This window comes from Tyto alba, unplaced genomic scaffold (genome assembly GCF_018691265.1).
Source record: "Tyto alba isolate M040663 unplaced genomic scaffold, T.alba_DEE_v4.0 Super-Scaffold_44, whole genome shotgun sequence".
Classification (NCBI taxonomy): Eukaryota; Metazoa; Chordata; class Aves; order Strigiformes; family Tytonidae; genus Tyto; species Tyto alba.
Window position 1 is genome coordinate 15,276,600 of NW_024881320.1, and position 277,087 is coordinate 15,553,686.

Below are 277,087 nucleotides of genomic sequence, written 5' to 3' on the forward strand. Positions count from 1 at the left end.
GCACCCGGGACCTGCCGAGGACGCTGAGCCCCGCGGGGCCGTGCCCATCCCCGCAGCCTCCTGCGGGAGCCGGGGACCGGCCGGCCCCCGGGGCTGCGCGGGAGCGAGGGAGGGAGCCGAGAGCCCTGCCCTGCTTTGGCATTTTCCTCCCTGCCGTGCAGGTCTCTGCAAACAGCCTTTTTCCCCCCCGGTTAGCCCACACCGGCTGCGTCCCGTCCCTGGCAGTGATACATGCCATCATTACATCTCCTGACACCACGCTATAAAATACACCCCCATAAAAACCTGTAATTTACAGGCTCCTACAAGTACCTGGGAGTTACACGCCTCCATGAATACACAACACCCTGCGAGCGACGCGACGCTCGGCCCCGATGGCCGGACATCACACAGGCTTTTGCAGGAAAACCCAATTTTAATTAAATGCTCTCGCCAGCCCCTCTCAGCCTCCCCCAGCCAGGCTGGTGCTTGATAGGGAACGCTCCCGCTCTCGGCTTTCGGGCTTTATTGGGAGTTTCTGCGTCACGAGCAGCTCGTTTCTTCGGGAGCAAGGAAAACCACGGAGGGGCTGCGGCTGCGTTTCTGTTTTACACTGCAATTTTCATTTACAGCTCAGTTTTGCGGCTCACCCAGGGAGCTGCCCGGTGCTCCAGCCCGCTTGGCCAGAGATGTGTTTCTCTACCCAAACTAAGCTGGGTCTGGGGAGCAGTTTCGGAGCCGGGAAGCTTGGGGGTGTTGGGTAAAGCAACACCTCCCGGACCAGCCGCTGTCCCAGGGATGCTCCAAGACACACCGGGATCGGAGCACACGGAGCAGGGATGGGACCTGGGGGGGCTGATGAAAGCACCTCTCCAGACACGGGCGAGGAACTGCAAAGTATTTGGATGGTTGATTGTGAAACAGTCGGCAGGTGCTTTGCCGCCGCCCCCCAACCATCCGCGGGAGAGGCGGGAGGGGTTGTTCTCCCATTTGCCTCTGCCGGCAGCGGCGGCCGTGGCTTCGTCGGGAGGGCGCCCGCGCCCACGGCCCGGCTGTCACCGCCGCCACTCACACTTGCAGCGAAGCCGTTTGTCACCCTTTGAAGTCAGCAGAGCGGCGGGGGCGATGGGCTGAGTGTGTCCCCCCCCCCCCAGCAGCCCCCCAGCTCCCCGGGGCTCTCCCCCGGCAGGCGGGGATGCGCATCAAAGCAGGTTGGAGGGAGCAGCCGAAGAGCCCAGCGGCTCACGCCCCCGCTCTGGAGCATCCCACAGCCCCTTTGGGGGGCTTTTTTTTCAACCCCATTCGGGCCTCCTGAAGCTGTGCAACCTCTGCATTCAGGGCAGGGGTCCCCTTCCTCCAGGGGATTCCTATTTAGCCCCAAATAGGTGCCACGTGGGTGCTCATTTACTCACACGTGCCCAGGGGAGGTGAGGATGGGACACGGGGCTGATGCCGCATCCTCTGAGCCCAAGCCCTGGGCTCCTGCTCTCCAAAGACCAGCCAGCCCAGGGCTCAGCAGAGGAACCACAGTCACACCGGGAAGGATAAAAACACCCTTTCGTTTGGCTTAAAGCTCAACCGGCCTCCGTCCGAAGCTCCCCGGCCGCAGCTCTGCACGCAGCCGCGCCGCGGTCACATCCAGCCCCTGCTCGTGTCGAAGCCGCGTCCCAGGATGGGGCTGAGGGTTCCCCATGAGCATCTGCCCACGCACCCCGAGGAGGGAGCTCTGCCCTGTCCCCTGCTCCAGGCGAGATTTGGCCGGAGGCAGCTGGCTCCTGCCTGCTGCTCTTCATGAATCTGGACCTACGGCCGCCGCGCGCGGCCAAGCCTGGAATGCGCTGGCAGTGGGCACAGCCGTCCTGGACAGACCGGCCGCCAGACAGACAGACCGGCTCTCGCAGGGGGCTGCTGGCCGGGATCCCCTGCACACCCCGCAGCGACGCCGAGCACCCACCCGCCTTCCCGAGGGAGCCAAGCCACGGGCCTCATCCCTCCCTCCCTCCCTCCCTCCCTCCCTCCCTCCATCCCTCCCTCCCTCCCTCCCTCCCTCCCGCTCCTGGAGAGATGACTCTGTAAAACTCTCTCACCGGGGCCGGGCTGGGCTTGGCCAAACCAAACCTGCGGCCCTAAAATCCCCCCCTGTAACGTTCTGCAGGGCAGCCCTTGCAGAGCAGCGGAGGGAAGCTGGAGGCAGGCAGGCCGGCCTCCCCGGCCACCGCGCCCGGCCCTCGGCTCCCAGCGCAGCCCCGGGGGGGCCCTCCTCGCCCCTTCCCAGCTCCAGCCCCAGCACCTGCCCCTGGCCAGCCAGCTCCCACAGCAGGGAGCGATCCACGGAGGTGTTTGCCCCGCTGGCACTCACTGTTTACTTAGTTTCCCGGAGAAGGAGAAACCTTGGGATATTTTTTCTTCCTTGCTTCTTACCTTCAGCCTAGTGGGAGTAGGAGCAGAGGGCTTATGGGAGCTCCCCAAGCTCTTCATTAGAAGCTCTGGCATCTGAGCCGAAACAGTTTTACACACTGAATGTAACAGAAGCAAACGTAAGTCATAAACACTGGAGGAAATATTAAACACCGATTTTAAAAGCCTGGCTACAGGCGGTGCAGGGCACAGCGGGGCCAGGGGACGGATCCTGCCCCGGGAAGGGGGGACTGGCCGCTCCAGACGAGAGGGGCTGGAGCTCTGCTGAGCGCAGATCCCTGCTCCAGTGGCGGGGAGACAACCACCCCACCAGCTCAACCCACGGGAGACTGCCAGGAGAGAAACACCAGAACACACGCAGGCTGTAACAGGGGGAAAGGCTTTTATTGGCGTAGAAGTGTATATAAATAATTCTGTCCCTTTCTCAGAGCAGGCGAGGAAGAAGCCCACCTCTAGCACAACCTCTGCGGGGGTCCCTGTGCCTCAGCCCCACTGCAGGGTGGGGGGGACTGGCCACCCTCCGGGTGGGGGGGCCTGCAGGGACGGGGGCAGATCCTGCACTGGTGGCCAGCCCGGTGGGTACTGGAAAGGTGCTGGTTTCTCAGGCAGAGCGCTGCGGAGGTGGGGAGATGGAAAGGGCAGAGGTGAGGAGGGGTTGTCTCAGTTTGATAGCAAGGCTCTGCTCAGCAGCCGAGCTTCCCTGTGCCCACCCCACTAGCCCCCCCGAGAGAGGAGGGGTCCAGCAGAGGAGGGTTTTGGTTATCAACAAGCAGGTATACTTACCCCCCACCCCCCAAAGCCAACAGCAGAACTGCTGTGTCACCGCCCCCCACCAGCCCCAGCCGGCGCTTGCTAACGCAGTGCCTGCCACTGAAAAATAAGTTGGGAGCACTAAGGTAAGGGGGTCTGGGGGGGGGGGGCCGGCGCAGCCCCCCAGGAGCACAGCTGGTGGCAGGAGAGGCCTCGAGCTGGGAGCACGGCTGGCCCCGTCCCTCCCACCCCCAGCTGCTCTCGACTCTTCACACAGCTGAGTTTTGAGAAGAACAAGCAAAATTAGCAGATGTTTCTTTCCGAGCAGCCTGAATCCCAAGCCAGCTGTGCACTTCCCAAAGGACAAGGACCCCTCGGAAATGGAGAAACTGCCAAAACGATGGTGTGTTTTCACAGAAGCACCCTTCAGCAGAGGGAACGGGCTTCCTCTTCCAACTCACAGCCTGGGAAACACTTTGTCTCTCTCCCCCAAGTTCACTAGTTGAGGCCACTGCAAACAACACACCTGACTGAAGAAGTGCAAAAGCAAGAAGCATCGCTCCCTTGTCTCCAGCTGAAGAAAGTGCTTGGCCGGGGCAGTTTAAATTCATGGGAAACGTACCTTTTCCATTAATTCCTGAGTGCAGGAAACTCATTTGTTCTTTAGCACAAGCCTTGACAACAGCCTTCCAGCTTCTCAGGCCTCTACCTCCGATCCTGATGAATCTTTTTAATTGTTATGCCAGAAGAAATCTAATCAAACTCCTTTACATAATATTCTGGAGGAGCAGCACCCTCCACTCCCTGCAGGGCCGATGATGTGGCCAAAAGCCAGCTACAGAAGTTGAGTGCAGTGTTTTCCAGGCAGCTAACACAGAGCAAAGTCATTTGGTCTAATGCTTATCCCCTTGATGGGGCTTCTTCAGAGCCGAGGATGAGACAAGACTGTCAGGACACACACCAAGCCCCTCTCGGGCAGGAATGTTTTGTTACATCCAGACACTGTCGCTCACACAGGCAGGGGAGCCCCCGCAGCAGCTGTGGGGTGGGGTGGGGAGCAGGACGAGGCATGCTGCAAGGTGGAACAGCACAGCTATCAACTAATGAGCTGTTCTGTGAGCAGCAGAACTAATCAATAGGGAGGATGCTGTCTGGGTACTCAATTCCCTGGTGTCTCATAAGATACAAGTGCTATCAAAGGTTTACCTACACCTGGAGCATTCTGAATGGCTGTCCCATGTGGATTCTCTGCTGTCTAGCAAGGGTCAAGAATATTTCCTTTCCAAAGGTATTAATGGGATCCCTCTCCTCTACCCACTCCCACATTCATGAAACCTGTAGTATCTCAGGATCTCTGAGGCCTCAGACCCCGTTCTGATGGAAATCGGGAAGTGGGCTCCACGGCAGCGATGGCAGCAGCACACACTCACATGCACAGACATGCTCCGTTTTCTTTGGAAATCAGCTTAAAAAATGATCACACCCTGGCAGAGCTCCACTGCTAAGAGAACTTCGCCAACTCCATCCAACCCCACCCCAGCTCTCCAGAAAGCAACGGCACAGCGTGACTTTGGAAATACGCATCAGGCGGAGGCTTCCAAATTAAGATCGTCCCCTTGAGCCCAGCCAGGCTGGGAGAGCGGCTACACGGAGGATGGGTGGAAGGCAGAGTGGCAACTCCTCATCCGCGGGGCGAATTTAGGTGACAGTCAGAAATGGTGCTCAAGTTGCTGCCTTTAAGAAAGTGCTACCCTTCAGCCAAGGCAGCACCTGGCCACGCGGCCACTTCTAGTCCAGCCCAGCGTTTTATTTGCGCTGCGGCGTACTCGGAGGCTGCGCAGGGCAGCAGCTCCAGCTGTGACAGCCTGCCAGGTATCCTGCTAGAGAGCCCCCAGCAAGGCAGGGACAGAAATTCAGCTATGCTTGCAGGCTGAGGCTTCGCACATCGGCAGCTTCCCAGCACACTCTGGGAGATCACGCTTCCAAGACCTCTTCCATCCCAGCTTGAATCCTTCCTACTCAGTGCTGTCAGAGAAAACGTATGTGAAGCTGGGTCTCTGGCATCTCCTTTTGTAGATGACTGTCCTTGCGAGCACTTTCTCTACTGTTTTGTGCACACTAATGATCTTTACTGACATTACCAGCCAGACAAGGCAGCCCCTAGGTTATTATCCAAAACCACAAATTCCCCAAAGCACTGTTAGACCCTGCCAAAGATTCTGCCACATTTCAGGGACCTCAGGGATTGCAGGAGGGAGAGCAAGCTCCTTGTCCTTAAAAGCATTTTCAGGAGGAACACAGATTCCCCAGGCACCAGGAGCACAGGCCCTCTTCCCCAGCACTGCAAAACAACTTCTCTGGCAAAGCAAAGCACAGTTGATCAGGAGAGCAGTGCTGGGGCTGGAGAGCACAAGGGGAGAAGAGAAATGATAGGGACAGGCATCGGCAAGGCCAGAGAGAGGAGAGAAGCTTTGAATAGTTGGTATTTAGTTCCTGTAGTTGATGGTTTCTGAGCCTGCAGGGACAGAGGCTGGGTAGAAAGCAACCACCCTAGAAATCCCAGGTCTTGTGCATCTTTGGAGGCAGCAGGGACTAAGCAGTTATGAAGGTCTGGAAATTCCTCTGGATATAGTGCTGGCTATCTTCTGTAAGAGATGATCTACCCCAAGACCAAGGGATTCATGGGCAGGACAAGTAAAATGGGGCAAGTGAAGTGTATGGGAGGCAGGAAGGTTACGGCTGTCAGCGAGCACAGCTAAGGGCAGCCGAGCTGATGGATGGAGCAAACAGAAAGCAACAAGCCCAGACAAGCACCAGAAGGAAGATCCTGCCCAGACCAAACACAGAGAGGACAGGAGCAAATAGAAAAAGAACAAAAGAGATTTGGCACCTGCCCAAATGTCATCCAATTAAGCCTGCGGCACAGTCAGGTGAGCAAGGAAACAGCAGGCACCGGCAGGCACCCGAATCCGAATGAATGCCGCGAGGAGGAGCTAATTCCACCCTCTCAGTGGCAGGGACTGGCAGAGACGTGCAGGCAGAGGATGGGGAAGCTGTCAACAGATGAGACCGGGCTCCTGCCACTGAACTCCGGGCATTAATAACTCAGCACTGCAGTGGCACTGTCCTTCCAGACATGTCTGTGTACTCTGCAGAGAGCACAGGAGTACCTCTCTGCTTGCCTTCCCCGGGGAAGCTGCCACAGGCAGCAGGGCCTGGCTCTTCCCCCAGGCACACGAGGAGACACATGCGCGCATCTCTGATGTGGGCACGCAAGACCACATCCACACGCGTGTCTGTGGCATGTGGCAAGACCAAGCATGCAGTGCTGGTGGGCTAAATGATAGCTCAGGAGGTCCCATCGGCCTGGACCTGATCACCTGCACCTTCTTTCCCACTCCCACCCGCTGTGTGGGATCTCCCCTCTGCATCGTGGGGGCCAGAAGCAGCAGCCAGCCCTCACACGGGTGCTCCCCAGCCACCAGTACCTGTTACTCTGGGCCGCGCTCAGTCTCTTTGCTCTTTTCTCCAGCCAGTCCTCAATGGTGCCAGGCGGGACATCTGCTCCCTCCTGCCGCAGCTCCTTCGATCTCTGCTCCCCTGGTTGAGGGAAAGAGGGCTATCAAATGCTCCTGCTGCAGTTCTTTCACTCCATTAAACCCGCTGCTCATTACCCTGCATAGTTTCTTATGGTGGAGAGTTTGCAGTTTGCCTGTGGCAGCCCCTCCTCCTCCTCCTCCTCCGCTGTCCACCTGCCATCTGACGCGTGGCCTCCTCGCCGGTGACAGCTCCAGACAGACAGAGCCAGGAACAAGAACTAAGCCTGTGAGCACAGTGGCAGTTCGGGCATTTCACCGAGGGGAGTCTGACATCTCCCCCCAGGGTAGATCGTCCTCATCCTCGCCTGAAACAGACTCTACTGGCCCTGAGCTGTTTCCAAAGACGTGCCCCTCTGACTGGCAGGAGGGACTTTGCCACCTCTGCCCAGTCGGGTGGGAGCGACAGGGATGTCTGTCCGGATCGATGCAGACTCGGCAGGCCGTGAGAGTCTGAGCGGTTCAGAGGGTGGGTACAACCAGGAGACGGGATTTCAGAGACGCTGTCAGGTCTGTTCAAGGCGCACGCTGCGTGATGCATCCCCAGCCCCTGCAGAGGCAGGGCGGGAGGCTGCCACCCAGCCCAGCACAGCCCACATGCAAAAATCAGAGCAGACCACGGCGGAGGGAGGGGAACAAGTTCCTGCATTTTCTCATGCAAGTTAGGACCGAGCAAGGCAGCGCCAGTAGGAAAACTTCTGCTGTCTACCAAGAGACAGGGTACCTTGAGGTCCTTCCAAGCTTTCGACCCCTCCATCACCCCGGGGTGATTGTGTAGGGCAGATGCCTGCAGGCACCCTGTCCTCTCTGGGCAGAAGGGCACAGAGCCAGCGGGGCAGCCCAGCACTCACCAGTCCCTCCCACTGGGCAGAAATCTGCAGCTGACAGTTAGCTGAGCTCCCCAGTCCCCCCTCGGCACCAGTGACAAAGCAGGAAGGGATGTTCGTGGAGAGCAGGGCCTAGCACGAGTCCTTGACACGAACAACACAGTCATACTCCTCACAGCACGTCAGGCAGAGCAGGCTGAGGAGATGCTCAGAGCTATTAGATCTCTAGCCTAGTGGAAAGTTCCCACCTAACAGAAAAGGGAATGTAATGTTTTGAAAAACAAACACTGATATTAATAAAAAGGAAGCCGAGGCAGCTGCGTGTCATTCCCCTTTGCCCTGCTCATCAAACTTTCCGGGGACAAGCGCTTTGGGGAAACCCTGATCCCATTTAGAGATCAACCCGGCAGCGGTCCCACCCCTGCAGCAGCCACCTGCAGCCGTGCCCACCAGGAGCCTGCTCCACACCCACCCACCATATGTCACACGTTTAAGGAAAATATTATACATTTCCAGACAGGGTGTGAAATTAATATTGCTTGGGCAGAGTGAAGGATCACTTCATCCTAGTGGTGGCAACCAATTATTCATCTGCCTGTTGAATATTAATAAGGATGGCAGAAATGTGCTACACAATGAGCAGCCGGAGATGGATAATTTGTCATCCAGCCTTTTCATCTGCTGTTGCTGGGAGGGGTGACGATGTACTCACTGCCACCACAAAGACAGCCTGCTGTGGTCCTGATGTCGAGGTGCTGCTCTGCAACCCGGTGATAAGGGCAGGGTTGGAGACAGGACTGTTCAAGTCTCCTACAGTTGTTCCCGAGGAGCAAAGCCCCAGCAGAGCTGTTTGGGGTCAGTCTGGCCAGGTCGGGGCACCAGGGAGGCGAGAAGCTCAGTCTGGTGAGCTGGGCACTACTCAGGCTCAGGAAATCTGAATTCAGGCCCCAGGTTAGGCTTACCTGGCAAAAATGACCACAGCTACCTTATTTCCCTTTGTTCCAGGTTTCTGCATCTATTGAGTGCCTTGGCATGTCCCACCTCAGCAAGGGGACAAGCAGTGGTTGTGAGAGGCTTCGATGAGACAGGGAAGAAAATCACAGAGAAAAACCTCTCCCACCTTTGCCTACCACCAAGATTTCCTTTTCATCCCACTCCAAGCCCCAACACAGGACAGACCAAAAACTGCCAAAGCCTCTCCTGTTTAGAGCAGGGAGCCCCGAGGCAGCTGCCCTAAAGTGCCACACCAGGAACTGGTGGGAGCCCACGGACTCGAGCAGCCACAACTCCCTGTCTCATCCAGAAAAGCTGCAGTGGAATGACTCCAGACTCACACTGGTCTAAATGAGGCCCCAGGTGTCCAGATTAAAAAGGCATCCAGCTGGCTCCCCATTCATGCAGCTCCACGAGTTACTGCTCCAAAGCACTCCAACCCTCAGGCCGAGAAATAAAGCAGCAGGAACTGGCAACTGCCTGGCTCTGTCCACCTTGACGCATGTCCATCAAAAAGGCAAACATTTCATCTTATCTTCCTCTCAAAAGCACAGACGTCCCATCCAGAAACCACCAAAACCACTGTGAGACTGGAAATACCCCCCAAATGTCAACAGATGTAACTCTGAAACACAATTATCAGCCCTCACTCTTCACACATGGTTGTGCAGCCAGCCAGACTGCAGCTGCAAGAAAAGGTGTGAAGGTGCTTCCCCCCCGGCTTCTCACTGGGACGTTTGCTTCAAAGTCTAATTACAGCCGATTAAAAGAGCATCTGTAGTCATGAAGTATCTCTCTAGTGATGTCAGAGTGGGAGTCCAGATTTATCTTCTCTCCCCGTGCAACTTTTAGCATGAGTTTTCTTCCTGAGCAAGGCAGCACCACATGTGAGATGCAACTACCAGTACCAAGCAGGTCGCCCAGCAAAGAGATTTACATGTAATCCTTCAGCTCCCTCCCTGGGCCGGGAGATGTGGCAGCCCAAACTCCTCCAGAGCACATGAACTGAGGCTGAGAGATGAGCTTGATGAGCTCAGAAGTTACCGCCCCGCAGCCCCGAGGTGGGAGCCGACGGCCAGAGCACTTCTGCTGCTGCTCATTGCTAAGTTAAACCAGTTGACGACAGCCACCCCCAGCAGGGTCACTCCTATTCTTTCAATCACACGGATATATTGCAAACACTCACCCAACTGTGCCCTTACTCTCCCCTTGCAGCTCTGGCTAGCTGGAGCTCACCAAAGAGGCTGGGCCGTGTCAATACTACCAGCAGAAGTGACGCAGATTAGTGGGGAGCCAATAACTTTAAGCAAGAAGATGGCAATTTGACAGTGACTTTTCCTGACATGACTGTACTTAAAATGACAGCCTGGAAGTGTCTCGCTGATGAATGATGCAGCAGATGCAGAAGGCTAATGCTTTGATGCGGTAACAGCTGGGAATATGCCTCCCTCCCTGCTGAAGGTGGAAACTGTTGCTTCTTGATGAGTATATTCTACAGGGTGCAGAAATACTGAAGCCAAACTAGGACACGCTCTAAGCTGTTACAGAACAGCGAATCATCCAGAAATTTTCCTACTTAACCCACAAGACTAACACAAACAACAGGGTGAATTCCCTGCACTAGAAAGGCCAAATGTTAAGAATAATGTAATGTTTCCTTTGGCTGTAGTAAAAATGCATCATTAGCAAGGAGAGCTCACTGACACAGAACTACCAACACCAAACACTTAACAGGGATTCAGGGACAGGTTCAATATTTACATGACAAAGAAAGTGCCATCACAGTTTAGCAGTGTTAAAAAAAGTCAGAAAAGGCTTTGCTGTAGTTTAGGATGCAAGCCCACCCCTGAACACGAGTTACACCACTTCACCACAGGATTTCTTTGCACCTTTTGCTGAAGCGTCTGACCCTGGACAAGGGGAGAGACAGGTTCAACGCTGTCTGACAGCTCCTCTGCTTCAACACCCACACACCAGAGCTGAGGAACGCGGAGTTAAGCAGCACTGTGGACCCACCAAGAGACCATCCACTTTTACCCTACCAGAGGAAGAGTGTGGTCACCTCCACCACGGTCACTCAAGGCTCTGTATAAAATGGTGAGAGGGCTCTGGAGCTTCCAGCCTTTCAGCTCCTCTCAAATCTCCGACCACTCCAGGCTGCAAGCCTGCCAAAAACCTCCCAGACACTGCGGGTTCAGACTGGAAATCTCTTGAGGACTCTGACAATTCAGGGAGAGGCAGCCTGATCCAGACCACGGCTCTAACCAGTACTGCATCATCTCCCTGGCTGCGGCCTGTGACGCTCTGTAGTACAGAAACACCAGGACTAGGTGCTCATGCACAGAGGGACGTTACTGACGGGGGCGCCTGACGGACACACCACGAGGAACAGATCTCCTGCGTGACTCATGCAACCTGCAGCCCAACCTGCCATCACACAAGCTTGCCTTAAACCCTGCCCTAAGCCTCACCACCTGAGATACTGGTGCTTCAGTAGCCTAAGGAGTGGTGAAATGCCCCTGCGACCCACCGAACGGCGGCTCGGCTTTTGCAGCTGTTCCTTCCATCCAGTCTACCGTGTTATGAGCCGCATCGCTTCTCCACCAGGTCCTGCTGAGCTCTCCCCTCCACCAAATCCCTCCGAGCTCTCTGTGAGCTCAGCTGATCAGATTTAGAGGTCTGCGTGATGCTCAGCCCGCTCACTTGGCTCACACCGGATTTCCATGGAGCAACACCACAGAAGAGGTGAGCAGGATTTAACTCTACAACCAGACATTCATGTTAGAGCAGCACAGCCAGGGATGAGGCACCCTGCTGTCCCCTGGCCATCGCTCCTTGAAGTCTAATTGTTTAATTAAATGTTTGACTTGGTAATACAAATGCAAGCCTTCCAAGTAATCCCCCAGGAATCTTCTCTCTCACTATCCAATTCTCCACTTACACCTGACTCATTTGACAGAAGTCAATATTCAATAACAAGTGTAATTGGCAAAGAAACCTGCCCAAGCGCAGAGGAGCTTGCCAGCCTTCCCCTGCAGCTCCACTCTGCTCCAAAGAGCTTTCACTTCCCCTGCAATAAACAGCCTTCAGTGACTGGAAACGCTACAGGTTCCTGCAAATAGGCTTACGTCCCATGCCACCCCTCAGGAGCCCAGCACTTAAACCCCACAGCAGAGGAGGGTCGGGGGGAGGTTCTGGGCTAGCGGCAGGGAAGAGGAGTGCGACTGCCAGCCTGGCATTCCTGCTCCAAGAAGGGCTGGCTGGAGTGCTCTGTCTCCCGCGCAGCCCGACGAGATGGGTTTTATTGACTGCCAGAGCTGTTCAGTGATTGATTCACAGAGTCGCCTTGGGACTCACAGACTGACTCAGCAACGGCAAGGACTGGAATAGCTCTGTAGTGCCTGCTTTCCTCCTGCTCAACCAGGTTCACCAGAGCCCTGCCTCCCCACATCTGATCCCTCAGAAAGCCAGAAGAGAGTGTCTCTATCCCACAAACACCCCAAATCTCATATGTATGCATGCATGTACACACACACACACTTTAGCAGGGTTTTGACAGACTATTGGCAAAACAACGGTTGGCTTCAGCTGGCAGTGTGGGCATAAGATGTGCTCAGAAGTTGGGCTGCATTAGGTAGAGCGTCGTCAGCAGGTTGAGGAAGTGATGCTTCCTCTGCTCTGCACTGGTGAGGCCATGCCTGGGTGCTGTGTCCAGTATTGGGCTCCCCACTACCACTGAGACAGGGGCATACTGGAGGGAGTCCAACAGAGGCAAGAGATAATGGGCACAAGCCAAAATACAGGGATTTCCATTTAAATATTTTTTTTAAATTACATTTTTATTGCAAACGTGGTCAAACACTGAAACAGGTTGCCCACAGAGGTTGTAGAGCCTCCAGTCTTGGAGATATTCAAAGCACAACTGGACGTGGTCCTGAGTAGCCTGCCCTAATTCACTCTGCTTTCAGCAAGGTAGGGTTGGGACTAGACAATCTCCAGTGGAGACCTCAACCATACCAGAAGTTCTCACCAACACGCCACTCACATCTTCTCTAACCACCAAAGTAATGAATCTTACAGAGAAAACAGAGCTGGTACCCCTTTTAGGGCAAGGGGGTGGTATTCCCAGAATGAAAAAGTTCAAAAGTGCTTTGGAGACTCACAGCAGGGGTGCAGCTGCCATTTGTCCTCTGCCCAAACTTCAGTTCCACCCAAAGCCATTTCTGGATCCAAGACCCCACGTCCTCTCCTCAGGACAACGCAACAGAGCAGGCTAGCTCTTCCCAAGAGTGGAAGAAGCAGCAGCTCCCTGGCAATAGTGAGAAAGGTGGGGGGAAATCAAATCTGTAAATTTAAGGGGAAGTGATGTACCAGTGCCCTCTGCTGCTGACAGTTTTTATTCCCTGACTGAACAAAACCCCAAGGGCTCAGAAAGCCCACTCTCTGCTTCAGATGCTTGCTGCTAAGTAGTAACAGCATTGCTCAACTCTAGGTTTGTGTCTGTGCCAGCAGATCAAGAGCAGAAAGCATATGAAGAACTGCAGCACTTACAGCCACGCCACAGGCTCACACAGCACTGAGAGATCCACGCTTGGCTTGCTACGTACACGCAGCATGGGACCGCAGGCTCTCGCTGCACAACCCCTCACGCGCCCCTTTGCAGCCCACACTCCCTGCAGCAACTCCCCCTCCTTAGAGACCCCTGGACATTTTCTCGTTCGAGGACTCACCTTGAACCTGGGCGCTCAGCTTCTCCAGGTCCTGCTCTGTCATGTGGGAAAATCTGCAGTTGGATCCAAAATCACACTGTCCTGGGGAAAAAGTCACGGAGCTCCATGAGAGCTGCACACACAAGGTCCCCCCTTGTAAATGTGCGTGCAAACCCAAGATTCATTACACCTGCATGCCGGGCACACAGGCTCAAGACCTTCACTCCCCTCCAAGACAAACGCACACACCAGGGCTCTCCGGAACAGCACAAAGAAGCTGCTGGAGCTCAGGCACTTATTTCTACCTCAGAACAACTCACCTGTTTGCAGAAACTTCCGACAAGGTTTCTTGGTTTGCTCCTCTTGCAGGATAGCTGCAGCATCTAGGGAAGACAAAGGACAAAACGGGGTAAAGATCTCTTGCACAGCAATACTCCATCGTATCGTGGTCTCAAAGAGGTCAGCTGCCTAGTGAGAAGCCATTTTACATGACAACCAGGAACTTAAGCCACAGACAAATTGACAGATAACAGTCTCTGTCTGCAACCCCCACTTCAGCTTTTCACTGGCTTGCAAATATCACCTTCTTTGCTTTCTGCTTCATGCTTTCTCCCTGTGCCAGTAGGGGAAAAGAAGCATGACACAAAAGCAAGGACTGCAGCACTTCCGTGCAGCTGAGAAAGACCAGGCAGACTCACATAGCTCTCAGAAAAGCTCTGTGCAAAGTCTCACAGAACCCTGTGCCGAGTCTCCACTGGACACCTCCCGGAGACGTCCTGGGGAAAACGAACCCCAAAGATAGAGCAGCTCCCACAGACTGTGCAAGAACTTGCACTGGTTGATGCCAGGCCAGAAAGTCTGAAGACAAACACCCTAATTTGGGATGGGATGAGGAATTTTGTCAATCAGAGGAAAATCAAGGGTTGCAGCCTGGTAAGAAGACAAATACTAGGTGATCTGTCTTGCCATCACTGACCCAGCTAGAACTGTGCTGGGCTGGGGCTGTTGGTCCTCCACATTTGGCCATTACAGAGAACCTTTCCAACTTCTGCACACGGGTAAGCAGGCAGCAGAGCCACACAGAGCTCTGCAGGGTATTCCTCACCTAGCCAGCCGGGAGACAAACACAGCCTGCAACTCCAGATCCTGAGGAACCAGAAGGAAGTGGAAGAATATACAGGGAATGGTTGCACAATCAGTTTAGCCCAAACGAAATCTTTGCTACTGCCAAAATACCCAGTCCTGCTCTCTCTCTCAGACCCTGGACACACATATTCCCACCATATTCCTCAGGCTGGCAACAAGACACATGTAACTGTGTGGTGATCCAGGTCAGAGTGCCGAGCTGCGTGGGAAGAGTCCTGTTAAACAGGCAGAGGACACAGGGCTTTCCTCCAGCACATCCTGACGCAGCCTCCAGCCCCAAAATTCCTCCTCTGCCAAAACCTCCATGCACCTAGCCCTCCTCCTGCTCTGCTCACCCCCTTGGCTAAGATAGGTTTGAGCATACGAGTACTTTGAGCTGCTTCCCCAGCCCTTTCATCCTTCTGGGATCTTCAGTCAAGCAGCTGCATCCTCAGCACTGACATCTCCACCCAGTGCCGAGCACTGCTGCCAGCTTCCCGCCTGTTCACACTGCTTGTGTGTACAGCCTGCCTTCCAGCCTGCTTTCTCCACATACACACCCATCCTCCTTGCTCCTCGCCTGTCAGAGACCAACTCTGGTTTGCAGAAGGCGCCTAATTCACCTTCACAAACTATAACTCGCTTCATTCTCGTGTCTCCTGGCATCATGAGCAACGCTGAGACAAGAGAGCTCTATTCTCAACTTCTGTTCTCAGAAACAACCTCCCTATCTCTTCCACCTCATTTCAAGTCCCAGCTGACATCTGCAGTTTCCCCTTCCCACACCCAGACACATGAGGGTTTTGCCTCTAAGACCGCTCGACAGCAACAGTATGAAGCCTGTAATTCACTGGCGCAGACAATCTGAATATAAATAATCAGTGCTGATTTTTTTTTTTTAAACTATTCCCCCCACACACACCTCATCCATCATCTCCTCAGTCCCAGAAAGGGAGGGACAAACAGTTGGTAGCACCCACCTCGGAATAAGTCATACCAGACTCTCTTAGCCCTGAGATGCTGCACTCCATTGAGGTGTTTCTTCCTGTTGTGAAGGTTGTCCTGAAAGGACCTGTCACAGTAGTCACAGAAGTATCTTTTCCCCATCTCTCTTCTGGCAGAGCAGCATCAGCACAGCCTGGGAACCATCAGGCAGGTCCTCGGCACCCAGCCATGCCTGCTCTGGGGATGAAGGATCCAAGAATTACAGCACCTGCTTCCAAAGGAGAAGAACTCATTTAGGGTTGGCAGACAGAGAATGAGGGGAGACCCAATAGTATATATTCTTATCCATCAGAGTCTGGGAAGGCAGCATCTGCTGCATGTACATGGGAGAAGAGGCTCAGATCTGCATTTCTTACCTCTGTTACCCAAAGCAATGTCTCTGCTGAAAGAATCTTCCTTCTCTGAGTGTGCTGGAGTTTGGATCACACAAAGCAGAGACCCCAGAGAGCCAATGGCTCCCAGCCACCACCTGCACCAAGGAAGGTGCAGCAAAAACCACACAATGTGCAAACAGGAGGAGCTAGAGGTCCATGCTACAGCCTCCACCTGGGGCCCCAGGACTTTAACCAGACAGCCTCCACAAGCTGCCATGCAAGAGGAAGGAAATTCCCCTCTATTCATCTCTACAACGTAAGGAAGAAACTCAGCAACTCCTCAAAGATGAAAAAAAAATAAGTTATCTCACCTGTACTGCAAGTGGAAAGCTGCATTATGAACACTAAAGGACGTAACATTTTGTTCAGTTCACCTAGCCACACATTTACTCCTGTACAACATGGACTGCTCTCCTCATCCTCCCCAGCCTGAGGCAGCCAGATGTGTCTGCTTCACCGAGTAGAGCACTTGCAATAACTAAGATCACAATAGCCTTACAGCCAGAAGGAAAGAGCCCCCAACTCCACGGCCACTGAAAGCAACCTGGAGAAGCCTGGCCCGTCTCCTCCCACAGGGGAGAGGAGCTTATCACACATGTATTTGTAGTCCAGAGACTGCTGTGGAGTATCGAGAAATAGCGGGACATAATTCGGGTTCTCTCATCTCTGCTGGGCCCGGAGCAGCCCAGATCCTGGTACGGCAGATGGTTTGTGATTAAGTGCAGCCCTGTCCCCATCAGCTGCCCTTGCTGGAGGTGCAACAGATACCCTGAAGGAGCTGTAAGCTCTCTCCTGAGGGATACAAAGCTACCTGATAAATACCAAAGATGGATGGAGTGGGAGATAAACTCCAAAAGCAATTCTCCAGTTTTTGACACCTTGACAGCCAAATGCATTTAAAAAATGGCATGGAGACCAGCGCAAGAAATAAAGATTTTATAAATAAAACAGGGTCAGAATCAATCATAGCCTCCCTAACGATTCCTCAGAATCAGCAGGAAGAGCAGCAGCAACAGGCAATCCCTTAGAGCTGAGCAGGCTGAGCTAAGGCAGTTCTGCCAAGCCCTCCTGCCAGCCATGGCATCTCACGAGCAACTGCACCAAACTCCCTTCCTTCCCCCACTCCTGAGAGCTGTTGCTTCAAAATCAAGTCAAAATCAAGGAAATCTCTCAGGCCTCACACCACAAGTTAAAACGTAGTCTCCTCCATCTGCATCCAATTGCGTTCAATGGAAAGACCTGATTTTTTTTTTAATCACCTTGCAAACCTTCACACTGAAGGCAAAATGTTCAGAGACTCCAAATGAACTTGAAATCTCTTTCTTGTAAGGTTCCCTGTTCCCCAGGTGAAATACCTCCTTGGGAGGTGATGCTGATCAGCCAGCCATCTCTCCTCGATGCGACTGCAAACTGCTTCATCTGCAAACACAATCAGACCTGGCTCCTGCTCAGAAGGTGGAACTCAGCTCTGTAAGGCTTGGGGTCCTACTCCAGCCCAAGAAACTAAAACCAAGAGCTGCTTAATGAACATTAAGCCATAATCTTCCTCCACCCTTTAGCAGATCATCTCAGAGTTTTCCAGCCAGCCTGGCAGTCAGCTTTGCTGCACTGTGGTGGGGCTGCTGGAATCCAAAGGGAACGCTCTTACCCTCAGCATCTGGCCCACTGGCAGGCTCTGCTGTGGCTTTTAAGTATTGAAAAATCCCCCTTCTGCATCTTACGCCATCATCTCCCAAAGTTTCTGGTAACATAAAAGCTTCCTGCTTCAGCTGCTGGCTCCTGCACTCCATCTCTGCAGAAGTGGCTGCTGTGAACGGGGAAAACAAATGAGATTCTGCAGCGGTCCCACACAAGTTTCCACAGATCTCAATGGCAATTTTGCCTGCAGAAGCCCAGCAGCAGCCAGGCTTTGAAACCGTATTTCAAACTTTTCCTTTCATCACCCCGACAGCAATAATTGTAGAAGCTCGTTCTCCCTCCTTCCCCAACAATGAGGGCAGAAAGCTGCTACAGATTTCAGGCAGCCAGATCCCTCACCCCAGAGGTGCCTGCTCCCCAATTCCCCTAGTAACTCCCATTGCAGGGGATGAACAGAATAAAAAAAGCAATTAGAGGAGCATCAAATTCTCCAAGAGATTGCCCCCTCTGAAGATTACACTGAACACTTATTTCCATCTTTTTAAGAACTCAATTGCATGGATTATTTTAGCTGGATTCTGACAACTCTGCAGTATCAGCAATCCACAGTGCTTTGCACTGAACTAGTACGTAGGAATAAAAACTGCTCCTGAGCAACACTGGCTAACCTATTTCCATTTTCCCAAATGGCTCAAACAGTAAACAAAGGGCATTATTCAGCTGAAAACAGAGACGTTTTCTAATTAAATCCATCTTAGTCATTATGAAATAAAGTAAATGTAGCTGCTTTATAAAGAACTGCTTCAGTTTGGCCATTTCCTCTTAATATTTCTAGACCCTAATTTGCAATTGAATTCAGGCGAATAGACCCCTGGACCCACAGGCAGCCATAAACGATTTCAGACAGGCTCTGTACCAGCTTAAAAGTCTTTCTGCATAAATCCAAATACAAAAAACCCCAGGGCTTTGTCTTGTATCTCGATGCTTACAAGTATTAACAAAAAAATCAACTGCTGTAAGGAGGCTTACCGATGCTTTCTAAAAAAATAGCATGTTTTAAGACACCTAGCCAGTGTTTCACTCATCTAGCTGAGGCGCTTGGTAAAACTCCAGGCAAGACCTCATGTGCACCATTCTACATTTTCCCCTTCTCAAATTGCTGCCAAAAGACTTCACATTGCGCTCTACTAGCTACAGACTTTATTTAGGACTCTCGGGGGCTTCTTTCACTGATTTCCCCAAGATGTGGACAGAGGGAAGAAGGTGACCCAGAAAGAGGCATTCGGCAGACTTGTTTTCATCTGGGTGTAACTGCTTTTCTCCATGGTGAACCCTGAGAATTGCTGCTGGGCCTTGACCTCAATTTCCTGATTTCTTATAGCCCAGGCTTGGGGCCATTTCAGCCACTTTGGATATCCAGACAGATGTGAAGTTAATTAAATCCAAGTGTCAAGCTTATGATACTCAGCTGCCAATTTAAATGTGCTCATATCTCTGCGGGAACACGCAAAACACCAGCAGAGTCTGCCAGCACCTTCACAATGACAGAGGGACAGATTCTGATTTCCATTACACCTGGTGTAAAACTGGAGCTCGATTCAGGATTAACACCGACCTGACCATTACACAAACCCATCTTACGGATAGCAGTTTAAAGGTTATTGTGGAGATTGGTCTTAAGACAATCCCTAGCAGTTAACTGTGAAAAAATAATAATTGACCGAGCTTTTCAAAGTGCTGGCCTAAAGGATAACACTATACACAGGGTGCAGGAATATGTTAGGCGCTTCCAGCCTCTGTATGGGCTTCCAGCACAAGCGGAGGCTTTGTCCTACCCCAGAAATCCCACAGATCTCCACAGCAGCTGCATGCAGAGAAAAAAACATAAATAAATTAAGAGAAATGACTACGCAGCTAGCCCCTGCGCTTTCTGAGTGGCTGAGACAAATGAAACGACAGCGAGTGCCACTTGAGGATCTGTTCTGAAATTCAATGTAGGTGCTTGTTTAACAAGAATCTTGCTGAGGGGGAGACTTCCAAGATTCCCCCAGCCCCTCTGTCTGTCGCCCCTTTGTCTGTCCTCCCTTTCCAAACCCAAATCTGCCGCTCTTTCCCATCGCTGCTTGAGCCATCCTGGGGCCCCTTTGCCCTGGCTAAGGGGGAACCGAGAGAAAAAGGCGAGGAGGAGGTGGCAGGCAGGATGGGGAAGGTTTCCCCCTCAGTCGTGACACACGGGGCCATGTCAGGCTCCTCCCGAGGCCCCTGGAGCAGCCGCCGGAGCCTCCTCCGGCCCTCCTGGTGACACTTACTGCCCTCCGCAGCTGGCCCCAACAACCAGAAAACCCCCCAGACCACCCCCCGCCCAGCCCGAGGGGGTGAGCGGGAGGGAACATTAACGCAAACCCCTCTTTCTTCTCCACGGCACCACCCCTGGCAGGGGTTGTCCCCTCAGCAAGGCCCGCAGCCGGGCAGGGGCTCCCCAACACTGTTTATTTTGCGGGAGCCGGAATGAGGCCTTTACCCCGCCGGCCTGCGCTAATTAGAGCTGATTTCACCTCAGAAAAAAAAACACAAAAACAACCACAATCAAAACAAACAAACAAAAAACCCAACCCAAAAAGCAGGAAATAAAGACTCGCGTTGCCCGGCGGAAGCGAGGACACCGTTTTGACCCGCAACCCGGGAGAGGCCCCTCAAACCGCCTCCTCCTCCTCCTCCGGAGCGGAGCAGACCAGACCCCCCCCCCCGCCCCGCACCCGCTCACCTCCCGCCGGGCCCGGGCCCGCCATCAGCGCCTACAACTCCCAGGAGGCTCCGCGCCGCGCCCGTCGGGCTGCGGGCGGCGCATGCGCAGAGCGGGCGGGCAAGATGGCGCTGCTGGGGCGGGTGTACGGCGCGCTGTTCCGCCGCACCTCCACCTTCGCCCTCACCATCGTCTTGGGCGCCGTCCTCTTCGAGCGCGCCTTCGACCAGGGCGCCGACGCCATCTTCGAGCACCTCAACGAGGGGGTAAGCGTTGGGGTTGTCGCACCGCGGGGCCGCCCGGGCCCAGGCCGGGGCCCTGAAGGTCAGGTCGGCCCCGGCTGGGCTCAGCCGCGGGGCCCCGCAGCTCCGCCTTTCCCCGGCTCCCCGGGCCGAATCGCGATCTTGGCCTCCCCGAGGAGGCCCCGAGCAGCTCAGCGGTAGCTTCCCCTCCTCTGGAGGCTTTGCCGGTGCCGTGGCTGTTGGTGGCGGGGGACTTCAGTGTGTTCATGGGCTTCCCCGGCGGGGGAAAAGGTATCGAAGAGGGTGGTGGGATGCAAGAAGGTTAAAATGGATTGAGCTTGCTTCAGCGCCCCGTTGGTGTGTATTCCTCCCCCCTTCCCGATCTGCCCCTCGCAGAGGGAGGGGATAACTGGCTGGAGAACCTGCAGCCCTGTCGAGTCGTGGCTGAGACGCGCAGCGCTGCACAGGACAGAGAGTCTGCTGTCCCGGGCGTGAACGTTAGGTGAGATGGATCAAGTCCTTTCAGAGTAGAGGTGTGGTGGGATAATAACTGCCTGGACATCGAGTCACACGGACAGGACATAAAATAGCTTCATGCGCAGAATGAGGTGACGCAGTGCGTGCCCTAAGAAAGAGCAGGAGGTGCTGTTATTTCCATCTTACACCGAGTACAAAAAAAACTTAGTGTGTTGCCCATTTCCATCTGCAGCACAGTGGTCCTTTCCTGGCCTGCAGTGCTGATGCGCCTTGGGTCTCTCGGAGCACACAGGGCAGTTTTCCAGGACAGGCAGGTCTCCTGAATGGCTCTGATGCTGAAAAGAGCTGCCCCCACACCTTTCCCAACAGCACCATGTCTGTGCTTTGGCCTCCTGAGCCAGGTCATGAAACCAGCTGAAAACTCGTACCACACAAAGTGACAGCTTTACCACCCTGAAGTAACTCCCCAGGGGTTAGGTGAGCTGAGGAAATACAGGAAAGAGCAAGACCAAGGTCCCTCCCTCCTTTTTAGCAACAGTCACTTGTTAAAAGCTAACATAAAATCACATCTGAACTTCAGCTTTGCACTCAACTCCTTTTTTTAAATTCTAGTACTAATTTTCTGTGTGCCAATGTCTTCTCAAACAGGGTTGGAAAATGAAATTATCAAGAAAGTTAACTTTTTTTTTTTTTTAAAATCTGAAGCATTGTGTCTATAACAAACAGCCAAGCACACCATGCACCTTGCCCAGCGCTTCTCACAGTCCTGATTGTGCCAACAGATTTCAGAGCCTGGAGTAGGAGACTTTTGTATCCCTGTATCTCCGGGAACAGAAACACCCTCTCCAGTCAGTGTGGGAAGGGGAAGGCAATGTGACTGGAATGCTCTAATAAGCTCTAGCTTGCAGAATAGAACAACAGGGGAAGTGGGATGTCTGCAGCTTCCTCCCTGTGTAGTCTAAAAGCGGGGAACCCCTGTGTGCCTTCCCTGCCCCCCTGACCCAGGGCTCCATTTGCTGCCTCCTCCCCGGACAGGATGAACATGGGGAGCTGAGGCACAGCAGCATCAGTGGGTGCTGTTCTCGCTGTGCCCCGAAAGAAGGGTGGGAAGGTGGAGGGGACAGACAAAGCAGCAGGAGGACAAACTGTTTCACCACGTCTGTTCCACAGCAGAAAGCAGCTTCACATCCCCGGAGCAGGCCTGTGGCTTCATCAGCTGCTATCTGGCTGCTCCTCCTGAAATCTTTGCGTGGGACTGCTGCTGTTGTGGAGCAGGGAAGCGCAGGGTGGTGGTACCCATGCTCCTGGTGGTACCCGTGGATGTGGTTTTGTACAAACTTCACTTTCCCTTCTTGCTGTTGCCTGTTGTGGACATAGGTTTCACAATAACTTGCATTTTAAAGTGCAACTTTATCCCAAGACCACTGAAAAGCTGGCTAAGATTACTGTCTGGGGTTGTTTTTGTTTGTTTTCCATACAGAAACTGTGGAAACATATCAAGCACAAGTATGAGAGAAGTGAAGATTGAAATGCTTAGCAGCAGGCTCCAGCCTGGAGTCACAAAAGACACTGCAGAGAATGATTCAGCCTCCTGAAACTGGCTGTATCAAGATGGAAATGGATTCCTGACTGAACACCTCCGAGCCAGATTATATCAGCCACCTACTGATATGATGTAAACCAAGATGGACTCAAGGAGTTCTGCTGCTGTACTCAAACTTACTGTATTAAAATAAAAAATTCTTGGTCCATGCCTCTTGCCTATGTGTTCACCTGACTTATCCTTTGCCCTGCCTGTAACTTATCTAGGAGATGGAGAATGCTTAAGTATGACCCTCCACCTTAGTTTCAAGACACTGTAAGAATAAAAATGGTTCGAAAGACTTGAAAGCATTTATATAGCTGTGGTCTACTGACACCACCCTTGGCTTCTGCCTGAGGAGAACTTTGAGAGGAGTAAGCAGCCGTCTGCTTTCTTCTAGTCTTGCTCAAATTCAGGGGACTTGATTTGCAAAAGATCATGTAAATGATTTTATGTCTTTGATGCAGGACTGGGCCAGGTCCTGGCCTGTCACCCTTTCACAGCTGCAGCCACCACAGCCTTAACCCACGTGGACTCTGCCTCACCCCCTGCCCCGTGACCCTCTGCCATGCTGCTGGCAAGTGCTGGTTCGTGCCCATCAGCCTGCTGGGCTGAGAAAGGGGGATGGTGAGAAATTCTGGCTTGTCCCAGACCTACAGAAACGGGATGTAGATCTTCCTAGCTATTTCTGTGCCTTCTGGTTCAAGAAGCAGCTTGAGGGGAAGAACTGTCTCATCAGGACTGTGCAGGCTACTCCAAGCCTCCCTCAGCCCCCTCTGAGCAGAGAAGAGCTGCCGAGTAGGAAGGCCTGGGCTCTGCAGCAGCATTCTGCCCTCAGGCTGGGTGTGCAGCTCCAGCCGCTGACTGGCAGAGGGGAAGAAGTGATTCTTTCCTTGGCCATTTCACTGCAGAGCCCACCCCTGTTCTCCATGGCCCTTTCAAACACCCTTCTTCACAGGGAAGGACAATTCAGATACTGGTTGGGGTAATGATTCAGTTAATCACTAGGCTCTCAGGTACCTGGAGCAAGATCTGGCTGAGTGACTCCTGCTCTTCCCGCTCTACCAGCCCAGAAGTCCCATCTCTTCCCTCCTCACTATATTTTCACTAATAGGGAAGAATTTTAGCAATGCAAGAGGCAGAGCAAATTAGAGCCTATGCTAATGAAAGAAGCTTTATTGGGTTTGCAAATAGGTGTCAGGAGTAAAACATTTAAGAACACAAAGAAAACTTAAAACACCCCTTGTGCTTGTGTTTTTTGAGCAAAACACCACTACGGTTTTCACAGTCCCAGCTGTGCTTTTATAGAGATGCTTAAGAGGAATGGTTTAAGCTTTCTTGTGATCACCTCGTACAGTAGAAGACTGCCTGCTTTACTACCAGCTCTGCAGTGCTGATAGCTTCACACTATGCTGAGCAGATGATAGAGATTTGCAGCTTCTTAGAAGCAAAACTAAAGATGAATACAGTATTAGGAAGGGGGAGACAGCATCGTAGTAGACTGGCAGAGAGTAAATGAAGCTATTAGTCTTGAGAACAGCAGCGATAGAAAAGTAGAGAGTTTGTTATCCTAGCAGGTGATTTCCCTTGGCAGTGTATTTGGGGAAGTTGGTAAATATAATTCCCTTCTTCGCATGCCTTGTCATTAGGGGGTTTCGGCAGTACTGATATGCAAAGAAAAATCTTGGCCTCAGAGCACTCAGGACTTCATCTTATTTGCATAATGGTGACAGCCATTTCTACACTTTCTGAAAACAGCCCCAGCACATGGTGTTTGGCAGCAGCACTAATCATACAGCCCCACAGTCCCCGCCCTCTGCGTAAAAGGAGGCAGCAACATACATGCCTACAGAGCTTATTACCAAAGTGCTCCTTCTGCAGCGTTGGCGAGTAGCTGGAACAGTAGCTCTACCACTACATAAAACCCACTGCTAAATTTGCTCAGCGTGTGGATGACAACCACAGGCACCTTTGCAGTATAAGGAAAAAGAGGGGGGTGGTGAGGAGATGGCACTCAGAGCAGATTAAGCAAGCAAAGCCTAATTGTTTACCTGAAGTTCAGCACTCCAAAAATGTGCCAATGCTCTGTGACAACAGAGAATGGAACAGGTTTATCACCAGCTGCTGGAAGATACTCCAGGCTCACCTAGGCACAGTGTAGCACCCATTGCCACGGCATTTGAGCACCTTACAAACAGGTTACACAGTAAACCCAGTAAACCTGTGTGTCTCTCCAGCTAGAGAACAACTCCATAACAAAAGACAGCCCGCAGGAGAAGTTCTTTCAGCAACTACAAACCGCTGTTTACTATTAGCTCCCAGCCTTCCCAACAGCAAGCATGATGATCAGGGCAGTTCTGCTTCACGGAGTGTGACAAGTGGTTATTGAGGAGGCAGTCCCCCAGGGACTCTGACCCTGCTGCCTTCAACTCCCATTTCCACACTCCTGTTGTTATGCAGAGGATGCCTTGATCCTGATTTTCAAGTATCTTTAGTCTCAGTGGCTGTGGCTAGATCTCATTACACTAAACCAACACAAAAGAGCAACTGAATTTCACTGCCTGCAGATACAGCACATTAAAAGGCTTGTTGAGCTTCCTCCAAGTTAAAGATCAATCTGGTTCCTAAGAGCCTAAAACACCAGCTAAAAGATTAAAATCATTTATTTGCATGTTCTGTTTTCACACACCTCACTCAAGGGACAGAAATTTATGATAAGGTTTTATTCACCTGAACTCCTGTGTGTCTGTCGGCAACAGAAATAGCCTGAGTGTTTTCCTATCAACCTTCAAGTTGTACTTCAGGATAAGGCATTTCAGTGGAGCAGAAAGCTGTGAGGGCTGTTCCAGGGAAGCCTTGCTCTCAGAGCTGCCCGCTGTGTGGCCTGGGAGCCCGCCTGGGTTGCAGAGAGGACGCAAGGAGCCAGTACGAAAATAAAATTCTCAGAATTATAAATAGTACAAAAGGAAACGAACGGCTGGTGCAGCCTGTCTGACGCATCGCGGCGCAGCCCACCATCACACACGTGTGTCTCTGACCTGAAGAGCTGTCAGGGTCTGCCTGGAGGGCTGTTCATCCTCCCCCAGGGCGTGCAATTCCACATGAGTTGAAATGCCGGGTATTGAACCACCGCGACATCCAGTCCCCTGAGCAGAGGGAGTGCTGAGGGAACAGAGCACAACTGCCTCCTCCTAAGCAAAGGACTGGGGAGGACGCAACACCTGCACTAAGAGTCTTTCAGGAAGGAATCATGCCTTTATTCCGCTTTCTGTCAGCCATGGCTCGTCGATTATGGTTAGCTCTTGTGCTTTTGTTTGCTTCCTTCTTCCTTCGTTCCTGCACTGTCTCCCGGTTCTGCCCATGGCCCTTCACATTCCCAACAACAGCAGAGCTGTCGTGCTTGTGCCTGGAGTACACAGAAAAAGGACATCACAACAAGCACACTGCATGCTTTGGGGAGATAAAATAAACTGGTTCTGAGAAACAACAGGGTGTGAGGAGTTCAGCCATCAGGCCTTGAGCCCTTGAGCTCACCCCAGCTTCTGCAGTAGCTGAGTATCAACATTAACCACACAATGACTGCATCCTTCTACACATTGAGTCTGTCAGCTAAAATCAGCTATTAAACTGTCCTGAAATCCCCGTGGGAGCTGTTCAAGCTCTGGGAAGCCGTGCTCTCCAAGATCCTATCTTGCAGAGGGTTCTGCTATGCTTATGGTAACAGCACACACCTACTCATTTGATGGAATAGAACAACCAGCAGTGAAGTAGAAGCTGGGTGAGGCAGTTAACACCACCACGGTAGTGACCCTGATACACAAGAATGTTAAGGAACGGGTATACCCTCAACAATTCCAGGCAGCAGCAACACACCTGCTAACTGCAGAGCCATGGTTTCACCCTTAGGAGATGCTTACTCACCCCTTCCTCGCAAGGTAAGCCAGCCGCCTGGCTTCAGCTCTCTCCCGCAGCACAGCTGGGTCCTGCACAAAATGGTCCTACCATGGGAAGGAAGGGAAGAGATCAGTAAACTCATCATGCAAAAGACTAGAGCAGGAGGTGATTCTGTTGGACCATGGAACAGTCATTGTTCATCAACTCTTCTGGCTGAGCCAGCAAGGATTGGTGTCAGTGACTCTGAACACAGAACCTGGCAGAAAACCTGACAGAGTGCTTCCCACATCCTACCTCTGCCAGCAACACCATCAACGTCACTATTTTCAGAATATCCATGACAACAGAGAACTAGTGACCCTCAAAGTGTTTTGCTGGCATCATCTGTCTATGGAGTAAAGGAGATTAAACCTCTCCATGGAGTAAGTGTCATTGCTCCGGTATGGTCAGCCTAGGAAGCAGTGGATGGCTGTACTCGGGGGACATTTCACAGTCCAGCAGACCACAGAAGTAGCCACTCTGAAAAGCAGCTCAGTCTCCAAGCTACTGTTAAAAGATTCACTCTCTGAAAGAAGTCTGCTCCACATCACTCTGCAAGTGAAGCAGGTGAGACATACGGTAAATCTTAATGCAGCTCCCACCACAAACTAAATGTCACCTTTGTTCTTTCCTTTTCAGCTTCCTCTTCTTCTTCTTCATCCTCTTCCTCTTCCCCCTGTCCTTCTTCCTGTCCTTTAGGTCTCAAGACCTGGGGAACTGTGAATGGCCTGAGAATTAAGACACAAAATAGTCAGCAATGAAGACAGTACAGCCACAAACATTTCCCTGAACAACATATCCTTTTTGGTCTGCATCCTATCTTTCATAAAATAAGATTCTACAAATTTAATGGACTTTTTTTTTTTTTCCCAGAAAAAGAAGCAAGAGACCCAGTAGCTAATGACACGCTTACTATGGGCAATTAACGAACACACATGTTCTTCACTGGGGAATGTTCACTAAGAAGTTATTACTGAAAATAATAATAGTTAAAAAAAAGGAGCAGGGCAGGAAAAACCTGAAACCTCACAAGGAATTTCTCTAAGGAAACAACTACGGCCTCTGGTAGAAGAGGATCCAGGCACAGCCACAAGGCATTTGGAAGGCTTTAGGCTCACCAGTCAGGGAACATCCATTGTACGAAGACAAAGCCTCAAACCTCAAGCTCAAACTGACAGAAACAATAACACTCAGAAAAGTGCTGTGCTCTAAAACCTCTGTGACTGGTCAGTGGTTATCCATGAAGCCCCAATTTCATTGCTCTGCCCCAGTTTCATACAAGGGGAAATACTTGGAGAAATCCATCAAGCTTTATGAATCACCCTGAACATGCAGAGCAGCAAAGGGCCTGGGGGGGTTGAAGGCAGAATTTACCACATGCCTGTAGCTCTTCTAAAATATATATGTATCTCTGTGTGTGTCCGTGTGTGCTTAAATTCTACTGGAATTCAGATCCGCCATTCCACTGTCAAAGAAATAAATATAAAACCAGAAAAGCCTTTGTTACTTCAAACCTACAGATGTAGCTTTCAGCAGTAATATCCACTAATTGTTCCTACTGCCTCTCTAGGAGCACTGAGCACCTGAAAAAGGGGAAAAGATGCAAGTGCCACCCTTACAGGAAAACCACAGAAAGGATTTTAATTGAAGCCTCACCATGCTTTAGGAGGAGAAAAAAAAAAAAGGCAAAAAGGGACAAAGGAACCCCAAAGATGCATTTTGGTTTGAGGTTAGAAATGGTGACATCTTCATAATACATCAGAATTCAAAAGGCCACTTTCAGAAATGTTAAACCAGCTTTTAAACACACATGTTTTCTATCTCTAGATCTTATTTCTAAAACAAATGTTCTTCAACCCTCATCCCAAACTAACCCTTTGCTTCCTAAAAGCTAATGGTTTCCAGCTGTCAGTCATTGTGGAGAGTGCTGTGCAGTCCATCAAGGACTGAATTCCAGGTGTCAGCACTCCAGGATGTCAAAAGGGACTGGCAAGGAGAAGTAGTCCATCTGTAGTTTCACAAATTTTGAAATGTTCCTTTGCTAACCAGCCATTTTACGTTGCCCAGCTACACTCAATCATGATTATTCAAGACAGCTCATTTTTCCCTGCTGCAGGATAGCTTTCTATAAGCAGAAGGACTGCTGAGTGCAAGTTTCAACATAATGACAATTTCCCCTCAGATCTGTTGATTACGGGAGGCAATGGCTGGCCTGCAGACACAGAAAGTGGAAGCCTGAGAAGGTCCTGGGTGCATGCCATGGCAACACTGCCTACCAACAGAAGAGACGCCCAAATCTCCCTCCTTGCACATTGCAGAGAAAGCAGCAACAGCAGAAAAAGGGGTGGTTTGAAGCACACACATCCTTATTGAGAAACAGAGCCAAAGCCCAGTGTTGAACAGGTTTGTGCGAGCCAGACAACTCTGGGTGGCAATTCTCACCAACCTCCCATTCCCTGACGCCACAGCACCTACCTCCTACTGATCAGCTCATCGTCTGAGTCAGCATCATTTGCCCCCACTTGGTTTCCATCGTAAGTGTCATCATACTCGTCCTCATAGTCCTCCCCGTAGAGCTGAGCTTCTCCTGGCTGCACAGGAATCTCCTCCACAATCACGCTGTACTGGCTGTAGCGCTCCCTCTGCTCAGCAACCAGGCGTTTGTCATTCAGCAAACTCCTGGTCGTGTCCTTCTCCCTCCTGCACTCCGCAGCACAGAAACAGAGGAACAGACACAGAAAGGCAGTGAAAAGATCTTCTCTAGAAGTTACTTTTTTTCCCATTCGTACATGGAAGCAGAAGCAACAGCAGTCTCATCTCAAACTCCACAAGCACTACTTATGCCTGCCTATTTCCCCTCTGATTTATAACAGGGCTGTTTGTCTGGCTACTAAAACTGTCCACTCCTGGCTTGGAACAAAGTCATTTTTAAACAGAAGCCTAGCAAGATTACACAGCAGATAAGAACAGGAATTAGAGACAGAAAGGAAGCTTTTACGGGAGGCCAAATGCAATTATACTCGAGCTGAAATTTGGCCAGTATCCAAACAACACAAGAAGTCCCATGAATCTTGAATGGCACGCTGTTAGGGCTAGGACTCCGGTCTACAAGACAGCTCTGCAAGGCCCAGAGTGCCCCCTAACACCGTGCTGCAGTATCATCTCACTGCGGTAGCACGCAAAGCTGCAAATCATGGACCAGGGCTGCATCAGAGGAACTGCTGCACGGACATGTATGTTCCTACAGTCAAGAACCTCAGCTTACAACTGTGAGATGCAAAATACTAATGTAGATGGGAAGAGCCAAAAAACTACCAGTGCAGCAAGTAAAGATTAGAATAAGCACAACTAACAAGGAAAAGAACAAAACAGAGGTTGACTCAAACACTGGTCTACTATCTCAAAGCACTGCATGTACAATTTTTTTTATTATTTAGGAGGCAAGTAGGTTATAGTCATTTTAAAGAAGGGAAGACCAAGAAGCAGAATTTTGACAGAAGTATTAAACAGCAGTCAGCGAGATACTGTGTCTCAAGCTACACAAGCATAAACTCTTTGAAGTCCCATTTTTCAGATCAGCCAAGTACGTGCTTACAGCAAAGCAACAAGGGATTCCACTGTCAAGTATTCACAGGACAATTTGCAGTCCTCAAAGCCTAGGAGGAATATGCATCAGCGGTCTATTTGGCATCTGAATATTATCAGAGAAAGAACCTGTCCAAAGCAGACCGTCAGTGACTCAAGAATGGACAGACTTTGGTGACATACTGGTAAGCAGTGGAGAAGTGATCTAAGCAGCCTGATTTTCATTATGAGTCTCAAAACAAAGTAACACTGCAGATAGATGTGGTTCCCCTCTCTTCCATGACTCACTCTGTTACACACCTGCATTTAGCTGCAAAATGCCCTACAGAGCATGGGGTTAGTTCACACATACCTAGGCTGGGATAACATCTTTGGTTGGAATTCAGCATGAGACTGAACTAAGTATTAGATAATTGTTTCCTGTTGAGCTGGTCTGATGACTGCAGAAGAGCTGCAATGAAATGTTTCAGACACCAATTCCAGGAAAAACAGTGGAATAACTCCTCTAGTCCCGTGGTGTTCAGGGCACGCTCTGACCTCAAGAGACAGGTTCAGCTAGCAATTACAGCTAGACAGGCAGACAAGTGTGATCACTTTTCAGGATCGGCAAAGAAGCACATACATGCCAGTACGTTCACTTCCTCATGCTTCTTTCTCTTCTCATCCTGATGTGGCTTTCTCTTTCACATTGAACAGTCCCTGCCCCAGTCTGCTTGCGCTTATCTGCATAATGGGACCCAACCTGATCTGGCTCTTGAAGCACTACTGCAATGGCATGCTTAGGCAGCAACAGCACGCTAAACACAAGTGGAATTCGGTGAGGAAAAGATTTTAAGGAGAAATATAAAACAATACTGATACAATTCGAATCCAAAGCGGATCTCAAATTAGCTAGGAAAACCCTGTTACCTCGGTGCTTGGGTAAAGCATCAGGCTTCTTGCCTGTGGAACAAGGGCTACTGAGGGAGTTGCACTTTTAGTGATGAACATTAAACCCTAGAGAGCAAGGTACTATAGCTTATCCTTTGACTTAGTTAGGTATGGTCAACTTTGGACATGGGGTGTACTTTGCTGATCACAGCTAGTTACCTCCAGGTTTAAAAAAAAAAAAAAAAAACAAACAAACCAGAAAACACACTCAAAACATAAATAACCTGTCTGGAGTCCTGCAGAGTCAGTGTTCTCAGGATAAGAAGTGTTTTGAAGTGATGACATAGCCTGAGGATGGCCAAGAGACACCAGGAAAAGAAGCAGTAAGAGGATAATCCCAGGAGGCCATGTAACAGTACAGCAGAAGAGATGACAACTTTCTCAAGGAGTGGTGTTACTGTTGGAGAGAAGAGAGAGCCTGGCAGCAGCGGAGGGCAATGCCATGGGAGCAGGGTCCCACAGCCCAACTCAGGGACGATTTACAACTTGCAAAGCTCTCCAAGTGATCTGCAGAGGGAGCTCCGAGCAGGGTTATCCCATACACGGGATGCACTGTGCTGAACTGAGTGCTCTCTGGCCTTGTCCAGATGCTGCAGCAGCTACCCACACATGCAAGACTTTGGGGAGATGGGAGATAACCAAGCATGCCTGTGTACAAGGCTCCTGCTGACAGGGTGCCTGCGGGCACTCTGAGCAAGGTGACACGATGAGGAGAGAGACTGTGTCTGAATTCTTAGCTATGGACGCTTCAAAAGTCATTGCCTTGGCCAGAGAGAAAAGACATTTTTTTTCTTGCCTAGCTGAGCCAGTAGAAACACTTACAGCACTGCTGCTGAGAAGATGATGTTTGACTGGACTTCAGGACAGAAGTGGTTTTCTCTCGAGAGTTTGATGCAGCTTTGCAACCAAAACCTTAACCAGGAGCTCCCAGGGTCATGCAGATCAATCTCCATTTGTGTAAATATATACAAACATAAAGATCAGACTTGGCTGGTTAGAGAAAGTGTTTAAAAAGAATCTGAAACAAGTCAACCATATTACAGAGATACAGTTGACATCAATGGGAGCCAGCCAGGCAAGGCCATAACCAAAATTTGCATGGAGCATGGCACAGCACAACACACCAAAGTACGCAGAAAGCAAAGGGAACGCCTTTCTGCGGGAAGCTTACAGCAGCAGGAACAACAAAAGGAAGTCTAAGCCACTGAGGGCTATCAGGTTTTGAAGTAGATGGATATTGAGCCTTCACCTGGATCTAAACCAAACCACTATTTATTCTCAGTTCTGAGTCACAAACCCAGACTCATAGAGCCTGTTGCTTTTCCAGGTTTGCTGTTCAGTACAGGTTTAACATCAAGACCAAGAAGCAAGAGCCTGACATTACAAATGAGCTTGGCAGAGCAATCTCCAGCAGCATACAGAGAAAAGCCAATTAGGAAAAACACTAACAGAAACTAACCCCCTAGTAATATTTCATTTTACTCTCCCAGAGAAACAAAAGAAACAGGTGGGAAACATTTCTGATCAGCCTTAGCCCCTGCCAACAAATTCCTGCAGGAGGTTTGTATGAGAAATAAATTTGCAGGTTTGCAGATATTTATTGCTCCTGACAGACAGGGTTAATTAAGGGTGTATGATACTCACCGCTTGCCTTTTTGTATCCGAGAAACATCCACTGAATCCCTACTGAAAACATCAAACTCATCATTCTGGAAAACATTATAGCGAGAAGTGACTAGAGGAGTAGGGTCTGGCTTCAGCTGTCTGTTAAAAAAAAAATAGAGAAGGAATAAAAACAAAGGTGAACTGAGGAAGACCAAGTCCTCGCCTTCCTAAGACCTTGGTTTATTCTTTGCCAGTGTCAAAGTCATCCACAGCAGATGATCTTTGTGCTGCTGGCTGACTGGGTCACAGATGCAATTCCTTCATTTCATAGCTGCACCACAGTACATGCACAACCACTACAAGGCACTGGTCGAAGATAAAAGGCACTGTTTTCAAAGCTTATCTTTGTGAGGAAATTAAAGTAACTTATAGAAAGCAAAAAGAAAATTCTTCTGTTCATTTATGAATAAAACTGTACAGCAGCATGGAATATTCAACAGACTGTCTGGTCTCAAAACAGTGACTCAGTAAAGCCAAACACTAAGTATGATGAATTACATGCTGGAAAAAATTCCAATAATTTGCCGCTGTTGATTTCAGGATATTTATCTCCCTATGATTCCTTCTTAAGTCTTTCTCAGGGTTCCAGGTTTATGTTTGTTCAACTTACAAGTCAAAAGACCGTTATTTTTACATTCATTTTATTGGTGCTGTTATCTCAGCTGGGCATCTGAAAACGCTGCTGTGCTCACTTCTAAAAATCAGCTGTGATCAAAATTCTACATTTGCTACTGAACTTACAGTTTTGTTTCAAGATGCAAAAGGCAGGAAAAAATCCAGCCCTATCTCCTGTAACTGCTTTCTCTGCAGAAAAAACCCCAACTCTTCCAAAAGCCCACCCCGTGTGCCTTGTGCCAAAGTCAGCAGATTTGACTGTGAGAGCATGAAGATTGTTGCAAAACTGAGATATTTATTTTTTACATCATTTTTCTGATAAAGATGCATTTCTTTTTTAATGCAACAATGAGACAGTCTGCCCATTCCTCCATGAAATGTGAACAAACAGCACATTCACATCCTGACGCTCAGTCAGAAACTGCTGTTGCAGCACAAACACATGCTAGCAGCTGCAGACAAACTAAAACAACTCAATTCCACTGCCAGCTACAAAACCCTACGTCCCATGTACAACCCAGAGCAGAAAGCAAAAGCCTGGCAAGTTTGTCACAGGGTAGATAAAAACGCATCCAAATCGCCATTTCCAATCTCTCTCTGGTTTAACTCCAATCACAAAACAGTAGCCTGTCAAATACCGTGTTTGACCCTGCAGGTTGAATTTCAGCTGAATTAGTTCCTTTGAAGATGCCCTTTCCTGCAGGACAGCTGGGATTTAACACCTATGACCCTGTCCTCTGTAGCAAAATAACTTTTGAAGGCAACACATTCTATTGCCCCTTCCAGGCTAAACCAGTGTCGCCATGATGGAATTCTAATGGTTCTTATTTGAGCATTTAATGTACAAGTATTTTTCTCCCTCTGTCACAAAAGGCAACCCAGCATCTGCTCTACTGAAACACTGAGCAGTGAATGTTCCAGTCCTCTGCAGGGACATAAGGGCAGAAAGCCAGAAGCAGAGGGTAATGAGAGGCTCTCACTGCAGCTGTCTGCCCCAAGAAACTGTACTTTCAATTTCTTTGAGCTCCTCAAGTGTCTAACCTTTAGTAAGAATGACTTTGAATGATAACCCACAAAAAAAAACCAAAACAAAAAAACCCAGAAGGCATCAAAGCTGTGCCAGAAGTTGTCCCACACCTTTGCATTGTTCGGTCCAGCTTATCCAAGTACGGCACCAGCTTATCTTCCAGAATGTTGTTGATCACTTGCTCTGCATTGTAACTGTACTCCTCCAGGCAGGCCAGGATGAAGCCCTCACCGAGGTCTGGCAGCAAGTCTTTCACTTGAGAGATCAGGGAGTCCAGCTCCACCCCTGACACCTTGGCAATGGGTGCAGCAGCTGCGCCAGCACACTACAGGTACCAAACAGAATTGGTGGCATTACTGAAAAGAGAGAGCAGCTGAGGGAAGGCACATTAAAAAAAAAGGGAAAGCAGCAGTCTGGTTTATCAGAATTTAAACACACAGAAGTCAAAGACTGAAGTCAAAAGAAGAGAAATCAGCTAAGTTGTTTATATTACACAAGGTCTATGACACAGTCTCGGGCACACAACTACTTTTGTCTGTCCCTGAGTCAGCAAGGATACTCTGGAGAATCCCCTCCTCAAATAACATATGAACTGTGCATTTGAAAAATATGCACATGAACTACAGTGATAAAACATGGTACTTGAATAAGCCACAGCAACTGGAAACCCAAGCAAACGGGAGTTAGAAGCAATTTTCTCAAAGATAAAGCCAGGATTCAGGTGTAGCTTTATTTGTCATTTCACAAGGCACATGGGACTGCACTGAAATCTAGCAAAGGTAAGAAATGAAACTAAATCTCATGTAATCCCCAAAACTAAGCAAAGCAATCCTCTCTTCACAGATGAAGTAAGGCCAGAATGAGCAGAGCTCAGTCCTACCCACACAGCTCTACTCACCTCATCCTCTGATGCATATGCAGCCCCGAGCTCTTCCATGTCCTCAGCAGCACTCTCCGCTGCTGCTGAGGCTCCATTAGATGCTGCTGATGGTGTTGGATCTTTAACGACTTGTGCCTTTTTCCTGTCTACCCCTTCCCATGCACTTTCCACTGCTTGGAGGATATAGGCTGTCCTGGTCTCATCTCTAAGAGGACAGCATTAAGGACACTTCTAGACACACATATTCAGACCTTCCCTTGAAGTAATTATGCGATTGGCAGCAACACCCAAGCCTCTGCCTACAACAACATTCTCCCCCCCTGCTGCCCCACTTTTTTTTTTTTAAGAGAAAACTTTCCACCACTCATTGCCAGTCGTGCAGCTTAACCAGAGGCAGCAACAGTGGAAATGCCACAGGCATGAAGGAATCAAAGAGCAGCCAGGTCTGCAAAGTTCCAAGGTGACAGCAAAGGATACAGTGTAGAGGATGCTTGCTGAAGCAGACTGACATCATCCTCAACAGGAAACTGCTCATCATAGTCACGGAGAAATCTGAAAATGCAGAAGCAAGTTTAATCAGTCGAACTCAGTAAATTACCAGCAAACCTGTCACACACCACCACCCCTGTTATGCCACTCTGACTTCCTCACTGCTCAGGTAGGAACACATAAAACCTCTCACGCAATACTGGATTCCAGCATGTGTTGCCATGTCTGATTTTGCTCCCATTATACTGCAGCAACACTTCCCCCCAAGCCAGAGCCAGTTGCAACACTCCTCATGATGTTAAGACCTGCAACCCCGTGGCACATTACAGAGAAAATATGGTTTATGATTTGAACATGATCAGAATGACAGCGTTGTCAGGAGGACAAGATCAAATTCCCAGTTCTGCCACTTATTTTGCATTTTCAGCATTACCACTTAATATCTTCCTGGTCTGGTCACCCCAGCTGAAAAGCACAGATTAGTAATAATAGCCTAACTTGTCAAGGCAGCTAATGGCTAAATTGCTATCCTCCACTTTGAAAGCCTGGATTAAAGACAGTGAAGAATAATATTCTCCCGCGTCACGCAATATCCTCCTCACCTTCACAATAAAGTCTATACTGCAGTCTGAAATCTTCTCACAGCAGTTCTCCCAACTAGTTAGAATGACTTCTAACTCCCAAATGTGTCATAATGCCTCATAATAATGTCTCAGGCAGTTTCTGTTGTACAGAATGGAAGAGGAAGGCAAGTTGACCCTCCCCTTGGGCCTGTTTTCAGCCAGACTCACCTCCTTTCCTGAAGCACTGAAGTGAAGATCTGTAGAAATTCTTCAATAAAAGGCTGAATATTCTCACAGCTGCAGAAAACAATGGCACAACAGAGTGGAAAACTCAGTGGTAAACCTACTGCATTGCATAATCTCCACATTCTGCCTCACTAGCCAAACTAGCCACACTTATACATCAAGGGAAAATCCCATTTGAAAATAGATTTCAGACCACTTTTTGACTTTAACAGGAGCAAAAGGTCAAATGGAAACAAGTTTCTTTTATGGCTTCAGCAAACATTCCAGCCAGCTAGATCTAAAGATGTATCACAGAACTGCAAGACTTGACAGACTTTACAAATCATAGTTTGATGCCTCAGACTCACAATAAGCAGAAAGCAGAAAAGGGTGTGTAGTGCTTTTGTAATTGTTCTCTTATTATATGTCTTGCGATTATACCAGTGAACGTCCCAGAAAGTATGTGCTCACCTATGTAAGAACCTATGCCAAGCAAACTCTTATTGCAACCTTTCTGTTATAACACTTAAACGTCCCATTGCTGCCTCACAGCAAGACAGAATGAGCTCTGCACTAGATCAGTGCTAAGAAAAAGGTATTTCTCTAGAAGCAGGACACATTCTCAGAGCAGACTCAGCTCCCATCAAACTGGCAATGAGTTTCTGGAGCCGTCCTTTACTACCTCTGAAGTATATATAGTCCTTAATACTGTGGAATCTGTACCTGTTAGACTCTTTGGTTCATTTATACTTTCAGTATTCCGGTGAGTACTGAAAGGCAATACTCAGGAAAGCAAGGGTAAGGCAAGGCTGCTATTGCTTCCTTAAGGATTGGATTTACAGCACAGATTGGGTGATAAGAGTCCAGGTCACAGAGGAAGTCAAGGAAGCAAATCCAGGGGTCTCATAAGAAATTACACCAATAGATTCTCCTCATCTTCTTGGATAACTCTACTGATACCAAACCAGGGAAAATATTCAAGCAGAATGAGAGCTGCAGAGACCAGCAATCTATAAAAACTGTAACAAGTACAAAGAGAGACCAGCCCAAGGGAGCACTGGCCTTGCAATCAAGATCCAGGTTCTTGGCTCTGTCTCCTATACGCAGCATGATTTTGAGTCACTTCACTTAATTTCTCCATTTAAAAATAAGGACAGTTATACTTGCCTTCATTTTGAGATTACTCATAGATCTATCAGTTAACAATTTTCACAATAGGAAGGGGGGGGGGAAGAACTAGGTAAAGACACTCAGCATCTAGAATTAAAATGACTGTTTTCAGTGATCTGTAACACTGCATCACTTTTACTATGAAGTCTCAGTCAAGGTGTCTACACACATCATTAGAATTTGCAGCTTTGCCATAAACTGAGGTTAGAAAGCTTATCGGAGCACAGCCTTATCCCGCTCTAGTGGGGTTGAAACACAGCTCACCACACCAATTCTAGATCATATAGCTTCATCTGGAAATTTCCTGCTACGCAGGACAACAGAATTCCAATCTTAGCCAAAGTCTTTGGCTACAACCCCAAAACAAATAGCAGTATCTGTTAATTTTCTCCAGTAAATCTGAAAACGAGGAAGCAATCTCCCTCACAACAGCAATCAAATAACTGGCTAGCACCACAGAGCCCACGTGCCAATACCTGCTTTCTAAGATGGGCTGCAGACAGACTTGGTTTATTAGGATGTGAAAAGCTTCTATCATCTTCTTTCTGGAATGCGAAATTCTCCTCCACAAATCGGCAAAAACACTTCAGAGAGAGTAAAAGACTGTTGGTGTCAGCACAAGAAATCAGAATCTTTAACACACCTTTACTCCAGAATTAACCCTCTAGAGGAAGAATTTCATTAGCAGAATAATTTCTTTGCTGCAAAGACCAGATATTAGAGCCATTTCATAGTCATTAAGGAAAATCCATGCTCTAAACAAAGATGGTCTCGGCCACCAATGGTCCTGACAGCTAGACACATGATATCTCAACTGTATCAGCACATAGTCTGTGACTTAAAATGAGTCCAATCTATACATAGAGATATTCACTCATGTTTTCAGTGTTACAATTTACATGCATCTCCCCATCAGATTTCTTCTTAGACAGCAGTGAAAGAAATCATTAGTCATGCCACTGCCCAGGAAAAATTGGAATTAGAAAAGCCATCTCTTCAAAGTTCTTTGAAGCAGCATAAAAAAAAGACAGAAAGACTCCGCAGAGGTGGGTAAAGCAGCATGAAGTGAATTTTTAACTAAGCCCTGGGAGAGTCGTATTGAAAAGGCAAGCCTTTGCAGACGTTTTTCACCTGTTATCCTCACAACACCTCTTCTTAATTGAAGATTCTAGCTCAGGAATTGCCAGTTCATAAAATGAAGCCAGTCTGTAGAAAGGGGCAACAAAATAGTAACTGTCAACTGAGGTTTCAAAAATCATTTGCTAAAAGACAAATCAAATGATTAATGTCATTAAATTCTCCTCACTAGCAGTACTCAGTAGCATTACCCCATTTTGTTCCCTGAAACACAAGCGAGCAAATGTGCAACAGACAAAGAGCAGCACTTTAAGGAAATTATCAAGGTATCTTTGAAGCTGTAGGCAAAGAAATGCATTTGAAAAGCACCATGCTACTGAACAGAAGAACAATCAGTCCAACTGAGAAACATCCCAAACAAAAACTTGCAGTCTGCAAAGAGTTGATATGCTTGAGTCCACCCTGAAACAGCCCCTCCCACTTCAATATGCTGATGGCCCTATCCTGCTGTATGCTAAAAACTGGATCTGAAACAGAGTATGATTTCCAAGAAAGTCTTACTGGTCTTGCTATTCAGCTCTGCTCTAGGTGGGCATTTAGATGAAAGTATCCAGTACGCAAAAAACTTAAGAGGATTTTCAATAGGATGGGGCAGGGAGGAAACAAAGAAAGTTAATTTGGTCCAGTTTCACAATTTCTGTGCCAGGCAGCCCACACAGACCTTCTACTTCAGGGACAGAGCACCAAGAGATGCTGAGAAACACCCTCACAGAATAAAGCCAGCACTGCTTCAGCAGTAGCTAGATGATACAAATAATGGCTTACAGCACTTTGCACAAAAGCCAAGCTGAACTGATGAGCAGAGGCTCTATTAGGAACATTATGTCCATGCCTCATATTAAGAGCCAAACATGTTCAATGAGTATCCTTGAGGCAAATGTAGCAGAAGCTGGTTGATACTTTTAGTCAAGGAGAGAAATTAGCAAGAGCCAGCAGATTGATTCAGACTCAGAGGTTCCAAAAAGATGACACATAAATCAGTTTTCCCTCTCCACACTCCAAAGACCCAGTCATTTGTCCATATTGAGAAGTAATGGAAAGGTTGCTGCTGTCCCATTGCACAGAGATCAAGACTATTTTAGCACATCTCTGACATCAACAGCACAATTAAAAACAAAAGGTTTTCCTCCTCTGAGCAACCAACCATGTAAGCAGTGCTGCTTGCCAATCCAAACAGCCACCAGCACTCCACCAATCTGCTCTTCTTTCAATAACCAACTCAACAACATTCAAAGAGGACAGAAACCTACACACCCCAGAGCAGCATTACTCAACCTGTGGTCCATAAACCACTGGCAGCTGTAAGACTTCAGAGGTCTGCAACATGATCGGAAACAAAAGCAAAATACCAATGTGCGTTGGTTCACACTCACAAGCAAACAAAACAGGGGAAATAAGGACAATTTAACACTCTGCTTGGCCCTAATCAAAGGCTGTTACTACAAGACTAAAAATGACCTGGGGGCTTAAAACACCTGGAACAGGCTGGGTAAGTGCCACTGGTGGACCTGCAGCCTCTGTGGGAACACACTCTGCTGTCTGGTCCTTGAGACCATCCTGACTCATGAGCACTGGGATCCAGAGCTGTCAGCCCAGCCGTGACAGCGCTGGCTTGTCATCCTCTCCCAGGCACTCCGCCTCTGCCAAACCTCAATAATATTCTCTACCATAAAATTTAGGCATAACATCAAAAATGTTTATTTTCAGACCTTGATGGAGTATCACTCTGAAATACTTTCTACTTCCCTTGCTTTGGGTCCTAGGGCAGGAAGCTCTTTTTGTCTACAGCTCTCTCCTGCTTATCCCTCTCCACCCTTTCCAAAGCACACCGAGTACTGTTCAGCTGGGTTTTGAAGTTGTCATGGTTGCCTGACTCTAGGATCACTCATGGGTAATGATGAGGGTGAACATACAACAGACAAACACTAGACATCCCTCCATTTATTTATTATTCTGTATTCCCATCAGTGTGAACCTAGCAGTGTCTAGTTGCATTAAATCTCTCTACTCTTTTAACGATGAAGGGACTGGGACAGGACACAGCAGCACATTCAGTATTTTCACTTCACCAAGACAAGCTCTGTCTGCAGTTCAAGATGTACCTGTAACAAAACTCATGTTTTTGGAAGGTCTGGCAAGCCAATGGGAAGACATCAAGAAACGCCCAGAGTGTCGTGCAAGTGTCACATAAGTACAGCACAATATCCTTCAGCTCCTGAGAGAGAAAGAGCAATTACTAAGATAAAAGCCACACAAGTTTTCCTAGGAACATACAGGATACAGTCACTAACAGGAACACATCATGTCCACACCAAGCCTTTTTCCTGAGTGCACAAAGAGAGACTGCTATTACAAACACATTTAATGTTACTGGGTCTAGAGGCAGAGACAACGTCTCTACTAAAACTTCTATCCTTTAAAGATCTGTAATGCAATCCCAGCTGCTCGCTCTCATTAAAGATTCTGTGAAATTACAAGAATCCTCATCATACCCTGGTTTGGACAGTGGCTTTGTCCTCAATATATTCTCCACATACAGTATTCTTCCCCATCTAGCTGGAAGCACTGCAGAGTAGTAATACAGAAATTAGAGGGATGATTTCTGTGGTGTGCCTCGGTGCAAGATGCATTTCCAGGGTATCTGTATCTCCTCCCACACATAAACTGTATGACTAAGATTTTGCAGGAGATCATGTTCACTGACATGGGGCCTGTCTTTGTACAGCACCCAGTACACACACAAAAAATGCCTCTTAATTATCTAAAGTATGCTGTTGTTAAAAATTTCAGAAGGAAAAAAAAAAATCAACTCTGATCTCTGTCAGGGTTACATGGAGACTTCTGTTGGATACTCCATTACACTATTTGTAAGGTGTTTAAGCAAAAAAATTGACAGGTTTAAAAAGAACCCACGATAGAATGGATATGGTTGAAATGCACACAAGCAAAGCAACCAACTCATAGTGGAAATGCTTTATCATCAAGTCGTATGACAAACAGTGAAACAATGACAAGGAACCATATGCTAAATGAGCCACAAATATTTGGGAACAGAATAACCCTCCGGTCTTACTGCTCCATGGACTGTTTAGTCTGCAGGACTACAAACAGTAAAGTGCAAGGAACAACGATTCTACCTGGAGGGGCATGTTCCCCGGAGTCACACTGACTTTTTCTTCCAATTTCTGGGGCTCAGCAGAGGCTCCTTCACACTGCAAACCACACTTATGCAAAATATTGTTGAAGACCTAAACCAAGAGAACAGAAGAGTGTTAAAACAGATGGGAGAAAGCAGTGAGACATGCTTTATCTCATTAACAGTCACTGCTATGATCACACATGCAATATGGGACTATTTTCATACAGCACGGAGCTGTGTAAGATGAAAGCTGCAACAGGCTCTTGAAGGCTACAGCAGAAGAGGCCACACTGCACTTAAACTCCATGCAACTTGCAAGTAACTTAAGTGGAGCTGCATATGCTTGTGGTGCTGAGGCAGGGATCGCAGCTAATCCAGAGCCTTAGCTGTGTGAGAAAAATCAGCCAGTGAGGAGAACACTGGGAGGCCGCCCGGGATTCCTATTTGCAAGGGAGTAGTGAGAGAGGAAGGTAATACCACCTGTCACGAGCTAGTCCCAAAGCCTTCCTGCCCTCTCCCCTGAGGTTAGCAGGACAGATTTTGTGGCTGTTTATGAACAAAGAATCTGAGGAGAAGCTGATACAGTTAAGTTTCAGACTGCTAACAACCTTTGGTGTAGGACCAGCTTAAAAGCAATTTGTCTACATTTACACCTTGAGAGATTTGTCAAACTCCTCCCAGAGATATGTGAATGGGTGGCCAAAGGCACTGAAGTTGTATACTTGAGGTTAATATTGTTCTGCAGAGCATGTAAGCTCCTAAACCTGCACAGACATCAACTCCTTTCAGAGACAGTGTAAGCACATAAATAGTTCTATGGATCAAAAATGACACATCGTTGAGCTGTTACATCCATACACTTGAGATACACTGGTATCACCCTGCAATGCTTGCAAAAACACACAGTAAAGAAACCAGTGTTCTGCAGAGAAGCTGCTCCAATATGGTACATCACAAAAAGCAAACGGAATCTCTGCTGTCCTCCCAGTAATTAATTTGAAGGTTTGGTCTAGTGTCCTAGGGTATTTTTTAAATGTGATACCACCTCTGAGATTTAATCTCTAACAGTTTCTTAGCACACGGGAAAAAAAAGAAAAATGTGGGCTTTCAAAAAGTTAAGTGACATTGTAGGTGCCTTGGGGTAAATGGTATCTTGGGTTTGTTTATTTTTGTGCATGGGTGAGCTTTTTCAGGACATAAACATGACATTTTCAGTGTACAAAGATGTCAGAGCACCTTGATTTCCCCCTCAGGTTAAACACGAATCCTGCCTACCAAGTTTGGGAAATATAAAAGCTGCTTATAAAAATGTAAGCTTAGACATGTAGTGCTAAATACATTTTGTATGGCAACAGTGCATCCCTTCTGACAGATTTTCATTTACTCCTGAGAACCTGCAGTGTTAGCGCTAACCCATTCTACTATATCAAGTCTTAGCTACTCTCTCATGGTCTCTGTTTTGTTGTTTAAAGGTGGAGTGGACACAAAGAATTTTTTTTGAACTGCCTAACGAAAATTCCTTGAGACTAACTGCAGAGTCTAGAAGTTGAAGGAATGTAATAGGAAATTAGTTCTAGATAAAGGTTCAAATCATACCTGACACATTAGAATCAACTAGAGAAAGTAAGCAATAGCAAATACATTCTGCCTGCCTATGACCACATTTGCTCCCCTCCACCCTCTACACTATGCCACATTTCCAGATAAAATCCAAGCCCCAAGCCAGCAGGAAAGTAGTACCTGGAGGACAGTGGGCAGAGTTTCGTCTAGGTCACTGAAGTAACTTGGTTGCTGAGTGAAGATATTTTCTGAGAGGAGAGAAGGAAGATGGCCATTTGCCATTAGTTCAGACATTCATGCCAGCAAGCAAACTGGCACCAGAAAATGTACTTGTATTATTACTGGCACCCCCCACCCCCTCCATATACAGCTAATAACCATTTAGGACTGGGGCACAGGCTCGCTCCTCAACTCATGCACAGGGCCTACTCCTATGAAGTTGGCCCATCAACTCTTCAGGGCAAGTGGAGAACTGGTAATGAGAATAAGCTCATCAGAGCAGAGCAAACGAGATGTTAGATCATTCATGCCCCAGAGGCTGAATCAATGAATAATGCAAATACTAAACATTCCTGGAGTTGACTTTTAATTACTGATAACAGTTCAGCATACACTGGAAAATGTTCTGCAGAATATTTCTTAAAGGTAATGAGGCTTTAGTAATACCTGTTATTATATTACTAGGACTTCATTATCTTTACAAAATACTTCACTGAGTAATAGCCTACCATAAATCCTCACCAAGTAAGCAGAGGGGCTGCCTATTTTTCCTGTGAATTACTGTTCAGACAATGAAAATTAACAGAGTTCTCCAGCAAGATCATGGGTAAGAGTTACAAGACAGGTTTCACAGAAATTTATACCCTGAGAAGAACCTAAAGTTTATGAAGTTATGAATTACACACCAGAACTGCTCATGTCATTATTGTCACAACATAAGACAAATAATCAGGTAAGCAAATCACTGGTCACTTGTGTGCAGCACTGTTGTGTTGCACTCTAGAGCATATGTATATTTCAAATGAAGTTTCATACACTTTGGTCTTCTTTGGAATATTTTAAGAACCAGATAATCTAAGCTTCACATCTGAAAGAAAACTATCAGTCTTGTCATGCCTTCTTTCCACCTCTGAGGCTTGACAGATGAATTTAGAGTGGAAGTTACTGAAAAAAAAAAATGAAGCAATTACAAAAATGCCAAGGTTTAACTAAGCTTTTCTGGTCTGGAAATTTGGCTGCATCACATGATCTCTAATGCTTCTCATGTTAGTCAACTTGGAAATGAGACAAAAATAACTACCAAAGAAAGGAAAAAGTTTCATTACATGAGCTACAAAATGGGTTAGAATTTAGGAAGAGCTCACTTAATCCAAGGTTAGGTATTCTTCCATCTGTGCTCAAAGATCACAAGTGGTTCCCTTTGTGAAGGGAGCACAGGATAAATACAGAAGCTAAAACAATATGCCCTGTCTTGATTATGCAGATTCTAGCGTCCGAGGCCGAGATGTTATTTAATATGTGCTTGCCACTAAGACTGTCTGTACAGATACAGAGAAATCCAGGGATAAGCACAGCTTGAGCAATGCTCTGAAGTGCTTTGAAGGTACTATATAAATCAATGTCTGCATTGAAATTTCAAGTTCTCCCACGTCACAGACCAGTGATTACCTCCTCATGTTGCACGTTTCACTTGCCTCCCAACTCTGGGAACAAAAGCACTCATATGAACAGTTGGACTGTGCCCCATCTTCCTTTCTCCTTGACTAGGAATTGAGTTTTTTGCCCCTTCCCATCTCTACCAGGATTTTACAGAGCCCTCATGGTCCTCTTACGGTGACTGAGGACACATTTAATTGGCACAGGAAACAACTGCTGAGGCATAACCGAGCCCTGGTTCACACCTAATGCCACAAGCCCAGCCCAGGACAGCTAAGCATTAGGACACAGTGCTTTCCTCAACATAAATCCAGTTCATATGAAAAAAGAAATCTGATGTAAAAATTATAGATTCTAGTTGTTACCAAACAATTTATTTTCAAAGCAGTAACACTGGTATAAAACCCCACTCGTCACTTGCCATTTAACAACAAAGAAAAAGCTTAAATGCAGTAAGTTGTTCCTTGGCTTTAACTAACCTATCATCTTCTGGAGCAGGAGACCATTTCCTTTCCCAAAAAGCACACAGAGATCCAGAATCTTAGGGATGTCAAACAGGAAGTTACTGTAAATAATTTCTCCAAATACAGAGGGAGTGATAAAATGATCCTACGAAGAAAAAAAAAAAAAAAAGGTAATTTAAAGGATAATCTATACCTTACTCAGCAAGAGCTCCAGCATCATGACACCTGTAAAAACATCTCTCAGAAGTATATTAAGGATTTTGTTTCATAGAAGGCAGCAACTCTGCTTATACCAGCTTCTGCAGAGCCCTCCATCCCCACATTCCCAGCTGCTTGTGACTGCCACTACACCATCCACCCCACCAACCTCACACCATTCAGAGGGCCAGGCTGCCCCATGAAGTGAACCAATCAGCCTAAAAAATAAAACAAAAAGCTACCCACAGTTCGTTCAGTTTCCAGACCTGGCTCATGACATGGCCAAATAAACGGCTGAGCTGACACACAAATAGCTCAGCTCAAGAATAGGAATGAGTAACCAGGCACAGCTTAACTGGCACTGACACTGAAAAAATACATGTGAGAACACAGGCTGAGGTTACTGGTATCCCGGGAGAGTAGAATCAAGGCACCAAAGACAACGGCATCAGTGACAAGTAGGAAGAAAACCCAGGAACTGCAGCTCTATACCCGAACTGGTAGAACACAAAACCACGTGACTCATAATATGGGAGGAATTTCTTCTGAAACTCTAGATGACAAAAATTCCATTGTCTTTGACACTGAGAAACAAGTAAGCTAAATGTGATTTTGGATTTTCAGAAGAAAAATTTGCCTATGATAGCAAGTGTTTTCAATCACAGTGAAAGGTAGTACATACGTTTTCCCTGCTAAAGCAGAGGGACAGGGCTTTACGCTGGCTAGGTTCAATTTCTAGAACTCCTGCTGACTGCCTGCATGACAACAGACTATTCATTCTCTTCAAATTATTCAACTACAAAATGGTTTCAAATGCTTGTCTGCCTCATTGGAGTGGCAAGATTTAATCAGATCCTGGAATGAAAGACACCATAGAGGTGTCGAGTACTTCTGCTGAAGTGGTGCCAGGTGCAGGCTCCAGCATTCCCTCTACCTGTTCCCGCTCCAGTCCTCCAAACCCCATTCCAAGACTTTTCCTCAAAATGTCCTGAATGTCACCATTGTGATCATCAGGAGAATCAATACATCGCTAATTAACACATCATGAACCAATGAGGATATCAAGGGAGTAATTGCACAAACACAAGGTGCCTCAGTCATCCTGCCCAAAGGCTTTGCGAAAATTCCACAGCTCCTGATGGGAGTTTCACACAATTAGGGCTGAGTATGTCTTTCAGCCATGATGCCAAGAAAGCAGTAATTTAGAGCAATTTCATTGTGTCCAAAACTTGGGGAAAGTTCAGAGAGAGACAAGTACTAGCACAGATTACACGACACTGCGTGGCACAGAGGAAGTGGCACTGAGGGAGCAAATGCTCGGTTACTGGTAGCCTGAAGGGCCTCTGTTCCACGCAGCTGCACGAAGCCCAACTTGCTCTTTCTTCTCTTACAGCGATGTATCACACCACCACGTGTGGCTAACCTGCTATTACTTAGTTGATTACCTGGATCTTCTTCCTAAGAAATCACTGCTTAGTTCAAGTAACCACTCAGAGCTGAGGTATCATCCTCCATACAGAGGAACAGACTGATAAAAATAGCCAGGGAGAGGAATGCAGTTGGACATGCAAGTAAGAAACACCATTAATATATCTAATTGTCTTTTTTCCTGAGCTATATAGCCTGGAGCACCTGCAAGGCAAAGAATATTTACCTTGGACTCCTTGTGAGTGGACATTCTGAGGAAAGTTAGGAAGACACTCCGATGAAGACATTTCTGCATGTCATTCACCTCTGGATGGCAATCCAACAATGCATCAAACTTGCGAGGGGCATAGCACAGGTAGGAATCCAGACATTTTTGAAGTGTCTCATCAAATATTACCTTGCACAATGAAAGACAAGAAAATGGAAAGAAGGCAACGTCACACATTTATAGGTTATGCTCATGGTCGGCCCAGTTAAATTTAAAAGCAATCTAAAACATTCAAGAGTGCTGAAAGGATTCACATACACAGCAAATGCAAGCAATCACTTAAAATCTATAGGGAAATACTACATTCTTTGCAATCTAAGGTGCAGTAATTAAAATGTTTAACAAATGACATAATAAGCATACACAAGTCTTTCTGAAAACAATTTAAAGTTGGTGGCTTTTACAAGCACCGAGATTGCTCATGGTTTTTCTTCAGCATCCACAAAACAATTATTACCTGGCACCAAAATTTGTTATGAGGCAAAGCCAGAAGCCAGTTCAGGTCATCTGCAATGAATTTTGCTCTCTCCAAGAACTCTTCCACTAAAGCAGGGTCTCTGACAACAGGTGGCGGTCTGTATAGCACAAAAGACCGATCTGCTTTTATTTCTGGGTGCTGCAGAAAGCCAAAACACTGTATTAAAACTACAGACCAAGTGACAAGAACGCCCAGTTACTGTTTGTGCTGCTCGCTGAGTTTTAGGAAATCAACACAAAATTACACTTTAATGCAATTTGACATTCAGTTCCCTGGTAACTTCCCACTTTCTCATCTTTCAAGGCAGCAGATCAGTGCGTATGTATCCTTATTTATCAGCAATAATTTCAGACTTTCATAATTTGGTACATGTAGCTCCTTGCATTCTCTTAACCAAAGGCCTTGCAAAGCAATCCTCCCACACCTTCAAAACAAACAGCAACAGCTTAATGTCATGCCTTTGAAACGTGGCCTGCACTCTCTCTTTTTCCTCCAAACTGGTTCTTGCACAACACTTCATGAAGTCAAACCAACATGATCATCAAATACAGAGAAGAAACATTTCACTACCCTTCCCAAGGATTACTGAACAGGCTTTGCCCAAATACTCCCACCCTAGAATGGGAATCACATCGGGTAGCGAGCAGCAGCTTCGAGCTCTGCCTCAACCCACACATATGCCCAGGGTAAACCCCCTCAGGAGCAAGCAGCATTAAGGGCAGGTCCCACTTCTGCACCAGGCCCAGAAGACTCTCTCCATGCCTTCTTATTCCTGGGAGAAAAGGGCTACTGTGGATTTAATTTTCTGATTACTGAAGTCACGGGGCAGGAGGTCATGAGATGCAGTAAGTGGACGGACTTATCCCAGTGCTATAGCTCAGACCTAAACTTGATGCGGAGCTTGCAAAAGCTCCCAAAGCATTCTCTCTATTGCAGCAAAGTTTACATTGCTAATTGGGCTGTTACTCTGAAGAGTAAGTAGTTCTGGGAGAACACAGTTTACTAGAGATGTTGAACACTGTAAGGTTTTGGGTTTCTTTTAGTTCCGATGGTGGGTAAAGGAAATCTCAACTAGCTGAATACACTAAAACAAAGAAAATTTAGTTAACAGGCAAGCTAACCATATTTCATCATAACCTGGACCAAGGGGTAGCTTTGCCCAGCCTTCAACATAAGACAATTATTTCTTAACAGTTTTGTTGGGCTTTCAGTAAAAACACAGCTCACCAGTGCCGGTAAAGTTCTCAGCTTCCCTGTCTTGGGATCCCTTTCTGTCAGCTGGAGTTCATCCAGAGGCAACGCTGGCATCGTGATGACTTATTCCTATCTTCAGCAAACACAAAAACAAAAGCAGCACAGGATACTTTTTACAAGGTCAATCAGACAAAAACATAACAGAAGAGGCTACAGACTTTCTGGAACACACATACACAGCGGCTGGAAATATATTTGCACAAAGCAATGTATACACCACCCAAGCTCCAAGCCTCGAGAGAACACCCAGAGCCACCTGCACATGCCTCAGAAGAAACCTGTACTGTGGTGCTATACTTCCAGCCCTGTTCCATCCGGGACAACGAAAAGCATTTTAGGACGCTGTTTACTATGGAAGCTTGATATTTAAATCTGGTTCCTGAAGAGTTGGGCTGAACTCTCTGCTTTTGCAGTCTATTTTAATGCTTGGAGTCTATCTCCTGACAGTATAAACGGGAGAGGCAATCAAAACACATCCTGCCAACATACTATTAAAAGAATATTTTTGGTGCTTACACGGCAGAATCACCCAGTACTCATCCAGATAAGGTACACAGAGTAAGCCTACAAAATAACAGCCTTCCTTTCCCCTGCCAACTCCCACGTGCTCACAAAACCACGTTTTAATCTTCAGTGGCATTTTTAGGCTCAAATACTTCAGTTTCTGAAATTAACTGTAAGTCAAACATTAGAGTAATTCAAAAGAAACTATGTATATTGTTAAAAAAGTTCAGATATTAACAAGAAATTAAAGTTGCAGGTTAACAGAGCTTTTAATTCCTTTGAGAATTTATAGTTTTATGATTTCTGTGAAATGGTACTAGAAAGTTATGTTCTTGTTAAGGTCTAAGATCATAAGTTTCCTTATACACGTTTTACTGCATTCACATTTTTTGTCTGGGCAAAATAACGGTTAAAACAAGTGTCTCCACAGCTGAACAATACTGACTCAGGAGCAAGATCACAGTTTAGACAGAAAGTGAAAGAGGAACGTTTTTAGTTCCAGAGAATGTCAACTGTGCATTTAAGCAAAAATTGTGCCACCTAATGTTTCCGAGTTCAATTAAAAAAAAAAAATTACAGTAAAGCAATGCCAGTACACACAGCTTAGAAAACTTAAAGTAATTATGATTTCCAAGGGAGTTTAAAGATTAGAATACTGACAAGAATGTTTTCAGATTTTTTAAGAACAATGTAAAACAAAACAAACCACCAAAAAAACACCCAACAAAAATCTTTTCAGCAGAATAAGCCAAGCTGTTTTTTAGTTCTCATCTTGTATTTAATTTGGCCCTTAAAATTTCTACTGTCATTCTGAAAACGGCACATAGAAGTGTGTGTTTGCAATGAGGAAAAAAAGCGTGAAGTGTCTCACTTCAAGTCCGCCAAGCATCAAAACCTCCAGTCCAAGTCAAAAACATCTCAGAAGAGACAGGCTCCCTGGCCAAAAGCTTATTCATCTGGAGAACAAACCTGCGCACAGAGTATCCTCAGCACAGAGAATCTTTCCCGATCACTACCATATGCTTTAGAGCAAAGCTTTTGGGGAGAAAACCACAGGGACATGATTAACTTGTTGCCTTCTGTGATTTCAGGCACACACTGCAGGAGCCGGACAGCCCTGACGAAGAACACAACGAACCAGCCTTTTGTCAGGGAAACTGATTTCCAGCGCGCCAGGAAGGCTCCGTGCCCGCACAGCCCCCCGGGCCGCACGCCCCCCAAGCCCCCCCAGCCTTGTGCCCCTGCCCAGCCCCCGCCTTACCAGGCGCTGCCCGGGCCCTGTCACCCGGCCAGGCCGCAGCCGCCCCCCTCCAGGCCCTGTCCCCCCGCCTCCGTTCCCCGAGCCGCCGTTACCGGGCAGCCACGTACCCCCGCCGCCAGCACCGCGCTTCCGCACCCAAACACCCCTTCCGGTGCCGAGCGGAAGCGCCCGCGGCGGGCGGGGTCAGACGCGCCCCGCCCCTATATGGGCGGAGCATGACCACCAACACTATATATGGGCAGGTCTAATGCACACGCCCCTATATGGGCGGGGTCTGGCTTTCCACGCCCATATATGGGCGGAGTCTGGAGGGCCCCGCCCCCCGGCGGGCTCTGCCCGTGCCGCCGCCTGCGGCCTCTCCCACCGCCCCCCGGGGCCGAAGTTCGGGAGCAAAAGCCACGGGCTGCGTGTAAACCGGGTGGTGCTGCAGTAACCGAACTGGCGGTTTTTAGCCCCAAATCCGGTTACACCTCTGGTTGTGTACTTGCGGTAACAGCCCACAGCGGTGTCTTGGGAGGGGAGGAAAGCCTCTCCCTGGAAGGCAATTGTTTTTTCTTTGAAGGAAAACCAGCTAGTTCACAAGTCCCCTGTTTTATCAGGCAGGCCTTAGCAACTTACCGGCACCCGTGGAGTGCCGCAGGCAGGAGGGATGCCCGGGACGGGATTCCCGTGGGGACAGCAGGGCTGACACAGCCCCCCCAGTTCCCCCAGCTTTGGCTTCTCGGCGCTCGCTGGGGACCACACCCCGCACTGCAGTGGGACACTGCAGGACGAGGATAATTCTGGGCCATTAACGCAAGGGCCATGGATGTTCAGAGATGTGGTTAGTGACACTTGTGGCGCAGGGGAACCCTGGAATTGGGCGGGGGGAGGACAGAGGAGCATGGGGCTCACCCACACATCCAACTGTCACTCGTTTGGGTGCTCTGAAGGGTCTCAGCTCTCCTTCTCCTCGGGGAACTCCTCCTAAACTTAGGCCAGAATCCAGGTTTAGATGGTAAAGTAGCCTAAAGGAGAAACCACGCCATGCCTTCTGTCGTGTGGCTAATTAGGAACGGGGCTGTAACGAGGGCCCTGATCCCTCAATCCAAGCCCTTGCAGACTCCGGGCAGTTGGTGTTTTTTTGACCTCCCGCCTTCCAGCTCCATGCAGCGGCCTCGGGGCGCCTGTGAGGGCCCGGAGGGGAGCAGGGACACCCCAAGGGGTTCCCACGCGCAGCTCCGTGGCTTTCACGTTTGGCAGGGTACTACTGATTGGCACTTTAAATGTCATGGCAGGTTGTCCGGGACCTGCCATTTTCACCCTTCTTTTGCTATACCTTCTGAATTACTATTTTTTACCTGAAATATTTGTTATCTCTATTTCTCAAACATCACTACACAAGTCAGGCTCTCGGACTGGAGTCCCAGCACCAACACGCTGTGCAGAACAACCTACCAGAACAAAACTCCAGTAATGATGTCAGACCCAAGGTTTGCTCTGACTGTTTAGCAGAGGATAACATTTGGCAACTGAAACATGATTCCCTTGCAAAGGCATCTGCTTATATCCCCTCCTTTGCCAACCTTCCTCCAGAGCAGTGGTGGCAAGACTCCAAGTGACTCATTGGGCTTTGAATCTGTCATCGAGCTGTTTTGAATCACTAGGCCTCTTTTTGGCATTTTGTTTTGGGTTTTTTTTTGGTTATTTTACCAATTGTGTATTACCTACTTGATTTCCTAAAGCACTGTGAACTACTGGAGCCTCTACGCAAAACACTGGTGATATTAACTATGTATGTGCAATGGAGTTAGATTATACTATTTGCAGAGATATATTGTATGTATACACATTACTCATACAAGTCAAATTTAATCCAGCAAACCAGAAGTGTGTCCATTCACCTGTGTACAACGTGCCAGAGACCTTTAACATTTCACAACAGTAAAAGTCAAATCTGAAATCTTAATGCAAATCACACCTTTCCAATCTGAGCCACGCAAGGCAACTGTAGCCCCTCTTGCACAGATAAGGCCAAGCACTAAAAGCAGCTTGCAGGATGCTGGGCTGTGCTGAAAAATCCCTCTTGCAAAGTTTGACCCAGAACCACCTGAAGTTACTGGGCAAGCGGGCTTCAGATCAGGTCCCAAGTGGAGAACTTCTCCAGGCAAAGGCTTTTGGAAAAGGAACTTCTTCTGTATGATTTGTGGATGGGAGGAAGTTGTTCAGTGCTGAATAGAACAGCGTAGATTATCAGATGTCACAAGTCAAAGCCTGGGAAGAGTGCCCTGGTTCCGGCAGCACTGTCAGTGTTTGACAGGTACATACCAATAATCTCCTTGACTCTGCGGTAAAGACACTCCCGACTCAGCTAGTGATAAGAAACAAAAGCAGCCTTTTAATTTCAAGCAGCGCAAAAAGCACCAAGAGGAGGATTGACGTGCTGGAGCGACCCCAGGAAATGTGCTATTGGAGGTCAGTCTGCTATAAATGCTGCAGTGTGGCACCCTGCTTCAGGCACAGCACCCAGGTTTCCACAGTTCCTCTTTTCTTAAATTCCACCTCAAAGTCCCCACTGACAGCTCAGGGGCCGGCTCGAACCTGCTTCACCTCTCTGTAGTCCCAGAAGATAGCTGTTTTTCCCCTACTCACACAGCAGTCTCAGTGGTTACTGGGCCAAGCGCCCTTCCCCACAGGCAAACCAGGCCAGGCACACCTCCTGTCCCCTCTTTTTCTCCAAAAGGACATCATGGAGGGGTTAAAGACAGTGGCCTGCCTGTGCGCTGTTTACACACAGGTCTGAGGGCACAGGAAACCCTGAAGGACTGTCACTTCTAAACACGTTTAAAAAATAGAAATAAAATGAAGGGAGTTATGAAATGACCTGAGGAAAATGTCAGTGTAATCTAAAAAAAGACATAACCATAGTACTAAATTGCAAAGTTGTGGAAATTGGCCATTATATTTTCTAAGCAGCTGAAGTGCAATTACAGTAAAAATGATGAATCAGTATAGCCTTGGGCTTTGCAATTTTTCAACCCAGCTCTCCTTCTTTTTTACATTTTATCTTAATGATATATACATTAACTTATCAAGGACTAATGAAAGTTATAAGCCTTCCACAGCATATTCTTGATAGTTGTGGAGACAGAGGTGTTATCATTAGACTACTGACCTGAGGGATCCTACAGTAATTTATTAACTATTTTTTCAATTTCCCATCATTCTCCAATTAATCCCCTCTAAGTATATTCTCAGCACAAAGTCTCACTGTAGGATACTTTTTGTTTTGGTCACTAATGAAAGACACCAGGGAGGGCCCAAGATAGTAGTACTTAGTTCATTCTCTGCATGGCACTCTGCCTGTGCAGGGACAGGAACACCAGCTCCCTCTTTCTCTGAGACGTGGTGGGTGCAGTGTTCACCTGGCCCATGGAGGGAAGGAGTCGCTCAACTTCTGAGAGCTTTAATGGCACAAGTTCCCGTGGGTGGGAACTCCCTCCTCTGACACCTGCACACCACAGCCGGCACAGTCCTGAGTGGGTTACCCAGTGTATTTCTACAGTAAAGAATTATCAGTTAAGATTCTCAGTCAAAATAATATAATTTTCTAGCAATACTTAAAGCAGCTCCTCTGAGCAGACAGCTTCTTAGCCTCTCTTTGCCTGGTGTTTCTCTTTTGTATGGTAAGAAAATAACAACTGTGCAAACTGAGGAGGAATAGAATATCATAGAATGGTTTAGGTTAGAAAAGACCTTCAAGATGATCTAGTTCCACAACCCTGCCCCGGGCAGGGCCCCCTTCCCCCAGCCCAGGGGGCTCCCAGCCCCATCCAATCTGGCCTTGAACCCTTCCAGGGAGGGGGCAGCCACAGCTGCTCTGGGCACCCTGGGCCAGCGCCTCACCGCCCGCACAGGGAAGGATTTCTGCCTTAGATCTAATCTAAATCTGCCCTCTGTCAGTTTAAAACCGTCACCCCTCATCCTATCCCCACCCCCCTGATCCAGAGTCCCTCCTCCACCTTTCCTGTCCCCCCTTTAAGCCCTGGGAGGCCACTCTAATGTCTCCCCAGAGCCTTCTCTTCTCCAGGCTGAACCCCCCCAACTCCCTCAGCCTGTCAAGGAAGGATCTTAAGTGTGCTTATTAAGGTAAATATATATGCTTTATTATTAAAAGCAATTTTCAGACAGCACTGTTGTAGCAACATAGCACACGAAATAGCTTAAGGTTGCATTAGTTAACTTTTCTGAAGACTTGTGCAGCATAAAATGCTTTGAACATTTTACTTATTTGCTCACAAGGCAAACAATATGGATTATTAGTCTTTTTAAGTGTAAGAAAACAATATAAGCTGACATAAAACATGACTTCCAAGCATTCTGCCCTCACGGAACCTCTGGCATATCTTCAGTATTGATGTCTTCAGCTTTTACTTCCAGGTGCAGAAATGCCTTGCACAAACAAGGTGTCATCCATCATCCAAAGAGCAATGCTCTGTGCTTACGAACCCGAGCAGAACTAGTATGTTCAATATAAATTCTGGAATGAAGTGCTGTCTGGCCTTTTGCAGTCAGGCATAGCACATCTCTGGCTGATCTGGGGGATGGAGCTGGGGTCTCACGTGCCAACCAGCTCACGCACCCTTGCAGAGCCAGGCTCAGGTGGCTGAGTTCCTGCCTCAAAACGCTGCCCCCAAAGCTGTTTCCAGTATTTTCTCAAAAATGTTGTAGCTGTTTCACTAGATTTGAAATTCTCAGAGTCCTCCAGACCTTTGTATTCAGTTAGTCCTGTAATAATCATTTTGATGTGTAGCCATAGCCAAGACAGCTTCATTGTGCTAGCTTCCCTTCAGCAAAGTGTCACTAATAGTACATCTTATTTTAAAACAGGGTTATTACAAGACAAAAAATCCTAAAATGAGACTGTGGGGAAATGTTCTGACAAAAATGATATGTGCATAATAAAAAACTCATTATTTTCAAATTATTCATCTACTTTTCAAGGGAATGAGTCAGAGCATCTGTTTTTTGGGGACCCATCAGGATGACTGACAGAGTGGGTGCCTCTCACCTGGCACATTTTAATCAGAGGTGGCTTCACACTGTGCTGCCCCTGATATCCGCACCGCCTGCTGTTTGGACTAAATGCACAATGAAATAACTGCTTGTTTGATGGGAGCAGAAACAATGGAAGCACCTCCCAACAAGAAATACAGAATAAATACAGTGGTCAGAGATGGGTCTAAGCACAGCATTCTGTTCAAGTGTTCATAAAAAAACAGGAGAGTAAAATGAATAAAACATCAAAGTAAGGTAAAAGATGAAAAAACAAAATGGGAGAGAAAGGATGAAAAGATCTACTTTGGGGTAGAAAACTGGCCAAAGGAGCCAGTGTAGAGTCCTGAAAAAGGAAACTACCCTGCGTTTCATCGTTTCATGACTTGACTGTTCTTACAGAATCAAGACGTGGTGTGTTGTTTGGTTTTTTTAAAGACATATCAGACCTTACCATCAGTTTTTCATCATAACAGAAACAGCCCACAAAGTCTGAGTTTGGCTGTTTGGATCACACAAATGAAGCGTATTAAAGGTTACTGGACAGTAACAGGGGCAGGAAGGTACCCAACACACGCTTGTTTTTGCTGTTTCTCACTGTGCCAGGTGCAGATCGCTCAAGGATGTCATCTCACACATGGAGTGGGCACAAGAGCTGGCCTCTGTGGGAAGATGACCTGAGGGACCGGAGTGGGATGATGCAGAACAGGATGCTGGATGCTGCCAGCCTCCACCACAACCACACACAGATTTTAAATGCATCTTTACTGATTACAGACAATAACTCAAATGACATTCAGGCTGTGACTGCAGACCAAAGAGTATCTTTCCACATCAGGTACCTCTTTTTTTTTCATAAGAAGCCAACTAGTAACTCAGTGCCTGCGTCTCAAATGGTAAGAGAGGTTTGGAAAGAACTTGTTGGGTCTTTAGGGTAAGTTCTCAGCTGTTGGTAGCAACAGCATCAGGGTAAGGCAGCTCTGGGAAGAATGACCCAGAGCCTCAGGACTCGAGCTATTGGAAGGTCTGGTGTTCTCATGTTTCAGCCCAGACTTTTCATGGCCATCGGATACTTGTTTTCTCTTACACTAACATCACCCTTGCTCTTAAGGGAGATGTGTTTACTCCCTGAAGTTTCATAAAGAACAACTGTATCCCTTCTCAGCATTCATTTTTTTGGCTAAATAAATTCTTTTGAGATCCCTAAATAATTAAAAATCAGGACTGCCCCGTAATTATTCTCCAGTCACATTTTGTCTCCCTTCATTAAAAGTGACCAAAGCTGCATGTGTAATTCCAGAGGAGGTTGCAGCAGAGCTTTGGATACCATTTGTAAATGGTACTAGCATTTTCCCCTTCTCCTGGAAATCTCAGTTGATATGTGCTTTTCCTCAGAGCTGCTTCATATTGGGACTTTACAGTCATCTTGAAACCAACAAATACACCCAGATTTTTCTCTTCTTCTGTCATTTCCAACCGATGAGCTCCCAGCTTGCAGCAGAGATTCTTCTTAGTAATTCCCAAGTGCATGACCTTGTACTTTCCACTATTAAATTTCATCCCATTTCCAATGTGCCAGTGCTCAATGCTATCCAACTCTTCCACCAATACAGCTATTCCCTCTGCACTGCTGGTGCCTCCCAACTTTGTGCCATCAGCAAACGCCATCAGCTCACTCCTACCTCTTGTTCCAACATCTGTCTGCAAAATATTGTGCAAGATCAAAAGAACACAAGACATGCCTCCCTGGGTCAGCCTGTGGTTCCCGTGGTCCAGCACTCACTCTCCGGAGAGGGGCAGCCAGCGATGCTGTTCGGGGTGAGCATCGGAGCCCAGCCACCTCCTGCTCCCTCCTGCCTTTGCACTCCCTGCGCATCCACAGGTGGTGTAAGTTTGAGGTGACTTCCCTACCTTTCTCACATAGCTATTTTTTTATGGACCTGCTCTCCACTAATTTATTGAATACATTTTTGAACCTGCTGATAGTCTCCAAGTCATTTCTTCAGGAGTTCAGCTCCACCCTCACAACCTAGCTTTTCCACCCAAACTATTATCACCCCTCTGCAGTAGCTAGCTTCTTACCTACCAAAGAGCTCCCCAGATGAACCATACATTTGCCATGTGGCATTGTTTTTAATATCTTATTAAATCCAGTTAGATTAAATCTGTTATATACCCATTGTATAGAAAATAATTATCAAAGGTATAACCCTAGTTAAATGCAATCTATCTTTAGTAAAGCTATGTCACATTTTTACTTTATTTTCCACTTACTTTTTCCTTTCCATTTTTTTCTAAGCTTTTAATGCTCTTGAGGTCAGACTAACAGGTGTCTAAATGACTGGACTGCTTTTCTTCCTCCTGCTTAAAAATGGCTAGTGCTTCAGTAGTTCCTCGGTAATTAATATCCACCCTCAACCTGACAAATTAAAAACTTTGTACCAGATGAGTGAGAATGCTCTCCAAGTCTGTTGGAACCGTGGGCTTGGGAACACCTCATTCCCTGTGCTGCATGTCAGGCTCTCCCAGGCCTTGCTCCCCCTTTGGGTACTGTAATTTCCATTCCCATAAAATAATTCTCATGAGCTATAATCCTTTGCCCTGCTCATCCTAGAGGCAAAAGTCACTTAACAGGGGGCCATACCTAACATATATTAAAAACCAGACTGGAACACAAGAAATGGAAAGACTTGGAACACCAGATGTGAAAAGCCTCCATACAGTGTGCTTAACAGTATCACTAAAGATACTGCCAAAGAAGACAATTTGTGTCACTGATATAAGGAACTGGAAGCGCACAGTGATGGCGCTCCAGCTAGTTCCCCTTCTCTTTAAAAACTAAAAGGACCAACTAGCAGGTTCTGCTGTGCCAGAGCCCCCGGGTCTCCAGGATTTGGCTTCTTGAAGGAGGTCACATTTGATCTCCGTCCAGGCATATTGCAAAAGGCAACCGTTTAACGGGGACTTTTCAAAATTCATATTCTGCATCCTAATGCTGTCAACACACATCCTTTTCAGATACAGCTATACCAGCTAAACATTTTTCCATTGCTTTTGGGTATAAACAGGCCAGGAATCCTGTTTTTCCCTTCAGTTACCTGTATTTCTTCCAAAGTTTCTCTGAAGGTACATATTGACTTTCAGATCACATTTGCATTCAGATGATGGCTTGTTGTTGGAAAAATCTCTTTAGAGGGGCTGATTAACTTCCTTTCAAATGTTTACTGTCCCTGACCAAGGGAGCAAAGCTAGAAAACAACTTGCTGCATGGCTTAGATATCTGAGTTTAAAGACATGGGATCTTATATTTTGTATTGTTCTCTCTGAAGATGAATACTACTTCTAGCTTAAACATGACTTAATGACAGACTGAAGTCCATCTGTTACAATGACTAGCCTTGGACTCAGAGGGAGAGTCCTGTGGATAATTTAGGAGTGCATTTTATAGCTACTTGCAAGCAAGCATTTCATTTCAGATCAAGGCGAACACGGGGCGCAGGTGGAAATATCTCTCAAAAGTACAACTTGACCTACATACAGTATTGTAAATTAAAGATATGTATAAAAATAAAGCATTAATGATCCACCACGGTTGCAGCAAAACCCAGATATAAATCTTGCTGCTGAGAAGGAACTCCATTGCACAAGGCTCAGTTACAGCTTCATTTTGGAAACTGCAACACTTCCTGCCAACTGTACCCTGCTGCCTCTGACACTGCTGCCATTTGCCTCTCATGCGTTCCTGTGCCTTTCTGTTGCTTAACACTCATATCCCTTTTATCACTTGTCTCTCCAATTCCATGTATTTTTTGGCTCTCATGCCTGGCGTTGGCTCCCCGCTCTCCATTACCTCACGCTCTAGGAGCTGTGGGCTTCTCAGGGTGGCTTGGACGGTGCCTCTACCGATGGCGTGGGGCCACACATGTTCTTACAGCTGAGCTGAATGTCAGAGAAGCAAAGGAGGAAAGCCTCAGCCAGAAGACCTTGTGCACAAGAGCGGATTTTATAGTCAGGCAGGGTGTTTCTCCAAGAGACTTTGGAGGACTCCTGAGGAGGATTCCCAGGACTGCAGGTCTCACTGCGGGGCGTGGGCAGCCGCCGGCTCGCAGAGCAACTTCGCTCCCCTCAGCACTCGGCCCCAGCGTGCTCCCACCCCTTACCTGCCTCGCAGGGTCGGCCGGGATAACGCCGGCAGCACCGCGCCTCCTGCCTCACTCAGCAGGGCTCTGGGCGGCCGAGGCGCAGCTGCGGACGGTTAAGCACCCCCCCACGGGGTTATAAAAGGAGGAAGGGGGGGGGAAAGGCTCGGCTGTGCCTGCCGGGCGCTGGGGATGGCGGCGGGGCTGAGGAAGCGCCGCGACCTCCCCTCAGCGCCAGCCGGAGCCCCCTCAGGGAGGCGGGAACGGCGCGCGCCCCGCCCCGCGCGGGGGGGGGGGGGAGAGGAGGAAGAGGCGGTGTCGGGCGCGCGCCTGGCCCCGCCGTGCCCGCGTCCCGTGCGGCCGCCATGTTGTTGTGGCAGTGAGAGGCGGCGGAGGAGGCGACCCCGGCCCAGGCAGGAGGCCGCGCCCCGGGACGGGGGGTGTGGAGGGGGGGGGGCTCCGCGCCATGCCCTGCCCCGCGGTAAGGAGCTGGGCGGCCGCGGCCTGGCCTCGCCTGGCGGCTTGCGGTGGGGGGGTGGGCCGGCCTGCCGGGCCGGGGCCTGGAGGAGGGCGGCCGGGCTGTCAGCGGGAGGACCGCGGCCCGGCACGCCCCCTCGGCCTGCGGGGTGAGGGGCAGCGGCGGGGGCCCGGCTGCTTCCCGCTCCGCGCTGTTGGGCGGGAGGAGGCGGTGGGTTGAGGCGTTAGCCTGGCCCCGCGGCGGGGGGGGCCGGGCTGCCGAGGGCGGGGGAAGGTGGGCGCCCCGGGTTGCGGCGCTCGTGGGCCTCACCTGGTGCCGGCCGCCTCCCTGCCCGCCCCGTGGGGGTGGCTGTCTCGCTGTTGCCCGCACAGCTGAGCTGAGGGATCGCCTCACGCCGCTGGCAGCCGTGGTCCCGTGCTCGGCTTCTCCTGCTTTGGCCGTGGCGTCGGTTGCATTCAACTGTCCTTGTGCATAGGGCCGGAATTCCCATTCCTTTTCTAAGTGGGACTTGTTAGGGTTTTTTATTTACGCAGTTTTGGGCCTTTAATTGTGCCTCTTCCCCATGTTCCTCTTAACAGTCTTGTTCTTTTGATGGGATCTGAGCAGATGTTGTTCTTCTCTGGTAAGTAGTGCTTTGGCCCCCACTCTGCTCAGCATAGAGTTTAAGTTTTCGCATTAAAGTTGTTCCCTTTGCTGTTTGTTCTTTTAGGGAATGTTGCTTTATCAACAGATGAAACCTCTTTTTCCTTCACACCTCTCTGTCCAGGAAACATTTATTTCCTTTTTTTATGCACGCTTCCCTCAGGGGGGAAGGCTTGGTATGAGCTTGTAACTCTTGTAGACTTCAAGTCTGTGTGCTTCACCTGCTTTTCTTGTGTGATGAGCACATGTAACCATGTGCGTAAGGCTTTCTTTTAGAAGAAAAGAGCTTGTCTAGTGAATCATGTCAGGTAGTGCTGAGTGTAGCGGTACAGCTTGGCTTTATGGTGAATATAAAGGCGTACTTAAATGCCTAGGTGAGTCCATTGGGAAGGGATGGTAGTGTGACTGAAGGAACTATGGCAGGTTACTTGTAATACCTGTCATGCTCTAAGCTTTAGATAAAGGGCTGAGGTGCCTTCTGTCTTATTAAAGCATGTGCTGTAGCATTTGAAAACTTCTTTGGTGCAGGTGATGGAGTCTTTATGAAGGAGTGCTTGTAGATAACTTCAGGGGAGGAGACTGACATCTGATATCTGCATTGCTTCAGCCGTTACTGATCACAGTGGTTCTGGAAGATGAAAAAAGTGCTTTCTTTCATAGTACAGGAAATACTGTGAACTGTAAGTGTTGAAACTTTTTGCAGATAAGTAAAGGCGGGTCATGGGATTCTAAAACGCTTTAGTGACAAGGGTTTCTGTGTGCCTGCTTCGGAGCTTGTGAAGGGGAAAATGCACAGAAAGAGTAATGTTGAGCAGTGGTAGGTTTCAGAATGATTATACTAAAAGGTGCCCTTGTCCTGCTTCAAGTTATAGGAGTGGTAACTGTGATAGAAATTAAGAAAATATCAATGTTAGCTGGCGTAAGTAATATGCTGTGCCACCTACAGATGATACCAAGTAGGTGGAATAGGTCAGCTTGATAAACTCTCTTGTTTTATAAAAACGACCATCCACAGCTGGAGGAGATGGAAAAGGAGCATGCCCAAGCTTCTGAAGATAGAGACAACATTTTATCTCAGATCTCATTCCACCTACATGCAACTCAGGATAGTGGAGAGAAGTATGTTGTCAGCCTTTCAAGAGTAGGAGGAACTTGGCTCTGCAGTGCTTCACTGGCAATTAACCTGTAAAAAAGGAATAACGCAAGGAGAAAGGTATTGTTAGGCTGCTTGAGTAAGGGGCAGAAGTCTGATAAGTCTGCTGTAGCAAGGAAGAAGGAATTGTCTCCATGGAGTGAGTTGAAGCAACTAGGTTAGCATCCAGCACAAAGTTTGATCTTTTCACCTGCAGAGGTCAAAAGGAATGTAATGGCTGTTCCTGCTCTCGTGGCTTCCTACTGGGATGTGTAACTGGATATAATGAGCTACGGCTCTTCTACTTGATATTGGTGGTGTCTTCCAGACCATGTGACTCCAAATAGTGCATATCAAATATTGTAAACTAGAATGAAAAGTCTAGATACTTAAATATGTGCTTGTTTCATAGTTGCTTTCATTGACCGAATCAAAGTAGTATAAGTCATGTTTCCTTCAAAGTAAGTTTCTAAGTACAAAATTGTTTAAGTCTTAAGGTGCAACTGTTCTGCATTTTGTCTCTAGCTTGCGTAGCTGGAGATGTAAAGATCTGCCTGTTAGATCCCATATGGGTTTTAGCTCCTAGAGAAATGAGCTTCGAGATTTGTAATTCCGCTCCGCTTCTAGATATTGGTGACATAACTTCTTGGTGCTATAAGGAAAACTTTAGAAATATGCCTAGCACTCAATTCATGTTGTGATTCTTGTGAATTAACTGGATTGTTAAAAGGTAACTTGCTTTATCTTTGTGGTGCTTCAAAATTTCAGGGTGACTGAGTGGCTTGCATGAAAGACCCAAAAGTGAAGTTAGTGCTAATTCACAAATTTGAAATACTGACTTTTACTGAGACTTGCTATGCTCAGTAACGAACTGAAGACCTCGACTCTTAATGTGCTACTTCTACCTTGGAGGCAGTAATCCTGAATGGTGCAGGGTTGCCATATCCAGGCTGCTGTATTGACTTGCACTCGTGTCAGCTGCTTGTATCTGCTGCTTGTGGGATGGGCAGAGGTAAGAAACTGCAGCATCATTTGGTGTCAACTGTCCTTATTTCGAGTGTAGTTGATAACAGAAACAGCCAAGACTCTGTCCCTTTGCTTTGGGGTGAACAATTGCAAAGGACTGACAGAATGTACTTAATACTTTAGAAATCTAATTGTAAGCTAGAGCAGGAGTGGCCCAGACCTGTTCTTCCCCTGTCTGATTAATAGTTTCTGGTGGTGGTGTAAAGGAGGTGAACACCAACTGGCTGTAGTGATTCTGGAGGTAATGTTTTGTCCCATAAGGAAGGCCTCAGGTCAGTCCCTGCTGATCAGAACTAGAGGGAAGAACAGCCTGTAGTAGCAGGGAAGAAGTGTGGCATTGTCTTGAAACCAGTGATATCTTTCCTCTTTAGTCTGTTAAGAAGTGTCTGAATTGTGTTGCTCTGAGCTAGAGGTGCTCTGTTCCCCTTCAGTAAGTGGCAATATGTGCCTAGAGGTGAAGCTTGGAACTGCAGTGCCACAAGGTGCAAAGCAAACTAGGGAGGAAGAGCAAAGCAGGTGGCTTTTTGGAATGTTAATTGAAATGGATAAGATATTTCTGGAGTCACTGGTGTCCATCAAAAAGCACTGTTTTTAAAGGCTTAATTTAAAATACAATTGCTGATTCCTGGCTTTGGTTAATCTCCTGAAACACCCTTGACTTTTAAACTTAAGATTGTAAAGCAGTGGTTGGTTTGACATCTGAATGTGACTACGAAGTTAAGTTAACTGGAAATATGCTCTGTAGGTCTTACTGGGAGGCAACTCAGTACTTGAGGCATTGTTCCTCCTTAGGGGTGTTAATGCTGAAACTAGTTACAACAAAGTAAGCTTGGTATGATCCAGTTTGAAGTTTTTTTGAAACTCTGTATGTGTATGTGCATGAGTGAGGCAAGTAAGTAATGACACTGTAATAGCTATCATGTAGGTGGTGGAACCTGTCCAAACTCTGATGGGGGGCAGATGGATGGGGGCGCAACACCAAACCCAAACTCTGAAAAAGCCTACCTAAATAAGTGGTTCTTGCCCTTCCATGGGAGAGTTGGATTTCAGAAGACTTGAAGCTGGATGGCCTTTGTTAAGCGATACTAAAACTAAACTTGTACAAGCTGCTGTATTGAAGTATTACCACTTCTGAAAAAGCTAATAGTTTGAACAAGATTCTGGTGGAACTGAGTTTTAAAGAAATTAGTCTGTTATTTTGACTCTTGACTAGGAATAAAGTGAAAAGCTGTAAAGCAGCGTTGATAGGATGGCTTGGGAGCACGCTGTTGTACAAGCTACCAGTCATGCCAGTAATGGAATGTGTCCTCAGTAACACATACTGATAGATATTTAGTATAAAAACAATTTTTTAGATAAATGAGACCAAAAATATTGAATTGTAAATAATTAGAACTTCACAGTTCAGTGTTAGTTGAAAGACGACAGAACATCAAAGAAACCAAGCCTCAGAGAATCTGTACTGGTAGGTGAAAAGCAAAGCAAGTTGTCTTTTGCCTTGCTAAGCACATCTAGCTGTCGTTTTCAGTGTTCATTGTGATAGACTGACTAGCCATGATGAAAATGATGTTGGGTATGCTGTTGATGGCTTTCATCTGAGGTGCTGATCTAGCTGATGCTTTTACTGACTTTTGTGACATCAGTTCTTCATCAAATTGTTCTCCAGTGTGTGAATAGCATGGTAGTGGTCAACTTCAGGGCTTTTAGCTATTGTGTACCTCTTGAAGCATTAAAACTAGTGCTAGCTGTGAAGCCTGAGCTTAGCTTGGAAAATTATACTGTCATCTATCCAATTAGCTCGAAGCTAGAATGAAATCAGAAACTTGGTGTTAGTCCCTGGCTACTTAGGAGGGGCTGGACTTTTGCAGGGGGAGTCAGAACAGATCACCATCCTGACTGGAGTCTGTCTTTTATAGTGAGAGCTGGAAGAGGGGATGTTCAAATGTTTGAACTTTGGAGACTGGGTAACAAGGCAGGCTGCCATGGGCCTTTGGATTTCCAGAACATGGCCTAGAAGACAGACAATATCCATGTAGGAAAGACTTGTGTTCTGGTACTTGAAATTAGATAACTGTTGTTGTCTTATGTATGTTGATCTTAAGCTGTATTTTCTGTGCTCTCCTCCATTTGATCTTTAGGCCAATCACTCCTGCATTTTCTGTGGAGTGAGTTGTCACAGGGTTCTCCACAGAATCTCCTCTAGTGTGGTGACTGCGGTGTACTTCTGGGGAGAGTAAGTGCAAGCCTCCAGTGTGAGGAAAGCTGGAAACTCTCCATAGGCAAGCACGTGAATGTCAAGTCTCTTATAGTACTGTCTTTTCTTATCTTCTGGAAGAGTTTTAAATTAGAACCTGTGATTGCATTTTAACTTGGTTACAGGAAGAATCAATTTAAATGTGCTTTTCTGCCTGCTGGATTGGGTCCCTGGGAAGCCTTGGGCTGATCAGCATACCTGTTAGATCCTGTGAGGTAGAAGCAGGAGATAGGTACTTTGTTTCTTGAGTTGGGGCAGTTCTGCAGGTGCATGGGTCTACAGCTGCAGGCACCTAGTAAATTCAAGTCTGAACATACCTGGAGAATGTTGTATATCTGGAGATTTTTTTTGTCTTGGTTAATTTCAGAACTGAAGTTATTGTTTACTTGAACTATCTCTAGCAGCTGTGCAGGATCTACTTGCTCAGGTCCTACTTTGTTTAGCCCTTGTTGGGAAAACAATTGGAAAAGATTCTCTGCTATAATCTCACCTTCCTACTTTTTGAGGAAACAACATTGTCAATGTAACTTACTACCTGCATCTGGTTCTCCCATGCTGTGAGTACACTATCCCCATGGATAAGACGTCCACCAAAGGCTCTCTTGTGTGAGGTATTTCTGACTCTATTTTAAGAGTGTGGAAAGATTGTCATCAGGGAAAACCAGTGAAAAGCTATACATCATGCTTTAACTGGGATTTCTGAAAACGAAATAGCTTGAAATAGGCACCTCAGCTAGAGATCTCTGTCTGTATGATGAGGTCTCCTGCGTATACAACTCTAATATCTAAGTATTTTTGATTGGTGTGGTGGTCTACAAGGTTTAGTACCTAGAATACATAGTCAGTATGGGGGGAAGTTACTCTCTTCAAGGTGAAGTTGTGGAGGAAGACTGCTGCGTTGCCATAATGAAGTCTTTGTAGTTTTCTTTCTAATACCAGAGATTTATGCGCTGGTATAGACATTATTTATAGAAACACTGTTAGAACAGTTTTCTGTTGCCCTTTTGTGGGCCTCATTTGCTTCTCTAACTTTGGGACTGGAAACTAGGGCTATAATCAAAGCATTAATTTTGTAGTGTTACCTGAAAGGACAGAGCGTCAGGAAGAAATAAAAAGTTTTTCTTCTCCTGTGCCTTTAAAAGAAGGGTTTGACTCCTCTGTCAATGGGGAAAGGGCAGGCTCTTGACAGAATGAGACTGCTTTCATAGTGCTGCTTTCTCCACTTGTGGAAGTGCCTGGGGGAAACAGCTCCCAGCCACCTGTGTGAGGAGAGGACAGGAATGCCTGTCTGTGCTGACAGGCGTGGGTTGAAATCGAGTCTGTGAAGACAAGATGCACTTGGTTGGCTTTCTGACTACCCTTGGAGAGTGGAGCAAAGGCAGGACTTGCCTGCAGGGTGTGTTGCGTTTGCTATCTCCCCAGCTCACCCCTGTGAGCAGCCTTTTATGTAGGGGAGATGTGGATCACAAGCCTTTAAAGTCCTTTGAGTATGACTCCTCAATTTCTCTGTGGTTTGACTGTTCTGTGCAAGTAGGAGTCTTATTTTTGGGGGGTTTCTGTACAGCTGATGGCAGGATTTCAGAAAATAGATGGAAAATTAAATCTTTGATAGAGTCTTTGTCATGTAGAGTTTAGCACCTCATAGGTCAAGGGTAAACTCCTAGAATTTTGGTTTCAATTCTTTGCTAGAAATTGTAGTTGAAAGTATTGAAGAGTTGAGTGAAACTGAAGGTTGAATTAAAGAAAGGGTAACAAAAAGACTGAGCATCCAAAGAGATTAGGAACAATTTATTTGTACCTGCTGTAACACTGGAACTGCTTATGACTGTGGCATCTTAATACCTTTAGCATCTTACAGTACATGTTACATGGATAGGATAACTTTCAGTGCTTTTGAAGTGAAGCCTCAGTTTTGTACTGAAAATATTAGAACAATCTGGTCTACTAGTTGATCTAGAATTAAGCTCTGTCCGATCACTCCTAGGCTACCACTGTGTGCTCTCAAAATGAGTTTAAATCCTAAGCTGCTGCTGGAAGTGGTTGCAGCTATGTTAAGAATTGTTGGAAGGTGTTTCTGTGGAATGTCCTATCTGGTAGTTAGAAGGGGACCAGCAGCCTGACTCTCCTTGTTTTCCCTGCAAGTAGATCAGGAAAGGGAGTGAGCTAGTTGCTGCGGATGTCTGATTTCATCTCTCATAGCCGTAATTGACCTAAATGTGTACCTGTGAAAGCTTTACTTATTGCATTGCTATCTGTAAGCTTGTAATTGCTATCATTGAAACTTAAACCTGAGATAAAATGAGATGCTGTGAAGTTCTGTTTGTAATTATCCTGTTTGTTGCATCCTTGATAGGGTGTTTGCTTTGAGATCTTTTCAGACCTAGTTCTGGATTTGTTGCAGCTGAAAACTGTCCTCAGTTTTACTTGCCTCCAGCCTTCAGTGTCTTCTCTAACTTTCAAAACTACTGTTATCAAAGCTGAGTTATACTGTTCTGTGGGTTCTCTGTAAGCTCAGGCTTTTAAAATACTTGTCTATCTCCTGACAAAGAAACAGATGAGGCGAAATTCTCATTTCTCATTTTTTGGCTACGAGAAGAAAACTTACCTGTCATATTGCAGAGCGGCTTTGCTTGAAAATTGATGTGAGGACATTGCTCTATTCTGCAGTCACTTTACTATGGTCTGACTAGAGTAGAAACACCTTTTCTAAGTGTTGCAAGTTGATAGCTTTGATTTTATTATATTTGAGTTCCCCTTGTTTCCTTTTTTTCACTTCAGAGAACAAATATGTTAGTGTAATGTAGGCATTGTTGAACTTTTGATCCAAGAAACCTGACTAAAATGTCTAAGCAAATTGCATTTCTAGGTTATTTTGTTTGCTTATTAAATGGAAGCTGAAAGCAAGTGAAATGTACTTAATGTAGGCTGCAGGCAAAGGCAATAAACTTGTAAGACCTTTTACTTTCCATCTAAGCACTGTGCATGTTCTTTTAAGAGTAGGTAAGCTTTTCATCAAACTAATGACTAATCCTTATCAAACAAGTGTTCATCTTTACAATTAAATGTTCCTGTTCTTTAATTGTATGGTGTCTGGTGGACATACTAGTAATGAATACATTTGAGAATTCAGATTCTTAATTTTCTCTCACTGCTGGTAGCAGGAATTTGCTGTGAACAGGGCATTATATTCTGGTTGGATACCCATTATTATTAAATAATCATCTTTGTCTATGTTCAGTGAACCTTTCTTTGAGTAACTTCCAAAAGAATGCACCTTTTTGCGCTTTGGGAAAATCTGAACTTTCTGAGGAGAAGGGAAGATGGAACAAGGTAAATATTTTGAGGTTTGCTGGGCTTTCTTTGTAGGTTTGGCTAGTGGATTGTAGTCAAGGCATAGTTGTTTTCTAATGCAGAATACAATAGCTTGCTTGTTTTCTTTTACTCTGGACTGGAATCTCTTAATCCCTTTAGACTCAAGCATGAATATCACATGATTTGGAGGTGTTTGGTTAGTGTACTTCATTGCTGCAGAGCATCCCTGTACATAACAGAAGAGTAAATTGGGACTGCAGAGAGAAGCCACATGGAAATTTTCAGTTTAGCAGTTCCATGTTTAAGTGTTGAATATTTTGTTGCTGGGTTGTCTTCTGGCAAAACCAAGGGGAAGCATCTGGTCAGATTTCTAAGGAAGATCAGATCTTTGCTCTAAAACTCCTAGCTCATGATAAAAAGGACTACAACTTCAATATACCAATAGTTTACCTATATGTTCAGTATACCTACAAATGCTCAGACCACGTATTAGGCTATTTGCATGGAAGCTTCCTTTCAGGAAAACTATGGTGGTACATCTAATCATAGGTGGTTCTTTCAGAATCTCTGACCATATGGGACATCAGTGAATATATAGCAGTTTAAGTAATACTCATAAACCCTTATTAAAATAAAAATAAATATTAACAGATAATTTCAGGAAATAGTAGCTTATTGTATATCTGCATAATGGCACCAACATGCCTGATCACTCTTATGTTGCCTTTTCTTCCCTTCAGTTTTGCAGGCTTCAGTAGCTGGAACCAAAATACCTTCCACATGTCAAACTGGAATTTTAGCTTTTAAATGACAGGATGAATGCTGATACTTGATGAGGATAACTGCTGAACACTGATCTTGTGAGGGGATTAGACGAGATGAGTATGGTATTGGGGGTTTCTAAAATAGAATAGGATTCCCTAAAATGCTGAAATATGGTAATGAAGTAGGGATGGTAAAATGTCTGCAGTCATTTAGAAGATGTTGATTTTGACTCGATGCTGCTTTTGCAGAATTTTCTACCCTAAGTACCAAGCTTTTCTTGGAGTAGCTTGAGTAACTGATTCTCCCAGCAGCAGAAGCCTGCTTCTTCCCAAGCTGTTTCACTGTCATTGGAAGAAATGCAGAAATAATTGGGGAGCTCTAGCTGTAGTGGCTCTATACTTAGCCCATTACTCCAGGCAAATTCTCTTTTGCTTCTCAAGTGTTGACTGGTAGGCTAGTTTAATAGCTGTCTAGCTTTCAACTGTTAGGTCATTCTAACTCCTCTGCAGTATTTCTATTACATAGGCACTTCTTCCTGTGAACTCTTGAAAGGCTGTCAATAACCTAACAGTGGAAGGGTCTGAGAATGGGAATTCCTTAGTAATTCACTGAGGAAAAACAGCAGTGCCAGACCTGCTGTTGTAATCAGCCCAGAGTAGGAAGCAATCTTGAAACCTGCTTGATATGATGCTCAGGTGTGGAGGGTGGTTGGGTTGATTACTGACACTGCCCTGGCTGGTGCCTAAACTGTGTGGGTGTGGTGGTCATGTGGAGAACTCAGCCTGGGGAGTTGTGGACAAAGGATGAAAGGATTTTGCTTGATTTGACAAGTGTAAGATTAGTGTAACAAAGGACAATAAGAGCTATTTCTTGCTTTCATTTTTTTTTAAGACTAGTTTTTTAATAAGCTGTTTGTAGAAGGTACAAGTTTAGGTGTTCCTGTCCTTTCTGAGGGTCACACCCAGAGAGCAGTCCTATTAAAATTAATGGTGCTATTGCATCATTCCTTAGACGGCCATGTTTTCTTTCAGCACTAAGGTATGAAGACTTTTCCTCTTGCATAAGACAACTTGATTTGTTCTGGTTGGAAGCAGTTTAGCAGCTCACTAAAGAGTAAGTTGCATGCTGCTGTGCCCTGTAGCTTATTTTTCTAAATATTAGTATTTCAGGCTATTGTCCAGCTTTCTAAACTGTCTTAGCAGTATGTACAAATGCCTGAGACCGGACCACTGCTCCCACAGAGGTAGTGATTATCTGGCCAGCCCTTGCTGAATGCAGTTCCTTTCCTGCTTCTAGACCCAAATTGTTTGGCATTCAAATTAGAGACGTAGTAGGGCTAAGCCTCACATTCATGAATATATTTCAAGAGCCCCAGAATTGCAGTATGGCTTAATCAACCTCGTCTCCTCTTAATGTTTGACATATTTATAACAACTGTTACTGTTTTTTCTGGTGCTTCCAGCAAAATTCAATTTTTAGTCTCATCCTAATCACTTGCTACTGTGCATCAATCCCAGCAGACCAAGTAGTGTAGTGGTTAAGAAGTGATTTTTCTAAAATACTCTGCAGATCCAGTAACGCTTGCTATTGAGCTAAACTGACTTTATTTACCAAAGGCAAGGAGTGGTAAGTTAAAACATGCACTGTCAAGAGGAGTCTGTTTTAACTGACTTGTATAATGAAAAGGGCAAGAAGGGACTTAAGCTTTTTGTGCAAGAATTACCGTATTAAAAGTAAGCAGGTGGGCTAGTGAGTATCTAGTTAAGTTTGCAGTTTAAAGACGTAATGCCAAAAAATCTTCCCCAAAGTAATTTATGTGCTTAAACTCCACAGTTTTTTATACTGACTCTTGCCAAGACAATTAAAGAATTCCTAGAGTTAGTTTGAATTTCCAGGCTGGGTTTTGGAGTGTGATAGCTGCTTTTGCAGGTGCAGAGGACACTCGGCTCTGTTCAGGTAGGTTGGTGAGTCTTGATGGTTTTATTGCTGGAAAGAGTTTTTGGAGTTGGAAGATGTTGCTGTGAAGCACATCTGTGGTGCAGTTGCAGATGTAGCTGGCTGAGGTTTTTCTACTGCTTGTAAAAGGTCCGTGAATTGATGAATGTGAAACTTTAAACTGGTGTTGTAGAACCTATTTTCAAGAGCTTCAAGCCTCCTGTTTGACTCTGGAAAACTTAGGAGGAAGAACAGGGTCCCCATGTGGGGTTGGTGTTTTTAAGATCTGCTTAATTATTTGTAGCTAACTAAAATGTCAAAGGTGAAGGAATACCCTGGGGCCAATTCAGAGAGGCTTGTTCAGCTACATGAAGATCAGTTGTGGTAAAACAAGTCAGTGCATCCATCATGTTTGCAAAAGAAAACACAATCAGAGCCATATTTCAGTAGCAATTAGTCAGGTTTTGCCATTGTATTTTCCCCTAGGTGACTTTATGCTAAGTATTGTTGAAAGACTTGATTTAGCAGAGTTTGTACATGTTGAAACAAATGATGGCTTGAAACTTGTATGAAGAATCTGCTGATTGTTAGCTGACTTCTGAAGAGCTGCTCTACTTGTAACCCCTCAAAAATAGTGCTGATGACTTTTTTTTTAAATGACACTTTAACCAGAACTCAAAGAATTTAAACATACTTATAGTTTATTGCACATAAGAATGTGGAAGAGAAAGTTGTGAGTCCTTCTGTGAAGTGGGAACCTATAGGTTGTGCTGTGCAAGTGACAGCTCAGCCTCTGCGTGGAACTTGGAGCATCTTTGCGATAAGCTTGTTGCCTGGTGCTGATCTGTTCCTCCAACACAGAGCTTTTTGTAACCTTTAAACTCTAAGTATAGAATAGGAATTTATCTTGTTAAAACCTGCATTTGTTTAAAGAGTTAGTTCCTACTTATTCACCTATGTCCTACATCTCTAGATCTCAGTTATTTAAATACCAGGGTGTGTGTCACTCTAAACTTACTGGGTAGGTAAGTTTTTCCTTTAACAGAAGTAAATGTGACCTGTAGCAAACAAGCAGGTGTACCTATCTTGTTACACCTTTTTCATTCTTCAGTTTTATGTACAGTGTTGAACTTCTAAATTAGGATTTAGGAGTTGGTCTGTGGGTAAGTTTTTTGCCTGTGAAATCCTGGAGGTTTAATCAAATACTTCTAAGATGAAGTGTGCCTGACTTCAGCTTTATCTTGAAAGTGATGTGTTTTATGCTGTCTGTCAATTTTATAGGCTTTCCTTTTCAGTGAGGAATGGGGAAAAGGCCTTACTAATGTCTTATCTAAACATAGTAGGCTGGGTGAATAGTATAACATGTAATGGGTATATGGAATAACTTAATGAAGTGCTTGATGAAACAGGTTGAATGGAAGGGTCTGAAGGCTTCAGTTCTGAAGTGAGTAATAAGTCTTCTAGTTTATCGGGTTAGGTTTGCCCTACTTTCAAGTTTCACTGAATTTTCAAAGGGAGAAAAGTAGGAGATTTTTTTGGTGGAAAACAGTAGGCTTGAATTATATCCTTTCTGAGTATTTTGAGGTAGCTTGGTGTAAACTTTTCCCCGAAATGGTGCTCGTACTGAGCTGGTGGATTGGGAGTTCAGGTGAGTTAAGTTCATCACAACCCAAATGTGGTTCTTCCTCACAGTTTAACTCCTTGTCAGAAGTGATGCTGCATTCCTTGCAGACAGATTTAAGGTGGAAATCTGCAATTTAACCTTTAAGTGTTGTGTCAGCCCGTTGCATTTTCTGAGTTTAACTTGCAGTTTTAGTGCTGTGTTCAGCATGACAGGACAGAGAGACTCTGAAGTGGGATTTTTAATAGTGTTTCTAGACCAGCGTTGTTGCAAGTAAGGCATTTAACAAGTGCTTCTGCAGTGCTTTATTTTGCTTCTGTAGGTAAAGTTGTCCCTATCCTGAAGTTGCTGGTGTGCGACAGCCTTCACTAGGCAGGCTAGAGTCTAGGCTGACTACAGAGTAATAGGGCTGCATTGTGGATTGTGCAGCTCTGGAGCTAAAGGTACTGTCTGCGTACAGCACTGGGGGGTTGGGCTGACTGATTTCAAATTATCCCTCAAAAATGCAACTCCTGAAATTGTTCTGTATCTCAGTCAACCTGAGTCTGAAAGTGTCCCCTCAAGAACATGCTGCTCTCCTCGGGCTTACCTCTCCTGCTATCTGGCACTGGGTTGTGTGCTTGTGGTGCTAATTGAGTTGTATTCAAGATTTATGTAGGAAGTGGAAGCAGATGTATTCCTTTTTCTCAGAACTATGTTATTAACTGAAACAGTTGAATTGCTGGTTCTTGTTTAGTGTTTGTAGTAAGATTTGATGTTACTTGATACGCTCATGTGTTTTCCATAGATAAAACGTGCTTAGTCCTTGTGGGTTATTGGATTTGTGGATGTTAAGGTGGCTATGTGTTTAATTCAATAGGGAGAGCTAATGCACTGAAACTTCATACAGGAAAGTTATTCAGTAACTCTTTTTTTGCAGCTTGGTGACAAAAACATAATGCTGGTGAACTTAGCAAGGTTAAATGAAAAATGTACAAATAACAAATGGATGTTTTTCAGAGCATGTTCTAGAGGTAATAAAACCTTCATTGGTAACTGTATTCAAGCAAATATTCCTCCTGGCTCTAACAAGACTAAAAATTTTGTTGTGGTTTAATACCTATACAGTTAGGACCTCTAGCTCTTATTTCTGAGGTTTTATTTTATCTTGACTGTAAGCAAAATGATTACCTGTCAGCTTACTGTAATACTGAAAAGGCATGATTTGCTTCAAACTTCTTACAAGGAAAATAGAACATATGCATTGCTGTGTTTGCTCTGGTGTAAGTTACTTCAGAGTTTTGGCAGATCTTTCCATGAGATCATGTATCAGTCTGTGAGGTAGAAGCTAGTCTGCTAGCACATTTAATCTATTTTTGATTTGTCAAGATCTCAAAGGTAGAAACAAAAAGCACTTTGTCCTGGCTATTCTCAGGAAGACTGACACTTGAATTACTCTTTCTAGTTGTCTGTTCACATATTTTCCTAGCATGCTGCTCTTGCTGAGTGAAGGGCATTGTTTTGTAGAAGTCACTTCCACTGTCCAAGTTCAAAAGCTTTCATCTATAGGTTGAAGGTCTCATAATGGCAATTTCAGATGAGGTACTTGTTTGAACAGTTCCAAGTTCAGCCTAATCAGTGTAAGTCAGTGAAACTTCTCTGACAACTGGTAGCCCTTCTGTAAAACAATGCTGTGCCAAGGCTGCATCTTACTGCTGCCTTCCATCAAGTCTTTGATGCTTTATCTCCTTCACTCAGAGTACTACTGAGGGTACTTTTTGACTGGCAGCACAAGCTCCAGAGAATTATTATCTCTGGGGTTTTAGTGGACTCTCCAGAGAATTATTCAAGCCTTATTGCTGGGAGAATTGAAGTCTGACAGAATATCCTGGAAATACTGTATCCAGTTTCTATTTCTTTTTTATATATTATGATAAACCTTTCTTAATTGCTAGTACCAAGTAAATACAGTAAAAAGTCCAAGTCTTTACCTTACTGCACAATTTTCATGTGGCCATTTTCTGAAGCTCTAACCATCAGGGCTTTAAATTTCTCATGCATATTAGAGTTGTGTGAGAATTTCCCTGACACTCACAGGTGATCATGAAGTATTCAGTTTATCTTTAAGTAGTTGAGCTTGGTTTCCTACTGTTTATTTCATGCTTTTCAGGTTTCTGTTTGCATTTATCTTAGTGAAGCAATAATAATTAACTTGAAGCATTGAACTGACTGAGTTATAATACTGGGAGAACATACCAATAATCATAATGCAGAAAGCATTATTGCAACTTCCTGGTAATGAAAATTCCAGTAGTGGAATACTTGATTTAATTTTTAAGCTTTAAGAAAATAGAGGTGGTGATAGAATGACTTTATAACTGACTGTCACTTGGGCAGCTACTTAATGCTAGCAAAAAGCTTGGCCTGTGTGGGAAGAATTGTAGTGGCTTTACAGCTGTTGAGGATGACAGCTATTTGTTATGTTAATGCAGGGAATGCCTGGTGAGGTACTACTTGTCCTTCGAATCTGAACACCAAAGAATGATGTGTGCAGGTAGGTTTTTAATTACTGATGCTTCAATAGTCTGGATGACATTGTTTACTTCCTTCTAGTGATTCTGTCTAGATTATTTAAGCTGGAAACTATAGAGTTAAAGACACTTGGATATTGCTGTTCTGTCTTCCCACTGAACCACACAGCTGAATCAAACATGTGGGTGTCCAAAACAGACAAGAACTGTTCACCAAGTGATAGAATTGGACCTCTTTAAAGAGAAACAAGGTCAGACACAAAATCTGGCTTTAGGTGAGAAGACTCTTTCTTAAGGTCTCTAAAGCAGGTTTTGTTTACAGCTGGTGTGGACATGGCACTAAGGATGCTTCTAGTAAAGAGTAATCTCTTCTGGCTGCAGATGGCTTTGGCAGTTTTTTTGGCATGAAGTCTTGGTTAACCAACACTACTGTAGAAATAGTATAGATACAGCCTCTTAAGACCCCCACCGAAAAGCTCTGAGGAACTTTGTCTTGATGTCTTGTGTAAAAACAGCTCTGACTCAGTAGGGAATGTAATCATGTGATTAAACTCAAAGCAGTATCACTGTACAAGTCAGAATTGTTAAGGCTTCCAGCCTCACAAGCGAGGGCATCGGTTCTATCCCATTACCTTCTTAAATTGCATACCATCTCAAAAACTTGTTTCTTACCTCACTCTACTATTATGCTTACTTTTACGCACTCATTTCCAGCTCTGGAGGCTGAAACACAGCTGTATGCTCTGCTGCTCAGCTGATAGGTGAATGGGCACTGACTGCTGGGTAAGCACCTCAAGACTTTCCACTTGGCAGGAAGCGCCTGTGTGGAGATGATGACTCAAAGGCTCAGGCAGTGCCAGCACGCAGATGCTCTTCACATGCAGGGAGATGCTGTTCACTGGCAGAGCTGGGTGTTCATGCTGTTCCATACCAGTTCAGAAGCTTCTAGTATAATAAAAACTTGTCCCAAAGCCAACTTCTGATAGTTTAGCTTACTGAATTTTCTATCAGTTTTACAGGTACTGCCATGGGGTTAGTGCTGCATCTTAATATAGGTGTTTTGAGCTACTGAAGAATTTAAGGTGAATGCTTATAGGACAGTAGTGGGGTTAGAGTCTAGGATACCTTAACAGCATTATGGAAGCTAGCTATCATATTAACAGTACTGTTCTAAATATACCTCAGCATTGCATTCTTGACAGTAGTTGTGATGCCAGGATTTGAATATGAATATGTCTTATGTGTGCACACTCGTGAGAATCACAGAACAGCATATGCTAAGCTTGAAGATAGTGTTTCTTTCAATATGATTTGGAGTGTGATACAGTTGTCCTTTGCTTTTGTGATGTGTTATGCAAACTCAGTAATGCGTGGCTGTTCAGAAGTGACTGCAAGCTGTAGGTTATGGGAAAATCTGACTCCTTTGAAGGAGAATGCATCTCAGTTTCTGCAGTCCATATAGAGAAACCTGCTTGCAAAGCTTGTGTTGCGTGCTCCCACTGGGTATGACATGTCAGGAAGACAGTTCTGTTTTTTCATCTGCATGAGAAGTTGTACCTTCTAGCTTTGGTCTTGAAGGCTTTCGGTTTTTAAGTCCTACTTAGGTTTTTAGCTTGCTTCTGTACTAATTTATCCCTCATCAGTCAAGTTGTTAGAGGGGAATTACCTGGTAAGTAATACTTGCAAGGTTCTATAAAGGATTGCTGTGAAGTGTTCAAATGTCTGCTGCTTTCTTGTCTCCGAGCTTGCTCTGGACTGCATAACTTAAAGGAAGTTTGGGGGTGTTCTGGACATGAAGGAACATGTATCCGAAGAGTCAATTTATCTGAAGGGCACTGCCCAACATAGCTGTCCTGATACCAATGAGGATGGACTTTCATGGTTATGAAATCAGTAAAATATCGTCTCTAAACACTGTCTTAAACTGCCTGGCCTCCTTGGTGGAATTAGACAGTCTTTTAAACATAACTCTTCAGGCAATCTAAAGCTATTTTTTTTTATTGCAGGCAAATGTCTTGATGACCTGAAGGAGGACTTTGGTAGGCTGAGGGAGTCTTTCTTGCAGTTGTCCTCCTTGCTGCCCATACTAGCAGGAGATGAGTGTATTTTTCACAGGGGAGTGAATATCTACTTGAAGTCATAAGGCATCTGGTTCTATAGTGAAAAGCATTAGTTTAAAAGTGGAAATGAAGTAGCCTTGAATGCCAGAAGACAGGACTGTCAGTGACTGATAAAGGATCTATACCTTGCTTTGGACCTCCCTGTAAGTGTCTTGGGCTTCTGATGGAGTTCAATAGACAGGTTGACTTAAGTAGTATGAGACAGCTGATAACTTGGAGTGAGGTTGAGACTCTGTAAAAGTGGAGGGTAAGGCAAGAGAAAAATGGGAAGCTCACATGCTATTACTGCGTTGATTTCCATACCTGTGCAAGGCCTATACCTTAAATGTATGCTACTAAAAACCTCCCTCCTGTACTGCCTTCTGTGGAAGCAAAATGACAGGCTCTCCCTGCTTGCTCTTGCTGCTTTAATTCTTGCCAAGGCTGCCATCAGAGTAGCTTTGCTTCATGCTCTGGCAGTCTTGCTTGAGCTGTCAGTGCAGTCTGCAAGCCTTTCACTATGCATACTACTGGTGTAGCATTTGATTGAGCAGTGGAAGCCCAAGTAGGTATCACTGGCTTGTTCTCAAGTCTGATATCATATCCAAGAATTAGATGGCTCTCTTTCACCATGGGGATAATGAAGTAATTCCTACTGCGTTATTCATTAACTCACATTTTATTCAGTGGCTCCTAAGAGGATAATGAGCATGCTAGAGGTGAACTTGCATAACACTTCTGACATCCTTTTGATAAGATAAACAAGAGTTAAATCTATGGCAGACAAAGTTCAAGCATGGCAGTGATGCCTCACTGAGGCAGGCAGCATGTGGTGTATTACATGTAGTGACTTTAAAACTATTGTAATGGCTTTTTCTTTAATGGATTAAAGAAAATAGCCTGCTTCTAAAGTTGATGGTGAAATAACTAGTGCCCAAAGCCAGACGACGGTCTTCCTTAACATGGAGGCTGTACAGAAAGGTGATGTTCAGGCCAGCATTGCAGTGCTTCATAGCAGGCATGGGAGCCCAACAGATAAATTGGGGGACCTGCAACAATAAAAGCATATGGAAGGAAACATCTTGATGGAGGACAGCTGCTCCTGTTTTGGTACAAGAGCCTGTTGAATTGTGTTGGGTTTCCAGCTTTAGCATTAATGTAGCTTGAGCATGTGTAAAATTTGAATCTCTCCTAAATGTTAGTGTCATGCACGCTTCCCCCTCATGTACACAGTTTTGTCAGCTTAAACTGCCATATGCTATTCTGCAAGAAAACTTTGAAGGGGAGAAAGATTACCTGATTTACTAAAGGATTTTCACTGACATTATGTTCAGAATAATAAAATTGGGTAACTCTCTACCCCTAGCTTTAGGGCTGACCATTTTAAAGGAGACTATGGAAATTGGGTATTTTGACTCATTTTGATGACCTGGTCTTCCTGATAAATATGGCTGTGGCTGTTGATTGAGCTACCGTACCAGATGAGTACTCATCTATTCTGAAGGCTTGCCAGGGAGTTCATCTCCCTCCAAAAGAGGTTTATCTGTGCTGTGCAATTGAGCCAATAAACTAATATAATCAGATTAAGCAGTCTGTGGGAGGAGTGATGATTGGATATTCATATGCCCAACACACTGTCTGATCTTTCGACTGTTGCTGTGAGTGCACTGACATCAGTAGTTCATTCCCACAGGTAATAACTGAGATCATTTTAAGAGGCTGCAATAGGCTTGGACACCTGAAGAAATCCAGAACTTCCAGGTGGCCCAATAAGATCTTAAATTGCATGGTATTTGTAGAAACACTGGGTGAGGGAACAGTGACTTTATCTGGGAAGGAGTTCTAGGAGGTGGTCTGGTGAGTCAGGTGACTGCCATCCTGGGGAACTAGATTTGTCCCTGCCCTGTTGTGGATTGTGGTTCTGGCTAGGAAGTTACTGGCAACTTCTACAGGTGTGTATAGAGTTATGGTTTTGGTGTTAAGTATGCAACTTCAGGCCTGAGTGCTCATTTCTGCAGCTCAGACCCCCAGCTAGTGGAATTGTATTTCCCAAATACAGAGCAGAATACTATGAAAATTGGGAGTGTTCAAACTAGACTTTAGACATCTGTTCTGGGTAGCAAAACGAGAAGATCCTTCTGATGCCTTGAACTCTTACTATGCTTAGTTTTTCAACCTTTTAAAAATACATTACTACCACTTAACCATATGGGACAGTGTGAAAACTGGTAAGCACTCTGGATCTTGAGCAGAAGAGGTGCTATAAAATGAGCAGTGTAAAAAAGATTGACTTTATTCAGAACTCTGCACTGACTACAAGGTTTAATAAAAATGAATGTAACTAGATGATGTGGGTTCAGGCAGCGTTGTCCAGTAGTTCACTGAGTGAGGATGGGGGTTTATGGGGAGGAAAGGGTGGAGAAGATAATCGGGGATCGTACATATTCTGAGAGAAGCTGAATTGAAGCTTCCCATGTGAACAGTGCTTGCATTTCTTAATGTGCAATACTTCATGATTTTTATTTATAGACATTTTAAGATGCAATTACAAGTTGATTTTCCTGGCATGTATGAGTAGTGAAAATATCTGCTCTGTTGTCAATACATGGGTCTTGTGCTGTCAGCTTTGCCTCCCTTGTTTGCTTTATTGTGCAACTGCATGTAGCAAGCTAGTCCAAAAATCTATCACCAAAGCATGCCTGCCCTGTCAAGGATATCTTTCTTTACAGCAGCATTTACTTACCAGTGCTCTGACTTCTTGAGCTGTTGTATGCGAAGTAGTAAAATACCCAAACGGGCTATTGTTTCTTACCTGTTCTTGGAAGTTCTGTTTTTCAGCACCCATGGTAATGGTAACTGGAAAAAAGACCTTCAGTTCATGTCAAGCTTTGGATTTCTCAGCCAGAACATAGAAGTCTGGCTCAAGTGCTGGTTCATGGATGTCTCTGGTTATTCTGGAAGCCTCTACCATTAGGGAAGACTTTCAAAACAGTTCTGTCGGCTGGATCTGAAGCTGATGCAGAGATGTTACAGATGACATGGATCTGGTGCTTCTAATGGCACATATGTACCTTAGATCCTTGTACTTGGTTGACAGACTAATTTAAACTTACCAAGTAAGATTTCCTACATAAAGATGTAGTCTTTCATCCAGGAAAGGAGTTTGGCTAATTTTTGGCATTTGAATCTAGATGTGCAAAACTGTATGCAAGTTCCTTCAGAAATAAAAGGCCTGAAAAATGAGCTTGTTCCTACAATGAACTGTTATTTATCTAAATTATAAATGCTTTTTCATCTCAGCTCTAAGCTTCTAGGTTTGTCTTCACATGTAGATTAGTTACACGAATTGTATAACCTCTTGAAATAAAGGCTTACAATAAATGAGGTAGGCTTAAGTATTCTGAACACAGTTCTTATCCTTGCTTTTTTGCTCAGTGTGTGAAGGCTTCCTTTGCCTTTGAGTATAATTCTGAACTTAGATTAAGATTCCAACCCTCACATTGGAACAGGTTGTCTAGTAAGAATGTTTGGTGATATTCAAACCTTGGCTGGGAAAGACTTTGAGCAACTTAACCCAAGCCCCTCTCTGACAGTTTCAATTAGATCAACTGATGTTCAGTTGTCCCATTCAACTCACAGTTCTGATTTTTTTTTTTTTGCATGTGTATCTATCACGATTCTTTATACTTTCCTGTTTGGACTTAAAGGGGCAGAATAACTTCTGCTTTTTTGTAACTGAATGTTGAATCTTGTTCCTGTGAGTATGAACAGCACAAATATCTGGTGTTGAATTTGAGTCTTTCAGAAGGAAAACTTTGTGTGGAGTTCAGTCCTCCTGGACCTGATGGCAAGCTTTACTGCAGGCAGCTTTTATAGTTACAGGAAGGAAAGAAATTCCTGACCTTTTTTTGGTTTGGACTTTGACCAAGGTTTACACCTCATAAGATCTTTAAGGAGATCCTTGAGTACCTGAGCAAACTGAGTTTCAGTGTTGTGTTCATACGTTGTCAGCAGCTTCATCCTGCTTACGTATCGTGAAACGAGATGATGCCAGTTGAGGTCAGGGGTTTTTGCCATTTAATTTCATCAGGAGCAAAGCAGTAAATTAGGACCCAAAACTCAAGTACTAAACCTCTTACTGCTCCTTACTTGTTGTATCTACTTTTTTGACAAAACTTTATTGATTTACTTTTTGAATCAAAGCAGATCAACTTGAGTATTTTATCTTAAACTCATGAAGACTGATGTCTCTGAGTTCATGTTCAGCAAGTACATACTTGGTTTTGCTACCAGACTAGTTACTGGAGAGTACTTAGAAATGAAGGATAAATACTAGAAGACTAATTTAGTTGATCTTCATTTCTACCGTGGAATGTTACTTCTATACATTTAACTGAGGCTTGATATCTGCAAGTCACAAGTAAGAATCGAAGTGTTGCAAGTGTGTATTTTGGCTACTTTTGTATCTTTAAGCAAACTTGTGGACTAATATGCACATGTTCCTGCATGTCTTTATAAGATGCAACTCGAAGGGGACATGTGAAATTTACTGTAAGGCTGGTTATAGATCTTATTTAAAGGAAGGTTAAGTCTTGCTGGCTGATAATGATTCAAATGTAAAACAAAATTAAAGTGGATAACTGAAGTTTCCTGCATATTGAAGTATATATTTTTTAAAATATGGGATTAAACCATATTTAAAATGAAAATTACTTTACCTGACGCATCAGTAACAATTAGCTGTTGAACTGTACTCACTTCTACAATGCTTGTGGGAAAGATGTGGATGCATTGTGTTTAGCTAACTTGAAGAGCCAAACTCCTTTGTTTCTTTAAAATGATGATTTATCTATTAATTACAACTAAGTCTTTTCTTAGTAAGCTAGGTTTGTTTTGAGTCACAAGGGGAAGGAATGAATGTTCTCTAAAGGATAAAACACTTCAATGATTTATGTTCTTTTTATTATTAGTGTTCTTCCTTCTCAGAGTTTGTTATATCTACCAATATGAAGGAGTTTCTCTAGGGAAAATAAGTGAGAGAGGTTTTAAATCAGGGTTTGCCGGAGTTGAGTGGATCCACACTAAACCAAATTTCAGGGAAAAGTGTGTTCTGGATAGTCCCATTAGAGTTCACCAGGACACAGGTGTCTGTACATACAGGCAAATGCATTGCTACAACTCAACACTAGGAATACTTGATCTACAGCAAACTGCTTCTAGTGTTGAATTGTTGTAGCAATGCATTTGCCTGTTGTACAGACACTTGTTACTGTCTTGAATTACTAATTTGTCGTGCTTTTTTAAAAGGGCATTTGGTATCAAACAGGATACTAAAGTAATACTTGTTTTTGGTAAAAACTTATCAGCTGTACAGAACTTAGTGGGGGTTAACTTAAGTGAGCAGATGGGAAATCCAGACTGAAATCTTCATGTTACCTTAGAAAAATTCATGCCTGTTGGTTGATCTTGCCATTGCAACAGTGATTTCAAAGATCTCTTTACCATATAGGATTGATTCCTTTTTCCTTGTGAGGCAAATATCCGCTGATACCCTCCTAAGGAAACTTGAACAGTTGGGTCAATGGATTTTAAACTTTAAATACAGGAGAGGGGAGGGGAGAGACTGTCTGTGGTTAGTAAATATTAACTTGGGGACATGTTAAACCATGTTTCACTATGAGTTGCAGTCTATTGCAGAACTTAATTTCAATTCTAACTGCAACTTGGTGTTTTGATACACAAATGTGCCTCCATCAACCACAAAACCTTCTTTGCTGCCTCTCTGAAATGCCTAAATATATTTAACTTTGGCTTCATGCTGTTTAGTTTTTTAGTATAAGCATATTCTGTTAATCCAAGTAAATTCTTTCCTGACTCTAAATGTCTGTGCAGCTTCAGTGCAAACTGACAAGTTGTATACTTTCAGTATTATGGGAGTCGCTGTATAGAGAAAAGATTTTGAGTTGCCGTGACTGAACTCAGCCTCCCTGGGTTGTCTGGAAACATGACTTCAGAAATTGTAGCTGTTCTTGCCTTTGACATATTTGATTTGAACAAGATGGTTGCATAGCATAATACCTCAGTTTAGTAGCTGGAGGGCTACTGGACTTAAATGTGTAATGCTTTTAAGCTTATTTAATAGAGCCAACTGGTTCTAAAACACCAGTGTTGTGCCTGTGGAGGAATAAATTTTGCAGTGTGACAAAACTAACTAGTCTGTTGACCTCTGTACTTAATATTAGATACTTGTATGTGAGCTTCAAAACTAGTTACGGAAGTTGAAACACATTAAGACTAGCTTCAAATTTCCTTAGGTAATCTTAGGAGATTCAAGACTGCTTCCTGTGCCTCCTGCTGCCCACATCAAAGGGGTGCCATGTACAAATGCTGTTGAAATCCTTGGTATTTGATTAGGCTCTCAAGTGAGATGCAGTCTGGGCTGTTCAGAACTCCTAACTAGTTCGATATGCAGATGGCTGTGTTTTGCTACACGTGTTTGTAGGACTCCTTTAAAGACAATCTTTGCTTGCTTTTTAATTGTGGAGTCCCATCTCCAGGTCTTATTTAAGTGCAACTTGAAAATGGAAAGTAGTATCTTGCCAGTTATGTTTTCTGCTTCTGAATGTAACTGTTACTTTCCATGGATGGAAAAGGTGGGAATAAATAACTGTCTTAATATTTGGAAGATACTGGAGTGATTTAACTACAGGAGAAGAGGTATTTGCTCTTCCTGCTTGTTCTCCTAGCTTTACTGAATTGAACCAGCTGACCAAAGGAAGGGCATTAAGTAGCAGGTTTCTTGGAGGCAGTGTGCTGGTAGATCAGCCAAACCAGTTTGTCTCTTGTGAGCTAAATATAGGGAGCCTCCTTAACTGGGGAAGGCATCTGAGTTCCGCGTATGTCTTTAATACACATAGGGAGCCTAAGCTCTTCGCTGCTGTGCCTAGCTGAAGGGCAATGCTAGTGTGAGTCTTTTCCTCTGTAGAAAACTGGACTAGTAACAGAGCATACTGCTGAGAGTTTGGAGAAGGTGAAACTGGAAATGGTTTGATGCAATAACCTGTTTGTTCTAGTCTGGAAGGGCTTAGCTATTCCAGTGTAAGGAAGGCAGTAACCTATTCTGGTAAATCATGTGTCTGGCTTTAAACTGAAACTTCCTGTCTAAATAGGAGCTAGCAGAAAATTCATTATATTCAAGCTGCCAGTGTTTCCTTACCCAGGTCTCGCTGGTCTCCTTATGCACAAGCACACATGGTCTTTTCACAATTTGACTTTTGCCTTACAGTATTTACACATATTAAGTTGCTGGTCAAACAGTGAGTGCTGTTGATGCAGTCTTGTGGATGATACCCAAACAAGTATTCAGACTGCTCTCTGGAAAACAGATGTTTATGACAGTAGAAAAGCTAGCCTTATTCTTGGTTAATGCCTGAAATGTGAAATTTAGATGGTCAGTTTATAAAAAGGGGTCTCTTGTGACTAAGTAAAGAGGACACTCTACCTAGGTTAGCTCTTTCAATATGATTGTTTGATGCCATGTTACCAGGATTGTTTTGCATGTACTAATAAAGAAATACCTGAACTTAATGCTTGTCTTGAATTAGCTCACTATCTTCTACTGTAAATAGTGGTACTAAAGCTGTGATCAAATGTACTTATGCCCTGCCATTGTTGGTTGGAAGAGACTAGCTCTTCATCCTGGAGTTCACAGATGCTGGCAGAAATATCATTGCTGCGCGTTATACCTAAAGATAACTTGAGTTCCTGTTGGTACAGGATACAGTTGTATGCTTAATAGCTCTAATGCAGATCAGGGCTTTTTTGAGGGTAATTGGTATTTGAACTGTAGACTCTGCCATTTAAACTTAGCCTGCTTAATGCTTTGAGAAATAAATATATAAGCAGTTTGAGATGAGCAAGCTAATTGATCAGTTCTGTAAAGAAAATATTACTCTACAGGTGTTGAAGTGATTCTTAAGCTGCCTCAAATTCTATAAAATCTAAATGTCATGAAGTTGCTTTTGGGCTATGCTTTTCATCATCATCTGCTCTGTAATGAAACAACATATACAACACTAGAGTAGTGGTTCCATAATCTAACTTCTTTCTGGGTAAGTCTTGTCTTGCATCTAGGAGTTGGATTAAAAGGTCTGAAATGTCAGAGTTGGTGTAAGATAAGGGGAGCGTTTTGTTGAAGTGGAGTATGGGAGAAGTATCCTTTTTGATGGCTCACCATGTTTCAGAGAATGTGAACATGGTCTAGTTCAAAGCAAAACCATCCTAAGTGTCACATTAAAGCACCTCTGGAGCATGCTACCATTTTACCAAATGCTAGTGTTAGGATGTTGGAAACTACTAACTTCCACAATTGCATAAGGTGGTCACTGAGCCACCTCTCATGGCCTTCTATTCCTAGATGGAGATAGTGAAGGTGTATATGCATCTTACTCAAATGGCCTCCTTGACAGACCAGGGTTTTTTAATGCAATTTAAGAATTAATGGATTAAAACAGTAGTCCATAATTACATTGTGCAATAAAAGAAAGTGATGTCTCGCTATAGGCCTTGATAACAAAAAAGACTTCCTTGTGTTTTGCCTGTTCCTAGCTGTGTGGCTGATCAGTGCTATTGCCCTGAGCCTCTGCCGGGGGCTGAGTTTCCTGTTATGGACACCTTCTAATAACTTAATGCTTTGGAAACTAAATGTTCATTCATAGCAGGTACTTGGTATTTCAATAAAGTTGTCTTATGACAAAATCGAGTGGTGTTTTGCTAAAGAGATTTTAAAAGCTTTGTGACAGACAAAGTATGGTGAAAATGAGGTCAATTTACCCACTTAGGAGCTAGTAGCTGTAACTGGTGTATATTGAACTAAAACAGTTTAATGGAGGGGGAAAAAAACTCTCATGGGAGTGTATCTTGAAACTCCAAAGGAGTCTTCAAATAAAATCTGCTCCTTGGCTCTTCCTAGTTTCAAAAGTTTGTTGTTTTTTTTAAATTACTTGTAGAACTCTTTAGTGTTGTGCTGACTTTTAATAAAGTGCAACATGTAAGGAGCCTGTTTTGATGGGTGTTGTGTAATGCTGCTCTCCTGGAACAGCAGCTGCAGCCTCCCAGTATTCATCCAGGTAACAGAATGGACTGGGTTAAAGCAAAATGTTACCTGACCAGGGCAGGGGGATGAATAGGTGTTTTGGGAGGATGAGTAAAACCTTTAATAGCCTCTTTACCCTAATTGTTGCCTTTCTTCTAGAAAGGAAGAAGTAGGAGAGGGAGTATGACTCATGACAAATGGGCTGTGAGGACCTCAGTGGGAAAAGGGGAAGTATGAGGAGTAAATCACTCCCTCCTTACTCTGTTCTGCCATTTCAGATGGAAGCTCTGCTGTCTGGTCTGTCTTGCTCACTTGCTTTCTGTGCTTCATATACCTTTTGACGTAATATCCCCTCCCAAGCATACTTGGTCACCTTTCTACCTTAGAACCTATACAAGTCTACTGAGTTTCCACCAGCTCAGGCCTTGGTCCGTGTTCTACGTCCTGTCAGCTTTCATAAAGGACTACTGGATTCAGCTCCCATCTTTGCAGATCTCTTCAAAGTTCAGACAAATGTGTGTAGCTTGTCGGTCCTTCTTTGTAGATGTCGCTTGTCTGTCATGCACAGAAAATTGAAGACTATGGAATAACTGAAATAAGGTGAACATTGTAGAATGGATTATTAGTTTGAGCTTGGAACTTCCACTGGTTCGTAAGATGTGTGATGGGCAAATTGTATCCTGGCTAACGTATGCACTGTGGCATTTGGGTTTCACAGGGGCTTATCCAAATAAAAAAGGAATTGAAAGAACCAACCTGAAATCTTAAAAGCGACATTTTCTTCAGATTTTGGTTTCAAACTTGCTGTGGTCTTTTGAGATCAGTGAAGAATAGTAATATATAATAATTTATTCAGAAACACACTTTCCTAAAAAGTCTTATTTAGTGGTATAATTAATACTATAATCCCACTTAAAGTTCCACTGATTTTTATTCTTTACATCAATTATGGAAAAATAGACCTTTCCTAATACAAGATCAAATTTCTCTTTACTGCTGTTAGATAGCGGCAGTCTCAGGAGTGCTTCTGCTGCCTTGCCTACTGCATTCTTTTACCATTTCAGGCTTTGCTTATGTTTGAGATGTGTTTTGGTTTAACTTTGAACTGTTGCTTCTAGGTTTAATTTTTGAAGAGTGTAAGGAGTGATCTTTTTTTTAACTAGCATGCAAAGATAATCAGCTTCAACTGGTTTAAAAACAGTTTAATGCCATTTTTGAGTGGGAAGGTGAAGGAAACTAATATGCCTACCTCTAAAGGGTTCCACAGGAAACTAAATTACCTACCATTAATGATGAGTCACTGCGGTGACAGATATTGACAAAACTTTTTCTGATGCTTTGGACTCATAATTTTTTCACTGAGAGAAGCACAAGTAGAGCGGAAAATGGAGTAAGACGCTTTCAAAATGCTCTTACGTAGGACACTTCCCATCCATGTGAAGGGGCCGTGAGATACTCAGTATGGCTGTTGGTCTCTGCGTACTCTACTGTGCGTTTGAGTATTGATGTGTACACTGCTCCATATTCAGCTGCTTTCTACACGGGAAATTATGTAATGTAATCTGGAGTATGACAGAAGACACCCACCAGTAGAAACCAGAAAATACCTCCCTGAAGATCAGAATTCCTCCTTCTCTGTGTACCTATTTTAAAACTTTCTATTAAGTGGTAACCTTGCATTGTCCAGCCTGAAGAGTGACTACTCAGGGTGACAGTCCCAATGCTGTCATCTCCTCTGTGGTTTTTATCTCAGCCACAAGCTAACCGCATCGCCCAAGTGGTAGGTAGCTGATAGTAGCACTCTGTTCCTATTTCTTAGCACACTAAAAGTAGGGTAAAAATAGTTTTTGGGGAAAGCAAGTTGAAATCCACTAGGATGAATATAAAAAGGAAGGAGGAGCAGAGGAACAATCTATAGCCAATATGTGAGCTAAAGCTGAGCAGAAAGCAGCCAAACAAAAAGGTGATGAAATGGAATGTGGTGCAAGGGAAGGTTCAGTCACTGCAGAGCTACGTTATATGGGAACAGTAACATTGCAAAGTTAGAAATGTAAACAGAAATGGAGAACTTCTAATCAGAAGCAGCACTTGTGTAATACTAAGGTTGAGACATGGTGTGGCACAACCAATGAAGAAATGCCATGTTTTAGCAAAGGGAGGAAGGAACACATGTTCAAAATAGTCAGTTACCAGAAGAAAGCTTGATTTTGTTTATCTGCATCTTTAGGGGGATAGCTTTGTGGATAAAGAAAACTTGGATTTGTTTTTTTCTAAAGCTATTCTCTTCTGTCACTTTGCTTGTCAAATCATACTTCTCCTGTTACTGCTTAATACAGCTTTTCAGCTAAGAAACTGAGGTGACAACTTTCCAATTTCCTAATTAAAACAAACATGTTTATTAAAACCTCTCAAGAGTATTTGTTCTAGCTATTTGCCAATGTTTTATTTAAATGTCAAGGAAAACATGGTCACAGATGCATCATATAACTTAGTTTGGAAGTTATGTAGGCTCGCTCTCTGCTCAGAGTAGGGCCAACTTCATTCTTGGGTTGGTTTGCTCAAGGGCTGCTCACATTTGGAATATCTTCAGGGATGAAAGTTCTGTACCTTGGAAACCATTATTTTGCGTTTCCCCCCACAATTATTACTAGTTTCACTATTACAGTATAATTGATATCATCCCGCATCTTCCAAGAAAAATCAATGGAGGCAAGACCTGTGTGCTAGTTAGTGTTTACATAAAGCCGAGTTTCCCAAACTAGTCAACAGAGAAGGTTCCTAAGATGAGCGTTCAAATCAAAAGCTTAGTTGAAGTGCTTCTGTTCGCATCCTCATGTACTAGAGCCCTATGGCAGAATGACTTAAAAACGGGGCACTATTAGTATATTTTTCAGCATCTGTGCTTAAATAAAAAAAAAAAATCTAAACCAAACCAGCTATGAGAATGACAGCCTAATAAGAAAGATGGTGCAAAATCAATTCCTTTACTAGACATGCTTGACTTTGTAGGATTTACTGAAATCATTCTCCTTTTTTCCATCTACCCTTTGCTTTCCTAATGGTGCTGAATCTGTTCGTTGTGGATCAGAGGACAAAATGCAGAGGAAATGGTGGGAGCACACAGAGGGGGAGGCTGTCACCCATCTCGGGTAGCAAACTTAGATCTGCTTAACTGTATTAATTAAACAGGTATACACCAGTACTTGGGATTGGTCCTCCCTTGAGTAGTTAGTGTTTTTGAGATGGTAGTAGAATTCAGAGCGATGTTTCTTATTACAGTCAGCTTTTTTTATTTTGGCACAAGTTGTTGACTTAGGAAGTGATAACATTTGAGGTGCTTATCTGTGACTAGCAGCTTTGCAAGAGGAATGCTGATGAGCATGTCACGAAGTGTTTTCTGAATACTGGCAAGAATAAAGCGGAATTATTAACACATATTGGAACATTTTTCTCCTGTTTTTAAACTTCTCTGCAAAACACTTGAGATTCAGTGACTTCTTCCAAACCTCATTAAACTAAATAAAAAGCTTGTTGCAGATCTTGTGAAGTTGTTTTTTTTTTGTTTTTTTTTTTTTATTGGACATAAACCACACAAAGTAAGTCTACCTTCTGCTACCCTAAATGTATATCTTGCCTTTTTAAAATTAAGGATGTGGCCAGAAAACTGTCTCTGAAGAGTCATTCTAGAGTTGTGTAGTGTGCTTTCATACTTTTTTTTTGTTTAATAAGTTTGCTAAGTAATCCTGTCAAAGGTGACTTTGTACAACCAAGCAGCTGTAAAGTTGAACTTGATGCTTGATCAAGCTGGTACCTTAAAGTAAAACTGTGTCCTTTCTGCTTCGTGTGCCATATTTAATTATCAACCCGTGAAGCTATTAGAGTTGACATTTGGCTTGTTGGTTGTGAGAGGTTTTAAAATTAAAAAAAAGTTGACCTCCGCAGGTAACCAAATGTTGCTTTTAGAAACTCTTTTATAAAATAGTAATTATTAGCTGAGGTTTTTAATAGCTGTGATCATTCATAGGGTGCTTTCTCTTAAAGTAGAGCATCATAATGTCACTTTTTTTTTTTTTCAGTAATAGCTGAGTGTAGATAAGTGTGAGATTCCCCTAGAGTGTCTACTGTGTGAAATGTTAGTTTCTTTTGCTTGGTGCATTTTAGTTTGAACTTCTTAAAGAATTTTTCTACTATGTCAGTCCTAAAATTATATATTCTTGTGTACTGAAAGTACTTTTTATTTTTGCCCTTGTCATAAGCCATAAACTAAAGGACACAATAAATGCAAAATGGAGATTATTTTTCTGTGATGCAAAAATTATAGCTAGCTGTGGCACATCAGATTAGAAGCAAACTATTCCTAGCAGCAGGATTATATGTTTATAGAAGTTAGGCTTTCCAGGCACATACACATGCAGCATGCTATTGGGATAGCTTCCAAGTTATTGTGAAGAGCAAATCTTCTGGTATACTGGATACAAGGCAGTGGTGTTCCATCAGTTTAGCTGCTTGCATGCTTTAGGAATGGTTGGTTTTAGTCCGGAACTTTAATTTTAGGGTTTGGGTATTTTACTATAGAACTTTGTGTCCCAGCAGTCATTCAGGTACTGTAGAAGACTTCTGTGAATACCTACCAAAGTGACTGAGTAGGAATGAAACAAATTGGTTATTTTCTTCGTAGAATTTTTTTGACAAATATGTATTTGTGACACAATACTTATTTATTTTTCAGGAAACAGCTGTTTTACAGCACTTGGAAAGTCAAAAAGATAGGGCTTGGGAGGAATGGTATCTTATGAGCATTGCTGTTCACCTTGGCTTTTCTGTAGCTTTGTCTAAAAGTATAGGCAGTAAACACTGTTTGGAGGTCTTCATCTGATTTCTTTGGGGGAAAAAAAGCTAACTTTAATGTAAAAATAAAAACCACTTTTGAAGATCAGTACAAACCCAGTTGCATCTCCTATAAAAGACCTCTCCTGTAGCTTGTATTGCTAAGTATTAATTTTTTTTCATTTCTATTTACCAAAGAAGTTTTAAAAAAATTGGAATTGCTTTGTACCCACAATTTCTGAACTGTGCCTTACCAGAGAAGAGGCCCTAACCAGCACACATGTACCTGTCAGAATACAATTGTTGAATTCCCTATTTGGGCATAGTAAGATCCTAGTAGCTATGACTTACATAGTAGCTAGTACTTTCTCCTTTTTTTATTTAAGACAAGCCAACATAAGTTTTGTATAAGTCAGTAGCTATTTAAGAAGTGGTTTTTTTTTTTTCAAATGAAGGTTTGTGTTTTAAAGTACTGTCTTTTCACTTGCAGTTGCCAATGTGAAGTATCAGAAGAGTATCGTTTGAAACTTTCTGGGACAAAGAAGACTTTTATTATCTATCATTCTTTGGTGAGCTAATTGTCTTATTTTGGTAAGATGAGCTACTTGTTGGATGTGGATTCTGTGGTTATCACTGATTACTCTCTTATTAAAGCATTTTCCAAGATGTTAGGCAAAAATCATTATTTTACTGAGATGGAATTTGCAGCCATCAATTATTAAAAAAAAACAAAAAAACAAAAAAACAAAAAAAACTTCTGATTCTTAGTTGTACACAGGCTTCAAACATGATTCTTTGTCTATTCTGCTCTTGTTCCTGGGTATGTGCAAATGCCCATCTTGTTAGTTACTTCCCCAGTAAATACTTTTGAAAGCTATTCAGTTACTTCTACATATGATGCCAGGAAAGAGGGGAAGCCTTGCTGTCAGGGATTGGAATGTGGGAAACTAAGCGTTTATCCTTATCTCAGAATAATTTCCTTCCACTTGCGAAGGGGAAGTAGTGTTTTCAGTTTGTAACAGAAGTATCTTTTGCTAACACTAGATTGCTTTCTTGAGTATTTAATTCTCAGATTTTCTAATGCTTTGAAAAAGCCTTTGGGTTCCTATCTAAAATGTACAGGGCAACTGTGACACAGTGTATAAATAGCTGTTTTGAGGCGGAGGGCCAAATCAATTTGGTTTTGATAGTAAAATAAATGGAATTTAGGTTCTGGACAGGGCAGGCAGGGAAACAAAGTGAAACACTTGAGTGCTTCCTTTTTTTCCCTCCAATTTCTCCTTTTCCTTGATATAAGTCCAACTATGTTTAAATGTATCTGAATTTAAATGGTCCTTTATTTGTATAATCTTTTTTGTTCAGAATCACTGTCAAACAGATGGTTATTGCTAGTCTCAATTATATACATAATTTAGGCCAGAAGGCACATCTGAAATGAAAGGTAATTAAGATTGTTCTCATACTGCTTGAACAGAGTCTGAGGTTACAACCTTTACTAGTCATTTATCCTTTCAAGCAGAACATAAAGATGGAGAATTAACAAGACTAACCTCTTTTTTGGTGTAATTTAATATATGTGAAGCTACAGTTGAAAGGGCAGCACAGTAAATTGGTAACAACCTTTTTTGGTCTCAGTCCTGACTAAAAAAACCAAAAAAGTTTACAACAATAAAACCAAGTTTCACTACACTACGTATAAGCTACCTACAATTGATACGTGATCCTGTTTATAAGTAGGAGCCTGAATTTGAGGGTGCTTTTTATGAAGATGTTTTCTTGGTCAGTTATTATCAAAGCTGTATTTGAACATTTCCATTTCATTTCTGGGAAATGTTTTTTACTGTCCTGGAATAGCTGACTATTTGCCAGCTGCAGTTAAACAAAATGAGAATGCTGACTCCATTCTGCAAGTAATAATAAAAAAAAATGGTATGGATCAATTGGAGAATAGCTTTCTTCAGCCAGTTATGCTAATCTCACTTTGTATCAAGCTGTCCTTCAGAGTAGCAAAGCGTGTTAATTATCATGGCCAAAATTCAACAGAAATTATCATGGCTAAAATTCAGCAGAGTGACTTGAAGTTGACAAAATGAAGAAAGTTTGTGTTCTGACTTCCGAGGCAGTGCTCTTAAAGTGAGGGTCAGAAATGCCCTTACTAGGTGCCACACAATCACCACGATCCTTTTTCTAGCCACATGGCTAGCCGGGAAGGGTTTGCTGAACGTACGGATGGAAATGGATTAGAAAGTTTTGGTATAGAACAAAATTGAGATTGAAAGTGTGTTTTCAGAGCTAATTCACACAATCTCAGTATGGGCTGCTATTGAGAATAGTGTGTGGTCCCTGTCTCTGGTCCCAGTGGTGCAGTTCCTTTCCCTTGTGTTCAACCCAGTGGTGGTGAGGCCATGAAGAGAGTGGGGTCAGCTTGTTGATGAGATGGGAAATGAATTATTTCTTTTGGTGTATTCACTGTCCACCAGATCCGTGAACTTAATTCTAACAATTTAATGTTTCTTGCTATTGTTTGCCATCAATTTTTAGAAGTACTTTTGTGTTATGGCAGTTAAGTTGATGAAGCATTTCACTAATACCTAAAAGTGGTGTGAGTGTGCAAACTGTTTTAGAACCTGTCTTGTAAGTTGTTGTACCATTTATCTTGGCATCATCACACTTTATATCTGATAATCCTGATTAAAACTGAAACTGGCATATTTTTTTCACACAGCTTTCCCAAAATTCATCCTAAAAAGGAAGATTCTCATGTTCATGTAAAAACCAACAGTATTATAATAGAAGCTGTTTTGCAGCTGAGTGCAGCAATTAGAATAATAAACTTGTTCTGCAGTAATTAGGATAGTCTCTGTTGATGGCTTATGCTGGATTTTAGGAGCACAGCTGTAAGAAATTTTTGAAGACCTAATTTTCTAAGCTAATACTGTTTTATTAATGTGTAGATGGTTATATGGTAAACTTTAAAAATAAATATAATCAATCTGAAGTATAAAAGAACAGTTTTGTTACAGCACAGTGCCTAATATATTAAAACTTCAGCAGTAATAATAAGCAGGCTTTAGATTTGTAATAAAGTTCATCTTTTTATTTAGGTCCATGTTTCTCTGATAATTGTGCCTGAAGTTGAAGGAGTTTTCTGAAATAGCAAGGTATTTCTTATATTCAGAAGGCTTTACTATTTATTTTTAAAGCTTTGTTCAAGTTGTGACATAAATTGTCCAGATGAATTGATGTGGAAATGTTTGGTCATAATGACTTTAACAGTGGCTGCTATTCCGGAAGAGCAGAATTGGTGCTGGTGAAGAGGTAGTTGGTTGCAGAAGGCAGTCTTGCCAACAGCCTGCAGAAATGTAACTGAGATCCTCTCCCCAAAAGCGTTCGTCTAAATATGCCCTAACTCTTCACTGCTCTTCTGGCTGGCTGTAGACCTGAGAGCTGAATGCGTAAGCTTATTGTTATTTTAAGGATGGAGGAGATTTGTGTAAACCTTACAGTTTTTAAACCCATCTCCTCTTGAATCGTTAGTCTTCATTATATCAGGATGTACTCTAAAGTTAATCCAGTCTGTGCCTTTCTCGACGGATGAGCTGTAAGATAGAGGTTGATTGGATGAATAAGCCTGTTGCTTAGCCAGCCATCATTTTAAATTTGATTGAGCAGGAGGCTCATTTTTTAATCTTGTAGATCAAGGAGAAGGATGCATCACATGATCTTGAAAAACATTCAGTGAAAACCAAAGGTTAGAAGCTGAAACCAGATGTGTTTGGGAGAACTGCTGAACCCCTCTTTTCTCCATATCTTCAAGTCAAGAGTAGATGTGTTTTTAGAAGATAAGTGTACCCAAACACAACGTACGTAAAATACTAAGTCATGCTGGTATGAGCACAAGATCTTGTTTTGAATACAAGCGCTGGAATTTTATGGCCACTGATACATTAAAGATCAAACCTGATGAATTTACGGCCTTTTGAGCTTTAATCATTGGAATTCTTTCAATATTCTCATCAGCGACGATGTGGGTTACATATGAACCATTTTTCTTCTCTTGCTTCTTTTGAAACAAATATGTTAAATAATTCTGCCTTTTTTTAAAACCGATCTTAACAATAATACAGACTTCATCTTGCTGTTGGTAGATAGCATTTATAGGTTTCCTTTGTTTCTGATGACTTAAAAGAATGTTTCTACTCTCCACTGTTTTTGCAGGCGTGGAAATTCATGTGCTGTTTTTTTATTTTTCCCAATAAGTTTTCATAGTTAATAATATCATACTTCTATCAAGTCTTCTAGCTTTTCTCATTTGTTTAAAATGGGGATTTTTATATCTACTTTTTACATTCATTTTTAGTGAATTGGTAGCAGTTCCAGCTCAATTCTGTTCATAATTTTGTCCTTTCATATACACACACACACACATATGTCCTTCTGCAAGCTGTGCAATTTTGAATCAACTTGCAAGCATTTATATACTGTTTCTCGCCTACTCTGGGGACAAACAGGCATTTTGTTTATTGCAGTGTTCCTGTGTAACAGGTTTTGGGTACAGTGTAATGCTTTCTTCTCATTGATCATTTTTAGACAGTGGGATGTTTTAGCTTCAGAATATGTGCATCTGCTGCCCCTTTTCCCGTATATTCTGTACAACATACAGGACGTAGTTAGCGCTTCCTGCAGTGGTGGTGTGCTTGTGAGCTGATGGATTTGAACTGTTTTTTGCTGTCAACCACAACGCTGGTAATTTGAAATATATTTATAAGTAAGGTGACATATGAACTGAGAACTGACTGAACTTGACTGATGCATTTTCATTTCTATCTTTTCTGTGTTGTAGACTGCAAAACCCATAAAATACTTGAATGAATCCTTTTTTTTTTTTTGAGTGGGAAGAACCTACCTGAATTTAAAAAAATGGAGTATGAGATAAATCTCAAAATCAAACTGTAACTCCAGTATTCATTTCAATAATTAAGTTCCTATTAGAGTCGGTTGAATAAGCTTTAAGACTGTATGCTCTTTAATATTTCCAGGAAATTTGCAGATGGTAAAAGATCAGGGGATTGCTAGATAGTGGGGAGAGCAAGTTGCTAGTATATAGTGATCTGGAGCTATTAAAGGTCAGTGGAAGGAAATGGATGTAGAAAATGAGTCATATACAGATAAAATTCCTCATTTTATAGTTAAGAATTCTAATTCGTGTGCTGCAGTTGAAACAAGATTACTTCAGGGGGATGCGACAGCCTGTGTTACATAACAGATCAGACTAAATGATCACAGTGGCTGCGTGGTGCTTAGTTGCTGGCTGGGGTTAAACCATGACAGTGATCTAGAAAAATGAACATGTTTTAATTTAAATTATATAAACATTGGTCTAATTGCTGCATTCAGATGGATATTCTCCCAGGGGTACATTCAAAGATGATTTTTTCAGAATGAACAGAAGGAGCCAGACAAGTTTTGAAACAATTTTGTCTCTCAGGAGAGTCAGCTTATATGGATTTCATCTTTTCGTAATTACTGTTTGCTTGCAGTTTTCTAACAGATGAGTTCTCAGTCTTTAAAAGTTAATTTGTATGTTTTTGCCAAAAGAAAATGAATTTAACTTCATTATGCTTTTCTGGTTTTTTAGATTTTAATAGTACGTGAAGAAGAGCCTCAAAGTATTGTGAGTAAAGACGAGGATTTCTCCTCCTATCCAGGGCCTGTCATGGTAAGCAAAAGGGGTTTGTAGGGTCTGTTACAGAGCAGAGTAGGCTAAAATCTGAAAACCAATGGAGAATTAATGTTTACATGTGGGGTTGTTGAATCTTAAGTGTAGTGCTAGACTAGGCTAATGCTTTTTTTCTAATACTATCACAAGTAATTTTTTTATTTATTAATCGTGCTGCAGGAAGGAAACCTGTTTCTAATGTCATATTTAGTTGAGTGCTTGTCTTTGGAAGTTTAGTAACTTTAAGTTACTGATACATGAATTCTCGAAACACTTGGTCCTGTTTGAGCTTTTTGTTGGTCATTGATAGCTTGCTGTATGGTGAAGGCAGCAAGTGACAGTGCTGAAGTTAAGTGTAACACTTTGTTTCTTAGGATGAAGAGACTCAGCACAGCCTTGAATGCATCCAAGCTAATCAGATTTTTCCCAGGAAGCAGCTGATCCGAGAGGATGAGAACCTGCAGGTAATTACCACACTGCTCCTTGCCAGTTAAGATCTCTAGTTGACCTACGTATTCTCTGGCCTCTCCTTTAGAATTTTCATTTGCAACTGATCATGGTAATAGGAGAAATACATTTTCTTTTTAAATACTCATGTACTCTTGGTAATGACAGAGAATTTGTGCATTCTACTCCAAGAGATTCCTTCGGGTCTGAAAAATATTAACCATTACTTGTGTAGTAATTTCAAGTGCTAGGTTTTATTCTGTAGTTTAGAACTTTTTGTTTTTTAGAAGAATAACACTAAGCTAGTTAAGTACTATCGTTACTTCTTGTTACTGGGAAGCCAAAAGTCTTATGTTGCACAAAATAGATATTTTTTTGGTTTCTTAATCTTCCACAGTTCCTTTTGAAATCACTTTGGTTCAAATGGTTTATCCATGTAGACACTCCTGTATCAACTGAAGAGGTAGTCTGTTTCATTTCAATAGACAATATTTTTGATTTAAGTTAAGTTGATGTAAAACTAGATTATTTTCAAGTTGAGCACTCACACTTTTCACCCAGCTCAGCTAAACTGGGCTTAAGTCACGTTTTTAATTAAACAGTTGCAATTTTTGTGCAGTGTAATACAACTGCAGGTTTTCTAACTTTATAAAAGAGCGGCATGTCCTGCATTTTCATATTTGCAGTGAGAAATATGAAGTAAAAAGTATGATTTGTCCAGCTGACTTCAACTGTGTAGCATTTAAGTATCCAGTCTAAGCTGGTTACCGGAGTTTGTTTAGTATTGGAGACCAACAGCATTTAAGATACGTATTATTCATAGATTAGTATATATTATTCATTTATATGTTTTGCCCACCTAAGGATGATTTTAGTAACATTATGGAAATGCCATTCCCTTAAGTAAGGAGTGAGAGCATAAATCAAAGGGTTGGTGAAGACTGCTTGCCAAAATGTGAGGATATTTTGCTCAAATTTTTCATTAAAATTAATTGGTTTTCCTGACCAAGCACTTATTTTCTCTTAATTTTCCTGAGTATTAAGGAATCATGTTTTAAAAAGGCTACAATTAACCTCTGAACCAACCTTACCCAGGACTTTCCTCCTTAGCAGTAATAGCTAGGCTGAATTTTCACCAGTGTTTCATTTTGGTTTTTATAGTGTTGTGTGCTTGAGTGTATGCTTACAGAAGGTACTTATTTGGTAATTGGGTTCAGAAAAATTTTTCTTCCCGTTTTGAAGGTCCCGTTCATTGAACTTCATGGTGAGAGTACAGAGTATGTAGGACGAGCAGAGGATGCCATCATTGCCCTTTCTAATTACAGGCTTCACATCAAATTCAAGGAGTCTGTTGTGAATGTAAGTGTTACGCTACTATGGTAATACAGTATTTTGAACTCAATCTAAATAAGAGAATTTAGAATAAAAGTACAGTGATCCTGCCTTGTAAGGTAAGTGGTAATGAAAAATCTCTTTATGATGTTCAAATCACATTTTTCAGGGAGAACAGGTATGTATTTAGGCATCAAAAGATGTCTCGGCACCTCTGAAAATCAGGCTTCATAAGGGAACTTCATTCAGCTTTACATTCTTTTTACAGCTGGCTGTGTCAGCCATTTGTTCTCCCTAAGCTCTGTATATACTCAGTAGAGAAATAAAAGGTCTCCCAAAGGGCTGTTTGGACCATCTAAGTTAGATTTGTGCCTTGCTTGGACATTCAAAAGATAAAGTCGGTCCAGCTAAGGAAGTTACGTGCCTGAAGTTGGATAGTATGAGTACAGTCATCGGCTTAAGAGATCTGTGAATTGAACCTCATCTTCAGATGCCTGCCATTCCTTTAGAGCTTTACTCTAAGTATACATTCTTAAAATTTGTTACATATCCAGCTACTTGTGATCATAGGCATAAATGAAATGGGCATTTTATAGTCCTTTGCAGTGGTATAATGCTGACATATACTAGTCTTACTAATTGCAATACCGTTTGTGAACTATATAGAATGTGATAGGACATTATACAAGGCACAGAAATATTTTTGTGGATATTTTTAATAAAACCAGTAAAATAAAATCCAACGAATCGAAGCCTTTTTTATTTTTTCCCTCCACGATGAGTTTTTTACTAGTCTCCTTATTTCAAGACAAGTCCTTGACCCTGGCTAGTTCACAATTGCCATGTATCAGTCATGAAACCTGAACTATGCAGTTGTGAGTTAAGTGTAAAACACCAAGACTGCTTGTTATTCCAAAGCTGAGAAGAGCAAGGGAAAATGAATACAAGAATTGACAAGTGTCTAACACATACATGGCTGAGACACAAGTGACTAAGTGGTCTGGAACAGACCACAAAGTGGTCTGGAACACCAGTGAGATCTCATGCACCTAACCAATTTAATTTTTGATGCCATGTCGATCTTAAATTTAAATTTATTTTTTTTATTGTTTTGTGCCAGAACTGAATTATTAACTCTCTAAAAAAGTTGTTTACTAATGAAACTCAATCTTTACTGGTTTATGTTGTCTCGAATTGTATAGCTATGTTCTCTCAAGACTTTGAAATGTGCCTGTGTAATACTTATCATAATCACTTCAAGTTTATGAATTGTCAGTGTAGTAGGCTGAACAGGCATGTCTGCTAGGCTGGCGAACATCTGCATACAGCATTAAAGTGCTGAAGTTGGTGATGGTGTGGGCTTTTTCAGCAGATAAAGGTATTATTAATGAACATGGCAATTACTCAAAATTATGGCAAAAAATTGCATTGGAAATTTAAAGGCTATTACCTTCCACTGCTGACCATACAAAGGAAGCGATGTGAGCATTTGCATATGCGGAGGTAGAGTAACTTTACTTTTCACTTATTCTGTAGTCAATCCTGAAGTATAACTGGAGACTTAAGTTAGGTGCCACCATGCTTTGGAATGGTAGCCAAGGGCCAGCTGGGTGCTGAGATGCCTCAAGTGCAGCCCAGCCAGGAGCATCTCTACATGCTGCTGGCAACAGAGAGATGATGTGTTACGAGGCATGTGATTTATAGGATTGCTTTGTGATACAAACAAGAATTCTAGGGCTGGGTTCTGCCAAGGGGCCTGCTACAATAAATCTATATTGTATTACTTACTGTTATTTTTTTTAATTCAGAGTCTGAATATTGTAAGAAACTGGCAACTAGAACTGACAAAGCAAAGGACTGAGTATTTAAAAACGAGCTGAGACACGAGAAACAAGGGTAGCCCTAGAAATCAAGAGTTTGTCCTGAGGAATGCCAGGGTATAAGAGAGTTACTTTTTTAGAGAAGCCACTAATGCATGTACTTGCAGTCATATCTGTCCTTAGGATAACTGGGGGTATTAATTTTTGAGATTTTTCAATTTAATATTTTTGAGCAATACCAAGAATTGATGTTTTCTTAAGTAATGTTCTTTGTGTTCAGGAAAGAGTCCATAAAAGCTTGTCAATATTACCACGCTAATTTTGCTTCCCTGATTTTCATATTCAGTATTCTGCTCTCCTGCTCTGTCTGATGCCTCCGAGGCTGTTAGTCCTGCTTCATATGTCATCATTAACCAGAAAGATTCAATTAGATAGTGTATGAGGTAGAACAGAATATAGATTATTCTTCCATGACCATCACTAATAATATAGTCTGAACTCTACTGGAATCCAAGGCAGACAGGATTTGGAATATATTTAAGGATACAGCATACTTGCAGTAATTAGGTACCATATTTAAATGGTTAAATTTTGGAGTAATAATCACTTTGGTTATTGTTGATCAAAATTATTGATCATATGGTGATTTTCTAAATTGAATCTTCACTGAATAATTTTTGATTGAGTTCATCTTAATTCTTTCCTACTGTTTTTGTATTGCTAGAGCTATTCAGAAAACACCTGTAAGAAGACCTTTTTAAAAATGTATAAATGTTTACTAATGTCAGGAGTTGGGTTTTTCATTATTTTGAATGATTTTCTAAGAATCACTATCCTGACTGAGTCCAGCCACACTAATAACCTTGGCACCTCAGCAGAGAGAATTTCTTCTGTGTAAGAGGATTCTTAGCAAATATCTGTATTATAGTACTTGTAAAATTGTATTGATTCCCCATGTCTGAATATACAGCTGTTTTATGCAAGCATCTCCTCTTGAAGTAGGTGGGATATTCTCATGGTAAAAATGGTCCTCCAGAGAAAGCAGGATGCATGTCAACTACTTGCCCCTTAGTAAATGCAACTGCATGAAGGAAATGGAATCTAGTTTAAAATGGATTCCTGGTCTCTGGTGTTTTACTTCACTGTTCTCTTTTTGTTTAAAATCCAATAGGCTGGCTGTTAAAATGATGCTTGTGAAACCTCAGTAAGTAGCACAATGCTACTGGATCACTTGGTGCACCTGTGCTTGAAAATAATTACATATAAAAGTTGATAATGCTCACATTGCAACACTGCAGAAAATGGCTGTATGTGTAAATCTTTTCCATGGATAATTTCCTAGATCACAGTAGTAATAGGAACATGGTGTTTTAAATGCAAAAACAAAAGATCCAGTAGACCATGCATAAATTGGAGGGATTATGACATTCAAAAGTGTTGACTTATATTTATCCACGGGATAAAAATGCAGACTCAACAGTGATCTCTCAGTGCACATGGGAAGTTTGGTTCCCAGGCTGATTGCTATTGATTGGCTTTCCTTAAGAAAATTTCAGACTTTGCAGCTGGTGAGTGTTTCTGTGTAATCATTTTTACTCCCTGTAGCCTCATTGCATTTCTGGGAGAAATAACATTTTAGTGTAGTTTATGAAACCATGGACTTGTGTGTAGCCTCTTTCAAATAGTAGATTTTGGACACAGTTTAAAAAAAGGTTATGCTAGGAAGATGAGGGAGACTTTCAGTCTTGGTGACTGAGTTTTAGTATGAGCTTTCCTTTCCTTGGCCTTCAATGGCAAAATGGTTGGTTTGATACCTTCCTTACATATGCAGCACAGCTGTGGTTCATCTGTGCTGAACAGTAGCTTAGTCCTTGTTTTGTTCTTGGCTCCTGATGCTCTAATTGTTCACATTGCCTGCATGTTAATTGTGAAAGCAGAGGAGGGACTAAATGATTGCCTTCAAGACAAAACCTGAGTATAATTAGTTGTAATGAAAAGCAAAATTTGCTTCAGGTACTCCTTGTAGAGTATATGAATGAGATCACACCTGGAGGGATTTGACTCCCTCCACCTGGGAGAGTCCTTGAAGACCTTTTGAGCTGACCTTGCATCCTTAGTTCCTCCATATGTCCTACTATACCTGGCTTCAGGACGGACAGCACGTAGCCTGGGCATTGTGCTGTTTAAAGTAACCAGTAACATAACCCTGACATTATTTCAGGCTCTAAACTGGGAAAACAAGAAGTACTAATTACAGCTCGTGGCCCCTGGGTGCCACATGGTATCCTGGAGAGAGTCAGGCCAAAAGGTATATAGGGTAATGTATAGCATAGTCCGTCGTGAAGGGGCTGGCTTAGAGCAGCCTGGCCACGGTCCACGGCATACCGCTTGGTGGTGTGGTCAAGGGTTGAGCCACGGGGTGGGTTGTTTCAGCAGCATAAACATAACTTGTGCTTTTTCCAGCTACAGAAGTATATTTCTCTAAATATATCTTGCACTGCTGTTAGATGTTCCAGTAATTAAAATAATGTAAAGAAATTTCTAAAGGAGAATTTTGAGCTGTAGAATGTTGCTATTGTTAAAATGAGATAATTTTAAAGAAGAGACAGTCAATAGACATACTGCAAGAGCACGATGCTCCAGTACTCTATAATGTGATGTGATTGGTCTTGGATAAAAATGCATGTTTATTCTTATAAAAGCAAACATGATTGCTTCTCCACTGCTTTATTGCGATAGCCATTATTATATGGTGAAGTGCCTGCAAATAAATTGATGGCTCTTTCAAGAGCAAGCTAACTGCACTGGTTGTTTGACTTGCTGCATGCATCAGTCTGAAAAACGTAATGAAATTGGAAGGTTATCAGTTGGAAAGAATGGGGAATGAAGGCAGATAATTTTACAGAATTTTACTGGGAGAATAATGGACAAGGAGACTGAAATGCAAGGGGATCAGAGGACAGATTTTTATGACCAGAAAAGAAAATGAAAAAGATTGATATGACGTTTGCCCTGAAGAAAAACCAGCAGATTCTGAGGAAGTAGATGGTGAGCTGCATGTGGAGTGTCAAGAGAAAGAAGAATGGCTGTTGAGCAGAAGGCAGATTGAAAGGTCGTAGAGCAAAGCGACTTTGAAGGAAGAAAATTAAAAACAGTGCAGGAGTAGAAGAATACTTAATATGTCATTAGAGTGCAGACAGGAGGAAGAGGAGCCAGAACCAGACTGCTAGGAGGAGAGAGCAAGGTGAAGAACTGCTTAAATGAAGATGGACATGGGAAAAAAATGCCATGAGAGGGCTTGAAAAAAAAAAAAAAAAAAAAAAAAAAGAATATTAGCAGACAAAGCAGCATTTGACTAAAAAACCAACTCTTCTAGAGTTTTGACTCTTAACTGGGGAAAGTTACTTTACTTTGCATGTTGGTGCCACCTAAGTCAGTGGTAGATTTAAATAACTTATTGGGCATATTTGTGAGGCTGTCCAGTTGGGAAGAAAGAACAGAAGATTCTCCAGTCTGAGGTCTGTTCCAGTCTCTTAAATTGTTGTGATAGTTTTGTTTAAATTATCTGCCTTGTAAACTAGAATCAAGTAGGAGAAGGCATGGAAGAAATTAGCAGTTAAAAGGATTTAACTATAGCAACAGTACTTCTGATCTTGTCTGTAATGTATTTAAATAGTCTGTTACATTGGTATCTAAGTACTTATTCTCTGCAGGGGACTGCAGTCAGTTGGAGCTTTGGGATGGCGAATAGAGGGGCCTTATTTCTCAGGAGGGAATCCTCATTTCATGTACCCCTTCATGTTGCAAGTTACATAATTTATATTAAACTATCACACATCTTAAAACAGTAATAATACTGCAAACAAGGACCAAAATTCAAGTTCCAGCCTTACTTGAATATTCAAACTACTGGTCTGTTGAGTCTCCTTGTGCATGAATTTTCTGTTCTTTAATGGCTCAGTTACAACAAAAGGAACAAAGAACAACTTACCTGTACCAACCTGGCTGGTCTTGGGGGATGAGGGTTAATACTTTCTCCAGCGAAGGAGAGTCCAGCACTGCTGCTTGGCTGTGGTCTGACAGGGACAAGGATAAAGGTTAAGTGTTAAGACAATACCTGTCTGTTGTATTTTGGGGATTGTGAGCTCTGGACAATTATTTGAGCTTTTGCATTCAGAGGAGGACTCCGGATTCGAACTCTGGAGTTGGCAGGGAAACATGAGGGGCAGCTGTGAGCTGTGTGCCTGCCTTCCCGAGAGCCGTGGCAGTTCTGATGGCTCTCCTAGGCACAACATTTACCATTAGCTTTCACTAGGCATCTTCGTGCCCAGAGTAAGTTTTCTTGTGGCTTGTAGTTCTGAGACATCTCTTTCCCTTGCCTGCTGTTTTTAGTTCCCTTTCCTTTTTACATTCCACTGAAATCAGGTACTTTTTAAGCTTTGTAGTGCCTGAGTAGAAGCTGTCTTGGTTCCTCAGCCCAGATCCTTGATCCAGACCTTCAAGGACTTGCCCAGAGCCATATGGAGAGGTGCTGGCAGAGCAGGGTCTTACAGCCACATCTTGTAAGCTGCAAGCCAGAACTTAAACTGCTGGATCATACTCCTCTGATGGCAAAGAGAACAGAGCATTTGAATATTTCTCTGATAACCTTTGCATTGAATATTGAAAGATCTCAATGGCAGAGGTTTTGTTGCCTTGTGTAATGTTCAATGTAATCTAATAAACAATTCAAATGGTTTTACACTTCATGCTTATTACAGGTGTTAGCTAAATTCTCTGTTTGGAATTCAGGCAATTATGTGTGAGATAGTTGAATACTAACTTTTATTCATTTAAGACAATGGACACTTGCCTGTCTTGGGTGAAGGTCCAAAAATATTAATGAAAACTAGTATTTTTATCTTGTGGTTTCTTCTTCTCTTTAAAGATACTTGCATGTGCTTTCACGTTTTGCCTGATCAATCTCCTGATAGTTACATGTGCCATAAAACAAGTGCATATAACTACACCTTTAAAAATTAATGATTCGGCATTATTACTCTAGATATGTCTGCTTTGCTCATGAGTGTTGATCTAAACAGGCTAAATGTTTTTTTTTTTTTTTTTTCTCTGAAGAAAAAATATGGAATATTTCCATATAACAAGCATCTAGACTGCAGCAGTGTGTTAAAGGAGATCTTGCTTAGTGGTTCATTTTTGACACCAGCAGCTAAAGTTTTGTTCCAGAGATCCCTGAATTCGGACCTAGAAGAGACAAAGATGCTTCTGTGACAGAGGAACTTGTACATTTGCTGCTTTTCCTGCCTTCATATTTGTCACTAGTGCTACAGTCTTCTCAGCTGTTTTCATGTGATCCCTTAAGGTTTTTGGACTATATGGCAATGGAGCTGAAACTGCTGATATATGGTGCTGTGCTTTGGAGCTGTTGAAATAGTTATACTTAAATTTTCTTCATTTTTTTTCTTCTCTCTCTTTTTGGATTCCATGTAGTCCTATAATAAATCCTTGTGAGATATGCAAATGAATTACAGTGTTAGTGCTGTTTGAAATGAAATTATATCATCTTTTTAATTGCAGGTTCCACTGCAGCTTATAGAAAGTGTTGAGTGCCGTGATATATTTCAACTTCACTTGACTTGCAAAGACTGCAAGGTTATAAGGTATGAATAGGCTGAGTGTTGAGTGGGGGGTAACTTTGCTTTCCATATGCTGTGGACAGCTGTGATGTTTTAAGGAAATTATTTTTCTTCTTTAGTGGATTTGCTTTCCCTCAAAAGACTTTCTTTTGTCTGATTTCACATATGATAGCTGGGCAGTTTTGTAAAGAGGGTGGGAGCGAGATGGTCTGCGTTTTTGTTTGCTGTGATATAGCAGCAAACCTTGGTCTGAGCCTAAGTGTCTAATCTTAATTTTATTCATACTTTTTTCCCTGGCTTACAGTGAGTTTACAACGTATTGCTTTAGTTATACAGAACTAGATAAAACCACTGAAACACATACTATTTTGAAAAGTGTTTAATCAAGATTCGGGGTTAGGGGGGATAAGGTATGGGCTTGTGCAGTTCTACATAAAACCTTGGGTCTGGATAGCACCAGCCACCCTGCCTTTTTAAAAGCTGTGAGGGTACAGTTGCTAACCTTAAGACATAGTAGCCTATTAGAAAAGAAAGTGAGGGAATAAGGTAAAGCCACGTCTGTAACCCAGTAGAGTAGACAGCATCACGTAGAAGGGAGTACTTACTTATGTCTGTCCTTCAGCAGACTTCAGAGTCTGCCCCAGGAGTCTCTGAGCTACTCAGCCTGAGCTACAGCTATTTCCTACTTTTCTGCTGCAGAAATGAATTTTGATCTATAAACTTTAATTAACAAGAAAGGAACATTTCTTTTTGATTAAATGTTTGCTGGCAGTACCTTTTGTATAATGAAATGAGCCCCAGTCATATCTGAGCACTCAGAATGTTTAACAGACCAGCTGCTTCCTGAAATGCTGTATTTTGATGAGGACTGATTTTACTTTAGAGGTAATATTTAGTTTAATTTGAATTAAATATTTAACTTCCTCTTAACTTGTAGCTCTTGACATTTAAAAAAGTCACCCTTCCTCTCTACGTTAATTTGTTATTTGTCTTCAATTGTAGAATGAATACAAATTATTGGTATTTATGCCCTTCCTTATGAATTTCCCTTAAAAATTGCATCTCTGAGAATCAGTACTTGATGACACTGGTAGTTGGAAGATCATGAAGCATGGGGCTGAGATACCAGATTCAGAACGTGTTCGTGTTCTTTTTTCATGAACAAAGTAGCGTGTGTTTTGGATAACAGGGCTCAAGTGAAGATAGTTCTTGTTATTTGCAACACTAAAAGAATTTACAAAGGAAACGGAGTCTTCAGGGTGAGGCGTATCTTGTCTGACTATGGATATTTAATAGAGAATTACCTGGTTTAAGCTGGTAGTCTCAGCTTGCTTTTATAGTCAGTGATGGGAAATAAACACCTCCAGGCTGCAGTTCCTCGCAGCTATTTAGACATGTTTCATGAGTTGGACATGTCTTTTTCCTTCCACTGATTGATTTTTAGATATTTGCAGGTAGGGGTAATAAATCCTGCCTGCAGAGAATACAGATGCTGTCATTAACCATGAGTGTAGTAGAACACAGACTGAGCGGAATGTAAATACTTGATGAATATTTTATAACAAAAAAATCTTGAAGAAATCTGTTGGAGCAAAATAAATCACTGATCTGATTTCCATCCTTTTATTCTAAAGGGTCCAGGAATCCTCTTTGAAAGACAAGCTACTGTAATTTTAATGTACTGCTCTGAAGATTAGTTTCTCCTGTACAGGGAATGTTCTCACTAGTTGTTAGTCTGTAATGTTAGTCAAAGCTGAGTTTCAAAAACACAGTGCTTCCCACCAAGGCCAGAAAGATAATCTTAGCATATGAGGTAGGGGAATAATCTAAGACTTCAGACACTGGAGTTTGTCCTCATTATTCTCAAATTAAGTATATTAACCAAATGGATATTTCTCCTATGTCTGGAAAATGTGGTCTTGTTTATGGGCATATGATGCATAGATTATAATGTGTGTGATGGTTCTGTGAGGTTTCCATGTGAAACCCCACCGGTCAGCAAGTGGCTGTAACGCATTCCTGTCTTTAATTGTGGAAAAGTTGCAGACTGAACTCGGTGATGTTGTCCTTGGTTTTGTAGTAAACATATGCATAAATGTCTCCCTCATTTATGACCAGTAGGACATACTGTTGGTTTATTCACAATCACAGAACATTACTTTCCTGCTTACAGTTGATTTTGACTTGCTAAGTGCGTGTGTATTTACTAAGTTCAAAAGGTTTCACTTTTCCTATCGATTAGAATGTACTTGGAAGCAGAACTAAGTTATCACTAACATGATTGTTCTTACTTTTGCTTTCACAGATGATTTCATAATCAGCCTGTCAGATCTTAGTCTGGCATCTTTTACTGAAAATTAATAAATAAATGTTTGTTTCTGATACAGGTGTCAGTTTTCTACTTTTGAGCAGTGTCAAGACTGGCTTAAGCGACTGAACAATGCCATCCGCCCTCCTTCGAAGATAGAAGACCTCTTCTCATTCGCCTATCATGCTTGGTGTATGGAGGTATATGCTAGTGAAAAGGAACAGCATGGGGATTTGTGTCGGCCAGGTATGAGGAGACACTTCAGGGATCATCACAAATGCATTGACTAGTAACTGTCCGTTTGCAGAAATCCAGAACTTTCAAAAAAAGATATAAGCAAGTTCAGTCTGTGCTGTTGTAAACTGAAGCTAGAAAATTCCAGTATGGAAAATTTTTTGTATGTAAGTTCTTGCACTTTTTCACTCGCTGTTGAATACACTGTATGTGGTAATTATATAGGTATAGCATACCTTCGCTTACAGCAAAGTGTCCTTTAATGTCTTGCATGTCTGCTGCACAGTCTGAGTTGTGTTCTGTCTGAACAAAGGAGGGATTAGTTCTCACCATAGCTATTTTGGAATCAATACGCAAAGCAGTACCTGAATATCCTGAGGAAATTATTGTGGTGGATTTGATTTAGTCATGTATGATACTAATAACGCTTTATCACAGTGGCAGCAACTTTCCATCTCAAACATTTTGTCTTGATGGTGCCCACGTTTTTTGTAATTGCCTAGAACAGTGGTCTTCAGCATGGTTGTTGAGGAACAGGAGGTGAAGGAGAAGGAAGTCCCTGAGCTGCTGCTGAGGTTCATTCACAGCTACAAGACAGCGACCTATTTTAGTGAAATATCCTTGCTGGAAAGTTTTAGAAGCCCACAAGTAAATAAAAGCTAAAAATTGGGATGATGGTGGTTATAGCGTTTGTTTGAATATAAGGAAATCTGAGTTCCAGGCCCTCTCCAATCTGAGGCTCTCTTCACTCACAATTCACATATCTGAGAAAAGCGTCGCAGTCACCAGGTTGTGGAATGTTAGTGTGATTCTGTCCTTGTTACTGGAGCTGGTCTGGGGCTGAGCAAAGACTAATCTCTTTGGCACCCAGGGAAGAGCAGTCAGCAGGTAAAATTCAAGTGGGAGGAGGTGCTCCATATTTCTGGTTCCTGTTGCTGCACTTTACACACTTTGTTAGCAGTTACTGGAAAAAGGCAAAAAAATTCCTCGGAGAAACCCAGGTCTTTTCCCTCCTACTTAAATTCAGGGACTGGAAGATAGCAGGCATGTAGATGGCTTGCTAAGTGTCCTTGTAGTCCTTCTTGTCTTCCTCACTGAAACAGATCAGCTTCAGCCTAACACGAGGTTAGGATGGGAATCAACATTTATCTTTTTATTAACTTGTAGCAATCACATTTTTTTAGGTGTGTCTATCAAATAATTTTCTTTAGTAACTTTTTTTTCCCTCTAGCTTGCTTTTTTCTGGTGGTATATGTTCTCTCTCTAAGAGTTGAATTATAGTTGAAGTAAATCTGTGGGAATGTAATTGAAGTGAATCCCGAGACATTGTAATTTATTTTCTTACATCCAGGTAGCCCGGTATTTGGTAGATACAGATGAAAATACTAAATTGTTTCAAAATCTATCTAAGTATCAACTTCTGGGAAAATACCTAAATTATTATCAATGCATGTAATGGGAGATATGAACTGTGGCTCACAAGATCAGCTTTTACAGTCAGAAGGCCTAAGTCCACAAAATGTATAGCTTGCATTTTCTCTGATTTTGAGAGTTGATTGGGATGCTTCAAAAATATGCATCTTGGCTCAAAATGCCTCTTAATACCAGCCTTTGAGGAGAAATGGGCAAAATGTTAAGGCTAGGGTTTCATTTCTCAGAGGAGAATCTAGTATTTCATGACATACACAGTAGTAGGGAGAAATCAAACAGAATATTTCATTTTCATAGTTTTATGTGTTTTTCTTAAAACCCACCAGCAGTTTGCGGCATTGATGATTGGGAGTATTTCCAGTATTCTCATTTGCTATCCAGAAAAATCCGTAAGGATGTAGTGCAAGTATTAATGACTATTCCTCAAAGCAGCTGATAGTAAAGCCCATTCTCAAGTGCTGCAAGACCGTGCTGCTGTTCCAATAAAAGGATTTTAAAAAAAAAATGTCACTGTTAAGGAAGGACATGACAGAGGTTGTTGTCTGGCTGGAATGTATTGTCCCAGTTTCACCTCTGCGCTTGACAAAGGATCAAAGGGCTCCTCACAGAGCTGCCATCTCTCCGGCTTGTGTAAAACAGACTCAAGCAGCTGATCTATTTGAGTAGGTGGCTAGAACAGAATAAATTCAGGCTCATGGAGGGTTCACGTGAGAAGCGGGAAATTGTTGGCAAGCTCCAGCCTAATTGATCTGGTGAAAGGGAAGGTAGAGCAGAGCTACAGTGGCTGTGTAATACTGAGACTAGCCTTCTGCAGAAAATGCGTGACACAGGAGGCAGAACTATTTCTTTTTTATGGTACTGTTGTACCAGTGACATGATGTAAAGGGAATAAGTGATGAAGGTCAGTAGATTTTACTGCCATATGCCTTAAACAATGAATATTCTCCATTTGCACACAGTGTCATTCTCACATTTTACCTTTCAGAAAGTGTAAAAAAAATAATCTCATTATGCACATCTCCTGCACATTGTCCATGTTGTAAAGCATGTCTGGATTTGCAAAGTACCATTTTCAGTGTATGATCTGACCTGTAGGAATTAATAACATTATAGCTTTTCTTTCATAGCTATTTAAGTCCTGTAGTTAGGCTGCTATCTTTATTCTTAATTGACCTATTTCTATATATTTATCTCTCATTGTTCTGTACCATCACGTAAAAAAATTTTATATGTGTGTTTACATCTTTCAGATAAATATGTATTTACATGTATCTTGTGTATTGAAAGACTTTAAGGGTTTTCTGAAATATATAATGGAAAGATGTAATATTTAAAGCATTATTTTTTCAACAGATTTTTTTACCCCTGTTGGGTGATGCTCTGCCTCATGATTTAATGATACAGTAATTTAAAGAGACAAGCAACGGACAGATTTTCAGAATAAGTTTCTCTCGTGTTGCTCACATGTTCATTGAATTTATCACATTTCTTAGCTCTGTGAACCTGGTAGTTTTGTACATTATTCTCTTCTACATGTTGATTGAGTACCTTCTAATTCTCTAGACTTTCTGTCTATCAGAATAATTATTCTTTATTGCCATTGTATATTTTTCAGTTGTATTTTGATACTTTAAGAAAAGTGTCTAGGAAATAAACGGAGCTTGTTCCAGTTCCTTTAATATATTAATCCAGGAATTTGTGAGGATCTTGTGACTGATATTTGTGCCAAACAATCATTTATGTATTTTATCTTCATATCTCCACATGAGTCATGGAGGAATAATGTCCAATTTACAGATGGAAAACTAAGATGCACGTTAAATTACAGGGCTTGCCTACAGTCATACAGGAAACCTGTGGCTGAAATTGCATACTAAATGGAGATTGCCCAAGATCCAGACCACATTCCATGTATTACCCCTTCATGTATTGGTCAGACCAGAGCTTCAGATTCTTCTAATTATACAAAATTCTTCTGAACTTCAGAAAGGAAAAACTACTAGAGTTTTCCCACTATGAGACTGCTTGTGGATCTAAATTGCTTTTGCTGATGTGCTTGGCTCTGGTCTGCAGCGTTATTGTTTCTTACATGAATTTACAGAAGCTGGTCGTTTCAGAGAAGTCCTTGAGGGACTTTGATGTTTCTGGAGAGTTGACCAGGGAGAGCCATCAGCACAGGCTGTGGTTCTCCTGATACAGATTTTCAAAATAGGATTGTGAAATGTAAATGGTGATTTTGGACTGTTCCTTTCTCTTTTCAGTTTTTAATGAGTGCAGTGTTGTTTTCCTCTGACTGTTTTGAAAGGTAGGAATCTTACTACTTACTTTGCATTTATTTTCTCTCTCTGCTTTTGATACCCAGGAGAACATGTAACTTCAAGGTTTAAAAATGAAGTGGAGCGGATGGGTTTTGATATGAACAATGCCTGGAGGATTTCCAACATCAATGAGAAATACAAGTAAGTTATGTGGGCTGCTGATTCACAGCCAAATGGCATTTCAAAACACCAATTTTGCTATAGCAGATTACTGGAACTTTTTCCAAGTTCTACAGTTCTTTATTAATAAAGGACAATTAGAATTGTGATTTTTTTTTTTTTTTGTTGTTGCTTTATAGAAAAATGTTGCTTATAGAAAAATTTTTTGCTTTATAGAAAAAAGTTTTATTTACTATATCAGCTCCTACAATTTTTGTAGGCGTAGAAATACCAGATTTTGATGTGCTTGCTGGATGACTTCTTAAAGACTAAACATTCTAATGGGAGAAAGGAAAGCTTTAAGTGAGCAAAGAGTGGAGTTTGACTTTTAGAAACCATTTTTTAAATCATGTCTTAATTTTTAACTTCTCACAAAGACTTGTATTAAAAAAAAAAAAGTTTGTTTGGAAGAGTTAAGCTTTTAGATCCTGATAAAAGAAAACACTTTATGTGGTCCTGAAAGCACAGACAAATGTCCTCTAGCTGCTGGAGCAGAGAACAGTGTTCCTTGGGTTCAGGGTTGGTAGGACAGAGTGTACTGGCTGATCCCTAATCCAATTCAGAGCAAAACTAGCCGTAACACTTTGTGATGAAACATGTTTCATTGCTCTGTTTTTGCAGGATAACGACTTGCAGCTGGTAGTTGGTGTCAGTGCAAGAAGAATAGTTGTCTTGGTCTCTAAAAATCATGGGGAAAAAAATAGCTATCCTTTACATATTTAATACTGAAGAAAAAGGAAAAAAAACTTAAGTCATATGGAAGATGAATGACACAAACTACTCCTTTCCTTCTTGTGCCCAGCACTTGAGGAAAGAGCATTTCTTCAGGATGACTGATACATTTTTCTCAACAGAACGGTCTTAGACACGTGTTCCTGTCTGTCCTCCTTGTGCAGTAAATGCATCTCCTTAAGGGGACGGACTGGGGATGAACTGGTTTATGACTCAGCAGTATATTGCAGTCAATACTGACTGCTTGCACTGTTCTCATTGGCAGTCATGGCTTCCTTAGTTAAATAGTGGCAGTGGGAGGTGCATCTAGTAGAAGAAAGTTCCAGTTAGCAAGTGAAACGTAAGCCAGTGCACTCAGATTGCCCCCTTCAGCGAGGGTTTATTATCCAGTGTACTTTTTCCACACTTATACGAATTTTGTCTTGAATCCAGTAGCTCAGGGTGGTTCTGCTTCTGTGTTTTGTAACCCAGAAATCAAACGGCTAATTCTTCAGCATGGAGAGGTGTGGAATTTCTTTTCTGTGGTCCAGTTTATTTCAGCAGCTGGAGTTAAAAATTGCCTACATGCAAATTTCCCAAGAAAACACCAGCTTGAATCTTCTAATTCTGGAGTGCATTTATGCACTTCAGTGTTCAGTGCTTTTTGTATATGGGCAGGAGGAGTTTATTAATGTACAGTGAAAGAGGAATTAACAAAATGACAGTTTGCTGAGATGAACAGCTGTCAGGTTGCTTATACTGCTTAATTGTGTGTGTTGTCTGGGAAGCATGTAACTGCTTTATCGCTTACGTTCAACGCTTTGCACCACTTTTCTCACAGGCTGTGTGGTAGTTACCCCCAGGAAATCATAGTTCCTGCCTGGATCACAGATAAAGAGCTGGAGAGCGTGGCAAGCTTTCGGTCCTGGAAGCGTATCCCTGCTGTTGTGTACAGGTGAGGCTCTTGGTGGTGGAAGAGTTATCACCACACTGTAAATGGGCTGTTCTAGCAAATAAAAGCTGAAATAAGATGTAACTGGGCATCCTAGTTTGTAATGAAAGGTGTTGAGGGTCCTTTGGGCCCCAGATGTCCCCTCATTGAGCCTGACTTTAGCAAAAGTGTTGAAGGTATTTTAGAAGTATTTTTGCAATTTATTTAAAATAAAGAGCAGTCTGACTTGGATCTTGATGTATTTTTGCATGTATAACATGATGTGGAGGGATGCTACACGAAGGTCCGGGACCTGCTAGGGTAGAGTTAGAGAACTAGGCTGCAAAGAGGCAACAAGACCTGGTGGCCCAGTCCCTTCCGTGCTGCCTGGTGGAGCAGCATCCAAGCTGATCCACCCTGGGACTCTGTCTGGGGTGGGATCCTGCTGTTCCACTCAGGAAGGATCCCAGAAGTGGTGTATGGAACAGAACATGGGAACAAAACACAAACCACCCTAAGGGTTTAGATATCAAACAAGGATGACAGGACCCCTTGCATGAGAAAACATTCAGACCTGTATTTAACTGGCAGCAAAAGAACTTGTTAGGCCTGATAGCTTGGGGTCTTTGTCTTTACATTTGCTACTTTTGTATATATTGTTTTATACCTGTGCAAAACTCCAAGGATGTGTGAGGCAGCAGCATGTGCTCGGTCCTTGTCAAGCCATAAATGAAGTAAGGCGGATTTACTACACATTCACTCTGAGTGGGAATAATGGTTTGTATGTTTTAATTCCAAACACATACTGTAGAAGCACCCAGCATTTGCATCTCCTGCAAGTCATTCCTAGGGAGGTCACCACAATTAAGAATGATTTTATTTTTTTTAATATGAAAATGAAAAAATGGAAGACGAAGACATCAGCACAGTGGAAGAAATGATAAATGGCATCTCTGGCTAGGTATTCCTTTGATGTTTCTCTAATCATCTGGCTAATACTCAGACTGCAGTATAAACAAGGACAAATACTAAAATTATTAAAGGGAGATACAAAACTCAAATTACAAACGAATGTATATTAGCTCTATCTACATATTTTAGATAGTTTAAGGAAAAGGCTGTCTGATTAAAGCAGAGTCCAGTAATTTTTCATAACAGAATTGCTTTTCTGAGGAACTGATTTTGAAAGTTTTTTAGCAAAAAAATATATTTCAGCATCTCTTGGTTAGTTGGTTGGTTGTTTCCCCCCCCCCCCCGAGATATTTGGAAGCTGTCATTTAATACCTTGGCCACTTTCCTGGTGTAGTGATCCTCCCATAAATTTTTAAAATCTAAAAAATCAGATGAGGAGGGGATTAAAAAGATAATGAATACTTGATAATTCCATTAAGTCTGTCTAGCCACCCGTTCCTTCTATATAGACAAAAAGGAAAAGCTGTTCTCTGGGTGGCAAGCTAAATTTAGAGAGCAGTAAAGTTGACGAATTTATATGGCCTGGGTTGGAGGAGCAAGTGTGCAAGAGTTAAGAGTAGGTCACAGAACATTATTTACCTAGCTTAAGAGTTCTTGTTCTATGAAAGAAGAACAAATTAGCTTGTGCAGGAGACCGTTACCTTTAAATCCTCCTATTTTTTCTCCTTTCTCTTCTAAATAACAAAGGGGTTAGCATAGTCTTTTTATGAATGTTAAGGAATTGCTCTATCCTCTTTGAGGGGGAAAAAATGCTTTCCTGCATATGCTAATTTTTAAAGACTTAAGGTATTTTATTATTATGGTAGTACATAAAAGCATGTGCATTACATACATGTATACAAGAGAATAGTGTAACTTATGTATGGCTTTGTGTCCAACTTTTGAATATTGCATTTCAGTCCACTTTGTGGCTTTTATGCAGTTGTCACATAACTGGAGACTCCTCACCTGCAAGAACACTTAACACAGGGAAGCATCCCTCCTCATCACTGTACAGGAGAAAGAAATCTTTGCATTCTTGAGTGCAGCTTGCATTCTGGGGGATTTATGGGAGAGTAATTTAAACGTTCAAAAGATCTCATAGACTGAAACTGTTTAATCCCTGGCATTCAATTTTCTGCCGTTCTCATGAGACTACGTATGTTGAATTACCACATAGTTTTTCATTTGTAATCTTAAAATCGGTGGGAGAAACATTTTTCTCTTTTTTGATTTCTTTTCCCTTATCTTGACATTTAGTAATAGATTTTTCAAGACACCCAGTTCATCATTCTGCACTCTAATAGAACTCACATCAGCTAGTGGTTGATGATCCGTGTGATTGGAAATCCATGTATAGTTTCCTTTCTGTATATGTTGCCATAAAAATGGCTTTTATTCTTACTTTTGGAGGAGTAAGGTACAAAAGCTCATTCAGCATTTTTTATCTGTTGAAGATGATTTTGGGACTATTAGTTTCATTATTGATCACATTTTTAAAAATCAGCTCTTTTTGCTTTACCTCAGGGGAAGAAATGTAGTAATGATTTTTTTTTAAAAAATTCATCCAATAACATCTCAGATGCTGAAGACTGGGACAGAGAGAGACAAGAGACACAGACATTTGGCAACAAAAAACCTCGTTGTCTGTCCTTGTAAAGCATTCAGGAGTTATGAGAATATGTACAGGCTGAGAAGCTGAGCAGGCTGAATTCAGAGGGAAGCTTCAAAAATGCTCAACTTGAGGTTGGATTGTCAGGAGTGTTGCTTCTATTTTATGATCAGATTTCTAGAAGAATCTCACACCCAGCTTCTGCAGTTTTTCTGTGTTTACAGTTTTTTAAAATCTAGGCACATATTTATGTAGATCAATCTGGCCTGTGACGTGTTTTTTTTTGTAGCTTATCTGTTTCGGTCCCAGGCTATCAGTGTTGGGGAGAAGTCTTTTTGGATTTTGTGGCAAATTGATAGAGAGGACCGCATACATTATATAAACAGTGTCCTAAACTCATGAGAACCTACTTGGAAATTAGCTGTGTTGAAGGTGTCTCTTGCCCACTGCTGAAGGTGATTACGCATGCAGGCAGCAATTCTGCCAGTGCAGGAAGCAAAGGTAAACAGAATATTGCCCTGTACTCTACTTGCGAAATTATCTTTGAAGTGCAGCAATGATTTTTTTTTCAGTTGCAAGTACTAGTAGTTCAGTAATGCTGTGGAGGGAGCTATTCAAACCTTCATTAGTCCTCCCTGTCTTTGTAGTTACAAGGACTTGGTGGATTTATTGTTGTACTCAAAAGGTTGCTTGAATGCGAGGAAGATGAAGCATGTGCAGAGGTGTACCGTACATCATACAGTTATACAATGCTTTATAAAGGGCTTTATAGTTATCTAATGGTGATTTACTCTTCAGTTTTTGCAGGAGGCTGCATGTTGCTTTGTCTCTAGAGGGTTAGGAAATTTTCAGTGGTGGATTTGCTTCAATGTTTTTAAATCTTTTTTCAGTTATTGTGATCTGAGTGACACCATCTTATCTCCAGCTCTATCTCTAGGGACCTCAGAATTATACTTAGGCTATTTGTTATTTTTTGTTCCCATGGCCAGACCAGTTGGAATGAGTGTGATTCCTCAGACCTCCAACATTACCGTAAATAGAATTGTTTGCTGATTTCTGCTGGTACATCTGAACATCGCATATTTGTGCAGGCTTAGGAGTGTTAAGGCTTCACAGCTATCAATGAACTCAACTTTTGGCCTAATGATTCTTTATTGTTTGTGGTATAAATGGGAGGCAAGAACCGGGAGATGAAAATATAACTATTTACAAAGCTATGAAAATGATTCTGCTGGCAGGTAGTAATGAAATCTGGGAGAACATATGGAAAAATAAATGAGCTTATCCGAGTGTTCAAAATAGATTTCTTACGCGTATAATGATGTTCTATTTTCTTTTGTTATTTGTGCAAGCGTAGCGGGGAACTAGGTGGCCTTTCAGTGATTGGCATGTATTTTTTTTCTGAACTAATTTGATATCAATAGAGCTGTTTCTGGAAGGCTATTAATTTCAGCAGAAATACCTTTTCCTTTGCATGCAGTGGGCTGGCACCTGGTTTAAGTGCTGTGGCATTCAGGTTGTTTCCTTTGGTTCAGTTAATGCAGTGTGTCCGTTGCTTCCTCTCAGTGGAGGAATTTTATATGAAACAGTTACAAAAGAGCTGTGAAATACCTAAAATATCATATCACAACCTATTTTACAATTTTAAGTTTTTGCAACAGGGAGCCTTAACCCGATGTAAGTGTTGCTTTTGAATGAGGAGGACGAGGCAGCCGCTGCCGCCCGCTGCTGCGCCCCGCAGTGCCGCTGCGGAGGTGGTGCTGCTCAGCACCTGACGGGGCCTTGACAGCTCTGACAACAAATTATAAACCAGCTTGTCACACCTCCATAAACATTTATTAGAGTGGTGAGAGGTAAAAAAGCTAAAGATTTATAGGTTTGGGTGAGCTTTTTTCCTGTTCAGGGCTGTCCAAGTCGACTGTTTTCAATTTTCTTAAAGATTCAGCTACCTATTGCCATTCTGTGCTTGTTGCCTTATCAGAGAGAATTAAACAACTCTTCGTTGACATGAAGCCGAGATGGCCAGTTTGTTTGCAGGAAGACTCTGAAATCCTTTGCTGCACAGTAACGTATAGGAACTGTAATTGGCATGTGCATACTTTATAAATATGGATTCTGTTGGGACTCCTGAGCAGGAATGGCATTGCCTGGCGGCACCTTTGCTTAAGGGGCTGTATATCTGCAGGCTGTTTAAATGGAGAACAGTGTGTGGGTAAGTGGTAGGGTATTTCAGACGGGACATAAGGCAGGCAGTAAACATTTCTAGGTGTCCCATTCTTCAGTATGATAGACTTGCCATGTGGCCTGAGAGAAGTTGTGTCTGTTCTCTGCTCTGGCCACTCCACCTGCAGCTCCTCAGAGCGGCGGCTGGGCTTCCTTTCCTGTCATGGCTGGGGTCCTCTCAATTCAGGGTACTGCTAGTGAAGGTCTCAAGGAGAGCGTGTTGTTAATGCCAGATATAAACACTTCAGTGAATGAGGAATTAAATTTTCTGTTGGCAGCAGTGGGATGTGCCAGCATGGAGGCAGTAAGTGAAATTACAGTGATAATATGTTTCCATACTCTTTACTCTTTTGTATAATAGATTATAGGGGAGAGTTTTTAAATCCTTTTCAGAGTATGTTCGCAATGGTTGGATATGTTTTAATTATTTCAAATCGGTTCTTTGTGTAGTACAAAAAGCTAGGTCAAACTTAAGAAAATAACTACTAACTCTTCAGACATTTAAAAAAAAAAAAAAAACCTCTATTTATTTTTGTTTTCATTCCCCATAAGAAGATAGCTATGTTCAAGTTAAGTCATTTCTTCAGTTGTCTCCCTGACGTATATTTTTACTGATAGACTCATCTCTGTACTCCATTTGCCAGTCCTCTGAAGTTTTATCAGTATATAGAGTGCTTGCAATTTATATCCCATTTTAGAAGAAAAATATGCTGTTAATAAACAGTATTTATTTTTTCAGTGCTACTTAGGTGTCTGTAGCGAAATTCACTTGCTTGTGGACTTTGTTATTTACCAGCCTGGCACCACATTGGTGCTTGCACATCGAAGAGCTACTGTTGCTCTTCATCAGCTCCTTGGTGCTCTTCTGCTAGACGTGGTCGGTGTTTGAGGGGCAGCAGGTGAAACGCTGCCTGAAGAGAGTGTGGGAGAGAGGGATGGAGAAGCAGCTGAAAAGGGGGTGCCAGAGCCACTCACTTTCCAACAGATGCTCATACCAAACTTCAGAATGAGGACAACTGCAGATATTTGGCATCCTGAGACGCAAAAAGCTCTTCTTCTAGCTAGTGAAACAATACCTACTATACACAGGCTTCTAGATACAGCTCTGCAGTGTTCAGGGACTGCCTCCTGCAGTTCATGGGTGATGCCTAGAAACATTGATGTACAAGAGTTAGCTTTTGGGTTACCATTAGACATCATCAGGCAGAAGGTGTGCCAAATTCTGCCAGTATTTCCTACCAAAATTGTAACATTCTTCATATTTAGTTAATGGTATGTTTTGATTTTAAAAAACTCATCAAAAAGTGAATCTGGTTTTACTCCTGTCTTCTAGCTTTAAAATTAGCATGAGTTAAATTGAACTTTACTCTGGTATTACAGCTGTAGACCTGACTAGCCAGCAGGTGTTGAATACCTCTTTAATGCCTCATCTGCTTTTCAGAATGTTCCCCAGCTTTCACTGGCCAACAGGCAACAATGTTGAGCAAGGAAATGTGTTGTTTTCTTTTACTGACCTCGGCTTTGACTTTCACCTTTCAGTGACTGTGTGGTCACAGTCAGCATTTTGGAGGGAAGCACACAGAATGCATTGCCACTGAATCCCCGGCTGAGGATAGCTGCTGAAGGGTAGAGAGGGTCCCCAACAGGAATTAAGCTACTGGAGCGCACCATTTAATTTTTCATGCCCTCTGTGTTTTTCAATCTAATCCTTCAAGTAATGCACCACTGTTCTTTTTATTCTTTTCTCAGACACCAGAGTAATGGAGCAGTTATTTCCCGCTGTGGACAGCCCGAGGTCAGTTGGTGGGGCTGGAGGAATGCAGATGATGAACACCTTGTCCAGTCTGTCGCCAAAGCCTGCGCCTCAGATTCGAGGTCCAACAGTAACAAATTAATGAACGGAAATTGTTCCAGAGATTTTTCCAATGGAGGCGACCTCTCTGATGTGGAATTTGGTAAGTTTGTCACTATTCCTTTTCTGTAAAGGGCAGAGCTTTTATACAGAGCTCTTATATGTACCGTACCATTCAATCCTTTGTATTTAATCAGGCATTCTCCAGTTTCTGTAGGTGCAAGTGCATATGCATTGTGGGGCTTGAGTGAACCACTGATGTAAACAATGTCAGAAGTAACCTTTTATTTATCCGTTGCGTATCCTTTTCCTCAGATTCATCAATCTCTAATGCTTCGGGAGCGGAGAGTTTGGCAATACAGCCTCAGAAGCTTTTGATCTTAGACGCAAGATCTTACGCAGCAGCTGTGGCAAACAGAGCCAAAGGCGGAGGCTGTGAGTGCCCAGGTAAGCAGTGTTTCTTCTTAGTTTTCTATTAAGTTAATCAAAAAGATTTGCTCAGATATAATTACACTGATATCCTTCAGTACTGCGTATTTAACAGACTGCATGGATGCAAGTACTGTTCATCTATACGAAAGGTCTCGATCACGGCAGCTGTCACGCAGCCCTTCAAAAGGACAGGTTTAGCTGTCTGTTAATTAAGTCTGTTTCTCAGAGCATCAAACCAGCTGGTAACAGTGTTCGGTAAATGCTGAACTGTGTGGAATATGCTGATTAGCTTTCCCCTGCTGAGTCAAATATATAAACTAGAGCGAGACAAAGGTGTCCAGTGTGCTGGAAATGTCAGAAAAAAAACTGAACAAACTTGTAAAAATCCACCAACTGTAGAGGACAATCGTTTTCTAGAATGGTTGTGCAGAATACAACTGTTCAGCAATTTTTCTAAAGCTGAAACATTTTTCAGCATTTATATTGTAACCCAAAGCATCTGAATTTCTGATTTATCTCGTATTTGTAATACATTTGCAATTATCACTTTGTGTTCTTTGGCACTTGTAAATTGTTGGTATTGTAAACAAGATGTTATTTTATGGTTGCTATTGGATATGAATGCAGCCTGTTAAAATTCCATGGGTGGAGAGTCTAGAAAATATACCAGACAGAAAAACTGTAGATAAGATAACAAGACCATTAATTCTTGTTTTGGTCTTTGCTGCAATAGCTGCACTTTGATATGTAACCACCAGTAAGAAAAGATGAATTTCCCATTTAACACTTGAACACTACTAAACTCCTCATCAGAGAGTAAAATTTCAAACCAGAAAAGCTGAGTATACAGGAAGTTTAATTTTCTTCCTATATATTGGTTCTTGAATTCTTTGTAGAAAACTTCCAAGGAGCTTGTCACCTTCAATAAATTTGACCCGCATTAAGTGCTTTCTTTCTGCTGATAAGTTTTCTCCAGGTATTGCCAAGTTTGCTTCCTTGTCTGTGTATAAAAATCTCATTTATGTTGCACTTGATACTATATATAACATGATTCAGTAAAAAGACCGAAAAATGCTTGAATTGTCCGATACTGCCAGTCACTTCTGACTGAAGTTACATAGTCCATCACTAACAGGATGTTCTGGTTTGAACCGGAATTTGTTGGGCTGATACAATTGAGAAATCAAATTAAATAAAACATGCTCTTGAAGAGAATACTGTGTTTTTTTGTGCAAGCACTCAATATCCCCTATTCTGAATCCTGATTTTTTTTTTTTTTTTTCTCTTGGAGAAAAGGTCATTTTAGCTAGCAAGTCATTATTTTTATACAGACAGAAGCATCAGGACAGGAAAACTAAACATAGGAAGGACTATCTGTTTAGTATTTTTATGCATCTTCTTAGGTGCTCCCTCTGAGTGGCAGGCCCAGGCTGTGCAGTGGCTGCCTCCCCCCCAGAGCAGAGTTGCCTGCGTACATCCCATAGCAACACCTGAAGGCAGGCTCAGTAATTCTGACTGTCATCTGTTTTTCCTGAGCTTTGAGTATTTCTCACTCATGTGAGGCTTGTTCTTCATAATAGAAAAACTCAGAATCAAGCAGTGAATGAAACAATCTTTCAGCCTTTTTGAGTGATTAGGAAAAGGAATATGACTTGTATAAAAATATACGTTAGTTTACTGCATTAAAGAACATCCATAACGATCAGTTAAATATCATTTATGCTTCGTGTTCTCTTACGATGTTTTTCAGTCTTTTTAAAAACGTTCTATAATCTCAAGCTCAACAATATTGCTACTGCCATAAGTTTGTACTCGCCTTTTCGTAATGTGAAGTGAAACACTGAAAATAAATACACAAACACTTTGCTAACTCTTTCCTGTTTTGCCATGCTGTGTTGTAATATCTGGAATACCTACCGAACTCCAAGTACTAGTTTCTCCTTACAGAATATTCGTAAACAAATTATTTCATCTGTCCACAGCAAGTGGTTTGTTTTTATGAAAAAGCTTCTTTTAGAAATTAAACTTAGAATGGTTTTTAGTTCCTTCTCTCTTTCTTGATATTTCCCTACAGAATATTACCCAAACTGTGAAGTAGTGTTCATGGGAATGGCAAACATTCATTCTATCCGGAAGAGCTTTCAGTCACTGCGTTTGCTCTGCACACAAATGCCAGATCCAGGAAAGTAAGTGGATGTTTGGTGGGTTTTGCCTTTGTTTACATGTTTCTGCAACTGCACTCTTTTGCTGCTGATTTGTAAACTGAAAATCAGTCTCTTTTTCCCTTAGTGGCTTTCCTGTGTAATAACACGAAGCTATATATTTTGTCATTTCCATTGAATTTAAGTCAGTCATTGGTTTATTATCATTGGAGTGAACCTAGAGAATGAGATCTGAGATTATACTGTAGCCTTGAGTATTGATACTAGAATGTTACTACTTTCAGGTGGGCTTCCAGCTGCTAGCATTTAGGCTTACCTGCTAGTCCCAGTTCTTTAATCTTTGCAGCTAGGCTCTCCTTCAGAAAATTCTAGTGGTGTTCTATGTGCTTTACTCATTTACAGTGTTGTTTCAGGAGAGGTATTTCGTAGCCCTCCAAGGCTATGGGATGACTAGCCTCTAGTGGCCCATCACCTCAGGAGCTCCTGAGGCTGGGTCTTCACTAGGGCACTGTAGTTGCACCAGTCCTCTTTCCTGTAGCTCTTCCCTGTTTTGAATTTGCTGAGTCTTTCATGGTTTCAGAGCAGGTCCAGAATGATGACCGCCTTTGCAGAATTGGATATGTAGATCTTCACAGGGTAGAGATTCTTAAGATACCTACAGCACACCTCGGAAAGCCTGGGAATAGTTGAGATACGGGAGATTTCAAAAGCTCCTCAGGTTCTACCTTTTCACCAAAGCACAGAGTTATCAGGGGTGCGTGGCAGAGTCCCAAGACAGCCAGTGGTACTGGCACTGCTGGGCAGACTGAATCCTCAGCTCAGAGGAGGGGAGACAGCAGGGGCTGCTGAAAGTAACGATTTCCCAGTAGCGCTTACGTTGTCTGTTGCTGGTCGTGTGTTACGCTCTTGTCTGGAAAAATGTTATTTAAACTTCTTGGAAGTCTTATGCGGCAAAGTGCGTACCAGGGACTGGCTGTTCCTCAGGTGGACTGCTTGGCTTTGTTTCTTACAAACCTGGGAAGGTGTTAATGAGACGTAAATGAAAAAATATTCAAGAATGATACTCACAGCTTATTAAAATAGAAGCTTCGGCTTGATAAATGCAAAGATCCAAACCTGAAGGCGTTTTGAAAGAGCAAAAACTGTCTTCCTTTGTTTTCCTCTAGTTGGTTATCAGCTCTGGAAAGTACCAAATGGCTGCAGCACTTATCTGTGCTTCTGAAATCTGCGCTACTCGTAGTTCATGCTGTGGACCGAGACCAGCGACCAGTCCTGGTTCACTGCTCAGATGGCTGGGACCGAACCCCCCAGATCGTGGCGCTGGCCAAACTGCTGCTAGATCCGTATTACAGGACCACAGAGGTTTGTAAACCACCTGTTAGTGCATGAGGTAGCTACCGGGTTTGGGTCCTTTTCCTCAGAAAGAAATGTCTGTAAATTATTTCATTTTTTTCCACTAAAGAAGGCACTAAAGCTAGCAGGAGTTTACCAACAGTAGTCTGGAGATACAGTTACGTATAGGTGTAAATACAGTCTGTAATTCAGGAGCAGATTATATTTTCCCCCTTTGCTATAACTGCACTGTCGTGGTCTCTGCTCCCTCATATTTAGTTTAGGAATATGTAGTATGAAGTGCTACATACTGCAGTTTCCATTATACCACTGCAGTTTCTCAGCCAATTAGTGATACAAAGCCTTTCTCTTCTCTAGTTTTCCCAATTGCATGTTTTCCCAGTTTCATGTTTTCGTTGTCCTCTGTCACTGAGTTAATTTCTCCTGTTTTTTTCAGCCTGAGGTTCTCCCCCCACCTCCTCACACCCCCCCCATCACTTTTCAGCATTGTGTGATATGTGATGGTTGGATTCCATCTGCCAACCCACATGCAAGATGCCTTTGTTGTCCAGAACAGAAGCATATATCTGAACACTGTGCTATAAATGGCCGCTTAAAGCCTTGGACACATGAACCAGTAGTTTAAACTGTAGCAATGTATTTTGGATGAAATTGTGGAAATTTCTCAGATCCTTTTTTCACATGTGTTCTAGAAGTTGGCATCCATCAGGACAAAACATACTGCTCTGCCCTGGACACAGAACCTCCTCTTGATCCACCCTAAAAGTGCTGTCATTGCTGTTCAAAGTGCAAAGTTCTTCTGTGCATGGCCTTTTGCCCCTTTCTTGTCACCACTCCATCAGAGGAAGGCATAAACTGTAGCTGTCTGTACAAGGATCAGAAATGTTTAAGGAAAACAGTCTTCAACACTGTCACATTTCAAGCCTATCAGCTATTATTTTTGCTCTAATTACAGCCATTGACTTACTAAGCATGCTTTACAATTTTTCTTTCTGCTAAGAATCAAAACCTTCCTAACCTGTGATGGGTTTTAGGTCCTGTAAGATGAGGTGTCACATTCAGGTGCTCAGCTAGGCACTGTTTTGAAATGTTCTTTGCCCTTTTCTGTTGGCCTGAGAAACCATGCAAATCAAGCCTTAATCAACCTTGTGGCTGTGCTACATCTGGTGTACACGCAGGCAAGCAGTCGCTCTGAGCGTCAGTGTCCTGTTGTAGACGAATTGTTTCCTTTTATGACAAACAGATCTGCCCGTCATTTTCAAGGGAGAGCTTTAAAATTTCCTCTCCTGTCCAAGTGTTGGTTACCGTGGTCCAGACGGTTTCAATCAAGATGAAGTTCCTAATCCCTCCCCGCCTGGCCAATATAAGTCTCATGTCAGGATCTTCCCTGCCCATCACTGAGGACTTAACCTGCCTTACTCCGTTTCCTGTTCACGTAGGTTTGGGAATTCATATCTGCCCTAATTTCATTGTGCAGCATTTCAGAACATAGAGGCATTAGGTAAAGCAGTAAAGATAAGTAATGAGTCCAGTGCTGAAGGGACATAGGAGTGAGGACACAGTAATGAGGTGATTCCCACGAGTCTCAAACTGTCTTAGAAAACGGAACCAAATTTTTATAAAAAAATGGGAACTTTTCATCTGTACTTTCATTTCTGCAGGGTTTCCAGGTGCTAGTGGAGACGGAGTGGCTGGATTTTGGCCACAAGTTTGCAGATCGCTGTGGCCATGGTGAGAATTCGGATGACCTAAATGAGCGCTGCCCAGTGTTTTTACAGTGGCTGGACTGCGTCCATCAGCTCCAGAGGCAGTTCCCTTGCTCTTTCGAGTTTAACGAAGCATTCCTTGTGAGTTGTGGCTTGAGAGATTGCTGTTTTATAGACTGCTTCTAAACCAGTACCCAGTAGTAACATGCTAGAGAGGCCCAAGGGCTATTTTCCCATCTATCTGTGATATGCTGCAGCCTGATAAAGGTAACAGGAAAACTGCCCAGATACAGTAGACAAAGTACTTGTGTACTTCATGGGACCTGGGCTCTGTTCACTCTCAAAACAGGAGGACCCTTAAAGACTTCTTTTAGACTTTAAAGAAATAACTAAATGATACAAATTTAATAGTGTCGCCTAAGTGGTGCTGAAATAACTCCGGTATAATACATCCACACAGCATGGGAAAAAAAAAAAAAAGTATAGTTACTGGCAATATAAACTTCCCCCTACTTTGTTTTTATTTTGACTTGAAGATTCCTCTCTAAAAACAATCTGCCCCTTGCCTTTTTATTCATTTTGTCCGTTTCTTTGCTGAAAACATGTAGGGTATACAAGCTGTGTTTATGTTCTTTTGAAGTGGACTTCTCTCCTATTAGAAATTTGCCTAGGATGGTCAAAATCGGTTCTCAAGGCTGGAAAGCAGGTCTCTGGCAAAGCAGCAGTCACTGCAGGACTAGTAATCTGAAGAGTAGAAGTTTTTATGAAGTGTCTGATCCACTAAGAGATTTAAAGCACATTCCTGTGATTGTGGTTGACTTGAATTACCACTTGCCAGCTCAGCCATGTAACCGAGTATGTGTACGGTCCTAGCTTAGCTCAGTTGTGAAATGAGATACATCGGGTTATAACTGGCTTCACAGCACACTGCTAATCTGCAGGGGCTGTGTGTGAACACAACCTTAGTATTCTGGCCTTCTTAGAGTAAACCTCTTAATTTATTAGAGTATTTGAAGTACTTGTCTTCATTTAAACAACTGAATAATCCTGTGGAAGTCATTTATATGCTTAAAGTTAAGTTCATGTTAAGCTATTTTGTCAGACTGGGACCACAGCATGGAGTGAATAATGATCAGAATTTCTGTGCTGCAGTAATGTTTTGTAAGAGGTATCACGATTCTTTTCTTTCCCTACCCTACAGGGCTATGAGTTTGAATCAGCAAGACCATTATACTTGATTATGAAAAAATATTTTGTCTTTATATCTTATATTTTTCTTGAATTTTTTGGTCATGATTTTAAAAGATTCTGCTATGCTTGAATTCTTTGGCAATTGGTTTATAAGGAGGTATGCAAAAAATGCTAGGTGTATTTGTGTATCAGTCTTTAGGGAGGGGGTGTATTGCCCTGTGAAAGCAGAATTTGTTGCTGCTTTAGCCTGAAGGTTGGTTCTCATATTAAGCTGATACCTTCTGCCATATGACAATATTTCTGTTGGTCTGTGCAGGTCAAATTGGTGCAGCACACCTACTCTTGCCTCTTTGGTACATTCCTGTGCAACAATGCGAAAGAGAGAGGAGAAAAACACACTCAGGAACGGACCTGTTCTGTCTGGTCTTTGCTGCGGGCAGCAAACAAAGCCTTCAAAAACCTGCTCTACTCCTCCCAGTCCGAATCTGTATGTATCCTGCATTGCCCACCACCCACCCGGGGAGGGTCCCCTTAGGGGCTCCCGGGTACAATGTTCTCAAAAGCGTATACCTTAAGCAAATACCCAGGCTTGTAGCAGTGAGACATTGGAGTGGCTTAACTGTCATCACGGATGCAGTGTAGAGAGAGGCATTTCCAGAGAAGTGTGCCCAGCTCTCCTCGTAGATGTTTACTTCTGAACAGTCTGTTTGGTCTGAGATTTCAAGTCTTGTATTAAGTTTGCGGATATTTGAGGAATGTCAAATGCAACCTCAGAAACTTCTCTGTGCTGGAAATGCTTTTTCTGTAACTGAATGTTTTGCTTTGTTTTGTAATAGAAAACATTTCAGTTCGACAAATAGACCTTTCTGGAGAACTAAGCTATGTCAGAGGAGCGTCATAAAATTGCGTATAAACCTAGACAATGTGTGTCTATCTTTGAAAAGAAGTAATAACACAGATTATTTGGGATATCTTTGTTTCTCTTAACACTTCCACATTTTCAGTTTGGCTCTTCTGTAGTAGTAGCTCACCAAAGCTTCTGGGAAGGGACTCAGTTACCTTTCTGTATATTTGAGAAAAGGGCACGTGAGGGATTTAGGGATACAGTATGGTGGGCATGTGAACAAATAGTCAATCGTCAAATGTCATTGTGATTGGGACAGCAAAGACTTTTATAAATATTGAAACCCTTTTTGTTTATAGAAGTATCAGATACCATAAACATACCTGTAAGCACTACGCGATGTTTTTTCGTATGATAGATATGGCTTCTAATGGCTCTTTAGAGTGTAATTGAAACCTGGCTTAATAGGAAAGAGTTTATGCCTATGTTTGTTATAAAAAGATTCGTTTTATATTCACATCAGCCCTCTGGCCGGCCGTGCAGCCTGCGCTCAGGCTGTGTGCAGATCCCATTTGTCATTGCGACGGGCAACGTCAGAGAACCCTTCAAGACTTTTCAGCCTGACATTGCCATTGTAAGAGTGGACGTGATAGCTGAAATCATGAGACATTGCAGATAAATATGGCTTGTGAGGACTTCTAAAGCTGTGGATTTAAGTTTTTCCCTGAGAATTAGCAGCAGGTTTGCCCAGGAGGAGCTTAAAGAGTGGCTCATAAAGTGGGCAGGGTGGACAGGTAGCTGTTTTGTCCTTGGGCTGCCCTTACGTGCTGAATCCTGCAGTATAGATGCAGTCCCAGTGACTTGGTCTCTGTTCTCAGTAAGTACTACACTGTAGTCAACTGAGCTAATTATCCTAATTTGTCTGTATGTGGGAGTTTGGGTAATTTCCTGTCTTTTATTCACCTTTTTGTGCTTTTACTTCAGTGTTTAAAAGGTGCCTTTGTGATGTAGCCACATTTGTTATAAAATTGTAGTTGTTGAAGAGCAGCATCCATCAAACCAAGCCACCCCACAGCCCTCCCTCTGCTCAGCAGCAGGGAAACCTGGCTGTTTTCTCTGCCCTTGCCTGCTTTTCCACAAGAAAGTTGCCTGGGAAAACAGTGGAATTGATAGAATGAGCCAGGGTGTTTCTAAACTGAAACAGAAAGCATATTCCACAGTCAAGGAATCTCTTTTAAGAGCAAGCTGCCTCTTGAGCAAAGTATTTCTGCATATACTTAATTTTTAACGTATGAATGCTTCCATTAAAGACAGGGTTAGCTTTGATGAATTGAAGCCTGTGGAAGGAGGTTATTAGTTCAGCTCTCATATGGCATGGTATAATACAAAGTACAAGGAAATCTCTGCGCTAACAATGGGCCACTGAATTCTTCAGCAGTTTAAATTGCTCAGAAGCATTATTAAGGTGTAGATTCACACAGAGTACATTGCAGTAATTCATTCATGAGAGGCTGAAAGCCAGCATTGTTATGCCTCAGCCTCTGTCTCTGAAAGAAAAGATAATTACATATCCAAGTGTAGCTGATTAAAAATGCCAGAGCTGCTCACTGGCCTTCAGACTAATCTAGAAATCTAGCAAAGCCTCCCAGCTGCAAACCTGAATAATAAACCCAGACTACCGCAATCAGATTTGAACACCTCTCTGCATTCTGGGAGCGAGCAGTTTATCATTTCTGAACATCGTGTGTTCTCCCCTCTCAGGTGCTGTATCCAGTGTGCCATGTGCGTAATTTAATGCTCTGGAGTGCTGTTTACCTGCCATGCTCTTCCCCCTCTACGCCTGCTGATGACACCTGTGCCCCATACCCTGTTCCAGGCTCTAGCCCTGAAGATCAGCCTCTGGGCAGGTGAGCCTAGAGCCCAGAAATCCCATCCTGTAAAGTAAGATCAACAGAGAATATTGGGGGATATGTAAGAGGAGAATACTTTTGGTGGAGGGTAGTATTCTTCACGGGCTAGTTTGTGGGACTGTTTGGTTGACCTACCCAAAGGTGGTCTCTCATTGTTTCAGAAAGCTGTTACATTTCAGAGTTGATAGTGTAACAGAGAGAAGATTAGCCAGCTCTGGCTATTGCGTAGCCTTGTAGGATTCCTTATATCCTTGTGTGGGGTATAAGCTTTCATTTGGCTGTCCTGAATTTGAGTTCTTTTTGTGTGTTGCGTAACTATTTCTTTGCTTTTTTGTACAACGGTTCTGAGCGCATGCTAATTAGGAGGTGTGACCAGACTGTAAGCGTTTGTGCTTTGTGGTAAAGGGATTATTCTGGGAACGTTTGAAGTTTGATTGAACATACTTTCCTGATGGCAAAGTACTGAAGCAGCTCTGCACTGCAGATGGTCAAAATGTGCTCCTAGATAATATTTCACAGAAGTCCATTAGTTAGATTGTTACCGTCCTAATTGTGGGGGGAGTTTTTAAACCATAGTAGCTAATTGGTTTTTTTTTTAAAAAAAAAAAAAAAAAATCCCCTGACTTTGGGTTCTGATTATTTGTACTTTTATAGGTTACCAAAGACAAGATCATTTGACAATCTGACAACAGCCTGTGATAGCAGCATGCCTACAACCAATCGACGTAGCAGTGACCCCAGCCTCAATGAGAAGTGGCAAGAGCACCGTCGGTCCCTGGAGCTGAGCAGCCTCGGTAACCCTGGGGACGACCCGTTTGATGGAGACAGCCTGAGTAAACAAGGCAGGGCTCCGGTCGGAGCGGAACTCTCTGTTGCATCTGGTGTGGCAGAGGGACAGATGGAGAACATTTTGCAAGAGGCCACTAAGGACGATGTTGGTCTGGAGGAGCACTTAAGGGGTAGCCTAGAGACAGCGGGCAGAGGGGATGAGATTGCCCTGGATAAGGAGAAGAGAACTGAAAATCTACATGGTTATGTCAGTGACCTCTGTGAAAAGGCCGAGGCAGATAAAGGTATTGCAGTGAACAATCCAACATCCAATCCACATCCAGTTTCACAAGGTGCTTCTGAGCTTAAAGGACACCAGGATGAGCATACTGATCTCAGTAACGCTATCCAGAAGTTACCTCAGGTGAAAGGACTACAGACTGCTCCTTTGGAGGGCTTTGTAAATAGAGATGTTCAAAAGAATACGGAGGAAGAAGGTGTTAGCAAACTTGAAGGAGAAGCGGAGAGCCTGGACAATACAGCGCAGGCCAGCCTTCCATTACCTCTTACAATCCCACATGAGGCAGGGACATCCAACATTGAAAGTTCTACAGAAACCTTAACGGAGAATGAAGTGAAGCAAGAGCTCATTCCGAAGGGTCCCTGCCACAGACCTCACCTGATCAACAGCAGTGCTGACGAACTTTCTCGAACTATTGAAAACAGGCCAGAGGGGGAGAGCATGCTAGAACTTCAAAAACTGGGAACAAAAGTGCATAGGACTTCTGGTAGCAGCAACACACACATCCCGATGCCTTCCCCTTGTGCCTTGCCTTTAGCTGAATGTAAAGACGAGATCGTGTGCAATGGAGAGCTGGAGCCTGAGAACAAGATGACAGAGAAGCCTGCGGGATTTAATATCACCCAGAAATACCACGTGACAAACGGACACTGTGTGAACGGAGAGGACGGTCGGATCAAAGCGTCTCTGAGTCGGCAGGTCTCGGCAGCTAGCTGTAGTTCCGCCCAGTTTCATCTGAGGAACTTGCACCAGAAATGGATGCTTAGTCATCTTGGTAAGCAGCAGGCAGCCAGCAGCCCAGACCAACCTGCCAGAAGTCACCTGGACGATGACGGGATGCCTGTCTACACTGACGTCATCCAGCAGCGCCTGCGCCAGATAGAAACTGGCCATCAGCAAGAAGTGGAGACGTTGAAGAAGCAAGTGCAAGAGTTGAAGAGCCGGTTGGAGAGCCAATTCCTGAATAGCTCCTTACGTCTCAATGGTGATTATGGAGATGAAGTGGTAAGTGAAATGGTAAATGGGCCACTGCTGGAAGCAGTGGGCTAGTTCGGCATGGTCTGGATCTCACCATGTTGTCAGCTCTTCGTTCGTTGGTCAGGTGGTGATTTTTTGGCCACGCAGGCTTTTATGAAACTCTCGAGGTCATTCTGAAGAGGTCAAACTACTGACCGAGTACGTGGCAAGTGGCAATTAATGATGACTCATATTTTCACTGTATTTCAGTTTGACCATAAATGTGCCAAAGGTTTATTTCGAGACGGGTGTTTCACAGCGTACTTGCACGCATACCTGGACATACTTAAAACACCTTAACTGACCATCTTAAAACACATTTGGTTTACTGTTGCTTTCGTATACGAGCAAAGATATTTTTCCAAGGATGTGAACGTGTCATTTATTGGAACAGTGGCGTAGAACTGAGCTCTTGGTGCTTGACATGTTCAGGGTAAAAAAGATGCAACAGTGTCTGCTCTGTTCACTTAAAACCATGAAATTCAAGCTGTCCCCTTTTCAGATGACTGGCCTGCTCAAGGCTCATTAACCTGGAATAAATTAAGATCTTTTGTGACAGCCTTATGTCAATGAGGGGTTTTCCTCAATAAATTAAGAATTTTAAGGGAACTTTTGAACTGTTTGTGCTTTTACTTGGAAGTGTTTAAAGTCGTAAAAGTAGAGACAAGTTTGAGGCATTGTTCAAATACAGTGTGCTGATTTCTGTAGCAATTAAATCATCTGTGTAGTTGTGGTTGCAAAATAAATTTTTAAAACAGAAGTAAGTGCAGCTCAAAGTTCAAGATCTCAGTAGCTAGCAAGTTTTGTATATGTCTCTGTATATCTTGGCTGGATTTTTAAGTTGCTTCTCCCCTACCTGTTTTTTACCTAATTTCTCCTCCTCTTTTGACTAGTAAATAATAAAAAGTCAAAAGAAATACAGTCACTGCCATTATACTGTTGCTTGAATGTAACACTGATGGAGAGAACAAGCAGGAGTCCCGTTCTGTAGAAGCCTATGAGCACAGAGTAGAGAGATTGGTGCAAAACTTGTTTTTTCAGAGGCCCAGGATTAGCTAAGTAAAAAAAAATGAAGCGGGGGGAGAGCTACTTGGGGGAGCCAGCAGGCACGGGAGGAGGAGAGGGGCATGAAGGCAAAGGTGGGGAGACCTGGAATCCCTGAAACAGAGTTTGTGTCTTCCCGTGGGTTTGAATGCTGGGCAGAACGTGGGCTTGTAATTCCTGAGGTTGACGTAACACCCATCAAAGATTTCCTTTTCCTACATGCACATTGTAATGTGTGTTATGCCTGCAAAATTGGGGAAAAAAAAAAAAACATAGGAGGTTTCCAACTTTTGTTTGTTTAACTTAATATTATTTAAAAGTGGCAGAGGTGCTGGATAGTCCCAGGTACGTTTGTTGTGAAAAATACTCAGAGCCTTCTTGGCTATTCACATTGGAGACAACACCACTGAGTGTTCTTTTTGGGCATCCATTTCAGCTCGGTGTCATTTCAGTTGGGTGTGGCTTCTGTCACTGGCAAAAGCTTGGATTCCTTGGAGAAATTTGGTGCTTTGGCTAAATTTCTTATGCTTCCACTTTTAAAGAGCCTTCTCAAACTGCAGTGGAGGGCTGGATGTGAGAGCGTGCTGTCCTCTAGAAAACTCACCATTTTTAAAAATTTGATGTCTACCTTCTATTTGTATCTCAGTTTGGGAGTAACAGGTTTTCTTCTGGAGCTCCAGAGATGCCCATTTCTCAGGCACAAAAAGACATTAACTCAAGATTTCTTCCTATTTTTAATGTGTTTTAAGTCTGTTATAATAGAACCACACCTGGATAGACTATACTAAGGAAGCATTCCCAAAATAACTATATGTGGAATGTATATGGCTCAAATTCTGAGTTTCCCATGTGTGATTTGGCTTGCACTTTTGCCAACAAAAGGATATATGTATTACTAGTATGAGTTTTGAAAGTGAAACAACCTTGGAAAGGAACTGCGACCATGAAATTGGAGCCACAGATAGCAGCTTTTTTGGTTAATTGCCCAAAGTGTTGCCAGAACTTTGTGCTAACACAGCAGAAAACAGTTTTTAAATCCCTTCTACCTCACATCATCCTGTCATCAGAGGGTCAGAAACTGACCTGTTGGGGTTAGGGTTTTTTGCTGGTGTTTTTCTTTTTTTTTTGCAATTCATCACTGCACAAACCACTTCCATGTGTGGCATTTTTAGTCCCATTCAAAAAGGTACTTGCGCCTTTGCTGCCACCTGTGCACTGTAGGTGGGTGACTGGTTATGACATTCGCCCTTCCAGCACAAACATAGCCTGCTTTTTCTTAGCAGGAGGTTCCCTTTCCACTCCTCCCCACGACTGTCCAGTTTTTATTTGTATGAAAGTAGGAATATGGGAAGGTTCTGTTCAGCTGTGTTTGTTTGCCAACAGACTTCTATACCCGACTCGGAAAGCAATCTGGATCAGAACTGCTTGTCTCGCTGCAGCACAGAGATTTTCTCTGAAGCCAGCTGGGAACAGGTGGATAAACAGGACACAGAGGTACAGACTAAATCCCTGTAAATCGCTTATTCTTCCGGTAGGATGGGCTATTCATAATTCAAATCATCCTACAGCTTTTGGTCATGTGCCACTTCTTGTGAGCTATCTTCCTTGCATTTCGCTTGTCTCATGCTTTAAATATCAGTACCTGTGCCTATGAGCCCTCTGCTGTCTCTGTATGAGCTCTTTGAGAAGCTGTGGAAGGGATGGTTGCCTGAAGGAGCCTTAGGTGGACACGTGCTTGGTGAATAGTCTTGACCCGGATACTTTTAAAGCACAAAAAAAACCTCAGGACTTCATGACTTAATTTCTGTTTGTCAGAGGGGAGTTTAGTGTATCTGTTCTCAAGGGGAAGGTTTCTGTCGTCTGTCTTCAGTTGTTGCAAACACTGACTTTGTGCTCTTAAAATAGAACAAGCACTTCCCTCGTGGTGCTTCGCTTTGAATTTTCAAGCGCGAATGAGATGGCTTTGCTTCTATTTAATTGCCCTCTCCTTGATAAATTTGGCTTTTCTTTCTCCCAGGTGACACGATGGCTCCCGGACCACCTCGCTGCGCACTGCTACGGCTGTGACAGTACGTTCTGGCTTGCCAGTAGGAAGCACCACTGCAGGTAACCTGGGCATCGAGAGAGGACAGGAGGGAGGGAGGCATGGGCACGGCTTGAGTTGTCCCCTCTTCCTCTCTGCGCCTGTGGACGGGCTTTTCTTTTGACAGATAGTTCCTTTCCTGAGGGTGGATGTCACACTAAGTGTTTTAGAGTAAGACCGTGCAGGCTTCTGAAGGAAGAACAGAAGTTTCTCCTGTTCCGTTCCGGTTCGTGCAGAGTATATATTTTAAAAGCCAGATTTGGTATCTGCTCCACCCCAGCCTAAACAGATCCTGCCATTTTTCCTTAAAGTGGATTTGGAGGCAGCTGGTGGTTTAGCTTTTGAAAAGGGTGTAAATAATAAAATACTGTTTTGTCATCTTTAGCATTCAGTAATTCAATACTGCAAATATATAAATAGCATTTTCTTCCCATTGCTGGTTGTAAATCTGCTCCTTCTCTAACTATTCTTCCCTTTTCATTAATTTGTTCTTGTAAGAGAACATGAAAAGGACACCTATGTGAAATAAAAGTTTGTTTTCTGGGTTATTCTTTGCCAAACATACAGCCAGCAGAGGCTACAACAGATAGTGCAGGCAGCAGGGGCTTGAAGAAGAACAGGTGGCAGAGGTCTTTTGATTAGATCATATTCTAGTTAAAGATGGAGAATCTCAGATTTCTAAGTTCTGTTTCAAGTAAATTACAATTCCTGATTTCTGGACATGAGAAAACTATTACAAGAACCATCATTTAAGTAAATGGCAGTTATCTCATTTTGATGCTTCATTGCTTTTTGAAGTTGTAGAGAATTATAAACATCCTACTTGGTTTCTGTCCATTTTATATTTTGCTCCATTTATTCTTCTTGTAAAGATGAACAACCCAGGGAGGAATAAATAGAAGTTGAACGGCTTTGATTTTTTTTTTTTTTCAATGTCCACTGTGTTTGTGCAAATTTGTATGTCTCAAGACTTCAGATGAAAAAATATAATTGCTGAGCATACAGTTGTACACATCTGAAAGGTTTTGTAAGAGTTAAAGCAGTGTTTTCCTTTGTCCTTCTCCTAGTGGTGTCTGTTGTGAAGTGTACCCATTTGGCACTGTCACCCTGCCTCCCTAGGCTGGCTGACACTTGGCATCTACATTTTAGCTTCCTAGGCCTGGGCTCTGGAGAACTCCTCGCCCATGGATACACACAGGGCAGCCCCAACACCATGAGGAGTTAAAATTGACTCAGGGCTTCAAGTCTGGTTGCAAATTTCCCTTTAGTGTCTTCGTTTCTTCAGCTTTCAAATGCCTGATGTCTGGGTTGACCGGGCTGTCCGCATAAGCTTTGGTTGTTTATGACAGAGACCAGTAAGGAAGAGCAGCCAACAGGAAACCCAAGTATTTCCATAGTATACATTTTCAGAAATTCCCGTGATTGCTCGACATCTTCCCTGAGAGTGAAAATGAGTTGAAACCCACACAGGCCTTGAGCAGGATAAAAATACCCAGCTTCCTTCATTGCCACTATTTGCTTCTTTTGCTCGTTCCCCTCTGAGCTCTTTCTCCCCTCCTTGCAGGGACATTGAACGTGTTGATCAAATCTGGTGAGCATTTACAACAGCCTGTGTCTGTTGTCTGTCTGCGTTTTCTTGGTAACTTCTCCAAACTAACTCGGTCTGTTCCCCCTCTTTGTTTTTCACTTGCCTAGAAATAAGTTGTGGGTGGCTAGCACAATCTGTTGGATGTTTAGATCCGTATAAACAGGCCGCTCCTCTCATGGCAAGGCATTTAGGACTTGGCTTTTGGTAGCTTAAACTGGGATGTGGATCACACTAACACTCACCATCAGTAAATTGTGTGTTTGAGTAACAGAGAATGCTTCACCTGAGACGAGACTGTCCTTCAAGTTTGGCCATTATGCATTTATTTTTGATTCCTTTTTTTTTTTCCTTATTTATGGGAGAGGTCCACATGTTACCAAATGACTCTAATATTGCTGTGCAGTGTGTTGACAAAAAACCCGCCACTTACTTTAGAAGGACTGAAAATACTGTGGCAGTAGCAGGTAACGTGAAGCTGGTAGAGGGTTAGGATCACAAAAAATGGATAAACATCTGTGACTCAGTAAGAAGAGGAGGTGTTGGTAGCATGATTTTAATTCACCCTTCCTCAAAGGAGCAAGACTGCTTTTCCAGCATGTTTTTTAATGTCTCTTTTTTAATCTCTCAAGCAAAGCAGAGGACCACCAGGATAGAAAGAATGAGTTGTTCAGGGCTTCCGAAGCTCGGGGGAGAACAGTTACAGAACACTATTATCTGTCACAGAAGGATAAAACAACAAAAAAGCCCGAGCATATGTTAGGAAGGTGGTGAGCTACAACAAACAGATACTTGTTTTAATCGCTCGGGTTCTTTTTTGACCTCCTCCATCAACAGCAAGCTTCTGCAGGGTAATCATTCTTTGTGGGTTGTCGGAACTGGTTTTCTGCAGGGTGTTTCTGCAGAATACCTCGTGGGACTGTTTCCACTCCTGTTGGCTCTTCTGAAAGTAATGTCTAACCAGGGTCCTTAAGAAGGCTTCAAAACCACTGTAGAAAAACTTGCTGTTGTGAGTCTCCTAGTGCTAGGGTTACAGCTTGGAGGCCAGGAGCCACTGTGTGGAGCTGAGAAAATTAGCCCATTGAAGTGAGAAATGGGATTTCTCTGTGGACTCTTTCCCCATCAGTGACCAGCATCTGGAAATCTTGTCTCTTGGCAATGAAGAATTAATCAGAGCTGCTGGGCGTAGGCAGAATTCTCTGTCAGTCTCTTGGCAGCAGCAAATCTTTTCTAGCACAAAACAATAACGGCACGAAGTCCCGATGCCAAAGAGGTAATGAAAAGGGCATCAGGCATGGCAGTGAAGTTGCAAAATTCAGGTCCCTGGAGTGCTGTTCTGAGCTCCTTACAAGAATTGATGAGTTTGGAGGACAGGGAACACCAGCTAGCTTGAGCAGCAGGATTTGAGGGGGGGCTGCAAGAAGAGAAGGTAATTCTTTTCCAGATGTAAATTTTATCCCTGCCTCTTGAGGTGCATGTGCCTCCACCAGCTGACATCTGACAAGAATGTGTATGAGACCACTCACCCTGCTGTCGTTTCTGAGCATGAAATACCTGGCTGCTCGTCTCGTGGCTTTGCATGATTCTTGTTGACTCGGTTTACTTTATGCAGAGGTGCGGGACTGCCGGGAACGCCGCAAAAGGGACCGCGCTGTTGGGGCAATGGGAGGATTGCATCAACTAAAACTGGGTTTAATTTCTCTTTTTCATCTGTCCCATGCTTAAACTTTCCAGCAGTGGTCTTGAAAGAAACAGAAGGAAATGTCTCTGTGCTGGTACTGACCAGCTCACACTTTTAGAAGAGTAAAGGAGCAGAGACTTCCTGCTTCCTCCCAGGACTGTAGTATCCAATCTGTCTTTAACAGAGAGCTGGATCAGTGATGTGAGCAGGGGCCAGAACCCCACATGCCTCACGTCCTTGCGGAGGAAGGCCCCTTGATTGCTCTGGTTTAGCCCCTGCCTCAGCTGTGTGCCCCCCCAGGGAGCAGTGACAGTGATGAGCGGCCCCAGGCCCAAGCTCCCTGTTTCAGAGGGGTCAGTTCCCTCCGGCCCGACACGAGACGGTGTCGCACAGAAGAGCTGTCGCTGCGCAGGCGTTGAACGAGCTGTAATTCTGTTCTCTGGTGTGCCGTGCGCTCCTTTCTGGTGCCAGTTCCCCAGAGCTGAGCTTCGGCTTTGGAAGCGAGTAGCGCAGGGTGTAGAGGGTGGGGTTTGCCCCCATCCTGCTACGTGGGGAGGAGCAACTGCGGTCTCCAGGGCCGACCCCCTCACAACGCTGGGGATAATGTAATTTTAGAACTTGGGTAACTTTGTCCAACTGCTTCTAATGTTTTCTTTTCCGTTTCTCCTCTGTTCCTGATGCAAGGAATTGTGGAAACGTGTTCTGCTCCAGCTGCTGTAACCAGAAGGTGCCCGTTCCCAGTCAGCAGCTCTTTGAACCCAGCCGAGTCTGCAAATCGTGCTACAGCAGCTTGCACCCCAGCAGTTCCAGCCTCGATCTCGAACTGGATAAACCCATCACTGCCACGTCAAATTAAAGCTCCAGCCTCGAAGCGGCGGGGGAGCAGCCGGGCCGACTCTTCCCCGACAGACGCGCAGATTCTCGGTGGGCCGAGGCTGGGAGGCTGCGGGGGCCGTGCGCTTTGGAGGTTGGGGTGTGGAACACTGCTCGGCGGGACAGGCCTGGAGGACACCGCTGGACCGTGGGATTCTCCTTCTCCAGCCCTTCCCCTTTCCTTTCTGTCCGATCTGTGTGTATGTGTCTGTGTGTGTGCGCGCGCGTGTGTGCGTATATATATATATAATAATATATACATGTTTGTTTGTTTGCTGGAAGGTCGTGGAAGTGGGAAGGGAGCTGGCACCAAACCAGATTTCCCTTTTGTGTTTAACTGTCCCACCGCTGAACTGTCGCAAACAGACGCTTTTGTGGAGGAAAGAAGAGGGGAATCAGTCCCGCCAGTGTGCAAAGCGTGAACACCCGTAGCGTCAGCGCTAGTGCTTTCAATCACTCCTGTTCCTTCCAAACAAGAAACTGCTGTTTGGGAACCTGTTGCTGCTAGAAGAAACGGGAACCTCTTTCCCAAGAGAGCACTCTCCCTCTCTGTTCTCAGAGTGGGCTTAGTTACCCTCGCCGCGTGGAGGGGGAGGGCGGGTCCCGCATTGCCACCCGCAGTCGGTGCGTGGTGCTGCCGTCGGCCCCGCCGGCTGAGGAGAGCGCGCGCTTGTTTGCCAGAGGCAAGGAGGGCATCGAGCAGGCTGCGGGCTGAGGCGGGTCTTACGCTGGCGCCTCTCCCCGAAGCTCTGTAAACGTAACTTAAAACCCAGTGGGAAAGTAGAAGACCTTCAACTTTTCTCCTTGCCCCCCCCCCCCCGCCTGTAGGATGGTTTACTCGATGCGAAGCTACTTTTGGAGCGGTGCACTCGTCATGGTTCCTACAGACAGGCCGTTGTGCTGTTGTTCAGACTCGCACTTTAATGGGACTGTCCAAACCAGCGGAAGAACAACTGTGATACGCGGGTGTTTTCGCTGGGCTCGGTCCATGAGGAGTGCACTGGTGCCTGTAACACTCGTGGGATGTCTCCTCCTTTTTCGGTCTGTATTCAGAATACTCCAGATAGGAAAAATCCTGAGGATTTTGTAAAGACCTGAAATACATCCTGGATTCCCCTTCTTCCTTCTGTCCCAATCCGAGTCGCTTTTAAAGTCACCTCATTAAAGTGTGAAGCTATTGAATATATGTTTTTAAATGAGTGTTAGGTACTCATCCCCTTCTCCTTTTGATAGAGCCTGCTTAGTGCAGTTTGGCAAGGAAGAAACGTAGATCCTGCTTCGCAGCGTATTACCCAGAGGAGGTTCCAACTTCTCTTGTGATATTCTCAACAATCCTGCTGGAGCCTTTGAGAGTTCTAGCTCCAAAGGCTCGAAATCTAAGAGGCCTTGGGAAAGGAGTGCTTCCCTTCCCTGGAATGTCGGAATTGCATAATCCAAAGCGAGTATCACACAGAGAAAACCAGCTCAGAATATTTGTTGGGTCTGATGGGGAAATGTCAAGGTGTTTTATTTTTGACTTTGAACTTCCCCCACCCTTTGCAAGGATCGTCACACTGCTGCGGCGTAAGCTGGAGATTCACAAGACAAAAATGAATGTGCAGGAGGCTGGTTGAGCATAGCAGCCTGTGTCCTCACGGGAGGGGGCATCTCGGGATCTCCCCTTGGATGGGTGTTGAAACGTTTCTCCAAACCATCGGGAGGGAAGAGCAAAGGTAAAGATGGGTTCTCCAGTTGAGTTGTATCTAGAAGTATTTGTTCGTAAGCCAGTGCCGTGAGTATCTGGACTGGAACTGGAGGCCTTGCTGTTGGGGGAAGGACGGAGGCGGCTGGAGCGGGACGAGGGTCTCCGGCTCTCCCACCGAGCGCGCGGTTAGAGGTTTGACTTTAGGGGACACGGGGTAGTTCTGCACACTAACACTGTGTGGGTTTGTGGTGCAAATAGAGAGTCAAAAATAAGTCTAAGATTCTGCAGTTGCTAATGACAGGTGCCAAGAGGTTACGATACGGGTTTTTTGGGTCTGTGATGTACAGTGTGAATAAATGCTTGCAGCTCTTAGTCTTTTTTTGATCGATGAAGCACTTTTTTTATTAATATTATTTTTCTTTGTATGTAAAGGAGGAAGCAGTATCTCTCCATAGGTGTATATATAACCGTTCTCTCCTAAAGAGAGTAAAGTGCTCCTATATTTTTCATTTTTGTCAAAGCGAGAAGTAAATACTTTAGAATTGTTAAATATATAAATAAAAGTGAATAAAGTTTAGACTTTTGCATGGGAGCATTTGCTAACACACTTTCTAATTTTTTATTTTTCTTCCCTGTCCTTCGTAGGGGATATATTTGAGGTTCAGCAGAAACACCAAGGCCTTTGAAAAAGGAGGCTGCAGCAGGCCTCCTCTTGCTTTCTTTTCCACTGTGTGGCTTTGCAAGGAACAACAAACTGTTGCTCCTAAACTTAGAAGAAAAAACATTAAGCTTGGCTTTCCTGGTGCAGGAGTCCCAGGGAGGGGGAAAAGACCCAAACCACGTGCACCACCAGGTCCTGTCGGTACAATCAGCGCGGGGGGGGGGGTGAGGCTGGAGAGCCCTCGAAGAGTCTCCGCTTCCTTGGTACCTCGTTTTCCTTTTTCCCCTTAACTGACCATCATCTTCCAAAGCGTGGAGCCGACCCCGTTAGCCCAAATCCAGGCGCAGCCCGGGTTGCCAGGGCCTTCGCCCTGCTTCCAGTGACACGTGGGAAAGGGGCTGGGCGCCCGCCTGCCCGCAGCGAGCGGGGCGGAGGTCAGAGCTGCGCCGCTGCCCCCTTTCTGCCTGATTCTCAGTGCTGGGTGCTGGAGCCGAGGCCCTTTGGGAACCAGCCGAACTCACTCAGGTTTAGTATCTTTTAATCTTTTCCCAAAAGGTGGAAAACTCAACTGCTGTTTGTCCTGCAAAAGGCTCCTGCACAAGGGTCTGATTATTCCCGTTTTCCTGGGACTGCTTGCGCGTTTCAGCCGCTTGGCTGCATGCGTTCCTGTCACAGAAGCTCAAACGCCATCAGTTATTTCTTTTTCTCACATATTTGAAGTCGAGAGAGAGGATTTGCCTTGAATTCTCAGGGGGACTGAAGAACTCCTTGAGCAACTGTGAGTTATTTTGGGACAGGCCTGTTCTAATCGCGAGACGTTGTGCACAACTGCTTTATAATCTCGTGGTATTTATTTAATCAAAATTGCAGATTCTGGGCAGAGCTGTGACCACAGCCGGTGGTAGTATTTACAGCTTCAGGAATAAAAAAGCAAAGCATATATAATGTTTTGCACTATTAAGAACATGCCAAGGAACAGCAGGTTTTCAATTATACACCAGAACTTGATTTTATATAGCTCCTTTCATACTTGAGTTACTTCCGAGTGCTTTTGCAGTAACTCATTGCTCCGGCTGTAGCCATGCACGCCGCTGCCCGGATGGCCTCCGCTTCGGAAACGCTGAGCCAAACCCCCGGAGCCTCCTCGGCCGCTGGCGGAGGGGATCCGAGATCTTTTTCATTTCCTCGCAGCCGTGGTCGTGCAGAAGGGCTTCGCCTCGGGGGCAGCGGCGCCCCGGCAGCTCTGCTGGAGGAAGGAGCACGCAGCTGGCGGCGTGCGGGAGCTCCGTGCCCAGCGAGCAGTTCTTCCTCACGAGCGTCTCTTCCTCTTCTGTTACAGCTCTCAAACAGCACGGGAGCCCCCAGCTCTCGCCGTACGCGGCCGGAGGGCTGTCTGACAGGCTGTAGAACAATCTCCTCGCGCGAAGGCGGCGGCTGGGCTTGCCAGGAGGCTCGCCGGTAGCGGTAGTGGCTGAGGAGCAAGACAGACTCTGGGAACTGAAGGTCCCTCGTGTGTCCCCCCCCCGTAGGACAGCAGCGAGCCTGGCCCCTCTTGCCAGTGGCACGGGAGCCGGTGGGCAGCAGCGATCCCGCAGCAGTTAGCTGAGCACGGGGTCACTGTCCGGGTGAGGTGCGGTGGCAGCGGGGGGGGGGGTGGGAAACCAAAGTCTCCGAGGTGGGGAGGGGGCAGGAGGTGGCGAGAGCTCCCCGCTGCCCCGGGACGGAGCCCACGCTGGGAGAGGGACGTTGGGCTGGCAGGAGGCTGCCAGGAGCAATAGGCGTGGGCAGGAAAGCTGCGCAAGCTCGGAGCCCCAAACTCGGAGCTCCAAACTCAGAGCCCAAACTCGGAGCTCCAAACTCGGAGCTTCAGACTCAGAGCTCAAACTCGGAGCCCCAAACTCAAAAGCCCCAAACTCGGAGCCCCAAACTCAGAGCTCATTTAAGAGACGGGGGTGCAGGTGTTTTATGGTTGGTCTATAATCATCCATGGAACAGCTCCTGAGTTAGTGCAGGGCTTTGAGAAAACTGTGTGCAGTCAGTCAGGAGACGGCGGTTTACTGGGCTGTGCTGGAAGGAGCTGCTTGCTCAGGCTGCGGAGGGAGGGCCGGGTCTGCCAGATGCTGGGGTGCAGGACGCGGGTCAGGTTTTACGTCGTTCTTAGAGCTGCCCTCAGCTGGATTCCACCGCTGGGAGCTGGCCAGTGAGCCCGGAATTGCCTTTCTTGGATAAAAAGCAAAAAGCAGCCATTTAGGTTCTTTTTCTGAGCTGTGAGGAAGGCGAGCGGTGCGGCCTCTGCTCGCCAGGCGCTGCCGCTGGAGCGCGGGGCAGGGCCGAGCCGGCGGCCCAGAGCGGGGCCAGGCACCGCCGAGGTTCTTGTAAAACAATTCCGCTCAGTTTTTGCTTAAAGAGGGAATCCCCCCAGCACTGGAGCGAGGATGCAGAAGGAGAAACATCACCTTTTCATCCAGCCACGTCCGTACAAGCGCTTGGCTTGCTGGCCCCACGCCACGCAGACGTGCCGTCTCCTGGGCAGAGGAACAACAAATTCCCATCCCTTCGTTTTACCCACAGAATAGAGGCACTGGAGCTGGGATCGTGGCATTTCGGGATTTAAGATTATCATATTCTTTGGACTTTCAGATTTTTAAAATGCTGCTAAAGTTTTATCTTACTATTTAACAAATATGTTTTTTAAACCGATTTCCCATAGTTACGTTATTAAATGATTTTTACCTTGCAGTGGCAACAGTGATGCATTTGATTGTACATTTTTTTGGTGGAATTTGTATTAAAATGACATCTGACGTCTTGATTAATTACTTCAAGAACATTAAATGTTTTAAAACACGCAAACCTATGAGAGCAGAGAGCTGTTTAGCAGCAGTATAAAGTGTTAGACCCTAGTGCTTATTTGTTTGTAACAGCATTTATTCTGCTGTAGCCTCAGAGTGAATATTTAGATCTCAATAAATTTGTCATTTTCCTACACGGTGACAATTTTACAGTCCCTGTGTTTTCTGTATCGCTGCATGTGCAGGGCTCCCAGTCTGCGTGGCTTATCTTTAGGCAAATTATAGCTCCTGTATTAGGAAAGAGAATCTGGGTGTTTGAAAATCACGTAAGAGACTCGGGGAAGAAGCGGTGTGAGCTCCCAGCGGGGCAGGGAGCGTGGAAGGCGCCGCTGCTTCCCCGAGCCCGGCGTGAGAGCAGGCTCCCCGATGCTTTAGCAGCAGCTCCCCCGACCCTTCCACCCCGGGGTCGCGCTCCCCGCGTGCTCGGCCCCTCCTGCCCTTCCCCGTGCACGTCTGGTGCCCGGCTCCGCTGCCGTCGCCGGGCAGGGTAGAGCCACGTCGTGTTCTCCCGCTTCCCCCTTCTGACTATTAGACGGCGCAACAGATTTTTCTGCGTTGACACCTGTGAGGGCTTTTCGACACCCGGCAACTCCAGGGATGTAGGAGACTTTGCAAACCCGAATGTTGTTTGTGCACTTAAACGCACGCCTAACAGACCCGGGGGAGCGCTGCAGGGGCGAGTCCTTCGGCGCTGGGTCTGCCTAAATGCTGTTTGGGCGGCTCCGCTTGGCTCAGCCCGGCGGTCCCCGCGCTGGGACCGCGCCCGCCGCCGCTCGGCTCCTCCCCGGGGCGGCGTTTGGCCGCTTGGGCCCTCCTGGACCCGCGGGCTTTGGCCTCACCCGACCGTTGGACAACTTTGTGCTCAGCAAACAGCTCCTCTCCCCTCTCCCCACTCGCTGTCCCAGCTGCTGCGGCGCTTCGCCGCTGTCTCTTCCAACTGGTTTTGTTCTATTACTGTTTTTTTCTGTTATTGGCAACTTTTTAATTCAAGGTTTTCAGTCATTGGGGCAACACCAAGCTTGATGGGCTGAGGGTGAAGAGAAACAATATTGTGTTTGCTTTTGGTGGAGGATTACTGGATTTCAATCTAAAACTTATGTCGGCATTTACGTCGGTAAGAATTGCGGCATCATTAGGGCACACACGTCAGGAATGGGTCAGCTTTCTGGAGGTCATAAAGAATTTTAAAAGCTTTCTTAACAAAAATTAAGAAAATTAATGTTTTGCCTTAACTTTGGTACCAACTTGTACGGTTTTGATGTAATTGGAGTGATGTAATTGAAATTACCTCCTCGCCTGAGCTGCTCCAGAGCCGCTTTGTGCAGCACCATTGGTGGGCTGACCGTTTGTGCAGCCGCGAGCAGCGATTTACTGCTGGAAACGCGGCAGGTCTGAGAACACTTTCCTTGCCCGTCGCGGCTGACTGCGGGCTGAGCGGGGCCGAGGTGCCCGACACGGCGCCTGAAGGTGAAGCCTCTGCTCCAGGTGAATTTAAAGGAAAAAGCAAAGCTTGTTTGAGACAAGGTAGAATGTAAAAGGAAAAACCAAAAGCTCGAGCTACACTAAGCAGCGCCCCGTGACTACCTTGCTTAACGAGAGCCCTGGCTCGGGAAGGGGGAGGGTTGGGTTCCAAAGCCTTTGTTTTACCCAGGGAATTGCCACCGTCGGCTGCTGAGCTGGGGGGTCCCGAGCCCCCCAGCCCAGCAGCTCCCGTGGAGGGTGCTTGTTTGAAGGGACGTGTCCCTCCCCGCCCCGGGCAGCCACAGCGGGGGTGAGGGGGGAACCCCCCAGCCCTGGCAGGTGCTGGGGTAGAAGACTGTGTAGCTGGAAAACAAGAAGGTGAACAGGGGGAAATGGTGGTTTTCTGTATTTAATCAGCAATTTTCAGTTTGATTTTGGTTGCTTTTCGGTCAAAAGAACATCAGTTGGCACTTGGAGAGCTGCTGCTTCAAGTCATCATCTGGATTTGATCACTTGGTCTTTGCCTAAAACGCAGAAGAATGTTTCAGCATCTCAGATGGAATCTCATATGGGGGGGGGGGGGGGGCAGGGGGGATTTCGGGGGGGATTTGAACTCGCCTGCTGTTTCCCCTGGGGCTGGGGTTTCCTAGTTGCCCCCGGTGAGGCGCGGGCTGGTGCCGCAGGCAGGGCTGCCCTCGTACACCAGCCGCTGTCCAGGAGCGCGGCCTCGGCCTCGTAGCTGCTCCTCTCTGACTCCGTGGCCACGGGACACAGCTCCTGGCTGCACCACCTGAACAGAGAAGGCAGTTTGTCGTCCGAGCCCCGGCCCGCAGACGGTGCCGGTTTCAACTTGAGATCTGCCCGGTTTGGATCCCTCCCGGCGCTGCTAGAACGGAGATTCCCCGCGGCAGGGAAAAGCCACGACGTTGACAGCGACCGACCCAGAAGATGGTTTGTCTCTCATCTACGACGACGTGAAGGTTGGCTCTCATGGTGGCAGGGGGCTGGGTCGCTCAGAGGGGCAGCGCAATGCGGCGTTGCACGAGAAATCATCTGAAGCAGGGCCGGAGGAGGTTTTTCTTACCTTTGAGCAGCAGAGATGTCTGCGGAGGAAGCGTCAGGCCGAGCTGCGTGTTCAATTAGAAGAGCTCCTGTGGGAGAGTAGGGGACATCACTGATGTCCAGCCAACGCAGCAAGGGCTCGTGGAAGTGGGTGGTGGCTACTTCTCACAGCACTTGCCAGGCTGAGCTGCCTCAGTTTGAGAGCAGGTGGGGACTGAGATTTCTTTACGACTCCGGCCTTTACCCACAACGGGGGCCGTTCCAGGGCTGATTCCTAGCCCTCTCCTGGTCTGAAATCCATCATCCTGTCTTTCCCGCTACCTGCATAGATCCTTGCTAGCGTGTAGGAGAAGTCTCTTGCTGCTAGCTCCATGGTCACCGTCCCCTTTGAACTGGCTGCTTGCAGGAACCGTGCGAGGCTGTTGCTGGCATCCCGCGTTTGCTTCACGGCGGGTTCCAGTCCCGCAGTGCTCGAAGCCAACTCCAGTTTTTTCTGCAAGGAAAACAATCGCAGGAAGAATGTGACAGTGTATTTACCTTCCACGAGGAAACGGCGCTGGTGAAATCCCGAGCACGCCCAGCAACTGCCAACAAAAAAGCTTAAATGAAGGTGGCTGTAACTGGCACCGCCGTGGGCGGAGGGGCCGGTGCCAAAAGGGAGCTCACGGCCCGGCCTGGGGGATGGAGGATTCCTCCGAGCCAGACCCAGCACGGGGCTGTTCCCGTGCTGGACCGGATCGCATCCCCAGTTCTCTCCGACCTGTGTCAGGCTCTAATCGTGCGTGATCTCCCCCGTTTTTATATTTCACTTCTGTTAAGATGCTGGGGGCTGTGTCCAGGCAGGGAGATGCAGATTGAAAGGAGCTTTTCTCTGCAAGTCGTGACCGTGAGGGAGGCCCAGGACCAGCGCCTCCCTTCTGATAGACATCAGGCCTTTAACTCTGTCCAAAAGCTCCCCCGGTTGAGTTCAGCTCCCGTTTCTCCCGTGTCCCCAACACCTTGTGAAAGCACAAGTGATAATCCGCCGAGAGAGTCGGAAAGAGTTGTTCTTTTGACACGGCACCCCCGCCATGCCTGCCTGGGTGTAAGCGGCCGAGGCCGGCCTTTAATCTGCCCTTCCCACGTGTCGTGGTTTGGGCCTGGTTGGCAGCCAACCACAACGCAGCCGCTCTCTCTCCCTTCCCCTCTGGCAATGAGAAGGGACAGAGAGCCAGGCTTGGGGTTCAAGATAGGACTGGATGGGGAAAAAAAACCCTTTATGGTCACGAGCAAAAGGCAGACTCGTTAGGGGAAGAAAAAAAAAGAACATACATTTATTACAGACACTAACAACACCTAACAGAGTAGGGCAGTGAGAAGCATTGCCACATCTTGAGAACACCTTCCCCCCACCCCTCCCTTCCTCCCGGGCTCAGCTCTGCTCCCGATATCTCTACCTCCTCCCCCAGTGGCGCAGGGGCAGGGAATGGGGGGTGCAGGCAGTGCTGCCAATTCCTTCATGTTCGGTGAGGGGAGTGTCCAAAACTTGTCCCCCCTGCTCCATCGTGGTCCCCCTCTCACAGCAGACAGTCCTCCACAAACTTTCTCCGACATGAGTCCCTCCCACGGGCCGCAGCGTTCCCCACACTGCTCCGTCATGGGCCACTAACTTCCTCCGACTGGATTCCCTCCCACGGCTGCAGCCCTTCCCGAGCTGCTCCGGCGTGGGACTCCCGCATGCTGCAATCCTCCCAGCGCTGAATTACAGCAGTGGGGCTGCCTTTTCCCACGAGACCCCGGCCTTCTTCAGGCACAGCACCTTGACCACCTAAGCAGGAGCAACAGGCCATAAATCAGTGTCTGCTCCCCTGTAGATCTCCATGGGTGGGGGGGGGGCCGCCCTGCCGTCTCCCCACAGGATACAGGGGGGTCTCTGCTCCGGCACACCTCCCCCTCCTTTCTTCCTCTGTTCCTCCACTGACCTTGGTGTTCATGCAGCTGCAGCAACTCCTCCTCACAAGTCCCACTGCCCGTCACCACGTCCCTTCTTAAATATATTATCAGAGAGCGCAGCTGATGGGCTCAGTTTCAGGTGGAGCTGACGTGGAGCTGGGGAGCTTCGAGAAGCTTCTCCCAGGGGGCCGCCCTGATAGCTCCCCCCCTCCCCTGCCACCAAAAAAACTCCACCACTCACCCAACCCAGGACACCACGTTATCCCCTCTTAGGAGGGATCCGAGGGGAAGAGCGCCTTCTGCGCGGGGCTGCCAGGCCGGGCTGCCAGCTCTCGCCCCCGCAGCCGTCCCCGACCCCCGGCGCTGCTGCGGCGAAGCCCTCGCCGGCGGGCTCAGCCCCGCAGCTCCTGCGCTGCCGTAACGTCTGTACAATACCCAGCCCCGTCCCCGCAGTAGAGCCAAAGGATTGCCTCGGGCAGAAGCGCAAAAAGGAACCCCCCGTATTTAAGGAGCAGGTGGTAGGAGGTGCTTTGCGTTAATTAGTCTCATTTGCAGGTTATTTATGAAGCTAAAGCCTGCAAGTATCTGCTGCGCAGAACGGATTTTTTACGTTTTGGAGGCTTTCAAGTGCTGAACTGCTCATGCAGTTCCTTTTGCTAGTACGTGGAAATGCAGCTGATTTGCACAGCGGGACTTCGGCCCGAGCCCGGTTTTGTTTTCTGCAGTAAGTCTGTGCATGACACCTTCTGCCTGACCGTCGCCCTGTATTTTCTGACTATTCATACAAGAAAAACACAATCCTCAATGGATGCTATTCTGTGCTCCAGGCAAAGCGGTACATAAATACTCACAGCATATGCTGTGCAAATGCAAAAACATCACCGTTAAAGCAGTTAGGTCTAGTGCCAAGATAAAGTCCAAAGAACCCTCCAAGCCACAGAATGCTAATAAGAGGTTTTAAAAGTAGCTTGGAGCTTGTTGCTAACAAGGATCAAAGACCCCAAAGGCACAAACACGTTCCCAGCAGCTTGGGCGGATGCCAGCAGCGCACAGGCCAAGCGCAGAGACGACGTTTGCGCTTCTGCCAGCACCCTTGTGCTGGTGGCTGGGGTACGAACGGCCCCGTCCCACGCTGCCTTGCTTTTTAAGGTTTAAAGTCCTTTTAGTATGGACCAGGAATACAAAAGCGTCATTTTAACTTCAGGGGGAATAAAAAAAAAAAAAAAAGACGTTGTATTCTCTTTGCTCACCAATAATTTACACTTTTTTTTTTTTTTTTTCTGTATTACGCTCACTCTTTTCCTAACCAAAAGCACTGAATCTTCTGAAAGATCAAGCTGTTTTTTTTCCACACCCTCCCCTGCATTTGAGAGCGAGAGGCTGGAGGGCTGCTTCGGGGACGGTGCCTGAGGCAGAAGCAGCTCCTGTTTTCTCTCCTGCACGTTGATCTGCTCCAGTGCCTGTGGTGTGTAACTGGCGGGAGGCACACGCACACGGCGTCGCTGTGCCGGTTGTACGGGTCTTTTCTGGCTGAAATCGTGAGAGAGCAAAAGAGCTCTAGAGCCCCAGTATTTCCGATTCCTTCATATTTTTTACTGAGGAATTTTAAGATGCCACTCGTGTCTTTGCTCTCACTAGCTAGCAAGCAAGAGTGTCAGAATGGTTTTTACTTAAAAGATTAATCGTAAGTATTTAAAAATACAGCATCCAAAACAGGGCTAGAAGCACAAGGCTCATATTAATGCTTCAAGCAAAAACGTAGTCTCACTTTTAATAACCTACATTTATTTCCTGCTGTGTTAGAATTGTGGTTATGGTCTGGAAAGGACCTGAGAACACGATCACATGTCTTAGATTGTATGTCCGATTTACAGCTAGAGTTTCAGCCCTACACAGTCATTCCTGATGCGTAAGACAGTTGATTCTGAGCTCTGCAAGATGTTTGCAGGGCTGGCGTTCAGAAACACAGCTGTACTGTGATGTGACCGAATTTCACCTGAAGTGCCTAAAATGCAGTGATCAAATAATTCCCCAGTGCTATTTTAGAGACGCTTTTTCAGGCTGTAATTGAAATCTAAAGTACACTTAATGCTCAAAATTCCAGCTAGTAAGTTTTTAGTGTAACATGAAATGACTGTCCCTGCGCAGTATCCACCCGAAACTGCCAGCAGGGCTGAGCTGGAATCCAGGACTGTCTCACACTTCTTCTTGCCAAATTCCCCTGAGGCTTTGCAGACTAATTACCTCTGGACAGGGTGGTTTGTAACCAACTTGCCTGCATATCAGCCACCCTAAAAATTCAGGTTCTCATAATCACATTGTGCAAGGATGAGGAAAGTAGCTGTATTTGCCTTTTCCTGAGGATAATTACATTGGATTCCTGCTCCTAGATCACAGCACCATCAGCGTTGGGTTTCCCACCGTCAGCAGAGGCAACTGACCCAGGATAAAAGCAAAAATAGGTGGCAGTGAGGTCAGGGGGGAGGTTACTCTGAGAGACCTTCAGAGAACAAAGTGCTGTGCTGTACTAACAGAGTACTAACGCTGCGTTCTCCAAAGCAGCCTGTCATTGGGCACAAATCCTGCAAACAGAGAACCTTGGTGGACAAACATAAAATCAATTGTACTAGTTTTGTGTGCATCAGTAAAAAGGAAATGGATTGGAGCAGTAAAAATCCCTTTATGAAGGGCTAAATTATTTCCTTACGAGACGGGAATGGGAAGGATGTTTCAAAATGAGCCAGACTCCCATAGACTGAAAGAATTTGGACACCTGGAGCTCGAAAATCTAAAGGATGTTTCAAAATGAGCCAGACTCCATAGACTGAAAGAATTTGGACACCTGGAGCTCAAAAAGAGGTTGTTTATCACCTGTGAGTGAAACCCTGATTCTGATGTAGAAACTCGGCACGTTCCCGCCCGCTCCTGCAGAAATACCTCCCAGTCTGCCTTCCCAGTGCCAAAGGGAAAAGATTTCTGAGTTGTCCAGGTTAAATTCCCGACGGTCTAATAAATCCAGAATCAGTGCATCAACACTGCTCTCCCAGCTCAGCCCATTCCAGCCACCCTCTGTGGAAATGGAGGCAGCCTCAGTGTGCCATGAACAGCAACTGCAATGGCACTTACCAGAATTTATTTTAAAGTCAGGGCTTGCTTGTTCACCCTCCTGTCTCATATACAGTGTGATTTGCGGGAGTACAAGAGCAGTGATGAGCTTGTTAATTAATAAATCTCAGTACTTGATGTTACTGCTGTGCAGGGACCGGCTCTGAATCGCACTGCTGTGTTCTTCAAAGCTGCTCTGATTATCCAGTGGTTCGGGAGCTGGAGGGGCCCTCTCAGCTCCACCAGTGAGTTGCTCTGAGGACTGCAGTACGGCCCCTTTGTGGGGTGTTTGTTTAAATAAGCCTCAGTGTAAGCCTGTGGAGGCTGGCTTCTTTCCAAGTTATTTTTAGAGCCTACTGCTGGCTCCTTTCCTTCTCCGCTCCGTTACCTTCCGTGTCAGACTAAGCTGCTCTTTATCAACAGCTGGACCAGCCGGCTCTTTAATTAGCAGGTGTGCTCCGTCCTGCTTATGAGCAGATTTGGGTTTCTTGTTTGGCAGTCAAATTTTTGAGGCATTTTTCCTTTATCAAAAGTTGTCCGAGAGGGTGGCAAGAAGACACTGGTCTCTGGAGGCCAGAGCCGTGCTCTGTGCAGAGCACAGCCGAGTCGGGGCTTTGAAACGCACCCGAAGTTGCCAACTGCAGCCGCTGGCGAGGAGGAGTCGGGTTCTCGCTCGTGTGTTTTTGAAAGACCTATCCAGCTGTCAGCGCTGCGGGGAGGGCAGCGACCCAGACCCTGCCCTTCTCATGGTGGCTGGGTGAGGAAGTGAAGGCTACACGTAGGCAGACCCAGCACCCCGGGTGCCCAGGATCCCCTCACCGTAACTGGGCGAACATAATCGGGATTTTGATGTCACCTCTGAGAGAGCACCCTCCGATACGCCATCGTGCCTCTCAGGCTGGTCCCTGTCTCCCTTTACGGGACACCTCAAGCCAGCTGATGCTCGTTTGCCTTCCTGAAATTCTGAGCTGCTCTGATCCCTCTGTGACTGCCTGTCATCTGAGCACCTTGAAAAGAGCAGCCTGGAGGTAAAGCCAGAGGACGGCAAATCTCAAGATGCAGCAGTGGAATTCCTTTGGCTCTTTCCATCTCCTCAGTGGGAATAAAAATAGAAAGTCATAATGCAGTAGGTAGCCCTAGTGAAGGTTTAATATTCATCGGTCTTGTGGTGTTTTTCCAGTTAAGAAACAAAACCACAGAATTATTTTGGATTCAGGAAGGTGACTCTTTCACGTTAAAAATATACTTGATACCTGTCATGAGGAACTCGTGACAGTGCAAACTCTTCACTGCTGAGATGAAAGTACCTGCATTTTTTGCAGTACACAAGGATCCCAAATTGAGCACTGTCTGCTTTCTGCTTTTGTAAGTGCTATTTAAAGAGCAGAATTGTAAGACACCTTCTGAATACCTGTCTAAAGCTTTCAGTTTGGTCATATTCCCTGCCAGTCTCAGCTAGGAGGAGCATGAACACCAAATCAGACTCTGCCAAGGTGGGAAAAATCAGGCTGACGGGTGCTCTTGGTGTGGGCTCACCTGCACTGTGGAGAAGAACACAGTCATCACCTGTCCTTGACTCTTGGTGAGGGATCGCAGGACATCAAGTGACAGGATATTTGTTGTCCCCTCCCATATGGACAGCACCTGTGGGAGAGCACGAAGGAGCCTTTTGGTGTGACTGCGGTAAAGAAAGGGGAACGTGAGGAAACAAAGCCATGAGGCAGAGCTAAGGGCTATCAAGGCCATCTCCAGCGATGTCTTGCTCTCCACAAGTGGAGTGGAGCAGTGGTGGTGAGAGCGTGGAGCCCAGCTCCATTACTGAGCTAGGAAACAACCCCAGCACCGGGAACAAACCATGTCCCCTCCCTGGCGACGACTGGGCTCGGCAGGAAGGCAACTAGGAAAGAGCTGCCACACCTGGGGCGACTCTGGGGAGGACTGTGTTTTCCCTTGAGCATGTTTTTAGCAGGTGACCGTGGGGTACTCTGCAGGGGACAAGGTGGCACGTGGGAGCTTCTCCTGCTGCTTTCTTACCAGAGCATCGCGGACGATGACCGGCAAGCCGGTATCCTCCATGTAGCCTTGTCCTCCAAAACTCTCCATTGCCTCAACAGCAACAGCAGAAGCCTGCAAAATGCAGAGAGCTGACGTGATCCACCTTGCACAGGGGAAAGAGCGGCCAGAAATCTCCAACATCACCCAGCGGTTCCTGCTGGGATGGGACTGACTGGCTCCCGCTGATTTGCAGAGGCAGATTGCTCATTCTATGCAGGAGGAGCAGCCCCAGGGAACGAAGACTTGAGTAACACCGAGAGAAGATCTGCAGGAGCAGTCAGACCTTGGGAGAAGATCCAGAGACAGTCTGTCTCAATACAGTCCTCTCTAGGTAAGGATAAACCTGTGGTTTGCTTGGTACACGGGAGTACGTGTCTCTAGTCCAGGAGTCTTTACCTTCTACTTGCCCCTGGTGTGTCAGCTTCTGTGTATTTAAGCAATCAGCGGAGGGACAGACCCCTGAGGTTAAGGTTAAGCTATTAACACCTTCTCTTCTATTTATTCGTAACTAGGGAATGATATTCCCTGTGGCTCAGTGCCCCCTCAGTACGGGGCAGCCTCAGCAGCATTCCTCCGTGGCACCTGGAGTACTTCACAGCCAGGGCTGGCTCTGTCCGTTGATCAGGCAGCTGATCTGTGGCCTTGAGAGCAAAGGGACAAGTCTGCCACCCACAAAGTCCAGCCTTGGTGCAGAGCAGCAGTCGCTGCAAGCCCTGCAGCTAGAGGTCACTGCCCATATCCACTGCTACCACCACGGCCCTTCACGCCGGCCCCGTTAATCACTCCTCCTTCCAGTTCTGTGGTTGCTGATGTGCCATACGGCCCCACCCCGGGGCTGATCAAACTGCTTGCTCCATACCTGCTTCCCAGTGTACAGTTTGGCGACCGGTATCAGCAGCCTCAAGAGACACTGGTCTTGCTCGCTCGCCATGTTGGTTTCTGCAAGTCCAAGGAGACGAACGATCTCCATCAGCAGGAGGAACGCCCCTCGGGTCTGCACCTGCAAGCAGAGGAGTGGAGAGCTTCACTGGCAGGGATCTTTGGCTCGGGCTGCTTCCAGCCTGGGCTGCTGGGCTGCCATGAGACTATCTCGGAGGGGTGCGCAATACTAGCACCTGGGCAAAATGCCACCCCTGCCCATACAGACCCACGGCTTCTGGGACCGTCGTGGTTTAGGCCTGGTTGGCAGCCAACCACCACGCAGCAGCTCTCTCTCCCTTCCCCTCCGGCAATGAGAAGGGACAGAGAGCCAGGCTTGGGGTTCGAGATAGGACTGGGATGGGGAAAATCCCCCTTTTATGGTCCGAGCAAAAGGCAGACTCGTTAGGGAAAGAAAAAAAGAACATACATTTATTACAGACACTAACAACACCTAACAGAATAGTACAGTGAGAAGCATTGCCACATCTTGAGAACACCTTCCCCACCCCTCCCTTCTTCCCGGGCTCAGCTCTGCTCCCGATATCTCTACCTCCTCCCCCAGTGGCGCAGGGGCAGGGAATGGGGGGTGCAGTCAGCTGCCACTTCTCTTATCTTCGGTGAGGGGAGTGTCCAAAACTTCTTCCCCCTACTCCATCGTGGTCCCCCTCTCACAGAGACAGTCCTCCACAAACTTTCTCCGACATGAGTCCCTCCCATGGGCCGCAGCGTTCCCCACACTGCTCCGTCATGGGTCACTAACTTCCTCCGACTGGATTCTCCCATGGCTGCAGCCCTTCCCGAGCTGCTCCGGCGTGGGACTCCCCCGCATGCTGCAATCCTCCCAGCGCTGAATTACAGCAGTGGGGCTGCCTTTTCCCATGAGACCCGGCCTTCTTTGGGCACAGCACCTTGACCACCTAAGCAGGAGCAACAGGCCACAAATCATGTCTGCTCCACCATAGATCTCCATGGGTGGCAGGGGGGGATGCCCTGCCATCTCCCCACAGGATACAGGGGGGTCTCTGCTCGGCACACCTCCCCCTCCTTTCTTCCTCCGTTCCTCCACTGACCTTGGTGTTCATGCAGCTGCAGCAACTCCTCCCACAAGTCCCACTGCCCGTCACCAGTCCCTTCTTAAATACGTTATCACAGAGGTGCAGCTGATGGGCTCAGTTTCCAAACAGAAGTGGAGCTCGTGGAGCTGGGGGAGCTTCAAGAAGCTTCTCACAGGGGGCCACCCCTATAGCCCCTCCCCTGCCACCAAAAAACTCCACCACTCACTCAACCCAGGACAGAGACAAAGACCACCGACCAGCCAAGGCACAAAGCATGAAATATTAAAGGCGGTCTGGAGCCGCCGCTCTTGGACGCTGCAATCCAGCGTGAGGAAAGGGGCAATGCCATTTCATCAAGCCTCCTCGGAGCCTTATCAAAGCTCCTGTCAGGCATCCAGGTCACAAATCCACATCCCTTCCACGGGTAAGGGACATGAGACCACGCATCTGATGGTCAAGCTCTGAGCACCAGGATCAGCAAGATCTCTGACAGATTTTGTGCTGAGCAACTTACTTCCTGGCAGCTGTGATTTAGGAAGCATCGGGATGTGGAGCTCTGTAGCCCCTGTGCATCATGACGTGTTGTGGGACTATATAGGATCTGGCCTTTCCTTCAGAGGTAGGTTCTGGCCACAGGCTAAGAGATGCTGCAGCTTTAAGTTACGTTTGACAGACATCGGCCACTTTCCCTCTCCCTACCTTGCAAGAGGATTTTCAAATACTGTTTTAAAATTTTGCATGAACCTACTGCAGCCCAAGGGCAAGCGTTGGTGTTACACCACTTGAAAGAAGTAGTGCCTGGATGGGTGAGAACTGTGCGCCACCTTTCTGAAGTTTTATTAGGGGTGGAAAGCCACCCATGTCCTGTGGATTTAGTGAGCTGCTACAGCTTAGCTTTGTGGTGAAACTGTGAGACGTTCTGCAGTGAGCGAAGGCCCGCCCGTGAAATTCCAACCAAAGCCCAGGGCCAGAGTGCCAATTCACACTGCTCTCCCCTCCACTGTTACTGCCTTAGATGACATTCACATCTAGAGGCTGTACTCAAGCTCGGTGTCTTGCGGTGATGAGCACTGTGCAGGTACACAGTGGAGACAAACTTCTCAGAAGCTGAGGTGCTCAGTGACTACTCAGGAATTCTTCTGGCCTGCTGGGAACCGCTCATCTCCTGGCGGCGTGAGCTACCGGGGAGGTCGGAGGAGTCTCCATCAGTCTCAGACAAGAGTCTGTTAACTGCAGTTTAGGAGACTGGTGCTGGAGCTCTGATGCCAATAACCAACTTCAGAGGTCACGGCATATCACAGCGGGTGCATGCATCACCTCTGGCACTCCTCTCAGGGTAGCTCCTAGGTAGTTGTTTAGGATAACCTAGCAGAGAAGCTAGGTCTACTGTCAGATCGAATCCCACTAGAATATGGCAATTCCCTTGTGTCATACATCTCACTGTAGCAGGAAGAGCCTTCTACAGCTGACTTGCACACAGAGGCAGGCTGGCTGTGCTCATTAGACACCAAGGATCTCTGCCCTCACTCCTCACCAACAGGTTCAGCTCGGTTCTCAGAAGCCTCACCTCCATCCGGGCTATCGTCTGCATGTGTAGGGGATGGTCCTTGAGGAGCTTCCCAAAGGCAACTCGCCTACGGGCATATTCCCTGCTCAGACTGATCATCCTAGAGAGAATACAGCCAGGGAGAGCAGTCAGACCAGCAGCCTTCCACTTCTGAGCTCTCCCTTCCAGCCACCCCCACTGGAAGAACCCTGCTCAGCTGTCCCACACCAGCCTAGGTCACCCACCCACAGACTTCACCAGCATTGCTGGCTTCCAGACCCGTGCCTGCAAAGGCATCAGATGTCAGCTGGCTGCAATGCTGAGCATTGCAAAGCCCCCTTGTCCTGCTAAGCTCCTCCCTCAGCTCCGGGGGGATCCATGCCGCCTTCACCTTCTCATGGAAGCTACTGCACTGATGACATTGTGGATCCGAGTTATGTTCAGCATGTTGGAGATGGTGGCCACTCCACGACCCTCTGCAGAGATCTGAAAGCATCAAGGAACAAAGGCTGGTGTAAGCCTTTCGCACAGCCCGGAAGCGGACGCATATCTAAGTAATCGACAGACAGACAGACAGAGGCTGTCCACTCTGTTTCTGTCCGTCCTCCGGCACCACAAAGATCTGCTTGCTTTAAAATGCGGCTGTCTCATTTTAGCCAAGTCTGTGGCAGGACCACAGAGGTGGCTTTGGAGAATATGTTAGCATGATCAGTTGTGGTCCCTGCTGCTTGCTTGCTGCATGCTACGCAGAACTGTCCCTCAGAGGCAGCTAGATTAGGGAAATGATCAGCCTAAAATTTTTTTTTTTTTCTTCCCTCCCGTCTTTTCCTGAGCTCCTCTCAGCTCTGTCCCCCACGCAGCCCCACTGGTGAAGTGTTCTGTGAAGTGCAGAAGTGCAAAAGGAGGAAGAAAGGGAACTTTTTCAGCTGGTATCACTGCCCAAACCCCCACGAGTGCTCTGCTGTGCCAGGCCAGCTCAGTCCCCAGAGGAGGTGAAGCCTTGCTTACTAGCTCTGCTTTAGCTCCATCTAGCCATAGCTCTGCTGTTGCCATCTGCCGCGTGCCCAATTTGTCCTTCAGCCTTTGCACTTGGATGCTGTTCAGCTTCCCCTCCTCGTCTTGAACCTTCAGGAAGAACAGGGACAGGCCGCCGGAACCCTGGGGCCACAGAAAAGCATGCAAAGAGCATTTCATTACAATGAAACAAGGACGAAAAAGGTGAAGGTGCTCCTTCACCTGGTTCTGCCATCAAACAAACCTGTTTGACTTCTCCTTCAGCATCTTCTACCCTGGCCAGGGTTAATGTCATATCAGAATCAGCAGCTGATGTAAACCATTTAAAACCATAGAGACGATATGTACCATCTGGCTGCTTTCTGGCCACTGTCTCGGTGCCGTTAGCTGCAAGAAGGGAGATGATCATCTTGGCTTTATGGGAACTTCTGTATGCTGATATTCAGTTCAAGCAGCAGCAGCTCTTCCAGGTCACCTCTTGCTATCAAGTTGGAGTATGGAATAGCTGCTAATCTCTTTCATTGACCCTGGCTAAGAAATGCAGCTAGAGTTAAGTACTAGAAAGGAAACATGCTCTGCTTAACCGCGAGCCTTTCCAGCAACTGCTCTGGACTAGCAGCTGGTAATGGCAGTACTTCATAAGCAGCACACACCATGGTGTATAATCCAATGCCTTCGTTTCTTTAGGAGCTACCATGGCCAAGAACAACAAAGGGTGCTATGGAATCAGGAGTCCTGCAGTGATGCATTTCTTTCGCTCCACAGCTGACCCTTTCACTTCTTCCACCAGGAAACCAACTGCAGCTTCATCAGATGCAGGTAACTCCCCTTCCACATTTCTGTCTCTGCAGCAGAGTTCTGAGGTTTCCTGGTTCATCACCCTATTACTAACCAAGGAAAAGAAGCTGAAGGCCAAGAATGCTTTCTCCGTCCCAACTGGGATGGGTCTGATTGTCTTGCTCAAGGTTTAGATTATAGAGCTGGACATCAGCATGTTATCTGTGCAAGGAACACAGCTCTGTACCTGCCTGTGTGTACTGCATGCATTGGTGGACAGAAGCAGAGCTATGCAGAGGACCTGGATGATTTCCACTGAAGTTACCTAAACCAGCTGCCTGGCTTTAGAAGTTCCCTACACCCTCCATTTTCTCAGTTCTCACTAACACATCTAGCTGCAGCTGCAGTTCCTTCCCACCTCACAGCACATACCAACATCAGAGCCTCCCCTGCGCTCGGTCATCCACTGGCCAGAGGTCCAGAATTTCGCGGGATCACGGGATGTCAGATGGTCAAAAGCGTTTTTCAGCGATCCAGGAATACCTAGTGACTGTTTTGGGGGGTGGGAAGGAAACTCAGATGACCGTAACACAGTAGATGAAATCAGACAGTTGCCTTAGCTAACACTGGTGTGCGTTGGCTCAGAACAGGCAGCCTGGGGCACGGCGTGTCCTGCGCCGCGGTGCACCTGCGTGTACGGCTGCTGGAGCGCTGCACAGGCAGAAGGTGCAGAATTGTGCTTGCAAAGGGGGGTGCTGAGCATCTCCCCCCCCCCCCCCCCCCCCCCAGATTTCTGCACCACTAGGCAATCTGGACAGAGAGCTTTCAAAACAGCACATGTGCCAGGGTATTGCCATACGTTCATATACTCTGGATGTCACCAACACCCAAAGAGACACAGGGAAGAGGTAACTGCTTTATGCTTTTTTTTTGTTTGTTTGTTTTTATTGAATTAAAATGGCCAGGGCTAGCTACTTACGGGCTAACTTTCCATTGCAATCCTGCATAGCCACTGACATAGTGCAAAGGGTGTCATTAAAATGCATAGCCAAATCTTCAGACTGGGGAAATTCTTGCTAGCTTGGTTAATATTTACATCAGGTATGGATCTGGCCCAATACATTTAACTGCCATTCCACACAAGGAACAGGAAAACAAACTATCTTGTAGTAAAAACATATGGGACACCTTTCAAACTACCTGCAGTGCCACAGGTTTTACGTGCAGCAAAGGCCTTATCGTACACAGTGTTGTAAGTGAACGTAAAAGCTAGCCTGGGCACAAAGACTTTGTATCTCAAGGGGAAAGGCAGTGGGAGACAGAGCTGAGTCACAGAGCAAGGAAGGGCCGTGCCCAGAGCCAGACAGCAGATCAGCTCTCCTCCATCCTTGGCCAGTGCTCCAGCCTCTCACCAGTGCCACCAGGACCTGGGCCGTGCCCGCAGAGACCAGCTGAGCTCATACCTCAATGACTTTGGCTGCCCCATCAGTCATGGCCAGTGGACAGCTGAAACCTCCAGATAAGCTTGAAAATAAGTACAGTTTGACAGCCTGATGCAGACGGCTAGGAGAGAGGGCGAGTGAAAACAGCCAGGTTATGCGGGACTTCAACAGCAGGAGGATTAAACACCACGACTAGGAAGAGAGGAACAAAATACAGCCAAAACAGGTGAGAATGAGACCACTCGTTTCTGAGAGGGCAAGACGTGTTTCAGCCAGGAGGAGGGAAGAGGAACAGCAGAGTTTCTCCGTCCTGGAGGGACTGCCAGTGCAGGGCTGGATGGAAGGCATTGCTTGCCAGCTGGTGCACATTAAGTGCAGTTTTTAAAAATAAGAAATGCGGCTCTATCTCCAGAGGCTGGCATACAATGAAACTGCAAGTAAAATCCCAGACCTTTAGCTGTGTTACAACTAATGCATGTAAAGCTGGAGCAGTGCAGGGAACCGCCAAGGCCCCAGAATCAGGAAGGTGACATCAAAGAATATTATGATCAACTGTAGGCCATTAGTTACGGCTTATCATTGCCGGAGTGGAACATTAGAGCAGACAGACACTGCTGTTCAGGACAGCGGTAGGTGTGCTTTTGTCCATGCATCATCTGGTACCCATTATACAACAAGAAGTTCACTCTCACTGGATGCTCAATATACCCTGCTAAGAATAGCCAGCAAGGCACCAAGTCACTCCCATTCCCCCCCAGTTACCTCCAGTTGGAGTATCTTCTCTCATAGGCCTCAGCAATCAGCCCCTCTTCTGCTGAAATCTCTTTCATCCTCCTCCAGGCCGAGCAGGTGACGATGCGATCCACCCGCCGCCCCCAGGCATCATACTGCCGAAACACAGGGGGGTTCAACTCGCATTCCCACCCCAGAGGTTTGATCGTGGTTAGCAATCGGTTTCCAAATCTCTCCAGATCCTCATTCACCTCCTCCAGTACCTGTGAAGCAACAAGAGCAGCCCTTCAGCACCCCCCTGGAAGGCGAGGTGCCTCGGTCCTAGTAGGAAAGGCAGAGGACTGGCCAGCCTGTCCTGTTAGTGCTCTCTTGCCACTTGGCCTTTCCGTGCATTCCATAATGCAGCAGGACAGCTTGCCTCTTAGCCTCTGCTGGCACAGCTGTGCTCAGCTGTCACTTTTTTTATTTTTTTCCCCCCAAAATAATTTTTTCAAGTTACTCTTGGCAGCATCGCTGGATTTTACAAAAGACAGAAGAGCTTTTGTATCAGGGCTGAGAATGGCACAGATACACACGAGCAGGGGAGTTGGACGAGATGATCTCCAGAGGACCTTCTGACCTCAGCCACTCTGATTTACTGCTGGAGAAGAATGCCAGGGGAAGAGCTGCCAAAACCGGAAAGCCTTTTCTTATACAGATGAACTTCCACTGGGCTCAGTAGTTACCTGCCTATCAGGTTATAAAAGAAGGGACAGAGCAATCATTTGAGCTTCAGCCTGGCACCCAGGCTGTCTAGATTCAAATTTCCACCCTGCATCCAGCTTCCTAACCAGCCCTGGATAACAATTCACACACCCTCGTTTCAGCCAGGCTTGGCTGACTTGGATGGAGTAGTCTGTCCACAGTTAACAGAGGGAAACTGGCACCCACAGAGAAGTGATTCATTCCAGCCCTCTTAGACACCTATTTCAAGGTGACAGGAATTGTATTCTGCAAGTGCCCTTCACTGTCTGTGGCCAAAATCTAGTGAAGGTGCCTAGACTTAAATAACCTGACTTGTAGGTGATTAAAATTAGGCCAGGAGGACTCAACTTTAAGCACTGTTGGATCCTCATTACCATAAATGCATCCAAGACTGTATTGGTGGTCAGAGAAACACCTGATCTAGATTTACTTTCACCAGAGGAGTATTTTTTGCTGTTCTCTATGCCTCAAGAGACGCTTGTTTCCTCAATTTGACAATCGTGGAGGTGAAAGCTGCAGCTGCTGTACCCAAAATGGTGCAATTAGAAAACACATTAATTTGCTCTTGATAAAATACAAACACTGCTTCTTCCCTTCCCTGCCTCCCCCTGTATTGACTTTTCACTAAACTACATCCCGTATGATTGATTCTTCCATCGCTGTGCTGTTCCGCGTGTGCAATGAGGATCCAACACACACTGTCCAGTTACGATGCTGTAAGTCTCCATCCTCAGAGCAGCCAGTTTGCCTTCAGGTGAATGGTGAAATAGTGTTTAAAATCACAAAACAAACCAAAACCATGTACGAGAGCCCTGTCAACTGGTACAGCTCCCACTGCACTCCTGTTTGCTGTTGGGGGAGCTCAGCTGGGATGGGTGTACGCCTCCAATGCTTATCATATCTTGACAACAATTTGGAAGTTGTTTTAGAGGCATAACCTAAGAATCCAAGGTTCACGGCCTTTGCTGATGCCTGAAGCACAAGAACCTTTGAGCTGTTTACCAGGTGGGTTTTTGTTGGCAGAAGAGTATCAGTCTACCAAACAGGTCTCCTGGTCAGCACACTACAGTAAACCCAAACTACAACAGTCCCCTTCACCTCATCCACATTTTCTAAAAAAACTCCTGACTGCCTAGCTGTGAGCTCATGCCCTGACCACACGCAGCCTTACAAACCACTGTGTTACCCAAGTGATTGTGTTTATTTCCATGGTAAAAGGACAAAATCAGAGGTCCTGCATTTGTGACTGCCCAGTGTAACACACAACAGCCTGGGCATGCCAGAAAAAGGTACACCACGATACAGAGCGGGCACCTGTAAACCATCAGGGTCAGGGCTGAACCCGCTACCTTGCAGCATCTGCTGGGGGGTCCCATTCACCCGAATCTGTCCTTCGATGTCACAGGGATGAATATATTGGAAATGTGCAAATTGTTGCACACTAAGAGTGCAATCAGATGATCCTTTATATTAAAGGGCATATTTTCAGGGGGATCAAAGACCAACAGATACCTCTCCACAACAGTGCGCAGAAAAAGCAGGTGCTTTCTTTTCTGTTCCCCAGAAATCAGCTTCAAACAAAGAAAGCAATCTTTTTCTCCATTCCAGGAAAATTTCTGTGTTCACCACTGAACACAGGTGAATAGTACAACAGGAATCAACCTCCAGCGTGGTGTCTGCTTCTGTGGCACACACAAAGCTTCATCCTGCTCTCCTGGACAGGAGGGTGTTCATACGGACAGCTAGCTCTGGGGCTGCAAACAAGCGGGCGCTGCATGAAGCAGAGAGCAGACTCAGCTCTCCCCTCTCAGCAGCGAGGCAACACTGCCCCGCTGGGACCAAGCACAGAAACGTAAGGGAGATGCTGCTGATTCTCTGGTAGATTTTGCAGCTGCTTTGTCTTTTTGGGGAAGGAGCGGAGAGCAGCTCTCAGCCTTGGCGAAAGACATCACTGATCCTTTTAGTCTTCGGGAGACCTGAATCGTGCTACTTCCAAAGACACAGATCAGGAGCAAGAGCTTAATGGTTGCCCAAAGGCATCCACCTTTTCCCCCATACTGCTGCTTAGGGAAGCCTCATTCCCATCTTTCATGACAGCTGTGACAAAAGCAAGCTCCCAATGCTGCCTCCACGCTCTTAATACCCCATGTCTGCAAGGCCTCACAGACCTGGAGAGCAAGCAGTGTCAGGAAGAGCATCACTGAAAGCCAGGTTCTGCCCCTTTACTCCTCCAGTGTCGCTGCATTGCTTCTGCTGGAGTAAATCACAGAGAGGGGTCACACTCTGCTCCGTGAGATACAGTCCCTGAAAAGTGGGAAACAGTTGTAGCCCTTGGGGTGACAGGAGAGGCCAGCCAGTGAGATGCGCTGCCTCCTGCCAGGGGTGCCTGTAGGACTGGACCTCACAGAACAGAGACCCACAGCTCAGGGTCTCACCCCACCTCTCTGCACCCCTGCAATCTGTACACAGCCTTCCCTGTCTTGAAAAACAACCCAGAAAAGCCAATGACCCGTGCTGGGGACAGACAAACCCCAATGGGCCTCTGCATCCTTTTGAGCGCTCAGCTAAGAACAGCCCCGTTCCTTCAGAAAGGAATTTCCTTAAATGCCCCTCTTCCCCGGGGAGAGGGAAGAGCACAGCAGAGTTTGGAAGCACCTTAGTTTTCTCCCTTTCTCTGAAATTTCTTTCTTTGGATGACCAGACAACAAATGCCTGCACTGACAATCCCAAAACAACACTCTTGTTGCAACACCCAGGCCAGTCACAGATCACGAAGCCACTATTTCTGTTTATGTCCTGGCAGTATTTTTTACCTCTGCACTGATTCAAAGATACCAAGCTTTAAAGAATGCTGATAAATTCCCCTCAGTTAAACGTTCAAAGGCACAAAAGGGCTCAGAAAAATGCTCAATTCACAGTCTTAAACAGTGACCCAGCCAGAACTGTAGTGTGTATACACAGAAACACAAACATGCATGCCAGACCTTGGGAGGAAGGTGTGTTTTCAAGTAACTCTGAAGCAAAGCATCTTCCAAATACTGGTTCCCAGTCTCAGGCTGCTCTTGGAAGAGGGTCTCCATTTCTCTCCTTGCAAGAGGCGTTTCGAGATCCTCTAGTACTTGTTTCTCCTGCACGCCGACCTGTTGCCCCTGCCCCGCGGTCACACTGATTCCTTTAGGACTCGGCGGTTTGCTCCTCTCCCAGACGTGAAGCAGAAAGCGACTCGAGGGCCACAGCTTGCAGGTACCACTGGATCTCCACCAAGGCAGGCGACAGGTAAACATGATCCCACAAAGCCCCAAGTGTGTCCCACCAACAGCTCTTGCCACGAGACTTTTCCTCGGTTGACAGCAGCACCAGACCTGTTTTGTTTTAATGTTGTGAAGTTATTCTTAAAAAAAAAAAAAAAAAAAAAAATCAGTTATGTCTTTTCCCCTCCCTCAGGGAGGAGCTTTCCAGCAGCTGTTGTCAACAGAACTAGGGAAAAGGTCTTTGGAAAGAGATCAGAAAATGGCCTGGAAAAACACAAGCACTCAGAAAAACACTGTGTTCTCCCCTACCAGCTGGGCAAACCATCATAACCAACTGACATTTCCAGAGTGGGGGAAACCAGGGGGTATCCCTACCAGCATCCCCCAGAATAGCTCAGGATGATAACGGGTTAGAGATGAGAAGGAAAAAAATTATTTCCTAATCTGAAGGATACCAAAATGCCCTGAAATGGTAAAAAATGGTTTAGGTGGGTTATTCTGTAAATACGAAACTGGTGAAATAGAGAATCCATCTTCCTTGCCCGAGTTGTGACGCTAGCTCCAAAATAATCTGCCTCTTATTAAATCCCTGGTGTCTTTAATTTGAGTCAGGATGGTATTAAAAGTGTCCCTATCCCTAGGGAAGTACCAGAATATTCTAACAACGTGTCTTCTGGCTTTGAGTAATTTATAAACTTGCACCCGATTTTGGGCGATATGCTGCTAATAAAAACAGTATTTTACTTTACAACAGTTTTAAATGGGCATAATACCAAACTGCTGTTACGAGCACGACTGTTGGGGCCTGAAGCGTGGGGTGAAACGCAGGGACACGTCCCAGCCCCTGCCTGAACTTAGACCGGCTGGAGAGTGGAAGAGTGAAACAAAACCAGTCAGCTTTCACCTCAGGCCAGTCTCACAAGGCCACGCTGGTTTGGTACTTGAATATTCACGTACTCGCTCGGTGGCATCTCAGTCCTTTCCTGACACTTTCCTGACGCCGTCACAGCCACGCCACGTTCCAGCACCCACCGTCCCCGCTTCCCCGGGGCTCGGCATACACCGAACGCTCCGACCACCCGGAAAACGCCATCCCGCAGCTCCGACTGGGCTTCGCTTCTGCGCCGGGGGCGCCGCAGTCCCGCGGGCACCGGCCTGCGGAACCTCCGGTGTGGTTCCCCCCCCCCCCCCCTCCCCCGCCATGGCCGCGCCGCCAGCCCCTTCCCCAGGGGCGCCTCCTTCTGCCCGAGCTGCCGGGCGCGGCACGGAGCCGCTCGGCCCGGGGAAGGGCACGGAGGGTGCCGCCGCCATCCCGCTTCCCCTCAGCGGGGCCCGCCATGGCTGAGGGGCGGGACTCCGCCTCGCAGCGAGGCCGCCGGGCCGGGCCGGGCCGGGCCGGGCCGCGCCGCCACCGCCCTCCGCCCACCGGCATCGCGGTGCAGGCCCCGGGGGGCCCGCGGTGCGGCGGCGGGGCGAGGCGGGGGAGCCGGCGGGGCGAGGCGGGGGAGCCGGCGGGGCGAGGCGGGGGAGCCGGGGCAGGTACGCGTGTGGCCCGGCCCGGCCCGAGCAGCAGGAGGAGATGGAGGCCGCGCCTCAGAGGGGGCGGCGGGTGAGGGGCAGCACCCGGCCCCGGGTCTGAGCTTCAACTCAAAAAAAAAAACCCCAAACCAAACCAAAACAGCCGTTATAAAAAAAAAAAAAAAAAAAAGTTTAAAAACTGCATTTGGAATCGCGGCTGCTTTTTTAGGGCCTGCTGTAGCCTGGCATCGCCTGAAATGAGGCGTAAGGGGCAGTCGGTGCCCGGGGGTGAGGGGGTGAGGTCCCCAGGGCGGGGACGGGGGTTCCTGGGGTGCTGGGGAGGAGGTTTGGTTTCTCCCAGTTCGCCCCGATTTCCTGATAAGTGGTGATAAAGCGCCTTCCGAGCGGGTGAGCGGTGGGGCTGTGGAGGGCCAGGGTGGTGGTGAAGCCCTGTACCGAAACACCCAGGTCAGAGTCGATAAGCTCAGTCTAGATGATGTTTCCTTTTCACAGTAAATCAATTATAAGTGTGGTATGTTGTAGAAGACATGTTTTCTTATCTCTCTGGCTTGCTTAAATCAACTTTATTTAGCTAATAACTTCATGTTGGAATAATGCCTTTGTCTGCTTTAATTGCATTCCAGTCCTGTTCACGGTGCTTAGCCAATCATGAGTAAAAAAAATACTTTCCTAAAATATTTAACATATTAAAAATTTTGCAGGTGTATATTTGTTTAAATATACTTTTATAGCTGTAATCTGTCCTCATTACTAAATGAAGTGCTAAATTTAGCATAAAAGCTGTCAACATGTTCCAATCAACATGTCTTAATGACTGCCAACAAATGGAAATGAGGCTTTCATGGAAAAAAGCTGAAAAGGTACAAACTGCAGAACAAGATTAGATCAACTGTTTTGATAAAAGTCCATTGCTCACTGCCTTAAGTCACGATTAAAACCAACCCACTGTGTTTATGCTATTATTTTAATTGTTAATAGAAATACTGACTAGCTGCAGACAAGGCAGCGTTCCTCTGGGGACCTGTTTGTGGTGTTTCCTTTCATCGGTGTCTCCCCGTTAGCAACTACATGTTGAGATCTCCCAGTGAGCCATTTTTCAAACCAGTTAATGCGTGCCGTGTTAATTCCAGCTAATGGAACTTTTTAATCAAGATTTCAGATGGTGCTACATCAAGCACCTCACCAAAGTGTGAAACATGTAATGTCCACATTATTGCCTTTATCAATTAGCTTTACATTCTTGTAAAAAGAGTATTTTCCTCTTTAGTCCAGGCTTGTGTAACAGGGCTTGCTTTCACTGAAGCAATGTGGACTTCTCTGATTTTTTTTTCTCTATTTTTTTTTTTTTAAACTTTCAAGGTGTCTCAGAAGAATCATTCCTTTATTCCCACCAAGATCGATGTTAGTGCGTTTCCTGCTTACCCTTGCTAAAATACTGGCTGCTATTGGCAGACTTCCAGTTCTTTCACATTCCCCCTTCACACTTTTTAATGGTTGTAGGAATTAACATTTGTGGTTTGGAATATGAGAAATGCATTTTGAAATGGCATCAGCTGACACCAGGTACAGTTGTGGCCCTGAATTTCAAATACTATTGATCGTTTACCAGTGAACAGGGAGTTTTCTCGCTCTGCAGTCTCTCAGACAGTGCCATGGAGTATCCTTCATTTGCTGTGCTTTAGCTGTCCTGGCTGGCAATTAGCTTTCAGACCTGAATAAGCTGAAAAATCTCATTCTTAGTTTAAGGAAAATGAGAAATAGCAATGATTGTGTACTTTCCATGTGTCTCATATCTTCTGGGTTTTTTTCAGGTTTTAATTACAAGTGGAAGGCAGGTCTTTCAAATACAGGATGGCTACTCATCAGCTTTTACAGACTAGGCAAAAGAAAAAGTCCTCTACGGTAAAAACCTTGAAATGTGATGGTACTGACAGGTTTTGGACCTGGCACGTCTGTGCCTGGTGAGGTGGGAACGCTCTGTTGTCTGCACTGTTCTTAGTTGTATTATTTCCAAGTTAGTGAGTCCAGGAAGATGAAGCATGGGGCTTTGACATGTATTTGACTAAATAAATGTAGGCTCATTAGGTGTGCGCGGAACTTTTTCAGCAGGAAGAAAAGCAACAAACTAATAGAGGAAATAAATTTAGTACACTTTCTGCTGAGATTGTCATGTTAAAATCACACAGTGGTTAGTATTTACATTAGCACCAGTCATAGACGTGTACTGTTTACAACTCTGTGTTAAAATCACTCTGAAAAATTAGGTCTGTGTGAAGTGTTGACAGGCTCAGTCTGCTGTCAGATCTCAAAAAAAGCTGTGGCAGGCAGTGAACTTGGGTACAGCAGTGAATGGCACACAAGCACTGGCACTTGTTTGACTCCACGATTAACTCTGTAGAGCTAAACTGGCAGAAAAATATACTTTTTTTTTTTTTTTTTTTTTTAATGGGTGGATGTCTGTTAAGTGCCAGCATTGGTGCAGTGGAGGGAGTGGGAATGTTCAGCTGTGATAAAAGGGGAGGGAATGACTGACCAATGCAGTCTGCCTCTGAGTAAATGGTCAGATCTATTGATAACTATCCTGAAAACATTTAATCCCACCCATGTTAGACATGAGCCTTCCCTGTGTAGTAGGAAGACCAGAGAAACGTCGAAATTACATTTCTAAATTACTCTCTTTTTCCACCTGCTGAGAGTTGTTTCTAAATATAATCCCTGTGTTATACTAAAATGGTACTATTTTTGGCTTTGCCCTTCTTTTTCAGACGTCAGTGTTGTTCCCCAACAAAATTGCTACTGAGCAGCAGTCTGTGGTGCTGGTGGAAAGACTTCTGGCCATCTCTGTGTCCTGTATAACATACATGCGAGGGCTGTTCCCAGAGAGCTCTTACGGAACTCGCTATTTAGATGGTAACACTTTCAATTTGTGCTGAATTCTTATTGCTACTTGCTATATTTTAGCTATAATCTGCTTTACATGCTAGCTTCCAGCTTCTCATATACACATATGAGATCAGTTTATTAGGAAGTTAGCTAACAGGCCTTCTCAACTCTGGATCCAGACAGTGCTTCTGCATTAGATAGCTAGAGAGCGTAGAAGACAATCTAGAGCTATTGGCAACTCATGGCTTTTCTGTTAGTGTTTCTTTTGGTTTATGATCATAAAAAGCATTTCCAGCCCAGTGAATCAGATCTCAGAGTCAGGATATTGACATAAACATCAATAAGTTTTAAAAAATTATCTCTGATTGGTGTCTTTTATTTTCCTTTGTATTTTTGAGTCCTTGAGGTTCACATATTCAGCTTTCCTTGTGAGACTGAAAGTAGATTTGTTTGTTTTATTGTTGTGTTTTTGTTGTTTTGGTTTTTTTTTTCTGTGAAAAAATGTCACATAACCACATGCGCTTGGGAAACAGAACTTTAAGAAAAAAAAAAAAAAAAGAATTTTAAGAACCAGAGTCTTGTCGTGGGATCACAAGAATTAGCAATGCTTTGATTCATCGATATCTTTATGTCCATCCATGATATGTTGATGGGGTGTGAAACATATATGCCTTCCAGTCTGTTTCCACGTTTTCACTTAGGCAGTTAGCTGTCCTGAAACATGGTCACAGTACTTTGTGGACACTTGGTTGAGGGCAGAGAAAATCCAAAATTGGCTCTTGATCACCTAACCATGAAAAGCCACTAGTCTTTCTTTTCAAGCGTCAGGTCTTCCAAGTGCCTTTTTGATCAGGAATGTTAACATCTGGCCAGCTTACACCTTTGAGGGCTCCTTCATCCTGAGGTGTTATTAATTCACCTCTTGATTTGCAGGACAGGTTTTCTCTTGCCTAAAACCAGAGGTAGAAGGATCTGTATGGAAAATCTTAAAAGAAGCAGTTTATTCTGTGCACAGTCATTTGTTTTGTATGGATGTTGGTGAAGTCTGAAGGCAGAAGTGAAGGTGTTGTTAGGGAATGATGGTGTGGATGGGAGTGAAGAAGAGGAGGGAGGAGAGGACAGAAGCTGGTGGTGTTTTGAAATTAAGCCACAATTCTAGCACTTTTTCTGGGAGACCCCAGAGCATCTGAGGAAAGTCTTGACATTTGAAAATGCAGCAATAAGGTTGTGTCAGCCCACCTGGGAAATGTTGGTGGAAAACCAACATTTCCGCTCAGGAAGGACCTCCAGATAACGCATTTTATCCAAAAATGGGAGGGTGACTGGCTTAGTTCCAGTGTTTGCCCAACAGCTGTGATAAGGATGTAACTATGTGCTAAATCTGGTTTTGCAGACCTCTGTCTGAAAATTCTCCGAGAAGATAAAAGCTGTCTGGGATCATTGCAGATAGTCAAGTGGTAAGTGAGTAACAGCGAAACTAAGACAAGATTGTGCTGAATAGCAAGACATCTACCCCTCACATTCTTCTTCTTCCTGAATTTGAAAATATTGTGCCCAGTAGCGCTATCAGCTATGCCAGTGCAACTCCCACTGCTGCAATGTGTGTGCTTGGCCCTGTGCGTAGGCAAGACAGAATTAGCTGACCAAGATCATGTGAGTTCAAGGTCTGTTGAAGTGTTGACTGTAATGAGGTCATGGTCAGGCCCCAGAGCACACACAGGCAGCATAGATGTGGAGAGAGGGTAAGGAAAATCATGAGATTGATTCTGTTGCTGTTTAGTCTTTCCTAGTTTAGCTTTTATGGGGATTTTTGAAGCTTGTTTTTTAGTATGTACAGTATTTTATCTCCCTGGATATTGTGTGTCTAAGTACCCTACAGTTTTCTTTAGGATGTATTTCAGGGTTGGCATGTTCCCAACAAGCAGGGATTCTGACTTTGATTTGCTAAGGAGATACCTAACTGCACAGCCTTTGACTCGGAGTAAATATCTGACCATTCCTACCTGAAATAATATTTAATGCTTTGAGAAAATACATAACTGTAAACTGTGCATCAAATACCAAAAATTTACAAGACCAGACGTGTCAGGCTGTGTTCAGATTGAAGTTTCAGCCAAGCTCTGTACACTGCCAGTGGGAAAAGAGCCACTGGAGAGCAAGCTGGGGAGCCAAAGTAGAGCACTGAGCAGAAAACCACTTGGAGCCAGCCCTAAGCCTCGAATCCTTGTCTTTGTCAGGGTTTAAGTGGGCTCCAGGCTGACAGGATATGGCCCTAGAAGTATAAACAGTGCACAAATGCAGAAGGGAGGACAGTGCCTTTATGATGGTTGACCTGAAAAGGACTTTACAAGCTCAAAACGTTGCTAGCTGTGTTGTCTTAATTCCAGAAAAAAATGCACTTGAAACTATCTAATGAGTGTGTGTTTACAGATCTGGAGATAAATATTGCTGGTTTGTATTAACATGTTTTTCCCTGGCAGGATTCAAGGTTGTTTTGATGCTTTGGAGAGGCAGTATGTAAGTTTTTTCACATTTTTTAATGGAGTTTCCTATCTCTTCATGAAGTATGGACAAAACTATCCTTCCATTCCTGCTTTATATTTTTGTAGTGATCTTGCGTGCACACAATGCACATTTACAGCTGTGGGACAGGGGGAAGACCCTGCCCCAAGTATATACATGAGAGATTCGGGATTTTATTCCTTTATTGACTGCTGTTGCTCTCTAGGCTTCCCTGTACATGGTGTGTGAACTAATTTGCAGCCTGAAATGGATTTCCCTTAGATCCGTGTTCTACATTTATGTTCTCTAAGGTCTGGTTAGAGACACTGCCACTCAGAACTGAGATTTTGCTCTCCATGCCTGTTTTCTTGAGAGGTTCTATGCGTCTGTTTTCCTTCATCTCCTTTCCCCTAGTCTTTTCCTTTCTCATCGTCTCTAACCCTCTTGGCTTTTCCTCTTGGGTTCAGAATTCATTATGTTTTTTTGGAAAGTAATTAATCAAGTAAGGCATATAACTGGTTCCAGGACAAAATCAGCTAGTAAGTAATCATATTCCTTGCTGATTCTCACATAAAAACTGCTCTGCACAGGAAAAAGCACTAACTGTTGTCATCGCTGTCAGCACTGTTCATCAAACCAGCTCTCATCTAGATCAGATGAAGTGGTGTTAGTTTCAGCACTGATGATCAGATGGACTCTTATACATCAGTACAACTGTCAGTGTGCATAAGATAATTCAAAATGTTGTGAACTCTGTTGCTTACTGAGAGTTCTAGGAGGTATTTAGTCCTCTGCTATGTATGAGAGACATAAATTGTTTGTTATCTGCCAAGGATTAAGGAAAAAACAGGTATTTAATGCATATTCTAGGATTGTTTTCAAGAGTAGTCCAATGTACATTTTCTTGCTACAGCATAAATTAAATACCTTTTGGGGGTTTTCGTAGCAGAGAGCAAATATTAATCTTCAGTAGGGATGGGTGCTCTTGTAAGAGAGCTTTAAATCAGCATAGCCTTTGGAGATTTGTTTAGAAGGAGGCCCAGGAGAGAAGTCTGAGCATGCAGTTGTTTTCTTGGGAAACTGCAAATAAAGCCAAGCAAACTGGCCACTAGGTGTTGCTGATGCTGTGCTATGAAGAATCTGCATAAAAGTTTTTAACTCCTAGTTTGTTGAATGTATTTATTCCTTCACTGTATGTAGGCAGTTAGCTTTTGATAAGTCTGTCTTTTCCTTGCCCACTAAGGTTAGATTTTGATTTTGTGTTTTGTTTTGGTTTTCCCTCTGTAGTTACACATTGCTGTCCTCGCAGTAAGTAAACAAATACAAGTTGGTTTTCTTCCCCCCCCCCCCGCTTGAATGAGATACAGAGTCAAGGTTGTGTCAACCCACTTGTGCCTTTTTTAAGGGGAAGTCAAAATGTATGTGGTTTTTAATAGAGTGGTGACCTTTCTTAAATACGAACTTCCTAGGCTGTGTGGGAATATTTTTCTCAGTATGTCAGACTTCTGGCTGAGGCCTTACATGCATCCTTAAACTCCTAGAAGCGCTTTCGTGTGCTTCATATCATTGCTTCCTTTAAACTCTTGCCTCCCCCCTTGGAAGCTGCTGTGTCTTCTCCATTTTCCCCTCCAGAAGAGTTCTCATTAATCTGATCCTGAAGAAACCACACACTGGCTATTACATAGCAGTTTGCCCTGGTCCTTTGTAAAGCACCAAGTGCTATGCTATGCATCTATTCTGTGTATAATCTGAGTAGTTAAATCTCAGGCATCCTTAGTTGCCTGTGAGGGTTGGAATGGGAATTAACTTCATTCCTCCACAATTACACAGATGAGTGTCTTCTACCTGTCTTTGAAGTGGTAAGTGTTGGCTGCTGATAGAGGAGGGCAGTTTCTCAGCCATTCCTTTCTCTAATCCCACGCTAAAGATAGAACAATCTCTGCTGTAAAATGAAAATACCACTGTTTAGTCGCTTTTCACTGGTTCAATCCATCCAAGGGGAGAATGCCCTCACTGTGCTTTCTTATAACAGATTTACACCAATCCCAAGGAACCGGAGGTAAGAAAGAGTCTTAATTAATCTTTGAGGCAACTGAAGGCATGGGTGAGTAGATTTGTATTCAGAGTGGACTTGTAGGCTTAAATTCTGCCCTGACATAGCTGCTTGGTGACCCTGTTTCTCTTCTTCTGCCTTCACTCAAGAATGACAGCTCAGTGAGCTGGATTGTGATCAAACCCTCCTACCAGGCACTAGGCTGTGGGCCCATCTAGGGCCTCAGGCAGGGATGTTAACAGGCAACTAATGGGCACGTTTGCAATTTTGTTTTTCTTTCTCAAAGAGAAGAAATGGGGAGTTCAAAATAATTCTTTTACAAACCATCTTTTTAACAGCAGCGTTGAAAAGAGAGCTGTTCTTCATGCAGAGATATTTAGGACAGAAGTTAGGAATCACTTCAGGCCTGGGCTATACATGTTGTGTAGTGCCTGTCCTTATCCTTTCAGTGTTCTCTGTTGTGTTTCTGTTTTGTTTGCATCAAGCTGGTAGAGACAGACTGGGTAGTGTGATGGATGAGAGAGGTTCTGCATCCATGCTGTCCCCGCAGAGCTGGGGAGAGAGCAAGAGTTTAGTTCATACCAAAGCTGGGGTTTGTAAGGAAGGCTCAGAGTTAAGGGCTCAGCTCAGCTCCTACTAATTGACCTCATTGCCTCTGGAAAAACTGAATTATAGGCATGGAATTGGACTACAATAGAGCCTTTCTCTGTGGTGAAGTAGTCTGTTCTTCCTAATTATTTTATTCTCTAAAATCATAGCAAATAATTTCCTTTTAGATGGAAAATCATCTAGTTTTTTTATTGCCTTCAGAAAACTCTGGGGCCTGTGAAATTCAGCAACTTTTGCCCATGCAGCACTGTTTGTATTTACAAGCAGGAAGGGTCCTTCAGGCTCTTGTCTCTGTACAGAACTCTGGGCCAGGCTTCCTTGTGACACTGCATCACCCATGCAGCCTCACATTTTTCCTTTTAATAAGGGAGAACATATGTACGTTGTGATGGTTGGCTGGCCCCGGTGCTTCGTTAGAGATTTAGGCTGAGGAGTCAGGCCAACAGAGGAAGTGGAAGGAGGAAGCAGGAAGTTTGTAATTTTTTGTGATTCTTTCAGAGCTAGGTAAGCTGTGGTTGTTGAGAAAATTTGCCAAAGCCTGTGCAAGCAATAATAGAGTTAAAGCTGTCATTGTACCATTAAAATAATGTGTTCTGGCATAAAGCTGTGAAAGGACACTGCTAGGTTCAGTATGCATCCTTGAACTTGTTACTGGAAGAGACCCATTTCTTCTTTTCCCCTCTCTTGTTAAATCTCTAGACGGTGACTGAACTGTATCAATTCAAATTCAAGTACAAAAAGGAGGTGCCCCAGATGGACATCATCAGGTAATGATTTGGTTTTATTTCCCAGAATGACACTGAAAACTGTGTTCTTGAAGCATTAAGAAGAGAGTGCACTTTATGATTAGAGCATGTCTGAGTCGCTAAGCAGCTGTAAATATCATCAGAGTTGAGGATAGTCACGGTACAGGATATGAACTGCTGAGCTGATGAGCAGAAATGCTGTCACGTAGCGCAGTGAGGCACTTAAAGTGCACCCGAACTGAATTAAGGACAATTTATAGAAATGGTGCCTAATCAGGGCAGCAGTGCAGAAACCGACACCGTTGTTGAGCTTGCTGCTCTCTCAGCTAGTAACGAGTGTTCTTCCACTTTCACAAGAGAGCCTTGTGCTTTCAAATTAAGCTTTTTCGGGTTTGATCCCTTTCACCATGTTGCTGCACCCAGGACTTTTTTTCCTTGGGCATTTGCATACGTGTATTCTGCTTGGGCAATCTTGTGTGGGTGACCTCAGAAAACTTTTGCTTGTGATGCCTGAGTTGATGCTGCAAAACGTGTGGCAGGAAGCAGCAGCTTTTTGCATCTTTTTGGCTCTCTCCATCTGTTAGATATTTTAAATCTGTGTTTAGTAGGCCATAATCCTGTGTAGTTTAAAATAAATACTGTCAAGGGCCGTTGGCTATTACCAAAGCAAAGAAAAATAATTAACCCAGTTTTAGTGTGCTTCTGCAGTTGCCATTGATGAAAGATGGATCTTTGGGCCTTGGAACGTGCCTGTACAGCAAGAGATCTCTGCTGCCTCATATGCTTCTTAGGAAACTCCTCCACAAAGCTCCTGTCGTGTGACATTTGCTGCTCTAAACACATCCAAATAATTTGTAGTATGCAGCAAAATGATTCTCTGTTGGGAAAATCTGAACTACATCTGAGTGTAGAGTGTCCTGTTGACTGTACCTTCTGTTTCTGCTTTGAAGCTGCTGTCAGTTGTCCTCACTATACTGAGGGGAAGAGGAGACTTTTGGGATTTGAAAGATAATAGATGGCTCATGAGTACTTTGATTTTTTAAATCAGCCTTAGTCAGATCAGTCATTAGTTCCTAGAAATAACGGCAGTCCCCAGATGGAACTCAGCATCCCTTGGTGTCCATCACGCTGGCCGCGGAGAGGCTCGTAATCTTGCTGTTGTGTTTCTATTGCTCCATCGAAATCTCATTACTGTTCCAAGGCTTCAAAGCCCGTGGCATCGAATTCCTGGGCTCTGTTCTGTTTCCTCAGTGACTGACACTGCTATTGCAGGATCATGCGTGTACCTGCAGTCATTAGCAAACTGATGTTCTGGCATTGATCGGAGTATTGTGTCATCTTTTCTATCAGCTCCTTCAGCTGATAACACTGCTTTTATACACCTGCAGTGTTTATTGTCATGTGCAAACTCTGAGCTAATCATTCCGGGAGAGATGTTTTGTGGGGCTGCATCATTTTATCTGTGGGGTAAGGGGAAACTTTCTCCTAAATGGTTTCTGCCTTATTTTGGATGGATTTTGGAGGAATTCCTTCCCATGGATCCCAGTCCTTCAGAGAGGTTCCGTTCCTCAGCTTCTACCTTTTGACACATGCCTGCGTCAAATCCACAATGTTATTCCCATATTGAACCAATACTTGACCTGTTAATACCTATGGAAGACTCGTCTCTTTTTGCTTATACTCTTTCCCCTTACCATTTCTATTCTGCTAATCCCAAGAGTTGTAAAGGTGACATGTCAGAGAAGGCCTGCCTTCTTTTTACTCTACCTTAGGCAATGCCAGCATTTGCCCTCTCACTTGATGTACATTTTTGAACATACAGGATTTAATCTAATAGCACAGTGTGCTCATCACAGAGTCTTCCTGTTGGCAGTTTGGAGTCTACCAAACCATACTCAGCGTACCCTGGGAAGTCAAGCTGTTCAACAGCTGCTCTGTTTTCATGACAAGCCAAGAAGCTTCAACTGGAAGGGGAAATCAGTTTTAATGACTCTGTTCCTTCAGTTTAGTTAGTCAAATTCAGCCCTGGGGCTCTCTCTGCTCCTAGGTCACGTACTGCTTTTGAAGCAATTGGGATGACTGTGTTAGGGACCATCCAGCTTGTATATAGTGTCATCCACCTGCCAGTGGTCTTCCACAGACATAATGAAGGACCTACTTTTTTTTTTTTTTGTCCTGGCCCCTTCTCATTGAAAGTTAAGGAAGTTTAGATTCCTTAGTCACATAGTGATTCATCTAGTCCATCTTCTACTGTCTAAAGTTAGCTGGCTGATCTAAGTTGCTCATCTCATCTACCTCTGTAGTCAAGAGAAACAAACTCCTCCGGAGGGCGATTCATCCCACTCCTGTTAGACGTTTATCTCGGTCTAGACTGCTTGCTTAGACTAGCCAGCTGACATTTGGATGGGTGAAGGAGGTGAGAGGAATGCCCCTTAGTCACTTCTGAAAAATGTGCTTCTGAGCTACTTTTTCTTACATGGAATTGAAGTGAGAACATGCAATTCACTTCTCTTCAAACTGCAAAATGGACTTGAAAATAGCCCCTGTGATGAATCGGCTTTATATGGGATTCTCACCTCATTCTTCTCATTCCTGAAATTGCTTAGGTGAAAGGCACTTGTTTTATGGTTCTTTGATCCAATTTAATCATGTTCAAACAAGTGAGTCATGACATTTGAATAATGGGGTCCAGTGCCCCAGCTACAAAGTCTGTTCAGATGTAAATGCATGCCTCTTAGTTTAGAGCTGTTGTTTTGCTGATGCCACCCCATCCCTGGAGTCTGTTTCACTTCCCTGTTTATCTGGAAATTACATAAAGGCATTGTAGCTTTGTCACTGGTGGTTTCAGAGGAGTCAGTGGGTGCTCTGTATTTGTAATTAGATCGTGAATATTCATGACAGAGGAAAACAAATCTGTTATTCTTCTTCTGATTGTAGCAACCAAATGAACTTTGTGAATGGGGTGTGCAGCGAGGATGTAAAACAGGCCAGCAGGCTCCTGATCCGTAAACTCTACCTGTTAATGCAAAACCTTGGGCCACTTCCCAGTGACATTACCCTGACCATGAAACTCCTCTACTACAATGACGGTAGGTGGGGAACAGTGTGTGCTGTGGGGAAAAATTCCCTTTCCATCAGTTTCTATAATAATCATGAGCCCCTGTAAAGTAAATAAAGCGTAGAAAGGTGAATTGGTAGAAGCTGTTAGCCGATAGCAGTGAGAATTGGTGTGAAGCATAGTAGAGCCTTCTGACACACAGGGATGGCAGATGCTTTTTGAGAAGGGTTTGAACATCCACGTAAGAAGTACAGCCATACAGTGTGAAAAGGAGACATCCTTCTCCTTCACTGTTGGTTTTTGGTTTTGTTTTTTTAAGGAACAGGCAATGTCAGGTTCTGCTCCAGAAAGTTGAGCATGTTAATGGTATCTCAGCATTGTAAAGTCATTCTTTCTTTGAGCTCCCTGATAACATTTGCTCAGCTCATTTTTTCCTTTGCATTCTCTCCCTTCTTCCTGAAAGAAAACCCAGAATATTTTTAGTAGTTGATGTTGTTACTCGAGGCTAGTACACACTTGTTCTTTATAAATCAGATTAAGGAGACATGGAACTTGATTACTCTGACATCAGTGAGTTCCTTCTTCCTGTGCAGTAACTCCCAAAGATTACCAGCCCCCTGGCTTTAAGGAAGATGGCAGCCCTGGTGACCTGTTTTTTGATGGCGATCCTGTCAACGTGAGAGTAGGGTCAGTCTCCACCAGCTTCCACGTCATGAAAATGAGAGTGACAACTGAAAAAAAAAGAATGGGAACAGTTGAGAGCAACCTGATCCAGAAGAATGGCCCTACTGAGATCTCCCATCAAGGATTAGACTGTGATGAAGAGGAAGAGGAGGGGAGCACAAAGGTATAGAAATAGCTCTGTTCAGTTCTCGCTGGAGGAACAGAGTTTATCTAGCAAAACTATCCTTAAACATTTTCTTAGATTCCTAGTTTAATAAGGGTTTCAGCTTGTGTTGGGCAGCAGGGCTACAGCAGATTGAACGCTGAGGCTGGAAGTCCATAGACATAAAGTGAATTTCATTCCAGCATATCCACTGATTTACTGAGTCTAGTGTGATCTCCCAGAAGAGGGCAGTGACTGTACAGAGAGGCGTAACACATGTGTGTGCACACACACACTTATACACAGACACGCACAAAATGGAGAAAATTGCAGTTTTGCATTTCCACTTGGCATTTCTCAGGACTAAGCCATGTTCCACTGTGTAGTTACGTGGGATCCCTCCCACTTAATTCTAGCCATCTAAAAGTTGTGTCTAATTTCTCTAGGCCCCCCCTCTGCGCGTAGTAGAGGAGGAGGCAGCTTTAGCGGGTAATTCAGATAATTTCCTTAGACACCAGAGTAGGCTGGAATGAATGGTCCTCTGGCGGTGCCTCTCTCCGAAATGACAGAAGGGGCAGCCTGGACTGGTAGCTCGGGCTTGACAATTTAATTTGAGATGTTCACATTTAATTTGAACAATTAACTTGACAATTTAATTTGAAGTGATGGAACACAACTAACTCCTGAAGATAGGAAGCCATTTAGGTCACAATTCCATCTTTTCTTAGAAAATTTCTCTCTTGAAAGACCTGTGGGCTTGGAAGAAGGAAGGCCTGGACACTGAGTAGCTGTGAAAATCTCATCCCGATTAGTGATGGGTTTATGGATTTACCCCCTGGCATATTTTTTAGGTTATGCTGTTAAGAGGAAACATCATTTGCTTTACAGAATCAACCTCTCCCTGTCAGAGCAGATTCAAGTGGGTGTGAAGAGAACAAAAGCGACACCCATCCAGGCAGGAAAACACCTTCTTTTTACCTTCAAGATACAGGTAAACTTCCAGTTTCAAAACTGAAGGAACTTGTGCTCATGACTGTATCCTAGCATAGTATTTAGGTTTTTTTACTTACTTTGAAATGGATGAACAGTTTGTCAGGCTGTTTGAATTTTGTGTCAGATGAGATTGAATTTATAATAAAGGGCTTCTTGTATATGCTTGGTTTGTTAACAGAAACATTCAATTTTTTATCAATATCTTTCAACCTCTTTATCTCAGCAGTCTTTTTCAGATATGGAGGAAATGCACAGTTCATCAATACTGAGTTACATTATCTACATTTTCACCAAAGCTCTTCTCCTCTAGCAGTTACAGTTTGATTTTGCTAATGACTTACCTATGTGAAAATACATGAAAAAAAGCCTTTTCTCTCACTTCAATCAACTTGTCTTCTGATACACCATGCTCTATTTGACCTTTGAGGCTCTCAGATATAGCCTGTGGAACAATACCATCTAGTGACAAAATGGTAAATAGCATTCCTGAGATCCCCAGGCAGTGGAATAAAGAAGCTTATCTGCCTGTGAAGTCACCTTTTCAGGTCTTTCTCCTGCAGATTCTTCGATGACTAATAAGGGGTGAACTCATACTGCCACCTTTTCCACTCTGGGGATATTAACAGGATTTTCCCCCTCTAACCAGTTGCCTGTTTTCATGAAACTGAGGCACCTTGGGACCCCCCCATCAAATTTTATTGAAACTGTCTAATAAGGTCAAGAGTTAGTCAGGGGACAGCCCCTCTCCTTCCACATACACACACACACTTGGACAGAGCATATGCAAGCATAAGCTTTGTTTTCTTAGAAACCACATTAAAATGGAGTTTAAGTGTAATTGATAGGAGCTGCTGCAAGTTGCTGTGTTGCACATTCAGATGACACTTTATTCTGAAATCTCCATTTTCAGGAATAAACTGCCAGTGTTAGCGGTGCCTGAGAGAAAAGGTTACACAATTTCAGATCAGGCATGGGATTTTGCTACAGTGGTTTAGTTGGGTTTCTGGATGTTTCTTTCAATTAAATATAGGGTTTTAACTTTGGAGCTAATTTTGATTTTGGATTGTAGGTGAAAAGAAGACTACGGGAATAAAGGAGATGGGCAGGATGACTTGCTCAAGGGCATCTCAGCAGGTGAGGAAAGTTTAGTGGCTCTGAGATACACCAGGCAAGGTGGAATTGATTGCCACAGAACATGTCATCTAGGATGGCACAAGATTCAACTAACATTAGCAGCTTTATCATGCAGTATCAAAATACAGAGCGGCTACAAGGTATTAGGGCATAGGGATATAAGCATGAACTGGAAGCATTTAGGAAGAAACTTTCCCCGGTCATCTTACTTCATACATCCAGTACAAGAATTTTGTACTGTTCTCTGGAGTTGGCACTTGTGAATGACACATGTAGCCTAAATGTATCTGTGTCCCGACCGGGCTGGTTTACCTGTGTGTGTTTTCGGATTAAGGTTCTGAAATCGCCACCCTGGTTTAGGTTTGAAGGGTGTGTTTGTTGCCTAACATGGTCTTCACTTCTCCTTTCTTGCTTCCAGACTGTCTTTACATGTGAGTCACAGGTACTTACTGGATCCTATCCCTTTTTGGCTACCTCTCTAGGATAGGAAGAATTATCCCCTGGAGGTGCTGATCTCTTTTTCAGTGGTTGTTGGGGCAACCCAAAGAACTAAGGTAGACCAGACGTAATTTTAGATAAGTAAGTTATGTGAAATTAATTCCATCCTGAAGGCTGCCTAGGCCAAACCCTGAGTCAGAATCAAGAGCTGAGATTCATGGGGCTTGGGCAGAGGTTTTTTCAGTGACAGGGCAAATCTCTGAATACCACCAGACGTGCCACTTGGTCCTCCTCCCATTCAAATCAGTTGAAAGTTGTATGAGTTTGAATGTTGAGAAACTGAATCTTTACAGGGTAAGTTAATGAGAGTAGGAAATTGCTACTAAAATTTTCCCCGCCTCTGTTGAAAAGAATCCCGGGGTGTCTAACCCAGACAGCAACTGGAGACTACAACTTAACGTGTCATTCAAAAGGCATCTGTGAAGTATTTGCCTTGACTGTGGATCTTAGAAATGAACTTCTGTGCCTAGGCTGGTATTTTTCAAACTTTAACCACATTTTTTTTTGTGTCACATCCTCCAGTTTCCTTCTGATCATTGTTTATTCTGTCGTCTGTGTGAAAACAGGAGCCTTTTTTGTTTGTAACTCATGGTTGTCCCACTGATTCATGCTCTGACATTCTCTCGGGTCTGTCACGATTGTGAGCAGAGCACCAGACACCTCTCTCTTGTAGCATGTGAATTTCATTAGAATATGGTAGCAATAGTGAGAGTGTCTGAAGGTGGTGGAAACAGCATTAGTTGCTGAAAAATGGAAGAGTCATTTTATCCATTGTATGTTTCCAAAGACTTAAAAAAAAGAAAAATATCCCAAGCCCTCTGCCTGGTAGATTCTGCATGGCAGAGGATTTTTTTAATGTATTCTTTGATACTATTTTTGAAACCATTATCGCTTAGAAGTTGTCTAATATTTCAGTCGGTTTAGGGAAAAACAAAGTCAAGTCACTAGTTAAAAAGTGCAGATCATCATTGTAAAGCCAGCACTAATAAAAATTTGACGCTATTTTCCATATGAGAGGGACTTTCCCTTCTTTTCTGAGGGAAGTGGTTAAAACAAATGACCATTGTCTATTCCACTTGAATCAGGAAGCCAAACTGGTGAGTGAAGTTTGTGTTAAAAAATGAGGACAAGCTTGCGTGGATGGGAAGTCTGAGTTCGGTATTATCTGACAGGGTCAAGTATAGGTAAGGTGGGTAGAAGTAGTCCTGCTGGGGTATGAATGCAAACACCTTGTTGCTATCCAGACTACAGTGCAGTCAAGCAATAGTGTTTTCCAGCTGCCAGGTGTGTTCAGAGAAGCTCTCTGCTTTAAAGAGCTGGAAGGTCTCCGAAGTGACATGTTTTCTCCTGGATTTCAGAGTTCAATTAGCCTGGTGTTGGAGGGGGGGGACTTGGGGAAGAGCATAGCCTGGGCCATGGAGATCTCCCTTTATTGGGGCAGGCATGAGCCCTTAGACTTGCAGTGCTGGTGTGTGACTTTGCGTGTTAGGTTTCTACCAGGAGCAGATCTCCTCGAACTAGCTTACAGAATGATTGCTCGCGTACCAGCAGGACCGTAAAGGAGCGAGCAAGACTGGGTGGCGAGGAATGGGCAAAGCGGGTCTGGGAGGGAGACCTGCCCTTCTCCTGGCAGAGCAGCGTTAGCTCTTCAGCTGTTCCTGGGGCAGCACCTCAGGAACTTGGGTTTAAAGGTGCTCTCTGTACAGTTAAACATTCAGGCCAAGATTTTCCGAACTAACTGAAACAATTTCGAGCGGCCCAGAGTTTGATATCTGTACAAGGATTTGATATTCAAGAAGTGCCAAGTTCAAAAATGGTACCTACAGTCATAAGTTGCTTTTGGAAATATGAATGAGCCCATTACTGCTCTTCATCTGAAGTGAACTGCTTTATTCCTTCTGATTCCTCGGTTATCAAAAATAAAAACCATGCTGTTGGAACCGAGTTTACTGGTTGTTATCTTCCTGACCTATAGCTCTTCAGGAAAACCAGGAATGAAAGTATTAAAGGCTTATTTTTATCTAATCGACATGGGAGAGGCAAAGGATGCAGATCTGCCAAAAGAGAAGCAGCTATTCCTGTCCAGTTAGAACTGTAACTGGCCTTTAGTAATGGCCATGGAGAGTCTCTGACAGAGGGCTTTTCAGATTGGAGAAAAATTTACATGTACTCAACCGGCTTGTTATCTGCAATCTCATGATTGATGATACTTAGGATCAAATGAGAGATTGCCCTTTCCCAGCAAAGCATCTCTGTACTTAATCATCCAGAGTTAGACACCAGCATGTAAATTAGCCTACCTCTGCTGACTTCAGGAGGGTTTTTCTGATTGCATCAGCCAAGGATTTGGCCCAGTGTGCTATCTTTATGCATCTTGCTACTTTCCACTGGCATTCTAGGAGTTGTGAAGAGTTGGGTGAAATAGGGATTTGCTGCCCATTGGTTTAACATATAGAAATCATTTGATGGGAATGGGGTCCTGCACTGAAATGAAGATAACTTTTTGAATTCTTCAGCATACCTCTTTATCCTCTTGTGAATTCTTTAATGTTCTTGGCCTGCAAATTGATTTTGGGCAGCTTTGTCTTCATGTGAGCAAACATGTTGCAGTGGAATGAGATTGGAATGAAACAGAACTCGAAGATGAGTAAAATCTGACCCTGTGGACGCCTCTGCAGGCTTTTATCTCCCATCAGGAAGCTGTGGGCTGAAGTTCTGGGGTGGTCCTTAGAGCACAGTCTCACTGCACAGTGAAGCAGCCGTGCAGAGAGCCCTGAATCGTCCCTGACCGAGCCCGCGCCAGAGCTGGAACTGGTGTGGCCGTATCAGCACAGCACAAGTCAGCTCTGCCTCCCAAGGGTCTGGCTTCATTCGCTAGCACCAGACACGGCTTGTGCTGCTAGACTGGCCGTGCTTATGCTGCTAGACTGCTGTGGGACATGAGGAGGTGTACTGACCCTTGGCATTGTGTGGACATACCAGTTTGGGTCAGTGATAGCTCAGGGATCTCTGCACTGCGATTCAGTGCCTGCTGTAGGCCTACTCCTGCCATGCGGATTAGCTCTCTTAACTGGAGCTGTCTGAAAATTGGATGTCTAGGGAGAGATTCAGACTTAAATGTTGTAAATCAGTGCTGTTTTAAACCTCAGAGGATAGCCTGTCTGGCTTCCAGCTGCTGCTCCTCATGCAGAAGGCTTGGCTACCTGGCCACGTCTTCTCTCTCTGAGGGACTGTGGCAGCGGTGGAAGCCGGTCTGAACACAGTGTTTCATGGATGATGCACTGTGAGTAATAGCTGTTGTGTTTGCTGGTGATCAGTGTCCTGTTGGTGCCCAGGGCCATGGTTACCCTGATGGAGATTCTTGTGCTTTTGCTGAGCTTCCGTGTTGTACACAGCTTCTGTCTGAAAGTGAAGGTCAGCACAAGTGGATCAGTTGCAGAGTAACAGCTTGGAGATCAAGACCTTTGTTGTCTGATTTTTCCCAGGCAAACCACTTTTAAAATTGCCATGACAGAAAGCAGTTGAAGGGTGAAGCCTGCCATTTGCAGAGCAATAGAAAAGCATTTTTCTGTGGCAATGTCATTATCTTGAACTTTTGCAGAAAAGAAAAAAAAAGAAAGGTTTATCTCTAACTGTCTATCAAGAGAGCTGTATCTGATGAGAAGTTCCCAGAACATTTTCTCCTCCAAACCAGCAAACCAGCTGAGGCTATGCAGACCCAAACAATGAAGAGAGAAAGATTCAGAGATGAGCTTGCCTCTCTCCTTCCTGTGAGCTCAGGCCATTCTGGGAGGAGTGAGACAGGGAGGCCAGGAAATTCCTGGCTTCTCTCAATTCACGTCAGATCCTTAGCTGTATCTTGGGGCCATTCATCCCTTGCATGAGTTATCCCAGTCTAGTGTGCAGGAAACGGTTTCCTAGTGATCTCCTCATTCAGAGGTGAGGCCCATCACCCCACAGATTCGGGGGGATTTAACCCTTGCAGCCTCAGAGTCTCTGGCAGCTGCCCCAGAGACATCCACGGGAAGACATGGAGCTTCTGTGCTGGCCGCCTTTACGTGTGTTCGTAACGTACATGATAGCAACCAGACCCTCTAAAGAAATCTGCAGAAATTAAGGTTGGACAGGTCCAATATCCCAGGAGGTACTAAGCTGGGTAGCAAGCCTAGTAGGCAGAAGGAGTGTCCATTGCTTTTCTCCTCCTTGGTTACAATGCTGTAATCTTATGGGGAAGGCTTCTGGGTTTCGGAGGCATATTGCACTGGGATCTGGCAATCAGTGGTCAGCACGCCAGTGTACAGTGTGACTTTGGGCCCTGGAGGAGATTATAGGGAGAGGGATTGATAAATATTTTTTTCAACAGGTATTTTTGAAGAGTTTTTTTACCCTCTGGAAAAATCTGTTCATAAGTCCTTTAAATACTACAAGATACGTAAGGTACAGAGTAGTACTGTGAGACTTCCAGTTCACGAAAAGGAAATTGCATTGAATGTCAGAGATTTTAACAGTGAGCTATGGAAAAGGAAGAGGACTAGTGGTAGTCAGTGATGTGTTGGCATGGCTTCCTGGGGACAAAAATGTGGCAAGTTTCCACAGAAGCACCACAGTGAGTGTCTTTCATTCTTCCACCTGCGTAAATTGGCTTTCATGCTAACCAGCATGATTCTCCTCCACTTGTAGGATGTCAGTGCGATCGCTTTACTGGAAACTGATACGAGACCAGTGGTGTGCTCTGCACCAAGCGTTTAACCCCTGTGCTGCCTTCACAGAGTCACTGAGATCAGAAGGGACAATCGGAGATCGTCATGTCCGACCTACCTGCTCAAAACATGGTGAAGTGGAGCAGGTTTCTCAGGACCTTGTCCAGGCAGGTGTTGAGTATCTCCAAGGATAGAGGCTTCACAACCTCCCTGGACAACTCGTGCCAGTATTTGATTGCCCTCACAGTAAAAAAAAAAACAAACAACAAACTGTCCTTATGTTTAAATGGAATTTCCTGCATTTCACTTTATCTGTTTCTTCTTGTCGTTTCACTGGACACTATGAGGTACCTTGTGAACCTCGATTTTTGCTGTGCTTGGAGAGCACGGAGCATCCAACTGTCAGTGAGTAGATGGAAATTATTGCCTTCAACCAGAGAGAAATGGCCGTTCACCAGGGATGTCTTAGGGGATCAATTTAAAGAGTCACTGGCTTGGTTTTTGAGGGTGGCAAGCGTTTGCTATCAAGTCAATGTTAGCTGCAGCTGACATCACAGGATACATCAGTCACTGGCTCTCTCTGATTAAAGTTTCCTGACGATGATAGACATCCCCCTGCAGATACTGTTTATTGCCTTGACACCTGAGAATCATTTTGTCTGATTTCAGCAGTTAAGTCTTGTATCTCGGTCCTTTTTCTTCTAGCTCACTTGATGGAACTGGATTTCTTTTGACATTAATGTGCTTCTGAATTTGTCAGGGTAGTTACAAGGTACCAAACTAAACACTCTGTGTCCCTGACAAAGGGAACTCTTCTGAGGGCATAAAATTTGCCATGTGCCAAACCTCAGCATGGGGCAGGCCAGGGACAAAGAGGGACACAGCCGAATGCTCTTGTGCAATTTTAGCTTTTCTACATAGGATGCCTTGGGAAGAAAAACACATGTCAGAAGAGCTGTAAATTTTCTTCGATTTATGCTGGGAAATTTTGTCTGGAATAAGTGGGGACACTGGGGATTGAAAACTGCAGAGCACAAAACTAGGTCCTGATTTTGTCTATCTAAGAATAGCAGTGTAGCTGTGGTCTGCTCATTCTGTTTCATCCACCAGTCTGCCTTGGGAAGGCTTTAATCTAAGTCTAATCTATTTTTAGCCTGATATCTTCTCCAGACAATGTGCAGCTGTCCTGTTAGTTTTATGCCAGAAATTAGTAACACTTGTATGATTCACAAGTTAGCTGTATTTTTACAGAAAAATTGTGGCAACATATTACTTTTTTTTCCACGTAGTGCAGTATTGTAAAACAGGAGATTCAAATTCACTGTGTGTTCATGGTATGACTTAGACCCAGAACTGTGCCTTGGACTCAGAGTCGGGAGGTCACGGAGCTGTTCCTGGTTTTGATACTTGCTCTGGACTTGTCCCACCTGTCCTGTTGTCAGCACGGTCCCTTCGCAGGGGAAGCGTGTGAGGGCCTGCGCTGTGCCCTATGTGCTTTGAGAGCACCTGGCTCGTCAGTGGAGCCGAGGGCCAGGAGTGGTTGTGTAAGACAAAAACCCAACATTCATACAGTGCAAGCTCTCCCATTAGTTATTCTAAGTCAAGCGTCCCAGTACATGGGAAAAATCAGAATTAATCAACTTCTGGAGGCTTTGATTGTATGTTTAGTCAATGGGAGGGATTTCCTGCTTTTCACCACACCGTTTAAAAGGTTTACTTTCTGGTTATAGTCAAATAAACACACGTAGGATCTGACTTAATCCCATTTAGAGCAGCTTTTCTGGGGAAGAAGTTTGAGTGTTTGGTTAAGGATGGGACCTGGAAGTTGGACTTGGGGTCTGTTCCTGGCTCTGAGTTCCTACGTGAACTTGTAGCTGGGCAGGGGCAGGACAGGACATGTTGGCTTCTGTGAAATACCTCACACAGTTGACATCTTATTCATTCAGTAGATGTGCTTGTCTAGGGCACTTGATGGCTTGCCTAGATGTTTTTACTCTTCTCATCTCAGGTTCCTGTTAGGTGATCATGCTGCCCATGGTAAAGGGCAGGAAAGCTTTCGGAGAGCTGCAGTGGACTCTGTGTGAGCAGCTGCTCGTTGTGGCTGTTTCTCCTGTCTCACAAGTATCGAGTCCCAAGAAATTTAGGAGGAATAGAAAAGGGGTAAAAACTTTACTGAGTAGTTGCCTGTGCTGCAGAAGATCCGTTCCTCAACAGAGGAAATAAAAGCACCAACTCTAGCTGATGCTTTCTTTATGTGGTTTAGGCTAAAATAGAAGGAGAGGTGCCTTATTCAGGTGACTGGGGCCCGGGAGACTGGGGATCATGGCTTTGCTTTATTGTGTGGCCAGCAGGACAGGGTACAAACCCTGCAGCTGTGTTAGCACTGGAGAGCTTTTGGATGCAGTGTTTCCCCCCTCTGGGCCTTTTACTTCAAAAAAGGAAGCAGACAGGTTAAAACGATGCCAGGGAGAGGAAAGTAAACAACTGCCTGAAATGCCAGTTTGAGCAGCTGGATATCAGGTCAGGAGCTGTAACACAGAGATCCACTCATCACTCTTTCCTCAAGCAAATATGCCTTGGGCAGTGTTGGAAGTTTTGTCAGCTCGAGTGTGCAGGATGAAGGAGAACCTGCCTGTCCCACTTTGGCAGATTCTTGTTTTCTCCGTTTTTATGGAAAGGAAATTGTACTTTCTGCATTAAGCAATATTGTGTTGCTCATAATGAAGAGGAGGGAAGAGGGGAGGAAAAACAATTTGAAACATGATAGGCAAAATGAGGTTGTTTGAAACTATTTTGCTGTTAATCCACAATCAGAGTTATTTCACACATTAGAAACACCATTGCTATGTAGAGATTACTGAAGCCTCATACCAAGGCCAGATAGAAAGAAAGCCTTGATGACGTGAGTGGGGAATTCTATAATGACCGCATTTTGTAATCGGGAGACCTGGTGCTTGTCTCCAGGATGCATTCTGGAATAGCTCTTTATTAACTCCTTGTGTTTATCCTGCTTCAGTTGTGGGATTCCTCATGTTTTACAGTAGAACTGGAGCGAGGTACTTCTGTTTTGGGGCAGGAACTCAGCACTCTTTTCCCTTTTCATTCACCTTACTTTCATCCAAATGAACCTTCTTTTGGAGGCAAAGTTTTAGCGGTGTGCTGTGGCCTGTCCCTTCAGCTCAGTTCCAGTGAGAGCAAGAGAGGTTACATTGCCAGACTGTGCGCTTTGTCCCTTCTGGGTGGGCAAAAACACACGTTACTCTCTGCAGCTCCAGATTATTATTGTAAAAATGCAAATATGTTATGTGATAACTAGAATAAGTCAGTTTGTCACTTGGCACAACCAACGCTTCAACTGTCGTTCTGGCTGTCCGTCTCTCTGTGATCAGTCTGAATTGCCTGTACCATTGACCCATTTATATTCTAACATATATTTATCTGTGTTTGTTAACCTTTTGGTTTGTAGGCCCCTGAATATTTTAAAGGGAGGTTTGTGTCTTTCTAGAGGGAAGTTAAGCCTCTTGGAAGAAAGCCTGCTTTGCTTAGTTATTTTTCACAGACTCACAGGTAGTCTTTGAGGTCTGGGATTGTCCAACTCACGTTGAAATTCCCTGATGTACAAATAGAGGTACTGCATGTTTCCCCCTGAAGGGCTGTTTCCAGTAACCACAAATTTGACATAAGTCCCCCTCTTCTTTTACGTACTTCTGTGATTATCTGAGGTTGGTGAAACGGGCTATGCCCTATAAACGATTCTATTTCTCAAAAGTCTCTGTGCTTCTGGTATTTTCTGTTGGTGCTGGGGAGATGTTACTGTTCCTTGTGCCTACCAAAACCGTTCTCTGTCCCTGAAGCTGAACCTGTCACCTTCACAAATCTTACAGTCCCAATTCCATCCGGTATTCCAGCTTTGATTCCTTGCCTAATTGCTTTTCTGGAGAGCAGGATCACACTGAACAAACCCAAAAGGATCCAGGAAAACACACTGTAGTTTTGGACGTTGTATTTCTTGACTCATCTAGCAGGAGCCTGTACCGTGAGAATGATCACTTTTTCTGATGGTTCTTACAGATAAGCTGCCTGACCCTTGCATTTAGCCAGGAAGAGGTAATAGGACCCAAGAAGAAAAGGAAGGTCAGTGAACCAGAGAAGCTGCTTCTGGAAGGCAGGAAATGATGTTAATTCTGACACACAATACATTTTGGAAGGTGTGAGTTTGCATTGTCATCTGACTAGTAAAGATCTTTACTGTCATCCAATATTTAACTCTTCCACATGCTGCATGTATTTCTGCATGTTTATTTGTCTAGTGAAAAGTTTGGGTTGTGAAGAGACACCAAGCACCATAGTTGTCATGACAGTGTTAACCAACAGCACTTGTTTGATGTTCTAAAGTTGAGAATTTATGTTTCCATGTGAATGGTGTCTGTGTGCTTCTTTCTGCCTGTCTCTCTCCCTTACACCCCTCCGCTACCACTGGCTAAACTTCTTCCTCCGTGGCTGGACTGTCCTTTGCCAATATGTCATCAATATTTAATGGCACAGTTTCAAGATGAACTCTGAGGCACCAATGCCAGCAAAAGCAACAAGTCTCATGAGTCACTAGATTGTGCTTAACTTCATCCTATCTACTGTTTCCGGAGCATAGATTTTTTTTTTCAAAGAAGGGTTTTTATCTATATTGAATACAGAGATAAAGTAATCTATACACATTTTCTTCTGGCGGTGAATTTTTTTTTCTGACTCTGCAAGTAGTGTTGCTATGACTATATTATCAGCTTATTTCTAAAACAGCAACCCACCATGTACCAAGGGGCTTAGACAGTTGTGCAATATAAATGGTGTTGCAATATACCACATTTAAAGCCTGACTTTAATAAAGGTACCTTGTGGTTGCAAGTACAGGTGAGGAGAACAACAGCAACAAAAGAAAAAAATTCTGTATCCCTTGGAGCAATAGCGCTGTGCTCTGTGTCATGTAAGATTGCCTGGCAGGCAATAGCTCTGCAAGACCTAATGGTTATTACTGGAGTGGGAGGAGTAAAATGGCCTTAATTGCTCTTGGACATTTTATAAAATATGTTCAAGGAGTAGCCTTTGCATTACTTTTTGTACAAGAGATGTACAGATGTTTTGTACAGATCTCTTTTGCAAAAGAGGTACTGAAATTTGAAAAACTAAAGAAGGGAATGTCGTGCACTTTCTTCCCAATGTAATGTTGGTTGCCTGAAATGTTCAAATGTTATGGTGGTGGGGAAATAAAAGCACTAGAGTGCAACAGAGTAATGCACCCGGTAGTGTAGCAGCATCCCTGACATTTCAGATAAGCAACAAAGGTATTTTTTCAGGACTGGTTTTGAAGAGCAGCAGTGGTTTTGGATGTAAGGTGTGTCTTTCACGGTGTATGTCAGACGGCTCTGTAAGAAGCAGTGAGGGTCTCTTGACAAGTATCTGACCCGTCGTGTCTAGAGCATCTGGTTGAAGGACCTTGGCCACCAGTGCCATCGCTTGGCACACCGGGTTCCCTATCGCCATTAATATGGTGACGTCTTCTGCTGTGGCAGTGCTTAAGGTTGGCTCCAGACATCAGGGGTCTTCCTCACTGCTGAAACTGGGATCTCGCCTTGACTCTAGATAAAAGCTACCAGGACACAGAGATTAATGCATCTCTCTTCTGCTTTTACTTTGGCCAGAAGGAGTTGAAAGCCCAACTGGAAGTGGCTGACTGAGTGGAGATAATGCTGAAACCGAATGTCCAGTCGACCTCCAGGTAGCTGAGTGCTGCACTGCAATCCTACTGCTGATACCACAGCTGTCCTTACTCGGCCCAGGGCAGGCAGGCCACTGACTGCCCCTGAGCCTGCAGCAGGGTCTGGCAGGTTTCATGGCTTGATGCCTATTTCACAACACTTGTAGAACATGAGAGTTCTCCATTTTATCCCCGCTTTCAGTCCTGTGTTCTCATTTTTGCACCTGTGGCCTAATAAGCCAGTTTGTTCACATGCCAGAGCAAAGCAGAAATCTTCCTTCTGCCCAGATTTTGTAATGATATTTGCTCTCACGCCTGCACATCTACAGGAGTCGTGTGTTCTTCACAGGACAGCTACAGCTCAGGACCTGCCTTGACCTGAAAGCTCTGCCCTGGCACTGCTGGGGTGTGTGGCTTCCATATTCCTTCAGCTCACGGACTCCTGCCTGCGCCCCAAACCTTGTCGTGTTGTTGTGTCGTGCGTGTAGGAGAAAGTCAAACATGTCTGTGATTATGGCTACCCCAACAAGCTAGCCCTTCTCCTGTCCGCATGATGCCACAGGGCTTAGGGGCATGCCAGCTTGCTCGGTGCACGCTGGAAGATGCTAAGTGTCTTGTCCCACAATGAAAGTGAAGTAAGGTGCCTTGTGTTACCACATAGTAAGAGTGTGCACGCAGACACCACGAAGTAAATCCACAGCTTAGTTGACTGCACGATGTCTTGATCTTGTAGCCATGGCCAGAGACTCACTGTCTCAGTTCACATTGGCTTCTAATCAGCTATTTTACGGTAATGACTTTTAGTCATTTTCATTTCAGGCTTGGTTAGAAGTAAAGTAACTTGTGATGAACTGCCACAGTAAGCGTCTGATTTTTCTTTCCCACAAACTTGTGGTTACCATCAGATTCTAAGAAGAGTCTTTCCACTGCAGATTGGAATCATATAAGCCACTTACACATACCCTTTTATTTATTAGCAATTCTGCTGGGCTAGCTAAAGGTAAAAAAACCTTTTTCTTGTGTTTCAGTCGCATTTCTAGTTAATACTCATTAACTGACTTAATATATGTTACACATCATCAACCTGATTCACTACTGACATAAAACAGAAGCAATTCGTTAGTAACGGTCCCTTGCCAATTAGTGAACTAAATTACGTTTGAACAATTTTCTTCAAAGATTCTCCTCCTCTCCCCATGCATCATTTGGCAAGTCCCCTGAATGCTTACAGTAATTATGTGCGTGCAGTGAAAGGAGACTGTTACCTCTTAAACCAAAATAAATGAATATGTGATCTTTGTGCTAATGTAACAGTGAGTAATACAAAGAATCACAGACATCCTCCTTTTGATCTCCCAGAGATACAAACAGCAATTAAGATTACAAGCTGCTTTAAAAACCAGAATATTGGGAACATTCTGTAAGGGGAAAGTGAGTTCTTCACAGGGGTCTTCGGAAAATCACTGAAGAAGGGGAAACCTTTCTCGTTTATCGTGACCACAGGCTTTTTAATAGGTGTAATGTGGATATCCTTAACCTGCTGAGCCACAAACAGGTTGGCAGTGCTTCTAAAAATCGTTCCTTGTTTCTGGGATAGTGTTTAACAAGAAGAGTAGTATCTCTGTTTCAAACTGAAAGTCAAACTGAAGTCAAACGGAAAATGCATTGTCTCAACCACATCCTTAAATACACTGTCCTCAACAAGAAAATAACCCCAGCCCCTGGTACTGCACAGTAATCTTGCGGACAGGTGTCAACATTCGTTTTTCACCTGAAAACAGGATTCTTTCGGGATTTCCACTGCTGCGTGCGATCTAGGAAATCATCTGATCTGATTGCTGCTGCTTTCGATTTTGGAAGGAGAGAAGAGAGAAGAAATGAAACACAGCACAGGAGTAGGAGAAATGAAGATTCTTTCATGCTTAAAACAGGAGAAATGAAAAACAGCACAGGAGTAGGAGAAATGAAGATCCTTTCATGCTTAAAACGGGAGAGTTAAGAGTTTTGCCACTGATTTCCATAGAGCGTGGAGGGACCTCTATCAGTGGTGGTAATACAAAGATCATACAGTAACACTGTCCAAATGAGCTTAGCGATCTTTTTTTATCTCTGGTGGATTTCTGAAGTGATACCAGTGATATGCCTTGCTATTAATGTGATTAAAAATCAGCTGATATTTTCACGAGTGTAATTCTAATCATAAATCTTTACCTGAAGAAATGTTCCATGAGATTACCATCTCGGGATTTTGGCTGGAACTTTTAATTTTTGTAGATTCTGCATTCTTCCTCTTGAGTCAGCAGGTAAAGTATGTGGTTGTGGCCTGCTGGAGTGGAGTGCCTGCATTTGTCATGCCACAGGGTTGCCATCCTTGGGGGCCAAGATCCTCGTGCCAAAAGCATAATGTCACCCTGCTGGAATCCCACCCACGTGTGTCGCTGGGCAAAGTCTTTTTTGTTAATGGATGAGTAAAATTTCATCAGGCTTTTGTTGTCATCACGAGGTAGAAGTAAGAGGGATTTGCATCTGAGCTGGCACATTTTCCATAAGCAGTTTCCAAGGCTAATTTAACTCAGGTTGGCACGTATATCTTTCCTTTAAGCGGAGGCTGAGATTCCAAAGTCAAACAGGAGTTTTCCATAGGAAACGCCGCCCTGGGTATCCGTGTGCCAGACGCGCCTGTATGGCATTTCCCGGAGCATCAATGACCTACTGTTCTAATGCAGAATCGATTGGCCACCTTGTGACATCTTGGAAATACCTTGCTGTGGATTTTGTCATTTCTATGCGAGAAAAGTAGGAATTACGATACCGTAGCTGTAAAATATCTGTGGACTCAACACCGTGATGGTACGGTCCTGTTGTAACAGAAATATTACAACTGTCCCAATTTACTTTGCGTGGTTTGTTCTGGAAGGGCTAATGATTCCCCGTGCAAGCCTCTTGATATTTTCTTGCCTGATTAGCTAAGGGTTTAGCTCTGCATTCAACACCTTTTTAAAGAGGGAATCTTTGTTATGGAGAAGACATACCCTTAAACATAGTTCAGGAAGGTTCAAAGCCTGTTGCTGCTTTTTACAAGAAAGCACCCGAGACCTGCCCTGGAGGACTTTTGAGAAAGCACCTACCAGTGGGAGAAGAGGGCTGTGGTAGGCAAATATAACATACTGATTTCTTTTACAATCATGTCATGATATATTCTGTTCATATTACTTGTATTTCTTTACAGGACGTGCAGTGAGGGGATGTTTATTCTGATGAAAGTCTAGGCTTGATAACAGGAAACCAAGTCCTTTGTGCAGTAAATTGACCTTGAATCACACACAGACCTTTTTTTTCAGTAACAGAGGGTAAGACTGTCTAAAACACAGGAAAATGGTGTCTCTAGAAAACAAAGTGGCATTTTGAGTTGGCTAGAATCTACCCAAGCCTTTGCCAGCCTTAGAACCGTGAATGTCAGCCCGAGCAGGTGGTAGAGATGCAGCCGTGGGTCAGGGGCTTCTCAGGAGAGCCAGGGGAACAGTTGCTTTTTGTCCCTGAATACTTTTTCTTAAAAGTTCAGTCTAACCAGCCAAATTGAAACTGCCTGTCAGCACTGGGATGCTGGAGACCTCTCTGTGTGCCCCAGTGGGGGCATTCAGAGGCTGGCTGAAGGGCTCTCTCCCTTCCACTCTTCCCGCCCTGTAGAGAGCACTGGCCTTTGGGGTCAGGAACTGCATCTCATGAGCCCTTGCAGGAGATGCTATTACAGGGTTTTGATCTTGTCAGACATTCTTAGATGCTTCCACAGCATTAATAAAACAGCATAATAGGGTGCAGTTTTATTAATGACCAGTATTTCCAGAGTGAAGGAGCTCTGGTTACATGCAAAAGAAGGTCGGGTTTGTTTTGTTTTTTTTTTTTTTTCTCTCTCTGCTCTTCCACCCTGGCATCTGAGACTTTCGCTGAGCTCTGCTTACCCATCTCTAGCTGTTCTCTGCTGCATCTCTCCAGAGCAAGCATCTTCCCCCCCATTTACGGGGAGTCTTGCTTGTTGGAGGTGTTTACTTGCCATCGATCGTTCCTAGTAGGCCATAAGATCAGGCATCAGCAGGGCTTTGGTGATTCCTGGCTGTGTCCCCTAAGCAGAGAGCTGGGAAGGGACAGCACAGGTAGCTTACAACTGCTGTGTCACCTGTCTGTTCTCCTAAAAGCTTAGGTCAGCTGCCGATTTGTTGGGTTACTTTTCAGCCAGAAGAACCTTTTGCCTCATCTGGCTCACCCTCTAGCCAATGGGCTAATGGTGGTGCAAGAGGAATGGTGAAAATGAGTTCAGAGGCTGTAGAGCAGGGACAAGGACCTCTGGGTTTGGCACTGACCTCCATACAGACCAGCTTCAAGAGGAACAGGAGTCTGTAGCACAGCACAAGGCAAAACTCCCCCGAAACAATCTTGGTGTTATTCCATGGTAAAGAGGTTCTGAATCAGTGCAGACTTCAGATGCGTGGAAGATACTGGTAACCACGACATCTAGACAAAATGTAGTGGCCTGTACACAACCAAATATTTCCTTTGGCTTGTGGTTGGTTGGCTGTTACCTGGTTTCCCTGCCCATGAAATGGAATGACACAGAAGTAAAAAAAGAATTGGGCCAGTTGCCTGACAGCCTTTACTTTCTATTTTCAAAGTATTGCAAAAAGAGCTGAACCTGAGGCTTTGGGGCAGGAATATTAAAAAAAAAAAAAAAAAAAAACACCACCAACAACAACAAACCAAGCACTCTGAGCATCTCTATACATTTTGGTAAGGCCAGACAGGCTCATCCAAAGATGTTTGCTGCTTGTGTCAAGTTTGGGGAAGCTTTGTGTGCTTAGAAGCCTCGAGTGGCTTGGAAATCAGACCCACAGTCAGCCCACAGGTTTCTGCGAAGGAGGTCCGAGTACGAGCAGGGATTTGACATGGATGTGTCAATTTTCTGGTTCAAAAGAGACGTCAGCTTGCAAGTAAATTTGCCATGTCGGTAGCGTTTTAGAGGGCCATTGCCTACTTATTTTTTAGAAATTATTTAGCCGATTGGCTGGCCAGCTTTCCTTTTCCCAGGCTGTTTGAGAGCATGTAAGAGCTGAGCTACTTGGCTACAAGAGATTTTCTTCTCTGAAATTGGCAGCTGCTCATTCCGGAAGAGAATCAGCATATTTGGCCACTGGTTGCAAAGGAAAAGGGAAAACCATTATTTTTCCATTTCACTTATTTAACTATCCAGTGGGAGACATTGACTGTATTTGGGTGACCCTTATTACTAAGGCATTGCTAAGGCTTCCCTCCTCTGCCCTTTGCTTAAAAGTAGAAAATAAAAATATCCAGTTCTCAAAAATGCATATATTCTCCTTGGCTGGATTAGGAGTTAGCCGGTGCCAAGTATCTAATGGTATCAGGCCTTACACATCGGTATATTCAACGTCACGACTTCATGAGTCAGGATTTTCTGTCTGAAAAGGATCACGTCAAGAAACCCGGACAAAAATTCCCTATAGCCCAGCAACAGAGCTTGCTGTGTAAGAAGCTCTGTTAGGAAAGAGAGTTAGATGTGAAAGTCAGATATTTCTGCCTGGGCATCCTTCCACGTTGGACAAAGGAAGTACTCAGTACCGGTCAGTGAGGCTTCTCATGACTCAAGTGCTTTGATAATTGCTCCTGGAGCACAGTGTGTGAAACTCCCCAGACCTGCAGCGCGGCCGGCCGTGCCGGGGGAAAGGCGAAGGGTGGGTTTGCTGATGTCAGGGTGCCTTTGAAGTCACTCCACGAGTGCCTTGCTGCCTGGGTTTCTGGAGCTGAGGAAGCCGTCGTCGGGCTGGAGCGCTGTGGCTGTCGTTCGGACTCGCTGTGAGCTCACGGTAGCTCCTTGTCGTTACGTCACAGGGGCTTTGCTTGCGTCGTAGTCGGCCCCGGGGGCATCACCGAAGCGCTGCCCGTGGGCAGGCTTGGATTTTTCGGTGTCTCGCAACTCGTATTTCCTCCGTTTTCCAACAGTAATTTCATTGGTCCATCAGTACTTATTTCATCCTCACAAGGTTCTTTGCAAGGGAGGTTGAGCATCTTTATTCCTGCTGTAAAGGAGAAGCTTAAGTTCAGACTGGAAGTGACTCTCCTGAGGTCACACAACTCTGCCAGGAGTGATGTGGCAGACATCTCTGTTCTTCGGATGCTCATTTGGAGTTTCTGATATTGCGTAGACTTCTGTTAAGAATTTTCTTTGTTAATCTGGAATATCACTAGAGAGCCTTGTGAAGCAGGGCTTTGGGAAATGAATTTTTCGCGAAATTCAGCTCTCTGCTGGGTGCCGTCTCGCTTTTGCCCCTGGTCTGCACCTTGGTTGTGTGTTCTGGTGACGTTTTATATTTGAGGGGGGCACCTAAGAGCGTCCCTGTAGAGGGATGTGTCGCTGAAGCCGAGGCTGAAACTCTTTCTGGTGCTGTGTTCACCCTAATTTGAGGTGTTTGAGGGATCTAACTGAAGGCCAACGGCCCTAAACTCCGTATTTGGTCAATGAAGAGAGATCAGCTCTTCCCCGGGATGATTCAGAGCAGAGATGGACTCTTTGTCTGAATCACTCTGAAGGAAGTCTTTCATCTCTCTTTCTCCGTTATCTGTAGAGGGACGTTTCCCTGCTAACGTTGGTCTTTGAATGAGCTGGTGTGAATACCCATCCACATCACGCTGCTCTTGACTAGCAAAGCCAGTGGACTTGCTCCTGTGCCCTTGTATGGGATGATGAGAAGTCCTGCACGGGCAGATTGTTTTGCCTTTATGCACCGAGGAGGCTTTGCACCTTCCTCTGGAGCATCTGGTGTGAGTTACTGCCAGCGGCAGAGACCGCCTGCCTGGGCTTCAGGTCTGATCCAGCCATTCCTGGCTTCCTTTGATCTAAAATAAGGTTTAGCCGTCCCTTACTGGTGCAGGGAGGACAAAAATGTTGCTGACTTGAGTTTTTCGGCAGCTTTTCGAGAAAGTCGCTTTCTTTGGGTTTGGCGATCCCGGAGATTAGAGCGGATCCCCACCAGGCCCGCAGCGGGCACAGCGTGCGCCGGGGGGGGCGCGGGCCGTGCCCCCCGCGAGCGCGGCCAGCCTCGGGTGGGCTCCTGGGGCGGGCGCGAGGCTGGCGAGAGGTCAGGCGGGCTGGCGTGCGGCAGCAGAGCAAAATGGAATGGAAAAGCACGGGAATCGTCCAGGGTCTGAGCTTCGGGTCGTCGTCGGGTGTTGCGGGTGGCTGTCCCCCGCTCCTCGGAAACTCAGCTTTCTGCTGAAAAAAATGACTCCTGGAGGATTTGTGGGAGGACGCTCCCGTGAGGCACCTCAGGAGCTGCCCTGCACTTGCGGGATGGATTTTTGAGCCTTATCTACGGGCATTTTCCGAAGAAGACGGCAGGTGAAGGAAGGTGATAAAGTTCCCCTGGGTCCAGCCTTCTGCTTCCAGGACGCAGCAAAGGCTGCGCTGACCTACTTAAGCCGAGGAAGGAGGGAAAAACGTTCTTCATTCTTGGGGGCCCACCTGCTCTTTTGCTGCTGTTCCCGCAGCCAAGGAACATACCTTTGCTAAGGAAACGCATGAACAGACAGCTCTTTGCAAGGAACTAAACCCATCTGCGTGGGCCGGGAGGAAGAGGGAGGCCAGCCACAACAGCTGCCCCTCTCGTAGGCAGGAGGTTACAAAGAAGCCTTGATGCCTTCTGAGTAAGAGCGAATTCTTAAGCAAAGCGAGGGTGCAGATTCCCCCTTCGCTGGGAGCAAGGCAAGTCTGTTCTTGGTGGGAAGTCCCTTCTTGGCGATTCACCTGGGGAAGAGGAAGAAGAAGGGGAATATGGAAATGGCTGGGCTGCGTGGGACCTGCAGCTGGCTCCGTTGCTGGGGCAGAGCGGGAGCAGCCCTGTGGCAGGCAGTGGTGGAGCGGCTTCCCTGGCGTGTCAGGAGCGAGGTGGCCCTGCGCCCTTGGACTTTTGGGCTAGACGCTTTACCCAGGGACATAAATGCACAAACAGCTTTGCAACGAGGGCAGAGGGCCTCAGGTTTCCCCTCGCCCAAGCTACTCTGCTTCCCGGTGCTCTCCTAGCTAGAGTCAAAGAGAAGAAGCTGCTTTGCCCTTCCCATCCTTCTCCCAGTGCAGCACGCTGCCCGGAGGGAGCCACCCTCAAGGGCCCCGGGCACTCGGCTGCGTCCTTGTGTCAGGGGTGGGCAGCACCAAACGGCCTCCTCCCCTCTCTTCCCCAAAAGCAACCGCAGTTCGGGGCCGAGAGACGCCTGAGCTCCGGGGAAGAGCAGGAACTGCCTCCCTCCTGTCCTGCTCCTCCGCATCGCCGCTTGCTTCCCGCTTAGACCGAAAGCCTGGGCCCTAGACCAGGCTCAGGGCCTGCAAGTTAACCGTGCCAGCACCGGCTTCGTGAGCGGGCCTGGCTGCCTCCCGGCGCACTGCACGGAGGGGCTTGCGGGCTGCGCCCCGCGGGGCTGCGCTGGTGTCCGGCATCGCCACGTCCCCGCGGGTGGGGGCAGGTCACCGCCGGCCGGCGTTCGGGGCTGGGACGGAGCATCCGCCGCCCGTGGCAGCCCGTGGCAGCCCGTGGCAGCCCGTCCCTCCCCGCCAGCTGCCTGCGGCGCCCCGAGGAAGCAGCTTCGCAATTCGGAGCAGCGGAAGTGGCTGCCGGCACATCGAACCGCTCCTGGCAGCGGCGCGGGCCACCGCCAGCCCTGGGCGGCCGTATTTCCTTCCCCTCGAGCTCCCGGGAAGGGAAGCTGCAGTGCCTTTGCCCTCCAGCTCTGCCCCGGCAACGTGCCCATCAGCAAAAAAAGGCTTCGGGTGCTGCGGAGGCACCCCAGCCGCCTCGCCGCCCTTCGGACCAGCCCCGAAGGAACTTTGCAGAAACGACCCCAAAAGGGGTGAATAGCAGGGTCGGGAGAGCGAGGGGATTTCGGAGATAAAAGCGGGATGAATCTGGGTGCGCGTGGGGCTGGGTGGGGAGGAGAGTTATTACCTCAGGTTATTTTTTGGAGGAGTCTGGATATTTCTAGGGAACTGCCCTGCCTGTGTTTTCTGCCCAGCTGGCTCCCTCCTCCCCTGTGGTTATGAAAAGATGTTTTTCAGCCAAAAATTACTTGGTTCCCCAGCCCCGCTCTGCAAGCCTTGTGACACTGCCTGTAGCGGAGGCAAAGTGGTGGTCGGTGCTCAGTGCTTTCCCACAATAGGCTGGACACGGCTGTAAGGAAGCCAAAAAAACCTTCCGGCTCCAGAAGAGATTTAGACCAGCAAACCCATTCCGCCGCCTGAATTCAGCGCCTCGCCCTGGCCGTCTCCGAGAGGCTCTCGCCTCCGTCCCCTCTCAACCGAACCGGTTGCACCTCCTGGCCGGGAGGTTGAGGTTGAGAGAGAAGTCTGTGGGCTTGGGGACCGGTGCTTGGAGATGCTGCAGTGAGCAGCCGAGCTGTCTGCTCCGCGTCCCTGGCCTGCCTCTTCCCGGGGCTCTCCAGCCGGCAGCAAACCCAGCACATCCCCAGCCTGCCCGTAAGAAAAAACTCCCCGAAGCGTCTCTCGCTGTGGTCAAGGCCCAGAGTTTCATGTCCCACCCTCTGCTGACGGATAACAGATTGCTCTGCCCTGCCCCGCTGCAGCCCCTACGACTCCCACCCCACCTTTTCCAGGCTAAGCGAGCGCCGGGCTGTTCCATCCTTTCTGGCAGGTTGTGTTTCCCGTGCCGGCTGGGTCGGGGCTTTCTGGAAGTGTTCGAATCATCCGGCGAGCTGGCGGCTGGGGGGAAAAGGGGTTCCCGTGCCCTGCCAGCTGCTGCCACGCTCATCCATCCCTGCTCCGAAACCTGCCTGCACCAGCCCCGCTCTCCCATCCTCTAGCACCGTTTTGGTGGTCCCCATCCAGCTCAGCCCCTAACCCTGCCGCCGACACCTTGCTGGGACAGCGGCGGCGGCTCTCCTCCCCGGCTCGCTGCGGGCGTTCGCCGCGCAGCGCTCGCGTGTGCAGGCAGCTGGAGGACATCAGAGGAGCCGGTTAGAGAAAATCTGGGCAAAGACAAGGGGAAAAAAAAAAAAAAAAAAAAAAAAAAATCCTGGGACCTGGCAAGATCCTACGCAAGTTTCCATGAGAAATCCAACGTGGCCAGCGCCGGCCCGCGCCTGTGCTGGAGCCCTCCCAGGCCTCTCCCGGGGTCAGCGGCGCTGCCAATGCCCACCCAACTTTCGGCAGAGTCCCGGCCAAGCCTCATCCCGTGCCCGCGGCTCCGCGAGCCCCTTTTCCCACCGCCACCGCCACCGCCGCCGGTTCCCAGCCGCCCGGGGAGCCGAGTGCCTCTTGTTGCTCCCGTGACATATTTATTGCTATCAGTATAGTCTTTAATTCCCTTTGTTTCAGAATATCTGACGGCGCTGTTAAGGAGGCCTGAAGGGAAGCGTGTGTGCTCGGTTCATCATCCCTGCGGTTACTGTCTGTCTGGAAGCGGTGCTGGAGCCGGGCTCGGGGAACAGCTGCCAGGCTTCCAGGCTTGTTTTCATTTTCTAAGAGGTTAGCTGAAAGCCCGATGCGAAAAGACACCCATACACACCCAGAAACCCCGCCACACACAGGGAGCCACACGCACACACACGGAAACACACGCATAAACACAGATGCGGGCCGACACCGAGAGATGTAAACAGACCCGTGCGCGAAACCAGTCCCGGGGACGCGGGACGGGACCTGCTCTGTCTTTGCTTTTAACAGGTCGCGGTGCGGCGGGACGGCGATGCCGCCGGCTCGGGGTGGGGAGCGAGGAGCCTGTTACACTTTGCACCTCGGAGCCGTGAAGCGCAGCTTGTTCTGCTCCGGCTCCGGGGCGATGGGGCAGGTCCCTCCAGTCGCTTGTCCGAGACCTTTTGGGGGAAGAGCCCGGTCACGGTAGCTGCGAAGAGGCACAGCTGGGGCTTGTTTCCTCCCCGGCTTGGCTGCGAGGCGAGCATGCGAGGATGCGCGCGGGGTCGGGGCTGTGCAGCTCTCCCCGCCGGCATCGGGAGCCAGGCTGCTCCCCTCTGCCCAGGCATGCTCGAAGGGGTGAAGGAAGCTTTAATATTAATTGCAGCAGGGTGAAAAAAGGAGAGAGCCTTTCGCTTTGCTCCCCCCCCCCCCCCCCCCTCCACCAGGGGATGGTAAAACCTGGTCCTCGAGGGGGCTGGGGACCGGTGGTGCCCGGGTGATGGGGACCGGCGAGAGCCACCGCTGCCCCACACGAGGCTGATGCAGAGCAGCACCGAGATGGGGTGTCGCCGGCACCAAGGTGGGGCGACTGCAGCTTCCGCGTGGAAAGCCCCATCCCGGAGCCCGGCGGGCATCTCGACACGGATGCCAGGGGAAAACGGATTTCGCCCACCCGGTGCTGCCCTCCCTGCCCCACAGCCATGCGCAAGAACCCACGTGGGAAATGCCAGGCTGGGAAAAAAAGTTAGCAGAAATCTTTCTAGGAGCAGACGGATGAGTCAGGCGCGTTGTTCCCGGCAGGTTTGTGCCTCGCGGCGCCCCGGCTGCGGAGGAGGAGAGTCTCCGGTGGCTGGTAAAGGCTGGGCTCACGCTGCAGCTTCCCCGCCGCCGTAGGGGCTCGTTTGGGGCTTGCTCCTCTCCGGCTCCTGTCTTCACAAGATGTGGAAGAACCTCCTATCTCTGGAGCCTCGGGCCCTTAGTCAAATGTGGTTGGCAGCCGCAGGCGCGCACACGCTCGCCCGGCGGGATTGCACGCACACCTTGTTTTCTTAGGAAACGAGACTCAAAGAACCAGTTGCTGGGGAAAGGAGAGCGTGACCTGTGCCGGGTTAGCGCTGTCAGTGCGCTTCATTTTGTTGCAATAAATTAACGTGTCAACTGTTCTGGCCCTAAAATGTAATCCCAGATGCAGCTAAAGCCGGGGGAGATGCTTGGCATCCTTGCAAGGGAGCTTAGCGCCCAGGTGAGGGAGGCAGGACACCCATCGGGGGCTCAATCCTGCCCGGCTGCTGCCGTGGGCTGGGGTCCCCAGCGGCAGGGTCCTGCTGGGGTTGGCTGCTGTGGGATGGGGGGATGGTGAGCAGCAGGGTGCTACAGAGTCGGACAGCCCCCAGTTTCAGCTGGGAACGTCTCCCTCTCTCCCCGCAGTGCCACTGGGCTGGAGGTGCTGCTGGTCCCTGGGGTCGGCGAGCTCGGGGAGAGCAAGGTGGGCACGTCAGGGGTGGGCAGATCGGTCTCCGCCGCCATCTCCCTTTAACGTCAAAAGGAATCCCTGCTTTCTATTTTCTCTGGGAATCTCCACTGCTTTTGCTAATTTTCTGAGTTAGCCCGAGTGGGAAAAATGACGGCGGGGGCTCATCTCCCCGCAGAGCCACGCAGACGCGCAGCCAAAGCTGGCGCAACCGGCTTTGCTCTCCAGGGCAGGGATCGCCGGCTGCGGCAGCGAGAGGGGCACGGGGGGCTGCCGTGGTGGGGACCCCGGGGAGCGGCCGTGGCTCCCGTGTGGCCCTGGGCTTGGGCCTTCCCCACCATCCCCACCCTCCTGGTGATGCCTGCTCCTCCGGGAGCCTGCTCAGGGCTTGGTTCCCAACTCCTCACCCGCCAGCCCTCTGCCTCTTCCCCAAGTGCCGTTCCCTTTCCTTGGGTGAGCTCTTCCCCTGGAGCCCTGATTTTTTCCCCTCCCCAGCCAGGGGCTGTGTTGGGTCAGGCCATCCGAAACGCCTCCGTGAAGCAGATGCGCCTCAAACAGCTTCAGCCCCGCGGGTCCTGCTGCATTTTGGGCTGTGGGCTCACAAGGGACACTCGGCGTCGTGTGAGACCCCAAGCAGAGCGGGGATGGAAGAGCCGGGACACCACCGGCTGGGTGCTCTGCAAGCTACATGTCTTATCAAGGTCTGGTCGGGGTGCTGAGCACCTTATCGAGGCTCTTCCATCGGTGGCGAGAGCACCCCGGGGCTGCGGAAGTTTCCCCTGTCTTCTGTTTGAGGGCGATAGCTGTGCTGAGATAACCCCCGCCATCAGATACCCGGGTCCGGCCCCCGCGCATCACTTCTGGCAAAAGACAAGGCAGCACGTCCCGGCCCGGATGGAGGGGGTTGGAGAAGGGTCCCCTAAGCCCTGTGCAAGGCGTAGGGGGGTTCCCCCGCCAGCCCCAGGTTGGGGTGCGGCAAGGAGAGGCCTCTCCAGCAGCTTGGCTGGGCCTGGATTTGACCCTGCTCCAAGCTCCCTCACCGCGAGACTAAACACTTGCTTAGCAAAGCTGCCGACGAGGGTCTCGGGGGACCGCTGGCGATGTGTCATCCAGCTCCCGAGCCAGCCCCGAGCTCCAGCGGTGTCCCACAGCGAGCGGTTCCGCCGGGGGGTCCGGATCCAGCCCCTGCCCTCCCCCTGGCTCTTGCCGGCCTGTGCCAAGTCCCCCACCGGGCACGGAGGCGACTCCCGGAGCCGGGTCCTGCGACAGAGGTTGCGTTCATCTCGCCTCCAGCCCATTGTCTTGTTTATTTGTTACGGTTGGTCTCCAATTAGGAGTTTTGAGCCGTTCGAGGCAAGGGCTGTTTCTTCCCATGCGAACGTGCGGTTCCCGCGCCGGCGAGCTGTGATGTGGTCGGGGACCCGCAGGAGCATCTGCTATTGCAGCAACAGTGCCCGGCGGGGACGAATGCGTTTCAGATGGGCTCGGCTCTTTTTTCTGTGCTCAGGCCGGCGGCCAGCGAGGAAGAGCCACCAGCCGGCCCTTTGGATGCAACGTTCCCCCTCCTCGGGGACCCGCTGGGACACGGCATGGGGTCGGGGGCCTGCCACGGAGATCATCTCCCCAGTACTGAGCCTTGGGGGCGCCTCAAGGTTGGGGAGGGGGCTCTGCGGTGGGGCACCAGCGGGTCCAACCCCAGCCCGGGCGGCCGCAGCGGGAGGTGGGACGCTCCAACCCGGATCTTCCAGGGAATTGAACGACCCAACCGCCATCCCGGTTGGGATGCTCGTGTTATGGCTCGAGCCGGCGGGCGCCCGCCGCCGGGGTGGGATGCGGAGCTGCCGGTGCCCCGGCACCGCACCTGCCACCCGCGGATGGCAAGTCCCGGTCCGGCCGGTGGCCCCCCCGGCCTTCCCCGGGCGCGGGCCGGGCTGCGCGCGGCGTCAGTCAGCACATGATCCGCGCCGCGGGGCCAAGGTCTGAGGTCAGTTAGTCACACCCAGGCAGCGGCACTGACTTCACCGCGGGCAGGAGCAGCTCCTCACGTACGGCGGCTCCCCGAAGGCAGCCCTGACCCGCCGCTCGGGGCCGCGCGCCGACGGTCAGGCCGCTCCGTTAGCGGGGCGCAGGCATCGCTCCCGTCGCGACGAATGGCTCCCCGGAGCATCCCCACTCCCCCCCGCCCCCGCAGCACCGATCCCAGCCAAAATAGTTTCTCCGGCCTTGGGGCTGAAGGGGAAGCGGTAACGGGGTCCTGCCGGTCCCACCGGGTTCCCCCCCCCCCCCCCCCCCCCCAGGTGCTGGCGGTCCGGCTCGCCGCGCTGGCCTGCACACCCCGGCTGAGCGGGATCGGCCGCTGGCTGAGCGCACGGAAAGCCCTCTCCATCTCCCCCGAGGCTGAGCACGGGGCGACGGGTCCTGGCTCCCAGGAGCCAGGGCGATGGCACGAGCTGGGGGGCTGCCTCCAGCCCCAAAACCCCCGCGGGAGGGCGAAGGATGGGGGTTTTTGGAACTTTTAAGGTCTTGTCCACGCTTCGGTGGGAGCCACGTTTCCAGGGAAGGAAGAGTTAATCCCCCGCCCGCCGCTAATGAGCCTTAACTGGGAATGACCCGACACAGGGGAGAAGTGAACCCATTGTCCTCGCCTGCGTTTGACTGTCTTCCAGGGAGACTCATGAAACGCAGAGCCCGGGCGTGAGTTCCCAATTTATGTCAGGAGGCTCTGATTTATTCTATTTATTTATTTTTGCCATCTGGTTGAGGAGGGACGTTGAACGCAAGCGTGAGAAATCCAGATGTGCAGAGCTCCTCGCTGCTGCGCTCGCTGTGCAGGACCTTGTCCCCAGCCCAGCTCCCGGCCCCCGCTGAGCTCTGCCCGAGCCCCCCCGGCTGCTGCCACCCCTCGCGCCCCCGGGGCCGGGTCGGTGGCACCCCCAGGCACCTGCCACGGCCCCGGGGTGGAGATGAGGTGTGAATATTTACACGCAGACAGCCTGGATGTCCAGCCCTGGGCTTCCAGCACACGATCTGTTTGCCATATGGTGGCCCAGCAGTGATAGCCACGGGGACACCGGGCTGTCCCCAGCCGTGGGGACGTGGGGACCCTGGCAGCCGTCGCGGTGCCAGCATGCACCGCAGGACCTGGCCCCGCTGCACGACGCCCATCCCAAATAGGAGGTACTTTCCCCTCCGAGGCTGCTGCCATGCCCTGCCCCAGCCGTGCGTTTTGGAGGGGGTTGTATCACTCTGAGGACATCTGATCTCGGGGTGCAGGCTGGAAATGCGCCCCGCAAACGGGCACCCTCCAGGGCGGGGGCGCAGGGGACACCCAGGGTCCCTTCCCCACGGCAGGACGGGATGGTGGAGGAAAGGAAAGCTGCGCTGCGCCTGGGGGACCCCCCCCCCCCCCCCCCCCCAGCACCCAGGGATGTCCCCGGGTGCCTCCGCCGTGGGGCGGGGAAGCTGGCAGCGATTTGGGGCTCACCCCCCGCCGTGAAGGGACAGCGGGGCCGGGCTGGCGCTGGGCACCGCTTCGCCTGCCGTCACCGCAGGCGTGGCACGAGGCTGCTGGCGGCACGAGGCCGCCCACGGCGGTGCCATTTCGGGGGGAAAACCGATGCTGTGAGACCTCCCATAGGAGCCGGGGGACACAACCGGGCCGTGCGACCCAGTGGGGCAGAGAAAGAGGGGGGGGGGACACGACACACTTTTGAATTTTTGCGATGGTTCTTTGGTCGGGGCTCCTCGGAGACATGAGAGATGATCACACAGGATCTTAGCTCATCCGCTTGCTGTCTCATGCCTGGGAGGTTTGGCTGGAGGCCTGAGGGCTCCGGAGGAGGAGGAAAATTTCATCATCCTGCTCCAACGTCTCCTGTATAATCAGCCTCTTGTTAACCAATACGGCCCCATTCCGAGACACTCACAGAGGACAGAGGCACTGGTGGAGCCTTAGGTGGTCTTGGCCCCGGCAAAGCTTTGCTGAGCCTCTCCCAGGGCTGCCTGGGAAGCGGCTGCGATTTTATCTGCCCCCCCCACACACACAGTTGCTCGCTTCCCTCTGCCCCTCCCCATCTGGCTTCAGCATTTTCCTGTACCCCCAGGCACCGCCAGCACTGCCCAGAGTGGGGGTCCCCACACCACGATGCCCACCCCACGCCACGACGATCCCCGCACCGCGGTCCCCAAACCCTCCTGGTGCTGTTGAGCAGCCGGGGAGTGTGATTTAAGCATCCCCTGGGGTAAATGCCTCCGCAGTTAGACATCCCGGAGGAGACCGGAAGGGAAGAAGGAGCAAAGGGATGGGGAGACGGTGACCTCCAGCCCACAGCAATGCTTGAGGGGTTTTTGGGGCAGCCCCAAGGGCGTTTTGGGGGAAAAGCAGAGGTGTTTGAGGGTGAGCGTGAAGGGAACCCAGCAAAGAGGAGCCGAATACAGTCCATTTCTGTTGGTTTATTTAAAAAAAGGGGGGAAAAGAAGTATAAAAAAATAAATATTTAAATAGAATTCTATTTTTATATATTACCACAAATCTTATTATTAATTATTATTAATTATTATTATTAATAACATTATTAAAAGTCAGGTCAGAGCACTCAGTGCACCCTGGGCTTTCCACTGAGGCAATAAATAACCCTCACAGCCCGCCCTGGTGCCAGGAGCGAGCCAGCGCCTCCTGCCACCGGCCTGGGCCCTGTCCCCATGTCCCCGTGTCCCCGCGTCCCCGCGTCCCCCCGTCCCCCCGTCCCCCCGTCGCTGCGCCAGGGCCATGTTTGGCCGTGTGAAGCCCAGCCCTTGGCTGCTTGTACGTTCAGAGCCCTTCGGCTAGGCAAAGGGCTTCTCCGAAGGGGAGTGACGGGCCCCCCCCGTGCCCCCCCGTGCCCCCCCGTGCCCCCCCGTGCCCCACCGTGCCTGCGCAGGGGGACGATGCTCCCCAGTGGGGCACCCACCGGCCCTGTCCCCAGTGGGTGGCCTTGTCCGAGACGGCGGGACCCAGCCCCAGCCGCCGTGGGCACCCCGGTACCCTCAGTTCAGCTCCCTGTGGGGGACCCCAGCCTCAAAATACGCGGGGGGAGCGTGTCCCCGCGTCCCCAGGTCCCTGCCAGCCACAGCACCCCCGGCGTCCTTCATCCCGATCCTTTTTCCCAGGGCAGCGGAGGCTTTCCAGCGATGCTCGAGGCTGGCCGTCAGGTTGCTCTCCGTGATGGAGACGGGACAGAGTCCGGCCCCCGCCGCGGCACCCGCAGCTCCCCGCACCCCGGGGGAGAGGGGGGGGGACGGCCGAGGCGCACCCCAGGACCAGCCTGCGCCCCGGCGTCACCTCGGGGCTGCGCCGCCTCGTCCCGCTGGATGCTGGCCCCTGGCTCTGCTCCGCCCGGGACACACCAGGCTTGCAACGTTCACCCCTCAAGGGACAAATAAATTACCGGAGGATGGATGGGGCCAGCGCAGGGTCCGGGGTAATAAATAGGAAGGCGGGAGTTCAGGAGGCGGCGGTGGGGGGGACGGCCGGTGGCGGGGAGGCAGAGGAGCCGGGGCGGGCGCTCACGGGGGGCTGAGATGAGGTAGGAGGACACGGGCCGCCTGGGCAATGACCTGCACGTACTTCCTGAGCACCTGGCAGCCCTGCTGCTTCTTCTTGAAGGCGCTCTTGCCCTTGGAGCTCTCCCCGTAGCTGACGTCCACCTGGAAGACGTTGTAGTTCTTGCAGAGGAGGCAGGTGAGGTTGGAGATGAGGCCCCGGGTGGTCTTGGTGGTGTTGTGGAGCCGGTCGAGGAGCTCCTTGGCCGTGGGGTTGAGCTCCTCCTGGTCGCGCGTGATGTTCCCCAGCGAGGCGTTGAGGAAGGCGAAGAGCTTGTACATGGCCACCATGACCTCCTTCTTCTCGCTCGTCCGGTTGACGCGGAAGGCGGGGAAGAAGACGCCGCTGGGGTTGCAGAGCTTGTCGCTCTCGCTGCTGAACGGCTCTCCCTGGCACTTCAGCTGGGGAGGGGGGGGGGGAAGAGGCGAGCGTCACCCCCGTGTCCCCTCGCCCCCTCCCCGGATGCCTCCCGCCACCGTCCCCACAGTGTCCCCAGCCCTCCCCCTTCATGCACCCGCTGGAGCAAACAGCCCCGGGGGGGTCCCGGCCGTGCTCCCCCCCCCAACACCCCACCCCGAGGGCCACTTACGTAGAGGCTGAAGAGGTCCTGGGCGGTGGCGTTGAGCAGCGCGACCTGCTTGCGGGTCTGCTCCTGGACGTTGGAGCGGCACAAGCCGTGACCGGGGCAGCCGGGGCCGGTCACCAGCAGCGCCCGGCCGGCCACCGGCCGCCGCTGCAGCAGGAGCAGGGCCACGAAGGGCACGACGCCTGTGCGGGGAGAGAGGCCGGGGTCACGCTGGGGACCGAACCGCCGCGGGGGCCCCCAACGATGCAGAACGTCACCCGAGGACTCCCCCAACCCCCGGGGCACCCGGGGAAGAAGGTGTCCGGCTCCCCGGATCCCCCCACTTCACCGTCCCGGCTGCGCCGAGGCTCCTGTCCCCCTCACCTGCCCCCCGGCAGGCGCTCCCCCGCCTCCCTTCCCCGCGGGGTGCCCCGCGGCATTCCCACATTTCGCAACCGGCCCGGGTGACGACCTGTCGGGTTTAATCAAATATGCAAAGCGCTTTCCCCTCCGTTATCCTCGGCCGGGCGCTGCGGGAGCGAGGCCCCACCCCGGCCCCAGCTGACTCAGCGGGGGCGCCCGCAAGGAAACCTGCCTTCGGCCTCCCCCCCCCCCCCCCGGCCCCCGGCCCCCCGCCTCCTGCCCCACCGCCTGCCTCAGTTTCCCTGTCTGCGAAGTGGGCGCAGCGCCGAGGAGCCCCAGGGAGAGATGCTGCGGCTGCCAGAGGCGCCGGCTGGGAAATCCCTGGGCGCAGAACAAGGAGACCCCTGAGCCGCCAGCAGCTGGGTCACCCCGGCGTCCCCCTCCTGCCAGCGGGGGGGCAAGAGCAGGGTGCTCCAACCCCCCCGCCCCCCATCCCTGGGACACCCCCCCCCCCCCCTCCTCAAACCAGCATCCCTGCTTGGAGAGGCCAAACCACCTCTGGAGCCCTGCCACCGTGCTCTGTACCCTTGGGGCAGGGTCCCCCGGGGGGGATCCCCGCCGCCGGGTGACCTGGATGCCGCCGGCAGCGCCCCGGCAGGGTGGGGGCCCCCTGCGATGCTGCGGGGGTGCAGCCAGGCCGAGTCCCCGGGGCCGTGACGAGCGCCGAAGCTGCCCGCACTTGTCAGCGCCTTCCGACACGCCGCCGGTGCCGGGTAATCCAAACCTGCCTTTATTTACCCTGCCCAGGTGGGAAAGGACTTACCTGGGCGTGCTGCGATCCCCGACCCGCTGCCGCTCCCCTCCTGCCCAGGGGGGAGGGAGGGGGGGGACCCTTCCTCCCCGTGCCCCCAGGGCCCTGGGTGCTCCCATGGGATGCTGATGCCCTGACCCCTGCCCCCCCCCCAAGCCCCTCTCGCTGAGTCCCCCCCTCCCGGCGCTGCTTTCTACCCATTTCACAGCTGGGCAGAGCGAGGCTCAGCACCCACGTGTGCGAGGGGCTGGGGGCGGGGGGGGGGGTGTCCCGGGTGGGTGCTGCCCCATGGGGCCCCCCAGAACCGCCTCTGGGCTGACGACTGCTCCCTCCAACCCCTACTCCCGCACTTGGCAGCCTCCCCATCCCTCCAGTGCTCCCAACACAGCAGAGGCTCGCAGCATCAAGAGACCCAGAAGGAATAAAAGCAGGAAGGGGGGGGAGATATTTTAAAAATAAAAAAAAAATTAAAAAAAAAAATTATCCCCCCCTTGCAATATTTTTTTTTTTTTTTTTTTTTTTTGGAAGCATTTCCAGTTATATAAGTGTCCAGATGTTGGCTGCACCGCGCCAGCGCCGCGCTTCGCTCCCTGCTGCCAATTCCCAGAGATGCTCATCCCGGGGGGGGGGGGACGCGGCGCGGTGGGAGCCCTCACTGCGGGGCTGGCGGCGGCGGCGAACCGGGACCCGCCTGAGCTCGAGCATCACCGGGAAAAGCAGGGGAGGGGGGAGGAAAGAAGCGGGGAGAAGGGGAAATAATTTCCCCAAAGTTGATTTTTTTTTTTTTTTTTTACCTGCCGGCACGAACTTCATTGTGAGCCGCGTCCCGGGCGTGACTTAATAGAGATTGGTGTTGGCAGAGGAAGTTTTCAGAAATTCATGTTCATACTGGGGGACTTCTCGGGGTTTATATACCGGTCCGGCAGCCAGCCTGTGTTGTAAGAAAGGGGAGGAGGGGGGGACGCGGGGGGGAGCAGCACCACTATCGTTACTTCTATTGAAACTGGAAATCAGGAAGTCGAGGGCTTTGGAAATCCTGAATGATTCTTAGAAATAAACTTCTGATAAAGTTGATGTCACCGGGATTGTGGGTTTTGTGTTTTTTCACGCACGGGGTCGGGGAGGTGCTGGGGAAGCGGGTGGGAAGGGAGGCGGGGGGGGGGTGGGTGGAAATATGAATTAAAGCCCCCCCCCCCTCCCCGAGGGCGGCGAGCAGCCACACGTGGGGTGTGGGGGTGTCGCGGGGGGCGGCGGTGGCGGCGAGGCGCGATGGCGAGAGCGCCAGGCCGTGACTCACGGAGCCACAAGCACTTTCACCCCCCGGGTCCCCCTCCCCGGACCGGGGCTTCCCCGCCGGCTGTCGGAGCAGTTAATAAAATAGCGGGGGGGGGGGGGGGGGGGGGGGGGGGCGGAATATGATTTTGGGGGGATTTGGGAGGGATAAAAGGTGCGGGGAGGCCGCAGCAGGGTCCCCCCGGGGGGTGCGGGACCCCTGGTCACAGTGGGATGGACGCGGTGGCATCGCTGTCCCCCGGCCCGCTGGCGGTTCATTCCTTTGGGTAAAAAATATTAGAAGTAAAGGGTGGGTTTTCTCTAGGAAAAAGGACAAACCCACCCAGCGGGGAGAGGCTGGACCGGCCCCCCCCCCCCGGTTAACCCTTCCCTCGGCGGGGCTGTCCCCCTGCCTGGCGCAGGCGGGAGGGTGCTGGGCTGGTTGGCAGGGTGCTAAAATCGGTGTGGGAGCAAAAACCCGAGTTGGGGGGGTGGTGGGGGGGGTTGTTCAACCCTTCACAGGGGTCCCGCGAGGACATTTGCTCCCCGATCTGGGGGGTAAAAAAAGAGGTTAAAGGGATTTTTGTTTTTCTTGTATATATAATTTTTTTCCTCTCCAGGGGCACGGCCGAGCTGAAACTTTTAATCAGGTTTAGCAAGTTTGTGCCCTGCTTGCGCTGGCAGTGCGAAGCCTCCGGGGTGACAGTCGAGGAACGGTGACGCAAGAGCCACCACAAGCCCGGCCGTCCCCTGTGGCAGGGGGTGACACGTTGAGGGGGGGACAGGAGGAACACCCCCCACCCCCCCCCCCGTGCTGGGGGTGTGGAGCGGTGGTCACACAGCTGCTGCCTGCCTCAGTTTCCCCACGCGGGAACCTGGAAACCAGCCCGGTTTGCCAGGTGGCATTGATGCCCCAGCAGCCAAAGCCCATCTCAGCCCGGTCTGGCCTTACTGGGGTGCCGGGCAGCGAGTGGGGATGGGACTGGGAAGCAAGGGCTCTGCCGGGGGTGGGGGGACAGGGAGGACAAGCCCCATCTCACCCCCCCCCCAGCCTCATGACCGGTTTTATTGGGGTGCTGTGAGCAGCATGTCATGTGTTGAGGGATAGCTGATGGCCTGATGGCATTTAATTAGCTGAGGAACTGGCGTTTCTTAATTAACAGCACTAGGGAATGTCCTGGGGGGGGTGTGTGTGTGGGGAGGGTGGGCCGGGGGATTGTGTGCGGGGTTTGCCACTTTCTGCCCTTACCCTGAAGAAACCTGTGCCCAGGGGCAAGCTGGTGTCCCAGAGCTGCTCAGGGCTTTGGGGTCTCATTTCTAACAGATTTTAGAAAGAGGGGGGGAGGGTGTCCCCCTCTGCAGGGGAGGATGCTCCGGCAGGAAAACCCGAATCCCTGCTCCGGGCAGGGGATGGGAAACACCCAGGAAAAATCCCATTTCCCAAACACTTTGGTAGCAGGATCCTGCCACGGCTGCCCCGTGGAAGCGTGGCGCTGCGGGAGCGTGGCGAGATGGTGACATGGGGGGGGGTTTGTCCCAACAGGTCCCAAGGAGGGAGCAGGGGGCTGTGGGGTGCCCCCCGGGGTGTCCCCCCGTTTGGGGACCCCAGGAGTGGAGCGGGGGGCAGGTTGGGCAGGAGGCAGCGGCCCGGTGTGGCCGAACGCTGCTGTCCCTGCTGTCCCCACCGCCAGCCTGGCCAGGGACACGGGGACAAGCCCAGGGTGTCCCAAGGCCACCAGTGCCACCCTGCTGCTCTGCTCCCCCCACGCTGCCCCAGTGCCCCAGGCCCCCCCCCCCCCATTTTCTCCCCCGGGGGGCCCCATCCCTGTCCCCACGCTGCCCCCGTGCCCAAGTGTCCCCCCGGGTGTCCCCATCCCTGGGCCCCAGTCCCCCCCACAGTGTCCCCCTGGGTGTCCCCATCCCTGTCCCCATGCTGCCCTCTGCTGTCCCAGTCCAGAACTGGCCCCCCCCCCCTCCCCGAGTCCGGAATTGCCCCCCCGCCCCATTCTCTCACCGAACTGCCGCACCCCAGAACCGACCCCCCAACCCAACCCCCAACCCATCCCTGTCCCACAACTGTCCCCTGCCCCATCCCAGCCCTCTCCTCCCCCCATCCCAGAACTGCCCCCTCCTGCCCAGTCCCTATCCCATAATTGCCCCCTCCCCACTCCAACCCCATCCCAGAACTGCCCCATCACATAATTTTCCCCCCCCCCCATCCCATCCCAGAGTCCCGAGTCCCCTCCGGGTCCCCATCCCACGCTGTCCCCATACAGGGGACACACACCCCGACATCTCAGCTGCCACCACAGCCCCCCAGTGAAGGGCAGGGGGGGTCCCCGCAGTTTTGGGGCTGGCGGGGGGGTGGGGGTGGGGCGTGGGGGGCCATGTCATGGGGGGGGGGGGGGGGGGGGGGGGTTGGGCATTGAGGAAGGGGTGAGTAAGGCCGGTGCCCCTGTGCCCTCGCCCCGGGGAAGCCCGGGGCTGAATAACAGCAGGGACCGAATTCCCCTTTGACTCACGATGTTTCGCTGCTCAGGGCTGCGTCCCCTCTGCCCCTGCACCCCACTGGTGTCACCCCACCGGTGTCACCCCATCGCCAGGCACCCTGCTGCTTTCCATCCCAGCCGGGCGGGAGGACCCCGGGGCCATGGCAGGGAGAGCAGCACCCTTGGGGACCGTGGCCAAGGGACGTCCCTGCCGTGGGGTGGCTTTTCCCCGGGGGTCTGGAGCACGGGGGGTGGGCACTGGGGTCCCCCTGGGTGGCCTCGCAAGGAGGGGCCCCAGCCCCAAGGGGACACCGGGGACATGGGGACCCCCAGCACCTTTCGGATGACACTCAGCCCGGTGCGCACCCCCTGTTTGGGGGTGTGTCCCCCCCCCAAACCCCTCACCCCTCCACGCCAGCCCTGGGGTGGTCACATACCTGCGCCCTCCCCTCCGCAGCCCATGCAAGCTGCCTCCTCTTCGGAGCCGGGCGGGCAGCGTGTCCCGGTCACAGTCACCCACGGTGTGGCAAGCCGGCCGGGGCTGCTTCATGGTGACATCGTCCCCACGCCGAGTGTCCCCCAAAGAGCAGCGGGTGCCAGCGCGGCGGCGGCCGTCCCGACGGCGATGGTCCCTGTGACTGACTCAGGCGGCAGTGCCGGCGGCGGTGCCGGGCGGCCCGGGCAGGGGCACGGCATGGAACGAGTGACTCCGCGGTGCCACATGACCGGGTCTTAGGATTTTTGACTCAGCGGGACCGGTGGCAGTGGGGTGGCCTGGTCCCCGCAGCGGCCCTGGCCGGGGATGCGGCACTCCGGCTCGGTGGCTGTGGCGCGGCGCGCGCGGCGCAGGGGGCTGTCTGACACGTGGCGCCCGGTGCCGCGCGGCGCGGTGGCACGGCACACGCCTCGAGGTGCCGGGCCGTGCCACGGGACGCCACGTCTTCCGACGTCGCGGGCCGTGTGCCGCGCCGTGCCCTGGGCCACGTCCCGTCATGGGCCGCCTGCCACCGCCCGCGCTGTGCCGCACCCCGCGCTGTGCCGCACCGTGTGCCACGCCGGGCCGGGCCCCGTCCCTCCCCGTGCTGCCAGCCCACGCCGGGCCGCGTGCCTGGCCGAGGACGACGGGCACGGCCCGGCCGCCGCAATACAGCCCCTCTCTGCCCACAGACACCCGGACACAGGGACACAACCGCTCAGCGGCCCACGGGCCGAGGTCAGCACTTTATTTCCTTCTGCCGTTATACAAAAATATGGGGGTGCCACGTGCCCGGGGTGGGCACCCTTCTCACAGTACCAAAAAATACTGATATACATAAATAAAACCTCGTTATATTCATAGTTTAACATGATACAAAAGAAGTTACCATAAAAATAGATATTTATATATTAAAAACATGTCCTTAAATATTTCTTCCCGCTGTAGGGATGTATTAAATTAACCCCAAGATTCAATAAATACAATAACCACACAAATATTAATGTATAAATTAGTGGGGAGGGGGTGGGTGCTGCCACCCACTGTCACAGTGCGGCGGCCGGAGCCGAGCCCCTGCCCGGCTGCGGTGACACGGCCCCGGGGGGCTCGCGGGCGTGGGGACACTGAGGTACAGGGATGCTGAGGGCGGAGGGACGAGCGCGGGGTCCCTGGGGACACAGGGATGCTGAGAGCACGGGGCCACCGAGGGCACGGGGACAGCAGGCGTGAGAGAATGAGCAGAGGGACAAGCGCGGGGACACCAAGCACAGGGGGACGAAGGGTGCTGGGGGCCTGGGGACACTGAGGGACGAACACAGGGACCGACACTGAGCTGGTGGGGACACCAGGCACACAGCAACACCGAGCGCACAGGGCCGCCGAGCTTGCGGGGCCGTTGAGTGTGCAGGGCAGGCCGGGGGTGACGGCGCCGGTGGCACTCACCGGTGCCGGCAGCGTTCTCCGTAGGCCGGGGCCGCACCCTGCCAGCAGTGCGGCGGGTGCTGGGCGAGCGGCTCTTAGTCAGGCCGGGTCACCGGACCCATTGAATCACTGGAAAATCCGGCGGGGCTTGGTGACAAGGGACAGCTCCATCCCGCAGCACTGGGCACCTGGGGGACACCCGAGCGCGGCTGAGAGCACGGCTCCGCGCGGCACCGGGGCTGCCGAAACGGGGGGGCGGGATGTGGGGGAGCTGCCAGGAGGGGTGCGGGGCTGTCCTGCAGCCGAGCGGTGGCACGGGGACGGCTTGGTCCTCACGGCAAACTGAAGTGTCAGGAGCTGCTTGTGTCCTCACCCGTGCGATCTTGGAGGGTCCCGGCCGGCCGGAGAGTCTCTGTCCTGGGGGTGGGGTGGGATGGAGGTGATGGAGGTGAAGGTGGAGATGATGGAAGTGAAGGTGGAGATGGAGATGATGGAGGTGAAGGTGGAGATGGAGATGATGGAGGTGATGGAGGTGGAGATGATGGAGGTGAAGGTGGAGATGGAGATGATGGAGGTGATGGATGTGGAGATGGAGATGATGGAGGTGAAGGTTGAGATGGAGGTGATGGAGAGGAAGGTGGAGATGGAAATGGAGATGGAGACAACTCGGGTGACGGCGGGGCTGCTCTAGGAGCGCGTGGGCAGCCGCGAGCCCCGGCGCAATCTCCGCTTCTCCCGGCGCTCCCGGCGGCTCCTGGCCTCCAGCTGGGCGCTGAGCTTGGCCATGAAGCGGCTGTAGCTCCAGAGGATCCGGCACCCCTCCAGCTTCTGCCGAAACACCTTGGTGGGTGCCGTGGGGCCGGGCGGGGGGCGGCGGCCGGGGCGGGGGCTGGGGGCTGGGAAGAGCCCTTCCAGGTTGCTGAGGAGCCCTCGCACCTTCAGGTGGGTGATGGCCAAGCGGCGAAGGATTTCGGCGCCGGGGGGGTTGAGGTCGCGCTGGTGGCGGATGATGTTCTGCAGTTCCTGGGCCATGCGGGCCATGGTCCCCCGCAGCCCCCGTAGCCCCCCGGGCCCTGTCACCGTTCCCCGCAGCCACTCGGGAGGGCGGTTGGTGCGGCAGAGGTTGTTGATGGTCAGGCGCTGGTTCTCCTCCTGCCCGGGGATGCGGAGGGGAAGGTCAGGGACGTTCGAAGGGAGCAGCATGGGGACACACACACACACACACACACCCCCAGCCCTGTGTCCCCCCACGGAGGGAACAAGAGTGAGCCCTTGCCCCAGGGAAGGGAACTCACATAGAAGGTGAAAAGCTCCTGCGCGTCTTCAGCCATGTGCCTCACCAGCGCGTGGATCTGCTGCAAGGTGGGGGGCTGCGGGGGCCGACCCCCCTGGCCCGGCACTGCCCAGAGGATGAAGAGCCCTTTGGTGACAGCTGGGGAGGAAGAGGAGGGAGATGGGGCGACACTGGGGTGCAGGGAGACAGCCCCCTCTCCCTGTGAAAGGCACAAGCTTTGGCACACGGGCGCCGTGGTCCCCGTGCCACGGTGAGAGCTGCCGCGGGGAGAGCTTGGCCCTGCGTGCCCATCAGCCTGGCATCAGGCCTGGAGGCAAGAACGGCGTGTGCCGGGCACGCGCATCCCCTGCGCCACAGTGCCCCGGTCCTGCCGCAGGGATGAGCCAGCCCCCCCCGCCCCGTGCCAAAAGCCTGCTGGGGACCCGGCGAGGAGGAGGAGGAGGATGAAGATGCCACCGAGCAGCCAAGGAGCGCAGCCCAGGCGCGGCGGTCGCCCCAGCAGCTCCCCCTGCCAGCACGGGCCACCGCAAAGCAGGGGACAGCGGCGCCGCTCCTGCCTCCAGCCCCTCGGATGCCGTCCCCGCTGCGCCAGCGGTGACTTCGGACGCGGCGCTGGACCGGTACTCAGCACCCGGCCCTGCTGCCCGGCGGGGGTGGAAGGGTTTGCGCAGGGTGCAGGATCCACGCCGGCAAGCTGAGCCCTGACCTTCGGCCATCGGTCCCCAAACTGATCCCAAAGCGTGCCCCCTCCTGACCCAATCCCCCCCCCCCCCCCCCCGCCCCAAGCGACCAAGGGGGACCCCCCCCGTGGGGGTGCCCCATCCACGGCGCTCCCCATCCCACGTGCCATGGGCGGGGGGGGGGTGGGGGGAATGATCCCACCCGCCGTTGGTGCCCTTGGGAGGTGACACCGCCGCGGCACGGAGGGGACAGCCTCGGCAGGCGCGCGAGCGAGAGGGTAGCTGCGGGACACGGGCAGACACCTACCTGCCAGCACGCCCAAGGGCCGCCCGTCGCACCGCATGGCCGGGGCAGGGCGTTTCGGCACGGGGCTGCCGGGCGCACGAGCGACTTCCTTAATGGCTCGGCGATGGGGAAGCTCGCCTTTTAAAGTGCACCCATTCGCCCCCACCTCCGAAGGAGGCACCCGGGACCCAACGGCGAGCCAGCGAGAAGTGAAGCCGTGCCCCGGGGGCCAATGAGCGGGGTGAGCCGCCCCGGCGGGAGGAAATGATGCTGGCCGGCCGATGAGGTTGTTCTTCGATTCAGTTCCTCGAGGGAGTCCTGGTGGGTCCAGCCCGCGGTCCCGCTGCTCGTCCCGGATCCGGCCGCACCGGTGCCGCTGGATCCCCACAACCCATCTTCCTGGGAAAGGGTTGCTTTGAGTCACCCCGGTTTCGCTGCTCGGCATCCAATGGGCTGGTCGAACCAAAAATGGTCTCGGCTGCCCCGAAACCCAAATGCAAAAGAAGGCAGCAGCGGTAGCGGGGCTGGCACCCAGGGATAGGGACATCGGCCATGTGGGGACACCCGTGTCCTATCACAGTGGGGCTTTGCATCCCGAATCCAGCTGTGGAAGCTGAAAATCTGGCCCGGGAAGGAGGGAGGTGGGAGCCCAGGAAGTACGGAGCATCCCGGCATGGCTGGATGCTCTCTCTGTCCATCCCTCTGCTCACCCACCCCCCCCCCAACTCTCTGGGTGACGAATTCAGGTGCTGACCAAGTCGGGGACACCGAGCAGCACCGCTCAGCCCAGCAGCACCCATGGGTGCCCCCGGGGAGGAAACACAACCAGCCGGTGCCGGCACAGGGCCCTGGGTGTTGCCCAAGGGCGCAGGGGCCGAGGGCAGCGGTGCCCTCGCTGCCACATCACGCTTACGCAATATTGCCGCAGGAGAAACCGGCTGGCACGGCCCGGCTGGCGCTGCTGGGGGGCCCGGCACGGCCCCCGGAGCAAACCCCCTTCCCCCCTCAGCTCCCCGTTCCCGGCAGATGGGGCCCAACAGGAGCCCGGCACCGATGGGGGCTTTTTCCACCCCATCAAAACGAATATATTTTATCAGCTTCTTGAGACGTGCTGCGATCTGGTTGATTTTGGTGACCATCAAAAGGTGCCTGCACGAGCAGGAGCCGCCCGGTGCCGAATTTGCGCATTCGGAGGGTTTGGTGGCATCACAGGGGGACAATCCAGAAATAACATCTCCTCTGGAGCGGAAGAGCACGTCCGTGACTCACTTCCAGAAGAAGAAATGTTTTCTTTTCCCAAAATTTCCCTTCCCCAGCCACCCAGCGACCTGCAGGACTCCCTGCTGCGGAAGCAGGGCTGGCGCTGCTTCCTCCAGCAGCTGCCTCCTCTTCCTCCTCCTCGGGACATCCCCTGGCAGAGGTGGTGGCCGGGCTGGGTTCAGTGGGCAGGGCTGTGCCCGGGGCAGCCCTGGAGGGGTGGAGGAGCCAGGAGAACGTCCTTCCCTCCCCACATCTGTTTGAAGTAGCTTGTTCATCCATCTGTCTGTCTAGACAGTCTGTTGACCCTCTGTTCGTATGTCCACCCATCTGTCCTTCCATCCTTCCACCCATCCATCCACCCCTCCATCCCTCCCTCTCTCCCTCCTTCCATCCCTCCATGCTTCCATCCCTCCCTCCCTCCATCCCTCCCTCCACCCTCCCATCCCTCCATCCTCCCATCCCTCCATCTGTCCACCTACCCATCAACCTGTCTATCCATCTATCATCTGTATAATGAACCATCCATCCATCCATCCATCCATCCATCCATCCATCCATGCATCCATCCATCCCTCCCTCCCTCCTTCCATCCAGGAGCATCCATCCCTTCGCCCATTCACACAGAACATCCATCCACCCATCCATCCATCCATCCATCCATCCATCCATCCATCCATCCATCCATCCATCCATCCATCCGCATCCATCCATCCCTCCCCGACCCCACCAGTGTGGGGGGTGCTGTGACAGGACCCCCGGGCACCCCGGCCGGGTGAGCAGGACCACGTGGGCAGCACGCACCCACCCTCAGATGCCCCATGGCCACAAGTGGCCCTGGCCCCCCACCCCCCCGGCACAGCCCTGTCACCTCCCAGGGCTTCACACGGGGTCCCTGCGGGGCCAGGCAGGGACAAGGCCACCGTGGTGCCACCCCGCTGGAGGAAAGCGGGTGGCGGAGGACTGTGCAATATCCAATAGGGACAAAAATAGCGGCGGTGACCGCATGGGCCGGCTGCAATTTCTTCATCGCTTGGATGCGCGTCACCAGCGTCTCATGACTCTGGACAAGAGAGTGAGACAGGAAAGAAAGCGCCCGGGGAGGTTGCAGAACCCGGCGGCTTGCGAGCGTGTGGGAGTTGACGTGGGGAGGACCCGGCCAGGCCCTGGGCAAGGGGCTGTTTTTTGGGGACAGGGCGGGAGCAAGAGCTGCATTCACGCTCCGGCCCGAGCCCCGCTGAGCTGCCCACCCCGGGGGAAAACACCCCAAAGAGGTTTCTGCCACCCTCCCGCTCCTGACAAGTCTTGCTCGTTGTCCAAGCGCAGCCCCTGGGGGGCACGGGGGGGGGGGGGGGCTCACCCACATGGGGACAGCCCCCCCCCCCCCAATTTCACCGGGGGGTGCCCTGCTGCCAGCAAGGGGAGAGGATGTGGGGATGTGGTGACAGCAGGGCAGGGGCATCCCTGGGCCAGGGGTCAAGTTTGGCCCTTCGTGCCTCAGTTTCCCCTCAGACTGTGGGAGCTGGCCCAGCGTGGGGCAGGGGGAGAGCAGAAATGGGGGAGGGGGAGTTCGGTTTCCCCAGGGCCAGTGACTTGCTGGGGGCTGCAGCTTTCACCCTTTTTTTTTTTTTTTTCACCCAAAATACGTGGCAGGCGAGCTGGCCCCATCCTGGTGACCTTACAGAGGGGGGGAACGGGGAGTGCCGCGTCCCCCTGTCACATCCCAGACACTCCCATCCTACCACCCGTCACCAGCCTGGGGACTGGCTCTGGGCCACCCCCCCAGGGCTAAATGGAAATAAAAATAATAGGACTTTTATTGACTTATTAAAAACTATGTGAAAATACAGCTTGGGAGGAGCCGGGGGGTCAGCGTTGTCCCCCCACGCTAGGCGACAGCCCAGGCAGGGGCATGGGGCTACCCCAGAGGGGACACAGGGCTGGGGCTCAACCACAGCCTCCTCACCCCTCACCTTGGAGATTTTTGGGGCACCAGGGGGAACCCCAGCCCCAGGGATGCTTTCACGCACACGGAGCTGGCCCAGGGGTGCCCCCCAGAGCATCACGGCCACCCCCCCCCCCACCCACCCACCCAAGGGGGACACACACAGGGCGTGGGGACACATCCCCCCAGCCCTGGGCTGTCACCCCTAGCACCATGGTGGCACATCACAGCTCTCTGGCACGTCCCCCCCTGCCACGTCCCCTCCTCCAGCAGTTCCCTGGGGACACCCACTCTTCTGCCGAGCCCCCCCCCCCCGCAAAACCTGCACGGGCAGGGCTGGAGGCAGAGGATGGCACGGGGCTGTCCTTCGACCTCGCCCATGGGGTGGCACGGTGGGGACTGCTCCCCCCTCCCACAGGACACTGCCCCACTGCCACGAGGCCAGCGGGTCCCCGAAGCCCCCACGTCCCCAGCTGCACCCAGCTCTGCCCCACACCGAGACTTAAAATTAAAAAAATAACAAATATAAGGGATAGAGGGGAAGGGGGGGGGGGGGGAAGGGGGGGCCCACCGTGCCACCGCGCTGGGCCACCCGGCGTGGGGACAGCCAGCCGCTATCTGCCGCTTTCCTGGCGCTGCTGCAGCAGCTGGATGACCTCAGCGATGCCCTCCTCGGGGACCTGCCGGGGGGGCACACACACACACACACAAGAGGGGGGTGTCAGCCCCGGGGGGGGGGACACCCCCCACCGCAGCGGGTGCCCAGGGAGGGGCAGGGGCTCACCAAGGCGTGATCGAAGTTGAAGGTGCTGATGTAATACGCCGATATGTCGGCGGCGGCCAGCGGCTCGGCGATCTGCGCCACGATGCCGCACTCGTCTGGGGGGGGGGGAGGCAAAGGGACCCCGGGGTGAGCGGTGGCCCCGCTGTGGGGACAGGCAGGGAGAGAGCATCACCCCGAAGCAACCCCCCCCCCCCCCACGCCACGCCGGGGAGGGGGGAGGACGGGCGGTGGTGGCACAGGGAGGGGGACGTGGCCGCCACACTCACCGAAGCCGAGGGGCTGCCCGCCGATCCGCACCATCCGCCACAGCTCCCCCGTCGAGCTGGTCAGCAGCAGGTCACTGGGGAACCTGAGAGAAGGGGGGGGGACCCGAGTGTAACCCCCCCACACACCACCACCTCCCCGAGCCCCCAGCCCTGAGGAATGGACAGACAAGCCCCCCCAGGGATGGCACCTACCGCTTCTGGGTTTCGGCGTCCATCACAATGGAGATGTAGCCCTCGATGAGGGAGAAGGCGAAGAAGGTGATGGAGTCGAGGTCCTGGCTGCCGGCCCCAGCCTCCCTCGGGGGGCTGCAGCACGGGGTGGGGGGGGGGGAAAAAAGCCACAACCCCCAAAATTAGGAGGAAAAGGGCTTCAGTGGGGGGCACCGGGTGTCTTTGAGCATCACGTTGGGATGCCGCAGGGCGGGGGGGGGACAGGGGGGATTGGAGCAGGGGCTACCCACAGGGCCTGCAGCTTGTACAGCTGCCAGGCTGGGGGGCAGCAGGACAGGGGTGACACCCGGTTTTAGGGCATTCCCAAAACGCCGAGGTGTCTCCAGAGCAGGAGGGTCCCACCAGAAGGGATCCCATCCCAGGGGACACGGGAGGTCCCAGCCAGGAGCATCCCCTCGCCCCGACACCGTTCCCACCAGCCTTTTGCAAACCCCCCGCCCCGGGCTCGTCCCCTGGGTCACCTCGGGGCTCGTATCTCCCACGGTGGCAGTGGGACCCACAGCACCCACGTGGCTGCAGCCCCCCGGCACGCTTGGGAGGGCAAAACCAGTTTGCAAAACACACCCAGGGCTCGAAAAGCCACTGGGAGCAAGGGCAGGGACCTGCCACCGCAGTTCAGATGGCCCCAGGTGAGGGGGCCACCACTGGGTCCCCGTCCCCGGGACCCACCTGTGGGAGTAGAAGAGGACATCGATGAGCATGGTGGCGATGGCGGGCAGCGTGTCGGGGGCCACGGTCAGGACGCAGAAGCGGGTCTGGGGGCTCTGCACGGGGTGCAGCGTGGGGCTAGCGGCTGGGAGGGGGAGAGCCGCCCCGTCAGGCTTGGGGACAGCTTGGGGACAGTGCCGCAGTGCCACCCCGCGGCCACCGCAGCCACAGCCCGGCACCCCCCCACCCCGGGGCGCACAGCGGGGGTCCCCCAAGGATACGGGTACCGCCAGCGGGAGCTGGAGCATCTCACCGGGGACCGGGGGGTCCTGAGGGGGGGGGAGGAGAGGGGGGGGACACGGGACCTGGTGTCGCTCACCCGGCTTGGGCTTGAGGAAGCCGTTGCTCACATCGTCGCAGGCAACGGGGACGCACTCGCCGCTCTCCTCCTTGTAGATGTCGAACTCCCCTGCGAGCGTGTGGATCACCACGGGCAGGTCCCGCTCCCGCACCTGGCCCGGGGGGGGGGGGGGGGGCAGGATCAGGGCCAGCACCGCCACCCCTCCCCACAGCCCCCCCCCCCCCAGGGTCCCCACCCAGCTCTGCTGGAGCCAACGGCACCACCGTCCCTGTCCCCATCCTCACCAGGATGAAATCGGTCTGGTAGGTGGAGAGCATCAGCACCGAGACATGGTGCTCGGCCAGCGGCGCGATGACCGACCTGGCGATTTTGGTGACCCCGGTGGCCTGGCAGCCGGTGGGCGCCCGGCCGTTGGAGACAACGCTGAGCACCAGCCACGTCGAATCCGCCACCTGCATGAACTCGGAGGGCGGCAGCTCTGCGAGGGATAAGGGGGAAACTGAGGCACGAGGCTCCTGGGGATCAGCGCAGCCCAACCGGCATCCGAGGGCCGCGCTCCCTGTCCGTGCCGCAGAGCTCGCACCGGCTCTGGCACCGCGTGTCACACTGTCCCTCGGGAGATGAGCTGGCCTGGCAGAGCCAGGACGGGATCAGCCCCACGCTTGGGGCTGGAGACACTGGTGTGGGGACGCAGACCAGCCCCATCCACAAGCGGAACGAGCCAGACAGTGCTCAGCTGCTCCCCGTGCCAAGACAGCATCTGAATTTGGCCGCAGGGATGAGCAGGGCTAGGACGCCCCCCCCCGAGCCTGGGATGCGTCTCTCCTTCCCGCACCAGCACCCCCGGCTGGGTGTGAGGGGGTGTCAGGCTGTGCTGAACCCCAAAACCGGCATCGCCAGGGACCTGGGGCTGCCCAGCTCATCCCCTGCTCTCGTGGAGCACCCAGCCCAGCATCCAGCACCCAGGATGCTTGGGGGGGGGATGCACCAGAGGGGACAAGGGAAGGGCCACCCCCCCATCCCAGGGGTGCCAGCACCTTGTGCCTAGAGAGGGGCCAAGCCCAAGCCGGCCGGGGGACAGGGCTGCCTCCCAAAAATCTGCTTTTGTTGGCAGGGAGGGCGCGCACTGGCCGGTTCCTTCCTGCCTCGAGATGGGGGCTGCACTTGTGTGTCGTCCCCCCCCGCCACACCCCACCCTCCTGCCCAGGAGGGGGGCTGGTGCTGCCAGGGTGCTCCAGGGCTCATCCGGCAAAGGTGGGAGGCAGCACCCACGGGAGACGGCCCCGCACAAGCACCCAGCCCTTCGGCGGGCACCCGGCGTCCCAGCCACAGAAAACTCATCACACCCGTGGTGGAGGGGAGGTCGCCCTGGGGAGGGGGGCCTGGCATCCATGGGGGGGGGGGGGGGGGAACCCCATCACGGGGATAGGCTCCGCACCCCGTTCCCAAACCGTGGCTGAGGGCAGGGGGGGAGCGGGGCGGGATCCGGGGGCCTCGGCGGGTGGTTCCAGCGCCTGTTCCTGCGCAGGAAGAGCCAGAACGGCCTCGGCTCCGGCCCAGGGCCGAGCTTCGGGGACTGGGGGGGGGGGGGGGGGGAAACAACACATGGGGACATGGGGACTGGTCCCAGCACTCGCCACTTAATGGCTTTTCAACACCACACTGGGCGAGGCCGTGAGCGCACGGGGCGGGGAGGGACTGGACGACCCCGCTGTTCCCGTGTCACCCACCCCAGGGCTCAATCAGGATCCCCAAGGGAAGAGAGGGGGTGCAGCCCTCCTCTGGCAGGGGTCCCCTCCCCAGCCCCACAGCGGGGGGACGCTGGCTGCCCCACCAGCTCCGGGGACGGGGCGGGGGGGGGGTACACACAGCACAGCGGGGCCGCCAGCTCTCAGGACCATTGTTCGGCACTTCCCGCCCTCCCCCCGGGATTGAGGAATATTTGTCCACAGGCCCCAAAATAAAACAATACGTGGGGAACGGCTCTGGCTCGGAGAGCCCGGCCCTGCGGCCCCTTCCCCGAGCAGAGGGTTGGGGAGGGGGGTGGGAGCTGGAACTGGGTGGCGAGTGCCCCGCGGCCAGGGCGCTGACCCTTGCTCCTTGGGGCACGTCCACGGTGATAAACCGCGGCCGGCTCCTGCGGCCTCGGCAGGAAGGTTTGGGCGTGGGAAGCCGGGACAGGATCCGGACCCTCCGGCACAGCCCGTCGGGCCGGTACCCCCGGCAGGACCGGTGCTGAGGCACACGCTGGGTCACCAGCGGTGGGGACGTTCACCAAATGCCACGTCCTGGGGAGGGGGGGGGGGGGGGGAAATCGGCCTGGAAGGGCTCAGACCCCACCCGGGACACCCCAAAACTTGGTCCTGGCTGCTGGGCAGCACCCCCAGGCAGAGAGGTCACCCCCTGCCAGCCCGGATGGGCACAAAATCGGCCTCGCTCTGCCCGAAACTCCGGCCCTCGCCGGGCGGGGGGGGGAAAATAGATAAAAGCAGCCCAGGGAATGATGGCAGGAGGTTCTGGCGGCAGCGCCCTGTGCGGGCGGGGAGCCCGGAGCGGGCATCCCGGGAGGTACCTGTCCCCTCCCCGGAGCAGCCGGGCTCTCAGCTGGCACCGCGCTCCCCGCAGACCGTCCCCACTGGTCCCCCAGCTCCGCCTGCGAGGGGGTTGTTAGGGTGAAGGCAACCACGCTGGCAGAGCCTCGGCCGGGCAAGCTGGTACATCCCCGGCGCAGGCGCCAAGAGGATGGAAGCTCCTCGGCCAGAAGCCCCGAGGATGGGCACGTACCAAGGGAAGCCTGGCTACGAGCCCAGGCTGGCGGCCCAGGCCTGGAGCATCGCTGCGCTCCGGCGGGCTGAGAACGGGCACAACTCGTGGCTTGCGGGTGCCAGCCCACCCCGCGAGCCGCCGCACCCTTTACCTTTGAAGCCCTCCTCGTCCAGCATGATGGTGTAGTCCTCGGGGGTCTCCGTCAAGCTGAAAAACTTGCACCTGAAGAAGAAACCGGCGCTGCCCATCCCCAGCGCCCGGGGCCGGGCACGGGGGGGGGTGGGGGGGGGAGGCTGGAGCGGTGCCGGGCACCGGAGGAGGAGGACGGGGAGGAAGGCCGGTACCTGCAGCGCTGGGGGAGGAAGAGCAGCTTGAGCAGGGGGTGGGTGTAGAGCCAGAGCCCGCGGCGGGCCAGGCTCAGCACCCGCACCCGGTGCTCCAGGATGTGCAGGTCCATGGCGGCCGCGCCGCACCGGCCCCCCCGCCGCCGCCGCCGCTATAAGCGCGGCCCCGGCCCGCCCCACGCCCGCCCCACGCCCGCCCCACGCCGCGGGAGGGGCCAGCGACCGCCCCGCCCCGGGACCCCGGGACCGAGCACCCCGGGGATTGCCCGCAGCGGCTCCGGCCCAGACCCCCGGGGGTGCCCCCCCGACCCCCGGGGGAGGGGGGGGCGGTGGAATATCTCAGGCAGCCCAACCCGGATCCAACCCTTCCCCCCCAGCCAAGCTGGCACTGGACCCACTGGGAACCTGGATGCCACCCCCCCCGTACCCCAACACCCACCCGGCCCCAAACCCGGGCGAGCCCCGACAAGCCGGCCCGGCGGCGGGGATGTACCGGCACCAGGGGAGCGGGGGGGGGGGGGGGGGGGGGGGGAACGGGACCCCCAAAACCCAACGCCACGACCGGGCACTGTGCTGCAGCCACCCCCCCCACCCGGGACAAGGGCGTTCCGGGGGGAGGAATGAGGGTCTGAGTGGAATTCCGGGCTGCAGGATGCATGGGGAGAGGGAGGAAGGCCCGGGCACCATTTTGTGGGTGGAAAGCCGAGCTGTGGGGTGGCACGGGATAAATCGGGGGGTTTGTGGCTCTGTTCAGCCACAGGAGCTGTGACAGGGGGCGAGGGGGCAGGTCTGGGTGCTGGGACAGGAGCTCACCCCATGGCAACACCCCCCCCCCCCCCCCCCCCGCCACCCCCAGGGCCTGGCAGCCACCACCATCGCTGTCACAAGCTGGGGCAGGTCTCAGCGTCGTCCCATTTGCACTTCAAACAGGGGCAGCCCCAGGGCTGGGTGAGGCAGCAAGGCCGGGTCGGGGCTTGGCCACCCCCCCCACCCCCCGGGGGGCTCTGCCAGGGTGGGGACAGAGGGGTGATGGCAGCAGGTCCCTTCCCAGGACACCCTCCTACCCCCAGCCCCCTCTCCCCAAAGGGCCCGAGCACCCAAGGGAGATGGGGGTCCTGGCCAGGGTGTACCCCCAAAGCTGGGAGGTGACACCCCTCAGCCTGGCCCCCCCCCCTTTAGACTGCAGCAGCAGACCCCAAGGGGAAGACAGAGTGGGAGCCGCAGGTGCTGCGCCTTTACACAATCCTGCTTTATTTTACCCCTTTGTACAAAACTGTTTTTCCCCGCTTTTATTTTACAAAGCTGCCCCCAGCCCTTGGGGCGGGCGGGGGGGGGGGGGAAGAGAAGGGGGAACCCCACAGCCGGGGAGCACCCGGCCGCTCACCCATCTCATCTCACCTCCTCTGGGGCCTCGGGGCCGGGGGGCAGCGGTGGGGAGAGCCGCAGCAGGGCAAATGTTCCCCCCAAACAATGGGGAGCCCAGGGACAGGGGGTTGGGGGGCTTTAGCCCCACGGCCTGGCATCAAACCCCACTGCCTCTGGCGCATCGTGCCTGCAGCTCCCAACCTCCGTCCCCGTCCTGCGACGGTTACTGCCACGGAGGAATAATAAATAGGCTCAGTGAGTAGGTAAATTTGGTACTAGATATAGGGCTACAGCTTGATATATCCTCACTAGATAAAGAGGAGGGGGGGCAAGGGGTCCCCCCAGCTCCTCACGTACCCCCAGGCCCCCTGCACCAGGCGCGAGTGCTCAGGGACTGGGTCTGGGTCTGCCCGGCTGGCGCAGGGTGGGGGCTGTGGGAGGGACCCTGGGGGGCAGCGGGTTGAGGGGCTCTGGGACAGGGAGAAAGGCCCAAGGGGCAGCCGGTGTCCCCTCCCCAGCTGTGGGGAGGGAGCTGAGGTGGCTCAGCCACCCCCTGCCAGGGCTCCCACCACTCGTGGTGCCAGCACCCTGCTGGGGTGGGCACCCGGCACAGACCTTTGGTCACCACCCCTGGCCGAGCTCCCAGGGATGCCCCCCCACCCCCCCACCCCGAGCTTTGAGCATTCCCCGAGCGGGCATCCATGCACACGGGGACCACGGTGTCCCCCTGAAGCCACGTCCCTCCAGCTCAGAGCCCCCCAGCACCAGGTACCAGGGGTCCCCCCATCAGCGTCCTCGAGCCCGGGCGCGTGCGCAGCCCAGCTGAGCCCGGCTGCCCGGGGTACGGACCCAGCACCGCGCCAGCCCTACAAGTACGTGTCCTCGCTCTCCCGGGAGCTCAGGCTCTCCTTGGACTGGTGGTGGGGGGAGACCTGGGGGTGCAGCAGCTCCCGGGCCGAACCGGGCGCCCCGTTGCCCTCGGCGGGGCTGGCAGGGCCCTTTTCTCGGCTCTTCTCCTTGCTCTTGCGGGCTTTGGGCACCGGGGCGGGCCCGGGGGGGACGATGATGGAGGGGACGGGCTCCAGCGCCTTGCGGGTGGGGGGCTCGGCCTCGCTGATGGCCTTGGCGCCGTGCAGGCGCGGGGGGGACTTGCACTGCAGCTCCCCGTGCGTCTCCCGCCACTTCTTCAGCTGGATCAGGTGCTCCCGCTCGATCTGACGCTCCGTCACCGGCAGCTCGATGACCTGGGGGACACACACACACACACACAAACTCGTGCCACCAGCGTCTCCCTCCGACAGTGCCAGTGCCACCCAGGACCGGCTCAGCACCGCAGCCGTTGGGGCAGAGTGTGGGATACCCCCCCCCCAGAGCAGAGGTGACCCCAAATCCAAGCCTTTTGGGCGCTGCCCCCATGCTACACCAGTTCCACCTGCCCAGGGACAGCCCAGTCGAGCAGCGTGGCCAACTGGGCAGCACTGGGCCCCCGGACTCTCCCCAGCACCTCACCTCCTGCACCAGGAAGGTCTCCTGCATGATCTTGGGGCTGAGGGCCCTCAGCCTCTCCATGGTCTCGTACTGGCCCTGGCAGGACTTGAGCTTGTCCGAGGAGCCCAGGGTGTGTTTGAGCAGCACGAGGCCCACCCGGAAAATTATTTTCACCCCTGTGAAGGGAGAAGCGAGGCAGTGAGGCACAGGGTGACACTGCCACTGTGTCCTGCAGATGCTGTGGGGCACCAGGTCCCGGTCCTGCTAGCAGTCAGGACACACAGGAGGGTGCATTTGGGATGCACGTGCCCCCTAAGCCCCCAGGAAAAGAGCCCAGTCTCCACCCAAGGCACATGGCTGCCCCAAACCTCCTCTACAACGAGTCCCACGTGCCAGGTACAGGCAAGCAGCCATGGCAGGGCTCCTGCTGCAGCCCCGACTTCTGTCCACGTGCCGCAGGGGCTGCAGCTGGTCACTGCAGGAGGAAGAGGATGGTGGGGAGCTTCTACCTTCACAGAAGAACATGTCCCAGACGCGCAGGACAGAGCTCCAGGGCAGCGTGCGGGAGAAGGCGCACATGAACCACTCCGTCATGTAGAGGATGGGATCGATCTTCTGCTTGCTCAGGTGCTTGTAGGCCACGGGCGAGACCTTGTGCAGCAGCGAGAAAAGGATCTGCCCGTCCAGCTGAATGGCCTCCTGCAGGGAGGGCATCGAGTCCCAGTGAGTGCCTTAATCCCAGCCCAGCCCTGGCATCAGCCCCGCAGTGCCCAGCCCCAGCCGAGGAGCAGCCCACCCCTCCAGACCTGGCTACAGGATGCTCCTGGGGACCACGGCACAACACAGAGACTGTGGGAGCACCCAGGCTCTCCCCAAGCTCCCTTCCTTCTCCAAGGTGAGGAGCTGGGGGGGCTTTTGGCTTGGAGACATCACGGGTCGCTGGCAGCACTGAAGGCACCGCCAGCCCTTCACTCACCAGTTTCTCGCTGTAGTAGCCGGGGAGGTACTTCTCACAGATCTGCACCAGGCACCAGAATGCTTGCTGCAAGCCGAGGGAGAGCGGGTGAGCGCCCAAGTGTCCCCAGCGGACATCCCTGAATCCACCCCCACCCCGCTCCCAGGGCAACGGGCAGAGCACCCCTGGGGCGAAGGGCACCTCCCTGCACCAGCTCAGCTTTGGGGCAAACGGGTGCCGTGAGCCAAGCACCCTGCCTGCCAGCACCACCCTGAAGTGACCCCATACCCCTCCCCACTGGTCCCAGCTCTCCGGCCACCGGGTCTCCCCTCCCCACTGGTCCCAGCTCTCCGGCCACCGGGTCTCCCCTCCCCACTGGTCCCAGCTCTCCGGCCACCGGGTCTCCCCTCCCCACTGGTCCCAGCTCTCCGGCCACCGGGTCTCCTCTCCCCACTGGTCCCAGCTCTCCAGCCACCGGGTCTCCCCTCCCCACTGGTCCCAGCTCTCCGGCCACCGGGTCTCCCCTCCCCACTGGTCCCAGCTCTCCGGCCACCGGGTCTCCCCTCCCCACTGGTCCCAGCTCTCCAGCCACCGGGTCTCCCCTCCCCACTGGTCCCAGCTCTCCGGCCACCGGGTCTCCTCTCCCCACTGGTCCCAGCTCTCCAGCCACCGGGTCTCCCCTCCCCACTGGTCCCAGCTCTCCGGCCACCGGGTCTCCCCTCCCCACTGGTCCCAGCTCTCTGGCCACCGGGTCTCCCAGCCGTGTGCCCATACCTCGGCCGGCATGTGCATGAGCAGGACGGCGGCGATGGGGGCCTGGGCCTGGCAGTAGCCCTCCTCCGGGCGGTATAACGTGTATGCCTTCAGCACCCGAAACAGGTCCTGCTGCCTGCAGAGACACCCCGGGGAGGGAGAGGTGGAAAGAAGGCACGGACATGGCCCAGCAGCCCCTCCCCAAGGATCCCAGTGGGCCAAATCAGCACTGGGCATCGCATGGTGATCCAGCACCACAGGCTGGCCACCGGCCACTGCTCTTCCCCCACGAGCCTGGCTCAGTCCCTGGCTGGGATCCTTCTTCCACACAAACCCAGGGCTGTGGGACACAATAACCTGTTTCTGGGAAGCTCTGCCCACGAAGGTCCCATCCTGCTCGGATCTGTGAGGCGAGGCAGAGAGACAACCATCTCCCAGGGGTGCTGGCTCAGGGTGAGCTGTGGCCAGGCAGGGACCTGGCTGCAAGCAGAGCAGCACAGACACTCCCCAACGCAGGGGGAATGGCATTTCCCTGGCGAAATGGAGGCCACAGCCAGGCGCCTCCTCCCTCCACTCTCCTGCCACAGCAATTCCCACCCTGCCGGGTGCCGGAGCTGTGACCCACGCACTGAGCTCCTGGGAAAGCCATCCCGTTTTCAGCCCATGCCTGGATGCTCTGTGAGCTGGGGGATGTAAAGGACTGTGGGGGGGGACACTGCAGGGGACAAGTGTGGCTCCATGAGCTGGTCCAGCCCAGTGGTTGCTGAGGACTGGACACACAGTAGCTCCCTTTACCCGTGGCCTCCGCGTGAGACGAACATCTCGTGGAAGGGGAACTGCCGATGGAGATCCCGCTCGATCACATCCAACCACTTCGGGTCACCCGGGAGGAGATCCAGCTCCTGGGAAGGAGAGGGTTGGGGTGAGCAACACCCCACACCAGCACGGTGCCAGCCCCGCTCCGGCACGCAGGGCCAGGGGAGCTGGCGGAGCAGCCACGGGGCAGGACCTGGCTCTGCCCCAAACCTGAACCCCATCAGGTTGGGTGTCAGCCCACGCAGGCTGGGACACTAGCCCCCTTGGCCCCCCCCCCAGCAGGAACAAGCAGCATCTGGGACCCCAACAGACGCCCCAGCCCCGGAGCCATCCCAGCACTGCCCCACTCCACCGGGAGCGCGGGAGGGTCCGCAGCGGCACTCACATCAAACTTGCCGATGTTCTGCTCCAACTTGACCTTGCTCCCGGACAGGTACTGCCAGGCGCGGCCCCGCAGCGAGGGCGGGATCCCCTTCTGGCACCGCAGCCGGATCTGTGGGGGGGAGACACAGCACCCGCGGGGAAAATCACGGAGCAGCAGGGAGCAGAGAGGCCCCTTGGGCAAGACGGGAGCCAGGCCCAGCACCGTGGCCGCAGGCTGGTCCCCTGCTGCCTCCCTGTACAAGGGGCTGTGTCCCTGCACCCCCTGGGGACAGGGTGCCCAGCCACGTGTCCCGTGGTGGTGCCTGTCATCGCGCAGACCGACGGGACGGCATGGAGACCTGCAGGCAGAGACCCTGCTCACCCCCTTTCTCCCCAGCACTGCATTTAACATGCCAGCTCGGACGGCAGCCGGAGCTACACCAGGACGAGGGAGCTGCGGACGGCTGCCAGGAGCCCGGCCGAGGCTTTGTGGCTTGCAAACAGCTCCAAACAAGCCCAGCTCTGCCTCAGAGCAGGATCCTGCTGAGAGCTGGAAAAGCAAACACTGAAGCCAAGGTGGGGGAGCAGGTGGCTCCCTCCCCACGCCAGCACGGCCCACGGGAAGCACTGGGGAGGGCTCTCCGGCCTCCAGTCCAGCCCTTCTGCTCACCCACAGGGCCATGGACAGAAGGGGGGTGCATCCTGACGAGCACCTCGGCCTTTCTCCCCCGCTCACCCCAGGCAGGCCTGGACCCAGCTCCATGCATGGCTGGCTCCTGAGGCCGGCTCCGTGCCCACGGTTGGCCCCTGGTTTCTTTGGCACGGGGTACCAGCCAGGACCAAAGTCCAGGTGAGGCAGTGTCGGTACCTACCCTGCAGCAGGGAGCTGAGCTGGCTTAACCCTGCCGCTGCCAGCATCCCAACAGGGGCCAAAACCAGAGACACCCCCCCCCCACGTCCTGCTCCAACTACTGGGGGAGCAGCAGCAGCACCATCTCCCCACGGTGTTCGGTCAGGGCGTGCAGCAACGTGGGGCCCATGAGACCGGTGCTTCCAGCAGTTACCCAGCATAACGCCCTGCAAAAACCCAGCACACCCTCCACGCCTCGTGTCCCCACTCGGGTGGCAGATGCCAAGGGCCGGAGACGTGCCAGGGCTGCGTGAGCCGTGGCCGACAGCTCCCAAAGCCTCTCCCGCCTGCCCAGAGCTCCTTCTCCCCTGTTTGCTGGCATAACTCAGGAGCAGGCAGTTCTGCTTCCAAGCAGCCCACCCCAGCGTGGTGGTAACGCCACGTCCCCGGGAGGGTTTGCTGCTCCCTCACCGCAGCGCTGCTTGTTTACCCAGGCAGGTCCTGAGCCCCACGGGGCCTTTGTGCTTGCAGGAAACGCGGCGGGCGATGCCCAGGGAGGCTGCGGGCAGTTCTGCTGCTGCTGACGGCTCCCTTTTTGAGCCGGCTCCCTTTCCTGCTGGCTAAGCTGCCAGGAAGGAAGCCGCCTCGCTCGGTTCGGCAGCCCCTCCAGCTGGCCAGGCTCAAAGCAGCCAGGGCCAAGCAGCTGAGCATCCCATCCCCTTGGCGCCGCACCGGATCCTACCATCGCCCCCGTGCTGGGGGTACCCGGCTCCTGGGATCCCACCGTGCCCTTCCAGGGGACCGGGAGCTCGTCTGGGCTGAGGGATGCTGACAGCAAAGAGCAGTCGGAGCACTGCCTGCTCCCGGAGAGCAGTGGGAGCTGCCCACGTGTCTGCCCTCCTTCGGTCTGGCTGGAAAGGGCAAGGACCGGCACACGGCGCTGGCACAGCTCAGCACCACGGAGGACGTGGGGTCGTGGCTCCGCTGAGATCCGGACCAGGCGGGTGAGGGAGGAAGCGTTCGGGGATCCCGGAGTGGTGCAGGTGTGAGCGAGCCCGGCAGGAGCTGGCCCAAGAGATCCCCGGGCTGTCAGCCAACTCTGGTGAGGCGGCCAGAAAAGTACTGGGGGTTTTTTGGAGGCACAGGGAGCTCCTCCGAAGCAGCGGGGCCTGACCCACGCGCCGTGGCCCCGTACCAAAGCAGCCAAGCTCCTGCCAGAGCGGGGACAGACGACAGCATCTGAGGCCAGGCCTGGCACCCTTCCCTGAGCAGCCCCAGGGCTCCAGGCATGGAGCAGCTCTTTCAGAGCAGACCTCAGAGGCTCTGGGTATGGATTTTTGCTGCAGGATAAACTATACAGCACATCAGGCCCACAGAGAGCCCCAGGAGCTCAGCCAAAGAACGAGGGAGCTCCTCTGCCAGCCATACGGCTGCTGGAGCCCGGAGGCCACGCTGTGGCACGGCCGGAGAGCGGCGGAAACTGCCCGCAGAACAAAGCGCCCGCCTGCCATGTCCCGAAAAGCTCTCCCGAATCCTTTGTGAGCGGCCAAGGAACAGATGAGGGATTCCTGCGTCGTTCCGCAGGCACCGAGCGGGGACGGTGCTCTGGGAGCACAGCGCGCGGTGCGCTGCCAGGAGGCTCTGCCAGCGGCCGGGACGAGGAGGAGGAGGAGGAGGGAGGAAGAGGAGGAGGAGGCTCTTTAGCTGCTCTCAGGCACCGCTGGCCCGTGCCAGCGGCCTCAGCGAAGAGGCAGCAGCAATCCGGGACTCGCCGCGTCCCATCCCTGCCTCGTTCGCAGGCTCGGGAGGTCAGGGAGCACCAACGGGCCGAGCCACAAACCACCCAGCACACACCGCCACGGGTCTCCTGGGGACCCCAGCTTTGCAGACCAGCATCACACGCACATCAGGCTCAAACATTTCCTACCCGGAGCTTTTTTTTTTTTTTTTTTTTGCTCTACAAGATGCTCCGAACAGAAGTTTCCATGACCAAACAATTCCCATGGCTGCCTGCAGGCAGCCAAAGCAGCCCTAGGAAGGCTCCAGCTCAGTGGGGAGCAGACGAGGGGCAGGAGGAGCGGGCTGGCTCAGGGACCGCAGGCTCAGCCCCCCCAGGCTCCAGCTTCCCTCCCACCATGAGAAGCGTCACAGGGAGGGAACAGCCCGTTCAAGCCAACAGCACCAGCCAAAGGCAATATGTCTGTCTGTCTTTGGGGACCTGGTGACACGCAGGCTGCCCCAAAGCCTCGAGGGGACACTGCTGCACCCAGCTGTCCCTCCCTGCCACCTCACCTGCACAGCTGTCCTTGGGCAGCCCCGGGGGGGGGGGGGGGACAAGGCCATCACTCACCTTCTTGTGTTTTTTGGCCATCCACTTGTCCCAGTTGTTGAGCATGTCCAGCCACTTGGACTCCCGCTGCCGTAGCACCTCCAAGGGCACCTCCTCCAGCCTGTGGGATGGGGAGGGGGAAGAGGCCGGTCAGCGTGGTGCCGAGCCCTCCCTGCGGTGCAGAGGCCCCCCCCCCCCACCTCTCCAGCACCCTGGGTGCCCCCTACAGCTGACTGGCTGGGACACGCTCGAGAGTGTTGGTGTTTTGGCAGCTGCTCGGCGCTGCCGGAAGCGCTCACCACCTGTGAAATCACCATGCCAGCGCAGCCCCAACTCCCCAGCAGTTCAAAACCTCTCGGGAGCAGCCTGCACCGCGCCCACCGTGTGCCTGAGCATCCCCGGGGACCCGTGCCCAAAGAGAAGGTCACATCAGGAAGGTGAGGAGCCGGGGAGCACAGCCAGAGCCATTAGCTGAGCTGATCGAGGTCTGATCCCTGCTGCAGAAGCTGGCTGCAGACGGAGAAAGCCGGGGCCATAAGCATCATGTCATCTGCGCAGCCCCAGTCATGCTCGCACCCCAAAAGCCTGGCACTGCTCCAGGCCCGGCACAGAGCCCAGCTGAGGGTCCCCCAGGAGGGAGGGGAGTGTCTTCCAGCAACGGCCCAGCCTAGCCAGGGAATCCGATTTAACCCTGATGAGGCAGGCGGGGATGCTGCCACGACACCAAAGCCGGCACTGCAGGCTCCAACCCTCCCTGGGCACCCTCTGCCTTTCATCAGCGAGGAGACGTGGTGACAGGCAGCTCGGGCAGGCCCTGGGCACAGACATCCCAGGGAGAGCAGGAGCTCCTTCGAGCCGTTACTGAAGAAGGGCCAACTTCAGCAAACTGGATGCCTCCCTGGGTTTGGCTCCACCGCTGCCCTGTGGCCACGCCAATCCCAGGAGCAGCTGGATCCTTTCTGAGGATCATCCAAGGACAGTGGCCCAGGCACTGAGCATCCCCCAGGGAGGTGCGAGCACCCAGCCCCACTTTAGGACACACAGGCCCTGCCTCATCCCAGACCTCTCCGCGTTAGGAGCTGAAAAGCAAGCGGCACGGAGAGCCCAGAGCCGCATCCAGCTGGCAGCACCGCCCTGGTCCCTGCCCAGCCCTTCCCTGCCGTGTCCCACCCACCGCAGCGGGTCAACCGGGGCCAAGCGGGATTGTTTCAGAGAGCAAACCCGCTCCGAAGGGATCCACTTTGCTCAGTGTGGCCACCCCACCCTCCCCAGCACGGGCTGGGCACGGCCGGCAGCTCCCGGGCCAGCAGCGCAACCCGGCACGGGGACGGAGGGAGCGCTGGCCCCGAGCCGGGGAGCCTGGGCTGCCGGAGGAGCTGGGGCTCTCCGAGGCGTGGGAAGCTCGGGAGCGCTGGACGCTGGATACAGGAGCTGGCCGTGGGCCTGCTGGAGCCCAGCCAGCCCAGACTGGAAGCTGTTACCAGCTGATGACTGCTTGGCAGCGGGCACAGAGCGAGGACCGGAGGCATTTCAGATGGCCGAGGTGGGGAGGGTGGGGTGGGGGCACCCCAGGCCGGGAGGTGGTGAGATGCCCTATGCAGGGAAGGTATTCCTCTGCACCCACGCCACGGGTGACAACCCCACAGCTTGACCCTTCCCCGTGCTCCCAGACATTGGGATACCCCACTTGCCCGCCCTGCGCTTCCCCAAAACCCTTCCACAGCTAGAGGGACCCCAACTCTGCCAGCCGCGGGAGGAGGCCACGTGCTGCTGCTTATCCACTCCCAGACAGACAGAGAGCGGATAAAAGCTCTGGAGAAAGGCAGGATTGGGCCCCAGCACATCTGCAGGGCAGGGGAGGAAGGCTCAGTCCCCAGTGACCGGAGCCACCACGCTGTCAGCACCCCCAGGAGCAGCCAGCACCAGGAGCTCTGGCTGGGAGAGCTGTTGCCTGTTGAAATCCAAGGACAAGGACATCCACCCCAAGAACCCTGGGACAGCATTAGGGACAAGAGCCGGGACATCCAAAGCGTCCCCAAAATGGGGTGTGTGGCCAGGACGGGGCGCAGCACCCCAGGCAGGAGAGGCCACCCCACTCCTACGGTGCTGAGCTGTGAGCCTGGCAGGAAGGGACAGGGTTTATCACCCCGAGCGACGCACCTTGCCCAGGGCCAGCAATCAAACCCCCAGTGCCTTCTCTCCCTGCCAACCCGGCAAGTAGAGCCCGTGGGCTTACGAAGGGCAAACGTTTTGCTCCTCAGAGATGGGGAAACTGAGGCACGGGGCCCAACTGACACCAGAGCACACGGGTGGGCAAACCTCAAGGGGAGCCCGGACCAGGTAACGTCCCAGGTGGAGAGGAGCAGGCTGCCACGACCCTGCGCTTCTCCGGGCGTCGCTGCGAAGCCAGGGAGGCAAACACCGAGCAGGCTGCCCAACCAGCTCGCATTCCCGGGTGCCGGCACCGCCCCGGGGCCCAGCCGCAGGCTGATTTCGGCAGCCCCGCTTCCTCCGAGGGCTTCCTCCGCGGATGGAGCCCGGCCAGCGCCTCCTGGCCACGGCCCCTCGGCCAGCGGGGACCGATGCCGGGCGCCCAACTCCGGCCCGGCCTCCCCCGGGCGACGGTGGCCAAAAAATCCGGCGGAAGCCAGCGCTCGGAGGAGGCAGAGGCCCGGCGGTAACCAGACACTGACCTCGGCGACGAGGCCTCGGCGCTGCTGCCGGCTCCCGGCCATCCCTCCCACGGCCGCCGCTTCCCAGCCTCTCCCCTCCCATCGAGGCCGGAGGGACCGGGGAACAGCTTTCGGGGCTCGCACCGCGGCTGCTGCGGGTCCGCGGGGGCGGCGGCGGGCACGGGAGAGCTCCCCCCCCTCCCCAACACGCACACCCCGGGAGGGCTTAAACACCCCGGGGAAGCGCTGCCCCGCGGGCGGGGGGACTCCGGGAGCACCCCCAGCAGAGGCACCGGGGCACACAGCCCCCCCCCCCCCCCCCCCCCCCCCCCGCCGCCAAAGCGGCGTGGGCGCTTACCCGCAAAGCCGCCCCGGGACGGAGCCGGGGGTGGCGGAGGACATCCCCCCGCCCTGGGGCGGGAAGAGCCGTTACCGGCCCAGCGGCCTCGGCCCCGCCGGGGCTGAGCAGCCGTGAGGGCGGCTCCCCCGGGCCCTCAGCGCCCCGAGACCCGGCGGCGCACCCCCCCCCCCCCAGCCCCAACTCACGGCCCCTCGGCGCTGCGGCTGCCTACGATGAAGCCGAACTTATCGACGCGCCGCTCTTCGGGGCCGCCGCCGTTCACCTCGGAGTCGGAGCCGAGCGAGCTGAGCTCGTCGCCGCCCGGCTCGGCCAGGCTCTCGCGGGTGCCGGCCAGGCTGTGGTGGCGGCCGCCGGGCGAGCCGGGCCCGCCGCCCCCGCGGCTCTTGGCCATGGCGGCGCGGCTCAGCGGCGGCGCGGCCGCTCCTCCATGCCGCGGCCACGGCGGCGGCCACGCCCCCCACAGCCGCGCCACGCCCCCGCGCCGCGCCGCCATTGGGCGGGAGCGGGCCTGCCGCCAACCCAGACGCACGGACGCCGGGCGGGGAACGCCCGCCCCGGGAGGGGATTGGCCGAGAGGCCCGGAGGGAGCTGTCCGTCAGGGCCCGGCCGTGCCAGCGGAGGGGGCGGGGCTAGGCGAGCCGAGGGGCGGGGCCAGGGCCGGCAGCTGGGGCCGGGGGCTGCACTGGGACGACCCCGGGGCTCCAGCGAGGCTGGCTGCGCGCAGGCTGGGGCTGCGACACCACCGGGGTTACACTGGGCACATACTGGGATGGGGCACGGGGGAGGACTGCTTTCCCGTGCTCCAGTCAGGGACTGGTTTGAGGCCGAAGGCAAACGCGTTATTCCGTTTCTAAGGGCACCACACGCCCGGCCTGCCCCCCCCCCCCCCCCCGCCTCCCGCCCCTGCAGCCAGACCACCGCCACTTCACCCCGCCACCTCCCAGCCTCATCCCCTTCAGCCCAGACTGGTAAAACTGGCCTGGCTCTTCTAAAAATAAATCACCGCAGGATCTATCAGTGACTGGGTGCCACCTCCAGCCTCTGCTCACAGCCCTGAGCTCCGTTTTCTCCCTTAAACAGCAAATAACCAGGGTTTTATTAGAGCCAAGGCCCCTCTCAAAGCGGGTACCGTGCCAGGTAAATTGCCAAAGGAACGAAGCTCATTAAAGTCAGCAACAACTCAACCTACTTGCAGATTTTTCTGGCAGCCTGAGCCCTGCGGGTCCTCCCCACTGAAGTGGAAGGCTCCCGTAACTGTTGGTTTGTACTAGATATACACACGCACGCTCCGTTACATCTACCAGTAATATTTAGATAGAAAGGGGCTGGCACAGCTCCACAAAAGCTATTTCTAGGGGGAAGCCTTCCTGTCCAAGCACGGGGCTGGGAGCTCGGCCCTGCCAGGCTGGTAAAAGCAGCTTGGCTGAAAACATCACCCGAGCCCCAGGGCAGCGCTCAGCCAGGCATCGAGGAAACGGAGCGGGGAGCTCCTCGGGCACGGGGGGGGGGGGGTCCCCCCACCAAGCCCAGCTGGGAAAGCTGGGTGACCTTAACTACAGTCCCATCACACTGGGGCCCTGCACCGGATGTAAAAACGTGACTTCTCCATTTCAGAGCTTTCTTGGCAGTTTTGTTTTTTTTTTTTCTGTCAGTTCTGGAAAACACCACTTGCTGACCAGTGTTGTTTTCTCCAAGCTTGTACCTATTGTCTAGTTTCTAAAAGCAAAAGCATTATTGCACCTTCCTGCGGAGCAGGAGCACCCTCCACCTCCCAACCCCCCTGCCGGGAAACTCCGAATTCAGGATCCTACAGCTGGGGTGGGAGCAGGCTCTGCCTTTGTGTGACGAAGCGTGGCAGCGCTCAGACACGTGGGCATCTGTCAGACAGCAGCTGGCCACCACTACCAGGGGACCACTGGCCACCTGGGCTGGGCCAGTGCCAGGCAGCTTCCCTACAGCAGCAGGGCTTCCTCCCGCCCAGGGAGATGCTGGCTCTTCCCTCCTGCTTCACCCCTCTCTCCCCTAAGCACAGAATAAGGTAAACAGGATGTTCCTGTACTGCCTGATCACCACTAAAAAAAAAAATAATAATCATCATTGGCTTTGGATTTTCCCAAAAGAAGTATCCAAATCACTGACACCCTCCCCTCTTCCTTGCCACCTAATTCTGTCAATTAAACCTTTCTACCAAACTGCAACACAGCTCTGATTGAAGGTACAGCAATAATCTGTTTTCCAGATCTATATGCTCTCCAGAAGCAAGAGATGACAGTTGCATGATAAAGTGTGAAACACCTTCTCCAATAAAATTCCCACTAAGTTCAAAGTAGTCTTTCTGCCCCCACACACAGACATAACATGCTTTATGTTCAGGAATAACTGTGTGGCACTTGGGAAATTTTAACAAAACCCTTTTCTTGCAGCCTGTCACAGAAAATAAAAGGATTTCCTACTATAAAGTGCTTAATTACAAAACCCCGATGTCTTTCCTCACAACCCACCCGAATGCTCTGAAGCCAGACGCATCTCCATCTAAAAAAACCTAAAACCCCAAAACGAGAGCTGTGACAGACAATCCCACACCGAAATGCGTGTTTATTAAAACAAATCACAGGCTGTACAGAAAACAGCACGAAGCCGTTCAGTGTGCACAGACCCAGATCTCCTTTACCGCAGGGAACAGCCGCATACACTCATGCTGAGGGAAGATAAATTTCCAAGCCAGGGTCAGTGCAAAAGGCTCTTGCAGATAGATCTGAGACAGAGAAAGAACAAGGGGCTAAATAAGTACGTTGAGAAGGAAGAAGTTTTCAATTAGAAAAAGGTTAAATGAAGCAGCGAGCACTGTAGTCAGACAGATGATGTTCTTGGTCAGTGTAAATCCCTCAAAGGTGGATCCAGACTAAGCTGGGCATGACCTCAATGTTGCTTCATGAGGGAATTCAGTGGAGAGCCAGCACTCGGGCAAAGCATTGATCACTAACAGACTGCTGCAGTTACATACTAGGTCACTACATTACACACTTCAGGGCTCTAGCAACTTCCCCTCTCTCATCAGCCACGCAAACACAGGGTTCATAGTCTCTCTTTTCAAACTAGAGCTGGCAGGCAGTCACAGTAGCCCCTAAAAGGCTGGAGGATTCCAAGGGTTGGGGTTACTCAAGTGGCAAGGCAGCCATGTTATGTCTCTGGGCTCCACAGCTCCTATTTCTTTCTGCCTCCTCTTTCTTTGAGTGCCAGGTGAATCAGAGAGCCACTTGTCATGTTGTAATAAGCCAGAGAGTTCGAATCCTTGATGAAGATGCCCTGAGGGGAGGAGAAAAGAAAAGAAAAAAAAAAAAAAATAAAACAAACCAACAGTCACAGCAGAAATCTTAATGCTCCCTTCCCACAAAACCTCACACAGCTGAAGCCCTCCTGGCTTTGAAAAGCCCTGGAGAGATCCAGGAGTGTCTCAGAAGATGGGGCACTGGAGGAGGTGGGTATGCTGGGAATGATGCAAGAGTACAAATGGACAATATACACTTCTACAGACATATAAAGATGGTCACCACAACAAGTGAAGTTATTCAGGCTCCACTCCCCCTCGCCCCCTTTTTTATCTTAAATAAAAATCAGTTAAGCTTCCTTTCTTGCTAAGGGTCAACACACTATCTGGAAGTAGATGAACTCCTGAGGAGGTAAGTGCACAAAGTTCACTGCTTAGGCAGCAGGTTGTGCCTGTGCACATGCATGACTGGGACCAAGTTATTAAAAAGGAACAGTGCCTTTCTAACAGCTCCAGTTTCCAGAGGAAGAGAGGGAGGTCTTTCTCCTTCTGTGTTTTGGGGAAATTCTTCTGAGCCACCAGGTTTTCAAGGTACTCTCACCCACCTTCCAGAGCACACAGGACAGATCGGTGGGAGCAGACTGCTGTATTTAAATGTCCAAACCCCCCCAATAAAATAACAGGCAGATTTCAGAAAAAGCCATCAAGCTTAGAGGACTCATCTGCAGGAGCGACAATGTAAAGATTCACTGATGCCACCTATTAGAGGCCTGTCCTGCTGTAACGGTGTGCAGTTCTGTAACCAGGTGTGCTGTACAGAATGAAAAACATTTCCTCTGCTCTTCCCAGTATCTCAGGAGGTACATTACAACTTTTTCTTGTAAAAAGTCAGTTTGTGTGTGAGAAAGCACTGAAGTAACAAACAATATTTGAAGGGCTTATACCCACCTCATACTGCAGCTTCTGTTTCCCAGCTGGCATCCCTGTAGCCTCATGGATCTTAACCTTTATAACAGACACCTAGGAAGAATTAAAGAGCTTGCTCAGGCTTTTTTCCCTCACTGTACAGATGGGCAGCACTGCTCCCCCCAGCCACGCAAGCCTGCTGGGCAAGAGGCTGCAGCGTGGGGAACATCCAGTTTTACAGCTTCTGCCATGCAGGTCAACTGCTGTTCTTAAAGTAAAGAAACTCCGTAGCAAAACAGCACGGGGTAGAGGCCAGGTTAATAAGCTACATGCCTGGTCTGAGAGCGGCAGGGTGAACACCAACACTTGGCCGTTCAGTTTCCATTCCGTCTTGTCCTGCATGTTGGGAACCTGGACTTTGACCGTGACTGGACCCTAGAGGAAACAAAGATAACGTCTCTTACAGGCAAGGAGGCTCAGGACTATGATAAAAGAGCGGCAGACAAATTATTTATAGACACAGCAGCAGACAAATAAATTATTTCCAAAACTAGCCGCATATCTTGATTTCTCAATGAACACAGAGAAACGTATTTGCCTCAACACTGAGAAAGTTACTTCACTGCTACCAAAATAAAACATTTAAGTTGGATTTCTCTCATTACAGCCTCCTTTCGGATGCCGTTCACCAAGCATCACGCGCATTCACAGTATTACAGAGTGAACGTATGAAGCATTAAAGAGGAGACAGCTTCTCTGTGCAGATGTTCAGGAAAACCATATAGCCCTCCTACAGCACTTAAAACTCAACCCACAATGATGGTACTCCTCAGGAAGGAATTCAATCTAACATTTAGTTCATGCTGTTAGGGAATCTACCACATTACCACACTATCAGGCTGACACTGATATATTGTATCTCCTTGCAACTCCAGCTTAGCAGTCCTCTGCTTAAAAGCTTATTAGCAGCTTTAGTTCTTCTTTACATTACTATAAGCCTACCTCTCACTGCCCTTAATTACAGAAGAGTACTACCTGACTCTGTGTCTGTGTGTAGCACTGCATTGCTCTTTCTGGTAAAATACAAAGCAGCTGTTTGCTCAGGAATGATGGTAGGAAGGAGCTGTCTCAAAGTCACTCCCTTGCAAAGCACATCAGCTCCTCTCTGCATATCCAACCGGCCTTACATCCTCTTTGAGCAGAGGAGGCTGAACAGCCCAGCGGGGCCAGGACTCCAGCGCTTCCCAGCGAGCAGCCAGCCCCCACACACACCTTGTTTCTGCGCAGAAACTCCTCCTCTGGAATCAGGCTATCTTCACTCTTCAGTTTCTTTGAGACTGGCTCATCCTCCATCGGTGGTGGCGGGTGAACAGGAGGCATTGGTGCTGGGGAAGGAACCGGAGCCACGGGAGGCGCGGGAACAAACGCTGAAGGGGACACAACACAACCTGCAGTCATCCACCGAGTACACAGTAGACACCCCCTTATACAAAAACTCTTTTAGCAGACCAGTAAAGTCTGAAAATAAATGCCACAATACATGGAGGAAGTTAACACAACCAACAGTAACATGCAAACTTCAAACGTTAGGAGATCTTTTATATTGGGAAACAGTCCAGGAAAAGACAACAAGCTGCATAAGAGCTTCCTGTGGATCTTGCAAAAATGAAAACGCTCTCAGTTTGGCATGCAGCAGTGCCAGCACCTCAATTTGAAAAAGGAAAAAAGGAAGAATTGCTTTTACATTGCACTTTTCAACTTAAAAGCACTTCATGCTATGAAGCTGCTATAAGGAAAGGGGCCAGACAACAGCTTTTCCTCCTGCAGCAACAGCTCCCGTAACAACTTGTAGCACCCAGTGAGGTGCTGGCAGCGCCTCTCTACTCTGGTTCCTTTTGGAAACCAGCGTGGATTCTTAACCTTCACCTGGGCAGGCTCCCAGTGGCACAGACATAAAGTGGCAAGACACAATTCCCTATATTTCACACTGCTGGAGGAGTCTTGAACCCAAAAGCAGTGCTGGTAAGTCATATCAAACACCCCAGTATTCTTAACGATGCGACTTAGGGTCTGCAATCCTAATTACATGCCATTATCTGAGGTGCAAAAGGAGAAAAGAATCAAAGCTCAAGCCCACATTATACAGGAACTAGCTGACAATTAGCCAGAAAAAGCTGCAGTTACTGACCTGTTGGTACTATCATGGGAGGCGGGCGGGGGCTCATGATGGGAGGAGCAGAGGGTGGCATGGGGACGACGTTGATGCGTGGGGTGTGGATTATTGGCGGCATGGGGGTGGCTATGACAGATCCCGGAGGCAAACGGACCACAGAAGTCATCGGGGGACGAGGCATGACTGGAACTGCAGAAACAACAGCGGCGCGAACAGGAGGGGGCATCTGGAGAGAGAGCAGTGGCACACGCAGGAGTGCTCAGCGCTGTTCACAATTCAAACAACCAGGGCAACATAGAGGATTTCTGCTGGACAAAGACTTGCTGGGAAGCAAAGTGAGCCCCCAGACGGCCAGCCCAAGCTGCCTGTAAATGGTCACAGAAGCCTCATTAACAGATTAAACAGTTCTTCCTTCCCTCACCACTCAGGTATGAGACCTTGAACCACGTAGCAATCTTAAAGAAGGAGCTATTTCAGAGTCACATAGCAGAACCCTTGGGGCAGAAACACTGGGCAAGTGAGTCACCTGTAAACGTTTCTTACCTTCCGCTACTTTTGTTCTGCATGTCTTTTCACACCTAAATAAAGGCCCCCACCCACTCCTTTGACAGCCATACTCTCTTCCTCCAAGATCTCACTGCCCAGGTTCCTCCTCTGCCTGGCTGATCTAGTCTTTCTGATACCTTTAAGGATGAAAAGCTCCACCCAAGCCTTACTTTTCATTAACAGCAAGTTCAGTATGGTTCCCCTGATGGTTTAAAAGTCATTTGGAAACACAAACTTGACTCAAAATCTGTTTCTAAGCCAGTGCCCTGCTGTTATAGCCCTTGCCTTTCGTCAGGACTCCCTTCTAATTAACTACAGCCATGGCCACTTGCTTTTGGAAGCCCAAACACTCACTGTGGGTGGACGAGGCACGGATGTGATCGGCTGAGCGCTAGCCGGGGGATTTGATGCTGATGAAGGAGGGGGTGGCTGGGGCATTTCATTGGGTTTGCTGGGACCAATCTTCTCTTTGCTGTCATCTTCTGGCACCAGTCCTTTGGCCTTATGGATAGCTTCAATTTGCTCTTGGAGAGTAATATTGGCCTGAGCAGCCTGCTGTGTGCGGGCCATGCTGCCTGAGTGGCCATCCCAGGTCACCTGAGAGGATAAAATAAATCAGAATAACTCCAGCTTGTCCAGACTGCCATGTGAGCTGCAAATAAATCAAGAGCAGCTTTACAGCAAGAACAAAGTTCAAAAGACTCCTGTCTGAGTATTCATAATACTGCAGGAACCTGCTAAAAAAAAAAACCAAACCAAAACAAAACTAAACAAACAAAACAGTTTCCACTCTACCTTTTCCTCTGGTTTTTGGATTTCTTCTTCACCAATCTTTTTACCAATGGCAGTCTCTTCTACACCGAAGATATCAGTACGGCGCTCTGCCAGCTGCTTCAAGCTGCTTTCAATATCCAAACCTGCAGGCAAAATGAGAAATTCTTATCTCAAGTGATATAATCAAAGTCAAACGTGATCAAGCCTCTGTTAATGACCTTTAAACTTCTTGGTACCTAATGGCTGAGTGCTGCTCTTTTTGGAAAGAGACTGAAACTGGTGGCTGGTCAGCAGCAGCTAATGCTCTTTGCCTTTACATGTATAGAAAGGCTTCAATGTACTGATGACAAATGTACCCACATAACTGGTACACTACGGACATCATACAGAAAGGTACATTTAAGATGGTCCTTATTGGTGGGACCTGGGGGGAGTGAGGGGGTTGGGGTGTGTTAAGAGTTCACCAAACTCATCTAGGAACTCTGTTCTGCAAGCTGTGTCAGATGCTCAGGCTGACCTGGGGCATAGACCTCATCATCGCTCTGCTTTTCACGGATGGATCGATCACGCTGCTCCAACCATCGAGGATCCAGGAGACCAATTCGCATGTGTTCTTGCATTTTACTGGCAGGAATTTTCTCTCCAGTGATGGGGGAAACAAGATACTCATCTGGAGCTGGGGCGGGTGGTAATGGTTTTGAGGCTAGAAAAACAAAACCACAGTGTTAAAAACACATCAGAGGAGGCAGGCTATTAGAAAATGCTTTTGTGATTATTCAGGAAGACAAAGTTTTTCTTCAACAGCCCGATTTACCTTTGGGATCATAATCTTTCCGCACAATGACCTGATCTGGTGTGGGAGGAAGAGGTGGCGGCATTGGGGTTTCTGGAGGAGGAGGAACCTTCTGACCTTCATCTTCATCATCTGAGCCCTTATCCAGGAAAAAAAAAAAATGAAATCACAACCAAGTTCCTGTTGTCAAATACCAACAAACGATATTTGAGAAAGGCATAAAAATCCTATGCAGGACTGGAAGAGCCGATCATGCAGCTTCAGAGCTACAGGGCTATTTTGCCTCTGGACACCTATGCTGCAGTGATTCCTCTGGATAATCATGCATCAGAGATTCAGTGGACCCACAAGAGGAAGCAAGTACTCCTCAGCTTCCACATTACCACAGCACAGCAAGCAGGGGCTTATGGTTAACCATGCTTTTGTTCCTTGTTACCAGAAAAACAGCTTACATAGAGTGGGTAGAGGAAGAGTTTAAAATGAGTCATCTTTCAGTGTTCCAGAATCTGTGCAGAAACAAGCCCAAAAGGCTTGATCACAGAAATATAAAATCGACACCATTAGGTGACAAAATTACTGGATTTCTCTCTTGGAAACTGTGCTGTCATGGAAAACACTGAACATACCATATTCCAGCATTCCAACAGAAACCAGCTGTTTCGAAAACTCCTTCAGAAGGAAATCTCATTTCCTCAAAAAACCTGAGGAACTTCTTACAGTGGAAACGAAGGGCATCACAAACCACACAAACTTTACAGGACAAAAATAATGCTGGTTCTGTTGGCTAGTTACCTCATCCATATCCTGCACTTGTGTGTCTTGATCCAGCTGGGCTGGGGGCTCATCTGTTTTCTCTTGCTTTTCATCTTCCTCATCTGACTCTACCTCCATCTCTACCTCCTCACTTTCCCCAAACTTCTCATAACGCTCCTGAATCAGGATTCGAGCTCCCAGCTCTTCTGGAGTGGTAGGAGGAGGGAAATTCCCTACAACACAGAAAACAGAGCTTCTGTTTCTCTGTCCCATTCCGTTGCCCAATGCATAGACAGAAATCTCACTTTCTTGAATGAAAAGCAGTTTCTTTACAAAGCAGTGGCAGCAAAATCTCATGGGAACCGAGGTATATAGAAAGGAATGGATGGAGTCTATACAGACCAACATCAGCATGACACATGAAGGTTCTTATAGGTGGCTGCCCTGGTGCAAGTGGAGAAGCGGATGCTAGTGCAGTCCTGGACTTTGTTCAAGAACATTACTGACTCCAGCAAAGAAATAACCAGTCCTGTACACTGTCACTAGAAGGCTTTCCCCTTCATCTTTTAAGGATATGCAGCTGTAAACCCCACTGTCTGTCTTAAAATGGCATTTCAGGACATAGCCCCTACTCAAAGGGAACAGTTTCATAGAGGTTACAACAGTTAACTTCAGTACCTTGCTCATTGGGCTGAAAATCAACTGTTTCCACAACCACAAAGTCGTGCCAGTCAATCTGGGCATAAGCAACACGCTCCTTTTCCTTCTCCTCCTCTTCCTTCTTTCTCTCTCGCTCCTGGAACTTTGCCCACTCCACTCTGTAATACACCTGCACAAGCAGACATAAAGCACACACCAAGTGTCAGACAAGAAACACACCACAGTCATCTCTACAGCATCTAAAAGTTTACACTACCAACCCTTTCAGGGCAGTTATACAAGCACTACTTCAGAGGCCTGACATGACAAATATTTGTATTTAATTCATAAACTGCAGGTCTACCTATTGGGTAATGTTGAATAACACTGAGAAAACCAGCTTTGTAGAGGGTTTTTATAAAGCTGGAACTGCAAACTTCTTGAGACAAGACCAAGCCATTCAGGTAGGACATGACCCAGGTACCACTGAAGATCCACAGCCAGCACACAATTCACAGACACTTTATTCCAATCCCGTAACACCGCCTTCCCGAAGCAAAAGCAGTCTTTGTGACAAAGACAGAAGTAATAAAGAACAGCTTGAAAGTACTGTTAGTAACTGATGTGTCACACTGAAGTTGTCCCAGAGGGAAGCATTCTTTGTAAAGTGCTTGGAAATAGCATCATGCAGTATTTATGCCGCCACAGGTAAACTACCGCCAGTACTAACACTAGCTGGTTGTTTAAATACAAGCTTCAGTACCCTGTATTCAAGTGACTACAGGGAACACACCCATTTTATTCTCTGTACATTTGTATTTACTGCCAGTAAGCCAGAAGCATGCAAAGAGAAAAAATGCAAAACATAACCAAACACTTCATCAATTTTGCAAATTTTTCAAGTAATACCTGATCTAGGACTTCCTTGGGATTTTCGGCCTCTTTCTTGAGTTTAAGGAGTAAGCCTTTTGGTGGGATCAAGATCTGAAACATATTTTGCATGACAGTTGGTGACAATTCCTTTTGCCAAAGCCTCCTTAAAAGCAGTTATTCTCTTTCCACACTGATAAAAATATTAATAGACCCCTGGGGCTATGTTCCATTTATTCTATTGCAACCCTCTTATTGCTCATGCTTGCACTTAAAAATATTCACCCTTGGCCTTCCAACTACCCTCTATATTTAAAACCCCACAACTTGTAACTGCCCACTGTGTTCAGTGCTGCACGTTGCCAACAGTGTATGGTGTGAGCTGTCTACTCAGAGCGAGCTTTAAAGGATGGACTCCTGGACCTGCACATATTTCTAGCCTGGCTGTTTTGTAGGGCTGCAGTAGTCTTCAAAAATCAATACTGCTGCTGAAGGAATCAACATGACAGGTAAATTGCCAAGAGTACCTTTGTGTACTGTTCAACCAGCTTAGTGAAGTAGTTAAAAAGACTATGCTGAGGGCGAAGGAAGTCAAACTGGTAGTTCCTCTGCTCTTTCTGCATCAGCTGAGTCAAGAACTGCCGCCCATTCCGAGCCACGAACTGCGCTGTGAGCTTCACCACGTCCAAGTCAAAGGCCGAGATTGAGGGAGGATCTGCAATAAACTCGAACTCGGGAGGGGGCTCTTTCGGAACGACTGTCTCCTGGATCACCTGGGCCTGCACCTGCAGAGCAGAACAGGGACAGATCAGTGACCACCCTCAAGAAACCCTTACCAAACACTTGGGAGAACCCATTTTTCCTTCAGCTGTCTTGGGAAAGCAACATCAGTCCAGATATCCTGGCAGCTCAGTTGCAAAGATGAGAAAAATTAATATCACAATGTGTATCTGGACATCTGTATTCAGGCCTACTATAAAAAAAAAACCACACCATTGCTCCAACAGCCAACAAAACCAGAAACTATCAGGACTTCACTACAATCCCCCAGGACAGTCAACACCACACAGTGACTGCTGACCATGCAGAGCATGTAGAAGACTTGGATTCGGTCTGTGCACTTTTTCCATCTGGTATGCATAAAGGCAAAACTAAACAAGATTAGCAACATTTTGTACTCCACATTTTAAGGGGAAGTTGATCCTTCTGGCAGGAAAAAAAAGGAAATGTTTCTACAAAACAATGCACGCAACAAGCCCAAACTGAATTCCAAGTAATTCTAAAGACTCGCCTATGGCAGGAGTCCTAAACTCATACAGTTTGAGCAGTCAACAGTGTAAGTACCATGTCAGTCAATACACAATTAAATGTAATTAAAATGGACCAAGTAGAACAATATATTGGCGCTCTCACACACAACTTTGAGTTACCAGCAACTGGGGGATGCACATCTGCATCAAAACGAAGCCTCAGACACTAAACTCCAAGATTCGGTTCTGTCTTTTTTGCAAACGTAAAAATAACCACTTCATTTGCCTTGTCTTTCAGACCTCCTGCTTAACATCAGGATGCAACACAACCAGTTAGAAGCAAAGTTCTCACCCAAAGTGAAAAGGAATACTTACCTTCTGTGGAAGCTGCTGCTGAGCACTTTGCTGCTGTTGCATGACCTTGGGAATAGCAGCCGAGGGCTCCTGTGCTTTACCCTCTTTGAACTCGCTGACTTTGTGCCGGTAGTATGCATGGTAAGGATCATTAGGATTCAGGAAATTGAACTTAGGGTTATTTATTTCATTCTGACGAATTCGAGCTTCAAATTCTGGACCATTTCTGGGGAGGGAAAAGATAAATTACACTCAGGTGTAAATGTCTGTTACTTTCATAGTAAGGTGTGTTGGTGCATCAGCCCCTCAGAAGACAATTTTCTCTCCTACATGGAAGGAGTTTACATCCAAGTAACACATACCCAACACAGCAGCCAGCTGTACACACAGAAGTTATACACTAAATTAGGACAAATGCCTCTAACGTTTCACAGTGACTATTTCTCACGACAGTTAAAAACTCACACGAATGTTCCACGATCTCATTTAGCTATACGCAAACAAAAGACCATTTACTGGATTGACAGTTCATTGGATAAAGTTTACAAGTTACTTACTAGATAAATTTTATTTCCTCTATTAACAAGCTTTTACGATTAGTTTAGTTTCCAGAAAGTTCATATAAGGAAAAAAGCAGGTAACCATCGGCCTGTGCAGAGACTGATCACACTTGGAGTGTGACATTTAGGAGAGCGCTAAGTTTAAGTTTAAGTTCAGATAACATCCATTCATCCCATCCAAAGGGCAAGCCACTTATTCCACGGTAGTTTGAGAAAGTTAACAGCTGCCATAGCATGCTTCTCTATATTCTCTGGAGTTCTCTTCTTTAGATGCTCTGCAAAATAAGAGGTCTCTACAATACCAAAGACCCTTCCTTATCCTCAAAGGAAGCCAGTACTCCTTGGCAGTGTTTTAGAGATTAGTTACACAATCCAGAATTTAGTAATTGTTTTAAACTCACAGCAACCACCATCCCATTTTCATGAGGTGAAAGCACACAGTGTTCAACCTGTCTGCATGCCACGAAGGTTAAGAGTTCACACAGCCAGCTGAGGGGCATCTACCTCCTGTGCTACCCGTACACTGCCAGGAAGACCAAGATCCGGTTCCCTAAAACCTCACGTAGTGGTAACACAGCCAGAAATACCTCAGCATTAAAAAACAACAGAAGAAAATGGCCTACGTAACACTAACAACTTGCACTTGCAGAATGATGACATCAGGCAAATGGAAGAAGCCCAAATGAGTAAAATATATTCAACTTTTAGACTCCTCCCCTAAATTTGACATCTATACTCACGCTAATCAATCTGCTACAGTCAACAGGGGAAAAAAATCCCATACACATCGCTGGCAGCTCATCTGTCCTAAGAGAGGATCAGAATACCTTCTGGAGGTACACACGTCTCTCCCTCTGGCTATCAAGGGAGAAAGAGATGGCCGAGGCTTGGACGAACACTCATCCCAGCTGCTGTACACACACAAGGATGGGACTTAACCTCAGAGCTCAAGAAGCAAGTGAACACCCTTGTACTGGAAAGTTCATCACCTACCATTTGCTACTCACTCCTCTTGGCTTCATTGCTCACTGGAGCACCTGTAACGAGGCTCCCTTTTTACCTGGGATTTTGTTCCCTCCTCAGATCATCCAGAACAGGAAATGTTACCTGATTATTGTAGCACATGCTACAGATTTTGCCAAGAACTTTATTTTATTTATCAACACAGTTTTTCTAGCAATGCATGTCTTATACCTCTTAAGCAGAATACTGTAATTTCTTTTCCACAGTCTCACTGGTATAGAATCAATCCTTAAAATCCTTCACATAAAGTCACAGGATTTTTGACCTGCTTCAGTTTCAGGAGCTGTGCAGACACTAGCACTGAAGAGGAAAAGCATGAAAATCCCAGGAAACATGAGACAACACCAGTGTCGTTTACCTGGCTACGAAGCTGGCAGTCTTGTCCACAATATTCCTGACCTCTGGAGGAGGGTAAATAATTCCTACCACGGGTTTGGCTGGTGCTGCTTCCTCTTTTGGCTCCTCTTCTGGCTGTAATAAAATCGTATATATACACATGTATACAGTCCTCTGTACTGCTGCCTCACAACTACAGCAACTATTCAAAAGGTGAAGAGGTGGTGGCCCAGGAAGACATCCTTCATTGTGGTGTTTGAAGTCAGTCAAGGTATTAAACTCAAATAGCCTAAATCAAAGCTGAAAATAGAAGGAACTTCAAATAATGTTGAGTAACGTAATATATACCAGCATCAGAGGTGAAAGCCCAGTAGGTTGCAAACCCAGACTAGGTTTATTTTCAGGTGACTAATTTGGAAAATTCATCTCCCTTCTCTCTCACTTTCCTCATCTACATTGGGAGTTAACAATTCTAACACACCTTCACACACTCTTCTGCAATTCCGTGTTTAACAAATTCTATGTAAGAATTAAGTATTCCAAATGGCACACAGGACCATCTATCCTCCTCCTCAGCCCCAGATCACTGAATTTTTCCTGACACAAAGCTCTGGTTTAACAATCTACATGACCTGCTCCACAAACTAATTCCTCAACTTCCCAGGGTGGGAGGTAATGTTTGTCTGCTCACCAAGGGCACCCGCTGCAGGGGCAGGCACAGCAAGACAACAAGGAAGGCCCCTTCATGGGAACCAAAACAAGTCCTCCTGGCATTTTTTCCTATCTCAGCCTTGACCCTGAGTAGGTTTATAAATACCAAGCTGAGTGAGAGGCAGCATAGGGGAGTAGGCTGTAACACCACATCTAGGAAAACTCAGCATTACTAAATTAGTCTGGAAGTTATGAACGTTCCTAGAGGCCTGTGGGACTACAAGAAACAAGAATCTGAATTATTAACTTCACATTAAATAAAACAGCCTTTAATCCTAATGTGGTTGCATCAAAAGACGCTTCATAAAGAAAAAGCTCTGCAGGGTGTTTTTCCTCATTGATATTTTAGGAGGATCCAACCTAAAATCCCAGAATCCTCCCTTGGACAGCTATGTCTTCCAACAAGACCAGAAGCTGCTCTTTGCATGATACTAAAGATGTTACTTCTCTTTCCTTACCAAGCAACTTTCACAAGCAGAAATGTTATAAAAGAGGTGTATGGCAAATGCTAATAATATTAACAGGGACAGTCAGGGAAATTTTAAAATACAAGTAAAGCTACTAGCTCTACAAAATCCACGGGGACTCGAAGGCAGAAAACACTCCTGAGTCAAATACAACCTTAATAAAGTGCATCAAGAGGAAGGAACCGTAAATATTATTAGTCTTCATTCCCACTCCCTCCAGACAACACCATCTTGATGAGCTAAAGGATAAGGCAACACTGCACTTGAGAAATATTTTTATTTAACTGTGATACTGGGTTGCCCTGCAAACTTATATGCATGAAAGTCACTTAAGTTTTTCTGGGGAAACCATGATTTTCCTCCTAATTCCGCTAGCTACACCAATCACCCAAGATTTTCAGTCAGACCTGATCCCTACACTGACTTGCTGTACAGCTGCGTAAGTGCCGGTGCTGGTGTGTGAAACCGCTGGGACGTGCAGACAGGACACAGCTCCAGGTACATGTCAGGATGAGCCTCCTTGGAGGTGAATAAGGCCGAGACAAAAGAGAACCAGGCAGTGCAAAACACGGGAGTGCTACGCTTTCTCGAGCACACCGGGACGGGGGTGTTTAACCTTTTCATAAATTCTTTCCGGCGGCAGGGCTGTTCCCGTAATTTACAGCAAACACTAACGCCCCTCACAGTTCCAATCCCGTGCCGCTTCCAGGCAAGGACTCGGCCTTCTGCCGTGTGTAGCACCCGCCCCCCCGCCCAGAGGGCTGACGGTGGATGGACGGGGAGCTGCGGCCGGTGCCTACGGGAATCGGCGGCAAACAGCGGGAGGGAACTGCAGCCTCACCCCACACACACACAGCACCCCCACCCCCCCAAACAAACAAACAAAAGCCCACAAAAATAAACCCAAAACACGACAAGCGGATCAGGGTAAGGAGCCAGAGATCACAATGCCGGCCCTGGGCCCCGCCTCCCCTCAGCGCGGCCGCCCCCCCCCCCCGCCCGCGCGGCCCGCACCGGTTTGCTCTCCGCGGGGGGCGCTGGCTGCGCCGGCGGCATGGCTTGCACGGGTCCGGCCGGCATGGCGCTCCCTCAGGGCGGCGGGCAGCACTTCCCCACCGGAGCCGCTCCCGGGCCGGGACGAGCGAGAGGCGGAGGGAGCTGACGGTACCGCGGACAAAATGGCGGCCGCGGGCGGGGAGGCGGAGGGCGCTGCGGGGAGGGGGGGGGGTTGGGCAGCGCGCATGCGCGGTGGGAGGTACCATTAGCTAGCCGCACGGAGGGGGGGGATCCCAACAGAAGGAGACGGGAGCAGGAGGAGCGTACCATTGCGGCGCGGGGGGCGTGGCCTGCGCGGTTGCCATAGCAGTTGGCGGGGGCGGGGGTAACCCCGGTGCCGCGTCCCCTCACAGGCCCGCGGCCCAGCGCCTCCTCGCTCTGGGACCCTCCGGTCTCTCGGCCTCTTTAGCCACTGTGCTGGTCCTCCTCTAGCGACCTGTCCCCTCCCTCGGCAGCATGGCACACCTCCTGGGCCACCCCGGCTGCATGGAGAGCCTGCGGGCCGACCTGAGGGACCTGCAGGCAGCCATCGCCCAGGTCTTCTCCCGGGCCGGGGCCGCGCGTTTCCCCTCCTGGAAGTTCCCCGACAAAGTGTCCTGTGAGCTGGATGTGGCCGCGCTGCTGGAGCGGTACCGCTACAGCGAGGACGACGCCGAATTCACCCAGCACTCCCACGTTGTGCTGCTGGAGCTGGTGATAGACAGGTGAGGAGGCAAAGCCAGCCCCAACAGCCCCTCTCGAAAGGAGCTCGGCTGGTGGAACAGCTCCTTCCCCTCACAGGAAAGGGGACAGTTGTGTGTCCAGCCTGTCGAATGAGGCCAGGTGGTTTGAGTGCTTTTTTCCCCCGCTTGTTTCCATACTGAGCAATGTGCCAGCACCTCATCCTCATGCTCTGCAGCTCTATGCCGAGTTTTAAAACCCAACTCCTTTCCTTGCACGGAGCTACGGGCACAAATGCTGGCCACAAAGGAGCAAAGCAAGCTGCTGCTCCACCTGGGAGACAAGAGCAGCTGGGGACAGGCTCCTTAAATTGCCCCCTGAAACCTTGGAAACACTCAGACGCAGCTGCACCTACAGGCCTGGGAGGCAAAAGCGCCTTTTGCAATCTAGGTGAAATAAATACCAGTCTGTTTTGAAAGGTGAACCGTGCCCACAGATCTGTTGGCCCTAACAGGGTTTGGTAGCAGCAGCGTGGGTGCCCCAGATCTTTCGGGAGAGCCTAGCTGCAGCCCCTCAGGAGCTGGCTGCAGGCAGCGTGTGCAGCCTGTGTCCTGGCAGCTGTAGGAGGATTTTCATCACACCAAATCCTTGGAGCGATTCAGGCCTGGGAGGGGACCACAGGGGCGTTGATATCACCCTCCTTTGCCAAACTCACTTTGTCCGGGGGATGGGGAACGGGGACAGCCTTCCTTGTCTCAGCACTGGCCCTTCAGGCTTGCTGCGCTGTTAAAATGCACTGTAATGGGGCCCTTTCCCTGTGACAAATGCTCCATTGTTCTAAGCTGTGTTTTGTTTCCTTGTTGAAAAGGCTGCTGCTGTTGCTTCAGAGCTTCACCAGCTACACAGAAAACCTGCTCAGCGAGAGAGCCATCCCCCCTGTGCAGGCAGTGGGACCCTGCATGTCCGCGGGGCTGACGGTGAGGAGGTACTGGTGCAGCATGCTGAAACTGGGGGCCTCCTACCAGCAGCTCCTGGCTGAGGTGGGACATCTGGGAGTCCTGGTGCCCCACGAGCTGAGTGCAGGGGTCACGGAAATGGTTCTTGCCTCACCCCCCATGATTTGGACTGTGCTGAGGTCACGGTCCTTTTCGGGGACACCCTATGATGTGCGCAGTGTCTACACCAGATGTGCTCCTGCCTCACGACCCTCTGAGTCCTGACCCATGTGTCAGACAGGACACATCTGTCTCGCACTGTCCCCTCCCAGTCTGTCCCTGGACAGTCCCTTCCCTCCTCTGACCACCGCTCCCAGCCGTGCTGCTGGATCCACCTCCTCCAGGCCTCCACCAGGATCTTGGGATGGGTGAGCTTGGCTGCCTTTACTGCTTGGAAAAATATTCTCCTGCCAACGTCAGCTCTGCTGACCCCACTGTTTGTGAGGCTGAGCTGGCTCAAATCAGTGAAATAATTTGTGGTAAAAACACTATGCCCCTCTCCTGTATTTTTTTTTTTTCCCAAAAATGATCCTTCTCATGAAAAAGTCTTGCAATAATTTATCTGGTATAACCAGGAGACAGTACAGGAGGTGTGAAAGAAGGGACAGTCACAGGAAGGGGAGCAGGTTTTACTGCTGAGGCTTCCTTTTTGTGAAACCACAGCTCCGCTAAAGTAGTGGGGACTAGAAAGCTGCCTGGCGGCTTGTAGAAATTCAGTTCCCCCATACCCTGCATCAGGAAGTGGGAAGCAAATTCATTTTGCTTGTTAGACATGTGCTTTGGTTGTAACGGAGCACAGTAAACAGGGAACCCAAAGGCTTGGTAGCTGTCCTCCTCCAAGCTCTGGGAACTTATCTTAAGGGAAGGGTTTGCTGCCCTCGTCACCTCTTGCTCGCACCGATGTCCTGTCCCCACACTTCACACTTATGTATTTGGGCTCTTACGGAGCATCTCCCTTAGGAGGCCGGGCTGAGAGAGTTGGGGGGGTTCAGCCTGGAGAAGAGGAGGCTCCAGGGAGACCTTAGAGTGGCCTCCCAGCGCTTAAAGGGGAGACAGGAAAGGTGGGGAGGGACTCTGGATCAGGGGGGTGGGAGTAGAACGAGGGATAATGGTTTTGAACTGCAAGAAAGTAGATTTAGATTAGTTATAAGTCAGAAATTCTTCCCTGTGCGGGGGGTGAGGTGCTGGCCCAGGGTGCCCAGAGCAGCTGTGGCTGCCCCCTCCCTGGAAGGGTTCCAGGCCAGGTTGGACGGGGCTGGGAGCACCCTGGGCTGGGGGAAGGTGTCCCTGCCTGGGGCACAGGGGTTGGGGCTAGGTAATATTTAATGTCCCTTCCAACCCAAACCATTCTATGATTTGCAGCCTACTCTGAGCTGGACCCTGTTTCTGTTCTGTGCTCTCTCCACCAGAAGAAAGCTTGCAAGAAGGAGATCCCCACACTGCAGTCCACTCCCCAGGCTGGGAAACCTGAGGAGAGGCTGAAACACTGCTTGCCTGACGTTTTGGAGTTAAGAACTTGCACAGAAGCTGCCCAGTCCACTTCTCTGAGCCTGTCATCGAGTGTCCACACACTGGGCAGCGACGCCTCGGGCAGCTCCCTGCCCAGGGCTGCCCGCAGCGTGGCCAAGCGCAGCTGCAGCATCCCCACACAGATGACTGGGTCATCTCAGAGGCCCTGTGACACCTGCAGCAGTGCCCAGGCCAGCCTCCGCGAGGTCGGCAAAGCCATCACCAGTGTCTGCCAGAGCCAAAACATCCCCTCAGCTCTCGGCAGGTTTCAGGAGATGGTAGAGGAGACCATGGGGAAAAGGACCCTCTCTGCAATGGACATGAGCTACTGGGCCTCGGAGCAGAGCAAGGACCTCTCCCGGATCAGCAAACACCTCCAAATGCTGCTGGAGCAGGTCAACCCTCTGAAGTCTGAGCTGGAAGAGTCAGAGAAACAGAAGGACAAGCTGCAGAAACAGGTTGAGGACTTTTCCCGGTTGCTTCAGGCAGAGAAGGAGACCCAGTTGCAGCAGAGGAAGGAGGCTGAGCAGTGCCTGGAAGTAAAGAAGAAAGAGTATTTAGAGGCTGTAGCCAGGCTGGAGCAGGACAAGGATGACCTACAGAGAGGTACAGTGCTGTTCCCAGCACCCCCTCCCAGGCCCGTGGGTATTTGCAGGAGAAGCACAGAGTCCGTGGTCAAATCTTGGTCCCATCATCATAAGCAGGGCTTTTGTTCACTGATTTTTGTAGGCACTGCAGGTTTTTCCCTACTGTCAGACTAACCCCAGGCAGCAGGAGCTGGTTGTCCATGTCCTTTCACTGCCTCATCCCTGCTGAAGCACAGCACAATACATTCACTGGTTGAAAAATGCTTTGGTGCAACCACCTGCTGCCTTCCTGTTTTACTTTTCTTGAGGAGCTGTTTAATTAATAGAATTTTTTTGCTGGTTTAGGAGCTTCTCTGATGGAAGAACGATTGTCCGCTTTAAAGGAAGAGCTGGCTGTGAAGCAGGCCGCTGTGCAGGAGCTGGGTAAGGACCCCTGGGGCTCACCCAGCTGGGGCACATCTCTCCCCCAGCCTCACTCCACTCTCACGAGTGTTTTACACCCACGTCGCACCCGGCTCCCCCAGAACCGGTCAGGCGTAGCGCTGGTGGGAATGGGCAGACGACAAGCCTCCTTCGTAGCAGTGCCCCAACATCACCCAGCGCCTGAGTGGGCTCGTGCTGGTGGAGATTGAGGGGGTTGCAGCCCTCCTGTCAGACCTGCCTTCCCCTCGCCAGTGCCTGAAGAGGGTGTGGGGCCCCCTGAAGACGTCTTATCTGGGAGCTTCTCCCCTCCTTGCCCAGCCTGGGCCAAAGGTGCCATGTCTCTCCCCAGAGGTCACCAAGACTACCTTGCTGGAGGAGATGAGGACCACGATGGTGGCCAGAAGCCGGGTGCTGGAGCTGGAGGAGAAGGTGCAGCTGCTCACTGACCAGCGGGAGAGCCTGGGCCAGGAGCTGAGTGCCACCACCACCCAACTGGAGAAGGAGAAGGCCAAAGTGGAGAGCATGCTGAAGCACCACGAGGTAGGGCTGGGCCCGCTGCTGCTCACTCTGCCCCCACTCCAGAGCTGCTCTGCAGCCCCACAACATTCTGTGGGAGCGGGCTGAGCTCGGGCCGGCTCCTTCGTACCCTGGGGCTTAAGCCAGGGTGTAGGAGGGGATGGTATAGAGATCCTGCTCGTGGTGCTGGGCCCTGAGGAGCTCACCCTCTGTCTGGCTTTGGCTGAGCCCTGCTCACCCCACAAAGCTGCTGCCACAGCCCCTTGTCATCGTGGGTGCTGCTGCACGGTGTGGGGGTGGCGCGAGGGGGTGCAGCAGCAGCCCCATGCAGGCTCGCCTGCCCTGTGCAGTCCCTGCAGGCCAAGCAGAGGGCCCTGCTGCAGCAGCTCGACAGCCTGGACCGGGAGCGGGAGGAGCTGCAAGCCAGCCTGGGAGAGGCCGAGGAGGACAAGGCCAGGCTGGCAGAGCAGCTGGAGGAGAGCCGGGAGCAGAGTGGGCAGCAGCTACGGGTGCAGCAGGTCAGCACAGGCAGCCAGCACGCGTCTGGGGGGGCTCCCTGGGGACACAGCTCTGCCATGGGGGGTAGCAGGATCCACCCGCTGCCCCGTCCCCTACCCATAGCTGGAGTTTTCCCAGGAGCGGGACTGTGGGACTTGGTGTGACATTGCCACGTGGCCATGTCCTCCTGGGCCCCCCTGGGGAAGATCCCTCAGCCCCTGTGCAGACAAGTCTCCGCTGGTTTTCCCCAAGGCTGAGGGAGCAGCTGGAAGCAACTCCCGTGTCTCCAGAGTGCCCGTTCCTGGACATGCACCATACTTCACGGTCGGTGCTGTTCCTTCCAACTCCCACAGGGACCTTCCAGCTGAGACCCTGCACATTGTTGCTGTCTACTTCCCCCTGCCACATTCTTGTCACATAAGGAAAGGGAGGGAACTTTCCTTGGGGGTCTGAGTACTGCGGGGCTCCGCCAGTCAGTACCGTCCCAAGGTTTGGGAGAGCACCCTGCAAACCTCACCCCCTCTCTGCCGTGCCATACAGGAGCTGCTGGACAAGCTGCAGCAGGAGAAGCTGAGCCTGGAGCAGTCTGTCTCGGAGCTGCAGGCAAATGTCTCCAGGCTGGAGGAGCAGGCGCGGGAGCTGCAGGAGCGGGAGAGGCTCCTGGTGTTCTTCCCCGAGCTCCACATCCCTGCTGAGACGCAGTTTGAGAGTAAGGGAGTGGGCAGCAACGCCTGCTTAGCCCGCAGTGGGCTCGTGCCTTCAGGGTCTCCCAGAGCTCACAGGGGATCGTGCCAACCCACTAACAGCTAGGAAGGGCTCAGGCCCTGAGCTGTGCTAAGCCGCTACCATCTTAACACGCCTCCCTATGGGAGTGCTGCTCATCCCACCTCTGGGCCAGGAAATAAAGCAGGGCCAGGGCATGGGCAGAGCTTTGTTTGCCCTCCTGGTTTCTGCTGGCATGGTTTTGGGTCCCAGCTGCCACCTGCCAGGCTGTGCTGGTGCTCCCTGGTTGGGGCAGCCTCCTTTCCAGCGGGCAGCCACCCTGCTTGGCAGGCAGGAGGGGCTGCTGCCGACACCTCCGAGCGGGGAGGCAGCAGTGGGCTGAGCTCTGGCTCCTGCTGCAAGGATGTCGTGTTTTGTTTGCAGGCACCGGGAGCTTGACCGAGGACATGGAGAAGCAGCTACAGGCCAACACCATCCGGATGAGCATGCTGGAGCAGGAGAATGTGCGGCTCAGGTCTGCGCTGGCCAAGGTGAAGGCGGCTGCTGAGCAGGGCGTGCTGAAGGTGAGGCTGCCCTCAAGCCAGGGTGAGCTGGGTGTCACCAGGGAGAGGGGGGCACGCACCCCAAGACCACCCCATGGCCCCTGGCGCCGTCCCATATCCTCTGCAGACCCGTTCCCTGGTGAGATACCCTTGCAGAGAAGGTTCCAGGGAGCAAAAGGCCGTGGGACTCCTCCCACAGTGTCCCCTGTGACTTAGCAGCTGCTTCCCCAGCCTGCACGGGACTGAGCTGGACAAAGCTGTTTCCAGAAGGGCATGAAGCTGGGCAGGGGCTGTGATCCTTCGCTGTCCCAGCGCCTGATCCTTCAGGAGCTCATCTCAACCTCAGGGCAGCTGAACCGCTCCCATCTGATATTCTCCAAGCCGATGCTGGGGCACTGCAGCTTGCAGCAGCCAGACCCAGACCTGCTCTGGCACAGCCCCAGTGCCAGGCTGCAGCCAGGGACAGCTCACGAGGGGCACCTGCACCCCAGGCAGGGCAGCACGGGGGCTGCTGCAACACCTCTCCCTTGGGGAGCCCCTCCAGCTCAGCCCCGTCCGGTTTAGACCAGCGCCGTGGTTTTGGGGTGTGCCAGGTCTCCTGTGCTACCAGATCAGTCTGGTTTAAATGGTGTTGGCAGGGAGAGCTGCTCAGCCAAGGTGCCCTGGGCTGGTTCCCAGCTCCTTTACACGGGCCCCATCGCGGCCGTTGTACCCCCAGCTCAGCAGTGACGGCCGCCCAGTGCGGAGGCCGAGGGCTGCAACCGGAGCTGAACGCGAGGGGGGAAATTTCACCCTCTCTTCTCTTCCCCAGCTCGTCCCACAGACCCAGCTGTGGTCTCAGCTCAGCAGCCAGCGTGGCGGGGAGGCCAGCAGGCATGACGCAGGGTGAGTAAGAACCCAAAGGGGCTGGGGAGCTTCCCTCTTCTTCCTCCTCTCTAACCACTCCCACCACCCGCAGGCGGCTGAGCAGCCGAGGCAGTGGGGACAGCACTGGGACGCACGGCTGGGCAGGCGAGGCCCGGCAGCGACTGCCCAGCAGCCAGCGGTCAAAGCTGCTCTCAGCAGAGCACCTGTGCGAGGCCGGACCCTGCCTCCCGCTCCGGGCTGAGGGCCTGGTGCTGAGCCACCCCGAGCTACGAGGGAGAGGCAGAGTGTGTCCCCCAGCCTTTCACCGCGCCGGTTACCACCGCAAATAAACGCTCGTGAGACTAAGGCAGAAATGTTCAGCAAGCCCTGCCCCGTGGGACCTCGTTACCTGCTCTTTGTGCACCATGAAGGCGCCTTCCCTTGGGAAAACCAGCCTCTGCTCGTCCCCTCGAGCCCACGCACAGTGGGCACAGGAAGCCTGGGGAGACAGTTGCCACGGCTCAGCTACCAGCCACCCTCCAGCTGGTGCTTCGCTTTGTTTCCCCACACGACTGCGGCACCGAACGGGTCCAGGCTGTTTCCCCTGTTGTCACTCTGTTGGGCAACGTTGCGGTTTGTGGTGACACCGACGGCAGCAGCACGGAGAGCTGAGCTGGCACGGCCCTTTCTCTTCAAACTCAGCACAGCAGCCCCGGGAGAAGCCCTGCGGCAGGGCCCAGGCTGGCTTTTGGGATGGACCCGCACGCAGGCAATGAGCCCTTGGGGGAGGTGCTCCCTGGGCGAGCAGAGCTGCCCCTGCAGAGTCAGCGGAGCGGGGCCGGGGACATTCCTGGCCGCTGGAGCTCGGCTTGCCCACAGCTAAGCTGCTGCTGGTGTCCCCAGCACTCTGTGCCATCAGCCCGACAATACCTGAGCACAGCGCAAGTTACCTCACGCCAGGGACTGTTCTCAAGAGACGACTGGGATGTGGCCACGCTGCTTTGAAGAGGAAGGCAGAGCTGGGACTGGGGATGAGGAGTGCGAGCTGCCCGTAGCTCACCGGCACAGCCGCAGCCTGGGAAAGCGGCTCACCCTGTGCTGCCGGCAGCCATGGGCACCCAGAGGGGCCAGGGCCCACCGAGCCACTGGCACCCACCCTCCCCAAGCACCCTCACCAGCCACGGAGGGCAGCGGGAGCCACACAGCCCCAACACGAGACATGGCAGCTTGTCCTTGCTCTGTATTTAATAGACAGACACGTGCGATGCTGCAGCCCAGCAGCCTCTGGAAGAGGAGCCAGTCAGGGCTCGGGATGTTCCCGGCCACCGCGGCACGCCCGTGTTCAGTCAAACGAGCCCTGTGTTTGCTCTCTGCAGCCAACTCGTGCCATCCGTTCTAATAAGTTAGTATAAATAAAGTGTTCAACCCCCCTGCCCTCCCGCAGTGAGGTGGTGGATTGCCCAGCAGCCCTGGCAGATCTGACACCCCCGGCCCCCGCGGTGCAGAGGGGCTCACGCCCTGTCAGGCTCTGCCCATGGCCACTGGCAAACGGAAGAAAAAAAAAAAGAGAGACTTAGAAAAGTTACTGTGAGCGGGGAAAGTGCAGCTGGGCCAGGGCACTCTCAGCCTGTGCCCCCACCCCGTTACACCCAGGGGTGCCCCAGCAGCTTCCCCCAGCCCCCCAGCACTGGCTGTCTGGACCCCCCCACCCCTCTACTCCCACCCGGCAGGGAGACCCCCGAGGTCCTTCACTCTCTGCGCAGTTGGGTGCTGTGATGGGCACAGCCGCGCCGAACCCGATCCGGCAGCGAGCGCTGCTTGTCGAGCACCCCCTGCCCCCCTCCCTCCCCCCGCAGCGGCGATGGGTCTGCATCTGTCAGGCCGGCTAGCTCTCCGTGCAGCAGTTCCCTGGAAGGGAGAAGGATGGAGAGCCATCGCACGAGGAGCCTGGGGGGGGGGCTCAGATTCCTCTCCAGCCCTCGCCCCGACACAAACCGGGGCACGGCTGGGCGCCAGTGCAGCTCTCACCCAGGATGTTGCGCTTGCAGAGAGGGCAGGTCTGCTGCAGGAGGAGCCAGGGGTCCACGCAGTCGCGGTGAAATTCGTGGGAGCAGGGCAGGACCCGCAGCCACTGCGGGGAGGGAAGAGGATGGAGGGAGCGGAACCTCCACCGCGCCGCCCCGCGGCTCCCTCGCAGGGACAGCAAAGGGATGGCATGAGCACGGGTGGCCCCGGGCGGTGACCAGGAGATGAGCTCCAGGCCTCCCAGCGCAGCACCGGTCCCTACCTGGCTCTTGTGGAACTGGTCCAAGCAGACGGCGCAGCTGTCGATCTCGCAGGCCCGGCTCCGGGGCGGTTTGCCGGGATGGTACCGCCGGGTTTTCAGCGCCAACAGCCGCCGCCGAATGTGCTGCTTCAGGTCCAGCTGCGAAGGCAGAGAGAGCGGAGGGTCAGACCCCGGCGGCCGGTTTCCCCGGCAAGGAGCAGAGCGGAGAAGTTCCCACCTCGGCATCCTGCTCCGACGGGTCTTGCCGCGACTGCCGCTGCGCCTGCACGATCACCCCGGTGCAGAGCAGCAGGGCGATCAGCAGGATGGTGTTCCACAGCTGCTGGAGGTATTTCTGTGGGAGCAGCACCGGTGGGCAGTCAGCGACCACAGTGGGGAGGGGGGGGGGGGCCAACCGGAGACCCCCCGCTCCACCAGGAACCGCGGCTGCGCGAGGAGCCAGTGCCAGCGCACCTACCTGGACCTGCGAGCTGTTCTCCCCCGTGCAGATGACCCCCTGCCACTCCCCGTAGAGGCCCCCACGGGAGAGGCCGCAGGTTGACCACAGGGTGAGGGTCACTCCCTGCAAGGCAGGACACAGCATTGCCGACGGCCGCGGGGCAGCCCCGCCACGCTTGGGTGGATCACACGTGGCGAGGGGAGGAGGAACCGCCGGACGGTGCCAGCTGCCCCGCTCCCACAGAGCGAGTCTCTGGGGAAACTGAGGCACCAGCAACTTCGACAGCCTTTGTGGATCTGGCTCCCGCTCCCTGCAGCTCAGCTTCCCCACCGCTCAGGGTGGTTTGGCCGGGCACAGCCACATCCCTGCCCTCCCACCACGAGAGAGGGGAGGAGGAAGAGGAAGAACAACAGCTTCGTACCAGGTTCTCCAGCAGCACCGCCTGGTACGTGATCTTTGCCGTCGCCCGGAGCCCCCTGCGAGCAGAAGGCGAGAAGACCGTCAGTCCCGTGGGCACAGCAGGATCCAGCCCGTGGCACCCCAGTGCCAAGGAGCACTCCCTCCCCGGCAGCCCACGCTGAGCCGCGGACACCGGGGACAGAGGAACACACAGGGGAGGTGACAACGAGACTCCCCCTTCTGAGCAACCCCACACAGATTTCTTCCCGGCACCGTGCCTCAGTTTCCCCATCAGCGACACTGATTTATCACGTATAAGAAAGACCAAAGGATCCTAACGCTGCGGGGTGGGAGGGATGCCGGCGTCATGCTGACAACCAGCCCGTCCTGGTTAATTCGTACCCAGAGTCCTAAAGATCTTGGCTGAGGCCACTGTCAGACCCTACCGCCGCGTGGGAACCCAGGGAAAGGCTCAAGGCCTGCGGAAGGGCTGGATCTGACTCCAGTTCTCCCTGGAAACACGAGTCGCAGCCCCAGCCCAGCAAATGTGTGAGAAGCCACCCCCCAGGGCAGCCGGCACAGCCAGGCAGGGGATTGGCCACCCAGTCTGTACCGCAGCAGCGCTCCCAGCAGCTTGGTGACGTTGTCCGAGGACTGGATCACGATCACAGGCTTGGCGAGAAGCTGGGAAACATCCAGCTGCACCGGAGAGGAAAGCAACAGCTGTCAGCGGGGCGGGAGACCGGCGCAGGGAGCCGCCGCCGGGACCTCTCCTACCTCCCGGATGGCGTTCTGGTTCAGCGCCAGGATGAGCAGGGCTGACGCCCCCAGCACCAGGGCTCGCTTCATCTGCGGAGGCGGAGGGCAGAGGCTCAGAGGGCAGGACAGTGGGGGACACACACTCAGCTCCCGCCCCAGTGCCTCTTTGCCCTGGCTGAAGCATCACAAGCGACCCAAGAGGAGCTCAGGAGCCTTGTCGCGACTCTCCCCTCCCAGCCACCAAACCCAGCCCAGGACCCCCCAATATCTAGGAAGGGGACACCCCTGCGGGGTTGTTGTGACCGGCACCTGCCGTGGCAGCCCCCCCCACACCCCCCGGGCTGGGAGGAGAAGTCACCTTGCTGACGACGGCAGCGGTGAAGGATTCCTCCTTGGGGCCACGTGGGGCCTCGGCCGGCTCCTCGCCCACAGGCACCACACCGATCCAGCTGTCGGCAGCGCCCAGCTCGGGCTCCGCGTCTCCCACCTTGGGGTGGGGCACAGCAGCGTCAGCGGGTGGGGAGTGACACCCCCAAAGCACCCCGAGGAGCCAGGCACTGCGCACGGAGGGGGACAGGACCCGGCCCCCGCCACCGCCCCCCCCCCCCCTGCTTGCCCCAGCCTGTGCCCCCCCCCCCACCCCATGTCCCCCAGTGTCCCTGGCCTCCCCACCAACCCCCAGTGCCTCCCAGTGTCCACCAGTCCAGTTCCCACGGCTCCCCCCATCCCCTTTCCCCTCCAGTACCCACTGTTCCACCTTCCCCTCCCTCTCCCATCGCCCACTGCCCCCCCAATGCCTCCCAGTGCCCCCCAGTTCCCACAGCCCTCCCCTTCTTCCCTCCCCCACTGCTCCCAATGCCTCCCAGTTCCCACAGCCCCCCTGTTCCTTCCCCCACTGTCCCCCACTTCCCACAGTCCACCCCTTTCCCCCCAGTGCCCCCCAGTTCCCACAGCCCCCCCCTTTCCTCCCTCAATGCCTTCTAGTACCCCCCAGTTATCACTGCCCCCAATACCTCCCAATGCCCCCCAGTTCCCACAGCCCCCCCTCTTTCCTCCCCCAATGCCCCCCAGTTCCCACTGCCCCCCAATGCCTCCCAGTGCCCCCCAGTTCCCACAGCCCCCCTCTTTCCTCCCCAATGCCCCCCAGATCCCACTGTCCCCCAATGCCTCCCAGTGCCCCCCAGTTCCCACAGCCCCCCCCTCTTTCCTCCCCCAATGCCCCCCCAGTTCCCACTGCCCCCCAATGCCTCCCAGTGCCCCCAGTTCCCACAGCCCCCCCCTCTTTCCTCCCCAATGCCCCCCAGTTCCCACCCCCCCCTTTCCTCCCCCAATGCCCCCCAGTTCCCACTGCCCCCCAATGCCCCCCAGTTCCCACACCTCCCCCTTTCCTCCCCCAATGCCCCCCAGTTCCCACTGCCCCCCAATGCCCCCCAGTTCCCACCCCCCCCTTTCCTCCCCCAACGCCCCCCAGTTCCCACTGCCCCCCAATGCCTCCCAGTGCCCCCCAGCTCCAACATTCCCCCCTTCCCCCCCAATGCTCCCTAGTTCCCACCCCCCCCCCCCGTTCCCGGTGCTCACCAGCAGCAGGCGGCCGCGGATCTCCCCCTCCTCCTCCCCCCGCCGCCCCCCCCGGCCCGGGCCGCCCAGCACGGCACCGCGCAGCGTGTAGGAGCCGCCGGGCCCCGCGGCCTGCCCCGCCCCGCTCCCGGCCCCATCCCCCGGCCCGGAACCGGCCACCGCCACCTCGACGCGGGCGGCGGGCGCCAGCCCCGGTCCCGGTCCCGGTCCCGGTCCCGGTCCCATTCCCGCTCCCGGCCCGGCCCGGCACAGCGCCAGCAGCGGCGCCAGCAGCGCGGCCCGCACCGCCGCCATCGCCGCGGCCCGCACCGCCGCGCCCCGCCCCGCCCCGCAGCGCCCCCTGCCGCCGCGGAGGACCCGCCGCGTCGCATACCGCCGTCAGGGGGCGCCAGAGAGCCGGGGGGGGCGGGGACGGGTGGGGGACAGGGACGGACGGGTGGGGACGGGGGGTGACGACGACACACAGGGACAGGGACAGGGATGGGGACGGGGATGGGGATGGGGATGGGGACAGGGATGGGGATGGGGATGGGGATGGGGATGGGGATGGGGATGGGGATGGGGATGGGGACAGGGACAGGGACAGGGACAGGGATGGGGACGGGGGTGGGGACGGGGGTGGGGATGGGGACTGGGACAAGGACAGGGAGCAGGGACAGGGACAAGGCCTGGGACCAGGCTGGAGACTGGGACAGGGACAAGGATGGGGATCAGGATGGGGACAGGAATGGGGACAAGGACCAGGACAGGGACGGGGATGGGGATGGGAATGGGGACAGGGACTGGGACCAGGACAGGGACGGAAATGGGGAAGGGGATGGGGACAGGGACTGGGATTGGGACTGGGGACTGGGACAAGGACAGGGACAGGGACAAGGGCTGGGACCAGGCCGGGAACCGGGACAGGGACAGAGATGGGGATGGACATGGGGATGGAGAGATGGGGATAGGGACAGGAACAAGGACAGGGACAAGGGCCAGGACTGGGCCAGGAACCAGGACAGGGGTGGGGATGGGGACGGGGACAGGGACTGGAACAAGGACAGGGACAGGGAGCGGGGACAGGGGCTGAGACAGGGACAAGTGCTGGGCCTGGGACAGGGACCGGGAGAGGCACTGGGAGAGGAGCAGGGATGGGGACGGACAGTGGGACCGGCACCAGCAGTGGGACAGGGACAGGCACCGGCACCGGGAGAAGGACAGGGATGGGCACTGGGACCAGGAAAGTGACTGGCACCAGTAGAGGGGTGGGAACAGGGACAGACGTGGGGACACAGCCCCCCACAGCTCCCCCGGGGGTGCAGGAGCACAGTGGGGCACCACGGGGGGACACAGGGACACGTGCGCACTCGGGGACGCGGCCACGGGTGCCCGGGGACACGTGCGGCCCCGCACACACGGGCACCCCTGTCCGCGCACACGCGTGGGCGCACGCCTGGGTGACGTGGGCGCGGGCTGACACCCAAGCACCCCAAAATCCAACCGCCCCTGGCAGGTGTTGGGAAGCCGGTGGCGCCGCCGAGGCCCCGCTCCGGCCACGTGTGGCCGGCACGTGTGCCGGCGGGGGGGGATTTGCCAGAAGGATTAGCTGACCTGCTTGTGGCAGGGGCCACGCCAGGGATGGGGACTCGGTGCTGTGACATCCCCGCTCCCACGGCTGCTGGATGCCCGCAGGACGGGTCTGGGTGTGTCCCCAGTGTCCCCCGTGTCCCCAGCCATGTTGTAACTGCGGGGGTTTAATGGCAGGGTGGGCAGGGCCCCTCCACCCACAGCGGGCAACCGGAGCCGGTTTAACGGTGTGGCCAAACAGCCCCAGTGCCACGGGTTGGGTTGTGCCATAACCTGCAGCCCGGACAAAAACATAAACAGCCCAGCCCCAGGTCACCGACGCGGGGTTCTGTGTGGCTTCGGTGGAGCCCAAAATGGAGGCGGACACGCACGTGGGACCGACGCTGTGGGATGCGTGTGGGGTGTGAATGGCTCTGTGGAACATCCGTAGGTTCATGGGATGTGGATTGGCTTCCTGAGACACCTACAGCTCCAAGGGACACGCATGGCTCCACGGGCCATCCATGGCTCCGAGGGACGTGTACGGTTCCACGGGGACATCCACAGGGCCATGGGACACGGATGCCTCGGTGGGGTGTGTAGAGCTCTATGGGGCATGTGCAGCCCCACGGGACACACACTGGGGACTCCTGGGAGGGGACACTGGGGACAGGGGAACCTCCCCCTGCTCAGGACCCTGACCAGAGCAGGTCTTTGGGTGTCAGGGCTGGGGCTGTGGGATCCCTGCAGGGACCCCTTCTCCTGGCCAGGACCCCGTCCCTGGCTGGGGTCCCCCTCAGGGATGTCCCCTCTCCCTGGGGAGCGAGGGCCACTGTATGTGAACTGGCAGTGGGAGGGTGAGGCCGGTGTCCCCGATGTCTCTGCCCTGTCCCCTCTCCCTGCCCCCCTGACCCTGCCCCAGTCCCTTACCCCTGTCCCCCAGACCCTGTACCCGAGCCGCCACCCCGTCCCCATCTCTGTTCCCTGCCCCTGCCTCACTTTCCATCCCAATTCCCACATCTGTCCCTGTCCCCACCTCCCATCCCTGTCACTGTCCCCTCTCCCTCCCACCTGCCCCCATATCATCAGTTCCCAGCCCTGCCCCTGACCCTCCCCATGTCCTCCCATACCCCCCACAGCCCCATACCCTGCTGTGTCCCCCATACCCTCCATACCCCCCATACCCCCCACCTCCCATGCCCCTCCATGTCTTCCATACTCCCCCAAGTCCCCCCATATCCCCTATACTCCCCCATATCCCCTCATACTCCCTATACTCCCTCAGAGCCCCATTTCCCCCCTGCCCCCATACCCCCGTAGCCCCCATACCCCCTATAGCCCCCATACCCCCTCATACTCCCCATAGTCCCCATTTCCCCCCATGCACCCATACTCCCTATAACCCCATACCCCTCCATGCCCCCCATGACCCCATACCCCCTGTAGCCCCCATAATCCCTCATACTCCCCATATCTCCTGTAGCCCCATACCCCCCCATGCCCCCATATTCCCTATAGCCCCCATACCCCCCCCATGCCCCCATATTCCCTATAGCCCCCATACCCCCCCCATGCCCCCATATTCCCTATAGCCCCCATACCCCTCATACTCCCCCATAGCCCCTATTTCCCCCCATTGCCCCATACCCTCTCTAGCCCCCATATTCCCCCGTACCCCCCAAGTCCCCCCATACCCCCCCATATTCCCTATAGCCCCCATACCCCCCCCATGCCCCCATATTCCCTATAGCCCCCATACCCCCCCATGCCCCCATATTCCCTATAGCCCCCATATCCCTCATACTCCCCCATAGCCCCTATTTCCCCCCATTGCCCCATACCCTCTCTAGCCCCCATATTCCCCCGTACCCCCCAAGTCCCCCCATACCCCCCCATATTCCCTATAGCCCCCATACCCCTCATACTCCCCCATAGCCCCTATTTCCTCCCATTGCCCCATACCCTCTCTAGCCCCCATATTCCCCCGTACCCCCCAAGTCCCCCCATACCCCCCCATATTCCCTATAGCCCCCATACCCCTCATACTCCCCCATAGCCCCTATTTCCCCCCATTGCCCCATACCCTCTCTAGCCCCCATATTCCCCCGTACCCCCCAAGTCCCCCCATACCCCCCCATATTCCCTATAGCCCCCATACCCCTCATACTCCCCCATAGCCCCTATTTCCCCCCATTGCCCCATACCCTCTCTAGCCCCCCATATTCCCCCGTACCCCCCAAGTCCCCCCATGCCCCCCTACCCCCTGCGGCCCCCATACCCCCGTAGCCCCCAGCTCCCCCCCCGCCCCGGGCTCTCTCGGGGCGGCGGCGGGCGCTGACCGGGCGGGCAGGGGGCGGCGGGCAGGGTCCAAGGCCGCCGGGGCGGGCCGGGCTCCGGGGCGGGCCGGGGGCGGCGCTCCGGAGCCTCCGCAACCTGCCGCCGCCCCGGGCGCCCGTCAGAGGCGGCGCATCCCCCGGGCCGGGGCCGGGGCACCATGAGCGGCCGCGTCGGGGACCTCAGCCCGCGGCAGGCGGAGGCGCTGGCCCAGGTGAGCCGGGACCGGCACCCGGGGCGGGGGGGAGCGGGGGGCAGCGGGGCCGGGCTCCCGGGGCCGCCCCGATGCGCTCCTGCATCCGCTGCCTTCCGCGGCCACGGGCATCACCCCTCCCCCCCGCTGCCGGCCCCGCTCTGGGGTGCTCCCTCTGCACCCCCCCCCCCCACCCAGGCTCACCTCCTCGGAGCCCAAACCCACGGGCTGAGCTTCCCCCCCCGCCACCGGGGAAGGACAGGCCTGGGTGGGTCTTGCTGGACCATCCCGCCGGTGACTCCCCAAAACCGGGCATCCCCCCGATCCCTCTCCCATCCTTCCCGCTCGTCCCACCGACGCTCGGGAAACCTCCCACCCCGCCGTGGGGCTCCGGGGGCCGAGGATGCCCGGCCAAACCGGTGGCGGTCACCCACCGTGGCGGCTCTGCCACCCAAGGCCACCTCTGACACCTTCACCGGCACCTCGCCGGGACACCCGGGCTTTATCTGGGTTTATTCCACCTCACCAAGAGGGCAGCGCCGGGGACTTTATCTTATCGCTGCCTTTCCAACCCAACCCAACTCCAGCCGCGGGCGATGACCCCGGCGGGCTCTGGAGGCCGGGGGGTGGGAGCAGGCACGGGGCACAGAGCCGAAACCCTCCCGGTGCCAAGGCAGCGACCAGTGCGTGCGAAAGGCGAGCTGCAAAACCCGTCCGCCAGCACCTTGTTTTTCTCAGGGTGAAGAAGCTAATCCCCCGGGTTAATTACACCTAAATTCAGCGGGAGATAATCTAATCAGCCTCATTAAGGGGAGGTCCCCGACTGGTACGGAGATTTGGGCTGTAGCCTGGCTGGGGTGAGCGGGGCTGCGGGCCGAGGGTGCCCTGGCTCCCCCAAACCTTGTTCTGCACCCTGATTCCTGCTCCGGGCTGGCCAGGGGGGCTGTGACTCGCTGGGGTGTCACTGGAGCAGGGGGACACGTGGTGACCATCTCCATCCCAAAGGATCCCACTGGTGATGGCAGAGGAGGGGCCTGGTGTGCCCGATCCCTGCGGGAACCTCCTTGGGGGGAGCCGGGGGGTGGCAGCCCCCACTCACACCCTCACGCAAGGGGACCGGCTTGGGGACCCCCGGTGCTTGGTGGCCGGCCTGGGGACGGTCCCCTGCCGGGGAGGGGACCGGAGGCTGGCTGCTCATCACAGCTGCACATGGTGGCAGGGATGGGGCACGGGGTGTCCCTCCTCTCTTGGGACAGTCCCAGTCCTGGCTGGGACTTTTTTTTTTGGGGGGGGGGTGGGGTGGGGTGGGCGACAGAGGAGGGACAAACCTCCAGCCTTGGGGCTTTTGGGGTGGGAGCAGGGACCCCTCCACCAACAGTCCCTCTTCTTCCCACAGTTTCGGGAGAACCTGCAGGATGTGCTGCCCTCCCTGCCCTCCCAGGACGACTATTTCCTCCTGAAATGGCTCCGAGGTAACCCCCAGGGTGGGGGACACACGCAGGGGGGCTGGAAGACCCCGGGGGGAGGGTCTGTGGAGCCGGGGACGCTGGCGGTGGGGCTGAGCTCTCTGCTCTCTTGCAGCGCGCTGCTTCGACCTGCCCAAGTCGGAGGCGATGCTCCGCAAGGTGAGAGGGCACCCCGCTTTTGGGGGGGGACCCCACCGTACTGCCGTCAGGCTCCCAGTTGTCACCCGGGATGGGAGAGCGTGCCACGGGCCATTAGCCCAGCCCTTCTCTCCCAACAAGGGTGACCTGCCCAGGGGGTGCACCCCATCCCATGGGATGGGGGGGGTGTCCCCAAATCCCCTCACCCCGTCTTCCTCTGCCCCCCA

At 49.4% G+C, this 277,087-nt stretch overlaps 13 protein-coding genes across 45 annotated transcripts in view; 5 read left to right on the forward strand and 8 right to left on the reverse strand.

Moving 5' to 3' along the window:
• Window positions 1-2,762: 2,762 nt before the first annotated feature.
• Window positions 2,763-20,255, reverse strand: ZMAT5 (zinc finger matrin-type 5). Of its 4 annotated transcripts, none has more exons than XM_042805781.1 (6): window positions 20,179-20,255; window positions 15,378-15,610; window positions 13,593-13,655; window positions 13,294-13,374; window positions 6,636-6,747; window positions 2,763-3,010 (listed from the first exon to the last, which is right to left on the reverse strand). In XM_042805781.1, exons 2-6 carry the CDS (start codon window positions 15,502-15,504, stop codon window positions 2,881-2,883), a joined length of 513 nt encoding a protein of 170 aa, XP_042661715.1. In that variant the 5' UTR covers window positions 15,505-15,610; window positions 20,179-20,255; the 3' UTR covers window positions 2,763-2,880. The 4 variants fall into 4 exon arrangements, with proteins under 4 accessions (XP_042661715.1, XP_042661716.1, XP_032851033.1 ...); XM_042805782.1 differs by having other exon boundaries at window positions 15,378-15,613; window positions 20,179-20,253; XM_032995142.2 differs by lacking the exon at window positions 20,179-20,255 and adding an exon at window positions 20,028-20,104.
• LOC122154712 (cytochrome b-c1 complex subunit 9) lies at window positions 20,243-22,629 on the forward strand. The gene is made up of 2 exons (XM_042805784.1): window positions 20,243-20,423; window positions 22,357-22,629. Exons 1-2 carry the CDS (start codon window positions 20,283-20,285, stop codon window positions 22,402-22,404), a joined length of 189 nt encoding a protein of 62 aa, XP_042661718.1. The 5' UTR covers window positions 20,243-20,282; the 3' UTR covers window positions 22,405-22,629.
• Window positions 22,630-25,103: 2,474 nt separating this feature from the next.
• ASCC2 (activating signal cointegrator 1 complex subunit 2) lies at window positions 25,104-51,058 on the reverse strand. Of its 8 annotated transcripts, none has more exons than XM_042805760.1 (19): window positions 50,995-51,058; window positions 49,096-49,191; window positions 47,848-48,006; window positions 47,349-47,519; window positions 45,512-45,641; window positions 43,557-43,624; window positions 41,815-41,925; window positions 40,780-40,892; window positions 38,672-38,746; window positions 38,017-38,124; window positions 36,374-36,442; window positions 35,571-35,645; window positions 35,112-35,298; window positions 34,324-34,538; window positions 32,551-32,670; window positions 28,867-29,091; window positions 27,011-27,119; window positions 26,380-26,456; window positions 25,104-25,864 (listed from the first exon to the last, which is right to left on the reverse strand). In XM_042805760.1, exons 2-19 carry the CDS (start codon window positions 49,174-49,176, stop codon window positions 25,696-25,698), a joined length of 2,262 nt encoding a protein of 753 aa, XP_042661694.1. In that variant the 5' UTR covers window positions 49,177-49,191; window positions 50,995-51,058; the 3' UTR covers window positions 25,104-25,695. The 8 variants fall into 8 exon arrangements, with proteins under 8 accessions (XP_042661694.1, XP_042661692.1, XP_042661693.1 ...); XM_042805758.1 differs by having other exon boundaries at window positions 49,096-49,195; window positions 50,995-51,048; XM_042805759.1 differs by having other exon boundaries at window positions 49,096-49,195; window positions 50,980-51,043.
• A 9,348-nt stretch (window positions 51,059-60,406) lies between these two features.
• On the forward strand, window positions 60,407-142,101 carry MTMR3 (myotubularin related protein 3). 10 transcript variants are annotated; one of them, XM_042805075.1, is made up of 23 exons: window positions 60,407-60,541; window positions 61,117-61,160; window positions 61,709-61,860; window positions 92,246-92,324; window positions 94,860-94,916; window positions 97,394-97,474; window positions 97,849-97,938; window positions 99,164-99,280; window positions 106,651-106,733; window positions 109,097-109,263; window positions 113,045-113,141; window positions 114,712-114,825; window positions 121,337-121,542; window positions 121,755-121,886; window positions 123,946-124,057; window positions 125,200-125,395; window positions 127,048-127,233; window positions 128,600-128,770; window positions 130,889-131,034; window positions 131,692-133,111; window positions 135,551-135,661; window positions 136,185-136,273; window positions 140,201-142,101. In XM_042805075.1, the coding sequence occupies exons 6-23, from the start codon at window positions 97,472-97,474 to the stop codon at window positions 140,370-140,372; spliced, it is 3,612 nt and encodes a 1,203-aa protein (XP_042661009.1). In that variant the 5' UTR covers window positions 60,407-60,541; window positions 61,117-61,160; window positions 61,709-61,860; window positions 92,246-92,324; window positions 94,860-94,916; window positions 97,394-97,471; the 3' UTR covers window positions 140,373-142,101. The 10 variants fall into 10 exon arrangements, with proteins under 10 accessions (XP_042661009.1, XP_042661011.1, XP_042661007.1 ...); XM_042805077.1 differs by lacking the exon at window positions 94,860-94,916; XM_042805073.1 differs by lacking the exon at window positions 61,709-61,860.
• Window positions 142,102-147,438: 5,337 nt separating this feature from the next.
• Window positions 147,439-167,776, reverse strand: LOC104355961 (acyl-CoA dehydrogenase family member 11). Of its 2 annotated transcripts, XM_042805486.1 has the most exons (16): window positions 167,641-167,776; window positions 166,417-166,823; window positions 162,719-162,951; window positions 161,978-162,077; window positions 160,947-161,064; window positions 159,982-160,124; window positions 159,732-159,881; window positions 159,115-159,209; window positions 158,745-158,844; window positions 156,061-156,201; window positions 155,181-155,273; window positions 154,683-154,790; window positions 148,431-148,602; window positions 148,132-148,198; window positions 147,666-147,837; window positions 147,439-147,571 (listed from the first exon to the last, which is right to left on the reverse strand). In XM_042805486.1, the coding sequence occupies exons 2-16, from the start codon at window positions 166,714-166,716 to the stop codon at window positions 147,557-147,559; spliced, it is 2,007 nt and encodes a 668-aa protein (XP_042661420.1). In that variant the 5' UTR covers window positions 166,717-166,823; window positions 167,641-167,776; the 3' UTR covers window positions 147,439-147,556. The 2 variants fall into 2 exon arrangements, with proteins under 2 accessions (XP_042661420.1, XP_032851054.2); XM_032995163.2 differs by lacking the exons at window positions 147,439-147,571; window positions 147,666-147,837; window positions 148,132-148,198; window positions 148,431-148,602 and adding an exon at window positions 151,333-151,571.
• On the forward strand, window positions 167,771-194,731 carry HORMAD2 (HORMA domain containing 2). Of its 6 annotated transcripts, none has more exons than XM_032995166.2 (14): window positions 167,771-167,852; window positions 170,034-170,124; window positions 170,988-171,132; window positions 172,499-172,562; window positions 173,586-173,622; window positions 174,895-174,915; window positions 175,640-175,666; window positions 176,969-177,036; window positions 179,953-180,104; window positions 180,667-180,920; window positions 181,788-181,890; window positions 182,962-183,026; window positions 192,296-192,432; window positions 193,918-194,731. In XM_032995166.2, exons 2-13 carry the CDS (start codon window positions 170,074-170,076, stop codon window positions 192,398-192,400), a joined length of 1,092 nt encoding a protein of 363 aa, XP_032851057.1. In that variant the 5' UTR covers window positions 167,771-167,852; window positions 170,034-170,073; the 3' UTR covers window positions 192,401-192,432; window positions 193,918-194,731. The 6 variants fall into 6 exon arrangements, with proteins under 6 accessions (XP_032851057.1, XP_042661423.1, XP_032851055.1 ...); XM_042805489.1 differs by having other exon boundaries at window positions 193,921-194,731; XM_032995164.1 differs by lacking the exon at window positions 193,918-194,731 and having other exon boundaries at window positions 192,296-192,644.
• Window positions 194,732-211,693: 16,962 nt separating this feature from the next.
• LIF (LIF interleukin 6 family cytokine) lies at window positions 211,694-214,282 on the reverse strand. The gene is made up of 3 exons (XM_042805666.1): window positions 214,264-214,282; window positions 212,320-212,498; window positions 211,694-212,131 (listed from the first exon to the last, which is right to left on the reverse strand). The coding sequence occupies exons 1-3, from the start codon at window positions 214,280-214,282 to the stop codon at window positions 211,694-211,696; spliced, it is 636 nt and encodes a 211-aa protein (XP_042661600.1).
• Window positions 214,283-224,775: 10,493 nt separating this feature from the next.
• On the reverse strand, window positions 224,776-230,134 carry CASTOR1 (cytosolic arginine sensor for mTORC1 subunit 1). Of its 2 annotated transcripts, none has more exons than XM_042805701.1 (9): window positions 229,990-230,134; window positions 229,797-229,867; window positions 227,164-227,357; window positions 226,898-227,030; window positions 226,540-226,663; window positions 225,832-225,945; window positions 225,640-225,722; window positions 225,378-225,468; window positions 224,776-225,269 (listed from the first exon to the last, which is right to left on the reverse strand). In XM_042805701.1, exons 1-9 carry the CDS (start codon window positions 230,100-230,102, stop codon window positions 225,098-225,100), a joined length of 1,095 nt encoding a protein of 364 aa, XP_042661635.1. In that variant the 5' UTR covers window positions 230,103-230,134; the 3' UTR covers window positions 224,776-225,097. The 2 variants fall into 2 exon arrangements, with proteins under 2 accessions (XP_042661635.1, XP_042661634.1); XM_042805700.1 differs by having other exon boundaries at window positions 225,101-225,269; window positions 225,374-225,468.
• A 1,083-nt stretch (window positions 230,135-231,217) lies between these two features.
• TBC1D10A (TBC1 domain family member 10A) lies at window positions 231,218-242,388 on the reverse strand. The gene is made up of 9 exons (XM_042805134.1): window positions 242,127-242,388; window positions 238,930-239,029; window positions 235,752-235,859; window positions 235,346-235,452; window positions 234,572-234,686; window positions 233,819-233,884; window positions 233,352-233,541; window positions 232,864-233,018; window positions 231,218-232,598 (listed from the first exon to the last, which is right to left on the reverse strand). Exons 1-9 carry the CDS (start codon window positions 242,330-242,332, stop codon window positions 232,221-232,223), a joined length of 1,425 nt encoding a protein of 474 aa, XP_042661068.1. The 5' UTR covers window positions 242,333-242,388; the 3' UTR covers window positions 231,218-232,220.
• Window positions 242,389-244,516: 2,128 nt separating this feature from the next.
• Window positions 244,517-258,574, reverse strand: SF3A1 (splicing factor 3a subunit 1). Its single transcript, XM_042805133.1, has 16 exons — window positions 258,379-258,574; window positions 256,209-256,321; window positions 254,289-254,493; window positions 253,191-253,448; window positions 252,703-252,777; window positions 251,833-251,983; window positions 251,194-251,387; window positions 250,423-250,540; window positions 250,126-250,311; window positions 249,630-249,751; window positions 249,189-249,431; window positions 248,304-248,514; window positions 247,388-247,542; window positions 246,449-246,550; window positions 246,158-246,229; window positions 244,517-245,247 (listed from the first exon to the last, which is right to left on the reverse strand). Exons 1-16 carry the CDS (start codon window positions 258,442-258,444, stop codon window positions 245,146-245,148), a joined length of 2,373 nt encoding a protein of 790 aa, XP_042661067.1. The 5' UTR covers window positions 258,445-258,574; the 3' UTR covers window positions 244,517-245,145.
• Window positions 258,575-258,747: 173 nt separating this feature from the next.
• Window positions 258,748-267,154, forward strand: CCDC157 (coiled-coil domain containing 157). 4 transcript variants are annotated; one of them, XM_042805563.1, is made up of 10 exons: window positions 258,748-259,124; window positions 259,949-260,120; window positions 261,485-262,190; window positions 262,517-262,594; window positions 262,944-263,134; window positions 263,461-263,628; window positions 264,149-264,317; window positions 264,755-264,894; window positions 265,685-265,758; window positions 265,832-267,154. In XM_042805563.1, the coding sequence occupies exons 1-10, from the start codon at window positions 258,877-258,879 to the stop codon at window positions 266,067-266,069; spliced, it is 2,184 nt and encodes a 727-aa protein (XP_042661497.1). In that variant the 5' UTR covers window positions 258,748-258,876; the 3' UTR covers window positions 266,070-267,154. The 4 variants fall into 4 exon arrangements, with proteins under 4 accessions (XP_042661497.1, XP_042661498.1, XP_042661499.1 ...); XM_042805564.1 differs by having other exon boundaries at window positions 261,488-262,190; XM_042805565.1 differs by lacking the exon at window positions 263,461-263,628.
• Window positions 266,947-271,475, reverse strand: RNF215 (ring finger protein 215). The gene is made up of 10 exons (XM_042805567.1): window positions 271,182-271,475; window positions 269,962-270,090; window positions 269,622-269,693; window positions 269,458-269,543; window positions 268,867-268,921; window positions 268,464-268,568; window positions 268,224-268,340; window positions 268,007-268,144; window positions 267,748-267,850; window positions 266,947-267,627 (listed from the first exon to the last, which is right to left on the reverse strand). The coding sequence occupies exons 1-10, from the start codon at window positions 271,473-271,475 to the stop codon at window positions 267,605-267,607; spliced, it is 1,122 nt and encodes a 373-aa protein (XP_042661501.1). The 3' UTR covers window positions 266,947-267,604.
• A 3,670-nt stretch (window positions 271,476-275,145) lies between these two features.
• SEC14L2 (SEC14 like lipid binding 2) overlaps window positions 275,146-277,087 on the forward strand; it is a 5,458-nt gene continuing 3,516 nt past the window's right edge. For 2 of the 4 annotated variants that reach the window (XM_042805632.1, XM_042805633.1), the window contains exons 1-3: window positions 275,146-275,277; window positions 276,653-276,728; window positions 276,838-276,881. In XM_042805632.1, the coding sequence (XP_042661566.1) occupies window positions 275,224-275,277; window positions 276,653-276,728; window positions 276,838-276,881 (174 nt within the window). In that variant the 5' untranslated portion in view covers window positions 275,146-275,223. The remainder of the gene's footprint in view (window positions 275,278-276,652; window positions 276,729-276,837; window positions 276,882-277,087) is intronic. The other 2 variants (XM_042805631.1, XM_042805634.1) reach the window with 2 other exon arrangements.

What these genes read in the sequence shown, in the direction of transcription:
- ZMAT5 (XM_042805781.1), bottom strand. Translation starts at nt 15,504, where the DNA reads ATGGGGAAAAGATACTTCTGTGACTACTGTGACAGGTCCTTTCAGGAC. An exon ending in GCTGAGCGCCCAGGTTCAAG is followed by an intron (nt 6,748 to 13,293) that starts GTGAGTCCTCGA and finishes TCCCTCAACCAG; the next exon opens with GGGAGCAGAGATCGAAGGAG. An exon ending in AGCGCGGCCCAGAGTAACAG is followed by an intron (nt 3,011 to 6,635) that starts GTACTGGTGGCT and finishes CCACCTCCGCAG; the next exon opens with CGCTCTGCCTGAGAAACCAG.
- LOC122154712 (XM_042805784.1), top strand. Translation starts at nt 20,283, where the DNA reads ATGGCGCTGCTGGGGCGGGTGTACGGCGCGCTGTTCCGCCGCACCTCC. An exon ending in TCGAGCACCTCAACGAGGGG is followed by an intron (nt 20,424 to 22,356) that starts GTAAGCGTTGGG and finishes TTTTCCATACAG; the next exon opens with AAACTGTGGAAACATATCAA.
- ASCC2 (XM_042805760.1), bottom strand. Translation starts at nt 49,176, where the DNA reads ATGCCAGCGTTGCCTCTGGATGAACTCCAGCTGACAGAAAGGGATCCC. An exon ending in TCAGTGCTTCAGGAAAGGAG is followed by an intron (nt 35,646 to 36,373) that starts GTGAGTCTGGCT and finishes CTGCATTTTCAG; the next exon opens with ATTTCTCCGTGACTATGATG. An exon ending in CATATGCATCAGAGGATGAG is followed by an intron (nt 34,539 to 35,111) that starts GTGAGTAGAGCT and finishes TGGTACCTGTAG; the next exon opens with TGTGCTGGCGCAGCTGCTGC.
- MTMR3 (XM_042805075.1), top strand. An exon ending in ATCCCTGCTGTTGTGTACAG is followed by an intron (nt 114,826 to 121,336) that starts GTGAGGCTCTTG and finishes TTCTTTTCTCAG; the next exon opens with ACACCAGAGTAATGGAGCAG. An exon ending in AGTTTAACGAAGCATTCCTT is followed by an intron (nt 127,234 to 128,599) that starts GTGAGTTGTGGC and finishes TGGTCTGTGCAG; the next exon opens with GTCAAATTGGTGCAGCACAC.
- LOC104355961 (XM_042805486.1), bottom strand. Translation starts at nt 166,716, where the DNA reads ATGTTTACCTGTCGCCTGCCTTGGTGGAGATCCAGTGGTACCTGCAAG. An exon ending in GGGCAGCCAAAGTCATTGAG is followed by an intron (nt 161,065 to 161,977) that starts GTATGAGCTCAG and finishes CCCCCAAAACAG; the next exon opens with TCACTAGGTATTCCTGGATC. An exon ending in TGTTCTTCTCCACAGTGCAG is followed by an intron (nt 148,603 to 154,682) that starts GTGAGCCCACAC and finishes TTTTCCTTGCAG; the next exon opens with AAAAAACTGGAGTTGGCTTC.
- HORMAD2 (XM_032995166.2), top strand. Translation starts at nt 170,074, where the DNA reads ATGGCTACTCATCAGCTTTTACAGACTAGGCAAAAGAAAAAGTCCTCT. An exon ending in CCCCAGATGGACATCATCAG is followed by an intron (nt 177,037 to 179,952) that starts GTAATGATTTGG and finishes TTCTGATTGTAG; the next exon opens with CAACCAAATGAACTTTGTGA. An exon ending in TTTTTACCTTCAAGATACAG is followed by an intron (nt 181,891 to 182,961) that starts GTAAACTTCCAG and finishes TTTGGATTGTAG; the next exon opens with GTGAAAAGAAGACTACGGGA.
- LIF (XM_042805666.1), bottom strand. An exon ending in AGGACCTCTTCAGCCTCTAC is followed by an intron (nt 212,132 to 212,319) that starts GTAAGTGGCCCT and finishes CCCCCTCCCCAG; the next exon opens with CTGAAGTGCCAGGGAGAGCC.
- CASTOR1 (XM_042805701.1), bottom strand. Translation starts at nt 230,102, where the DNA reads ATGGACCTGCACATCCTGGAGCACCGGGTGCGGGTGCTGAGCCTGGCC. An exon ending in GGACGAGGAGGGCTTCAAAG is followed by an intron (nt 227,358 to 229,796) that starts GTAAAGGGTGCG and finishes TATCCCTCGCAG; the next exon opens with AGCTGCCGCCCTCCGAGTTC. An exon ending in ACCTTCAACTTCGATCACGC is followed by an intron (nt 225,270 to 225,377) that starts CTTGGTGAGCCC and finishes CCCCCCCGGCAG; the next exon opens with GTCCCCGAGGAGGGCATCGC.
- TBC1D10A (XM_042805134.1), bottom strand. Translation starts at nt 242,332, where the DNA reads ATGGCCAAGAGCCGCGGGGGCGGCGGGCCCGGCTCGCCCGGCGGCCGC. An exon ending in AGAACATCGGCAAGTTTGAT is followed by an intron (nt 235,453 to 235,751) that starts GTGAGTGCCGCT and finishes TCTCCTTCCCAG; the next exon opens with GAGCTGGATCTCCTCCCGGG. An exon ending in GTCTCACGCGGAGGCCACGG is followed by an intron (nt 234,687 to 235,345) that starts GTAAAGGGAGCT and finishes GTGTCTCTGCAG; the next exon opens with GCAGCAGGACCTGTTTCGGG.
- SF3A1 (XM_042805133.1), bottom strand. Translation starts at nt 258,444, where the DNA reads ATGCCGGCCGGACCCGTGCAAGCCATGCCGCCGGCGCAGCCAGCGCCC. An exon ending in GAAAGATTATGATCCCAAAG is followed by an intron (nt 250,312 to 250,422) that starts GTAAATCGGGCT and finishes TTGTTTTTCTAG; the next exon opens with CCTCAAAACCATTACCACCC. An exon ending in CCCTGCCGCTCTCAGACCAG is followed by an intron (nt 246,230 to 246,448) that starts GCATGTAGCTTA and finishes AATTCTTCCTAG; the next exon opens with GTGTCTGTTATAAAGGTTAA.
- CCDC157 (XM_042805563.1), top strand. Translation starts at nt 258,877, where the DNA reads ATGGCACACCTCCTGGGCCACCCCGGCTGCATGGAGAGCCTGCGGGCC. An exon ending in CAAGGATGACCTACAGAGAG is followed by an intron (nt 262,191 to 262,516) that starts GTACAGTGCTGT and finishes TTGCTGGTTTAG; the next exon opens with GAGCTTCTCTGATGGAAGAA. An exon ending in TGCTGAGACGCAGTTTGAGA is followed by an intron (nt 264,318 to 264,754) that starts GTAAGGGAGTGG and finishes TTTTGTTTGCAG; the next exon opens with GCACCGGGAGCTTGACCGAG.
- RNF215 (XM_042805567.1), bottom strand. Translation starts at nt 271,475, where the DNA reads ATGGCGGCGGTGCGGGCCGCGCTGCTGGCGCCGCTGCTGGCGCTGTGC. An exon ending in ACCAGAACGCCATCCGGGAG is followed by an intron (nt 269,544 to 269,621) that starts GTAGGAGAGGTC and finishes TCTCCGGTGCAG; the next exon opens with CTGGATGTTTCCCAGCTTCT. An exon ending in AGAACAGCTCGCAGGTCCAG is followed by an intron (nt 268,341 to 268,463) that starts GTAGGTGCGCTG and finishes CTGCTCCCACAG; the next exon opens with AAATACCTCCAGCAGCTGTG.